Below are 281,756 nucleotides of genomic sequence, written 5' to 3' on the forward strand. Positions count from 1 at the left end.
GGGAAGCATGGCAGCATGTAGGCAGACATGGTGCTGGAGATGTAGCTGAGAATTCTATGTCCTGATAAGCAAGCAGCAGGAAGAGAAAGACACTGGGCCTGGCTTGAGCTTATGAAACCTCCGAGTCACCCCTAGTGACACACTTCCTCCAACAAGGCCACATCTCCTAACTTTTCTCAAGTAATGCCTCTCCCCTGATGACTAAACATTCAAATATATGAATATATTCTTATTCAAACCACCATAGTTGCCCAAACTGACCCCAAACTGTGGTTTCATGGGGACCTCCCAGCTCAGCCTCCTGAGTGGCTGGGGCTGTGGGCACATGCTGCCAGACCTGCACCTGAACAGATATCTAAAGCTGTAAGTCCCTTTAACAGCACCCCAGAAATACCAGATGCCGATTCCAAGTCTCACAGCATTTCCCTTTGATTTAGCCTGAAAAAATTTTGCAACTGTGGGGCCACTGGTAGTGAGACCAGGATTTATCCTTACTGCTTGTACTGGCTTTTTGGAACCCATTCTTTTTGGAGGGATACCTTGCTCAGCCTAGATAAAGTAGGGAGGGCCTTGGTCCTGCCTCAAAGCAATGTGCTAGACTTTGTTGACTCTCCGTCCATGGGAAGCCTTACCCTCTCTGAAGGGGTGGTATTTGGGGGAAGGTGAAAGGAGCAGGAGGAGGAGAGGGAGTGGGAACTGAGACTGTAAAATGTAAAATGAGAAAAGATAGTTTTTTTTAAGTAAATAAATTAATTAAAAAAAATTTTTGAGACAAGATCTCATGTAACCTAGACTGTCCTCAAATTCCCTGTATAGCCAAGGATGGTCTGGAACTCTTGATCTTCATGCCTTCAGCTCAAGAGACTGGGATTACAGGCATGCATCTCCATGTCTGGCTATAATGGCTGTTTTAAACTTTAATTCCAAGGGCTGGAGAGATAGTTCAGAGATTAAGGACCTGAATTCAATTCCCAACAATCATATTGTTTTTTTATTTTTCCCCTAAACATTAAAACGAAAAGATGGCATCTTTGGATAAGAGAGAAAAACACCCTCTGAGATAACAAGATGACCATTCTGTAGGAGCCCTGAGCAGGTGCCTCACTTTGTAGGGTATCTGGGAAAACATGCAAGAGGGAGACCTACACCAAATACTACCGAGTCAAAAAGCCAACCAAGACAGAGGTCAAGGCACACTTCTGGCCTGTGACAACCACACAGAACAGGCAGAAAGAGCAGGCAAAGGCCGGCTGTAGTGGCTCAGCACTCCACGCAGAGGCAGGCAGAACTCTGTAGATCAGAGACTTGAACATAGAAAGTTCCAGAGTGGCAAGGCTGATTGAAACTTTTTCTTTTTTTTTTTTTTTTAAATATTTATGTATTTATTATGTATACAATATTCTGTCTGTGTGTATGCCTGCAGGCCAGAAGAGGGTACCAGACCCCATTACAGATGGTTGTGAGCCACCATGTGGTTGCTGGGAATTGAACTCAGGACCTTTGGAAGAGCAGGCAATGCTCTTAACCTCTGAGCCATCTCTCCAGCCCTGATTGAAACTTTTTCAAAAGCAAAAAAGAAAAGCTAGACAGGCAAGGTCCCAGCTGCAAGAATGCTCAGGGTGGTTCTGCCAAACATGAGGGCCAGCAGCTGCCCATGGGTATGCTGAGGAGAATGTCCATGGCAGAGGAACACTTCAATCCATATGGCCTCCTGTGGCATCAGGCATCTGGTCCTCTCAGCAGCCTCTGGCCAAGTGGGTGGGGTGGAGTGAGGGCCTGTCTGAGCTGGTGACAGCAAGTCTCGCTCACATTGTGTCTGGGTCTCCTAGTATAGCGGCCCGCCCTGGCATGCCTGGGCACTGGGGAGCTGACAGGTACAGCAGCTTCTGAGAGAATGAAGGCACGGGATAGGAGACTTGGCCTTGCAAAGAATGGGCTGATGGGAAACAACAAACTCCGTTTACACACAGCTTCCCTCCCAGAGACTTTGAAAATTAAATACTCCCCAAGCTATGGAAACTCAGCCACAGGCTGAGTGCTAGAACTTTATTATTATAATGGGTCGGCCCAATTCCAGCCACCACAGGCAGAACAATGAGCCATTGAAGCCTTCTGAAGGTCTTGCCTCCCATCCACCCTCTCCCTCAGGCTGGGACCTGGTACTGAGGCCTCGGAGGGGAGGGCAGTAGGGCAGACATGCCTGAGTCCTGGCTTTGCCACCTCAGCTCAGAGACTCCTGGGAGAGCTGGGAATTGCTTTCTTCACTCATCAAGTAGGGCCCCCATAAAAACTACCAGGAGAAAACCCATACGCAGACAGCTTTTATACGAACACGCCATTGCACAGCTTGATGTTTGTGGGTCAGGCGCTAACTGTATCTGCTTGTAGGGAAGGTACATGAGGATGCTGGAGACACAGGTACTCTCCTTATGCCTGGCCAGTGTGTCTTTCCAACATGAGTGGAGCAAAAGAGACAGCAGGGTGCCCCTGCCCCGTGCCAGGGTGTGTATGAGCCCTGCACTCGGTGTAAACCCCTGGGGTCAGTGGCTACAACTGGGGCAGGGAGCTGTGCCCATCTGGCGATCAACCCCCAGTTGCTATGTAACAAGGTCACACTATATCTTGTTTATGGTCCCACTTTATTCCCAAGCATTTGGTGTTATTTGATCTTCAGTTTTAAGCCCCAAATATCCAATTTTATTGGGAGAGAAAAAATTTAATTTTATGGAACCACAAGGCCCAATCGCTGTCCCATGAAATCGTAGAGGGGATTGGACAGGGTCTGCCTTGCCCATCCCTGTTGCCTTTGCTCCTGGCTTTGAGTTTCCTCCCTGAGATGAGGCCTCACCCTGCCAGTCGCTGAGTCTGGTGTCTTCAGCGACTCCTTGGGCCTATCTGGATCGGATCCAACCTATGAGTGCCTAGCACCTTGCTCTAACGCCGGTGAAGACCAGCTCTGAACACAGAAGGCTTGTGAAGGGAGCCCTCTTACTGCCTACTGGGAAGGCCGCGTGTGCTCCTCAGATGGCACTGGGACGGCTCCTGGGACCCCAGCTTGGGTTTCAGGATTAGGGTAACCTGAGTATCATAAACCACAGCAGGGCTGAGATTAGGCGGGCTCAGATCTAAGTTGCTTTGCTAGGCCCCTGGGAGATGTGAAGGTCTCCTCATTGCCCTTGAGCCACAGGTGCTTGGCTGTGGACCAGAACATGCAGGGCTCCCCAAACCCTTTGGTGGCAGGACCAGAAACATGAGAGTTCTTGGAGAGCTTAAGGGGTAGGGGACAGCAAGGGGAGGTAGCAGAAGTCAGGTCCCAGCAGCAGGAATGCTCAGGGTGGTTCTGCAGGAAAGTGAGGGCCAGCAGCTGCCCATGGGTGAGCAGCCATGTCCCTGGCTGGCTCACCATCAAGGTCACAAGGTCACCATTAAATGTGCCTTCTGTTCCTCCTCTTCCCAGGACTGCTTCCCATCCAGACTGGACAGCACCGATATTGGATCTTTGGTGGACCTGGCTACACCAGGTGGGCAATAGCAGGGACGCATGTGACATGACACCGCATGGAGAGGTGCAGGGGACCACCCCACATGGAGAGGTGCAGGGGACTACCTTCAGCTCCTGGGTATACAGGTGAGTATGACTGCAATTTCCTTCCTGAGGACCTGTGTGTGGCACCAATGGAAACTCATGCCCGTTACTGAATTCAGTCACTGGCAAACTTAACCCTGCCACCATGGGTTCTGGAAGCAGGGGTCATGACCCCAGTCACATGTGCTGGGGTTAGGATGTGGGCTAAAATAAGACCCAAAGAGTAGCCACATAAGAATGTGATGGCTTGTGGCTCAAAACTTCCCTCTATCAGCCCACGTCTCAGTGCTATCTCCCAGTTCCCTAGAGGCCTCCTGGCACCCTGTGGTGAAGAACCATCTGTCCAGTTATTTCACAGCCTGAATATCTTGGGTCATGGTTGGGCAAGCCTCTCTGGGAGGGCTGCTGAGCAACCTATGGCATGGCTATGGCAGGATAGAGGTGTCTGCAAATTCTGGGGAGTGTCCCATCTCACTGGGAAGAAGCCAGACCAACAAGACCCTCACCTGGCTGAGGGACAAGCAGGGTTGGACCTACAACGCCTGCTGTTGCCTTCCACTATAAGAGCCACGTGTGTGTGGCTCCATCTCTCATATATATACACATATACACACATACATATATATATATTTATTTTTTATTAAAAATTTCCACCTCCTCCCATTTCCCTCCCCCTCCCCCCTCTCCTTCTCTAGTCCAAAGAGCAGTCAGGGTTCCCAGCCCTGTGGGAAGTCCAAGGTCCTCCCCCCTCCATCCAGGTCTAGGAAGGTGAGCATCCAAACAGACTAGGTTCCCACAATGCCAGTACATGCATCTTACACCTGTCAGAATGGCTAAGATCAAAAATACCAATGATAGCTTATGCTGGAGAGGTTGTGGAGTAAGGGGAACACTCATCCATTGCTGGTGGGAATGCAAACTTGTACAACTACTTTGGAAATCAGTGTGGCGGTTTCTCAGGAAATTCAGGATCAACCTACCCCAGGATCCAGCAATACCACTCTTGGGAATATACCCAAGAGATGCCCTATCATACTACAAAAGCATTTGTTCAACTATGTTCATAGCACCATTATTTGTAATAGCCAGAACCTGGAAACAACCTAGATGCCCCTCAATGGAAGAATGGATAGAGAAAGTGTGGAATGTATACGCATTAGAGTACTACTCAGTGGTAAAAAACAATGACATCTTGAATTTTGCATGCAAATGGATGGAAATAGAAAACACTATTCTGAGTGAGGTAACCCAGACCCAAAAAGAGGAATATGGTATGTACTCACTCATAAGTGGATTCTAGTCATAAATAAAGGACATTGAGCCTATAATTCGTGATCCTAGAGGAGCTAAATAAGAAGGCTCCATCTCTTTATTTGTGCCTCTGTCTAGCTCAGGAAGCACAGGAGGAGCAGCCCACAGCAGTGCAGCCTGAGCCTGGGCCAGAAAACAAGGCAGTCTGTCAGTGCTGGGTTGGGGGTTTCTGCATCACACCGGGGCCAGGGTCCCAGACACTGGTGGCAGCTCCTGGGTTCTATTTGGACACCACTGCTGAGGTGGCTACCTCTGAAATTTAGTCATATGCCAAGGTAGAAAAAAACAAAAATGTGGATCTCAGGCGCAAGGTTGAGGCCTCGGGACTGCTGTTTCTCACAGGCAAGTCTGCTTGCTGGCAAGGGTGCCCAGCCAGGACAGGAAGACAACCTCCATTGCCAGCAAAGCACAATAGGGACCGGCCCCTGCTGCCAGCTGAGCAGAGGTAAGGTCCCCATAGGGCTCTGTGATATGCAGAATGGCGGTGTATGCTGCAGTCTCAGACACTCTCCTACTCTAAGAACTGAGAGCTCCTTCTATATCCTCTGCTGTTTGCCTCAGAACCCTCTCAGAGCCTTGCTGGGCTACTGTGCCCTCAGTCTGGCCCTCAAAAGCACCTGTCACCCTTCTCTGTGCCTGCTGCACAGGGATCTCAGGACAGCATGAAGTGGGGACAGTGAGGGAGAGGGTAAGATGCTAGGAGAAGGGCACTCGTTCTACTTCCCAGGATAGGCAGGCAGGGAGGGAGCTCCTACCATCTCCTTTCCTTCCCATGTCCTTGCGCAATCCAAAGCCACAAGCAAAGGTGTGTAAAGTATTGCTGGGGGTAATTGCAGGTTACATGGAACAATCTGAGGAATTAAAAACATATTTTCATTGCATCATAAAAACATGCAAAGGCAGAGAAGAGGCGGCTCAGGGGAGCACCTGGCCCTGGGTTGGTGAGCACCTGGCCCTGGGGCATTCTAGCCCTATTGCATTTTCTGGTCCAGAGAGGGTACTGGCCCTGCAGTGATCCTGCAGCTAGACAGGACAGATTCCACTGCTGATGCAGCTCACCCATGAGTCCTGTTCCTTAGAACTGGCCCTGCCTTCAGCACAGGGCAGAGCAGCCCTGGGTGAGTAGTGAGTGGTAGTCAAGAGTCTGTGCACACTGCCCCATGGGGACTGCCTGCTTCTGGTCTGTGCACACCGCCCCATGGGGACTGCCTGCTTCTGGTCTGTGCACACCGTCACATGGGGACTGCCTGCTTCTGGTCTGTGCACACCGCCACATGGGGACTGCCTGCTTCTGGTCTGTGCACACTGCCCCATGGGGACTGCCTGCTTCTGGTCTGAGCACACTGCCCCATGGGGACTGCCTGCTTCTGGTCTGTGCACACCGTCACATGGGGACTGCCTGCTTCTGGTCTGTGCACACCGCCACATGGGGACTGCCTGCTTCTGGTCTGAGCACACTGCCCCATGGGGACTGCCTGCTTCTGGTCTGTGCACATTGCCCCATGGGGACTGCCTGCTTCTGGTCTGTGCACACCGCCCCATGGGGACTGCCTGCTTCTGGTCTGTACACACCGCCCCATGGGGACTGCCTGCTTCTGGTCTGTGCACACAGTCACATGGGGACTGCCTGCTTCTGGTCTGTGCACACCGCCACATGGGGACTGCCTGCTTCTGGTCTGTGCACACTGCCCCATGGGGACTGCCTGCTTCTGGTCTGAGCACACTGCCCCATGGGGACTGCCTGCTTCTGGTCTGTGCACACCGTCACATGGGGACTGCCTGCTTCTGGTCTGTGCACACCGCCACATGGGGACTGCCTGCTTCTGGTCTGAGCACACTGCCCCATGGGGACTGCCTGCTTCTGGTCTGTGCACACCGCCCCATGGGGACTGCCTGCTTCTGGTCTGTACACACCGCCCCATGGGGACTGCCTGCTTCTGGTCTGAGCACACTGCCCCATGGGGACTGCCTGCTTCTGGTCTGTGCACACCGCCACATGGGGACTGCCTGCTTCTGGTCTGAGCACACTGCCCCACGGGGACTGCCTGCTTCTGGTCTGTGCACATTGCCCCATGGGGACTGCCTGCTTTTGGTCTGGCTCCACAGCCGACTGAGTGCTCTGGAGTCAGGTCTCACCAGAGCACTAGGCGGCTTATGTGGTCTCCCGAACCTGCCCCTGGGTCCCATAGCTAGGCCAATGTGGATGATTACACTGGCCAGCACCAAAAGTAGCTTGGGTGGTAGTGCATCCCTGTGGAAATCTTTTATCTGCAACACTCACTACTTGTGAGTTGGCCAGACTCCTGCTCACATTCCAGGAGTGCAAAGGGAGTTAAGACCTGAAGACACATAGAACACAGATCTGTGGATGTCTGGATCCTCCTTGAGGCTGGCACAGACTGAGACAAAGATTTCAGAAGCAAGTAACCTGATGCAAATTCTACTCTGGGAAGAAGGTATAAAAGTAGGCCCTACCTTTGGGGCCAGCTAGTGCAGCTGCACACATTGGCCTAGCTATGAGATCCAGGGACAGGTTCAGGAGACCACAAAGGCAGCCCAGTTCTCTGGTGAGACATAGGCCCAGAACCCTCACTCAGTCCTGTGAAGCCAGAACAACATTAGGAGGACCCCAATGGGACAACGTGCACAGACCAGCAACTATCCTGAAGGGGCTTTGGGGACATGACTGTATGGATGTCATTGGCTGCTGGGTAGGCAGGAAGCTACAGGCCAGTGTGTGCAAAGGGCCAGTCACAGGTTGCCTCTATTCAATTGTCACCCAGCACCAAGGCCACTTTCAGATGCTTGCTTGCCCCCTTGGCAAGGACTGCCCCCAGAGCAGTGGTCCCATGGGATGTACCTGGCCAGGCCCCAGAGGCTTCCAAACCCACTGGCCTGAGGCAGCAGGTGTTAGCTGACCTCTCTGCCTCCAAGGCAGACAAAACCTCAAGCTAGAGGAGCACCCTGCCCCCCAACCACGCCCCAGGATCCTGGCAGGCTGGGGCGTGCCACCAGTGGTGCATTAAATAGGACATGGCTGATCTGGCTCTGCACTTGTCAGGAGGGCGGGGCCAGCCCAGGACTTGGCATCTTAATTGGGCGTCTGAGAGCACCCTGCACACTTCCACTTTGAGTCAGGCTCCGGGTAGGCCCATTAAGGTGCAAACACATTCCTTTGTTGGCTGACAAGCAGGGTCCCATCCAAGGCTCCCGGGGCCAGGCTAAGTGATGTTTTCTTAAGGAAGACATGAGATTAGCCTCTGCTAAAGCCTCAGCATAATGCAGGGTTCTGCCCCTCCCTGTCAGGGCTGTCTCTCCCTGCAGTGATTGACAGGCGCTCCCTGGCCCATCAAGCTTCAATGTGGAGGATTAGCCAAAACCAGTCCACAAGCTGATTCGAGGGCCACACTGGAAAGTAAGGAGGTGAGCAATGTTCAGTTCAGACAGGAAACCTCAAACGACCCCAGAGGACCCTTTCCTCCTGTTCCTGACCTTTGATGACCTCTGGAGCTATGTACACAGAGACCATAGGGGGACCTTAGCAGAAAGTCCAGGAGGGATCTCTAGAAAGATGTCTTGAGACCTGAGCCATAGCTGAAGGGAGGCAGAGGATAGTGGAGAGGTGCTATGTCCTTCCAGGGACCTGAAGGGTCAGGTCAGGGTTGTTCCTCCCAATGGCTGCTGGGAACTCTAGAACTAACACGCTGTGGCTCTGTATATTATGGTTCTGGTGGCAGCAGATCCTGAGTGGAAGCTACTACCACGTGACCTTGGGCAATTCTGGGGACACTACAAGCGGACATGCTTTAGAAAAACACCCTCTTTATTGGTGCTCCAGAAATGCCAGGGTCTCAAACCTGAGCAGCCCACATGGGGTTTCTGCACAGGCCATCATCACCTGACGCTGGAGTATGGGAAGGCTGGCCAGAGGGTGTAGGTGTGGCATCATCCCTGCAGGACACACAGCCATCTACGCAGACACACGGTGCTCTATCCACATCTTCTGGGACCTCTGAGGAGGCAGCAAAGCCTTCCAGTCCTGCCAATAACAGGTGGGGTCAGCAAGCCTCACATTGGCCTAGCCATGTCACCCCAAACCACAGGAGATCCTTGAGATTTGGTTTGGAAAACAACCCCTGAAGAGAGCTCTCCACCCCCAACCCTGCCCAGATTGGTATATCAGAGAAAATACTGCAGTTTCTACAAAAAAATATTTTGATCAAAACGTATACTGGACTCTTAATGAAAAAAAGAAAAGAAAAACAGAAGGTATAATCATCTGGTAAGAGCTTCCTTAGAGGGCTCTCTGTCAAACGCAGCCATGGCACTGAGAAGCTGTGGTGGAGCTGGTGTCAGAATGCCCAGACAAGGCCCCCAGCCAGACTTGCCACCCACTGGATGTCTGAGAGCTCCTGCTAGGTCTCTCAAACCAGACAGGGGACGTCTTGAGGGGGAAAGAACTCTTTCTATAGCCTCCCCCTAAGCTTCAGTGAGGAGAACAGGGGTGACAGCCAAGACAGACATCCCATGATGGGCTGTAGCATGCAGACTCAAGGACTGGGGCTTCTGGAGGGCGCTGTCAGACTGAGAGGTGACACGGCGGGGCAGGAGGCCAGCCCGGCTCTAAAGAGCTACAGCAGAGCCAGGGGTGGCGGTCAGTCAGCCGTGTACAAGGCAGTATCTCCACCTTCTGGGCAGGAAGGAAATGAGCTGGCACTTGTGCTCACCACAGGGACAAACGGCACACATGGAACAGCACTTAACACTGCCCAGGAGATGCCGTGAGAGTCTAGCCTGTGGGGAGCCCCTGCATGTGTTTACCTGGTATCATGCCTGTCATGGTGGCTCCCAAGACTCTAGCCACAAATGCTCTTCTCAAGCCTGCTCACCTGGACCCAGGTGTCCGAGGAGCCTTGTACTGGGCACATGGCATAGTGTGTGCCCTCAGCCTGGCAGGGATGGTGGCTTAACCTCAGCATCCGGTCACAGTGGGCTCCAGACCTGAGCGCTTGGTGATATGCAGCTTCACCACCTCCTCGGAGCAGGTGGGATGGATCCCCACTGTCTGCATCACCTGTGCATATGATGCCCCACATCTGCATACATGGAGAGCGGGATGGTAAGTGGTCAGTATGGGGAGGTCTGTCCACACCACTCTGACCTTGGGGAGACCATAGAAGGCCTGTAATTTCCTTACCAAGTCAGTACTAAGACTGTGCCTATGCTGGACTGCCCACTGCCTCCCAGCAAACACCCACTACCCACATTGCCACATTGCTACCCACCTCAGGCCCTCCTAGCCAACCTTCCCCTGGCTTGCTCTGTCCTCTCTCTGTCCTAACTGCCCTTTCCTCGAGGATGCTCTATCGCTGTCAAGGTGTGGCAGGAGTCGCCCACCCCAGCCACTTTTGACTGCAGCTTACACCCACCTACTCAGCTCTTCTGCTCAGACATTTCCATACGAATACATGGCATCCAAACACAAGGCAGGGAACTGTCTGTTCTGTGGTGGCATTTGCCTACCCAGAGTAAGTGCATGGAGGGAGGTGATCAGCCTGGCCTCCACCCAGGTGCCCCAGCCTAGCTGCCAAGGGTCAAACTCTAGGGCTTGAGAGGACTGGGAAAGAGCTGCTCAGTGTGGCTATATGCTGAGTCCTGGCTATGGCTGCATGGGTTTCTGTTTTGTTTTGTGTATCTCCACGTGTGTATGCATGTGGCATGTACATGTATTCATGATACTGGGGATAGAACTCTGGAGGATGCAGAAGTGAGAAGGCATAGAGAAAGGTGGGTAGGAGGAGGGTGTGTGGACATCTGGGTCCCCAGAGGGCTGGGAGCGCCTGAGTGTGGCCAAGAGTTGGGCGTGGTAGGTCTAGGGACAAGGGAGAGCAGAGAGGAAATTCCAGCAGAGGAATAGGACCAACATGTTGAAGGGTTGTGTGCGTGAGACAGGTGTGGGCCAGAGCCACGCCTATCATATGACAGCAAGCCATAGGCCCACCTGGCCTACAATTGTGTCAGGGCAATGGCTGGTGCTAAGGTTCACCCAAGCATGAACCGTAGGTCTCAGGCAAGCTTGTGTCCTTGGAATATGTAGCTGTGGTCTTTAGGAGATCTGCAGCAGAGTCATCACATGGAGCTCACTCCAGGTAGGACCCATGAGCATCCTGAGCATCCTGCTGGAGAGCATGTGGGCAGTGTCTACCATGGATGATGGTAAGCAGGGCATCCACATCAGCCTGGCCTGGGAGGGTCCTGGGATTAATGAGATAGGACTGTCCCACAGTACATTCCCATTCACTGGGCTTTTGGCTTTTTTTTTTTAGATTGATTTATTTATTTATTTATTTATTTATTTATTTATTTTATTTATATAGTGTTTTGCCTGCATGTACACCTGCATGCCAGAAGAGGGCACCAGATCTCACTATAGATGGCTGTGAGCCACCATGTGTTTGCTGGGAATTGAACTCAGAACCTCTAGAAGAGAAGTCAGTGCTCTTAACATCTGAGCCATCTTTTCAGCCCTCCTCCCCCATACGTACTGTTCTGAATGCAGATTCATTGTCCAACAATTCAGTTTTGGGAAGAATTTCTGAATGTCTTTTTGTTTGTTTTGTTTTTTCAAGACAGGGTTTCTCTGTAGCTTTGGAGCCTGTCCTGGAACTAGCTCTTGTAGACCAGGCTGGCCCTGAACTCACAAAGATCCGCCTGTCTCTGCCTCCCGAGTGCTGGGATTAAAGGTGTGCGCTACCACTGCCTGGCTTCTGAACGTCTTTTAAATGGTGGTCTTTTAAACATCTTTATAATATTGATTTCCTTAATATGCAAAGAGCTCTTGTTGCTCAATAATCATAGCACAAACCACAGAAATACAAAAGAACCAATTTGTCCCGACAGTAGTGGAACACACCTTTAATCCCAGCACTCAGGAGGCAGAGGGAGGCAGATCTCTGAGTTTGGGACCAATTGGTCTACAGGGCCAGTTATAGGACAGCCAGGGCTACACAGAAAATCCTGGGGGAGAGGGGAACAGACAAAACAACAATAACAACAACAGACAGTTCACAGTAAGTAGAAACAAAAGCAAACAGCAGAAGGCTGGGGGAGTAGGGCTCAGCCTCATTCATTTTGGCCATGCCCCAGGGCTGCAACCATCCCTGCTTAGGACCTTTGGCTAGAGAATGTCCCTCTCCTGCTGTGAGCACCATGCCTGGGGCAGTCTGAAAGATGCCCACTGCAGATGTGTACAAACCCCTCCCCCAGAAATATGAACACAGAAAACAACGAACAGAAACTGTGCTGGCAGAACAGATGGAAGTGGCTACAGCACAAAATGGCCAGGATGCTAAATGACTTACTTGATCCCCAGAGCAAATCCTTGAGTGACTTCTCCAGCGTTGGGGCCAAGGAAGTGCAGGCCCAGCACCAGCTGTGGGGACTCTCTCAAGCACACCATCTGAAAGCCATAGTGATTTTGACTGTCACTTAGCCACAGGGAACCCACCCAGCCATAGGAACTTGCTATGTCCTATCTCCACAACCCTCAGAGGTTTCCATTTGTGGTAGTTAGGACTGACTGCCAATTTTACGAACTCCATGAGGAAGTTTCTACATTGGGTTAATTGTGGTGAGTAGCCCCATTATAACTATGGGCAGCACCATTCTACGGGCTGGGGTCCAGACTGCATAATAAAAAGATTGTGAGCTGAGCACCAGTGTCCATCTTTCTGCTTCCTGACCCAGACACAAGCCATTCCTTATACTGTGAGACAAAATAAACCCTTCCTTAAGTTGCTTTTGCAGGTACTCTGTCACATGGGAAAAGGGCTAATATTTGCTCTCTGCCCTGCAGATATCAGAGCACTCCCCGTGGTCAGTGCTTTCCCTCCTAGTCCCAGTGCACCCTACTGCTGCCCTAAGCACACTCACCTTTATGTAGCACTGTGATGCATCTCGATCCGTCACAGTGAATTCCAGAGGCTTATAATATGCATGGTAAACCTGGGTGACAAGACACCAGCACCTGAATCAGTGGCCATACCCAAGACGGTCCTACAGTATTGGATCCAACAACAACAACAACAACAAGGTACTGGGAAGGCAGGATTCTCAGGGACTCAGACACTTGAGGTGTGGAAACACCACAGCTGGTTGCAGAGAGTATGTCCTCCTATGTTCAGGTAGCCTGCACCCATAGCCATGGAGTCTACAGACAGAGGCTCTCCTACCAGGATCTAAGACTCCCCATTGAACTACAGCAGGGGAGCAGACATCAGGCTGCTGAGCCATGATACAACACAGAGGCCAGAGTTTGAGCATGGTACTCGGGCATCCCCAAGAGGTAGATCCAGGCCTCCTCAAGACCAATGCAGACTGGACAGGGAGACCTCAGGCAAGTTGCTGCTGTAGGAGTGCCCATCCTACCCATGTGAGCAGGAATGGCTCTCAGATGACTGCCTGGCCTCCCTGAGACACCCTGGTGCTGACTTGGCCTAAACTTCAGCTAAAAGGAGGGGTTGGTGCAGGGTTGTGGAGGGGCAGGGCAGGCCCCAGCTTCACTGGAGCTGTGGAACAAGGGCTTTCAGCACCCATGAAGGACTTGACAGTGTGTTCAGAGCTGTAGCCATATAAAAAATGAGCAGGGCCCCACATGTGCTACACAGCCATTATTAATTAATAGGGCTTCAGAGAATATTGTTCTAAGCAAGACAGAACTGGAAAAAAAACAAACAAGAATGTTTGGCCATTCAACATCGTGAAACATAAAGCATTATAAATGCTATGAACACATGTCCCAGTGTACTTATGATGAATCTAACAAAAATAGCAAATAAAGTGCTGGGAGGGCAGGCCTGTCAGGCCTGTCTCCATGATGGAGAGGCCCGGGTACATGGAGCGGGCAGACGCCATAGCCTAGTGACCCGAGCCTCTCAGCCTGCAAGCTGCTGCTACAGGAAGACCTACACCAAAGTCCTCCAGCTTCCACTACCTGGCAGCTTTCAGAGCCTCCAGATACCTCGGTCTACTCTGAAAGCACCCCAGGGGCCACAGCCAGCTGCCACTGCAGACTCCCAAAAGTGTTCCGGTCCAATGGAAACCCCTTTGCTTAGGATGAAGGTTCCAGTCAGGGCCACTGGGCCTGTAGTTTCTAGACAAACCTGGGAAGAGGACAGAATTTAGGCTGGGAATGTGAGTGTCTTATCCACTGGAAACCTCATGAGAGTCCCAGAAAGGTGGAGGTGCAGGTAGGTAGGCGTGAGTCAGACTGGGCAAGAAGATAAGAAGGAGTAGATAGCAGGTAAGAGGACACCTTGGGGGAGCCACTCAGGTTAAGGGAGGCTCCTCCCACTAAGAGGTAGGGAGTACCCTGCAGAGCAGCACTGGACTGAGATGCTGAGGCTCTGGTGGGAATGCTAGGAACCTCAACAGTGCTTCTAGTATATATGGCGTAGTTAGGGGCGGGACTTGAGGCTAGGAACCTCAACAGTGTTTCTAGTATATATGGTGTAGTTAGGGGCGGGGCTGGAGGCCAGGAACCTCAACAATGCTTCTAGTACACACTGAAGCTGCCAGAGGCTTCTGACTCCCCTTGTTTCTGGAGCTGCCCAATACTCCTGTCCTGTGGAGGCCCTATACTGTGTTCTGCCAGGAGCAGCCCCAGGAAGTACCCCTGTTTCCCAGACCTCCAACTCATGGAGGAGCTCTGTGGCGAGCGGCCATCCAGGCCCTTTTGTTGGTAGTCTCCTACCTCTACATGCTCCTGGCCATGCAGAGCCATAGCCTCCTCCTCGGACAACCCCACGCAGCCATACTCCAGTGGTGTAAAGACAGTCGTGGGAACCTGGAAAGTAGGTCTGGAATCAGATAGGCCTCTTGGGCTCCCCAAATTGAAATTGGATCCCCTCAGTGACACTTGAGTAGTAATCTGAGGCCAGGGACCCAGCCACACACAGCACAGCAGGTGGCCACTCATTGTTCCTGTACTAGACCAGGAGCCAAACCACATACACCCCTTTCTCCAGAAGAGGGAATGAGCTGCCGGGCAGAGCCCCAATACCGTCACTGGCACAGGCTTTTCTCTGAACCCGTCACATGGATGTGCTGGTCCCATGACAGAGCTCAAGAGATCCTGCCCATAGCTCCCAATGACTAGGGATCTGGTTCATATGGCCCCCAAGGGCTGTGTCCTATGATCATATGTGCACATGCACTCACATTCACATGCTCACATGTACATACATACCCACACACACACATGTGTACATATGCATGCATGTATACATACATGTGTGCATACATACCCCACACACATGCAGGCACATGGTGCAAATGAACCCTTCAGCACCAAGCCTTTTCCAGGTTGGATTTGGGTCCTAAAGGAACTCACGTTGCTGTAATCCATTAAGGCTGAGGATTTCCCAAAGAGCCTCTGAGCCAGCAGCTTTCCTGCCTTGATAGCTGTGGGTGTCAGCTCAGGCCGCCCCTGAGGGAAGAACACAACAGCACTATGTTCCAGGCAGCCTGTACAGATGCTATACCACTACCTACTGCCTTCCTGTTAAGACTCCCAGCACTGTGCCCCAAGCTTTGAGGATGTAGACATGAGCGACAAGGATACAGACATGACCTGTGAGGGTGTGGACACTGTCACAAGCTGTGACGATCTGGACGTCTTCAGCATGCAAGGCTGAATTTCCCACACTGACAGTCCCAGGCCCCCAATGGGTTTACTTATTACTGCTGTCTTCCCTCCATTCCACTGCAGGGGCATGCCTGCGTTATCATCACTTTCTCTAGAAGAGGAAGTGAGCTGCCGCTACCCTCACTTGCACAGGCTTTTCTCTGAACCCGTCACACCAATGATCTCAGAGTGTTGGTCTCATGACAGAGCTCAAAAGAGACCTTGCCATGGTTTCCAATGACTCAGGGTCTAGTATATATGGCCCCAAGCATGTCACGTGCTCCTGACACACAGCTTGACATGCATGTCACGGTCAGTGTCATTCCACAGGAGACGCCTCTGTCTCAGGGCACACCTTGCCTCCGGTGTTCCTGTTTGCGGCAGCCCAGGCCCTCACTGCCAATCACCTCTGTAGCAGGAAATGCAGATGCTGTTTGGCATTCCAAAAATGAGTGAAGATCTACAGAGATAAACTCGGCTTCCAGCCTGTGCATTCCATCAGGCCTGAGGAGCCCAGGAAACAGCCCCACACAGCACAGCGTAGCACATTATACACCACCACTACTTCACCCTGGGGCTCTTGGTAGCCGTGGGCCTGACCTGACTGCAGTCGGATTACCTGCATTGCTTGCAATGATCTTTTAAACATGTCATGAATTTTTAAAAGAAAGAAGGCCTTTGTGTGCCACATGCTGGTGGCACACAGCACTGGACCTGAGGGTGCAGAGACACACACGGTGCTGTCACAGGATGCAGTGCTCCCAAGACAAAGTGGAAACCCATAGCCAGAGACTAGAAGCTCCAAACCAACCACAGGCAGAGTAAAGCAACCACACCACCCAGGTTTGTGGCTGGAGCCTCATTTAGATAGTAACATGAGGGGCTGGAGGGAGAGCTCAGTGGTTAAGAGCACCAGTTGCTCTTCCAGAGGACCTGGGTTTCAGCACCCACGTGACAGCTAACACTGTTTATAACTTTAGTTCCAGGAATACTGAATTGAATATGATGCCTGGATATGAAGGCTCTTCTGGTTTCCATGTGCACCAGGCACACATGTGGTGCACAGATATACATCCAAGCATATAAAACAAAGTGTGTGTCTATCTGTCTGTCTGTGTGCATGTGTATGCATGCGTGTGTGCGTGTGTGTCTGTGTGCATGTTTATGCACGTGTGTGTGCATGTGTGTGCGTGTATGGTGTGTGTGCATGTAGATGGCACAATGACCAAGAAGGAGAGGGCTGGACAGCAAGCCCATGGAGCTTTCCATGCAGTCCTCCTTGGAACTGCCATCTGCGAGGCTTTGTCCCTGGCAGAAGTGGGAGTCTGGCCCTCTGGGAGAGTGACATACCCGAATTTCAGTCACAGGGCCTGAGGGTACCTTCTACAGCGGCCACTTGGCTCGTCTGAGCATTTTCACAGTGGTAGGGGATCCCTCTGGTACACTAAAGACTCAGGAACTATGCAGACCCAGCAGGCTTGGGACCTACTAGACACAAACACTGGCTCCAGCTTCTCCCGGGTTCCTTTCTACATCTCCCAAAGTGAGTTCCAAAGGGAGCCAAGGTAGGGTATCCATCTTCACGCCCTGAAGGCATAGATCCAGGCGCCCTTGCCTAGTCTGCTTTGCTCCCAACCAGAACCTCCAGTTACCCAGCCCACTGTCTCTCTACAACAGCGGCACTGAGCATCCCGACAGCTGCAGTAGTTCACCAGCCTACATCTCCTACTGAGGTCCCTCCATAGGGCACGCTCCTGCAGTTCCCTAGCGCTCTTGAGGACCAGCGATGTGACAGTCACGCACGGGAGCAGTAACACACTGGGGAGGGTTGGACAGTGTCCTCCCAATCAAAAAAATCACACCTACTTATAATGTGAGTGTACTTGGAAATGGGTTTGTGTGTAACATACTGACCCAAGTCTGTAAGACAAAGGAGAGCATAGAGCATCTAAAGGAGACTATGGTGATGATGGGGCAGAGCTGAGACCCAAGGACCACCCAGACTCAGCAGACAGGAGACAGGAAGTAACTTCCTAGAAGGTACTGAGGAGTACAGCCCTGCCTGAACTCAAATTTAACTTCTGGCCTCCAAAAGTGATTGCTCTATGCTCCAGAATTTGTGGTGGCATAAACCACTGTCACAGCAGCTCCAGGACAGAAACATACTCATGGAAGATATGGCAGGTCTTAGCACAGAGACAAGAGGGCCCGGGGACTCTGTAAGCGTCTATCAGCATGTCTAGGCAGAGACCTCATGGGCACCTTCCTTGAGATGCATCAGAATGGTTCGGTACATGCTACTCTTGAGGCTCTAGGAATGCAGAGACCCAGGACTGATGAAGTAGGTCTTTTCTAGGGGCCTGTGAAGGAGAAGATTGGTAGCTAGAAGTGTCCCAAGGCTCTGGCCTTACCAGGGAAGTGCTGTGGGTCATGGTCTCCATGGAAGACAGGGACGTGTCCATAGCCACGAGTTCAGGCACCAGGGACAGGGTTCAGAACCTTGATACCTTCCCCACGTTGAGCCTCTCACCCAAGAAAGATCAGTGATAGCCTCGTCAGTGAGAGCCTGAAACAGCTTCAGGCACAGAGGGGGAACTGTGGCAAGGACAGAGCCTGAAGACCTGCACTGGGGCTAGTCCTTCTCCCGTGGCTCCAAGACCTTGCCAAGGTCATGCCCAGCAACAACTAACTCTGTGTAGAACCAGGATTTTATTTTTTTTATGTGTTTAAAATTGTGTGCAGGTGTTTTGCATGCATGTGTGTCTCCATGTGTGTGCCTGGCACCCAAGGAGGCCAGAAAAGAGTATCAGATCCCCTGGAACTGAAGTTACAGATAGTTGTGAGTTGCCATGTGAGTGATGGGTGGGGTTCAGGTCCCCTGGAAGAGCAGTCAGTGCTCTTAATTATGCAGCCATCTCTCCAGCTCCCAGTTTTAAATTGCCCCAGCCTGGTGCTCCCAGAGAGGGAAAGCATTAGAAGGGGCAGAGGCTGGTGCTCAACCCTTCCCAGGATGCACCCGACCAGTCTCTAGAGTTGGATGCTGTGATTGGTACTCTGGGCTTGGAGAGAGACGTTTCTTTCCTGTGGACAACAGAACCTCCATCATGTTCACCTCAAGATCCGTCTGAAATAGGGGAGCACAGATACAGGAGTTTCTGGTGGCGGTGGTCGGCCAGATGTAGAGCATACCTCGGCAACATCTCCAATGGCAAAGATGTGGGGGACAGAGGTGGCGTCCTGGGCATCCACAACAATTTTCTGATTCTCAGGGTTGATGTTCACACCAGCCTTCTCCAGATTCAGATTTCTGGTTTCCGGAACTCGCCCTTAAGGAAAAAACAGAGAAAGTTGAAAGATTTAGGTTAGCAATTTTGACGTGGGTTCCTTTTATTGAAAATATTTCAACCAGATGTAGTGGCACACACATGGAATTCCAGCTCTTGAAAGGCTGGGCAGGTGGATATCATGTTCAGGGCCAGCCACTCTATTTAAAAAATAAAATAAAATAAAATAAACAATAAAAAATAGGGTTGATTGGGCATGGAGGTGCAAGCCTTTGATTCCAGCACTGGGGGGGGGGGGTGCAGAGGCAGGTGAATCTCTGTGAGTTTGAGGCCAGCTTGGTCTACAGAGTGAGTTTTAGGACAGCCAGGACCACACAGAGAAAGCCTGTTTCCAGAACAAGATTGAGAATATAGCTCAGCAGCAGACCAAGTAGATACCAGGCCCAGGTTTGAGTTCCTGTACAATATATAGATCAGTGAATCAATAAAAGATCTGACAAACATCTTGGAGCTGGGTTCTATGGCTGGCCCAGGATCCCAGCTACTCTGAAAGGCTGAGGCAAGATGTCTTGAGTACAGAAGTATAAAGCTGTCTAGACAACCACACAAGACTGTCTCCAAAAGACAAAATAAACAACAAAATAACAATAACAAAACAAATGAACAAACAAAAACAGTTTCTCAGAATGGTCACTTAGAAACTCAAAAGCCTGACTGCAGAGGAGCAGGAACTAAGGGAATTCAAACACCCTCTGGCTCAAAGAGGGAATGTCTAAGAATGTCCTTTGGTAATTATGACAACTACTAACCCTGTAGTTACCCACAAAACCTCGCGCCATGCAGAGCACTTTAGTGTCTGTGTGTACCATCTGCTGAAACATGGGTAAGGATCAGACATCTTCTGACACAATTGTAGCTTGACAATTAGTTTGTGGGGGCCAGACTCTAGAATCTTCCACACCCCTGCCCCCAAACCAGTGTGGCTCTGGTTTCAGAATCAGGAGAAGCCAGGCCTCCTTTGAAGGGGAATGGTGCTACAGACATCTGTCTGTCTTTTCTTTGCTGTGTTGTCCCCACACCAGGCCTGGTTTGCCTGACTCCATGACACTAGAGCCACAGCTCCTTCCTGGGCCTCTTCTAAGGGACACCTAATGGCTTACTAAATAGAGTGAGGTGAAGTCAGACCTCAGAGCTGTGTTCCAGCCCATGCTTAGGGCCCCTGCCTAGGTATGGCCTCTTTACATGGAGGCTGCATGCAGGGCCACACAGGCCCAAGTGGCAGGGCCTACAGTGGTCACCAACATCCAATGGGCCCCAACTAACCTGGGTCACCTGTCCCTTTGGTTGTCCTTTGTCTAGATGCACAGACCCACCTTTCCACAGCACCTGCTCTTTCACTCCTTTGTTTGCTGGTCTTGTTTTGTCTGTTTCGCAGGGCTGGATGGAAGCCAGGGTCTCACACATGTCGGGCAAGCTTACCACCATGAGCTTCCCTAGCCTAGACTGCTCTGGACTCAGTGAGACAAGGCCACATAGTATTTCATGTACAAGGCAGAGGAGGGTTGCTGAGACAACTTGGGCTCTGGGGGTAACCCAAGAGACAGCCCCTCATGAATGAAGATGGAAAGGCTACCAATGTGGGTGAGGCACTGACGACTGAGGGGCTATCCTGGACACCAGTTCCCTCTCTGTCCTCCTCAGTGCCAGGTCCTGACCACCTTAACCTTCTTGCCCCCTTCAAGGGCTTCTTAAAGTACTCCTTGGCCCCCTTCTTCTCTGGAGAGCTGGCAGGACAGCTTCTTCCCAAGGTGCTGCCTGCTCACCAGTCTTCTGTTCAGAAAGACCAGTCTTTTTCTTGTGAATTTCAGTGTGCCCATCTATAAAAGGGGCCAGTGTGATCTCTGAGTTCGAGGCCAGCCTGGTCTACAAGAGCTAGATCCAGGACAGGCTCTAGAAACTACAGGAAAACCCTGTCTCGACAAACCAAAAAAAAGGGGGGGGGGCAGTGTGGGACCCAGACAAGATGAGGCACAGGTTTCACAGGAGACCAACCACCACACTTGTTATAGGCCCTTGATGTATGTGTTTGAATTTAAGCACAAGCAGCCCTGATGCTGATGGCAAGAGGAACTCCTGATGCCACCTGAGGGACCTTAAAGACAGGACAGATATAAAAGTCTCCAGTGCAGAGTTAGTGCCCCCCTTGTAAAGATTGGGTGCATTCACATACATGTGCAGGCATACATACGCGCCAAAGAAATCAATGAAAAGACTAAGAGCAGTGTCCTATAGAAAGGAGAGAGAGCAGATGCGGTGACACACGTGGGCCACCACAGTACTCAGGCAGATGAGATCACTGTAAGCTCCAAGCCAGTCAAGGCTGCAGAAAGGGTTCCAGGCCAGCCAGAGCTCACTGCAGATCCTGTCTCAGGTAAAACAAACAAAAGAACAAGAGGACGACAGTGCGACAGAGGTGAAAATACTTGTCTAAACACATCCTTTGACACTTCGCTTTTTTGAGTTTTTTTTTGATGCTTATACAAAGTTTATACATTCAAAAGAGACATTAACACAGGAAAAATTCTAAAAACCACAAACAAATTTAAACAAATGAACCTGTAAGAGAATGAAGACTATAAGAGAGCAGACGATAGGACCATGGCGGCCCTCTCAGCATCCTCAGGGGACACTTTCAGGACCCCTTCCCAAACCAAGAATCCACATCCTGATGCTGTGTTCATACAGAACACAGCAGACTTCACATACAGCCTGCCCCATCCTCTGTGCACTTGGCCTGTCTCTAGATGACTCCTGAGACCTAACTCAATGTCACTGGTAGGCTATGCTGCCACTAGGGGAACAAGAAAATACAGTGTGTATGTGCTCAGTGCAGTGCAACAACAAAATATTTTGGGTTGGGTATTTTTGCTACATTGGCAGACTGCCTGTATAACAAGTATGAAGTCCTGGGTTCAATTCTAGAACCATAAATCAAATGTTTACACATGCCTATAATCCCAGCTCAGGGATGAGGGTATGGAGGAAGGGGACCAGAAGTCAAGGACATCCTTGGCTATGCAGAATGTTTGGGGCCATTCTGGGCTACAGAAGACTGTCTCAAAAACAGCAACAGACAAACAGCAGTAGAACACTTACCCCCCACACACAAGGTTTCATTAACAGTCCTAATAAAAACATATCTACCCTCAGTGACTCCAGAGCTGTGGGAACCCACAGATGCACAGGCCAACGGTTCCGAAGAGACAGAGAAGCTCGTGTTTCCATGGTGTGGATTCTACCTTAACGTGGAAGTTACAAAGATATCTGTGTGTCATCCAAGAAGGACTGTGAATGCCCTGAAATATCAAACTCACTTGCTTGTTTTTGGTTTTTGGTTTTTGAAGACAGTGTTTCTATATGTATCTTTGGAGCCCGTCCTGAAACTAGTTCTGTAGACCAGACTGGCCTTGAACTAACAGAGATCCGCCTGTTTTTGCTTCCCGACTGCTGGGATTAAAGGCGTGTGCTACCAACACTTGGCTGAAATGTCAAATTTATACTGGAAAGTCATGGTTTCTTCTCTTTTCTAAAACATGAAGTTCTTGACCACAAAAAAGGACTTGAAGCTCAAAGAACCCTGAGTGGTCCTGGTTTTAGCCTGGGCTCTCTGACACTTCCTACCCAGGGGACCAGGCTCCACGGAGCTGCAAGAAAGCATCCAAGCATGACCAGAGTCCTGCAGGCTGTGCTGTGCAGGAAGGCAGCATATCGGGCTAGAGAGATGGCTCAGCGGTTAAGAGGATTGTCTGCTCTTCCAAAGGTCCTGAGTTCAATTCCCAGCAACTACATGGTGGCTCACAACTATCTGTAATGAGGTCTGATCCCCTCTTCTGGCCTGCAGGCATACACACAGACAGAATATTGTATACATAATAAATAAATAAATAAATAAATAAATAAATAGAAAGGCAGGATATCTCAAAGGGAAGACACCACTGATCAGGGTGACCTCAGGGAAGTGGCTCTGGCCTATCTGTGTAAATTGTGGGGTATCTCTTGGTCCATGTGGGCCACATATGAGCTAACTGGCTGGCACTTCTTCACATGGTTCTTTACTGGGTGGGTACTCTTCCACTTCCCCAGATGCCTGGGACTCCTGTGAAGTGCTTGCCCCTCTTTGCCTACCCTGGATGCCTCCTCCAGACAGGCTCTGAGAGTCACCTCCCACCAACAGACAATCTGCATGGACAGACAAGGACCTGTGTCTCACCAAGACAGCCAGCAGCTGTGTAAGGAGCATGCTGACTGGAGCCAACAGTGAGAGTAAGCAAATTCACATTCTGCCCAGATTCTCAAAATAGGCCTGTGACCCCCACCAGGCAGCCAGTAATGGTGCTGAACACACAGGCTGGTAGCCCCTGGACCACAGGCCTCAGCTTGCCCCCTTTGGCACATCCCCTGTAGCTGTCCAGCAAACTGCGCAGAGCTGAGAGAGAGGTGATGGGCTTTCAGACAGTGTGAGCTGCACCATGCTCACCCTCAGCTTTAGTTTTGGGTGCAGAGCCAAGAACAGGGATGGGACAGGAGTGTCTCTCTTGGTGTCAGTGTGTCTGTCCCCTCACATTCCATACAGTTCTGGGCCTTCGGGGAGGGTAGCATATGAGATTTATCATGGCTCAGCTGTCAGGGGAGGTCCCCTTTGCCTTGAATCCAGATGGCGGTGGTCCCTGAGTGGGTGGATGTCCCCCAGAGCCAGAATGCTTATGCTTCTCAGGAGCTCCAGACAATTCCCCAGTGACAGAGGTGATCTGGCATCAAAGGCATAGTTCCCACAGTTCTTGGTATCTGGGACAAGCTAGACTTTAGTGTGCAATGTCCAGGAAGTGGGTGGCGCCCACCTAAACATCTGGCAGATGAAGATTTAGTCTCCAGCTGTTATGGTGGATGGGGAAGTCAAAACACTGAGACTCAGCTAAGCCTGGCTGCTATAGTTGGTTTGAGCCTGGCTCCAGCCTCTTGGCACTATGCAGCCACAGGAACCGGGAGCGGGCAGGCAGGCACCATGGGGATCAGCCTAGACTCAGGCAGTGGGAGGCCACATCAGAGGAAGGAGCTGGGCCCTATGGGTAGGGCTGGAGCACATGAGAGGAGGCAAAGGTTCTGTAGGTTAGGGGCCCATGGCTCAATCCTTGGGGGTCTTCTCCGGCTGCTGAGTCCAGCTTGCTGTACTCACTGCCTCCTGGTAACTGTTGTGCTGGAACCGGAGTGGCCAAGGGAAAAACTGGCAGCCTGCTCTGTTCAGGACACACCATGTTCATGATCTCTCCCACATGTATGCCCATGTTCATGATCTCTCCCACATGTATGCCCATGTTCATGATCTCTCCCACATGTATGCCCATGTTCATGATCTCTCCCACATGTATGTGAGGCCAAGAGCATCTCTTTGTGTTCCTTGATGTAACTATGGTAACTACTGATCTTGCAGATGCAAGGAAGTCCTATACAAAGGTCCTTATGGAAATAAAGATACAATAAAAAGATGCTGAAGACAGAGATACATTGTTATAAATATGTCACTGAGTAGTTTGACATTGTTTGAAGATAGAGTATTCTTATACAAACCTAGATGCTCTAGCCTACCTTCCAGGTAGACCTGCATAGTCCACACGCGTAACCTTTTGTTGCTAGGCTACTACAGCATACAGCACTCACTACACTGAGTGCTACAGACAACTGCAGCACAGCAGGTCTGTGCTTCTAAACAGGCTTATTTCCATGTGTAAAGCTGCAGCATTGCAATAGTCTTGAAGCCACTGTGCCACAGGAGTTTTTTTTAGCACTGGGATAATCTCCCGGGAAGGCTGGTTCAGAATCACAACGCATACATTTGAAAGGAGTACCAGGAGAGAAGGCAGGGGAGGAACTAAGTACCCGTCATGGTCTATTGCAAAGCCAAGATTTCCTAGGACATGTTATATATATATATACATTTGGGAAGTACAGGAGCATGTGATCCAAGTCTGCAGTGTAAGGAACAAATGCCTGGCTGATTGGATAGAGGAGGAGCAAAGAGTGTGGCAAGTGGTTTGTTACTGCTCTGGAAGGGATGGGAGAGGAAGGCAGGAAGGACTAAGACAGACAGCCATGGCTACACAGAGGCCTAGAAAGCAGTTATCAGCATGATGTGGCCCCAAAGGCCAGAGAGGCTGTCTTTCCCCAGGCATCTTCTATGGCAGGATCATTCTCTGAAACTAAGACAAACCCTGCAGCCAGGGTACAGACCACAGGGAGAAGGGGGTGGGGTGGGAGGGATGACCTTAGACATAGCCTCACAACTCCCTCGAGCTCTGCTCTCTCCCTTGGGATCAGAGCTGGGTCCAATCTCCCTCCTGGCACCATCAGAGCTGTAGGACCTCCTGAGCTCAGGTCTCGAACCCAGGGAAAGTAGAAAACAGGTAAACAGGTGCAAGGTGGCAACCCAGGGGTCATCCTCCTAAACAGGTGGCTCTAGGCATTCCATAGTCAGTGACACATTCACAAAGTGAGAAGCAAGGTACGAGCCAATATGCCAAGCAATGTCCTCAGCAAACACAAAAGTCGTGTTCAGGCTATGCTGGAGGGCGGCCACATTTGTCCCTGTGCACTGTGCTCGGCGCCTCTCCAGAACCTGCTGCGCCCAGAGCCAGTTAGTTCAGTTTCTGCGGTGTCATCCCACAGCCTCAGCTGGAACGAGTGCAGCAGTGGCAACATTCTCCTGCACAGGGAGACATTCAGGGCTCCTGGGGCCCTACTGCCTAGACTCCAGCAGGAGGGAGGCCTGGAGCATTCTGTGCCACGTGTCTGCTTATCCTCAGAGAAAGGGAAGCTGGACTGCAGGACAGGGCTTCCTGGCTTGTGACAAGTAGTTTTGTTTTGTGTTGTTGTTGTTTTTAACACTTTGGCTTTGGTGCAGCACCTCTCCTGTTGTGTTAATTTGCACTTCTCTGACGATTAGTAAAACTGTTTCCTGCCTCCTGTTTACTAAAGCATTTCTTTCGCAAACTGCTGATCCCTGACTCTGCCTGTCGCCTCTCTTGCCTTACACGAGCTTCACATTGTGCTCTGTCATCTCTCCTACGATGAAGGCATGCAAACCATGTTCAGATGTGTTCTTCCTTTCCTCTGCATAGGCCCAGAGCATGTGTGCTGAGGACCTCTGGCTGTCACCTCCACACCATGCCTCAACACACGTGCCACCTCCCCAGCACGTCCCCAACACATACACACCCTCCTGGAGAGTTGACCCTTCCCCAAGAAGTAGCTAGAGAGGGCAGCAGGCCAACTGAATGGTAAGGCAGCCACCAATCATTACCACCTACTCTGCTGGATATGGGGCTATATAGGTGGAAGGCCACAAGCAGCACCCTGCGCCTCTATGATCCATGCTAGTTAAACGAGCATGCCCTCCAATTTCATGCCTGCCTACAGCACATGTTCCCACCAGGGAAGGGCAATCCGTGAAATGAGGTGAGATTTAAGTGCCAGCAGGAACAGGGAGGGTGGGTGAGAGGCTGTGATCCAAACTGCTATAGCCACAGCAGGTGGCACAGAGTTGGACAGAGAAGTGCACGCTGTGGCCTTGAGACAGTCTGAGGTCCACAAAGGCCTGTGTGGATATCCTAGGCAATGGTCCCATGAAGCCCCCAGTGCTACTCAAATATCCTGAGCCTGGCCTATTGCTTGCCTGTTCCATTTAGGCTGTTTTGTTTTTAAATTGCTCTTCACCTTTTTATCTGTGTTCATGGGTTCTTTTTGTAGGCAGGGTTTCATGTAAACCATGCTAGTCTCCAACTCACTGCGCCGCTGAGGATGATCTTGAATTGATCCTCCTGCCTGCCTTCCAGTGCTGGGATTACAGGTATGCAACTGTTTATGCCCAGTTTCTGTGAGGCTAACTCAATCGAGGGCCATATGACAGGCAAACACTCTACCGAGTTACATCCCTAGCCTTTTATCTTTTTTGGAGTGAGGAATTGGGGGAGGGGGGGTAGAGTCTTAGTCTGTAGCTCAGGCTGGCTCCAAACTCCCTATATAGCCCATGTTCCCCTTGGAATCATGGCAATCCCTCTGCCTCTGAGTGCAGGGTTTACAGGTGAGAGCCACCAGGCCAGCTCCCTTCATTGTTAAATCATTTACTTAGTTCTGGGAATTGAACCCAGGACCTCCAGCATGGTACATCTGTCTCCTGCTAACCCAAACCTCTTCCCTTTCCTCTCCTCAGCCTTCTCTTTTTTTATTATGGCCCTGACTCACAGCTTAGGCCCACCTACAGCTGAGGGCCCCAGGAACATTCTGTCACCTGCAAGACACACAGTAGGGAGACCCTAGGCTAGTGCGTCCACGCTCTGTTCCTTTTCAGAGTATGAAAAGAGCACCCAGTGCCAGGGACCAAGCCACCTCTCAAAACCTTCAGGCAGCCCAAAGCTGGCCTTCTCATTTGTTGAGCTCAGGACGCTCCTAGTGGTAAGTGTCCACCCGTGTGGAGCTTGATTATGTTTATTCTCCTACCCCTGTCCCTGCTGCATGGCACTCAGTACTGGGGAGGGCTAGCATGACTGTGCTGGTCATACGGGCATGTCATTTGCATACATACAAACAGGTAGTCCTGGGTAGGAATGGAGAGCCAGACTACATAGCGCATCCTGGGCCGAGGTTGGGTCCCAAGATTGGGTGTTCCCACACAGCTTCCTTGTGCCCTGCCTCCCTGGACGTGGGCCAGGTGCTCATGCTGGGTGGATGACCTCCACATGGGGCCAGATGGAAGCTGGGAAGTCTAGCCCCAATGCCTAATAGCCAGGACTGACTGGCTACTCTCACACCATTTCAGAGGCGCAGACCTAGATTTGACTCACACAGATGATGACAATGAAGACAAGATACTAGGTTGTCTAAGATGAAGCCTGAGCAGGAAGAAATGGCTTAGTGCTCAGGGTGAAAATCAGGCAAGTTCCTCCTCCAGGTCTCACCTGCCACCCTTCCTCTGTAGGCAGGTTCCTCAGACAGGCACTGTCGTCCCCAGCTCTTAATACAGACTGTGTAGGCGCAGCAAAGCCCTTGTTCCACATGCCCGGAAAAAGTCCTGTGACCCAGGAATGAATGTGCCACAGCCTTGCCGTCTTTCCTGGGCAGCAGAGAACTGCCTGGCTGTGTTCTGGAAGCCAAGGGCAAAGGTCAGTCTCCGCTCAGTTTCCCAAGGCTGTTCTCCAGAGGCTCCACATGCCTTCCTTAAAACCAAGTCTCAGCTCAGCTGAAGTACAGCCAGGCCTCAGAAAAGGCATCTGTGGGGGCTGGCCTGGGCCAGCTCCCGTGACAGCACCAATTCAGGCCACAACTGGTTAACTCCTGGCTAGGCAGAGCAGATCCTGCCTGCCTGGACTGCAGGCTGACTGTCTTCACTCAGCACCGTAATCGGCACATCTGCAGACAGGAAATCCTCCTCGCTGAGGTTCCCAGTCTATTATCTGAGACACCTGGTGTGGGCGGGTGATTCAGAGACAAACAATGAGGGGCCCCTGCACAGCAATTAACTGCTTTAACTGCTAATATGTTTAATCCACCACTGGAGATCAAGGCTGTGCGGAGGAAAAGGCTGACTGCCCCTCCTGGCTTCCAGAGGGCAGCCCCACTTTGCCACGGCTGCAGTCTCACAACCTCACTGCCTACAGAACACTGGCTCGCTCAGGTATAGAGTGCGGGCCTCTCCTGGCCACAGGTGTCATGGGGGCCCGGAAGTGCATCTATCCCTTTTCTTAAATGTCCCTCAAAGTCCAGCTTGTTGGGATGCAAAGCATGATCCACAGAGATGTTTGAGGTACCAGCTATGCAGCTGTGTGTTTTATTTTAACCTCCCAAAGTGCATCATCTTATAGCAAGCAGAAATAATGCTTCGTTAAAGGCTTATCAGTGCAAACTTCAGAAAACAGTCCCAGTTGTTCAAGTGGGAAGTGGCTGCTGAATGTTTACAAAACCTGGCTCAGATGGGGGTGGTGAAGTCAGCACATGCCCGAGCGCCAGCCCCACCACCCAGAAGGCGTGCCAGAAACCGCTGCCGCCACTGCCACAGCCCTGGGGAAGCAGGGTCAGAGGCCAAGGACTTCGAAAAGCTTCCACCCCCAGCATCAATCACTCCTGCAGTGTGTCTGGGGGATACTCTTTTTGAAAATAGAAAAAAGTAGAACAGACTCCCAGCAAGGGAGGGACAGAGGCTCTGCCTGATGAAGACCCTGGAACCAGGGGAAGCAGACTTTGCAAAGGCACAGCCCCTACAGCACCTGGCCACACGGCCGAGTGACAAGACAAGGGCTGGCATGGTGATGCACTGTGGTGGCCCAGGACTGCAAGTGTGAGGCTCGCTAGGCTACACTGTGAGTTCCACAGCCTGCCCTACGTAGGAAAGACGGGGTTCCATGTGCCCAAGGTGAGAAGAGAACTTGGTGGGGGGGGGAGGCGACAACAAGGAAAAGCTGTCTCCTCGCCAGTTACAAGTTTAAGATAAACCAGACACTTTGGAGTCTAAGATGTCACCTAATCTTTTTTTGTTTTGTTCTGTTTTTGTTGTTGTTTTGTTTTTGGACACGGGGTTTCTCTGTATAACAGCCCCAGCTGTCCTGGAATAGCTCTGAAGACTAGGCTGGCCTTAAACTCACAGAGATCCACCTGCCTCTGCTTCCTGTGTGCTGGGATTAAAGGCGTGCATCACCACCACCTGACCCATCACCTAATCTTTTGTACTGTTCACAACGAATTTATTTAAAAGTTAATTTTTACAGTGTGACCAAGAGCATATTCATTTCCAAGGGTGGTCTGGTTTCGAGCCCTAGCTCACTTCAGACAGACTCCAGAGACCCAGATAATCTGGGACAAAGCTCTAAGGTAAGTTTCTGTCAATCTAGGTTTCCCCTATGTCAATTTGTAAATTCATAAGGAAGTCAGGAAAACTAGAAGCCCAAACTAGAAAGTATTCACACTGAGGTGGGCAGGGCTGTTCATATGGGGATGTGGTGTGCATATGTCACCTCACCAATAAGGAGCCATAGTGCTCCATATGAACCCCATTCACCATGGCCAGTATGCTGGTCTCCCAGCATGCCTGTGACAGGAACAGCATCTTGGATCTCTGTGGAGGCTGAGCCTCCACAACCCTTACCACCTGACCCTAAGCCTGTAGGCATCCCCCTGGCATCTATCTAGTAAAGCCAGCAACAGCGAAGTATGTACAGCCTCACCTGCTGGGCTTCATCCCCATGAAAAGCTGGGCCTACCATCCATGGCATGCTGAAGAAGGAGAGCAAGGCTATGTAGTGACAGCCAAAGCACACCTGCTAGGATGGAACCCAGGCCTGGGACGTGCTAGGCAAGCCTCTGTTAATGAACCACATCCTTTGACCTGTATCAACACAGCTAGCTTGTGGACATTTGTGTTCACTGCAATAGTACTGACAATAACCAAAAGGTGAAAGCAGCCTGCATGTCCATCAACAGATGGATGGATAAACAAAATTGTTCAACCTTAAAGAGGAAGGAAATTATGACACATGCTAGCACATGGATAAACCTTGAGGACATTATGATAAGTGACTCAGGCCAGAAACAAAAAGATCAATGCTGTAAGAGTCCATTTATGAGTTCCTGAAGTCACCAAACTAAGCTAGAAAGTGGAGTGGTGGGTACCAGGGCAGGAGGAAGCTAACATGCAGTAAACAAGGGGCTTCGGAGTGGGATAGTGCTCTGCAAACAGATGGTGGTGATGGCTGCACAGTAGTGTGAATGCTCTTCCTGCCTCAGAGCTGGGTACCAAGTAATTAAAATAGAATACTTCATGTTATATGTATGACTGCCACTTTTAAAACTTAAAAATATGTCACTGTGTATTCCTGTGAAAACACATGTGTATGTCGGTATGCACTCATATGTGTGCATATGTGTGAAGGCCAGATGGTAACCTGAGGTGTCTTTCCTCAGGGGCTGTCCTTCTGTTTCACTGAGGCATGGCTGGAGTTCACGGAACAGGCTAGGCTGCCTATCCAGCAAGTCCCAGGGGTCCACCTGCTACTGCCTCCCTAGCTCTGGAATTACAATGTAGGCTCCCACCAACTCCAATTTAATGTGGGTGCTGAGGAGCAAACTCATGCAGCAAGCATTTACCGACTAACAGTCTCCGCAGCTCTCTATGTATCATTCTTGTGAGAAAAACAACTGGCGTAAATCCAGTGTGATGGTGCAAGCCTACAATCCCAGTACTTGGGTCATAGGGACAGGAAGCTGAGTTCCAGCTCATCCTTGGCTATAATGGAGCTTGAGGTTATCCTGGGCTATATGAGAAACTGCCTCAAAGTGAGCAAACAAAAAACCAGCTTGAAATTATAATGTTATGAAGAAAACATAGAATTCATTCAAGATAGATCTATCAAAATTTAAGCTCTCTAGGAAATTTCTAGGGTTTATTCTGAAGCCTTAGAAACAATCCATGAAGGGTTGTGGAAGGCCTCACACATTTATTCTGAAGGATTATGCCTGGTGACACCACCAACCTTCTTCTTTGGTTTGCTTTCCAGAATAGCACATGGCAATGGGAAAAGAAAAAGAAGCATAGTGTGTCTGGGACAGCCAGGTGTAGGTACTGTGCCCAAATGCTTTCACAGTGGCCTGCAAGGTGTACCAGGCAGTGGCCAACCTGCTTAGGAGTCAGCAGAGTGGGGCACCCAGGAAGGCAGGATAGGAAGGTGAAGACTCCTCTTCCAAGGGAATTCGGTTCTGCTGGTTCCCTTGAGCTAAAGAGTGTATGTGTGGCTCGCCACATCCTTACCTATGGCCCACAGGACAGTATCAAAGGTGCCTGTGTCCTCCTTGCCAGAGGCGTGGTCCTTCCAGGTGACCTGCAGTTGGCCAGTTGGGAGTTTTGTGATGATGGAGGGGATGCAGCCTTTCAGGAATCGGGTACCATGAGATTCCATGTGCTCTGTGACCAAAGATGACATTTGCTGCAAAGCACAAGAAGACACCATGAGGACCAGGTCACTATTGGCAGCAGGCATCGAGAGCACCCTAGTCTTCCGCCTTGCTCTCAAATGCCCGGCAGGGCCAAAACAGGGCTCTGCCCAGAGAAGATGGGGTGCTCACTGCCCCTACCCCTGGGTCCCATTGTTCTATGATTCTGAAGGCCAAGTTGGAAGGCCAAGCTACCTCCTGGCTCCCTCTTCCCAGACCTGAGGCTGGTCAGGGCATATTTAGTTTTAGCCTCCTCTCTCAGTCATGGGATCTCTGTCCCAGTTCAGGTAGCTGGCCTACCACTCCCCACCCAGTCTCCACAGGGAGTCACCAACGTCCCCTCACTGCCATCAGGAAGCTGGGGGAGCTGACAGAAGACTCTGAGTCCCAGGAAATGCAAGAACAGCAGTATAGGCCCGGACTGGGGGTGGCGAAGGTGTTGCAATCAGCTCCTTGCCCACAGGGCCCCATGTGTCACCAGGCCTCACCGTGGCCTGGCCAGTCCATATGCAGCTCTGCAGTTAACCCAGGCCAACAGCAGAGACTAGATACAGCTGCCTGGAGGGCATAAACAACCACCATTTAAACCTGTGCTATCTGCTTGAGTGAAGGGGTTCATGCTGGATCACAATGTATGAGGAGCCCTTTATATCAGGGATCAAATCTCAATTTGTCACAAACAAAGGAACTGACTCATTAGCTGCTTAACACTCTACATGCCACCAGATGCCTGGTGGACTCAGATGTGTAAGTCTCTAAGGGGAACTAAGGGGCCTGCTCAGTGCCCAGCGCACCTACTGCCACCTGGCCTGAGACTCCAGCCCTCTTCCCTGCAGGCCCCTTTCTAGCCTGTCTGCTGCCAACATGTCCCCTGGCAGCAGGAAACCCTTAGGCTCTCCAGATGTTGTTCCCTATAGAGGGGGCTTGGTATGCATACCCTCGGCTGTAGTGGCACAGCTTTAGGATGAAGTCACACACAGCTGCATGGGATGGAAGGTGTTTGTAGGGGACGGTGATGGAAGCAGGGGTCATGAGACCATGGACCCAGTGTATTACATACTCAGCTGTCTTTGCCAGGCTTCTCTAATCAGAGTTTAGCATGATCAAGGACTGGATAATCTTTGGTAGAATGGTGTGGGAAGTCCTTCTGTATATGTGTTGCTTTTATTAGTTAATGAATAAAGAAACTGCCTCAGTCTGTGATTGGGTAGAATAGAGCTAGGCTGGGAAAACTAAACTGAATGCTGGGAGAAAGAAGGCAGAGTCAAGAGACACCGTGTAGCTGCCAGAGGGGAAAGATGCAAGCTGCCAGCTGGATCTTTGTTGGTAGGCCATGAGCCTCATAGTAAAATATAAAATAATAGGAATTGGCTAATTTAATATGTAAGATCTTGCTAGGAATATTATATAGTGATGGCCAAGCAGTGGTTTAATTAATACAGTTTCTGAGTGGTTATTTAGGGAGGCTGAACAGCTGGGAACAAACAAGTGGCCTCCTACTACAGTACAGGATAGACTATTTGGCATCTCAATGACAAACTCAAACTTAGATTTTAATGGGTGACTTATTTTGGGGGATAGGATTTGAAATACTACCAGGCTGGCCTCCACTCTTGGACTCAGATGATTCTCCTACCTCAGCCTCTCAAGTGGCAGGAGTACAGGCTGGTACTAGGCTACCTGGTTTTTAAGAACTGTTTCTGAAGATTCAGGCCTCTCCGCTAGGCCACACCTGTAGTTGCTTGGGGAAGTGTAAGGTTGCCAAAAAAAAAAAAAAAAAAAAAAAAGAATGTGGCTTCATGGGAGAAGCTGAGGCCAGGTGAGAGCAGGGGCTCCTGGGCACTACCTGGTCAAAGCCACGAAGGGGGATGCTGCGCATCATGACCGTGGTATCCAGTCCAATGCCTGTGAGGAAGCCGGCACACTCTAGGGCTACGTCTTCAGCAGCAAGCTAAGGAACACTAACTGATTGTGAGTTAGGGAGCAGAGGGGCAACAGAGCCTGGACCCTGCTCACACTGTCCAGGCCCCTGTTCCTGCTCAGCACTGGAGAAGACTCTGCTGAAAGCTTCGGAGATCCCCAGAGCCCCGAGGCTCAAGTGCATAGAGCTGCCAGTCCCAGCTGCAAGCTCTCCCAACAGCACCCACAGGAATGAGTTTATGCCTCCACAGGACTTCCATCCGGCTCTGGTGTTTAGTCTCAACCTTCAGGAGAGATGGTAGAGATTCGGTGGCCAGCTGCTGGCTAAACCCAGGGGAGAAGAGCCTTGGAGCAGAGTTGCAGAGCACTGCCCGTGGCCTGTGCTCCTAGGCTTAGCCTTGGGGCTTTCATCTTCCCTCCTAGATCCTGACCTAACCCTGAGGCCCTTAGGGTTCCCCTCTTGACCCTTCCTGGTCTGACTTCTTCTCCTGCAGGGATGAGGTCAAATCAGGGCTTCTCTCAGGGGAGATGCTCATCACAGCCATTGCGACTGCCTTGCAGCCTTCTCCAGCTGCCCCAGCAAGCTTAGTGTGAGGTTCAGGAAGCGGTAGCCTTCAAAGGTCAACCTCAAACAGTTCCCCGGGCCCAGACCCCCAACCCTAACAGGTTCAGTTAAGTCCCCACACAAGAAAACAAAGTATCTCCTGGGAAGGGGAATAGTAAAGGGGCAGAGCATCACTCCTAAGGATGGCCATCTGCACTTCTGCAAAGGATACAACTGGCTCCGACCACCAACCTGCGGAGGAAAACAACAAAGAGTACAAAGTGAGTCCCAGCAAGGCTACACGCTGTTGTTGCAAGGCTGGGATGAAGACGGGCCCTGTAGCCTTCTTGCCAGTTACTCATAAGCAATGACAGTTGAGGCTGACTGTTCAAACAGGTGATGTCAAGGTATAGAACCCGCTTCCTAAAAGCTACAGCTATGAAATACAACACAGCAAACAGTGCTATTGAACCAGCAAATTGCCTGGTGGTGAAGGGTGCACGGTCAGTGACAAATGACACCTGGCCTGTGGAAAGCATAGGCAGCACCAGGCACTGGTGGACATGTTGAGAGATGTCCCTCAGAAGCACAAGGCTTTCCTTCTGCCCACAGATGAGTCTTGCCTCTTGAGCCAGGATGGAAACAGGAATGACCTGGTAGAACACTAAGAGGGCCGGAATGGGGAAAGGCGCTTATAGGAAGCAGCTCCCCATGAGTAGAGCCCAGATCTATCTGTCCAACCCCACTATATATGGGCCCAAGCCCCCCTCCCGGCACCCCTCCTCTCCCCCCCACCACACATCCTCCAGAGTCAGAACAAGACACTGTGACTCACTGAAAACAGTCATTTTAATCTTCTCTTGTGGCCAGGTCCAAACTCCACATACATGCACATGAAAAGTCCTTTGCACGCACATACACACTGTGAACATACTAGTATAGACAAGTGGTCACACACACCTGTCCATATCCTCTCACATGCACACCCATGCAAAACACACAGGCACATATGTGCACACTCATGCAAAAGGGCTGAGGAAACAAGGATTCCCAGCCAGGGCGGCTGCATGTGGGTGGGCTCGTCAGATCACCCCTTCAGTCTTTGAACAAGAGCAGGTGATGTAAGGATGGATAAGCCTGATGTCAGTACTAATCCTGGCAAGTACTAATGATATAATTCCATTTCAAAAAGCGGCGGATCCCTCAGAATACTTGTGCAGGTGCCCTGCGGGGACCATCTGGCATGCTGCTTCTGCACAGGAGCTGGGGACAGAACTACACTGGCTGGCTGAGTACAAGATGGCCCCAGCTGGTCATACAAGCCCACTCAGCATGTGATGAACATGGACAGGGGATCCTGAGATCCCAAGCAGGCCAGCAGAACAGAGGCACTTTCCAGGTCCCCCAACAAACTGGCCATGCCAAAGAAACATATACAGGATGCAAGTGTGCATCTGTCTGCCTGCAAACGCCCACACAGGTGCAACGTGTTTCCGGTAGAGATATTTTCCAAAATATAAAACCTAACACTTTTTGGATTTGATGTATATAGTGAGAGGTCCGAGCCATTTAAGATATGAAAGTCTGAGTTACTTAAGAAGCAAATGGAATTAAGCTGCTTCAATCACCCTGCCTCACCTGTAGGATGGATGGTGAAGGTCTGAGTGTCTAACAAGCAGTAACTTTGTTCTCAGCTCCTTGAAGAGCATGCTGGACCTAGCCCCCACCTTCCAACAAGCTGTGGAGACCCAGCCTAGAGGGGCAGCACCAGTATAGCCCTTCTGTTGGTGACTGGGCCTCTCTACTTATCTCAAGCTCCCTTCAGACTCTCCCCAGGCCAGCTGGAACCCCAACCCCCATTTCTAGGCCCTCCTACCACATTGCTGAGTACGAAGCAAACAGTCTCCAGAATCTGATTCTTCTGTTTCTGCAGTCCACGTGTGCCTCCCCGCCTCCCACAAGGCAGGCTGGGTGTGGGAGATGGATGGGCAGGCAGCCAGGGATCACCATCTGCTCCAGCAGAGCCCACAAGCACTGTGGACCTCCTGAGGTGGCCCCACCACAGAAGGTGGAGAGCCATTTCCCAGGTGCCCCCAGCCCTCAGGCCACCAACTCCAAATTGCCAACTCCAAAGCACACACAGGGAAGACAGATACCCACAGGCAGGCACATTCCTGGGGGTGGGGGAGTTCTGAATGCACACACACGAAATCTCTATAAAAGCTCACATCTTGCTTGAATGGACAGTGACCTTGGGCCACTTGTTTTATGAGTCCTGGTGACAGTAGCGTTGGTTTTCACTCCACCTCTTCCTCTACTGACCAATTAATGGGAACATTTATTCTTTCAAAGATGAACAAAAGAAGTCAGAGGACTGAAGTTTTTCTAGGAATGGCCATGCCTGCCTGTAATCCCAGCACTTTGGAAGTGGAGGTAAGAAGATCAACTTGAGCCACAAAGGGAGTTTGAAGGCAGCCCGGACCCTTGAAAACAGAAATTGGGGAGGAGAAGACTGGAACAAAAGCAGAGACAAAACGAAGCTTCCAGATCCTGAGTCAGTTCCCAGAGGTGGAAGCTGTAGATTGACTTCTACTGGCCACACTCACCCAGGACCAGCTACAAAGGTGCAGTGACCAGTGCAGCTGCAGCCAACAGCAAGGGATGGCAGTGCTGGTGCTGGCAGCCTGGAGGAAGGTTTGGAAGCTCAAGAGTTAACACTATTTAAAGACACTGGGGTCAGATCTTTGCTCAACCAGAAGTCACCCTGGTAGCCTTGAACCTAATCTGTGTGTGTGTGTGTGTGTGTGTGTGTGTGTGTGTGTGTGTGTGTATGCGCGCGTGCACGCACGCATGCACGCACACATGATCTCTGTGCCTTTTAATGTGCCAACATTCTCCATGGATGCACGACTACCATGAGATTAGTTTAATCACAGGGTGGTTTGCTTGTCAGAACTGAAAGGGAGGAGGAAGCAGAAACAAGGGCATTAATACAGACCTGTGAAGCTAGGCTTACAGGGTGCTCAGTCTGCCTCTCAGCCTGCAGGACCCTAATCCTCTCTCCAGGAGGCACACCCACACAAGTGACAGTCTCATAGGAGCACCTGGTTCCTTGGTAGTACCGCCAGTCCAGGAAGTGCCAGTCAACACTGTAGAGCCACAGACTCTCCAGGAAAGCAGCTCCAGAGAGGAGACACCACAAATCCTCCAAGCTAGTGGAGCTGGCTCCAGATTTGCCTGGACCTGCCAGTACCACCCAAACCTCTGGGGTCTATCCCTGGGCCAAGCCGAGTAGTGGGAGCTACCCAAGGTCCTGGCCCCATACCACACAGGCAAACAAGCAGAAAAGCTGAGAATCAAGCCCCAAGCTGACAGCCACTCTCCCTTCTGTCTCACCAGTGCACCACATGAAACAGAGTCAGAAGCTGTGCAGAAAATGAAAATATTATGCAGCCATGGCTCTAACTAAGTGGCTCTTCTAAGATAAAATGTACCTTTCTAACTCTTGTGCTTAGAACAGGAGAAAAATGGTCATAATACCTTGGGCAGCATCCCAATTTAGTGAGGGTCAGACCAAATTTGCTTCCATGACCAACTCGGATGGAGGCATTAATCAGCCAGTATAAAAATTCTCTAGTCTGAGCCGGGCGGTGGTGGCGCACGCCTTTAATCCCAGCACTCGGGAGGCAGAGGCAGGCGGATCTCTGTGAGTTCGAGACCAGCCTGGTCTACAAGAGCTAGTTCCAGGACAGGCTCCAAAGCTACAGAGAAAACCTGTCTCGAAAAACCAAAAAAAAAAAAAAAAAAAATTCTCTAGTCTGGTATGCTGCCCCACACTTGCAGTCACAGCACTCAGCAAAGGGAGGGGGGGTTGTCACGACACTGAGACTGGCTTCAGTTGCACAGCAGGCTCCAGACTAGCCTGCACTAGAGACCCTATCTCATAAAGCAAAACACTCTCAGCTCTACAGTGCCCAGAGACAGAAAACCTCAGATTGGCACGGGTACATGGGAGTAGATCGTCAAGGGCTGGCCTCAGTCACCACCATTTCCAGGGCTAGTGTGGCTGGTGTGTAGCTAGGGCGGTTTGAATGGGACTAACATCAGAGGGAGAGGTTGCCCCCAAGCTCTGTAAGCCTTTTGGGGACGAGACACAGTGCGAAGGGAGAGCAGGAACAAGCAGGTTGTAATTGTTACCTGGACACAGAAACTCAGCTCCTGGGGCTCAGGCCCAGTGTGGGAGAAGCTGTGGAGCCAGCTGCTCACCCACTGTGGCCTCCTCAGCATCCTGGGTGTGCCAGCTCAGGAGCCAAAACAGTGAGCCTAGCAACAGCACCCACTGATCAGCCTGCTGGGGGCAAGGGGATGTGGAAGAGAATGCCTGTGGGAAGACCCTGCTTCATGGTTTGGGTATCTAGAAATCCAGGAAAGAGAGGTCAGAAATGCTGGGCCAGGTCAGCTGGGGGGTCAGGCTTGAGAATCTGTGGGGCACAGAGGTTTTCTGGAGATATGAGGGTACAGGGAGGCAGTCTGAGCTGCAGGGTTAGAGGCAGGGCCAGCTCTTGCCACTCCCTTGTCCCTACACACCCGGTTCAAGCTACCTGTGATCTGTAAGTGAATCCCAGTGCCAAGTCCCACATCCCTAAAGTAGGGTTAAGGAGCAAGCTCACTTTTCTCACCTACATCCTTCACTGTCAGGGCCTTGCTGTATCAGTGGGACAGTTCTTCCACAGGGCGTCAGCCACCTTCCTCACTGGCAGTGGGTGCCTGCCCACAGTGGCCACTATCTCACTCCCTACTTTTCCCAAAGGAGCCCTGCACTCTGGTCTCCCTCCCTACTTCATCCCTTCTCCAGCCTATCCTAGATTTTGGCAAAGAGCAACATAAAAGGCAACCAGGCCCAGCATACACTGGTAGTTGGGTGGCCAAGAGTGGGCAGGTGCCAACTTGCTGTCTTACCCTGGGCCTCATACTGCCCAGCTTCAGCCCCTCTAAGACAGGACAAGGAGTCTAAGACAACATTTGCAAGCTCAGGGGTTCTTTCTATGAAGTTGCTAAGACCCTGGGTTCTAGCCAGGTGCTCCATCTACTACAGCTGACAGGTGTGACCTCGCCTGGCCAGCATCCAGCTGCTGGGTAAAGGGTGTCACTTAACCATGTCTTCTATGGACAGGGCTCAGACATAAGCGCCTCATCTCTGCCATCTGGCCAGCCCTGGGCTCTCTGAGACTCAGATGTCATCCAAGGAGGAAAGAGGTTCCTCCGTTGATGCCCAGGGGCAAAGGCAGTGGGGAGATAATCCTGGAAGCCCAGACAGCTATAGTTACCACACTGAGCTCAACCCACCTCATGGGTGACTAGCAGGCGTTCGTCACCACCCCCCCACACACACACTAGAAAATAAGCCCTGGCTGCGGCCTGTGCCCAGGTAGACAGAGGAAGAAAAGCTCTGAAATTCTGCTGATCCTACCAAGGTTCTGGGATCCTTCCTCAACAAATGCCAGCCAGCAGACAGTGCCCACTGCAGGCCCAGGCCCAGAGGTGCCATGTACCCTTGGCTGATGACCTGGCCTCCTGGATGAGCCACGTCAAAGTGTCACCCGGCTCCAGGAGGCACCCTGGGGCCATAGGGACAGCCCTGGGATCCATATTAATTTCAGCTCCATTTTAAAGGGGAGTTAAAATAAACACAGGGAATATTTATAAGGCAAATAAATCTAGCAGAAACAGCCCCTCCAAGTGTGAGCAGGGCCTCCCCCTCTGCCCCAGCCCAAGCTGATAAAATACAGAAATGCTACTGTAGACCCTCCAGGCTTATTTTGACTGCACGGAGGAATGTAACATGTAAACACTGCCTCCCCGCCACACTGTTACAACTTGCATTAACAGCCTGGACAAAGCCGCGTTTTCACAGAAGCATCGTACAGGGATATATCTCCAGCTTAATTTTTTTTAAAAAAAACCATTTCCTCACATAAATCATGTTCAGAACTAAACGGGTGACTGATGCACCACAAACACTTTTTTTCTTAAACAATAACATACCTAGATTCCATCTACACGAAGGAGCTTTAAAAAAAAAAAAAACCTAAATGTTTTTTTTTCTGGAGAAAATAAATACTGCCGTTTTGTTCCTGACCAAACTATCTGAGGGCCATATCTTTTCAGCTGAGTCAGCTTCCCCCAGCACACAGTCACAGGGGAGAGGTCCCACTTCTGGACTACAGGGGCTGGGCTTGGAGGGTGCTTTCTTGCTGGGCTGCACTACATATATAGCACTGGGTCGGCTTACCAGAAACGGGTCTGACCAGACTCAGAAAATTATGACCTCTAGAGAGAGTCCAGAAAGGAGCCTCAGGCTAGACTAGAGATGGAGAATAGGCCGGCGTCCAGGGCCACTGCAGCTCCCGTGCTGCTCATGTTGGGTCCGGTACAAAGAGCATTATGGGAAGATAGGAGAGGAAGAACCACCCAAAGAAGTCGGGGTGCAGGGAAACAGAGAGGGAGTGAAGCAGGCTTAGTGGCAATGCCAGCAGCAGCACTGCTTACAGACAGGCAGCCAGCACCGCAGCAGCCCAGCTCCACAGACAAGGGCAACCAAGCCCAGGACATAAAAACCCACCCAGTCAGAGGTGGTTAAAAACCAAAGCAAACCAAAGACCAAGCTGGGGTGGGGCAGGCCCTTCTTCTTAAAAGTCATTAAGAGCAAAGAGAGGTCTAGGTTACATCTAAAAGAGAAAGAAACCATTAGCACATCTATAAGTTACGAAGAATCTTTATGGTATACATCTCTGATATTTGAACCGGCTGGAAGATAAGGAAGAGATGAGGGTGGGGGACCCAATCAAATACAAGGCCAAGGTCCACAAGGCTGATCCCCACAAGGACACTCTGAATTTGAGAGGGGGCCGTGAACACATGAAAAGACATCCATAGAACCCGAATGTGTTCACTCCAGCAGACAGTCAAAGCTAGACCAGCAGACAAGGGGCTGGAGCTCAGCGGGGCAGTGCTCTGGGTGCAAAGCCCTGGGAAAGTCCAGATCCCCCACACCTAGAAATAATTATGGCATAAAAGAAAATTATAATTGTTCTGACATAGAAATTAAAACCTTGGGTGGGAATTGATCAGTGGTAGGGAATTGATCTTTGGCTAGGATGTGTAAGGGCCTGCATCTGAGCTCCAGCACCGCAAAAGAAAAAAAAAAAGAGCAGGGATTTGAGAGATGGGGTACTGGCACTGCACACCTGGCAAGCTGAGGCAGTAGACTCTCAAGTTTGAGGTTGCCCTGGGCTTTAGGATGAGTTCCAGACCAGCAGGACTACAAGGTGAGAGACTGTCTCAAAAACCTAAAGAAATGCATAAATGTTTGAAAAAAGCAGAAGACAAAAGGCAGGAGCTGGAGAGAGGGCTCAGTGGCTTAAAGTACTTGTTGCTCTTGACCCCAGCACTCATAGGGTGGCTATAACTATAACTCCAGTTCCAGGGGATCTGATGCCCTATTCTAACTTTCATGGGTACTAGGCATGCATAAGCTATACATATATACATGCAGATAAAACACTCATAGACATAAAATAAATATTTTTATAATGTATTATTATTTTGTGTGCATGCACATCTGTGTGAGGGTGTCAGAAGCCCTGGAACTGGAGTTATAGACAGGTGTGAGCTGCCATGTGGGTGCTGGCAACCAAACCTAGGTTCACTGGAAGACCAGCCAGTTCTTCAACTGATGAGCAATCTCCCCAGTTCCTAATTTTTAAAATAATAATAATAATAAAAGACAAAAGTCAAATCACAGTTTGGTAATCCAGCGGAAGTCATCATGAATCAGTATGAACTCATCCTCAGTCTGAGGGAGGGGCTTTAGACAGCAGCAACTGCAGTCATACGTGGGAACGGGAAGACAGCCAATCCATTCTGTGTCTCACAAAAAAAAAAAAAAAAAAAAAAAAAAAAGCAGACAATGGCCATATTATGGGGATGAGGGAGAAGCAGGCAGCAGAGCATTAGGGACAGGGTGCAGCTAGCCTGTCAGCAAAGGCTGCAAGCCCTTAGACCCAGCTTTTCTGCTTCTAGGAAAGACGTCCTTATAGGTCTTATACTGTCAGGATCACTGTTGGCCAAATGTGCAGGTGCAGCAACACTGGACCCTAGTGTACCACCAGTGGATCACCACCAGTGGATCACCACCAGTGGAACACCACCAGTGGATCACCACCAGTGGGAACACCACCAGTGGGAACATCACCAGTGGATCACCACCAGTGGATCATCACCAGTGGATCACCACCAGAGGGACATCACCAGTGGGACATCACTGGTGGAACACCACCGGTGGAACACCACCAGTGAATCATCACCAGTGGGACATCACCAGAGGAACATCACCAGTGGAACACCACAGTGGGAACATCACCAGTGGAACACCACCAGTGGAACACCACAAGTGGATCATCACCAGTGGATCACCACCAGAGGGACATCACCAGTGGGACATCACCAGTGGATCACCACAGTGGATCATCACCAGAGGAACACCACCAGTGGATCATCACCAGTGGATCACCACCAGTGGAACACCACCAGTGGGAACACCACCAGTGGATCATCACCAGTGGATCACCACCAGAGGAACATCACCAGAGGAACACCACCAGTGGATCACCACCAGTGGGAACACCACCAGTGGGAACATCACCAGTGGATCACCACCAGTGGATCACCACCAGTGGGAACACCACCAGTGGATCATCACCAGTGGATCACCACCAGTGATCACCACCAGGGGGAACATCACCAGTGGGAACATCACCAGTGGGACACCACCAGTGGATCACCACCAGTGGGAACACCACCAGTGGGATCACCACCAGTGGATCACCACCAGTGGATCATCACCAGAGGAACACCACCAGTGGATCACCACCAGTGGAACATCACCAGAGGAACATCACCAGAGAATCACCACCAGTGGAACACTACCAGTGGGAACACCACCAGTGGGAACATCACCAGTGGAACACCACCAGTGGATCACCACCAGTGGGAACACCACAAGTGGGAACATCATAGTGGATCACCACCAGTGGGAACACCACCAGTGGATCATCACCAGTGGGAATATCCCCAGTGGATCATTACCAGTGGATCACCACCAGTGGATCACCACCAGAGGAACACCACAAGTGGATCACCACCAGTGGGACATCATCAGTGGATCACCACCAGTGGATCATCACTAGTGGATCACCACCAGTGGATCACCACCAGTGGAACATCACCAGTGGACCACCACCAGTGGATCACCACCAGTGGGAACACCACCAGTGGGAACATCACCAGTGGGACACCACCAGTGGATCACCACCAGTGGATCACCACCAGAGGGACATCACCAGTGGGATACCACCAGTGGAACACCGCCAGTGGATCACCACCAGTGGATCATCACCAGAGGAACACCACCAGTGGATCACCACCAGTGGGACATCACCAGAGGAACACCACCAGAGGATCACCACCAGTGGATCATCACCAGTGGATCACCACCAGTGGGAACACCACCAGTGGGAACATCACCAGTGGAACACCACCAGTGGATCACCACCAGTGGGAACACCACCAGTGGGAACATCACCAGTGGATCACCACCAGTGGATCACCACCAGTGGGAACACCACCAGTGGGAACATCACCAGTGGGACACCACCAGTGGATCACCACCAGTGGGAACACCACCAGTGGGAACATCACCAGTGGAACACCACCAGTGGGAACACCACCAGTGGGAACATCACCAGTGGAACACCACCAGGGGGAACACCACCAGTGGGAACATCACCAGTGGAACACCACCAGGAGGAACACCACCAGTGGATCACCACCAGTGGGAACACCACCAGTGGGAACACCACCAGTGGAACACAGTATTGGGCTATTGAAGGTAGTCTGATCAGCACAATAAGCTAACAATTCCAATGCCAGGTATATACTCAAGAGAGTGGAAAGCAGGGTTCAGACATCTATGTACCACCTTCCCAGACATGCAATTCACACTGCCCATCCATGGAGGAACAAATAAACAAACCGTGAGATGCTGCTGCATTATGACATTATAGTCAGCTGTAAAAAGGAGGAGGGGTCAGAAAGATGGCTCCATGAGTAAAGGCACATGCTGCTGAGGCTGATGACTTGTGCATGGACACACACACACATAAATAAAGCAAAAAAAAAAAAAAAAGGCTGGGTTTTTGTTTGTTTGTTTAAGGAAGAAGCAGCCAGGCATGATGAAGCATGCCTGTAATTCCAGAACCCAGTTTGTAGAGACTGGAGGATCAGAAGTTCCAAGAGCATCTTGCCTACATTATGAGTACAAAGCCAGACTAAGAATATGAGCCTTGTCTCAAAAGAAAGAGGCTCGGCCAGTGAGATGGCTCAGCAGGTAAAGGTGCTAACAACCAAGCTTAATAACCTGACCTTGACCTGTGGAACCCACAGGATAGAAGAAGAAAATCAACACCTGTCAGTTGTCCTCCGACCTCCACACACACATTCTGGCATCTGTGCAGCCACACACCAAACAAACAGTGTGGGCCTGATGAAATGGCTCAGTGGGGAAAAGCACTTGCTGTGTCTAATCTGAAGAACCCATATAAAGGTGGAAGGAGACAACCAAGTCCCAAATCACCCTTTGACTGTCACGTGTGCACTGTGGCACGCGTGTGTACATGCACGCACACGCGTGTATGCACACACACACATACACACAAAGATATCTACATGTCATAACAAGTAAATTTTTATTCATTTAAAGGATCTTCACAGCCAGGCAATGGGGCGGGAGGCAGAGGTAGGTTGATCTCTGTGAATTCAAGACCTGCCCGGCCTACTAAGTGAACTGTAGGACAGCCAGGGCTACACAGAGAAACCCTGTCTCAGAACAACAACAGCAACAACAACAACAACAATGAGCTTGGACCTGGGGCTATAGCTTCAAAGGTAGAGTGCTTGCCTGGCATTGGTGAAGCCCTAGGTTCAATCCCAAACACCAGGGCTTTAGAGCCCTGAAATAAGTCCAGTGCATACATACATATCACATCCTCATACCTGTGCAGATGCTCCAACATGTGCACAATATACACATGCATATATGCACATACTTACATGCATACATATGTGTACACATGCACACACTCTCTCACACCTGCCAACCACTGGGGTACTTTTTTTCCACTAGTATTTACTAGAGAAGGCACAATGCAGTGAATAGTGATCAGCCAAGCCTCTGTCGCCCTCTTGTGGCCATTCTGGTCCCTGCAAGCAGGAAGCCTGCACCACACTGAGTCCAGTATTGGAGGATGAATCAGCTCTGGGCAGGCTGGTGCATTTGCACATGTGCCTTGCACACACTGCTGTTCTCACCTTCACACCTGGCCATAGCGTGGAACATGCTCAATGCACAAAGCAGACAGGAGAGATGATCAAGAGTTACCCAGTAGGATCTGCTGCACCATGGATTCAGGGGACGCTGCTGACAACCAGTGCCCTATGTAACAGCTGACTCAGTCTCTGTAATGCTCATCTCATCACCTTCAAGAAAGTGGTCTAGAAAGGGCCATCCTTCCTTCTTTTAGAGGATGATCCCATGTCTCCAGTAGAATCAGAAAGCGGATATGCCACATAACACACCCCAGGCCTTACGTTTTCCCAGGGGACTCCTTCAGCCAGAAGATATCATCACTTGTGATTCCATATTCCAGGGCTCCTTTGATCTGAGGAGGAAAAGAGAATTCATGTGACCAGTGGCATGTCCCTGGAGCTTCTGAAAAAGCAATCCTCATTCTACAGAAACAACTCAGTCCCACGAGGGGAGCTTCCCTGTCTTCTATCCATATCTTCAGGTTACATCTCTGTGGGGATGGGAGATGACCCCATGCACACTCCCCAAGCATGCCACCCCTATCCAGAAAGGCAGGAGTGGCAACTCCATCCTAGTCACATTGATGCAGATCCAAGACAGAGGCATGCAGAATGCAGTATGGCTTCCAATGCAGAGTGCAGTATATACTGAAGGATTCCACAGACAAGCAGACTGCAGTATATACTGAAGGATCCCACAGACATGCAGACTGCAGTATAGACTGAAGGATCCCATAGACATGCAGACTGCAGTATAGACTGAAGGATCCCATAGACATGCAGACTGCAGTATAGACTGAAGGATCCCATAGACATGCAGACTGCAGTATAGACTGAAGGATCCCATAGACATGCAGACTGCAGTGTAGACTGAAGGATCCCATAGACATGCAGACTGCAGTATAGACTGGAGGCTCCCAAGACATGCAGACTGCAGTATAGACTGAAGGATCCTATAGACATGCAGAGATTTCATGGTTCCTGGTTTTAAAGGAAACCTCTGCAGTCCTGAGCTGACACTAAGCTAATTAAGTAGACTCCAGTGACCACACATGACTAAAAAGAAATGCTTCACAAAACCAGCTCCATGAAGTGCTCCCAGCAATGAGAATATCCCAGTGGGTGTTACCACATAAGTTACTTGAAATACTCTGCTTTCACCAAAAGACCTGAGCTATGTGAGAGGACAGAAACTGACTTTCAGATACAGCTGCAGGGAGCAGATACAGTGTGGCCTCTGGAAAACAAGCTGGTGGTCTCCCAAAAGGGTAAGTCAAATGATCATGTGATCTAACTTCCACTATTTTTGGTTTAGTTTAGTTTTGGTTTTTTGAGACAGGGTTTCTCTGTGTACCAGAGCCCTGGCTGTTCCAGAACTCGCTTTGTAGACCAGGTTGGCTTCTAACCTGCCTCTGCCTCCAGAGTTTGGGGAATCAAATGCTTGCAACACCATGCCCAGCTCAGCTCTAACTTCCATTCTTAATAAAGACCCAAGGGAAGCAATAACAAACTCCATAAAAACTTTTATACCAGGTGGTGGTGGCGCATGCCTTTAATCCCACCACTCAGGAGACAGAGGCAGGCGGTTCTCTGTGAGTTTGAGGTCAGCCTAGTCTACAGAGTGAGTTCCAGGACAGGCTCCAAAGCTACAGAAAAACCCTGTTTCAAAAAGCCAAAACAAAACAAAACAAAAAACCCTTTTACATGGATGTTCATAGCACATCATGGTTTGTAACAGCTAAAAAAAGGAAGCAACTGAGATACTAACTAATGGACAGGTAGATGAACAAAAGGTGGTGTTTGCACAAAATGGAATATTATTCAGCTTTCAAAAAGAGGATCTATTACATCAGTGAGTAAACACTGAGCACACTATGCTGGTGAACACATATCATATCCTTGCTGAGGCACCTGAGTCTAGAAACCAGGGGAGCTGTGGCAAGGCAAAGGGTCTGGAGATGGAGGGGTGCAGGAGAGGGCAACTCTGAATGTACTAAAACCCATTGTGCCTCACAAAGAGAATTTTGGTAAGTGAATTCTATTTCAAACTTTCAGAGTGAGAGAAAGAGGAAGGTGAAGAATAAGATTGAAGTCCTGGAGGCCCTGGCATTTTGAAGTTAAAGAGAAAAGCAATTGACAATGGGGGCTTGGAAGAAGGAACACAGGGTCAGGTGTAATGTCAAATACTCGAGTCACAGGGACCAGGTATGACGTCACAACTACGCTGGAGGCTGACATGGAGGGTCACTGGAACCCAGGTGGTCAGATCCAGCCTGGACAACACAATTAGACACTAAGGGGAGGAAGAGGGAGGACACTGGGGTGAAGAGAGACAGGCCCCAGGAGGCTGAAGTGTGGAGTGACCCCGAGGCATTGCCATGATGGGGGGGGGGTGTCTTCATGGAACCTGAAGACCCATTTCAGCAGGGTAGATTCTGGGAGGCCTGGAAATAGGACAGGAAAATCGCAGCAGAATGAGGGTAGAGGGCCCAGGTAAGGGCCACAGCAAGCCACTCACTTGTGTGGGGTACCTCGGCCGCCCTCCTGTAGCGATGACTATGTGGTCAGCTGAAAGCAGCGTCTGAGGATAAACAGAGAACCGTGGGTCAAACAGTGCGTGTTCAGCTGCCAACAGGCACGAATGCCTGCGGGTGGCTAGGCAGTGGTCCCTGCGTCCCCACTGTGCAGTGGGGGTGCTCTGTCCATATCACTAAGTCTCACAGAACAGGGGTCTCACAATGTACCCTGAACAGGAGGGCCAGGCAGGAGGGGCAGTGAGGTGTCACAGTGCAGAAGGCCTTTGCAAACACTATGCCTCTTCAGAGCCCCACAAACACTGTAGGAAAGGAGCAATTCCCATCTTTGTCATCACCCAAGCTGCAGGACAGCCAGCCATGACATCTGAGCTACTTAACAAGAGGAATGTGTAGCTGAAGTCTGATCTAACTCATGCTAGGTAAGCTACATCCCCAGCTCTGTTTGAACTGTTTGAATGTGTGTGTGTGTGTGTGTGTGTGCATGTGTCTCTCTGTGTGTGTGTATCAGTGTGCATGCATGTGTCTGTGTGTGTTTCTATGTGTGTGCATGTTTCTGTGTATGCACATGTGTCTGTGTGTGTGCAGGTATCTGTGTGCATGCATGTGTCTCTGTGTGTATGTATCTGTGTGCGTGTGTCTGTGTGAGTGTGCATGTCTGTATGTATGTGCATGTGTGTGTACATGTGTCTGTGTGTGTGAAGAATGTGTCTGTGTGTTCAGGATGCATGTGTTGCATGCACATGTGTCTGTGTGTGCGTGTATATGTGTCTGTGTTGGGGAGACATGGTCCTCAGAGCTGGTCTGGGACTCAAGATCCTGCTTCTGCCTCCCTAGTGCTGGGATCTCAGGCTGTGACCTGTGTACCAGCCCTGAAGAAGCGTGACCTCACAGGCAGCTATTAACACCAGAACAGCGCCCAGACCTACAAAGCTGGGATCAGGGGCCATGAGAAGCAGGCCAATGGACACGTACCATCTTCCCACCTTTATCAACCCCGCAAACTGTGTGCTTGTCGACAAAGCTGGCTTTGACGTTAAAGTACTTGACTTTCCTGAAATATATAAAAGTAAGATTTTATTTCATTTTTTGAGACAAGGTCCCATGTGTTCTAGGCTAGCTTCAAATTCACTCTCCTGGTTCGGGTTTCTATTGCTATAGAAACACTTGACCAAATACAACTTGTGAAGGAAAGGTCTGCTCTGCTTATCCGTCACATCACTGTTCCTCACTGCAGGAAGTCAGGGCAGGAACTCAGACAGGGCGTGACCCTGGAGGCAGGGCTGATGCACTAGCTGTGGATGGTGCTGACTACTGGTTTGCTCAGCTTGCTCTCTTTTCTTGCTTTTGGTTTTCGAGACTGGGTTTCTCTATGTGGTTCTGAAACTCATCATGTAGACTGGGCTGGCCTCACAGACATGCCTGCCTCTGCCTCCTGAGTGCTCGGATGAAAGGTGCCACCACACCCTGCCCTTCAGTGTGCATTCTTATAGAACCTAAGGTCACTAACTCTCAGACGGCACCACTCACAAAGGTCTGGGCCCTCCTTCATCAATCAGTAATTAAGAAAACGTCCTACAGGCTTGCCTACAGTCTGATCTTACAGAGACATTTTCTCAATTGAGGTTCCCTCTTCTCAGATGACTCTAGCTCGTGTCAAGTTGACATAAAACCAGCCAGTACATGCACTATGTAGCCAAGGATGACTTTGAACTCCTGATATTCCTGCCTCCACCTCCACAGTGCCGGTAAACCCAGGATTACAGGCACCACCACACCTGTCTCTAAGATTCAGGCTCTTTAAACATTTCCTCCGCAGACTCAGCCTCTAGGTCTGGTCAGACAGGCAGTGCCATGTGGGCCCCTAGGAGGAAGACTCTGGAACTTGGCATCATGCACATGAAAAATAAGTAAACGCATGCAAGGATTTTTTTAAATAAAAGAACAAAGGAAACAAGAGCTCTGACCCAGGGCCAGCTGCCCGTGGCCCTAGTGGGACAAGTGTGAGTGGGAACCGCACTGGAAAGCAAGAATCTCTTGCCTGTCACTCTGGTTCCCTGAGACATGGCGACCACAGATGCCAAGACAGCAGCAGAGCCATGACTGACACCATCCCGAGAGCCCTAAACTGTGACTAGCAGGGGAGGGACTCGGGGAAGCTCCATGGGGAACTGAGGTGTCTACCATATGTGTATCACCTCTGCATCTAAAAGCACCAAGAGGCCAAGAGAGCAGGCACGGTGAGGCTGTGGCATGGTGGGGCGGGTATTTGGTGAGCAGAGTGGCCAGTCCTCCTGTCTAAAAGGCCCCATGGTAGCAATAAGTATCAGTGTCCAGGTGCCTCTCCCTTACCTCTTCACTCACCCCGACAATCAAGGAACAGCCTTACAACACAGACACATGATACCCCTGCAGCACTGGAGAGATGGCTCAGTGGTTAGGAACACTGGCTACTCTTCCAGAGGAGGGGGTTTGAGGCCCAGCACTCATATGGTAGCTCACAACCATCTGTAACTCCAGTTCCCAGGGTCCCAACACCCTTTTCTGACCTCTGTAAGCAACAAGCATACAAGCGATGCACAGATATACAGGCAGGTGTGCACATGCGTACACACACACACACACACACACACAGAGAACTGTAGATACCCCCTGCCCCTCATGATCTGCTGCCACCTGACTTAGGGCTCACCAGGCTCTATCCTCCAAACTATGGAGGACCGCAGTGGCTGTCTAAGGAATGCATGCTGTGCAGGGCCCATCAGTCCAGTCAGATCCACAGGCTCAGGCCTGAGGCCTCTGTTGCCTGTTTCACCCTCTTCCCCAGCTCCAGCCATCCAGCTAGCCTGTCTCTCCATTGCTGTCATTTCCTCAGTTCCAGGCCTCTCAGGCATCCCCCACTTCCCACAGCACTGACCCGTCTCCACCCCACTGAGGCCCAAGGACCCTCAGGTTATCACAGCCAGGGGCTGTGCTGCACAGTGAATACATTCACAGGTACAGAATGACTGGAAGGGCCAGGACGGTGGTCCTCCCAGGGCCACAACACTGGGCCACTGAGTCCTGGGGGTTTCAGTACCTGTCCTGAAGTTGGACCCGGTGACCCCAGTTCAAGGACTTCACATGGTTTTGCACTGCTTCTGCCATTTTCTTCCTGTCGACACAGGCAAAAACCCATGAGATCCACAGCAGCAGAGATGGCTGCAAAGTTCACTCAGGCAATGAAAGAAAACTCAGGAATACTGAGAAATAGAGGTGTAGTTATTTTACTTTCTGTTATTCTTGGAGGGGGGCAGGGTTTTGCTAAGTAGCTAAGGCTAGCTTCAAACTTAAGATCCTGGTGTATCAGCCTCCTGAGTCCTGGACTACAGGTGTACACCGTCACACCCGGTGTGCGGGTGTGTTTAAAGGGCTGGAGCCTGACACTCCCCATCTGGGGTTTCCCTGCCTCTGACCAGGGTTTGGGGCTATAGGATCTTGGGCTCTCTCCACCGGGGGCATTTAGCATGTTCTTCCTCCAATGACCACCGAAAATGTCTGAAGAGTGCCAACTATCTCAGCTGTCCTCTCCCCCCAAAGCCAGAACTAGAGCTGCTCCCTGGCAAAAGTGGTGGACAGAAAATCTCCCTTTCAAGGGGACCCCACAGCAAGGGTTCCTCACCAGTTGTGCTGGATGGGCTGGGCTACCTCCCAGCCATAGTGGTGAGCATCTTTGACCATGCCCCCCAGCAGGGCAGCCTGATGCATCAGCTTCTTAGGTATGCAACCCACATTGACACAGGTGCCACCGAGGCCCCATTTGGTACCTGGAATATCAGAAAAAGCATGTATGTGTATGTACACATGTGTAGCTGGAGGCTTTTTGTGTCCTGCCCAATCCCATAGCCACTTATAAAATAATCACTCAAGGGCTTGATATTAATTATAATTGTCTAGCTGATGGCTCAGGTTTATTAGCTCTTACATTTAAATTATCCCATTTCTATTAAACAATGTATTGCCACATGTGGTCTTTACACATACCAGGAAGGTGTTCAGTCACAGAATCACCCAGGCCCTGGTAGGAGTGGATTTGACTTCTCATGTAAGGGAATACAAGAGGCTTCTATTCCACAGGCTCAGAATGCCTTAAAGGGGTTGCTATATTGTGACTTGAACTTGACCCAGGGAAGTCTTCCCACATGGATTTGTTCCCTATATATATACTCAGTCATTTTAAAAGATTTTTTTGAACATTTTATTATTTATTATTTTTGTGAATATGGGTATTTTCTGTACATGTATGTGTGTAAACTACATGGGTACAGTGCTCATAGACACCATAAGAGGGTGTCAGATGCCCTGGGACTGGAGTTAGAGCTGGTTATTAGCCACCAGGTGGGTACTGGGAACCAAACCTCAGTGCTCTAGAAGAGCAGTCAGTGCTCTTGACCATTGGTCCATTACTCCAATAGCACTCATCAGTCATTTTTTAAATAACAATTTGATAGAAATGTTTGTATGTTGAGCAGCACACTCTAGGGAGATTATGGGCAGTGGAGACTGAAAGACTCGGTGTAAGCTAAATGTGAGCTGTGTCCCTACCCTGTACCCTTCACCTACCTTGGGGAGAGGGCTCCACATAGTCAGTCACTGCCACCTTCCTTCCCAGCTGAGCAGCTGAAATGACAGAGACATCTGCAGGTGAGCAGAGCAGGAAACTGGCATGGAGCTTCCTATGAGGCCCAGGAGGAGGCAGGGGTCCACGCCAACACCTGAACACAGAAGCCAAGGGTAAGCTGTTCCTTCCCCTTCTCCATGCAGGTGCCTCCCAGCTTTGTACCTGCCCTTCCTGGTACCCACCCAGCTTGCTGCCTGCAGGCAGGAGCCCTCCAGCTTCCTTGCAGACTGCAGCCTTCACACCACCCACTGAAGCAGTGCTAGGATGGGTGCTCCCTGCCACCTACTGTAGGCTTGGGTGTTCAATGTAAGCCCAGTCCCTGCCCATGTCAGCCTCGCTAGCCGCTGACAGAACGGCCATGACAGACAAGTAACGCATGTCAGCCAGAGAGGAGGTGGGGAACTGGAGCAGTATAAAGGGGAGGGAAGTCCTGAGACACACTATATCATGAATGAACATAGATGACATCACAGCCAGTGAAAGAATCAAAAGATTACAGATGACCCCATTGATATCAAGTGTTAAGAACCCACTAAAACAGGAAGTAGATAGTGATTACAAGGGTCGGGGAGGAGAAGGGATAAAGGCATGGGCAGGGCAATTGTGAGTGAGTACGCAGTACCCAGGGGGAGACAAAAAGTTTTAAACCTGTGGCTGCGGTTATGCAACCCTGTGAATACACAAACTCTGAATAACTCACTTTACAGCAGTGGACAATGAATATGTCTCAGTTATTCAGTGATAAAAAATGAGATTCGTGGGGATAAATAAGGCAAAAGATGTGACCTGCCATGCTGGTTGATTTTTGTCACCTTGACACAAGCTAATGTCATCTGGGTAGCAGAACCTCAACTGAGAAAATGCTTCCATCAGACTGGCCAGGCTGTGGGATATTTCTTGATTAATGATTGTGGAGGATCCGACCCACTGTGGTCAAGCCACTCATAGCCAGGTGGCCCAGGGTGTATGGAGCAGCAAACTGAGCAAGCCTCGGGGGCAGCACTACTCCATGGCCTCTGCTTCAGTCCTGCCTCCAGGTCCCTGTCTTGAGCTCCTGCCCTGAGCTTTCTTAACTACCGTCTGTAATATAGAAGTATAAGCCAAATTAAAAAAAAAAAAATCCCTTTCTCCCCTTTTTCCTTTTTTGTGTGTTTGGTTTTGTTTTTCAAGACAGGGTTTCTCTGTGTTTGCTTAAGGTTCCAATTCTTTACTACAGTGTTAGAATCCTGGTGCACCCTTCCCATGTGCTGTAACTCAGTCTTCTCGATGTTCATTTTCATGCCAAGGTTTTCACTGACTTCTACCACTCTACCAAGGCCTGCAGCTCATTCAAACTTTCAGCAAGTAGTGCTGTATCGTCGGTGAAACGCAGGTCTATCTGGAAGGAAACCTCATTTCAAAGGAGGGAACTATTTCAGAAGTCAAGAAGCAGATAGAGATAGCGAGGATTGCATTCCAGGCATTAATTAGGAAAGGTTTGGTCAGCAAGAGACATAACGACAACAACAAAATTACAAATTATAGGTATATGAGACATGTGTCTTGAGCTGCCTTCTTTACAACTCTGAAACCTGGATAATGAAAGGCTCCTCAGAACAGCGGCTGAATGTGTTTGAGATGGCGTGACTCAGGAGGATTCTAGGTGTCACACGAAGAGAAAGTCTGTGTGACAATGACATTAAGAAACATCTCCATCTACAGAAGGAAGTAAACTACAGGATACTGATGTGGGATTCCCCTCTGTATGCTATGAATATGTTCTATTACCATTGGTTAATAAAGAAGCTGTTTCGGCCAATGGCTTAGCAGGGTAAAGCTAGGCAGGAAATCCAAACAGAGATATATGGAAGAGTAGGTGGAGTCAAGGAGATGCCACATAGCTGCCGGAGGAGGCAGATGCCAAGTGGCAGTTCAAGAAGCAAGAGGTAACAAACCACAAGCTTCGTGGCAAAACATAAATTAGTAAAAATGGGTTAATTTAAGATGTAAGAGCTAGCTAGAAATACACCTGAGTCATTGCTCAAACAGTGTTGTAATTAATATAGTTTCTGTGGGATTATTTGGGTCTGGGCAGCCGGGAAATAAATAAGCAGTCTCTGTTTGGCCATGTTATGAGAATGAATGATGGTAGATACATAAAGATAGCACTGCTTGGAGGAGGACATGGGATAAAGCAAAGAGGAAGGCCCAAAAAAACGCTGGATGGATGGCATAAAGGAAAACTGTGGAACCCTGGGTATGACAATAACACAAGCATCTAGGACTGCCCAGGATAGGAACAACTGGAGAACCGCCATAAGAGGGCTGCCCATGCATGCTTAAGCATTGCCGGGCATAAATGATGGTGATGGTGATGATGATGATGGTGGTGGTGGTGGCGGTGGTGATGTTTCTCTGTGTAGGCTGGCTGTTCGGAAACTCACTCTGTAGACCAGGCTGGCTTTGAACTCAGAGACTTCCCTGCCTCGGCTTCTCGAGTGCTCGGATTAAAGCTCCCAAGTATCTTTTGATCAGAATATTTTATCATAGCAATAGAAACCAAACTGGAAACAGAAACAAGTATCAAGACTGCGAGCTGCTGCTGTGAAAACCTGACCATGCTGTGGGGGACTGTAGGAATGCTTGAAACTTCAGGCTGTCCTGTGGGAGCTCGGAAGACAGGAGTGGGAGGAGAAATACAGAAAGTAGAGGCCTGTCTCATAATGCTTCAGAAGGAAGTTTGAGAGTCCCTCAAAGACTATCAGGTTGTTTATGTGATATATCTGAATTAAGACTCCATGGCTTCGGATCAGCTGGCAATGAAGAATCAGATGCGACTAAGAAGAGACCAGCACTGCTGAACTGAAACCTTTGCTTTACTAGGACAGTTGATGCTGGTCCGCTGGAGCTGAGAAATCGGCTAAGAGACCAGCAAATATCTTCCAGAAGTGTTTCCTATGTATCAACATTCAGAAACTGTGGTCGAAAGGGGCCAAGGCTCCATCTCAGGCTGGCAGACAAACTTGGCAATGTATAAGAGTATGGGGGACTGAAGAGTCATGGAGAGAAGCTGAAGTGTGGCACCATGTGGCAGAGTCAGTCTCTTAAGGGAGGGATATTATAAGGCCACTGGTGAGGGCAAAGCCTCTGTTGTCGTGAATACCTTAGCAAACTGGAGATGCCATGACCACGGGATGACCGCCAAGGACAGCAGCAAGGGTGGAGTGGAGCTGACCTAAGACTACAAGAAGACCTATGGGTGCTGTAGAGGGCAGAGCTGGAGAGGTGGGGCTGCCCTCTAGAGTGAGCCCCAGACCTTGAACAAAGAACTAAAGAATTTGATTTACTCTGCTGGATGTTGGTTCTGCTTTGATCTAACTGTAACTGTGCCCAGGTTCTTTTCTCTTGGAATAATAAATATATTTATTTAGGAGCCCACAGTTGAGAGACTTTGAACTTTTAAAGAGATATTGGAGTTTTAAAGAGACCTTGGGCTTTTAAAGTATTGACATTTTTAAAGACTGCAGAGCTTTTAAAGCTGTGTTAATTTCTATATTGTGATACTAACGAGATCATGGAGATAACGGGAAAGTTTATGGTTTAATATCTTTGTGTGTCAGAATGACAAGGGGTCAATTATGCTGGTTAGTTTTGTCAGCTAGAGTCATCTGGGAAGAGGAAATCTCAACTGAGAAATGCCTCCATCAGACCGGCCTGTAGGCAAGTCTGTGAGGTATTTTTTCATTAGTAGTTGATGTAGAAGGATCCACCCCACGGTGAGCAGTACCGTCCTTAGCTAGATGGTACTGTGTATAAGAAATGTAGCCAAGCATACCAGGGGAGACAGTCAGCAGCATGCCTTAATGGCCTCTGCACTAGCTGCAGCCTCCAGGTTCCCGCCTAGAACCCTTGCCCAGTTCCCTCGGTGATGGACTGTGACGTACAAGCCAAATAAATCTTTCCTCCCCAAGAGGCTTTTGGTTATAGTTCCAACACAGCAGTAGGAAACAAACCAGAAGACTTACACAGTCAAAACTGTAAAGCAGGCAATGAGGTACACACCTGTAACCCCAACACTTCAGAGGCATAGGCAGAAGGATTCGGAATCTGAGGTCAGCCTGGGCTACATAATGGGACTCTGTCTCAAAAAATTACTTGCTTTTAATTTTACTTATTTATTTGGTTTTCTGAGACAAAGTCTCTCCATTATGTATCTCTGGCTACCCTGAAACTCACTATGTAGACTAGGCTGGTCTCTAATTCACAGAGATCAAACTGTCCCTACTTCCTAAATGCTGGGATTAAAGGAATACACCATCACACCCAGCAAAAATGCTATTTTAATTGATATTGTGTGTGTGTGTGTGTGTGTGTGTGTGTGTGTGTGTGTGTGTGTGTGTGTGTGTATGCAAGTGCAGCACATGCACGCAGATTCCCATGGAGACCAGAAGATTTTGGGTCCCTTGTAACTGGAATTACAGGAAGTTGTGAGCCTACTAATATAGCTGCTGGGAACCAAACCCAGGTCCTCTGCCTTAGCAAGTGCACTTGGGAAGTTGAGGAAAAAGGATCAGGAGTTCAAGACCAGATTCGCTATATAGTAAGTTCCAGTCCATCCAGGGCCATATTGGAAGCTGTCTCACACAAAACAAAGCAAGGGGAAAGGAAGCTGGGAATAGCAATGGGCTGAACTGTATCCTCCCTGCTAAAATTCTTATGTCAGTAACAACCCTCAGTACCAAGGAGTATGACTGTTTGGAGGAATTGCCATGGTTTGTGGGAGCTGGACATCGTAATAGCCTGAACTGTGTTGTTGGGGAATATTATTTTCAGGTGTATGACTTTTGTTTATGCTGCTTTTGCTTAACTCTGTTAAACTGTTAATGTGCCTGTCTAAAACACCTGATGGCCCTAATAAAGAGATGAGGGCCAATAGCGAGGCAGGAGCAAGGATAGGCAGGGCTGACAGGCAGAGAGGATAATAAACAGAAGGAGACCTGAGAACGAAGAGAAAGAGGAGAGGAGGACATGAGAGGTCAACCACCCAGCTACACAGCAAGCCACAAAGAAAGAAGTAAAGAAAGGTATACAGAAATAGAGAAAGATAAAAGCTCAGAGGTAAAAGGCAGTCTGGTTAATTTAGGTTAAGAAAAGCCGACAAAAAAGAAACCACACTAAGGCTGGGCATTCATAACTAAGAATAAGCCTCTGTGTGTGGTTTATTTGGGAGCTGGGTGGTGGGCCAGTCAGAAGTCAAAAGAGTAAAACACCACACAACATTGTCTCTACCCTCGCACACTCAGATCCATGTGAGAGTCTGAGCCTTCAGTACCAAGGACTATGACTATATTTGGAGATAAAGTTAAACTAGGTCACAGGGTGGTCCCTTGTCCAACTGATTAGTGTTCTGTAAGGAGAGATTAGGGTACAGATACAGGGGATCAACATGAAGATATGAGAAGACCCGATCTATCAGCCAAGGACAGAAGCCAGAAGGAGCCAGCCCTGCTGACGCTTTGGTCTTAGACTGCTGGCACCCGGAACTGTGAGTACAAGGCTGTAGTCATGCAGCCCACACAGACTGCGCAGAGGCATCAGGGACAGTTACCATCCTCGTCATGGTACAGGGCTCACAGATACACCCACCTGTCAGACTGCTCACTTGATTCTTATTGATTTAATTATTTACTTTGAAACAGGGTCTCACTGTTACCCAGGCTGATCTCAAGCTCCTAGACTCAAGTGATCCTCCTGCCTCAGCCTCTTGAATAGCTAGAGTCACAGCTATTCATGACCAGGCCCAGCCTTAAGTTATCCACTTTAAATATGTACTGGTTTATTGTCTGTCAATTGTATCTCATTAAAGTGAGACTCCACCTCAGAAACAAAAACAAAAATATGGAGCTGAAGAGATGTCAAGAGAGCAGACTGCTCCTGCAGAGGCTCTGAGTTCAGTTCCTGACACTCATGTCAGAAAGTGCAACACCACTGGTAACTCCAGCTCCAGGGCAGTCTGGTGCCCTCTTCTTGACTCTACAAGAACCTGCATTCATAAACACATATCCCTATATAGAGATATACACAATTAATTTAAAAATAACTTAAAATAATAAATTTCAAAATAATAATTTTAAAATAATAAAAAAAAATTAAGACAAAAATGAGGACAGGACCATTCCACTTTCAGGAGAGACCAGACTCAGGATCTGCGTGGATTCCGATTTAGAGGAGACATTGTTCCACAGCATTTGCTTCTGGATATATGGCCTATCTTCACAGTGCCATAATACAGCAGACAGGACACAAATTACAAAATACATACCTTCCTTGGCACAAGCCAGGCCACCGGATCCCCCACCAATCACCAAGAGATCGAAGCTCTGCTGCCCTGCCGAGGAGAAACGGAAGGTAGGAAGGTGCTGGAGCCAGCCCGACCTTACTCTCTGAAGGGCCAGCAGCTCTGTACAGTTTGATGTGGTACAAAGCTTATCAGGACGGGGAACCCTATCCTGGGGCAGTTGGGGTAACCACACTGCACAAATCAGAAACCAGCGTGTGGAAAGGCTGGCTGTCAGGGTATGCGACCATCTTTGCAGAGAATCTCCCTGACTCCCAAAAGGTGTCTCAGAAGCTAAGACTTCACCCAGCATCCTGAGCCAGGTAGAACAAAAACATTCTCAGTCTACAGGTCTTTCAGTGGTAAACGTGACTCTGCATTATAGCAACCAAGAATATCTATGTAGCCCCTCGCATACAGGAGTCAAGGGCCCATGCAGTCAAGACCTCCATATATGTGCCAGGAGCATGTGTGCAGCCACACCCATGAACACACTAAATAAATACATAAGTCAAATGTAAAAATAATAATTTTAAGAGGCCACACCTGTCTTTGTATCCATCCTAAGTAAGTAAACAAGGCTGCAGAGAACCCTGGGGTTCCCATACTCCTCAAGGTCACTGCCCTGCACCCCACTACAGGAACACACAACTGAAGGTACGAGGTGGCCCATGGTTTGCTGCCCCACAACTGAATCTACCCCAGGCTCACATTCTGAAAAAGCCTGAACGGTTACAAGTTATTTGATGGCTTTGATGTGATCCTAGAGAAAAAAGGAGATTAAGTTGCCACTCAGTCCTAGAGAGGACCAGCATGACAGGCAGGGCCAATTTGTCTCCTCTCTTGCTTTTGGGTGACAGAGGTGGGGGGATCCTATATCTTGACCCTGGAAAAGGCTCCTACCTTCCATTGCTGACACCTGTCCTTCCTGTTGCCAGAGCGGGGCTTCTATTGGGCCACCCTTCCATGAAGCACTATGCTGTGCCCTCTGCCTGTTTGCTATCAGGTGACTGGTAACGCTGGCTTATCATGGACCACTTGCTTTCCCACAGTGCACACCCAGGAGCCTCCCCTCTGATAAACTTGGAAGAAGCCCACAGTGGAAGTTCACGAGGGTCAATACTGGGAAGGGTATGAGAAGCCTGCTGGGGGCAGGGGATGCTGTTCTACAGAGGACAGCCAAGGGAGCAGATGTTACAGGACACCGCACTTAGGTGATGGCTTCCTGGAGGCAACCCTCACATGCTGGCCTTCACGCACTGTGGTTAGGCCACTCCCCCTGCCCAGGCCTCATCCCCAGGGCATGTGTTTGCTTCATCTATGCCTCCTAACCCACAGTGTTCTGGAACAGTGAGCAGAAAGCAGGGATCTAATGGACATGACAAGTCCAAATGACGAGCTCACTGCTTTGATAAAGCAACATGGCTCCCTTAGATGGGCTGGCCACCCAGGGGGGGTCACCTCCGGTGGGGCGTCCTGTACAGCTGTTCAGAGGATGCCAACAGTCTTGTCTGCGTGACATGCCACACTCCCACCCCTAGCTGGAAAACATGGGTGTATTCTTGCTCCTAAAGAACAGACTCAAGGCTGGAGGGGACTCAAAAGTGGTGTATGGAGTCATGTGGCGAATGGCCTCTTCCCCAGACCCTCTAGGATCCTCACCCCAGCAAAGCTCTGAAGTCCAGTATCCTCAGGGCAGTGGTGCCTCCTGCCCTCCTTTAAACAAATCCCAGAACACAGGGGGCTCCCAGGCTTGTGAACACAAGGAAGCTCATCTACAGATTTTAAAACATTTTCCTTAGATTTTAGTTATTTTTATTTTATGTGTATGAGTGTGTGTTTGCATGTATATCTGTGTACCAGAGGCCAGACAAAGGCGCTGGATCCCCTGGGAATGGACACGTGGGTGCTGGGAATTGAACTTGGGTCCTCTGGAAGAACAGTCGGTGCTGAGCCATCTCTTTTATTGTCACTATGCAGAGTGATGGTGCCCACGGCACAGACACACTGATTTTTTTTAACCCCCATAAAATCTTTGTAAATGTCCCCACCTAATATTCGCAGCAAAAAGCCAGAGCCTTGGGAGTTAGCAAAGCTACTGAAAGAGTAACCTTAGGTCCTTAAGGTCTGTCCCCTAGGGTCCAACCTCACATGGTAGTGACTGCTTTCCAGGACTCCCAGGCTAGCTGCTGCCTGCCCTCTCCCTGTAGGCCAAGGGCCAGCCATTGTCCCTTCCATGCCACTACCTCCCTGAAGATCCCTGGCCTGTCCTTGCTCATGTCTCTCTTCACTCACAGTGGGCAGAATTGAGTTCTGTCATTCGAATCAAGGGAGAGGACTAAGGATGGTCACCATGAGAATGCTTGGTGAAGACCACTCACGGGACTGCGGGACTGACCATACCGCCACAGATGGGAAACTCTGGAACCTGGTCTGTCGGGAGTAGCATGAGCCATGTTGAGGGTACCCACTTCCACTGCTGAAGTTGATTACTATCCTGATTCAGCACCAACTCTCCCTGGTGCAAGGCAAACAAGCTGTTTTTTCTTTCTATGGATATACGCAGACCTTAACAAGCACTAGGGCTTGGTCCCACGGGCTCTCTAGCATCTTTTCATTTATCCCCTGTTTGTGCAAGTAAAAAGTACTTGCTAGGTAGGACATGAGGGTGTAGGCCTGTAATCCCAATATTCAGAAGCTGCTGAGGCGGGAAGAAGAGTCCAGCTTGGGCTGTATGACCTACCGTGACTCAAAAGCGCAAAACAAAACAAAACCAACAAAATATAAAACAACAAATCAATAACTATAACTTGGGATGAAACCAGAAGGCCAAACTCTGTGGCAACTAACTAGGCAGTCTGAGGCCAGCTTGGGCTACATGCAGGTGGGTGTAGGGGCAAAATCAAAAATTACAGCAACAACAAAAGAGAACCTGCAACTACGGAGCTGTGGCGCAATGGGGTACCTGGTGACCGCCAGAGCCCTTGACATCCCACTCAGGACCTCAGGCAAGGCAGCGCCAGCATTTTAGTTATCTGAGAAAGGAGCACCCGGGCTAAAAGCAGGTCCCCTCCTGCCCAGTTCACTGGTCTTCTGATACCCGGTCCTCCGTGGGCACGCCCACGCGGACACATTGCAGCAGTGCCCCGCCACCGCGACCCCATGTGGACACTCGCACAGACACCCACTCCGCGTGCACCGCCCACGACCCCACTCTACCTCCCGCTGCATTCGCCGCGCCCCGTATCCCGCGTGTCCAGGCCCGTGTCCGCGACCGGAAGCGCCCGACCTGCCCGCGGAGGGCCACCACCATCGCCGCCATGGTCTGGGGACCTCAGGCGGCCGGGGCTGCCCTTGGCGCTGCCTGAGCCGTTCGCGCCTCGCGGCCAGACCCGTGCGCGGCCTTGGCGAGGTGAGTACTGCGGCCGGGGCGCGCCTGCACCTCGCGGAACTCAGACCTGGGGATCGGATTCTGCATCCGCCGAATTGAGACTGGCCGAAGGGCGCTGACCTTGGGCGAGAGTTCTGGGTTCTGGGTTCTGAGACCTGGGTCCTGGGTCTAACCTAGGGGAACGTGGGCCGGGGCCGGCAATGTGGGCTGTTGGGAAAGGTCTTATCCGGGCTGGGGGTCGCTGAAGCGAGGCGGGTCTCCACACTTCTCGCGGGGAGCTTGAAGATCAGTGTTGGCGTGGGAGATATGCCGGGTGGGCTTATCCCTGGAGTTGGGCTTCACTTGGACAGTATATGGCACATCCAGGGCCTGGCCCATCATGAGCCGGGCTCACTTAGTTCTTGGATCGGTATCAGAACCTTAGAGTGAGAGGTACCGGGCCCAGGGGGCTGGTCAGTGTAGTTGGAAGCTGTTGAGCAAACTCCACAGGTGTTCTTTGAGAGGCCTTAGGATGCCTCTGGGTCTCTCTTTGCAAGAGAATGGGCACCTCTTAAAGCTGAGGAGCACTGGGGCAGGCTTTGGGGCCACGTGAGACAAAGAGGAAGGCTTCCAGCCAGAGAATTTGGGGTCCTTGTTGGCCCTCCAAGCCTTAGGAGTACAGTGGGAGCTGTCACGAGTTAATTGTTGCCTCTTTTAGGAACTTGTGGTGGGGTAGGGCCTTGTTACAGAGACATTCATAGAGGAGCAGATTTTTGCCTAGGAACTGCTAACGGATGACTCCAGCTGAGTCATCCCCATTTGGGCAGAGGTGGTTCCCCAAAGGGAACAAGGGGATGCAGAATTCAACAAAGGGAGCAATTACAAAAATCAGGGAAGGGTGCTGTACGCAAGCCCCTCATGGTTTTGTTGCTGGGTTTGTGGGACTTAATTCCCATTCTCCCGCAGAAGCTGAGGCTAGGGGCTCTGGCTTTAGCTGTGGGAAATTAGGTCAACCGTCTTGAATTTTCTCACGCAGACACTTTGAGGTCTAAAGTTGCTCTGGGGCTGCAGTCTTGAGCTCTCAGAGATGGTTAACGTTTAAGTCTTTTAAAGGAGTTTGGCCAAATATGGCTACGCCTTGTTCAAGGGGAGAACCCTTTCCCAGGGAAGAGAGACGTCCTTCCTACTGAACAGAAGTCCATTTTCTAGTCGGGCGGTGCACGCCTTTAATCCCAGCACTCTGGAGGCAGAGGCATCAAGGCCAGCCTGGTCTACAGAGTAAGTTCCAGGACAATCAGGACTGTAGGACTGTTTCACAGAAAAACCCTGTCTCAAAAAACAAACAAAGTCCATTTTCCTTTCCAGGACCTTTTGCCTCACAAGGACTAATTGTACTAGGACAAAAACATTTGCTAACTGGCAGGAGCAAAGGTTTTGTGAGGGCTGTTCTTGAAAAGACAGATAAAGGTTGGTGTTTGCTACAAATTAGCTTTTGAGTCCAGTGGACATGTGTTGAACAAGTTTCTAGATGCCAGGTGCCAGGTATCTTTGAAAGGATAGTTGAGAAGCAGTCAGAAGGGTTTTTCCCAGGTGCCCTCTGAGTGTATGAGGTGAAGTTATTGACCACAGGCTTCAGGCATGACCATTTCCCAGAGCAGTGTATGGACCCAGTAGAGGACTTCCCACATGGCCCATGTACCGGTGGCTCCAGGCAGAGGCTTGTCCATAGAGTATTTGGTGTGTTGTCGGCTCTAAAGTTTCTAGAAGGGTGTCGTCAGGCTTCAAACTGGTAGGTCCTGGTGGGACAGGGCAGCTGCTTCAAGCATGGGTCCCACCAAGGACCCACACTGTCACACTTTTGCACCAAATGACAAGAAATTGGGAAGGAGAAAAATTGAGACCAGTTTGGAGAGTTGTAGCCAGATATTAAAGCCAGATGTCATATGTGGATGTATTTATTCCCAGTTTTAAGGATTAGGCAGAGTGTGGTGTCACACAACCTGTGATCCCAGCACTCAGGAGGCAGACACAGGAGGACCATCATGAATTTGATTCCTGTTTGTGCTACTTAGTGATTTCTAGGCCAGCTTGGCTTACAGAATGGGACCTTGTCGTTGAAAAAAGAGGGCACAATTTTCTTTTTGCTCATGAAGCTGTAAGTGGTCTTGTGAAGTACATTCTTATTCCTTTTTCCTTGTTTTTATTTTATTTTTAAAACAATCTTATTTTACACACCAATCCCAGTTCCCTCTCCTTCCCCCACTCCACCAACCTTCCCCCACCCCATTGCCTATCCACTCCTCAGAGAGGGCCAGGCCTCCCATGGGAAGTCAACAGAGTCTGTCACATTACTTGAATATGTTTTTAATTAATTAATTGAGAGGGTGTTCACACAGTGAAACTCGAAGTTGCACGCATTCTGGCTTGAAGTAAGTTTTTTTTTATTGCTAGCTTCTCTTTTTATTAAGCTGGCCTAAAACTTGCACCAGGACTCCTGCATTGTCTTCTCCTCTGTTGGATGGCATTTGTGAGCCACCACACCTGGCTGGGGGTGGGGCAAGCACATGCTTATGTGTGGTGAACATGTGGGGGTAGACAACAACCATGATGTCTTTTCCCACCTGCTTTGGTTGGGGCAATGTCTTTTCTCTTGTTTGCTCCTACTTATGCCATCCTAACTGGCCCACCAGCTTCTGAGGGTCTCTCTCCCTCATCTCACAGCACCGTGATTGTTATGGTTTAAGTAAAACACTGCAGGTCCCCTAATGGCTTCAGACCATGGCAGGCCTGAAGGTAGCCACTCCCCCAGGCAGGGAGCCCTGTGGCAGCCAGTCCCATGAGGAGCCTCAGTGGGTAAGAGTCGGACAGATAGGCACGCCATGCTGAGTGAGGTTGGATATTTATTTAATGGGTTATGGAAGGGAACAGGGAGAAGAGCAGAAAGAGAGGCAGAGAGTGAGAGAGAAATGGGAGGGGAGAGGCAGAAGTTGCCTCAGAGAGAGAGAAAGAGTCATGGAAAAGGGAAAAGAAGAGCAGGAAGGAAGAAAGATCTGCCTGCCTAGGAGGACAGGTAGGGGTGGCTGGGCGGGGCTTGTCTTTTAAAGGGACAAGACAGATATTAACAGTGATTACAGAATGTATTGCCATGTTTGGCGTTAAGTGGTTCTAGGGATTGAAACTGAATGGTCTTCCTGGCCTGGTTGTTTTTTAACACCATTCACGATGTCTTTAGGAAAACACTATTATTTCTGTAGGCAGTTTTGACTTTAAAAGTTATATTGAAGTTTCTTGACTTACAGCCAAGAGGAAAACACAAACTAGATCCCAGGATAAGAAGCTTCTTTTTCCTTTTCCTCTTAACTTTTCCTGACTTGAGAAGAGAAGAAAGAAGGGTAGGGAGTGTGGCTCAGATGGCAGAGTACTTGCCTGGCATGCATGAGGCCCTGGGTTCAGCCCCTAGCACTTCATAAAACTAGGCATGGTGGGATATGTCTGTAAATCCAGCCCCCCAAAAGTAAAGCAGGAGGACGGAAATTCAGTGTTACCCTCAGCTCCATATCAGGTTTGAAGCTAGTTTGGGCTGCATGTACTCCCCCCTCCCAAATCAACAAAGCATGTAAGAAAACAGAATGAAGCCCACTTCACAGGTAAATCATAAATCCCCAAAGACAGAGAACAAGATCAGAATCTGAAATCTAGTCATGTGGAATGTGCTTGAACTTACAGCATTTGAGAGGTAGAGGCAGAAGGCTCAGGAATTCACCACCAGTCTTGGCTATGTAGCACGGCCAAGCCCAACCTGGGACACCGAGACCCTGTCTTAATAGGAGAGGAAGGAAAGAAGATAGGGAAGAATCTGATAAACTGCAGAGGTGTGTTATGCTTCTTTGTTGAAACACAAAATCACCTCCCTTTCTGATCCAAGATAAAGCAACATTTAGACTTATTGCACAGTACTGAGATTGTTCCCAGGGCTTTGGTGTATGTTAACCCTCTGTACCACTGAGCTACACCACAGCCCAAGATTATTCTTGTTTAAAAAAGAATTCTAAACCAGCCAGTGGTGCATGCCTTTAATCCCAGGATTTGGGAGGCTGAGGCAGGCGGATCTCTGAGTTCAAGACCAGCCTGGTCTACAGAGCAAGTTCCTCTAGTACAGCTAGGGCTCTCAAAAAACAAAACAAAAAATGTAGGTTCTGGGGGGATGAACAAGGGATTAAGAGCAAATGCTGCTGTTTTAGAGGACCTGAGTTTTCTCACATCAGGTGACTCGTGACCCCCTGTAACTCCAGCTCCAGGAATCAAAACCCTCTTCTTTCTGGGTACACACACAAGCACATAAATAAAAAGGAACTGTAGCTGGGAATACTTTTTAATTCTAGTACTCAAGAAGCAGAGGCAGTCAAATCTCTGAGTTCAAGGCAGGCCCAGGAACCTCGGGATACTTTGATGACCTCAGTAAGAACAAGGTACACCCAAATTTATGGTCATCGCATCGAGGTCTGACGGCAGATTCTGGGATCCTTCTGAGCCTTCAGAGGCTTTTTAAAAGTTTAAAATTCCTTGTGGATCTCTGAGGCCAATTACTAATCTCATTGCCCTGTATGAATAAGCTGGGCAATTCTAGCAGAATCAGAATGATTTTCTTTTTTATAGATTTACTTGTAATTTTGGTTTTTCAAGACCGTTTCTCTGTGTAGCACTGCTATCCTGGAACTCCCTCTGTAGACCAAATTGGCCTTGAACTCAGAGATAAACCTCTCTCCAAAGAGCTTGGATCAAAGGTGTGCGCCACCGCGTCCCTTGGTTTGAAGCGTGCTTGTTTGTTTTAAGGCAGAACATGAAATTGTTCTGTTTTGAGAGTCTCTCTATAAAGTCCTCTGATGCTCCCTGATTCTGGGTAATCATTCTCCAATGGGATACTCTGTCAACAAAGGCTGCCAGAAGTTTCTACTTGTGTCCTGCTGTGGGAGAATATAGATCCTAATTGCAGCCATGCAAGTAGGTTAGCCATGAAAGGAAATACTTGGTAAGTTTTGATATTTGGAGGGATCAGACAGTGAGGAAAAGATAACTGTTTCAATTTAGTTTAACAAAGTAAAATATACTGAATTGCTGTGAGTCATGGATTAGCTAAAGAGAAACCAGCTGCTTTTTATAACCAGCAAATAAAAAATAGAGCCCTAGCAAGCAGCAGTGTGCAGACAGTCAAACTTAAGTCTTCTTTTCTTTTTACTCAGTCTGATGTTCCTAATTCTTTATTCATTTTTAATTTCTTATTTTGGGGGTTGTTTGGTCACTATGAAGATCAGACTGGCCTTGAACTCACAAAGATCAGCCTACTTCTCCCAAGTGCTGGGATTAACAGCACCACCACTGAGCTGCTCTCCAGCCCTTGTTCCTATGGTTTTATTATCATATATTGATTTTTGACCTGGACCAGCAGGTTCTTCAGTAACAGGGCCCTGAGACGGAAAGACCAGGGACTCAAAGATAAAGAAGATAGAACAGGTAGGCTCAGGACATTTTCGAAAGCTGTCTTATACCTAGCAAGTTTTTTTTTAAAAAAAGTCTAGCATCTTATATTTGTGTTTGCAAATATATCTATTTGCAGGGGGAAGAAATGGGGCAGAGTCAGTGGAAAGCAATCATACAATGGGACAGTCAGCAGGACCCTCATCAAGCAATGTTGCCCAAGGGAAACACAGAGTATCAGAGACCCAAGCACACAGCAGCTCAAACTAGGTTCTGTTTATCCTTACATCACTAAGAAAGCCTAGGACTGGCCTGGCTCCTAACAGATTATATGTGGTATATTGATGACATATAAATTTGTAAATGTCTGTGTGTTGCTGGGATTAGAACCCAGGACATTGTGCATGCTACACACATGCTCTAGACTGTCCTGAACTCATATTATTTAGACATTATTGATGTGGACTTACAAACAAACTAGGAAGTAAAGTTACAAGTTTATCTCATACCAGGATCTGTAGCAGATTAGCACAATACATAGATTCATCATCTCATAATCTCTAGAGGTATTTTTATTGTAATCTGCGTGTGTGCATGTGTGTGTACATGTATGTATATGCATGTGGCTACAGGCAGACTTAGGTGTTCCTCAAGAACCATCTATCTTGATGTTTGAGACTGGGTTTCCCACTGGCCTGGAGCTCTCCCACTAGGCTAGGCTGACTGCCAGTGAGTCAGAGATTCTGCTGTGTCTGCCTGCCCAGACAGGACTGCAGGCATACACCACCATGCCTGGCTTTTATATGGATTCTGGGAATTAAACTTGGCTCCTCATGTATGCACAGCAAGCATTTTACTGAGCCATTTGGGGTTTTGTTTTGTTTTTGTTTTTTTGAGGCAGGGTATAAAGCCCTGGCTGTCCTGGAACTTGCTATGGAGACCAGGGTGACCTTGATCTGCCTGCTTTTGCCTCCCAAGTTCTGGGATCAAAGGTGTGTGCCATTATACCCAGTCCTGATACAATGTTTAATTAGGAGAATATGTTTATTAATTTATTAACTAGACACAAACTTTATAATTTTGCCAAAATCCATCTACTGGTTCAGATGACATACTTCTTGGAAGACACTTGAAAACCCCCTTTCCTGCTCTTTGAGGGTCTTTAAAATATATTAAATACAGGGAGTTACGGAGAATAAATTTAAACGGTCTTCCTATATTTTGGCCCAAGCATAATTTAAAATTTCCATATTTATGATAAGATATAAACCCAGTGTAGGGCTCAGTGGCTAATGTGCTTGCTTCCAAGCCTAATGACTTGAATTTGAGCCGACTCCCAAACGTTGTCCTCTGAACATGTGAAATGCGTGTGTATGGCTCAGGTCCTCTGAACATGTGAATGATGTTCAGAGGTCCTGAGCCAGACACAAACCTTTTCACTGTCCCACACATCTAAAAACATGTAGTCCAAAGCTAGAGTTTTGGCTCTGCCCGGCAGAGAGAGCTATGCATTTGGACCCAGCATGGAGAGAGAAAGGGGAGGGGGAGGTGTCCTACACCTGTGACTCCAGCACTTGAGGAGGTGGAGACAGGAAGATCAGAAGTCGCGACCAGCTACTAGAAAGTTCAAGGACAGCCTAGGCTACAGGAGGGCCTGTCTCAAGAAGGGAAGAAAGCCAAGGAAGATGGCTTGGTGGATATTGTGCTTATCACACAATGTCAGGACCTGAGTGCAGAACCCATGTAAACATGGGCAATGACCAGACATGATGGTGCACGCCTTTAATCCCAGAACTCGGAAGGCAGAGGCAGGTGGATCTCTGAGTTTGAGGCCAGCCTTGTCTACACAGAGAGTTCCAAGACAGCCAGAACTGCATAGAGAAACCCTGTCTCAAATAAAAAAACAAAACAAAACAACAACAACAAAAACAGACCAAATGGTATGCGCTAGCATCTCCATTGATAGGGTGGGGATAGGCTGATCTCCAGAGCTCACTGGCCAGCTGGCTCGGCTGTTTGCAAGCTCCACATTCAGCAAGAGACCCTGCTTTTAAAAAAGGGATCGAGAGCAATATAGGAAACTCTGGCTTGCACACATACAGTATACATGCAGCACATGTATACTTGTTTGTTTTGCTGCTGGGGGCAGAGTTCAGGGTCCCAAACAGGCTATGTGTATGGGTTACATGTGAGCTGCATCTCAGTCCTCAAATTTGTTTTTCCTACTTCAACTTCAGGCGGCGGCTTTGGCGAATCCTTGAATCCTTAGAACACCTGCTAGGGTAAGCGGTCAAGTTTGAGAGACTGCCCAGAGCTGAACAGCTGGAGTAGTGAGGCCCTGGCTGGTAGCATGCTTAGTGGAGTATGGACTTGAAAGGGAAGAAAGGGAACCTATAAGAGGATGCCAGGGTGCCTGAGGGAGGTCTGAGCAGTAGAAGGAAAACACAAAGGGTGTGGACGGCTCTAGGCGCCATCCTAGTGTCCTCCCTACAAGTGAAGGAAATTAGAGTGGGGGAATGGTAGGGGAGGCATCATAGAGGAGACAGCTCTGGGGAAAGGCGTAGGAGCTTCGCTTTCCCCCAGACCATTGGTGCTTCAGGTGATCCTTGATAGGAAAAGGCTGGCTGGGTATTAGTTGCATGGTGGTGTTTTGTGTGTGTGTTGACATAGTGGTGATAGCACAGAATTGAGATTGGTGTGTCCTAGCCTGCTGAGAAGTCCCCATGGAGGAATTAGAAGGAAACAGTGACAACAGAAAGAACTTACAAGGAGGCAGGAAGACAAGCTTCCAGCCTCAAAACCAAAGGTTAAGTTTCCACTTGGAACCATGAGCTAGAAACCTTCATCCAGAGAGGAAGGAAGAGCAGGAGCCACCTGGCTTCAGTGACTGTCCTCATCATGGCAATGGCTGTTTGTCTTGGACCAAGGGATCTCTCAGGTCTATGGAGCAGGCCAACTGGAAGTGGGATGTAACTCCCCAAGATGGTAAGACTAGCCAGCCAGTCTGAGCCCTGGCCCCATAGGAGCAGCACAGCCTATGCAAGACATGGGGGCACACACCTGTTATCCCAGACCTTGAGAAGCATAGGCAAAAGGATGAGTTGAAGATAGCTCGTTGGAGGCCAGCCTGGTCTACATGAAGCCTGCATGGAGGAAAAAACAGGAAGGTAGAGCTCTCTGGCTTGAGCAGAGTTGGGAAATGGAAATATGCTGAAAGCAGGAAGAATTAGTTCATAGGAACCCATTTGGATTTGTACTTGAGCTTATGAGATTTCTGCTCCTAGGTGGGGTGTCGTTTAGTGGTAGAACTTACCCAGCACAGTGAACGGGGTGTGCGCAGGGGGAGATGGAAAGTCCAGCCAGGCCCTCACAGTTTAGTTGACAAGGTTGGGAGACACAAGTTTTATCTTCGGTGTTTGCTGTAGCACACAGAATATTTATGTGGCAGCTTTGGGTTTTCTCCAGCAGGCACTGAAGGGGCCTAAGGTCATCCTAAGGGTATCACTTGGAGCCATCTAGGAACTAGATTCAGGTTTCTTTCTAGTCTGTTTGAGCCAAGGTGGAGGTCTGGGCCAGAAAAACTCAAAGGAACCTACTAGAGTCCGGCCACTGTGCTAGCTGCAGGAGCCATTGTCTGCTCACTCCTAGAGGTATCTAAGCTAGGCTGGTTACTGTTCTGGGGCCTGCCTCATTAGGCTAGGCTACCCACGTCTTGGATGGGTGCTTTGTGCTTCCTGGGCATGTCTGGCCAGCAGGTGTCAGGTGTTATGTAACCTCCTGTCCTGGCTTGCCCTCAGTCACACAGGATCCATGGGACTTTGACCCCAGTTTACAGAGGAGAGATGCTCAGCAGTGAGAGATGTGCCAGGCCCCACAGACCTTTCCTAAGACCAGGCTTGGGATTCTTGCCTCCATGACCTACCCACGAGGCTCCCTCTTAGCCTCCCTGCTGCTCTATCTTGGAGGAAGCATATCTGATTGTGCTTTCCAGAGCTGGGGAGTGAGAGAAGAGTGCAGCCTGTGGAAAGCCTGTGTCCGGATGCAGAGGATGCAGCAGCAGCCTGGCCAGAGGCCTCTACACAGAGAAGGTTCAGGTAGTGTTCCAGCTCCATTGCTGCTGTTCCTCTTTAAGATGGTAGCTGGAGGCATGCAGATGCAGTTGGGGCAGGGAGGGGGGCTGGCCTAGAAGTTACCTTGGAGCCAGTGGCCTCCACCTGTTTTAAAAACAAAATCTCATATGGCCCCAGGGCTTTTGAGACAGGTGTCACTGCAGCCCTGGATGGCCTGGAATGCAGTGTGTAGATCAGGCCTCAAACTCACTCCTGACACCCCCAGCCTCCTGTGCGTTGGAACTACAGGTGCGCACCACCCAGCTCAGTCTTCCCCTGCCTTTCTTCCTCTCTCTCTTGGCCAGAGTAGTTCAGAAGCCCACTGGGACCTTACAGCCCTTTCCCTCACAGCTATCAGGTAAGTTCATGGTTCCGTGTAGTACCTGGTTCAGTGGAGCCAGGAGTCACAGAGGCTAAGGTAGACTGACTCCCCTCTACCCCCTGAGATGCTGTAAAAGTCGTCCTTTGTTGGGGGATTGCCTGAAGGTTGTCTTCCCTCCACCCCATCCAGTTTGTATGTGATGGCTTTCTCCTTCCTCTTCAGGCCATCGCTCCACTGTTCTCATAATGCTCCCACTTTGCCCCTGGCCCCATCTTGAGGCTCTCTTTCTTTATTTTAGTTTTTCAAGGCAGGGTTTCTCTGTGTAACCCTGCCTGTCCTGGAACTCACTTTGTAGACCAGGCTGGCCTCGAATTCACAGAGATCCGCCTGCCTCCGCCTCTCAAGTGCTAGGATTAAAGGTGTGCTCCACAACCGCCCACCTGGAGTCTTCTCTTAATAAAGCTCATACTGAAGAATAACTGGCTCAGCTTTCTTCTCCTTGAACTAACCCAGATCTGTGCGTGTGCATGTGTGCCCCAGGTTTCAACAGTGTAGCATCTAGATCAAACTTGTCACATCCAGGAACTTGGGTGTTTCAGACACACTGGGGACACATCCATACACACACACTGACTGATCTACACCCAGCTCAAGGTTCAGCATAAACAGCCTTTCTGCTGGCCTCATAGTAAAAGATTAACATCCCTTTCTGGTCCACCCCCTAGCATTTTTGTAAATAACTTTTGGATGAAAATATCAAACTTGGCCATTTGTTGGGCAGGAAGGGCATTCATGATATTGTGTAACTTTTCCCAGATCTTTCTCATCATTCCGCACTGTAACTCTGTATCCTTTGAACAGTTCTCTCCCCCACCCCCCAGTCTCAGTGGCTAATCTGCTTCCCGCCTGTGAGTAGACTCTGTGGTATTTGCTATTCTGTGTCTGGACGATTTTGCTTGCAGGGCCCATCCGTGCTGCAGCATGAGTTGGGGCCCCCCTTCACCCCAGTAGCACACACTGTACTGTGAAGTTCTTCAGCTTAGAGAACCTTGGGGTTGCTTCCACTAATGGGCTTCTATGAGTCATGCTGGGAACAAGAGTAGACAAGTGTCTGGGGCCCTGCTCTCAGCTCTGGCTACACAGCACTGTCACATGGTGATTCTTTGGATAACCTCTTGAGGAATCATCAAATTGTTTCCACCGGTGTTCATCTCAGCAGAGTGCAAGGGTTCCAATTCTTTCATATTTTACCAACTTTATTATCTTACTTTAAAATAGGAAGGAAAAACTCAGGCCTGTAATCCCAGCTATGTGGGAGTTTGAGGCAGGAAGATTATAAATTCGAGGCTTGCCAGGGCTACAGAGTACATCCAAGGTCAGCCCGGGCAATTTAATGACAACTTGTCTCAAAGTTTACTGCCAGTGTAGCTCAGTAAAGCCTTGTGCACAATCCCCAGTGTCCCACCCAAGAGAAAAGCCATTTCCTCAGTAACTATAACTGATGCTTAGATACTTCACAAAGAGACTTTGTGTTGTTGTCTACCACCCCTACTCCTTTTGAGACAGCAGTTTATGTTTCCCAGGCTGTCTTTTAACTCACATGGATGGATGATCTTGAACTTCTGGCCTGTCTTCACCTCCTGAATGCTGTGCTGCCATGCTAAGCTGGTATGGAGCTGGAACCCAGGGTTTCTGAATGTCAGGCAAGCACTCTGCCAACTGAACTGCACCCCACTGCCTCTCACTGTGCCCCCAATTGTTAAAACATGTTATGTTATGCATGTTATGTTAGACACCACAGAGCTACACCCCAGCCCTAAATCCTTTTTTTAGTTTTTTGAAGTTTTGATTTTTATTTACATTGATCTAATTGACTGAGGCAGAGTCTAATATAGCCCAGGCTGGCCTCAAACTCATAACTCCTGAATGCTGGGATTACAGATTTTCATAGTACCTGTTTTAATTACTATAGTTTTGTAGTTACATTTTATCTCCTCTTTGCATAGCCTTGGATGTCCTGGAGCTTGCTTTGTAGGCCAGGCTGGCCTCAGACTCTCAGAGATCTGCCTGCCTCTGCTTTCCGAGTGCTGGGATTAAAAGCATGCACCACCATCACCCACCTTGTAGTTAGTTTTAAATAAGTTAAGCCCTTCACCTTTGTATTTCTTTTTCAAGATTATTTTGGCTATTCCTGATCCCTAGAGAGTCAATAAATAGCATGGATTTCTCTACCGAAAATAAAATGCCCTTGGGATATCTGGTAAAGGTTATTAAATCAGTAAACTGCTAATCCGACCTGGGTAGTGCTGAGAATCAGCAGCATTCGTGTGGACAGTCTTACCAGCAGCAAGTCTTCCGTTCTGTCTCAGCTCCTTATATGTCCCCTCACTTTTACACTCGTGGTCAACAAAGATCAACTAAATATGCAGTCTGCTGAGGCCACTCGTGACTGGTCTCTGCCCAGAACTCCCAAGCAGTTCTTCCAGGAGTCTGCACAGTAAGGCCTCACAGTAGGTCCACACACTCCAGATGAAAGGAGCTGTGCAGGCAGCCCTGGGGCTACCCCAGTTCTGTTAAAGGCACAGTCTGTGCTGGCTGCAGTGTAGCCCACCCGCCTCTGTGTATTGTGCACTTCCACAATTGGCTTCCTCACTCGCAAATTGGTTGGTTTCTGCAAAACCCTAGAAAGTAATTGACTGCTTGAGTTTGACTGTTGCCTTTCAGTGGTCAGGTAAATACAAACCTGTCCCCTTTCCCAGGGCCAGGCTGGCATGGCTACAGTGACTCCCCACAACTGCACAGAGCAGAGAGGGCTGTTGAGGAGCAGCAGAGCCCTGCACTCTGGGGATCCCACAAGTAAAGAGACAAGACTTTGGGGGGCTGTATTACTGTGCTACCTCCCTAGCTGAATTTTAGATGGATGGATGGATGGGGAGGGTGGATGATTGAAAATACAGATATACAGATGATAGAACAAAATAGCTCATTGTCTTAGCACCCAAATGCTACTTCTAGTAATGATTAAAGGATAGCATAAACTAAGACACCCAAACACGTGTTAGTAAATCTAAGCCACAAGAAAGGAGTGAAATGAAGTCCGTGTCATGTGCATGCCCATGATCCCAGCATTCAGCCTTCAGGCTGACTCTGGTACCTGTTCCCACATTGCTGCACCCACTCTTGACCATTTCTAGTAAGCTGCACAGTGGTCACATGAGCCACTGCTCCCCTGGATAATTTCCTGCAGATTTACATGTGTGCTCTCTAACTAGCTGTCAGTGTGTGATGGTGGGAGCAAAGTAGCTTTCTCCTGCTTCCCCCAAGGTACAGGTACATATGACAACAGGGTCCCAGGCTTGGGAGACTTCGAAGTGATGTCCGTACTCTCTGAGTTTGGAAAGGTGCTAGAACAGCTGGACCTTGATCAGTTCTAGGTCTTTTTCTGTCAAAAATAGACCAAAGACCAAATTGAGTTCCTCAGCATCCCATGCAACTTCCATTTCTGCCCAGTTCACAAAAGGTGGAGGCCAGGCCCATCCTACAGTAGATTGTGAGGGCAAGAGCTTGGATGTGAGATCACCTGACTGATGGAAGCCTGTGGGTGGGTGTGAGGGTTCAGGCCCAGCGTGCATGCAGAGCCACAAGCATGAGCTTTGTGGCTTTGTGGAAATAAACTACGTGAGTGTGTGGGCTGCAAAGCCTCAGCTCTTCGCTCTCTCCTGAGACTGTCCTGAAGCAGGATTACACCCAGGACTTCGGCCTACCTCCTAATACTCTTCCACAAGCCTTCCCAGCCGAGATCTATGTAGTCACCAGTGCCTGCTCTGGAAGGAACTGTAAATGGCCAGAGTGTTGGGTGGAAGTTTCTCTGGTTCCTCTTTCTTGTGTGTTTCTGTTAGGGTCTCTGGTATGAATCACGAGCTTGTGCTGTGAACTTAGTGAACTCTGCTCAGTGTCAGCCGTGGGAATCCACTGAGTTTTGTCAATTAGATCCTGGGCTCCTCTCCCCAGCTCTTGCCAGAAGGTGAGTGTGTGTGGGTGCATTCACTCACACTCACCTGTGCGGGGGACAGAACTCAGGGCCTTACATGTCAGACAAACGCTGTACTGTGGAGCTCACCCGGCCCCTTGATATGCTCTTAGAGGATTTGGAGCTGTTCCCTACTTCAGTCGATTCCGGTATCTCAGTTCCTTGGTTGGTCTGGAGCCAAGCGAATCAGCCAATACAAAGCTGAATGGCAAGAGGAGAGCATACATATTGTATTAATTTTGCACAGCCCTGGAGATTTCTATAAGATGTGGCCCAGAGAAATGGCCAAAACACTGGACATGGTGGTACACACCCGCAGCCCTCAGGAGGATTATGAGTTCAAGACCAGCCTGGGATATATAACCTGGCTCAGGAAAATGGTAGTATGAATGCTTGCCTTGCACACACAAGGTTTCACCTACAACCAAAATGAAATAAAGAACAAGGGGCCACAGCTTTCCTGCTTCTGAGGCAAAGAAAGAAAATTTTGTAGGGAAAAATAGAATGTATAGATCTCGAGTAGGCTGGTCGAATAGGGATGTCACTTAGTAATCTATGGGGCTGTAAAGTAAGCTGGAAAATGAGATCATTTATTCGGTCCCCAGCCCCATTAACAGTCTCTGCTTGATGAGGGCTATTTTCTGTCTTGGTACTAGAAGATCCCCTCCTAAGAAATCTTCACATTCTGCTGCATGTAGGGACAGACAGGTCATGTGGCCTATCCTGCACCCACACTTCCTCTTTCAGCCTGAAACAGTCAGAAGGCCAGTTCAGTGTGAGATGACACCTCCTTCATCGAGAAAGCACCCAGGCTTGGGAACCATGCTCACTGGCCTCCACACAGGACTCCAGGAGGCACACGCAGGGTGCAAGTCTCCCCTGGCTCTGACCCAGTGAGTCATGTGGGCGTATGCTCTGAACATTGGCTCTCCTTTATCACAGGGACCAATGGTGTACTGAGTTAAGTACCGGATGGGTGAGGCAGGAAGGGCACAGGCCACATAAACCTGTCTACCCTGCTCCTGCCCTGCAGATGCTGTTGGTTGCCATCTCATTGGCGTTCCTGTTGGTGGCTCTGCTGTACCTGCGACACCTGGGCTGGGGCTTGATCGCTATCTTCTGGTTTGAGTACGTGCAGCAGCCAGTCCTTAACCTGCTCATGGGTGACACAAAGGAGCAGCGCATCCTGCACTACGTGCAGCAGCATGCCAAGCCTGGAGACCCCCAGAGTGCACTGGAGGCCATTGACACCTACAGCTCACAGAAGGAGTGGGGCATGCATGTGGGTAAAGACAAAGGTATGTGGTCCAGCCTGTGGGTGATGGCCTAGAAATTGGAACCCGGAACTGGGAGTGGTGGTCCTGCAGGGGAGCCTGTTAAAGGGAGAGGGCCATGCTCCTGCCTAACCCCCTTAGAGACCATAATACTTACACTTGAAGGAACCAGATAGGTGGGCAATCGGGGCCCCTGTGTGTGCAAAAGCTGGAGGACTCTCCAAGGGTATGTATAGTGGGGCCCTCTGGGCTCAGCAGCAGGTGAGGAGCATGAGAAGAGTGGGGGTGTTAATGACTTGGAGAGGGGTGAGCCCCTGAACTGGAGGGTGGGTTCCCCTTCTTCTGCCTGTATTCATATCTTCCTCGCCACCCTCTAGGCCAAATCATGGATGCAGTGGTTCAGGAGTACAAGCCCTCGCTGGTGTTGGAGCTAGGAGCTTACTGTGGCTACTCAGCCATGCGGATAGCCCGCCTGCTGCCACCTGGAGGCAGGCTTCTCACCATGGAGATGAACTCTGACCATGCCGCCATCACCCAGCAAATGCTCAATTTTGCAGGCCTGCAGGACAAAGTATGACCCTATAACTGGTGTGGCAGCTGTGGCTGGGAGGGCTGAGCAGGCAGTGGGAGAGGGTGAGGTGCTCGGTTCAATCACGAAGCACCTACCATATCAAAGGAAGGAACCCCAGCAGGTTAGGGACATGTTCCTACAGAGTCAGCAATTCCCAGGGCTGCCCCAGGAGAGACTACACCAGGCAGGCTCCTGCATATCCCTGTAGGCACAGCACTGACTGAGCACTGTTCCAGGTCACTGTCCTTCTTGGGGCCTCCCAGAACCTCATCCCGCAGCTGAAGACGAAGTATGATGTGGACACATTTGACATGGTCTTTCTTGACCACTGGAAAGAACGCTACCTGCCAGACACACATCTCCTGGAGGTGAGCTGAGCCGCCCCTGCTTGGCAGGATGACTTCTGTGCTGTGGGCTAACTAGTCCTTGGCCTCTCTGAAGAGGCCTGCTGAGGGTGGCCTCCCTAGGACATAGATGGGCCCAGGGACAGTCTTCCCAGACTGTCAGTGCACTGCAGTGGCCTTGTGGCAGATAGAGGTGGAAAGGAGTGCCAGGCCAGGCAGGGATTCCCTGCCCTGCAAGCAGGGTTCTGCTAGGGAGTGAGATGGGTACCAGAGACTAGAACACCTAGCCTGAGTACTCAAGGGAGCAGAATTGGCCACCACATGGGTCTGACTGAGAGTCAACTGGGGCTGGCCACAGAGATGGCAAGCATGTCCTAGATCTTCCTGAAGCTTCTGCCATACAACTCCACTCCCCTTCATCTAGCAGAGACCCCCAGTGATGACTTGGGGAGTCATCCCCACTCCCGAGTGACTACAGCTCAAGGCTCTGTGACTTTGAGTTTCTTCACAGCCTTCCACAGCCATGGGTTGTCCATGTGGTGTTGCCCATCCACAGCTGTCTCAAGAGTTGTACACCCTGTCATGTGCAGTGGGGTCTAGAATGTGAGGGGTCGGGCAGGACAGGGCCACTGAGGCTTGGGCATAGTTCAGATGTTGCAGGGACTGGAAAGGCACAGAGGAAAAGTCTGGCATGTAAAAGGACTTTTGTTGCCCTTGTGGAGGCATGGAAGGGGGAATAGGAAGCCATTTCAGAGGTCCTTAAAACTGTGTTCCAAGTGCCGAGCACTATGGTAGGAGACAGGGATATAGCAGGACCAGGAAATTGTACCAGAGAATCTGTTTCTAACAAGAGAGCAGGCAGTTGGGATAGAAAGAAGACCAGCAGGCCAGGCCAACCATGGGAAGAAGCTGGTTTGGACAGGGACCCACCCCTGGCAGACACTGCAAACATGAGGTTACAGACAACAGGCAGCTGAGCCGTCGGGCTCCATCTGACAGGAGAGCCAGGCCACAGTGCAGGGAGTGTATCCCTGCAGCTTTCTGCATGTGATAATACAGGGCCTGCTTTTAGAAAAGCAGCAAATACTGCTGTTCAGTAACTAAGAAACCAATGGTTCTCCGCACAGCTGCTCAAGGCGGGCAGTTAGCTCCAGAAGAGAGGCATGCACTGGGAGTGGCTGCGCTTTTCCATCTTCAATGTATGCTTGTAGAGAACTGAGCCCAGAGGACAAACCTTTAAGAATGGTGGTCATAAAGTAACACTACCTCACCACCAGGCTTAGTGGTGCACACATAAAATCTCCTCCTGAAGGCAGGAGGATTGTGTTTGCAGCCACCCTAGGTTACGTGGTGGAACCCTTGTCTCAAACATCTTATCTTTTGCGCTCCAGTCTCCTCAGCATAGAATTCCCTAGGTGGCCCGAGGTGTCTCTCAGGAGGCCCATGGTACTCGAATACAGACAGGACAGGTGCTGCCTTTGCCCCGACAGGGCATGCTTCCAGAAGTGCCTGTCTTCCTATCATTATGAAATCAGGAAGTTTTTGTCTTGACGTTGTTAGTCAACATGTGACTCTCGATGTTTCAGTCCCTGGCTAAGTCTGGAAACTCCCCACTCAGCTTGTTTCTTCCCTGTCCTGAACTGCAGGGCCCCTTTCTGGACTGGGTAGATGCCTTCCTCCAGAGCAGCTCTTCACCGAGGTCTTTCCAGCCAGTACTGACTTGACATTCCTTTTTCTGCTTTCTAAGCAAGAATGTGTTGATTCATAGTAAAATTCGCTCACACTGGAGTGCACAAGACCATCCCTGAATTTACTGACTGTCCTGTGGGTCCCTCAGCTCTCTCAGCCAGAGGCTGGAGATGTCCACCCCCACAAGCACTGGGACCAGCCGGAGCCCTGGATGACTTGCATTAGGATGGTGGAGAGACTTTTCTTTTGTGTGTGTGGTGCTGGGAGCAGAACCTTGGGTCACGCCTGCTGGGCAGTGCTCTTCCCACTGAGCTACACTTCAGCCCTGACTATTTACTGGATTTTACTTTCCATTTTTGGTTGCGTTGTCTGTATGTGTTTGAAGACAAATGTCTTATATCGCCCAGGCTCACCTGGAACTTTGAATCCTCTTGCATCAGCCTCCTGAATGCTGAGGTTACAGATGTGGGCCACAGACAGGACTGATTTAACTTTTGTTATCATGAGTATGTTAAAAACAAACCCGTTAGCTTCTGGGCAGCCTTCAAATAAGACATCCAGGTGTTCCATTTCCTGTTCCTCACCCCCACCCCCAGCACACACAAGGTACACCTCCTTGTCAGGTACTTCCAGGTATTTATACGCTGTCAGCGGACATGCTTGCCGGAGTGGGTAGACAAGCACCCTCCATGTGAGATTCCTCCAGCCACCTAGTGTCTTCCCTGGCCCAGGTGGAAAGTCCAGAACAGATCTTCAAGGTTAGGGTTGTTGGGAAGACCTCGTATTTTTGGCACAGAGTGTTTGGTCCTACCATCTCTCCTCTCAGCCAGCCTACAAACTGGTGTTGCCCAAATGCCCCTCTAGGGCTGGGGATGGATACAGGGCAGAATGGCTAGTAGCTGGCAGTGACTCGATGGGGCAGCAGCTGCCTCTGGATTGCAATGGGTTTGCCAAGCATTCATAACCCTGTCTCTCTGTCCCCTGCAGGAACATGGCCTGTTGCACAAGGGGACGGTGCTTCTAGCTGACAATGTCATTGTCCCAGGAGCCCCCGACTTCCTGGAATATGTGAGGGGGAGCAACAAATTCAAATGCACACACTACAGCTCATACCTGGAGTATATGAAAGTCGTAGACGGCCTGGAGAAGGCAATCTACCAGGGTCCAAGCAGCCCATGAAGCATTGACCACTCAGCCTGCCCTGAGATCCCCTTCCAGCTTCCTTCTGCTAGATGACACTCACTCATGCTGACCCCTCTATGCTTCTGGAGCCTGTCCTCATCTGCTATCGAGGATATTCAAAAGGTATGAGCTTACTGTCTAAAACCACTACAAGAAATCTGGAAAGCACCTGTGGAGAAAAGGCTGAATGGAGGCTCATAGTGCCTGCCCAGCATGTAAGAGGCCTCGAGTTTAATCCTAAACACCAGAAAATACGGGATAAAAAAACTCAAAGCAGGTGTCATCCTGCTGGTGTCACCTATGAGATTCTCATAGGGTTTCGAGGCCAGATGCATAGGCACTGCCATCACCAATTAGGCCAAGCAAGAAGTCAGGAAATTGGAAATATCCAGATGCTGTCTGGCTGTCACCAAATGGCAGCGATGCCTATGACTACACTGTCACCAGCAACCCATACCACAGTTCATCTTAAGAGTGAGTCATAAACTTTCCAGGTGTACTGGTGCATGTCTTTAATCCCAGCACCCAGGAGGCAAGGCAGGCAGATCTCTGAGTTCAAGGCCAGCCTGGTCTACACAGCAGTGAGTTCTAAGACAGCCAAAGCAAAAGAAAAAAGAAAAAGAAAAAACAAGTTATAACCTGTTTTTAGTTATGCTGTGATCTTTTATCTTAAAAGAAATTAAAGCTCTAAATATTTGGATACAAGAGATCCACTGACAGCTATTCTTCTCAACTACCATACTGTTCTCATACCTGATGCACATGGCACACAGCCTTTGCCCCATCTTTGACTAGCAGGCACTGGGGACAGGAAGCTGTGGGGCCATGCTGTCCCTGCTGCTCTCAACCCACGTGTGGCACTCAGTCTCTGCAGTCCTGCTTCCTAGCTTACAGAAGAGGAGGTGGGCTCGGACCACAGGGCATGTCTGCCAGGCACCCAGCTGCTGAGGAACCCAAGCTACAGTTGCCCTAGCCCCCACCTTCTCTTCCAAGAGGTTCCTCAAGATCTCAGAAGGGGCCTGTTTCCAGGATTAGACACAAAGATCAACCCCACCTCAGCTGGTCCCACCTGTGCCCAGGTCAGTCAGTCAGCAGGCCCCTCCTGGGCTGGGGGTGCCAAAGGGAGCCAAGGTGCTGGAGGCCAGGGGCAAGGCCTTCCCCCACCCTACCCCCACTGCAAGGGGACTTCAGGAAACTGTCATCACTAGGTGGCAGCAGTGGCTCAGTTAACCCAGTGGGATGTGCCCTCCTCTGTAGTCGGAGGTGCCGGCTGCTTTGGTGAGCTGAGTCAGAAGACAGGCAGTTCCTTTGCTGCTTTTTAATCTTTAAATTTTCTTACAAAAATTTCAATGTTTGCTGATACAGTCTTATTTTGGTTTCATTTTGAATGCTTTGTGTCAGTTTTCTTCATTAAGTCCCAAAGAGCAGGCACTGAAGAGCAGTTCCCCGCTGCTGCTGGCACTCAGGCCCCGAGGTTACTTGAGGTTCTAGGCAGATGCAGATGCAACAGCCAGAGTGGCCCCAGCCACAGGCAGCTCAGGAGGAGTACACAGCAGAGGGAAGATGTCCTAGGAATCCAAGGACAGGGGCTGGGGGCAAGCACAGCTTGTCCCCCAAGTTGTCTGCCTCCTAAACGTCCCTGCCTGGACTCTCCTGGAGCAGCCCTCACTGCGGTCAGCCTGCATGCATGGTAGTACTCCAGCCACCCTTAGCCACGTTCTTTTCCAAATCCCCCTCCCCCCAACTGTCCCATTGCCTGCTCCAAGACCTCCACTCCAGGCTCTATTTGCTCTTCTGTGGCACTGTGTGTGGGGACTCCCACCCCTCTCTTTTCCCACTACACAGCACCATGTCAGTAAACAGCTAACTCAGGCCTGGAGAGTTAGATCAGGAGAGTGGAGGAGAGGGGAGGGTAAGACAGAAGGGATATTCAGAAAGTCAGGCCCTGGCTTGGGACAGGAGGCTTGGCCAACCCGCCACACAGGGGTGGGACTCCCGGCTCCAGGATTGGCTCTGCTCAAGATGGCCCTTCCAACTATTGCGATGTGATCCCTAAGAACAAACAGCTGGGCCAGGGCCCTGCAAAAGAAGACAAAGACAGATGCTGTAGCTGGGAGCCCAGAGAGTCAACAAAGCCAGCAAAACGTAGCAGGGTGACTTGGGAGCCTCCACACAGGGCAGCTGCCTGCAGAGACCACACAGAAGCAGTGGCTGTGGATTGAAGGGTGGGCCATGCCAAGAGCCTTGACAATAGGGCCAGGCCTGTTTAACTGGTCTTCAAAGGGTCCTGTGATAGGAGTATTTGAGGAAATAGAGGGCATGTCTCCCCAGGACCCTGATCTCTGGGGGCAGGAAGGGCAGGAACAGGCCTGTGAGCTCTGGGAGAGTCTTCCTGGGTCCTACCAGGGCTCACACAGGAAGCTCAGACAAACAGCAAGCAGAAATAGACAAGAAGCCCCAATCCACAGATGGGAAAACCAACCAAATGAAGGAACATACCAGGCATGCAAGCTAGACCCAGGAGTCAACAGGCTGAGGCTTAGCATCCCCCACGGCGTCCACCAGCCTGACCGAAGGCCTGCTGGGCCCAGGCGGAGGGGCCTTCCTGCCAGGGTCGGGCTGCAGCGCATGGCAAGTAGGCAGACAGGAGTTAGAAGCAGGAAAAAAAGCAGGTTAACTGCAACTAAGGGCAGATTAGGCTGGTCGATGTGGACAAGGAAGGGGTACGATCTAAGGTGGGCCTGCCAGGCAGTACAGGGGAGTGACACTCTGGAACTAGTGTGGCTCGCACTCCGTATGGGTGGCACATGGATATACCAGAGGCTGGTACATGATGCCAGGATACTGGCACAAAGTAGGTGGCAGATGCTTTCCCTTTCAGGGGACCATGGTGGATACCCTGCCCCCACACACATAAGAGAAAGGTACAGATCCACTTGCTCAGACTCTGGTTCTATGCAGCCAGTGCCCTGTCCATTCCTTTGCGCAGGTGTCTGCACTGAACCCTCAGTACCACAGTCCACTGATGTGTGGGCTACTTTCTGGGTCTAGCAAGTGAGTGCCACTCCAGCCACGTTCCAGAGCCCTGATCAAACTTAGCACTACATGGCTGTTCTCTTGCCAAGCCCTAAACATAAAGCCTCCCTGGGTACTTGCTCACTGTCACTCACTTTCAACAGTTCCTTCTCTGAGGTCTCCCCTGTGGAGTCACTGCCTAGTGTCCTCCGTTCCCTCCGGTCAACTGTGGCATACCCATCTGTAGAGTGGAACAGAGCAGGGAATGACGGAGCCCTCCTGGGGAAGGCACCACAGGGACAGATGATCTTTCAGTCCAGATCAGAAAGTCCTGGGACAGGGGACTTTGGATCTCAGTGCCAGATCCAACCTGCCCTGAGGCCTCCACACCACCTCTCCACATAGAAAATGACATTTTACCATTTTATCTTCCCAGTCTTCTTCCCTGCACACATGCACTTACCTGGACCAAGTGTATCCATGAGGATCACATCTCGGGGGGCTGACTTCTCCCCATCTGCAAGGCATGAGCAGTGTCTATCTGTGAGCAGTGGGCAGGCACAGGGAGGGCAGTGCAGACAAGCTTGCCACAGGACAGTCCTCAGTGACTCTAACGCTTAGCACTCCTTTCCAGTCTCTGCCTGCTGCCACCACCCTGGCTTCCTGGGCAGCCACAGAAGACGAGTTCCCAGGAGGCTGACTGCATGAAAAGCCTCAAGCACTGAGCCGTCTTAACAGGACAGCCCTGTCTCCCCAACCCCACCAGCCTTGTGCATTCGCAGAGGGGAGCTACTCCCAAGCTTTAGGGCTAAGCTCCATGTCCCCGTCCCCAGCTTGTGCTCACCAGGGTTCTTGTCCACCAGTGGCAGTGTGCTGTCATCAAAGCCCCCAGGACTTGGTGTTCCTTTGTGTCCTCTGGCAGTGCTAGCAGACTAAGGAGGCACAAAATACAAATAAGAGGTAAGGCCCTTGACACTCCTGCTTGGAGCAGACCTGGCAAAGTGAGAGAGAAGGCGGGGCAGGTGCACCTGGAAGCGTGTCTTGTTCCAGCCATCCCTCTGTAGGGCTCCTCGCAGCTCCTTGTAGCTCCACACAGTCTGTAGCACGTGCGATGCAGCCTTGGCCTCCCGCACTGACTGGCTGCAGCAAGCAGCAGCCAGGGTTGGGGTCAGTGGTCTACCTCTTACAGTCTCCCTTCACCCCTCCCAAGCCCACCCTGCCCTCAGCAGGCCCTGCTTTCACCCACCTGGAGGCCACAAGTGCCACCAGTGCAGGCACACCACGGGCCTGCAGGAGGGAGCGAGCATTGTCCAGGCTATCGGACACAATCTCATGGATGGTGTTGAGCACAGCTACCACCGTATCCTCCTCCAGGTGGGCACTAGGGTGAATAGGTGCCTGTGCATTGCGAACATTCCGCACCAGCTCTGTCATGGCGTAGCTCCCTAAAGGTGGGGTCAGATGTTAGGACTCATCTCTGCCCTATCCCTGGGGGAAGGAGCAGTGTTCAGACAGAGACTATTACCCTGCCACAACCCTAGAGCTTTTAAAAGGTTGAGCCTCAAGAACTGGGAGAGGAAGACCTAAGCTCCCACAGTCCAACATAAGACCAGCCCAACCTCATGGGCCCATCCTCCAACAACCTGTCCCCAACACCTGTCCTGCTTCACAAGCTCTGGGTCAGACCCGTCAGCATCCTCACCGATGAGGTCTTTGTTACGCTGGTCGAGTGAAAGGTTGCGCAGTGCAATGGCGACAGCACGCACCACCTTGTCGGTCTCAGACTGTAGCAATTCCACCAGCACCGGCAGCCCACGTTCCTTGCGTACTGTGGCACGGATGTATGTGGCCCACTGTGAGGGTGGCACACGAGGTGAATACTCAGGGGAGTTACCTTGCACAATACCACACCAAGCACGCTGGCCAGGGCACAGTGCTCAGTGCCACCTGACCCTGAGGATGTGCTGTCCCCTCTCCTCCTACAGGCCCAGATGGAGGTAAGGGCTCAAGGCAGAACCAGTGGGGTGTCTGGAATCCCCCTGTCCAGGTCTTGCCCTCCCTGCCGACCTCACTCCTCACCGTCCAGTTGCCAGCACTTAGGTTTTGCAGGGCACCAGCTGCAGCTTCTAGGGTGTTGAAGTTCCGGCTCTCCGTAAGGAGTGAGAGGTAGAGACGTACCACCTCGGGCTGGTATAGCAGCTCAAAGCCTAGACACAAGGCAATGGCAGCCCGTCAAGGTGTAACTCCCCACTCCTGCAGCCCCTTCTTATTCATTGTTCCGAAGCTAGGGTGGGCTGCAGGGGCGGATACTGAACAGTCAAGTCAGATTTAGTATCAATTAGTGTCCCAGTCAGCCAGGAGGCAGAGCAGGTAGACGAGGCCATTCCTTCCTTAACCCTGCTTGCAAAGAAATAGTGGAGCCTGCACATCCAGGAGGTATGGTAGAGGGAGATGGGCACTGAGCTACTTCTTTAGCAATAGAACTCACCTTCCCTGGGTATGACCAGGCCAGCACCCCTAAACACAAGGCTCTCTGACAATAGGGGCCTCTTTCACCAGTAAGTAACAGACTGTATAGCTGGGACCCCTGCATCCCAGGCAACCATTCCAGGCTCCCCAGAAACTGAGTCCCAGCCTGGCAGCAAGGTGTCCAGCAGAAGGCCTCAAGGATACGAGCTAAGGTGCCTTCAAGCCTGCCTGTGTGAGACCAGAGCATCTCCCTAGCCCAGGATATAACTCCCACACCCCACATCTCACCTTTCCCCTTCCCCTTGTGCCCATTCTCCCTCCACTCCAGCCTGCTGGGTCTCCTGCTCCCCAAGTTCTCCAGACACATTATCCTCTCAGGGCATCTACACAGGCTGGCTACTGGGCCTGAGCTCTTCCATCTCTCAGTTTGGGGCATCTGGGTTCTTCTGATATCCTGGGCCCCACCAAGGTAATCTTTTCTCTCACTAACTGTCAGTTCCCAGTGCAAAGCACAATGTCAGTGCACACTGAAGTGCAGCAGACATAACAAACAGCAGGGGTGATCCACCCCGGACTGCAGAAGCCCATCCTCAGACCCTGGCCCCTGGGTCATACCCTCTACAAGTAACATGGCTGAGTCACCGTCAGTGTCCCTCCAGTCCACCTCACTTGCTGAGACTGAAAGTTTACCTGAAACACTGTGCACACTGACTGAACCCTCGGGCGGTGTCAAGCCCCAACCATTCTTTAGAAAACTGAATTCTGATGGATGAGGTTGTTTGCGTATCTGACCCTCCAGCCCAGTCTTCTAGGCCTGCTCAATGGCACAAAGCCTTGACCCCGCCTCCCTCCCCCCCCCCCCCCCCCCCCCCCCCCGGCCAGCACAGGCCCCAGGCTCCCTAGCTCTGCCGCTTTACCCATTCACCTTTGGCAGCCTCAGTACGTTTGGGCAGGTCCAGTGTGTCAAAGTTCCGGTCCATCTCTCCATCCTTCTTCCCTGGAAGAGAAGGGTGGTAGGCACTGAGGGATACGTCCATGGGGGACAAGTATATAGGGACTGGGTACTAAGAATACCCTGGCAGAGATGTTCTGTCCTCAGAGTAAGGAAGCAGGCTGGCCCAGGACATGGGTGGCAGTGGAGCCTAGCACCAGCCTAACCTAGACCTCGCCTCTCATCAGGGTCAGTGACACAGCACGCTAAGCTACAGTGCAGCAGGACTGGGCCAAAAAGTTCCATCCAAGAGGAAAACTGCCCCCAGCTGGGGGCCAGATATGGGCCAACCTTTACTGTACTGAAGGATAACCGTATCTGGGCTGAGTCCCTATAGAAGCCAATTTGAACTCTCAGCCCCTTCAGCTGAAGGAGCTCTAGCAGGCAGCAATCCACTACAGATGACCTGGTGCCCCTGCCCTGCTTCTGTGCCACCTATCACCCACTTCATCAGAGGGGCAGATGGTCCCCTGTGCTGGCCACTCCCTGGACCCTGCCCACTGTTTGCTTGGTCCCAGTGCTGCCTTAGTAGTTTGTTCTGACTTTGTAAGCAGCAGCCCCTGGGCCTCCCACCAGTCCAGAGCCAGCATTCCAGCCTCTGTCATGTCTATGCTGTTGTCATGGAGATGGCTGCCCTTCCAGGGGACTGGGGGTGGGGCAGGGCCTGGAGGCTGGAAGGCATCCCAGCTGCCCTATAGTTGTCATGGAGATCACTGTCTGAGCTTAGGGAACATGAATGTCACTCTGTTGCCCACTGCCCTTGCCAGACCTGGACAGCAGAACAAGCAGGGACTCACCTTGGAACCACTCCTCTGGGCGGCCGGAGGAAGCACAGGAAAGAGGAGATGAGCCTCAGCAGAGTACCCTCCCATGACTCATACTCCCACCCATGCCAGGCCAAGCAAGCAGGCTGTGCAACCTCATTCCAGGAATTCTGGGGGCTCAGTATCCATAAGGCACAGGGAAGACCTAGGGTCAGGGGCAGGTGAAGGAAATGTGCCTGTCCCATTGCCACTGCTGGAGGATGCAGGTACCTGACACCTGTACCTTGCAGGTGCTGAGGGTGCCTGGCCAAGTGGAGGAAAGGACTACAGGCAGTTCTGTGAACAGCCATGTCGTGTCCTTTGTGGCCCTCAGAATCCTTCCCAAGAGTAGAAAGACAAAGGTGGATACTACACCATGGCCCACAGAAAAGGATTAAAGTTGGGCCTTGGGTCTGCACCTTTCCCAACTTGCTGCATGCCCATGGGGGCTGATTGGATGTCTTCTAGCCTCCAGGAACACCTGCCGTGGGCATGGAAAGCCCTGAGCCCTGGGACCAGTGGGAAAGAGATGTATCCCAGGCTCACCCACCCACCTTTGGCCTTTTTGCCACCAAAGCAGCTGGCGTCATCCTTCCTCCGACGCTGAGAGGCTGTAGCACTGCCCTGGATGCCAGGCTCGGCCTCCTGGTACCTGTCAGCTCCTGGAACCTCCTTGTGCACGTGGTAGGACAGGTTCCGCATGATGCACACGCAGTTCTCTACTGACTGTGGGAAGAAGTGGCCTGGTTGGGACACTGGACAAGGCGCTGTCAGCCTAAGCTGGGAGAACTGCCCGAGGGACCATGTCCCCTGCTCTGGGTAATTACTATCTGCTCCCGTTGGTGCCATTCTAGGGAGCTCCCACGCCCTTGGGTCCTGTTCCTGTGGCCCTTGGGCTCTGAGAACCTGAAAGGAAGGCTGTTTCCATCTGTCCCACCCACCTTATTGTCTGTGTCCTTCCTGCCCACAGCGGACTGCAGGGCATGCAGGAGTGCGTCCACCAGCCCTTCGCACTCGCGGAGTCGCCGGCGGGCCTCTGCACCATCCGAGCTCACATTCCTGGGTGGAAGAGAGCAGGACCACCAATGACCCCTATTCTTGCCCCCCCGGAACTCCCCAGCCCATTAGGCCTCCGTGGCTTTCATCTGCACAATGGGTCCTCTGGATCACAGTGAAAGAGAACAGGGTGGCCTGATTGCCCCGGGCAGTGGGGCCTTGTATCTGTCGGGGATAAAGTTGATTCCCTGGCTCCCAGTTGGCCTGGAATAGGATCGAGATGAGCCAGAATCCATGATATTCAGGCAAATCTGCCCCATTGCCTCAATACCAGGACCCTCCAGGGTCACGGTGGTATCAAACTGACAGACAAGCAGGACTTCAGAGACTTAGGAAGTGGGTGTGAGGACAAGGCCACTGGAAAACCCAGGGACTCAGGATGTGGTTCAAAGCTCCTAAGATTGGACAAGCTGAGCTGTGAGCATGGCAGCTCCTGACACCCTGCAGATCTGACCTATGCCCCACCCCTGCCCACACCTCAGGCAGCCTGATGTGTTCTTGAAGACTGTTGTCCACTCGGCATCCCGGGGCTTCGAGTCTTCATTAGGCTCTCGCTCCCAGCCTGAGTGGGGCACGATGACCTCATGGGTCAGCGTCTGTAAGCCGTGGTCAATGATGACCATCTTCAGGGGCTCATAGGATGACAGGTTCCAGAGTGTGCCTGTAATGTGCCACTAGTCAATACTGTTGACCATGGCCCTCCTGCCTTGGCCTCCCCAGGGATGACACTTGTGATCTTTCCCTCTTTGTCCTCCAGCGGATACATGACGCTAGCATAGCTGCCATTGGGTTTTCGTTTTTTAGGTTGTGCCAGGGATGGCACCTAGGGCCTGTGCATGTCAGGCAAGCACTGCCACTGAGTGACACCCAGCTCAAGTAAGAGTTAGAAGCAGTAAAAGTTGTAAGAGGTTCAAGGGCCCCACAGAGCCTGGGCAAGTTGTACTGGCAGCACCTAATGGTAGCTTTCAGCTAACAGGGAAGGGACAAATTATAAGAGAGGCATAGGCAGTGACAGTTTATCCCATCCAGTTCCTGCCACATGAGCGGGTGGACTGGCAAATGCTCCTGACACCAAAGGGTTGTAATTTGGCCCTGTAACCCCACACACACACAGCTCTTCATGGCACAAGCTCTACTCTTGTACTTACACAGGTAAGGAAGCAGGGAGGTAGGGTCTGGTCCCAGCAACCCCGTGGCTGAGAGAGTTGGGGACCCGTCCCAGCACCTAGGTCTGCTATACTCCTGTTTCCCCACTTACGGGCTAAGCCATGCTCTTGTCGGCCATGGCCAAGGCCCACTCACCAGTGACCAGCTCACGGACCTCATTGTCACGGGCAGCCCGCAACAGGCGCACCAGGGCTGGCACACCCCCGCAGTCCCGGATGGCAGCCTTGTTGTCAGCATCACGACCATAGGAGAGGTTGCGCAGCGCCCCACAGGCCCGGCGCCGCACCTCAGCCCGAGGGTGATCTAATAATGCCACCAGCAGAGGCAGCCCACGCAGCTGCCGCACTCGCCGCTTGACGCCCTCGTTCTCAAAACAGAGGTGCTGCAGATAGGCTGCGGCGTTGGCTTTCACAGGGTCCATAGGGTGCCGCAGCATGGCCAGCACCTCTGGCAGCTCGGGGTCCCGCCAGCGTGGCTCCTTGCGGGCACTATCCACTGAAGGCGAGCGCCGCACCACTCGGTCCAAGCTGCCCAGGCTGCCCCTCTCAGGCTGGGCCAGAGGGGCCGTTGCTGCTGGGAATGGAGGCCGCTCGTCTATCAGCTCACCAGCATCGTCTGCTGTGTCCTCAAAGGCCCTGTGTGGGTGAGCAGGTCCTGTCAACACCTTCACAGTAGTCAGTAGCCCTACCCCCCTACCCTGTTTAGGGGTCCGGGAATTCTCTGCTAAGAGGAACTGACAGCATTTTGTATCTCAGCCCCAAACACAGTGTGGACACCAAAAGTTCTACCCCAGCCCAGTCAGTGCAAGGTCAGGGTTACAGACAAATGCAGCCATTAATGGGCTTACATCCCTCGGGAATGTCCACTCATTAACAGTGTTACTTAACCATGGCTTAATGTGGCTTGATGTGGCATCTGTCAGTGACAGGCCAGGAACCTCACCTCCTTTCTGTAACATCAGCTCACTATACCAGCATGTAAAGGGTAGAATATCCTCCCTGAGAATGGCCACTCCAGTCAGACCATCTGATGAGGCATGTCTTTGGCTCTATGAACTCTCAAACTCGCTTCTCAAGGAAGGGTCTGAGGCTAGGAAGGTCAAATAATTTGCCCAGAGTCACAAAGGAAACTCCAGACACAGGTTGTGGTCATGTTTCCATGTTACAGATATAAATAGGAAGGGCATAAAGAGCGGGATCAAGGGCCATGACAAGAAGGACCAAGCCTCTGGGTCTCAGCTAGGGTGCATGGTGGAGACTTCGGCATAGAAACATCGGAGGCCTTAAGCAGAGTCAGACCATAAGCATCTGAAGCCTGGGTCTTCATGGCCAGCTGGCTATTAGGACAGCGACACCAGCTTACTGTTTACCATCCCAGGCCTGTTCCTGAGAAGAGATGAAGCCAGTTCTAACTGAGATGTAGCCTGCTGACCTGTGGGATACTCTGTAGCTGGAAAGTGGAAGACAGAATCCCCAGAAGAGGCAGTCACAAGCAACAGGTGCTCACCTGGCACGAACGCCCCGCCCATACTCAGGTCTCCTCCGTGCTGCTGTGCCATAGTCAGGCTCCAGGTCAGGGCCACCTTCATCATCGGCAGCCAGGCTCCGCGTATCATCCTCAAGTCCATATGGCTCAGCTTGGAAGTGCTCGGGCAGGGAGCGGCCACTTGGTGGTCCAGGCTCAGAGCCCATGGGGAAGGCTTCACGGCGGCCAGGCAGTGTAAAGCAACCATCACCAGGCCCCGGGCCCAAGAGACCAGTACGCGGGGGCCGTACCCCAAGCCCTCGGGACAGGCTGCCATAGCCTGGGATATCACGGGGCTCGGGGCCATCAGAAAAGCCACCTCCACTGCTGAGGTAGGCTCGGGAGAGTGTGGCTGCTGGACCACCACCACGCAGAAGGAAATGACGGTCCAGGGGCCCATCAGTAAAAGAGCCAAGTGAGGGGCCACCGTCCAGCAAGGGGAGTCCATCTGGGCCCAAAGGTACCTGGCGTACTGTCCTTGTAGTCACAGTCTTGACCGTCTTGGTGACCTGATGGATAAGAAAGTAGCATATGGGCTTGGTGGACAGTGCCAGGGTTCTTCATCCAAACAGCAAGTGGTCCTTAAGGGGCCAGCTCACATGCCTGTTCCACAGAGGGATGGCTGTGGTTGTCCAAGCTTCCCTCTTCTTGCCTGGGCCCAGCCATACCTTAGTCTCAGTGCGCCGGGTTGTACCATCTTCTGATGTGACGATGGACACGTGGGAGGTGGGCGTGCCAGGGTCTTCCTCTACTGTCACTGTCTCCTCCAGCACCTCAGGTGCCTCTGGCATCGTGGCCAGCGATGCCTGGCTACCCGGGCTCTGCTCCTAGGAGAATGGTATCAGAAGTCAAAGCTCCATGCCCCACAGACTCTGCCTTGGATTTCTGCTGAGCATGCACCAGGGGTCATTAGTTCTTCAACCTTGGGAGGAAGTGCAAGGGGAGTCCATCTGAACCCAAAGACACCTGGCATACTGTCCTTGTGGTCACAATCTTGACTTTCTTGGTGACCTGATGGACAAGAAAGCAGTGTATGGACCCGGTGGCTCTAGAGCCTTTGTCAGGGCTCTAGTGCCCTGACAAAGCCAGGGTGGCTCAATTCTCGTAGGTGCAAGGTGGCCTCCCCTGAGCTGCATGGCTCTACCTCAGGCTTCTCTAGGCCTAAAGAGGAACGAAGAAGGTCCTGCAAGATATTCTGACATCACCGTCCTCCTCAGGCCAATTTTCCTCCCCATCCTACTCCATAAACTCTGATGGCCAAGGCTTAGAGTCACAGATTCAGCACAGCTCACACAACCATGTGCCAAGATCAGCCAAGAATATTCACAGTTCCGAGATACCCACCTTCTAGAGTACACCAGGTGCCCACAGTGCTACAATACCCTTGCTCCTTCAGCCCACATGCTCTTGGGACATGGAGACCAGGTATTGTATCATACATTAGACATATGGATTCCTGCCTGCAGCCACCTTGCCACCGCCCTGCACAGAGGAATGATGTGGGAATTCTGGGGAAGATAGTTAAGGACTGGGGCTCACTTGTATTAGTCAGATTAGCCAGTGTGGTAACCAACTCCAAAAAAGACTGGTCAGTTCCTGCTGGGCAGAGTGGCAAGTGGATCTGAGAGTCACGGTCTGCCTTGGGCCCAGGGCCTCACCCTGTCCACATCTTGGGGTTGGCATCTGGCCTGGACAGGGGTTGGAACTCAAGCTACTGTGGGCGGGTCAGAGGGGACACATTCCTTTATAGCCATGGCTAGGTCAGGAGAAGACTGTGCCTCGCCCACCCAAGGCCCAGGGAGGGTTAGTAGTTCAGACTGCATCTCCCCCACCTCCGGAGCCACAGTGCCCTTCCCTGGCCTGGGAGCTGTGCTAAGCAGGGGCCAGGCTGTGCCCCCATAACAGGTCTTCCTGCAGAGATCACGAGGACAGGAAACCTTCTCAGGCCAGCTCCTGGCCTGACACAGACAAGTGTAAGAGCACAAGTGTATCACTAGCATGACAGGACATCTCCTGGGCTCTGGCAACACAGGACACTGGAGGCACAGAGCACAGCTCTCCCTCCCTCAGGAGCAGGACCTTGGAGATTTAAGAGGAGAGGTTTGCACTTCAGAGGTATTAGCAGAGGGATCTTAGAAATCCATTTAACAAGAATCCTTTGAGCTTTGCCTCACCTCTTTGGGACGGTGCCTTACCAGTTACTTTCCTAGCCTAGGGATGAGATGGAATGTCTGCTGGGACCTGGCCAGGAAGAGGAGACCCTGTTCCCTGGGAAAGAGAAATAGATGAGGCCCAATGTGGGGACAACTGGAAAGATGCCAGGATGGGTGACCTGGGCACTTCTCCAAGGACACTGGGTAGTAGGGACGGCTCTGTGCTGAGGCCTGGGCTGTCCCATCTCTGTTTGGTGACTGAGTTTCAAGCCCTAGCTCTCACTACTGGATCCTGGGGAGCTAGTCAAGAGGGTTATTTCTTTCTTTCTTTCTTCCTTTCTTTCTTTCTTCTTGCTTTTTTTGGGTTTTGCTTTTTTTTTTTTTTTTTTTTTTTTTTTTTTGAGGGGGGAACCTAGGGGCTACATTCCTAGATATGAAGGGGGGGAGGAGCAAGGCTGAGGGGACAAGTTGCTTGGGACATTCTGCCAGGGGACAGGGCCCCTTTGTATATTTGCATGCATCTACATATATTAAACATTCAAAGAAAAACCCTACCCTACTCCTTATCTAGATGGTAAAGCAAGGAAGGAGAGACAGCACTGTGAATAACAGACCCTGGGGATATGACACACAGCAACTGGAGTGCTCTGGAGAACCAGGGATCCCAAGCTTCCAAGAGTCTCTGCTAGCAAATGACCTCAGGAAGCTAAAAGCAGTTAATGACCTCACCCAGGCAGGCAGGAGTGTTAAGTCAGCCATGTTCCTGAGAAAGTCAGGCCAGCTACACATGCCTGGGCACACATACAGGCAGGGATCTGGACTCACAACAAACATATGTCTCTTAATCCCTCAAACAGGAGCATAAACACATGCAAGAGCTTCCCAGTCAAGAACACAGGCACAAGTACACTGATATATGTGCATGCTCCCTGTTCTCAAAAGCACCCTCTCTTCCATCCACCTCTCTGCACCTTTATTGGTACTAGCTCTGACATGTGATTCCAACACACAGGGAAGGAACCACTGACACCCAGTTACCAATTGACTACTGGGTTTTCAGTGGTAGCACAGATGGAGAAACAGGCCTTTGGTAGTAAGATGCTCAAGGCCATCCCAGGACTCAGCTTCTGGGATCTCTTTGTGGTGGATCCGTGGAATGGTGTGCTAACAAGCAGCCAAATGGACATTGAGCAGTGAAGGCTGGTGGGGTGTCTCTTGTTTCATACCTACTGACCAGCCTGCATTTGTTCCCTGTAGCCTAACAGCTGACTCTGGGCTGTTCCTCTCAGTACCAGACACGGGCACCTTTCTGAATACTGCCACAGCCCTGCACAACACAGTGTGTGCCAATTATGTATTGCACTCCCTCCCTGGCTCCAGCCTCATCCCTTCTTTTGAAGACCCCATATCCATCCTCCAAACTTTGGAATTACTGGGCCTGGACAGGAGAGGGGTTGCTGCACAGGCCTGGAGTTTGCTAGATCTCTTCCTGCCCGTGGAGGACCTACCCAGCCACCATGCTCCCTAGAGGAGCCCCACAGCACAGCACTGAACACAAACCTATGGGAGTTCAGCTTCCTCATGCAGAGAAGGGAAGGGTATAGGAACCCATCCCACCTATATGCCCAATGCCAGAACCATGGAGAGAAAACCAAGATGTACTAGAATACAACAGCTCCTGGGCTTTAAGGATGAGCATCTACAGTCTACATTATGCAGAACAGACCATGGGCCTTTATGCACCACCCCCTCCCTGTGCAGTCCCTGCTGGCATACATCAACCACAGAGTGAGTGAAATGCGTGCCTGGAGCCTATACCTCCAGGGCCAGGTCCCCATCAGTGGATGGATGGATTGAGTTCTGAACTCCAGCATGGCCCTCCTAGGGAGAGTGTAGGACAAGTCAGGCTGGCATCTCCTACCAGACAGGCCCTTGGTCACCACAAAAACACCACCTCCTTTATGCCCACAGCCTCTGCACAACCCTTCCACAGTTCACAGGAGCAGTGAGTCTGGCAGGGTGTGGCCCTAGACAGCGGCTAAAAGGCCAAGGGACATGAGGTGGGCTGAACAAGCTGGGGAGAGGGCTAAGTGTCACCATTCCAGCTTTCCTTAAGCCCGGACCCCAGCCACACTAACCATAAAACCACGACTGCCTGGGCAGTCAGCGGTCAAAACCTATGGACCACATCAGGTGTGTGACAGAGTTCCCTTCTACCATCAAGAGTCTTTTAGGTCTTTTAGTCCCTGCTCCATGCAGCCTCAGTTTCCCTGCCTATTAATGAGCCCCACTCTCTCTGAACACAATACAGGTTCCACACCTGCACCTCACCAGTATTGGAAGGCATGTAGGCTAGTTGCCGGCAGACCCCTCCCGCCACCACACGTGGGCAGTACCAACCACTGCCCCTCCCTTTCCCTCCTCTCACGTGCAATGCCGCGGCAGAGAGGATTTCCATTAAACCTCCAGAAGCCGCCCCACTGTTCCCCAGAGTGTAAGGAAAGTACGAGGAAGAGGGGTGAAAGGAAGGCAAGAGAGACCCCAGGGAGCAAGAGGCCTAGGCCAGCTTCCTTGGGCTGGGGCGGGCCTCTGTGTTCGGGGAGGGGCCGCTGGGAAGGCCCTGTGTCCCGCCCCCTCGACCCCCGCCACCTGTCCCAAGGCCGGAAGGGTACACCCTTCGAGTCATGCTTGATCCAAGCGCAGGGTCTCCTGGCTTGCGCCCCCACGCGGGGCTCTAGCCCTTGTACAGCCGTGCATGGTCCTCGCACACGCCCCCTCCGCGCAGGGCAGCGGGCTCACTCCCGCCACCGCTCCTGGCCCCAGGGTCAGCAAAGCCGGCTCGAGAGCAGACAATAGCTGCTGAGGGCTTGCGGTTCGCCTAAACAAAAGCAGGTCTTCCCGGGTAGGCCGGGGCCTCGGGACACCGCTCCCGCCCCACCGCGGGGACCGAGTTCTTTCCAACCTGTCTGAGTTCGGCCGGCATTGGACCGAGGCTCGAGGCTGCAAGCCGACGGGGGCGGCAGCTGGACCGCGGTCCCCGGGCGCCTCGGACGCTCCAGCTCTTCTGACTCGCTCCCAACTCTCGTGAAGGCGGACCTGGCAGCGGCCACAACCAGCAGCCAATCGGGCGGGGCGCACCCAGGCGGGGCGGGCAAGGCTCCGCCCCCCATAGGCCGGGGCGGGACTCTGCAGCTAGGCCTGCCGGGTCTCCAGCTCCAGGTCTTGGCTCCCAGCATCACACCCTAGGTTTGGTGCCCCACCCCCATTCCCACACTAAGAGACTTTGGCAAAGTCTTTCTCCTGAAGTCTCAATCTACCCACAGTGAATGTGTGTGTATACGCCCGTTCTCCTCTACAGTTGTGTATACTGAGGTCCCACAGTGTAGATCAGGGGCAAGGTTACCATCCCGGCACAAGCTACTCATCCTGTGAGTTACTTTCCTTGAAACATAGTTTTGGTATGGCCAAGCCGCAAATTCTCAGGTCCTCACTCCACATGGGTCTCCATGCCAAGGTCACTGCAGAGCTTAATGGGGATTTAGTGCATGACCCCACAGGGTACCCAGTTTGTATCTTGAGCTCCCCATCAAAATACAGTATCTTCTCACCCTCTGAAGGCTATTACAATATAACACAGTGGGACAAAAGGCCAAGCCTGGAATTGCCCTGGGCTAGAAAGTCTCTGGACTGGGGCTCTTGTCAGAAGTCCTGGAAACAGAGCTGGCTTCATATCCTGTCCTCTATGCCCTGAGTCTATTGGGAGATGACAGATGATGGGCTGTAGGAATCAGAGCCACCAAGATGTACCCTACTCTACCCTAAGCCTTCCAGCAGCCACAACTGGGGAGTTTGACTTCTAGAGGAAAACAAGTACCAGGAGGGGCGGAGCAAAGACCGAGGCCATCCCTGTGCCTGCTATGCTACAGAGCATGCCAATGACACACAGAAGGACATCGGTTTTGAGAGAGTAGAGCTGGGGGCAGCACAGGGAAGCTGGGAGGGTACTGCAAGGGAAGGGGCCCAGGTTGGATTCCCTGCCTCCTATTCGCTCCTCCCCAGCCCAATCGGAAAACTGAAACTTGCCCTGAGGCCCCCACCTCGCCTCTAGGACATGCTGTACTGTAACATGCTCAAACATGCTCATGCATGCTAGGTGCTTGCTGGCCTCAGTTTCCTCACTCAGAACAGGAGGACTTCTGATCTCCTTCATTCTCCATCCATAGTCACCCAGACCAGTGAACAGAACACACTGAGGGAATGCAACCCAGATCTTATGTGGAAGCTGTTTCTGTCTTCTGTAGTTTATTTTCTAGCTGTTAATGCCCAAGCCACAAACCCATTTTGACTAAGCCCAAGGCAAGTACAGTAGCCCAGCTGCCAGGCCACAGTGGTGTGCTGCCCCACTCCACCCCAGCACCCAGGGTGAGGGTCAGCTCTGCTCCAGCTGATGAAAGTTAGGCAGCAAGGACCATGGAACAGCCCAAGGAGCAAGGCTGTGGTCTTTGGCCATAGCTTCCAGGTGGCAGGCCCCAGCTTTGCCACCACTCCAAGTTCTCAACCACCTATGCTGACCTGTGCCTCAGAGTAGGTACTGGGTCACCTCTCACTGAGATTAAGATACAAAGACTCAACATTAAGGCAATGGCCTTGGCCAGTCCGAGTCTCTTCATGTCCCTATTAGCCTGTCAGATCTGACTAGAGCCAAGAAAGCCAAGAGTGGGATGGTAAGGAGAGGATACAGCCTGAGGTTGGCAGCTCAGACTATGGGAACAGCTTCCTGCGGGGGCACTGACCCTGAGGGTGTCCTGGTCTACCCTCCCAGACTGCTTGTCACCGAGATGGAGAACAGAGTCTGTTCTGTCCTGGGAGGACTGAGTTTCTTGGTGCCTGAGGAACAGCCTCAGGGTCAGTGGCTGCCACTAACCTCACATGGCCCAGCTGAGCTGTTCTACTTCCTTTAGAAGGTTAGGGGTACAAAATTCACTATTTGGTTGAACAGGGTTTTATATGGTAGGGTCTCCTGTAAACTAGGCATGCATCCTGTCAGAGCTACACCCTCCAAGCCTCAGCATCTGGAAGACCTAGGCTCTGGAACTGGACTCAGCAAGCTCATCATGGGTGTGGTCCACTCTTCTAGGCCCTCTCCCCTCAGTCCTAATTCACTGTTCTGCCTTACAGAAACCACTTAATACCATGTAGTTGAAAAAAGGTTCTTCAGGGCTGGAGAGATGGCTTAGCGGTTAAGAGCATTGCCTGCTCTTCCAAAGGTCCTGAGTTCAATTCCCAGCAACCACATGGTGGCTCACAACCATCTGTAATGGGGTCTGGTGTCCTCTTCTGGCCTGCAGGCATACACACAGACAGAATATTGTATACATATTAAATAAATATTTTAAAAAAAAAGGTTCTTCAGCCATATGTAGTGGGGCATACCTTTAATCCCAGAAGTCCCATGGCAGAGCCAGACAAATCTCTTGTGAGTTTGAAGTCAGTCAGGGCTACATAGTAAGACCTTGTCTCAAAAAGAAAACACAGGGGTGGGGGATGGCTCCCAATGGGCTTGGGCTCTCTTGAAGATCTGGAGATCTGTGGTTCTGACTGCTCTACATTTTAGGTTGAGTAGTTGTGAATGGATGTAAGAACCATCAGATAAGGACAGACTCAAGGGCCAGTCCCAACATGTCCAGTCTAACACAAGCAGCTTGTCTATGAGTCTCATATACCCAGTGCCTCCTTCCCTCTCTGGCTAAACTGGGCCAGGGTACCTCTGGTCTCTAGCAAGTGCGTGCTAGGCATAGTTCCCTAGGATGAAGGTCCAGGAGGACCAGAGAAGGGCTGTGACAGCAGATGCAATGCATGGAAGGGCAGCTGCCAAGTTTAAGAGCACAGTAGTTGAACACGGGAAACTGAGGCTCCATAGTCATTAACTAAGGAGCTCAGAGGACAACAGCAGGCCAATTATCTGTTCTGGTGGTGGGAGTGGTCTCTTCTTCCTGCTGGTAGCCGGATGAGCCTCAGCCATAATGGAAACCTTGATAATCATAGCAGACTCCAAACCTCTGCACTTCCTCATTCTGGGACCTCCCAGCATCATGAGGGTATAGGGAAGAGCCAAGAAACTGTGACACCTGGCTATACACCCCCACTTTAGCATTCTCGGGTCCTGGCTATGAAACAGAACTCCCCACCTGGGGCCTGAACGCTGTGTAAGGGCAATGGCCGGCAGAGAAACTTATGTTTTTAGGTCACTGTGCTGTAGGCAGATGGTAGGACCCTGCGGGGTTACACAGAACTCTTAAAGAACTGCCTGAACAGATGCAATCCAGCTACCTAGGCCCTGGGGGCTTACTCAATGGAGGGCAGTGATTCTGAGGGCCAGATATGTCCTGCTCTTTTCTTCATTCCATGCCTGGCATAGAAACATGGGGCTTCTACCCCCTTGGGATCTACTTTCCTTCCCCACCCAGGCCCCAGCAGAACTACAAGTCACTGCATGTTAGCTGTGATCCACCAAGACCTCAATTGTTTCCCCACATGGCTGTCTTCACCCTCCCCCAGACTATTACCTGTAGAACCAGCTGTTGCCAGGCCATTGGCAGGGGCTGCCCACTGCCCACCATACCACCACTGCTCATGCCAGGCTGCTGGGCACGCTCCAGCTGCAGGGCAACGTGGCGCCGTTCTTGCTCTAGTGCCCGTGTCAGCCGCTCGAAACGGGCCTCCTGTTCCTTCACCGAGGCCAGAATGCTGGCAGCCGAGTGCACATTGCAGTCCTCCATAGCCAGGGTGCCAGCCGCCTGCAGGCAAAGCAGAACAAGCTCAGGGTGGGGTGGGGCATCGACCTGGTGAGGCCATTCAGGGCCCCCTGCACCCTACTCACAGATCACAGGACTCTCTCCCAGACCAGAGCATCCAGCTCTCTGGAGGGAAGCTGCATTGATTAAATTATAAATTAAAAGCCATTAATCTAGGCTGGCCGGAAGCAGGCAACTCCCTCCCTGGGAGGCTGGGCCTCTGACCCAGGCTCTTCAGTTTCCTGCCAAGCCCAGCTGAGCCATGGCCCACGGGTGTCTCTGAGCCTGGTAGGAAGGATGAGGAGAGCTGGTGTGCTAAGTACTATCTTCGAGGCTTCTGGCTGCCTCCGATTCTGCCAGCTAGTCCAATCCAATCTCATGGCACCCTCAGTCCTGTCTTACAGGGACCCACAGAGGGTGAGGGTCAACAGCAGCCACACAGTCAGTATGGCCAGGTGGGAGCAGCCAACAGGCCGGTTGTGAGAGGTTACTTACTCCACTCCAAACACAGGACACCAAGGAAGGGGGGGTGAGGAGCACTACCTTGTAGCCCCTAGAAATACTGACTGTGAGCCAGGAGTCCAGCCTCCACTCACAGCCACTCCACCCAGGACAGGGTTGTCTCTGCTTCTCATGGCTGAATAAAACCTGGTTGAGGTTCTGGCAGACCTACATTAAGTTCAGACTCCCCTTGCTTAAAACTGGCCTGTGTGTGAGAGACCTGATACAAGCATCTGAGGCCCAGCCCTCAGAGAGGCTCAGGCCTGCTCTCACACTAGCCCAGTGCTATTTCCTGGGGCTCCAGGGGGTTGGAGGGAGAGGGGGCTTGATGTTTGCGGTGATAAGCCAGCATTTTCCCTTGTCACTCTCTGGCTGACCAATGTGTTTGTTTTTCAACAAAAAGTAGGCCAAGTAATCAAAGCCCAGATTCTGGCTCTTGGCTGCTGGAGGGATACACAACCATACGCCACCCTCAGTGTGTAGCCTGAAGCCCAGTGCTGCTCCACACGGACCACTGAAGAAGGCTGCTGGACCACTCACCCTTGAACCAATAGTGTCTGAGCTTAGAGAAGGAAGGCCCCGGCATGGAAAAGCCGTGAATGTACTGGGTGACACCCACAGAAGGCCAGTCCTGCAGCAGCCCACTGGTGACACATGTACCTCAGCGGTAAAAAAGCAAGACAGCTGGGGAGGGGGGAATGAGGCCCAGTGAAGGCAAGCTGTGAGTGCTGGCCCCCACAGCTGTTCATTTCCTCTGCACCTGTCACACAAATAAAACTGTGACTGTGACCCTGCAGAAACACTGGTGTGGGCAGAGGAACTGTCCTCGGTCAACCATAGCCTGTAAAATTAGCCAAATTTCTTCTGGGAGAGGTGGTGACCACTAGGGAAAGAAACAGAAAGGGAGGTGCAGATTGAGCTCTCTGGACACCATGGCATACAGAAACAAAAGGCATAGTCATAGCAGGGGCACTCAGCCTGCCATCACACAAAAGGTGCTGACAGGGGCGTGATGAGCAAGCCTTGAAGAGGGTCCCATCCTGGAAGGGAAGCTTCCCCTAGGAAGGGTTGGGATGGGTAATGGAGCCTGATCACTTCAACTATATATCTTGCCTGAAGCATCAGCCCACCTAAGCTGAACTTTAGAACCCCAAGGCAGAGGGGGCTGTTGATCTTGTGGACCAGAGTTTGCTCCCTTCCATCTTGTGTAGACAGCAGTTCCTGCCTTACCTGTGATTTCATCCCTGTGCCCTCCAACCCCCATCTGACATAACCAAGCCTGGGCTGTAGCCCAGAGACAGCTTCTCAGACCCAAGGCACCTTAAACATGCCACAGCTCTAGGGCAAAAGGATTCGCTCTGAAGGGTGGCTCTAGACCCACTGGCTCTAGATGCGGCTGGCAGGGGTCCAGAACTCTGAGGCTAAAATGAGAAAGCGGCCAAACCCCAGGCTGGTCTTCCCACTGCCCAATACAGATAACGCAGAGCAAAATCGCTGTTTCCCAGGGTACACCTCCAAACACTAGCTAGACTGGGGAGGGGTAGAGTCTTAGCAATTCTCATAGAACAGAGAGATGGTGCTGAGTCCCTGCCATCTTCCCAGCCTCTCTATGTGTACCCTGTCTGCTGCTGGATGTGGTACTGACCCCATAGGCTGCAGATACCCACCCAGGCTGACCAAAGGCGACCACACATGCAACATGAGTGACCAAGGCCCAGAATCCCAAAAGACAAGGTTTCACTTTGTTTGTTTTTGGATTTTTGAGTTATAAATCTCACTTTATACCTCTAGTTATCCTGGAACTCAGTGTGTAGACCAGGCTGACCTCAAACTCCCAGGGATCTATCTGCTTCTGCCTTGAGGGCTGAGATTAAAGATGTGTACCACCATGCCCAACCCAGGACAGCTTTATTTTTGGATAGTAAGAGTCAAAATGCTATCTTTATATTAAAACAATAACTATAATGCTGGGTATAATTACACATACCTTTAATCCTAGCACTTGGGAGACAGAGGCAAGTAGATCTTTATGAGTTTGAAGCCAGCCTGGTCTATAGAGTGAGGTCTAGGACAACCAGAGATCCACAGTGAAACTCAGAAAACAAACCAACAAAAACAATAAATATATGTTGTCATGGAAAGCAAAATGCATGATTAAAAAATGACCACAGAGGCTTCAAAGATGCTCCTCCCAGGTAGAGCCTGGGGCATAGGGCTGTAGATCTTGGGTAGGGGTTGCCACTGAATATGCATCTGCTGGAACCCAGGGATCACCTGGGACAGTCAGGAAGTGTGATGCTATGGGCCTTGACCAGCCTTTCCTTCTAGCTTCTGGGAAGCTAGAAGACCCACACCACTGCTCTACACAACACCCCACAACAGGCCCCAGCATCCAGCTGCACAGTTCCTGTCAAATGTGCATAAAACATTGTGACCAAACACCAGGATGAGGCCAGAGGACCCAGGAACTTGGAGAAGGGAGTTGGAAAAGTCAGAACTGAGGTTAAACTTGGAAAACTCAACTGTGAAAGAACAGTGATTGCCAGGCATGATGGCACACAAGGACAATCTTGGTCTTGAGAGGCAGAGGCAAGAGCAGCATCACAAGATTGAGGTTAGCCTGGTCTACATAGTTCAAGGGCAGTTAGCACTGCACAGTAAAGCCCTGTCTCAAAACAAGTAAACAAACAAACAAAAAACATGGCTGGGAAGATGCTCATTGGGTGAAGAGCTTGTTGCACATAACTGAAGACCTAAATCCAGTTAAAAACTAGACACAGTGGCACAAATGTCTGCAATCCTAGTATGATCCTAACAGGAGAATATTGGGACTCTCCAAGGTTAGCTAGCCTAGTGCATGCAGTAGTAAACTACAAGAGAGTCCTGGTCATAAACAAGATGGACACTGAGATGACATCTGAAGTTTGTCCCTTGACCTCCACATGTGAACTGTGGCATGTGAGTGCCCACACTTACACACACACACACACACACACACACACACACACACACGAGTGGGGGGTAGGGAGGGAGAGAGGGAGGGAGGGAGAGAGGGAGGGAGGGAGGGAGGGTGAGAGAGACAATGTTTAAAAACAAAAGCAAAATCAAAAAAGAAGAGTGACAATCTAGTCACAGAGCCACAGACACAGAGGGCAGTTAGTGACCAGCATCAATCAGGTTTAGAGTCCCCATATCTGTGATCTCATAACCCACATAGGCAAGGAGAGCCATTATGCAGAAACCTTAGGCAGAAGCAAGTTGATCCAGGCAAGAAGGTATAGATGGAGACTAGAGAAGGAGTAAATCACAGACAGGAAGGCAGAGGATATGGGATGGACAGATGGGTGACAGAGAGATGGGCAGGTGAGTGGGTAGAGATGGACAGACAAACAGGTAATGAAGGGGTGGACAAGTGGAGATGGTGGAGTATGGACTGATGAGTTAATGTGTGGGTGGATGCTGTGTCTATAGATGAATGAGTTAACGAATGGCAAATGGAGGGATGATTATGAACGACAGACTGGAAGGTGTATGCATGTATGGGTGGATGAGTGAGTGGACAGACTACTGAGTTTTGGAGGGAGACTAGGAGGATGGCTGGAAGGGGTAGGGTAAGGAAAGAGTGGGAGAACAGTTATGTGCCAACAGAATGAAGATGATTGTATTAGCACAAAACAGGTCAACTGGAGGGTGGATAGTCTGATGGGCAGGCAAATGACTGAGTGGGTAAGGATGTGTGGGAGACAAGGCAGAGCGAAGGAATGGTTGGAGGCCAGAGAGCTGAGGGAAGGATGAATGAAGAGACAGCTGGGCAGGACATGGTCCCAGCCCTCTGGAGACAGGGGCAGTCAGGTCTGCTAGTTTGAGACTAACCTGGTCTAAGTAGAAAGTTCTAGACCAGCCAGAGCTACATAGTGAGATGCTGTCTCGGATAGAGAGGTAGGGAGAATGGAAAGAGAGGAGGGGAACTGATTGGCATAAGAACACAGGTCTCACAATGCAGAAAGGTGGCCGGGTCCTCTGCAGTGAGAGGAACCATCACTCTATGGGGAGAGCAACAGGCACTGTTGAAGGAGATGGGGTGGAGACTGACACTTTCCCCACCCCCACCCCCAACCCGCAAACCTAAAGCAGCATTTGCGATCTTCTTGCTGACCCAGACATTCCTCCTCTGAAGGAGCACAGCCAAATGCCTGGCCCTGAAAAGCAAATTACAGGGCTGAGGCCAACTAGGGTCGAGGAATTAAAGGAATTTCCTAAGGGTCAGTAGGGGGCGGGAGGGGGCCTGGCAACAAGCTTGAGACCTTACCAGCCACCTATCAGAGCCCAGGAAGACGCGGGGTATAGTCAAACATCCTTCCGACCCATACTCCATACTCTGCCCATCCCAAGCAGGAAAAAAACAGGCCACCAGGAAGTAACCTGGCAGGAGCTGAATGCAGACGTGCCAAAGCCTATCCTCTCTGCCTGTGAGGACCTCATGGGATCAGCCTTGGTCTCATGCCCTCGGCTCTGCCAGTTTCATTCTCATATATATATATATATATATATATATATATATATATATATATATATATATATATATGCGCCTTGGGAGGACTCCATCTTTATCTTGTCATCTTCATTGGGGTCAGGCACCCAGAATCTTGGAAATGGCTTCTAGCCAAGCTCAAAAGGACAGGCGCTGTGCCCAGGCTGGGACAAGTCAGAGGAGGCCTGGAGCATGAGGTTCACAAAGCATGTCTGCACCAAGGTCTGGACCACAGTCTCTGGCAGGAGGGACAGGGTCCGGGATGCTGGGCTAGGAAGTAGCTGTTCTCAGGCCCTTCATATTCATAAAGATGCAGCAGCAGGATTTTGTGAGAATGAAACATTCCATATATTAAAAACACTAACAGTGTGGTCATTTAGAAGCAAACAAACAAGTGACAGACACACTGAGCAACATACACAGCAAGCATTTTAGGTGGAATAACAGTAATGGCTTCCTGGCTACACAATGCCTCCAGCACAACAGAGGCTGGGTGGGGTGGTGGGCCCAGCAGCACTCCCCACTCCTCTGCACTTAAATCATCTCCAGTGGAAGCTGCATGTATGCAGGTTCCTATATTCCCGGCTACTCAAGAGACTGAGACAAGAGGATCATTTGAGCCTAGAACAATTGTTTTTAACCTTCCTAATGGTGCAACCTTTTAATATAATTCTTCATGTTGTGGTGACCCCAACCATAAAATTATTTCATTGCACCTGTAATTTTGCTACTGTTATGAATCGTAATGTAAGTATCTAATATGCAGGCTATCTGATATGGGACCCTGTGAAAAGATCATTCAAGCCCTCAAGAGTCATGACCCACATGTTGAGAAGCTGGGAACTGCTGGCTTAGGTGCTCGAGACCAGGCTGGGCAACACAGTGAGACCCCCAGCTCAAAAAAAAGAAGAAGAAAGGAAGGAAGGAAGGAAGGAAGGAAGGAAGGAAGGAAGGAAAGAAAGAAAGAGCTGGAGAGATGGCTCAGCAGTCAAAAGCAGGAGCACGGACTGCTCTTCCAGAGGACCCAAGTTCAAGTTCCAGCACCCATATGACATCACACCTTCCTGTAACTCCAAGATCTGATACCCTCACACAGTCATACAAGCAGGCAAAACCAATGTATATAAAAATAATAAATTATTTTTTTAAAAAAATGAGGTGGTAGTGGGCAGAGGAGGGCAGATATGCAGAACTTCAAAAGACAATTGTCCTGTTGGGATTAAGTATTTAACATTCACTGGTAAAGTAATATCCTTAATTCATAAGGTACTCTTTTATTTTTATTGGCTTATTTTATTTTTTTGGTGACAGGGTTTCTCTGTGTAGCTCTGGCTATCCTGAAACTAGCTCTGTAGCCAGGCTGGCCTGGAACTTGGAGTTCCACCAGCCTCTGCCTCCCGAGCGCTGGGATTACAGGTGTGCTCAGTTGCTCCTAAGGTGCTCTTATATAAATCGTTTTTTTTTTTTTTTAAAAAAAAAGCCAGCTGTAACTGGGTAAAACGGCATACACAGGTGACATGGCTGAAGACGTCAAGCAAGAGGTATGGGAATGACTATGTGCACCTGTAAGCAGAGAAAGACTAGAAGAACCCATATCCTGGGGTCATTATTGTAGCTGGGTCCTTCTAGTCCCGGGGTTGATCCAGGGCTCCAAGTATGCACAGTTGAGAAGCAGGGTTGTGGGTATAATCAAGTCGAAGAAGGGGAAGAGAAAGTCATCTTTTCAACCAGGCTTTGGAGACACCAAGTCTGCTGGGGAGGAAGAGGGGTGGGGAGGCAAGGGGAGAAGGATGAGGGACGCGTCTGCTGCCCAGAGAAGCAGTTGGATTTTCAGGCAGCCTGGAAAACCTAATCAGATACAGCCTATAAAATTAGATTTCCCACAAAGAGACAGACCATTCTGGAAGAGGGTCGGGTGGAGGTGGGGAAGGGAGACACACTCTTCAGGGACTTCTATCTCCTAGGGCGTGCTCGCCTCAACAGCACTGCTTTAGGAAATGGACCTCCAAAGTAAGGAAATCCTCAGGGGGTTCTTGCCTTACACACTTTGGACCAAGGGCTGTCCAGGGTCAAGGAAAAATGGTCGACCCTAGAACAGAGGGCCTCTGAGTAGAGAGATCCAGGGAGATTAGGATTATGTCAGGGCTGATTTGAGAGGCTGGGGCTCTGATCACAGACAGGGAGTTACTTCAGAGCCCGAGGTCCAGTGATGGAGCGATTCTGGGGGCTGTCAGTCAGTGAAAGATGTACTGTCAGGCAGGTGGGCATGTCAGCATTCTGGAAGCTGTGTCCTCTTCTGTAGGTGGCCTGAGCCACAGGGAGCTACTGCTAGATTCTTGGCTCAAGATTTCTCTGGGGAAAGACACCTGTTCTCTGGTTTCCTTCAAGCCTCCACGTTCCACGAGATTCATCTCTCCATAAGGACGTAGGGGATATGGAAGATAGATGTCCCCTACCCCATCTGTGTCTGACACAAACACCAGTTTACAACCTCTGCAAGCTCTGAAGTGTCTCTTAAGTAGCTGGTGTCAAATGTGAGGACCAAAGGTGCTCCCCCAGTATGTGTCCCCTCACAGATGTCCAATGCATCTCCCCATTTGGTTGGAGGTGTTGTTGGGTTACAATGGGTCCACCATGGCAGAAGTCCCTCCATGACATTTCCCTTTCCTCCTCAAACACGCTCAGCACACTCCATCCAATTACAAAGCCCACATAGGTTACCCACTGAGTAGGGTCAGGCTGTGGAGGGATCAGCCTACTGCTTTCACCCCTCTGAAAGTCAGTCAGACTGCAATTGTCAGTGGCTTCTCATCCCAGGGAGTCAGGAAGCAAGGCATTGAGGTCCCAGGCACAGAATCAAGCTTGCCCCCTGTATTTTGGGGTGGACATGAAGATCAAGGTACCCTGAAGAGGGGACTGAGGTTCTCAGCAGGTTTGGGAGACCCACTCTTATCCCTACCAGTACTTATGGTCCCTTAGGGGCCCTGTCAAGGACAGTGTCCTGCAAGATAAGGGCCTCAGCTGGGCAGGTGCAGCAGTCACTGACTGCTGGCTGCCAGCCCTGCAGACTGTGTTGTTGGCTTGCAATGTCCTTCCCCCGCCCCGCCCCCCTGCCTCCCTGCCTCAGATGGTGGGACCCCTTCTGCCAGGCCCCTCCATTACCATGGCAACACTCAGGCTTCTCTAGAGGGACAGAGCTTCTTTGTGGTGACACAAAGCCCCTTTGAGGTGCGCCCCCCTGCTGTAGTCAGAGAGCCTCTGAGGGACAAAGGTGGCCCCCAGTCCAGGCTCCCAGGATACAAAACCAAGGAGATGGGATAGGGAAGCCTAGTGGTTGGCACTGTGCTCTGACTACCCACAGAACAGGCCCTAGGTCAGGGGAAGTTGGTTAAGGATTGTTAGACAGACCCCAGCACAAGCAGGAGCTGTCCTTGATGCTTCAGAATCTTACTGTCTCCTGTATCCTTGTGACAATGAAGACACTGCTAGGTGGTGAGAAAGGGACTCTCATGAGATATGAAACACCTGAACTGGCCATGAGGACAGTGCTGGGCTGAAGACCCCATGGAAACTGGGATGTTGGAAGTCCTCTGCAGATAGGCAGATAGGGTCAGACAGCTTCTGGGCTGGAAGGAGAGGTTCAATACCAAGTCTGGGCTGGAAGGAGAGGTCTTGGCGATGACATCCAGGTCTTGCTCCAGCTCTCTGTCACTTTTATTTCTCTGACATCAGTTCCCCTTGCCAGAGGATCTCAACTTCCTGCTTGTCCTAGAAAAAACTGTAGCCTAGAGCAGCTTTGCTGTGGCTACAACAGGACAGGCACGGTCAGGAGGGTCTCACTGTGGATTACTCATTCCAAGGTTGGGGACAGTTTAAGTCCCACGCATGGTGACAGGCATCCTTTGTAGACTCTCCCTAGTGCAATAGCTATAAATGTGTTCCATTATCACAGTACAGGAGGCCAAGAAATGGCCAGGCCACCCTAGAGCAAGCCTCGGCCAGAGGTAGCCCAGACGTGGATCCCCCTCCCAGCTATCCTGGCTGAAGGGGACCTGCCCACCCTGACTGATGCTGACCAGGCACTTGGCAGTGCCCTAGCATGCTGGGCTCTCTGCCCAGAGGTTCTCACCAAGTGACCCCAGTCTGACCCCCAACAGCTTTGCTAACTAAGCCCTGTGTGGGGTAATGAGTCCTACTGGCAGTATGAGATAGCATGGGCTCTGGTGGAGTGGAGGGGATATCCATCCTTTTGTGTAGAAGTGTACCCAAGCTCTAGGGACACCAGCCAAGAGACCATTCTCAACTCGGCAGCATCTGTGAATCAGCAAGCAGCACATGTGGCTCTAACATAGGCCCCAGTTACCCTCCCCAGCCCGCTTCCCCATGGGCATTCAGGCTATCTGCTGACACTGTGGACATGAGGACACTATGCAGGGATGTGCAAATCCCTCAGTCAGCACACATAGGTTCACACAGAACATTCAGGGGCTCCTCCACCAGGGAGGCTGCTTAGCCGGTACCTAACCCATCCTCCCTGCTGAAGCCTGCTCAATTGGGAGTACCCACACTAACAGGCCAGGTACCACCAACTGCAAACAAGTGACAAGAGTCCTGCCTTGTAAACAAACAGTGGGAATGGGCGAGGGCTTTCCCCTCCCTCACCCAGTGCAGACTTGGCCCTTCAGTGCTCTGGCTTCCCCATTCACAGGCCTCTCAGAGATTCTGGAAACGGGACTTGCTTTTATTCAAATGCTGTCATCAAGAGTGGGAATGCTGATGATGTGGAGATCCTTTTACTGGAGGGGGTGGAGATGTTTTCTGAGACAGGAGCCTCCTATGTATCCCACTTCCATAAACATTCCCCTTCTAAAAGGATCCCTAAATTATCAGCATTCCCTGTTCTTAGTGACAGCATTTGAGACAGGATCCTTCTACGTATCCCAGGCTCAATAGGTAGCCAAGGTTGAGCCTGAACTTCTGTACCTCCTGTTTTACTACAGGGACGCAGCACCATGCCGTACTAGTAACTGAACCCAGGGCTCTGTGTATGCCAGGTACTCTGTCACTGAGTTACACTCCCAGCCAGGTATGGGGATCTCCTCAAATTCAACCACAGGCCTATGTCGCAACCACACTTCTGCTGTGAGAGGCCTGGGAAAGCTGCCTTCAGCGGAGTCACATGCGTGCACTTCCTAGCACAGAAGTGAGAAACTATGGCCATGACCCTCAAAAAGATTAAAGATGTTGTGTGATGGACTGGAAACAGGACACAATGAAAAGGAACCACCATAAATGCCTTTTACAAAACCACAGCAAAAGCAGTCGATTACAGAGAGGAGTAACAGCAACAGAAAATCATGCCTTGTGGGGTGGAAAGCAAACTCAAGCTGCAACAAGCACAAAATGACAGCATGAGCAAAGGGTCAGGCAAGCAAAATGGCAGGGAGCTCCCAGAGCAGAAGAGAAGAGTTTCAACCACACCACAGAGACCAGTCCAGAAACTGCTCAGGGGGGCTTGTTGGGAACCCGGGCTGGTCAGCTTTCTGTCCAAGAAGAGGCTGCCTTCAACTGTTTCTACTGTTAATAACAACGCCACACACCAAGGAGGTGAGGTTAGTGAGAAAAGCGGCTGACTCAGGCTTATGATTCTGGTCTAAGGTCAAGGGGCTGCATCCAAGGTGGCCTTGTGGGTGGGGCTGCAAGCGGTGCAGGACATCACATGCTAGAGACAAGGAACACAAGAGACCCAGGCAACTGGCCTGTATGGCAGATCCACTCTTAGATAGCCATCAACAATTAAACAAATAGGGTAACCTACTCATGAGGGCAGAGCCCTAATCACCTCCTCAAGCCTCTGTCTGGCCCCAGTTCTTATTATCTTATAAAGTGAAATTAAATTTCAGCCTGAGGTCTGGAGGAAACAAGTCATATTGAACCACAGCAGAAGCCCTAGCAACCATGGACATGTCTGTCAGCATTTTAGAGGTTTCATCACGGTCCCATTTCTTCCAATCTCCTCAGGGGCTGTGCCTATTGTGTGGCATAAGCACTCTGCCTGGATCCGACCCACTGGGCTTAGTCTGGATCACTTTTCCACCAGACTGTATCAAGCCCTAGAGGGGCCGCTGCTCATCAACAGATACTAACAGCCTGACAGTCACTTCTTAAATCTTAGATGCTTTTATGGTTAGGGAGAGCTGACGGCTTTTAAAAAGCACGGTACTGTTTGTTTAGAGTCAGGGACTTATCATGTTGCCCAAGTTGGTCTTGAACTCCTGGTCTTAGGTTACTGAGTAACTGGGACTACCGATGTGGACCATGTGCCTGGCTAACATCCTGAGATCTTCAGAAACATTAAACCAGCTCTGAAATCCTTCAGGAAGCAGCAGGTGAAGCTTTCTAATTTTCAGTCTCACGATTTCTCCATTCCATCACACTTCTCAGAGCAAGCACATGTTTCCATGTCACCAGAGTCCTAGCCTCTAAAGAAATGTTTAAGAATCAAAGCAAGGCCTGGAGATCCGAGGTTGACTCCCAGAACCCAGACAGGGCAGCTCACAACTACCTGTTTCCCCAGCTCCAGGAGCTCTGACACCCTGACACCTCTGGGCTCTGTGAGCGCCTGCACTTACATGTGCACATGCAATACATATAACTAAAGACAAAAAGAATCAAAAGAGGGAAATAAACATCAGGCCTCAAAGTTCAGGATAACCAGAAGGAACCCATACTTTACTGTACAGAACAAGTCTTGGGTGATTCTCCCAGGAGTCTGAGGCATTAAGATACCAGCAGCATCACCTGACTGCCACTATCACAGGAACAGGACCTGCGGGCCGAGGGCTGCAACAGACTAGGTTTGAATCAACCCAAGAATCATGGAACAGAAGATCTGACCAAGCCAAGCAGCTCAACAGCACACGGCATTCTTCTTTATTCGGAAAGAGCCAGGGAGGCAGCACACACCTTGAATTTCAGCGGGAGGCAGAGGAAGGTGGATCTCTGTGCATTAAGGCCAGCCTGGTCTACAAAGTGAGTTCCAGGATAACCAGGGCTACACAGAGAGACCTTGTCTCCAAAAGTAAAAGTAAAATAAAAAGACAGTAAGAAAGTCTGATGGACGGCTCACACCGTTGTCCGAGCATGTAAGAGGCTGAGGCAGGACCACTTTAAGTTCAGGCCTGTTTGAGTTACAAAGTGAGACTGTGATGTGAAACAAAAGATGGTTAGAAATTATGACCAACATATCAGATAATCTACACAAAATGAACAAATACCTAGAAACAGACCATCTGTCAAGACTGAATCATGAAAGAAAATCCTAAGCAAAGCAGTCCTCATTTACTGTGGGAAACAGACTCAAGCCTCACGGTAAGGCCCAAACCCAAGTGTGGGGTTCAAGGCAGCCTAGATGAAGCGATCCTTCTGCCTTAGTCTTCTGAGAAGCTGAGATTGTAGGTAGTAGCCATTTGCCTGCTTGGTACCTCAGCATCTTTTTACTGCTGTTTTTGGCTTTGTATTGATGACTTTTAATTACCATACCTCAAAGACTGAGTAGTTAAAAATGATAATAATTCAGTAAGTCATTCTGAGTTAATACAATGCCATCAACTTAGAGTAATATTAAAAATTTAAAACAGAGATCAGGAAAAATAAGCAAAACAAAATGCACTGGCTACCACTGTATATTTCTTTGGGGAGGTTGTTTTGCTTTGTTTTTTCTGTTTTGTTTTGTTTTGAGACAGGGTCTCATCATGTACCTCTGGCTGTCCTGGAACTCACTATGTAGACCAGGCTGGCCTCAAACTTACAGAGATCTGCCTGCTTCTGCTTCCTAAGTGTTGGGATTAAAGGCGTGTGCTACCATACCCAGCAACCACTGTACATTTCTAAGGCATCAATTTATCTTGAAAATTGACAATTGAGAGAACTAGAAAATAAGCATTTATCTTGCTTTTTCAGTAAAAACTATATTCAAGGAAACTATGCTCCTTTCATCTTTTATTTTTCATCCTGTCTTATTAAGCATATATAATCAGTGTCAAGGACATTTTCATATATATATCTTATGTGTTTTGGTCATATTTACCCTAGATACCCTCTCATCTTCTCCCAACTTCCTGATTTCCCTCCCTTTTCCCAGCTAGTCCCCTCCTACTTAACTTATAAATCCTGATAAAGGGATGACAGCCTCCTAAGACTCCCCTTCCATGAGAGGGTGGTGTGCAAATCGTGTATGGATAATTACAGTTGATCAGTTTCAAAAGCTAATGGCCTTGTCCTGCCTGGGAATGGGCATTCTCCAGCATTCCCCTTCCTTCCTGCAGCTATTACATTCTTCTTACCTCTTCCCCTATGGCGTTCCCTAAGCCTTGAAGGAGTGGGTAGAGGTCCCACTTATGGGTGAGCACTTGTGAGTGTCTGCAGTTATCACTGTCTACTGCAAAACTAAGCTTCTCTGATCGATGCTGACAGCAACACTAATCCAGAAGCATGAAAACAGTCCTTTAGAAGAGAATCTAATGGGCAAATTATGTCCACTTAGCAAATCAACAGCCATAGCTTACACACTAGGGCCTATGACCTCCCAGCCATGGGCTCTGACCAGGTTTACAGTAGCAGACATGAATTCCCTTGTCAATAGGCCTCAATTCCAATCAGAAAATGGTTGGCTACCTTCATAATAGATTGAGATTGCTACTACTGTACCAGGGGGCACATCATGTCTGGACAGTCAGTAGTATTGCATGCAGGGTCCACAGCTCTATTAGATTCTCTAAAAGAACAGACTGATAGATGAAAACACTATATGGGGCTTATTATAGTGGCCTACAAACTGTGGTTGAAGAAGCCCAACAATGGCTCTCTCTCCAAAGGCCAAAATTCAGTTACTCTTCAGTCCATAGATTAGATGTCTTAGATGTCTCAATCTACGGCTGAAGTCCTGGAGGATTCCCAGAGGACTGCTGGTCTTTAGTCTCTGTTGGAATCCTGAAGGAGTATGTTCTAATATTAGCAAAGTCATGCTTCAGCAACAGAATAGGTAAACCTGACAGTAAGAGAGAAGGCAAAGAGGCAAAAAGCAAAAGTTTCTTCCTTCTTTCATGTCCTTTTATGTGGGCTACCACCAGAATGTGTGACCCAGGGTGGGGGGTTTTGTCCTGCCTCAACGTGGTGATGTAACAGAATTCTTTTGACTCCCTATGGGAGGTCTTACCCTCTCTGAGGAACAGATGTGCATAGGATGAGGAGAACGTAGGGGGAGCAGAAAGAGGAGACAAAGGGGGGAACTGGGATTAGTATATAAAAGAATAAAATAAAATACAAAAAGATATATTTATTATGTATACAGTGTTCTGCCTGTATGTATTCCTGCAGGCCAGAAGAGGGCACCAGTTCTCATTACAGATGGTTGTGAGCCACCATGTGGTTACTAGGAATTGAACTCAGGACCTCTGGAAGAGCAGCCAATGCTCTCAAGCTCTGAACCATCTCTCCAGCCCCATGTTCACCTTTCTTGTAATAATAGAAGTCACACAAAGGCTATGACATGAGATGAATACCTTCTAGAATTCTGCCATTTAATATTCTGAACTAGCATCAACAACAGGTTGCAAGACTAGAGATAAGAAGGAAATACTGTAGGCCTGTAACCAAAAAGGAACCAACCAGTGATCAAAAGCCTAATAAAAGAAAAAACAAAAACAAAACTCCAGAGTCAGATGGCTTCATTGGTTAACTCTACCTAATGTTTAAACACTCAGAAACTAATACTAATCTCCCTTCAACCCCCCCCCCCCCCCCAAAAAAAAGGATAGCATACTGCCAAATCCATTATTCCATGAGGTGGCATCATCCTGATAGTAAATTCAGACAAAAACCACCAGAAGAGAATTATAGATCCATATAAGCGGTCACTACCAAGGCAAAACACTCTCCAATCAGCAATACATAAGAAAGATTTAAATCTCTGACCATGTGGCATTTGCTCCTGGAATTCAAGAATGGTTCAACATACAAGAATATGTTCAACCCTTTGTACCAATATAACGAAAGTCAATATACCACATTAATACATGAATCAATAATGTGATGATGTGGGAAGTCCTTCTATATATGTGTTGCTTTTATTGGTTAATGAATAAAGAAACTGCTTTGAGCCTATAGCAGGACAGGAGAGAGCTATGCAGGGCTGGAGGTGGGGGAACTAAACTGAATGCTGGGAGAAAGAAGGCAGAGTCAGTGAGAAGCCATGTAGCCGCTGAAGGGAACAGACATGCAGGAACCTTGTTGGTAAAACACAGTCATGTGATACATAGGTTAATAGAATGGGTTAAATTAAGATGTAAGAGTTAGCCAATAAGAAGCTAGAGCTAATGGGCCAAGCAGGGATTTAATTAATACAGTTCTGTGTATTTATTTCAGGGCTGAGCAGCCAGGAACAAACAAGCGGCCTCCTACAACAATGTGGTAATGTATTACCATATTAATACATACATTAATTACATACATTAATTAAGGGGACAAAACAATGTAAATTAATACAGAAAAACTGACAAGTTAGCATCCTTTTGTGATGAAACAAAACATTCAAACTAGGCAGTAAACTTTTTAACATGACAAAAGCTATATATGGAAGGCACATAGTAAACACCTTCAAGGGGAAAAAAAGAAAGCTTTTTTCCAAAGATCAGTGGCACATGCCTGTAATGCCAGTATGTGGAAAGCTGGGATGGGGGAGATTGCTAGAGGTCTGAGTCTAGCCTGGGCTACTCAGAGAGAGGCCAGTCAGTGCTACTTAGCAAAAACAAAACAAAAAGGATACCTGTTTTCATCATTCCATTCAACACAGTAGTAGAGTGTGGTAGTTTGAAAAAAAAAAAGGGCCGGGCGGTGGTGGCGCACGCCTTTAATCCCAGCACTTGGGAGGCAGAGGCAGGCGGATCTCTGTGAGTTCGAGACCAGCCTGGTCTACAAGAGCTAGCTCCAGGACAGGCTCTAAAGCTGCAGAGAAACCCTGTCTCGAAAAACCAAAAAAAAAAATAAAAAAATAAAAAATAAAAAAAAAGGCCCCCATAGGGATTGGCACTATTAGGAGGGATGGCTTTGCTGGAAGAAGTACATCACTGTGGGGATGGGCTTCACTGTTCAAGCTATGCCCAGTGATACAGCCATTTCCTGTTCTCTACAGATCAATTTGTGAAACCCTCAGCTCCTTCTCTAGCATCATGTTTGCCTGCATGCTGCCATGTGCTGCCATGTCCTGCCATGATAATGGACTAAACCTATGAACTGTAAGCCACCCCAATTAAGTGTTTTCCTTTATGAGAGTTGCTGTGATCTTGGAGTCTCTTCACAGCAAAAAAAAAACCCTAACTCAGACACAGAGGTCCTTGCCAAAGCAATTAGTCAAGAAATGGGCACACGCCTTTAATCCCAGCACTTGGGAAACAGAAGAAAGCAGATCTATGTGAGTTTGAAGCCAGCCTGGTCTACATAGTGAGTTTCAGGACAGCCGAACTACATAGTGGGAACAAAAGGCAGCCCCTAAAGCCTTAACTGCATGGAAACACATTAGCACTAAAAACAAAATCAGCGAAGCTGTAAGATACAACTTCAACAAAGAGAAATCAGTTGCAATTTTGCATACTAATAACAAAGAATCCAAAATGAAAAGATAAAAATCTATTCCATTTACAACCAGGTGGTAACACATTCTATAATCCCAGGGGAGTATGTGACAAGTATATTGTAAATTTGAAACTGGCCTGGGCTACATGGTGAGTTTAAGGCTAGCCTGAGTAACAAAGTGAAAACTCATTTCAAAAACACTGGAGGGGGGGCTGGAGAGATGGCTCAGAGGTTAAGACCATTGCCTACTCTTCCAAAGGTCCTGAGTTCAATTCCCAGCAACCACATGGTGGCTCACAACCATCTGTAATGAGGTCTGGTGCCCTCTTCTGGCCTGCAGGCATACACACAGACAGAGTATTGCATACATAATAAATAAATAAATATTAAAAAAAAAAAAAAACACTGGAGGGCTGGAAATGGTATTTAGCAGCAGAGTGCTTGTCTAGCATGTACAGAGCCCTGTATTCCTGTATTTGATCCCTAGCACAATGCATATAAAATCTGCCACTCACAATAGCAAGATAATATATAAAAACCAACAACGATACTAGGAAGGTACGTCAACAGAATGCATGCCTAGCACGCAAACAGTCCTGGGTCCAATCCCCAGCACCACACAAACAGGCATGCTTGTAGGACATGCTTGTAATTCCAACCTTCCAAGTGGAGGCAGGAAGATCAGGCATTCAGGGTCATTCTTAGCTACAGATCAAGTTCCAGAGCAGCCTGGGGAAGGAGATCCTGTCTCAAAACCATCACCATTAACAGAAGCGGCGGCAGAAATAAATATAAGATTTGTACACTGAAAACTAGAAAAGACATAAATAAAAAATGGCATATGTTTAGAGGTCAGAGGGCAACATGGGGGAGGTGATTCATTCCTTCCACCTCCCCCATGTGGCCTACAGGGGTAATCTCAGGTCATCAAGCTTGGTGGCGAGTCTTCACCCACTTAGCCACCTTGCCAGCCCTTAGACTTTACTAATATTTATGATAACACTATAGTTAAGTATTTAATGTATTTCAAACCAAAATCTCAATGACATGTGTCAAGAGATTCAGTAGAATCTCTTTCAGAGAAGACCACAGACCCACAACAGTCTTGAAAAAGAACAAAGCTGGAAGGCTCATACTTTTGACTTCAAAACATTTTTTTTACAAGTTTCGCATGGTGGTACACGCACGCATTTAACACAGCACTTGGGAGGCAGAGGCAGGCAGATCTCTGAGTTCAAGGCCAGCCTGGTTTACAGCGTGAGTTCCAGGACAGCTAGCGGGATGCAGAGAAATCCTGTCATGAAAAACAAACAAAAAACACGGAATCAAAACCATAAAAGCAGACACACACACTGTTCAATGGCACAAAATACAAAAAAGCAGATCTCGTTTATTCAGTCAAATGACTTTCAACAAGAGTGACAGGCCACTCAATGAGGACACACAATCTTCTCAACAAACAGCTGAAGAAACTTGACATCACATGGGAATGAAGCTGGATCCTTACCTTTCACCATATATGTCCAGTACCTCAAAACGAACCAGAAACCTAAATAAAAGAACACTTGAGACTAAATCCACAAGAAAATTTTTATGACACTGGATTTGGCATTTCTAAGATGCCAAAGTAACTGGCAATAAAATAATAAAATGATGAGTTCAGAATTAAAAACATGGGGCTGCAGTTAAAAACAGGAGTAGATTTGTTTTGCATAAGCAAGGCCCTGGCTTCAATCCCTAGCAACAAACCAATCAACCAAACAAAAAATTAAAGCCATCTAAACCAGGTGTGAAGATACATGCGTGTAACTGCAGCATTTGTGAGGCTGTGAGAGGTGAATTAATCGAAGTTCAAGGGCCAGCCTCAGTCACACTCCAGATGCAAGGCCAATCTAGGTCACAAGAACCCTATCTCAAAAATCAACAACAACAAAAAAGTCAGCCAAGAAACTGGATGCAAAAGAGGGCTGGGTAGTTAAGAAATAAGTCTGAACTTGATATGGTGACATACTTTTTTAGTCCTAATACTCAAGAGACTAAAGAAGTTGAATCCCTGGGAGTTCAGAGTCCCTGTCTGAGGAAAAACAAAAACTAAATAAGTAAATAAAATTTTTGGTGTTGGAGCGATCGCTCAGTGGTTAGGAGCATTTTCTGTTCTTCCAGAGGAACCAAGTTCAGTTCCCAGCACTCACATGGCAGCTCACATCCTTCTGTAACTCTAGTCTCAGGGACCTAAATCCCTCTTCTGATCCCTGCAGGCACCAGACACACATGGTGTACATGCAGGCAAAACACTCATACAAATTAAAATAAAATCAATCTTTAAAAAAAAAGTAAAGCAAAATCTTTTAAAAACAAAACAAAAATCCCAAGAAGCAAAGAGAAAATCTGTATGTCAAAAGACAGGGCCATATCATATATGGATAATATATAGAACATAAGAGTAACTAAAATTCATGAGTAGAAACTTCAAAACAAACCAATTTTTAAAAAATAGCAAAAGAGTTGGATATGTAAATATGTAAATACATCTGCAAAGAAGATATTCAAATAATCAACAAACACATAAGAAATACTGAGCATTTCCAGTCATCAGGGAGATACAAATGAAAAAGCACAATGTGCGATCAGTTTACACCCCAGGACAGCTGCTCCCAAAAGGGCACAGGACAATAAAAAATTATTTTAATTAAAAAAAAGTATTGTCAAGATATGGGTAAATTAGAACCCTGTGCACTGTTAGTGCTGCAGCCACTGTGGGTACAAAGTTTCTAAAAAAAAAAAAAAAAGGCTAAAAAACAATCAGTCTCTAGAATTTCTAAAACTTCTAGGGGTGTGTGGTAGTTTGAATGGCCCCCAAAGGCTCATATAAGAGGATGCCTGGTCCGCAGCTGGTAGTATTGCTTCATACAAAACAGTGTGGCCTTGCTGGGGAAAGTAACACTGGAGGTGGGCTTTGAGACTTCACCACACCACTTCCAGTCCACTCTCTGCTTCCTGGATGTGGATGGAGATGTGAGTCTCAGCTTCCTGCTCCTGCTGCTGTGCCACCCAGCCAGCACAGACTCTCCCTCGAAGCCCAAGCCCAAGTAAACTCTTCCTCCTGTAAGTTACAGGTCACGGTGTCTCATCACAGTGACAGGGGAGCAACCAGCTTACGCAGAATGAAGAGCAGCTTTTGAAGACATCTGGACACTCACTCACATTTACAGAAGCATTACTTGTAACTGCCAAGGGAAGGGAGCAATTTAAATATTCACTGGTGAAGGAATAAATGTACGTACTATGTAGTATTATTTGGCTTTATAAAGAAAAGAAGGCAGACATAGTGGCTCAGGCTTGCAATCTCAGCTTCCAGGAGGGTTGGGCATATGTGTTAAAGATCTAGAACCTATCTTATAGGCATGTGGTCCACAGATCTAGAACCTGCCTACGGTACTGTTGATTTAGAACCTGCCTGCAGGTAGGGGGGTGTGTGTGTGTGTGTGTGTCACTGATCTAGAACCTGTTTCCAGGCAAGTGTGCCACTGATCTAGAACCTGTCTATGAAATAAAACAAGAGAAAAGAAACTCTCATACATAGGATTGTGTTCCTGTTGCTGAAAAGAGTCTTTCTCTGTAGCCCAGGCTGGCCTGGGGCTTGAAGCAACCTCTTGCCTCAGTCTCCTGAATGCTGAGATTGCAAGGAAGAACCACCAAGCCTGCCTACACATGGATTATTTTTTAAATTTTATTTTTAACATTTGTATTGTTTGTGGATATTTGAATACAGGTGTTTACAAAGCTCAGGAAAGGCATCAGAACCCCTGGCACTGGAGTTGAATGTAGCTGTAAGACGTGGGTGCTGGGAACTGGACCAGTACACACATAGTCTCAACCTCTGAGCCGTCTCTCCAGCCCTACAGATGAATCCTGAACTAACAGGGCCAAAAGACAAATCCTACACAATTCCACTTCTATGAGTTGCTACAATAGTGAAGAGAATAGACAGATGAGGGCGTGGGGCTGCGAGAGAGGAAGGAGGACATCACTGCTCAGAGCTCCAGTTTTGCAAAAAGAAGTTTGGAGATGACTGCAGAACGATGTAAACATATTTAACACTGGTGAAATGTATACTTGAAGGTTAAGTGCATTTTAGCACAATTTAAAAAGAATCTTTTGCCAGGCAGTGGTGGTGCACACCTTTAATCCCAGCACTGGGGAGGCAAAGGCAGACGGATCTCTTTAAGTTCGAGGCCAGCCTGGTCTACAAGGGCTAGTTCCAAGAAAGGCTCCAAAGCTACAGAGAAACCCTGTCTCGAAAAACAAACAAACAAACAAACAAAGACTCTCCTCATGTAACCTTAGAAATCACAAAACTGGGCTTGGGAGATGACTCAGTGGGTAAGTGCTTGCCATGCGAGCATGAGGACCTGAACTGGAATCCTCAAAACCAAGGTGAACTCCACACTAGGTACTGTGGAAACTGAGTCCTTGCACTTTCATATTCAAATATGTGTGCACGTGTGCACAAACATACAATTACACACAAACACACAATTACAAATACTCTCTTAAATAAGTATATAAAAAATAAAAATTTAAAAATATAGTGTTGGCTATTTCAAAACAGCAGGGAGGCCTGGAGAGATGCCTCAGAGGTTAAGAGCGCCGCTTGCTCTTCCAGAGGACCCAGGTTCAGTTCCTAGCACCACAAGGAGGTTCACCACTGTCTGAAACTCCAGTCTTGGGGGACTTAACGCCCTCTTCTGGCCTTCTTGGGCACTGAATGCACACGGCAAACTACCCATACATACAAAGTAAAAAATAAAGAAATCTGTCAGGCAGTGGTGGTGCACACTTTTAATTCCAGCACTCAGGAAGTATAGGTAGGTGTTACCTCTGCGTTTGAGGTCAGCCTGGTCTATAGAGTGATTTCTAAGAAAGCCAGAGCTACACAAAGAAACCTTGTCTCAATCAACAGATCGATAGAAAGGTAGATAGAGAGACGGAGAGAGAGATTAGCAGAAAGAAACAGTGTGTGGGGGGGGGGAACCTCCTACATCATACATTAATAACAGACCTGGTAGTGCATGCCTTTAAGCCCAATATTCAGAGGGTAAGCTTGAGGCCAGCCTGATCTATATAACAAATTCCAGGCCAGCCAGGGTTATGTAGAAAGATCCTGTCCAAAACACCACCAACAAAAAGCACACACCTATAGCTGGCTATCTTTCACATTCCAGAACTAAGACATCTCTATCAAGTGTGGCTCAGAGAGGACAGAACTGAAGAAAGACCAAACATTCCACCTACGTGGCTACGTGAAGCTCCCTCTGTGCTGCCACCACCTCTGCTTGGGTCAGGAAGACTTCGAACCCTAAACATTCCCTTTCCTTGTCCACCTCATCTAGAAAGAACAGTTAAACTGGGGGAGACGGGAACGCACTGGGTTCTAAAGCAGAGCCGAGCTGCAGCCCATAGCCAGAGCTCAGGGATGTCTTCCAAATGAGGAAGTGAGGTCACACAGCTGGAGAACAGTGCCCAGGCAGCAGGCAGCACACCAGCACAGCTCCCTAGCCTGGGTGTGCCCAAGGACTGGGGGTAGGGCAGACTGCCTTGGGACTGCAGTAGGACCAGAGACCTGTACATTTAATGTATTTAGGAGGGCCAGGGCTGTCTCACAGGCTGCAGAGCTGAAAAGGGTGTAAATCAGGGAAGCTGATGTAATGGACTGGTGGGTGGAGGGGAGATTTATTATGAACATCATGGGAATCTTATGGTGGAGTAGGGGATGAGAGGCAAGTATTTGCTAAAGAGGTGGTGAGCCAGGCCCAGTGCAGCGGCTTCCCAGCCTGACAGCAGCCCACAGAAACTGCAAGTAATAATGGAAACATTTCCGAGAACATGGATGGTTCTTGGGAAATAACAGCACAGGAGAGGGGGCACTGAGAGACCAGAACTGGACTTCCGAGGTCAAGTTATGTGAGCCATCCCAGACTCCTCATGGCAGAGGTTTCAGTTTCCCCGTCTGTATATTCAGAACCTCTCTCCACATGGCAGCCTACCACCTGGTCATCTAGAATGGCACCTCCCTCTGGGGCACACAGCAAAGGCCCAGGGAAGACTCGGCTGAGCCACCTCCATTATCTGGCATAGCTTAGCAAGGAAGCCCAGGAGCATGTTGAAGAACTTCAGTGAAGAAAGAATTTTTAAAAGTTGAACTTGGCCTATTAGACAAGAAACTCAGTAGGCCACTCACAAACATGCAGAGGTACCACAGAACATCCCAATTCTGCCCACATCCTTCACCCCCTGTGACCTGACACAGCAGCCTCCTCCAGAGCAGTCTTGGCTAGAGAAACGTAGGACTTGGACTGCTGGGAGATACCCTGTTGGGGCAGGTTGGCTGAGATGTAACTCCTAGATTCCCCAGCTGTCAGGCTGGAACAGGGACACCCAGGCCGGCTCACCTAGCTATATAGAGGAGGCTTCACGGGCAGATATCCAGAGACAGTGCCAGTGGGCAGGACTGTGGCTGGAATGAACACACAAAGGGTGAGGGCCAGGAAATACACTGAGGCAGATGACATCGAGACCGGGCCTAGATACACAGAGGGTAAGAGAGGTACCCTATCTGCTATCCCAAGGCAGCTGGTGAGGCTACTCAGCAGAGACTCCTGCCCAAGCACAGCCAGAGCCTCTATCTATAGCCTAGACACTGCCGCCTTGACAGACGAAGCGGCGGCACCTGCCATGCCCCCGTAAGTCACTCTGAGCAGGGGGATGGTGATGTCTCCTGGTTTATGTCTGCTGCTGTGATAAATGCCCTGAGCAACACCATGTAGGTCTGGCGTGGTGGCACACACCTTTAATCCCAGCATCTGGGAGGCAGAGGCAGGTGGATGTGTGAGTTTGAGGCCCCGCCCTGGTCTACATACAGGCCAACCAACACAGTGAGACCAGTCATGTAGGCAAGATTTTTATGAGGCAGTCAGACCAACTGAGCACACTCGCCCCTAGGGCTGAGACTCAAACTGGAACTATGTGAGTGCCCAGCCTAGAAGCTCCTCCAACCTGGGATTACCAGGATTCCAGAGCCCATCACCCCTGAGGATGAGGACAGTGATCATCCACAGCAGAACAAAGCCGTCTGGGCAAGGGACTCCACCTGAAGATCCACACAAGCTGACTCCAGGATGCCTTACACCTAACTGCAGGGTTGTTCAGACCCAAAAGCTCTGGCACTGTCACCAGTTAACACCATTGTATGTCGCTTTAGGGCCAGGCAGCTGTAAGGAGAACCAAGGAGGAATAGGCCTCAACACAACAGGGATCAGGTCTTGTGTCCAGTCAACAGTCTCCAGAGTGCCACAAGTCTCACAGCTTGCTCAAGTGGCACTGGCTCCAGGATTCCCACAGACATCCCGGGGAAGGGAGCATACAGAGGATCACTCAGTATATATAAAAATATACAAGCAAGCCAGTGCATACCTTTAATCCTAGCATGCAGGAGGCAGAGACAGATGGATCTCTGAACTTGAGGTCAGTCTGGTCTACATAGCAAGTTCTAGGCCAGCTAAGGCTACATAGTGAGACCCTGTTTCAAAAAACAAAAACAATACATGTGTATGCACACACATGTACACCTCTGTGCATCTATCTGTGAACAGAGGCCGGAGGACAGTGAGTGCCCGGGCACTCTATTGCTCTCTACCTTATCTTTTGAGATAGGTCTCTCACCACCTGGAGCTAGGCTGATGATTAGCAACACCCAGGGATGCTCTTGTCTCTGTCTGTCCTCCACAGTACTGGGGTTACAGGGTCAAACATGTGACTATGCCTGTCTTTTTATAACCACACCAAGAATTTGAACTCAGGTCTTCACACTTGAGTAGCAAGCACTCTTACCTGTTGAGCCATCTTCCCAGCCCCCAATACGCGGTCTTTCAGTGAGAGCAATGAGCACTGGCTAGGGACTGAATGCATCACTAGTGACAGCAAATCTGAGAACCTGAAGACACAGCAGCATCTCTCCACACACAACACACCTATTTAGGGTGAAAGTCTCCCACTACTACAAAAGAAGCAGCTGAGTTTCATAAACTGGGGACAGTAACAGGGGTCAGCACCTTTCGTGTCCAGGAAGGAGCCTCACCCCGGGAAATGGCCTTCCTGATCATGTCTCCTCAGACAGATGAGTGTGACATTTCCCTTTCCCTGACAGGAGACACTAGGAAAGAAACAGTTCAGATGCAACGGGAAAAACAAAGTTAAACCTTCACTTTGCATTTATGTCAAAATAAATTCGAGGCGGATTAAATGTTGAGTGTAAAAGCCTAAAGCAGCAGCATCTAGTAGGAGAAAGAGACGCTATCTAGCTAGTTATCTGCTGGAGAGGACAACAGAAAACATTCAATGCTTTGCTATAAATATGAAAAATTTTGAACATCAAAAGCTGCCACAAACAAAAATGTAAAAGTTGAGAAAAAATGTGTAGGAGGCAGAGATGAAATCATTAATATTTAAAGACTCAAACTAAAGACTGGAAAAGCCATCAACCCCTGAGGAGAACCTGGTGTGGGACCGACCAGGCTGGTGCAGATTTCTGAGAAGGGGCAGAAGCTTGTGTAATTGTGTAAAAGATACGTTATTACCCAGGCCTTGCAGTAAGGGTGTCACTCTCTCACAGTGCCTTTAGGCTCTCCCTTCTGGGGGAACCCCACTACTTCCATCTCACAACCCCATGTTTGTAATTGTTCTTATTCATCTCTTCAGCCAGCTAGAACTCCTCTAGTGCAATGCCCATGCCTGGCATGGTGCTCAGTAAGTAGGCACAAAGTGGCTGAAGGTGAGCATGGGAAACACATAGCCCCATTTTACCTTTGCTACAAGGGCCCCTCCCCATGTCCCTCCTGGCTATATGCAGAGACGCACTTTAAGGCATAACAAGACAGGGAGCCATAAGCCAGGGCCAGGGTATTGCGCCAATCTATGAAATGGGTCCAAACCAAAGCAGAGATGGCATGAATGATGCCAACCATCCTGCCAAACCCAGAGCAGGCATGAATAATCAATCAAAACCGCATAACACAGACAGAGAAAGGAGAGCATGAAGCAGAGAGAAGGGCAAAGAAAGACAGGGAGGAGGCAGAAGCAGAGAAGGAAGAGAGTCCCAGAGCAAAAAGTGGCTGTGGGTGTCAAGCAGTCCCAGAGCCGTCACCTGAGCGCCAGCTATCCGGCCTCCCAAATGTGCGGCAGCCCAGACAGCCTAGCCTGTACAGGATCCTGGACTTGAGCCCCCAGAATCAAGGCAGGTAAAACAGTAAGAGGGGTGCAGTGTAGTCCTTCTTTCCATTTGTCCCCAGATACTGTCACCTCTTCTGCAGGAAGTGCCATGGTTCAAGGCCTGGACACAGCCTGAGCCTCTTTATCTCAAAAGCTGCTGTGTAACTCAGTGGACTGTACGCTGACATGTTCAGCCAGACAGTGGTCCTCCCACGCATCAACAGACATGCCCAGTCTAGCCAACAGCTTCCCACGCCTGAGGTCTTTGGTCACCCCTTGTGCCTGATATTCCTTCATAGAGGACCCTCAGGCCCCCAAAGGCCTGGTTCCTGGGTCTGTGTTTACCACCTTCTTCTCAGCACACCACTACAGAGGGCCAGGGTTTCCGCTCTGGACACTGGTGTTGGCTGAGCAGAATTCTGTGAAGGAAAAGGACAGCTTGTCGGGAACTGGACAGCTGTCCAGGATGAACAAGAGTGGACAGGGAGCACTCCTTGTATCACCTACTCTGCCCCAAAGCAACCCTGTAGGGTGTCAAACGCCATCAAAGCATCTCTTCTATTCATACAGTACCAGAGGACACAGAACAACCATCCCACCCAACCTGCCACATTTCCTGGGCATCACACATCTGTGCCACTGCTACACCGCAGATCTACACCATGGGGCTATGCTCAGAGCGGAGTGCCATTTGTTCTGATACCAGCCTTGTTACCCCACAGTGGAACAAGCATGGTGGGGCTGTGAGAGAACACAGGCACATAAAACGGCAAGATTCATTCACCTTGCAGATGAAGTCCACAGTGCCAGGCCTTGGAGCTTATCAGCAGTGACCAGCTGGTGGCTCCATTGTCCCCTGGGTAGTCAGAAGCACCCCTGAGCTGAGCTGTAGGCCAAGCAGGATGTGTGACACCAGATACCACCATGGCTGGTATCCAACCCCAGATGGACAGAGATCAGACCCAGCTAATGTCCTTACTGACAATGCCCAGCAACCTGGTAGGTCAGTCCCACTGTGGGCTCATCCTCAAGACAGACATCAATCTGGTGGCTGCTATGTACACTTGAGCCACAGGGAAATCCTAGTTGGCATGGCAGGCCCCCATATCTTATCCTGTCCAGACTTCAGACTGTGTCTACCCAGGATGAAGCTAAGCAGACAAGAATACGTACTGCCTGTACCTAGATGATTCCCCAACTAACCACACCCACCAACTCCACCAGGACATTCTGCTATCCTGAATGACACAGGCCACTTACCTATTTCAGGGGATCTCAGCATGTCTTAACACCCATCCTGTGGACTCTGTCCCTGTAGAGAGACCAGAGGATACTATGTGAAGCCACCCTGGAGACAGTTCCTTCTGGATGCAGGCACACTGGCCTAGACTCTTCCCCAAGCAGGACACTGGCATCCCTGATTCTAAGGGAGCCCCGTGGAGCTCCTGACTCAACCACACACTGTATGTGCTTTCCTGTCTCAACACACAACTGGAACTGCAGCTCACATTAGGTCCACTTCCCTCCCCATGAGGCTGAGGTCACAGAGTGGACAGATAGCACCCTCTTTCTCCTCCCAGAAGGCCGCATCTGGTATTGTCGGATAAACAGCTCAAGGAGAACTCTCTATCTCTCTGTCTTGTTTTGTTTGGTTTGGTTTGGTTTGGTTTTTCAAGACAGGATTTTGGAGCCTGTCCTGGAACTAGCTCTTGTAGACCAGGCTGGCCTTGAACTCACAGAGATCTGCCTGCCTCTGCCTCCCGAGTGCTGGGATTAAAGGTGTGTGCCACCACCCCCTGGCTCAAGGAGAACTCTCTCACTAGGGTCTTGCTATTCCATGTAGAGTCGTGCCCCCCTCCAACCCCTTCAGCCATCCCTACCCTGTGGGATGGCATCTGCCTCTCCCAAGGTTCCTTAAAACCAGCCCCAACCCTTCTCCCTTAGGTAACTTCCCAGTTCCTGGGACACTGGTGGTAGCAGGCAAGCTTAACACCTGGCCCTGGAGCATGGAGCACTCACAGCGTATAGGCTGGAGTGTGGCGTGAGGCGGCGGCAGTGGTGCGTTCTCAGCACGCAACCCTACTGTGGACTGGAGGAACCACCACTTCTTGTCTCAGCAGACAGCCTAGGGACACATTCCCTCCTAGTGTATCTAAGCTTAGGGACACTGCCGGAGTGTTTATGTCACAAAAACGCAAACCTATATGGCACAGACAGTGAGGGAGGATTGAGCAAGAGGGGTACTTCGATGTAAGTAATAGGAGTTCTTCCCTCTCTGGTCTGTTTCCAGATTGTCCTATGCCTCTGCCCAATCTTCCTCAATGGACTCCATTCACTTGGTCCCAGACGTCTCTCTGTCTCATAACAGCCTATCTTCCCCCAGCCTATCTAGGGAAGAATTCCATCAATCTAGAGTTGGGTAGCAGGGAGAACCAGAAGCCTGGCTTGCTACCCTAGCAGTCCCTGAGGCCCTCTCGTGGCCATACTCAGGCCAGGCTGCGGCACTAGAGGCATCTAGGCCATTCAGCAGAGAGGCTTCAAGAAGGAAGTGGAGAGCTGGTTAAACATTAGAGTGGGATCATGATGGGTGGGTGAGGGTCAGTACACAACACCAGAGGCAAGAGGGAGCCGGCACATGCCGAGGCAGGAGGACCTTCTGATACTGGAGGAACTGCTGGGTAGAGTTGTCCACGCTGGAAAATGACCCCCTGTTCTACGCATGACATTTCTGGGACAACTTTGCTTTTAACTTAAATGTTAACCTGGATTTTGTCTTACAGAGAACCACATGACTTTGCTATCAGCTCTGATCTTTTAAAGTCTCACCCCAGCACTTGTCACACCACAACAGCCTTGGCCACACGAATGGCAAGCCAACATCTAACTCCACTGACTGACCTGGGTAGGTATAATTCCCTATCTTACAAATGTGAAAACCAGGTCCAGGTCAGGTAGGACCTGAACTCACGTCTTCATATTCCCAGGGCTTCACATACCCCTTCCCAGAGCGGGATGGCATGGCTACAAGAAAGTGACTCCTGCCATACGGGACTCCAGGAGAGAAGTTAGGCAAAGGGTGGAGACGCAGAGGGGCTACAGGAGGCAGGGTGACAGTGGTCAACAGAGGAACGGGTCTCTTTCTAGGGGTACTCTCATTACAGGGGTATGGTACAGGACGTTAGGTCAGGGTGGAAGGACTACAGCTAGTCAGCTTGCTGGGAGCCCTGTATCAGGAGGCAGACGGGAAGTGGCAGAGATTGGACAGGGCAGTGAAACAAAGGCAAATCTAATGATGGGACTCATGATGGGATACCCATCTTGAAAGCCTTTGAACATCTGCTGAGCTAGTCTACAGGCTCCTGGGTAACCCATCTGGCTAAGGAGCACTGAGCACTTCGTCATGCGCCATTTCTTCAATGAGGATGGTCTGAGCCTAGCCCTGTTATAACCTACCTTCTAGGCACAAACACTGGGCTTCGCCACCAAACCATCTAAATCTCTAGACACACTGCTGATGCCTGCCTGTACTCCACAGACCTGCTGAGACTTGGGGGAAGGGCTGCAGCTGTGTTACAGTGCCAATGACCCAAACACAGGGCTTCAGCTTGGGGCACAAGCCTGGCTCAAACTGAAAAGCCAGACCAGCAAGCTATGGACCAGCAAAGGCTGACTATGTGGAGAGTCCCCACAGGTACAAGCTGAGTCCACCAAAGGGCAGGCCAGACTGAGCATAAGGAGCAGGTGACTGAGGGCACATGTACTCATCATGGATCAGGATGGCCTATCTAAGAGCTTGATTGTGGTATCGCCTCAGCAGGATGCAGCCTTGCATGGGTCTCTTAGGGCTCTGCGAGCAAAGGTGGGAATGAAAATGCAAGAGAACATGTCCTTCCTGCAGTCAATGTGGGCGCAGATACAGGGATCCCTTCAGCCACCTTCAGGGACAGTTCGTGCTGCTCCAAGACTGGCACCTACCACAGCAAAGCCACTCCTCCAGACCCATCATAAGAATGCACCAACCGCAGTCAGGGACGCTGATGCCCAGCTCAGGTCTAGACTCTGCTGCAAAACCATGTCCATCTGCCAGTGTCCTTGTGGACCTACGTTTCACCGTCCCACCATGTGGCCCTTGAGTGGCCCTCAGAGCGCAAGAAGCATTCCAGGATGCCAAGGAGCCTTGTCCCAGGATCTCTGGCTCCACCACGGCTCCCCAGCTCTGACTATCAACCCAGAAGAAGCAGAGCTCTGGCTTTCCAGCAAGGCATCTGGGGAAGAGCTCCGGGCTAGTCTGGGAGTTAAAGGAAGTCAGTCTGAATCCTGGGCTGCACAAACAAGGACACAGCACAGCCCTACTCTTACAGAGGCTGAGAAATGCAAAGGCTGCTTTAGGGCAAGGGAGAGGCCACCTGGAGGAGGGTTGTGTGAGAGAGAATGAATGTAGGGAGCCAGAGAGCACAGATTGAGGGTAGGAGGGATATAGCAGCTGGGACATAGCCAGACTAAGGGCTGGGCCCAATTCATGCAAGAGAGCCTTGGTCACCAGCATCTGTACAGAAGTCATGAGGATGGCACAGCTAGGAGAACCAGCTGGGCACTGGCTTGGCTGTGCTCAGAAGTACCTGTCATCAGAGCCAAATACTTTGTGACCACTATGCGATGAGCACTAATGGACCCCAAATGAAGGATAGGTGTAGACAGAAGAAGAAACAGGTCCTACCTCAGATGACACAAAGTTGCAGCTTCTGGCCTTTCCAGATAGCTAGCATCTATCTGGACCACCTGCTTCTGAAGCAGACATAGCCTCAGAACACAGGGATGAACTAGAGCAGTCCCAGTATCTATCACCATCCAGGCTCACAGATCCTGAGACCCTCCCCACAGCAGGCGGCACTTGCTCTGGATGGACCAGATATAGCCTGGATCCTGGACCAGAGGAGAGGTACAGGGGCTGGGGATCATTGTGGAGGTGAATGCTCTTGGTGCATAACTGGCCGTACTGAGCGAGAGTTGTTCCCAATGACAACTTGCCCATAGTTCTACCCCTGGCTTTATAAAAGTCTAGCCTAACATCAGGATAACCAAAGGGAGTTCCAGTGAGGACCCAGCAGATAGTGTAAGCAGCAACCAGAGGCCTCAATTCAGACCAATGACTCTCTGCAATGAATACTTGCAAGTAAAGATATATGGGTTAAAAAAAAGAGAGAGAGAGAGCGCCTAAAAGTTAACACAAATGGGAGCATTTCTTTCTTTTCCATCATATCTAAATGTCTAAATCTACAAGAAGAAGAAGCAAGAGTCCCCTAGTACCCTAGATACTTTGCTATCTGACATCAAAACAAATAGTTACATGTTGCATGTATGCAACATCTGATTACTTAAAAATTAAAAGGGGAAAGCCAGAGTACCCTGGCCTCCTACCCAGAGCAACTCCAGGCTTACTGACTGTCTGGAGTTGGCGTCCCACTGAGGAATGTGGGGTATCTAGGGAAAAGATCCAAGCGGAGACACCAGACAAGGGATTCCCAGCAGAGTCTTTTCTCTCATTTGTGAGGCCTTAGGAGCAGCGCGGTGCGGTGACATCCCATCGGCATCACCGAGACGCTGTGCTCACCAACGGCCGTGCCGCCCGTGGAAGTTCTCCGACCTCGCCTTCCCGAGTCCCCGTAGTAAAGTTTCCGTAGCTGCCGAGTGCCAGCTTCCAGGTGCGGCGGTGGCTCGCGGAGGGCAAGGCTGCGGGAGCTGGGTCGTGTTCAGCCCGGTAGCATGAAGCTGACGCCTTGGTCAAGTCGGACAGGGCTCTGAGGTCACGCACAAAGGGACCCGCCCCCCAGCAACCCCAGCTCTCTGGAGCCCCGGCGTGGGCGAAGCGCTGATGGGCAGAAGAACTGGCTTCCGAACCCCACCCAGACCTTGAGTCCGAGCCCAGGACCCTGTCCTTACCCGAGTCCACGTCGCAAGCTAGACTCTATACCCAGCCTGCTCCACCAGCACACACCCCAGCCCCGGCCCAGAATCAAGTGTCCAGCCCCAGGCCCCAGGCCCCAGGCCCACAGCAGGACCCCGCCCACCCGGCCGAGCTCACCTGGCGCGCGGCGTGGGCGTCTCCGCAGCGCGGCCTCCGCCCCCAAGACAGGCGCTCCCGGTCCCTCAGCGCACGAAGAGCGGCCTCTCCAGCGCTCGGCACCGAACGTGGCTCCCGGGGCCACAACTCGTGCCGGTGCTGGGGAGAACCCTCCCCCCTCCCCTCCTCCCGAGCAGCCGGCGGTCTAGCCCTCCCACCCCTCCCACGACCCGTGTGCAGAGCGGACCCAGCCGGCGACGAGGCCCCGGCCCCGCCCCATCCAACCGCGAATTTTCCCATTGGTAGAGAGACGCGCCCCGCAACCCGCACCGATTGGATGGATGTGCAGAGATTGCAGCTTGCCGTTGGGCTCCTGGTATTGTCAGTCTTAGCGGATGATCGGCCCCCTAGCGGAGCAGGCCGAGGAGGCCCTGACACCTGCCCCAATGCTGCGGTTGCAACGGTGACAGAAGGCTCGGAGCTGCCCCCTCTCGGCCGCCTTCTGAGGACTTTCCCGGATAGTAGGCCCTGAGCTGCAGCTCCCAGGGCCGGTGGTCACTACTGGACTACAGCAGCGTTGTCTCTATCACCACCCCCAGTTCGCAGGTATCCTCTAGCGCCTGCTGTTTGCCGGACACCAGGTGGAGTGTCGATCCTTTTTATTGGCATAGAATGGTATTTCTCCTACAAGGAGGGTTGGCTTGCTGTCCCTATTCTACAGATGGAAAACTGAGGTCTGGGGAGGTTCTTGCTTGTTTTAGGAGACCAGGGCGTGAACCCAGTGGTCCATGGGGTATGGGGCTCTCTCATTGCCCCCAGCGAGGACAGACAAGGTTAGCAAGGCTGGCAAGGGGTGGGGATGGCTGCAGTGTTTCGAGGGCAAAAATAGACTGGTAAAACTAGGGTTTGTTTCTTCTGTCAAGCCTATATTTACCGTGCTCTTGGGTACTCCCCACACTGCATGAGGCTGCTCTTTCCTGGGGCATTAATAGAGTTCTCAGCCTGGGAAAGGGGAATTATTGTTTATCTCTCCCCACCCCACCCTGGTGCCGGCATTTCCTCTGCCCTGCTTTGAGTCTGGAGAAACATTAAGGAGCTTCATCCACTACCTGAAAAGATTAGCACACATTTCCCTGCCAGGTAGAGAACACGAACCACATCTGCAGTGACACAAGGCAGTGGAGGGGAACCACCAGGGATGTTGTAAACAGGAGAGGGAACTGCAGAGATGAATCTGGCCTGTGCTTGTTTATAAGCCTTTCAGGCCCTGGATGCACCTGGAAATAAGTGACTCCTGGGCTATCTGTGCTTCCAAGGCCCCTACAGATAGTGCTAACAGAAGCCAGTGTGTGTGTGTGTGTGGGGGGGTCCCAGACAGTCATATTTCACCCACATATGCTGAGTCCAGCATGCTCACCCAATAATGGTTGAACAAGAACCATTGTTGCTTGGCAAGAACAAAGAAAGAAAAATGCCTGGAGCAAGATCTCACTTCTGGGTCCACCTGTTCACTAGCAATAAAAACTGATACCAGGAGCTCTTCAAAGTCAAGGCAGTTGCTTCTACTCTGTTGGCTATTGGCACTTGAAATGAAAACCATTTGTCATCCTGACATTGAGATATTTTTGAGCTCTGAGAAGACAGAGTGAGCCCCCTCAAGAAAACAGAGTCCTCCCAGAAGGCAGCTCTTGCTATGTAGAACAACTCTCTGGCTAAGTTGCTGTGTGGTGGGGTAGTCCCTTTCCTCCATGGGAAGTGGATTTAGTAAGTCCAACTGTCCTCCGGCATTCTCCAAAGGCATGGTCTCTAGGCATCCTGGAGCTCTTCTGAAAGTCGTCCCATAGTTCTGTATCGCTATTTCTATGTACCTGGTGATGATACAATAGAGGCTGACATGCCTCTTCTCTGCTGGAAGAAGGCAAAAGGGAAACATTCCTCCCTAATTGACTCAAGCTAGGAATGCCTCCTTCTGCTTTAGAGTCTGGTTACCCGCTGCATAACAAAGACCATAGAAGGTAGAGACAGCTCAGGTAGGTCTCAGGGGTGCTGTCCTGCAGTCTGCCTACCAAGGAGGGGTCAAACATGGAGCAGAAGACCACAGGTGCCAATAGTTCAGTGTTCCCACTCCCATCTAGCCAGGTGCTGGCCAGCTTTGTAGGGAGAGTGCTGGGGGAAGTCACCGAGAAGGCGTGCTTCGGGAAGAACTTCCTAACTGGTCCTCACTTATGGCCTGAAAAGGTGGCTACAAAAGGTGGTGAGGGATGTGCAATTGGAGGTGGAATGGCCATGCACCAGATTTAAATGGGAGAGAATGTCAGAGTGTTTAACTAACAAAAAGGAGCAAGGGTTCAAATCAGGTCACAGGGCCACCTGCTGCCTGTGACGGGATTTGAACCACTGTCCAATGTGTTCTTGCATCTCTATTAGTGGTGGGAAAGCTTGCCCAACCCATGTCCCACTCTGAGGTGCATGGCTTGGTGCTTTGGATACAAGCTATTGTGTATTTGTTGGCCCGTAACCCAGCCATACTCATTTATCTCCAAGCCTGTGTCCTGCTTGCCCATCACTACTACCTTAGTGCCAAAGACCAAGTAAGTGGTCTGGTTGCTCAGTGGGAGATTGCTGGCGGAGCACAGCACGACTGTGCTAAACTGGAGGGAGAATGGAAGTGCCTAGCTAGGTCTGCCACCTGCTGGCCAAGAGTCATGCTGCGTGGAGTCCTGTTAAGTTTTTTGCTAAAGGTTTCCATTGGCTCCCTGGAGGAATACTGGTGAGGTAGTGAGATGGGCAGAGCAGCCCCCGTGGCTGGGTCTGGCTACAGCCTTACCTTTGCCTCTCTGGATTCCAGTTTTCTGCAAAACATCAGCATTGCAGTTTGGGGCTGTGGCACCTAGATCTTCCATACAGCTATTGTTACTCGCCATTTTTAATTTTTAAAATTACGTTTTATTTAGTGTGTATGCACCACAATGTAAATGTGGTAATCAGAGAACAACTTAAAGGACTCAGTTCTCTCCTTCCAGTATATGGGTCCCAGGAATGGAACTCAGGGAGCCAGGTGTGACTGCAAGCATCTATACCAACATGGCCATTTTGCCAGCCCTTTATTGTACTTCAACTGAATAGCTTAACTGCTCTGAGAAATTGTGTTTACAGCTATAAAGTGGAGTGAATGAGAACTGGGTATCAAGACACTGGGTACATTATCATTGTCCTTATTGTAGATGTCATCCTTATTGTATTTAGTATTCATCTTAGGGAGGGACTTGGATGTCCCATCTTAGTGATGCTCAGGCCCCTGACACAACCTGATGCTAACGGGTACAGGTAGCCCCAGTGAATGCCTCGGTCCTGTTCCGAAGGCCCCAGTCATTGCCCAAGCATAGTTCCAGCGTGGTCAACTCCTTATCCTTAGGGTCTGGACCTGCAGGACAGTCTCCATGTCCGCTCAAAGACTGTGGAAGGCAAGGTGAAGCAAAAACCCAAGTTCTTTGGTGATTTCTAATGCAGAGACTGCAATAGATAAGGGGTCAGAGGCCAGAGAGACAGACTGTCTGAATTGGAGGCGGCAAAAGGAAGGGAGAGCTATCCAGGACAGATCTAGAGGTTTAAGACCAAACAGTCTAAGGATGACGGTTCTGGCGCCTGAACCCGTCGCGGTTCAGGGGCTATCTCAATCTCTCAGAGATACTTCGCAGGATGGGGTTGCAGTGGCAGCATGAAGGGACCAGACACCAGCACAGCTCCAGCTTTGGCGTAGCTCCAATCTTGGCGCAGCTCTGGGGGCGGAGCGCCGAGTATCTGAGCGACGGCACGCACAGCCAACAAGGGTGCAGCTATGGGTGTGCCGTTCCGCCCTTCGCTGCTGCGCCCAATAGAGAGCGTCCTGGCCTCGGTCTGGGCGGGCCCTGGGCTGGAGATTGTGGTGCGCGGGTGCGGCACCCGGAAGTCGGCGGCTGCGGAGGCGGTGAGTGTGCGGCGGGAGGCTGGGGCTGACGGGCTGCGCTCCTGGCGGGTCTAACCCACTGTCGGGCGCCGGGCTCCTGTAACGCGGTCTGGACCAGGTTGGTCGAGGGCGAGGCGGCCCGCACCTTCTCGTCTTAACTCAGTTTCCCCTTTCCAATGCATAAAATGGAAACTAAACGGCCTGACTCGGGACTCTAGTCCGACAGACCAAACCTTCTCTGGCAATTGAAAGCAGCCCACACGGTACTGAAAGATGTTTTTGATTATCCCTGTCAGGACTGGGTGCGGGGAGGGGGTCTCGGCAGACACGTGCAGACTCGCTGTGTAAGAGGCTAGATTGACGGGACAGGGAGCTGCATGGTTGTTGCAGGGTGCAGGGCTGCAGCCTCCAGCGTCTCAGGGACCGCTTTGGTGGAGCCTAGACATGTCGCCCCCTCTCACCCTGAAACCTGCTATGAGGCCTCGAGAGGCTCACGATACGTCAGAGTAGGCAGCAAGTGCTGGGTCATTCCTGTGTCGGGTGTGGGCTTTACTGGGTTGGCTTGGTAAACTCCAGCCTGGAGCTGGAGGGCATTGCGTGTAGTCTACATCCAGGCCAGGCCTGGCCCTACTCTAGGCTCTTTGGCAGCCCTGGTTTGCTAGTTTTCCTCTTGGACAGTGGGCAAGGAGGACCCCATGTTGAGACCCCAGCCGTCTACCCTCAGCGTCTTTCCTGTGCTTTTGCCTGATAGGGTAGATCACCTCTTTAGGGTGAACCTTAAGTCCTTCCACAGGTCCCTGTCCTTACCCGCCCCCTACCCAGTGAAGTGTGTTTTTTTCAGCCCTGTCTGCCGGCTGGACCTGCTGACTTCTCTTTTGCCCTAACTGGGCTCAGAGCCATCTTCTGAGGTAGATGTGACAGCAGCTATAAGGGACAGCTGGATGTCACTGTGAAAGGCATCCTGTAGACAACTTTTTAAGGCAATATTCATTGTTCCAACACTGTCCTTATTGAAGAAAACTCTAGCTAAGGGAATCGAGTGTTTCCAGGGCTGCTCCAGCCCAGGGTGCTTGGCTTCCAGGCTTGTGCTCTCTCCCGTCTGCCCCCCCCCCCACATCATGTGATCTGCTGGAGAGGGTGACTTTGCTCATCTTCCAGATTCCCAGTGTTCCTACAGGGATGCAGGATGCTCTGGTGCTGTCATCTACAGGTCCCTACCGTGGTCCCCAATCCCACATTTTCCTTTAACTTGTGTCTTTATGTCAGTGTTTGGGGGACACAGCTCCCAGCTGTCACCCCTCAACAGCCTGAGGATTTTCTCTAGTTTTAAGGACCTAAACTCATGTTTCACCAGGCTTTCATGCTGAAAAAATTCCAGAATAGCCAGTTTATGAAGTGGAGTTGGAGATTGTGTTAAAGATATTTCAATAGAGGCTTAAGCATGAAGATTAGTAGCAAAAGAGGTCAAAAAAAAAAAAAAAGGAAAACATACCCCAGAGGTTGGGCTTTTTAAAAGCAACTCATTCAGCAGGACAGGGATGGCGACAACTCCTTTAATCCCAGCACTTGGAAAGCAGAGGCAGGCAGATCTCTGTGAATTCAAGGCCAGCCTGGTCTACAAAGGGAGTTCCAGGACAGACAGGGCTGTTACACAGAGAAACCTTGTCTTGAAAAACTACCCCCTCCCCCCCCAAGAAAAACCAACTCATTGAGTGAGGTTTAAAGTTCTGCCTTGTCACTGGGGTGGTTTCTGATGGCGTCTGACAAGGTTATAAGGTGAAAGTTCAGCCAGCACCGGTAGGATATCTTAAGGTAAACAGTTTTATTTGAAGTTCTCTCGCAGTAGCTGGGTAAAGAGATAAGACTATGCCCAAGGTCATATACAGTTTTTCAGGCCTTAAGCCTGGGTCATTGTTATTTTAACATAGAATAGCTATAAATGAGGCTGGCTGTGGTAGCTCACACTTGGGATGTAAAGGCAGGCAGGACTCTGTGAGCTTAGTCAAAGCTAGACAATGAGACCCTGTGTCCACAAAAACAATCTGTATATGAGAAGAATGTTAACTACCAGTAGCCCTTAGCAGTTGCTGGTTACTGTGCTGGAGTGTTGGCTCTTCAGCTGGCAAACAGCCTCACTCACGTTCCAGGATGAGGAACTGCTCTTGCTTCTCACGTCCTCATCATTCCCATGTGTTCCCATCCTGCCTCACCTGGACTACAGTTCCGCAGTCTGATCACTTGTGATGTGTGGTAAGCACAGCCCTTGCCCGAATGTAGGTGACCACCTATAGAAAGTGTAAGGCAGGAAGGCTTGGAGGAGCCCCAGAAGCAGAGCCGGGCTTGTTGTTGGCACTCTATGTAGGGGAGGAGAGCCAGAGCTCATCTTTTGGTGATGTATCAGTCAGCTTACAACAGTAGTGACTGTGAGGCTAGCGTTTTGTTGGTTCAGACCACGGGTCTTGATAAAGGACTTGCCCTCTGTCCGCAAGGTCACCTCAAGCCAAGTTGATCTTTGAGACAGCTAGTCATTGTTCTTTGAGGCAGTGTCTTGCCACATAGTCTTGACTAGCCTAGAACTTGCTGTGTAGCCCAGGCTGGTCATAACCTCATGGCCGTTTTATTTCTCTGCAGGGTGCTGAGAAACTTTTATTTTCGTGTGTGTGTGTGTGTGTGTGTGTGTGTGTGTGTGTGCGTGCGTGTGATGCATGTGTGTGCGATGTCCAGGCTCGTGCTCCACAGCACACTATGAAGGACTAGTCAGAGGACAGCCTTTAGGAGTTGGTTCTCCTTGTACTGTGTATTCTAGAGCTTGAACTCAGGTCTGCAGCTTGTGCAACTTGTGCTTTTACCTGCTGAGCCAACTCGCTGACTCTCTTGCTGTGTTATCTACACTGGCATTGGATTTGTTATCCTCCTGTCTCTGCCTCCCAAGAGCTAGGATCACAAGTGTGCGCATCATACCCTTTGAGGATGAGCATCGACCTCCCAGCAAAGCTCCCTTGGTACACTGCTGACATTTGTGTTGTACTGACAAGCACGCTGTTGAAGTGCTTGCTTTTATTCTCTCTTTGGGGCAGTTGTGAGCCTGAGATGGCTCAGTTAAGAGCACTTGTTCCTGCAGAGGTTCTGGGTTCTCTTCCTAGCACCCAGATGGCTTATTACAACTGCAGTTCTGGAAAGCCTGACACCCTCTTGGACCTCTGCAGGCACCCGGCATGTACGTGGTACACAGACATACATGTAAGGAAAACACTCACATACATGAAATGAATAAATCTTTTTTTTCTTAAAAAATGCCATAAACTGGGCATTAGTGGTTCATGCCTTTAATCCCAACACTCAGGAGGTAGAGGCAGGTGGCTCTCTTCTAGCTCAAGGCCAGCCTGGTCTACAAAACGAGTTCCAGAATAGCCAGGGCTGTTACACAGAAAAACTCTGTTGGCCGGGGTGAAGTGGGAGGGGAACGACACACACCAACAACAATAACAAACAAACAAACAAAAAACAAGGCAAGAATGCCATATTTTGTCTGGGTGTGGTGACATACACCTTTAATCCTAGTACCTGGGAAATAGAAGTGGGCAGATCTCTAAGAGTTTGAGGCCAACCTGGTCTAAGTAGAATTTTAGACCCTCCAGGACTCCTGTTTCAAAAACAAAACCTAAACTAAACTGAATATTTATTTTTCAATACACAGTAGGGTGAGAGAAGCCACGTGAAGGCCAGGCCTGTCCCTATTGTCGGGGGTGGGGATGGGGAGTAGGCTGGCCTTCCTACCAGGGGAGACTGAAATACAAGGCTGCCCTGTATCCACAGCTTTCTGTCATACCCATAGTGTGCTTGGTTTGTGCTATTCCTTTGAACTGTGAAGAGACCAAGACACCCTGGTGTGAGGCTAAATTAATGTCTTCAGAACACTGGGGAGACCCAAGGAGAAGTTATCACAGGAGAGAATTTGTCATGGTGAGCTGCAGTCTAATAGCTGAGCACATTGGCTTAAGGAGCTATGGCTGCCAAGATGGGAGGAGAGGAGGGTGCTGTTGCAGATTGGTTGCTGGGAGAATTTCTAGACGTCAGGATTTCTTAGCCAAGGTCTCAGAAACGGTGACACAGTGTTCCATGTGTGTTTACCTCCTGTGCTGGCAGCTCCCTGGAGCCCAGATCACAGCCTGTCACATCAGGAGTTTCTGTCTGTCTCGTCCTGCCATAAAGGACAGCTTCACCCCCAGGGACTACCACAACCAGCAGCAATTTGGTGGTCTGGAAGCCCAAGGGACCTGTCCACTGACCAGCCTCCCCAGACTGACAGACTAGGCAACCCTAAAAGTGCATTTTCACTCCTTGTAGTTAAATGTATCAGCTGACGGCAGGAGTCACAGGGCCTCTATCCAAAGCCTTGATCCCTACAACCCTGGTAGACTGTCTCAGATTTAGACTTCCAGCTGGAAGTCAGAAAAAAAAATGCCTACTGTTCCTTTGTGTTCCTGCATCTCCACATTTCTACCCACATGCCCTGCTTGCCCGTTCCTCTAGGCCCCAAGCGTGTGCTGCACACTGCTCAGGTGAGCGGGGCTGTTGTCAGGCTGTCCAGCTGTGCTCTGCCCTGTGCCCCTGTGTCCTGGACCATGACACATCTGTTCTTTTTGTCCCATCTCCACCTGCACCAGCATGGGATGAGCAGGCTGTACAAAACTTTCTTCCTTGTCTTGAAACATGCTAACTGTAGGTGCACAGGTTTTCAGCACCTCCCTTGGTGGATTTTATCATTCATCTAGCCATTCACAGTTAGCCGCAGAAGCCACTGCTGGCACCCAGGCCTCTGCTTCCTGTCCTCTGGCTGTCCCTGAGACCAGATGGTCCTGTCTGCCTTCTGACCCCATGAACAGATCTTGCTTACTTCCAGTCACTGTATAAGAGACAGAGTGGCACTTGCTCTCCTGGCTGCTACCTCCCTCCTGCTGCTGCTGCTGGGCCGTCACCCCCGCTGCCTCAGGAGCTTGTTGTGTTTTTGCCATTGTGTGCTGCTCCAGGATAGGCACAGCACCATTGGAAGGATACAAACTGGCTTTAAGCTGTGAGGGCGTCAGGCGTAATGCGTTAGAGCACTTGTAAGCAAGTGAGGGCATGACTGAGGCTGTGGGCTCCATCCCCAGCACCGTATGCACATACAATATTGAAGACAGCGGACCTCCTCACTGTGTTACTTCACAGACTTTGGTTCTGGCATACTGTCTGGCATGGCATGGCTAACAAGGACACTGCGATTACTGGACTTCAAATCACAGCTTGTGTCCCAACAAGTCGAGTTCTATCACTGTCCTCAATGAATCAGTTAAAAACCCAAACTAAGGGACTGGAGAGATGGCTCACCTGTTGAAAGCACTTGCTGCTCTTGCAGAGAACCCAGGCTCAGTTCCCAGCAATAACATGAGAGCTCACAACTGTCCCTAGGCACACACAAGATACAGACACACATGCAGACAAAAGAATTATACACATAAAATAAATAAGTCTTAAAAATTAAATACCCAATTTATAGTGGCAAGCAGAAAAAGATTTATTCAGTGTAGCCACATTGGGAAGAAGGACCTGCCTAGACAGACCTTGTGGGTAAGGGTTTCAGGTAGTCATCCTTTAACCATGCTGTCAGGGGAAGCTGTAATATGGAGAGGCCATCTTTGTTTCTATACTCTTTTTTTAAAAAAAATATTTATTATGAATACAGTGTTCTGTCTGCGTGTATGCCTGCAGGCCAGAAAAGAGTGCCAGATCTCATTACAGATGGTTGTGAGCCACCATGTGGGTGCTGGGAATTGAACTCAGGACCTCTGGAAGAGCAGCCAGTACTCTTAACTGCTAAGCCATCTCTCCAGCCCCCTGTTTCTATACTCTTTAGAGAAGAATCTCTGCACTTAGATTAATGAAGGTGCCACATAGGAATAGTTTAGGAACCTAACCCTGGTATTCGCCCTGCCTTGAGGCTGCTACATGCCAATGGTTTAGCAGTTTAGAGAGATGGTAGATAGCCTATAAAGGTTGACTGATCCCCTACAGGGACAGCCTTTCAGATCTAACATCCATTGTTAGGGTCCCTAACCTGAGGGTGCACATAAGGAGAAGGTAAGAAATGTCACTAAGCAGTCCAGCAAGGTCTCATCTGCAGTCTGTCCTGCCAAGGTAGTCTCTCCTGTGAGTCTCTGGAGACCATTCCTTCTGTTTGTCCCTAGGTTTCTGCCCTTTCTCCTAGCTGGAGATTCCTGGGAGAATTATAGTTCTTAGGGTGCCTGGTTTTAACCATTTGTATAGTTAGAATGTATAGTTTATTTAGTGTATCCTCATTCCTTCTAGACATGCCAGTTACAGTGCAACACTCAAAGTTCCAGCTAGGCTTCTTTTGAGATAAGGTCTCCCGTACTCCAGGCTGGCCTTGAACTTGCTGAGTGGCTGAAGATGACCTTGAACTTCTGATCTTCCTACCTCTGTCTTAAGTGGTAGAATTCTTGCCTGTGCTTGAAGACCAGTATGTAAAGACTGTTACTCCAGTCTCCCATTGCCACAGCAGAACAGCCAAAGCTGACTCTATAAAGAAAACAGATTTGTTTTAAGCTCATAGTTTTGGATGTTGAAAGTCTAAATGGCATGGCACAGACTCTGGCAAGCCCTCACTGCACTTGCTGCATCACCTGGCAGATGGCAGTGACAGGAGCATGTGTGAGAAGGCTCTTGTAATAACTTGCTTTTTCAAAAGCCCCATAATCACCCCCCTTAGTCCCTTCCAAGGCCAGTATGCTCTTTGACCTAAGGGCTTCTCTCTAGGCCTAAATTATTTTTCCCTTAATCTATTTTTATGTGAATAAGTGTTTTACCTACATGTATGTATGTATGTGTACCACATGCATGTAGTGCTCTCAGGCTAGAAGAGGGCATTGGATCCTCTGGAACTAGTTACATACAGTCTTAAGGTGCCATGTGGGTGCTGAGACTTGAACCTAGGTCCTCTGGAAGAGTAGTTAATGCTCTTAGCCACTGAGCCATCTCTACAGCCCCTGAGACCCAAACTCTTAAGAGATCTTATCACCTCTCAGCACCACCATCCCATGGGAGTGGAGGACTGAGTTGGGGTGTATCCAAACCATAGCATCTATGAATAGCCAGGAAAGAAACCAACTCTCCAGACATTAGAGTGCAAACTGGGGTGAAGGTTAACTGCTGCACCCTTGAAGCCTGGTGTTGCTGCCAGGTGTCAGGAGACAGTGTGATGAAGGGGGGCAGGCTGGGTGGCTCAGTCAGATGCCCAGGGGTTTGGCTCTGCATTTAAGAAGCCCGGTTGTGCACCCCACCTTGCACCATCCAAACAGACAGACAAGGCCAATCAAAGAGCCAGAAAAAGAAATCTTATTTTGGGATAGGAAGGAGTTATTCAAACGACAGGAGATACAAATCTTGTACAGAAAATATGGGAACTTTTAGCCAGGTATGGCATGTACCTGTGATCCCAGTACTCAAGAGGTAAAGGCAGGAGGAAAAAGAGCTCAAAGTCAACCTTGGCTAGATAGTGAGTTCAAGGCTATTGTAACTTAAAATTCAGGTTCATGGGAAGGAGCTGTCATGAGATCAGCCCTCAGAAGAGCTTTGTTAGTGGGAGAGCAGGCCCTCAGGTCCAAAGAAAAGCTTCATTTGGATGGGCAGTTGCTATGTGCATCATAACAGGGGGCCTGAAGGAGAGAGACACCCCTGTCTTAGGGTTTTTCTATTGCTGTGAGGAGACACCATGAACATGGCAACTCTTATAAGGAAGGCATTTAGTTGGGGTGGTGGCTTACACTTTTAGAGGTTCACTCCATTATCATCATGGCAGCATGCAGGAATACATGGGGCTGGAAAAAAGACGCTGAGAGTCCTGCATCTTGCAGGCAACAAGAAATGGTCTGTAAGCCGGGCCACCTTTAATTCCAGCACTCAGGAGTCAGGGGCAGGCAGATCTCTGTGAGTTCGAGGCCAGCCTGGTCTACAAGAGCTAGTTCCAGGACAATTAGGGCTACAGAGAAATCCTGTCTCAAAAAATCAAAAAGAAAATGAAAGAGTCTGTTGCCAGGCGATGGTGGCACACACCTTTATCCCAGCACTCAGGGAGGCAGAGGCAGATGGATCTTTGTGAGTTCGTGGCCAACCCGGTCTACAGAGTGAGTTCCAGACAGCCACAGATACACAGAGAAACCCTGTCTTGAAGCCCTCTCCCCCCCAAAAAGAAGTAGTCTGTCTCACTGGGTGTGCCTTGAACATATATGAGAGCTCAAAGCCTACCTCTACAGTGACCCTCCCTTTGGGACCATTTTCTTTCAAACCAACACAATGCCCCAATTCTAGAATAAAGATATAGCATGACCTTAGAAAGCCATGATGGGGCCTTAAAGGGGAAGAGAATCTTCCCTTCAGACTGTGGAGAGCAAAGAAGTTTTGTGACTCAGGTTTTTCAGGGAGGGTAGGCAAGTCCATACCAGGGACTGAACCCCCTGGCAGCTCTAGGTAGGGTTTAGGGTTGGAGGTGGGACTTGCTTTTCTACAGCGTACACCTGACAGTTCTTTGTCCTGAGGGACCTGACTGCCTTGGCTACCTGAGACCCTGTCTCAAAAAACCAGAAAGAACCAAAAAAGGAATTTTGCTGTGATAGAAGACAGCTTCACAAAGCTGAAGGAAGGGCATGGTAGGTCATGAGGCAGGCATGTAGATACATACCCATACTTCACCAAAAAAGTAAGGTGCCTCAGCTGGAAAATGGAGTCCCAGGAAGGGTAGAGAGACCTCAGAGGCAGTCTCAGTGGGCAGTGATTACTGGGACAGTTCTTGAAAGCATTAGTAGCAAATGTGCCAGGAATGCCTGAAAACTGTCCTTCCTGATCAGCTCTTTGTACCAGTAGCTCAGCCAAGTGTGGCGGCGCACTTGGCAGGCGGATCTCTGAACATGAGGCTAGGCTGGTCTACATAGTAATGCAGAGAACCTGAATAAAAAAAAAAAGAAAAGCAAAAACAATTGCTCAAATGAAGGACACTTTCTTCTGGTGTTCGGAATTAGCTAGTTGTTAGGATTGGGGCATCTGAGCCATGATTCTGGAAGACTTCCACCAGCGGACTTAGGAGACTGCAAGTCCAGAGCGTCACGGGGAGCATTCTTTCCCTTCAGATCTCGCCCTGGGGTGCCCAGTAACACCAGTGTGTATGAGATACACTGAAAGTTTTCCTTCCTGGCAGTGACTGGGCTGCGTTGGTGGTGGCAACTGGCAGCCCTTGAAGTTCAGTATGTGACTGAGGTTCAGTCCTACTGCCCCTCCCCCTCATCTTCCTGGCATGGTCAGCAGGGGCATTGGCAGGTCCTGAGTGCTGTTATTCCTGGACCTCACTCCACAGAGGCCACATGTGTCCTTCTGAGCATTCATTCTAGTTGGGGTTGGCCAAGTACCTATTTGCCAGAGCTAGCCATGACCCTGGTGATATAGCTGGAGGTGGGGAGGCTCTATAGCTAAGGACAGCTCAGAAAGAGCTGGGATACTCTTAGCGTTGGAAGTTTTGACCGTCACAGGACACGGAGACTTCCCTTTGTTATCTTGTCTGTATATGGACCTTGGCTGCTTTTTTTTTTTTTTTTTTAAGACTTCTATTCTTTATGTATGCAGTGTTCTGTCTGCTTATATGCCACTCGCCAGAAGAGGGCACCAGGTCTCACCAGAGATGGTTGTGAGCCACCATGTGGCCTCTGGGAATTGAACTCAGGACCCCAGGAAGAGCAGTCAGTGCTCTCAACCTCTGAGCCATCTCTCCAGCCCACCTTGGCTGTCTTAAGACATGGCCAGAACTGTATAGTGTAGATGTTTATCCATTCATTGTGTATTGACCGGCCCTCCTCCCCCTTATGCTCTAGAAAGTGAGCAGGCAGTTCTCTACACCAACTCTGGTCTGGAGGAATTCCCGTGTAGGCAGGGGAACGGGTGTGTGCTTTGCACATACTGGAGAATCTTTGACCCCTTTTCCTTCCAGTATCTGCTTAAGGCATTCTCCTTTTCTGTAACCACTCCAAGAATGAAACTAATAAGTTAGGACTTACTGTACGGGACTGACTATACTTTGTAATACTTAATTTTTTATTTGTTTTGCTTTTGTTATTTGAGAAAGGGTTTCTTTGTGTAGCTTTGGCAGTCCTGGAACTCACTCTGTAGATCAGGCTGGCCTCGAAATCACAGAGATCCTCCTGCCTCTGCCTCCCGAGTGCTGGGACACCACAACACCTGGCTGTAATACTCAATTTTTAAAGATTTATTTTGCGTATAGTGTTCTGCCTGCATGTACGCTGCACACCAGAAGAGGGCATCAGATCTCACTACATATGTCTGAGCCACCATGTGGTTGCTGGGGATTGAACTCAGAACCTCTGGAAGAGCAGCCAATGCTCTTAACCGCTGAGCCATCTCTCCAGCCCCTGTAATACTCAGTTTTTATAGTTCAAATCTAACCTGTGTACTGTAGGTTCATGTTTTCCTCCTTCCCCAGCAGGCATCACAGTTTTGGGAGACTTTGGAACCTTTAAGGGGTGAGGCCTAGTTGGTGAAAGTGGGCATGGTGAATCACACTTTTAAACTCAGGTAGCAAAGACTGAGCTCCTGAGATTTCAGACAGACAGAGACTGTATTGGGAGGTGAGCCAGCACCCACCCGTGTTACCTTCTGGCAAATAATCTGTCTATATCCAGTTAGTGTCCTGAGATTTTGGATGAAGCACAACTCAAAACTAATGGACTAATCAGTTTGTTAGAGGAAATTTAACCAGGTTTGTAGTGAAAATTAGGAGCAAAAAGATCGACAGATATGAAAAACATAAAGTTTAGCCAGGAAGGGAGTGTAACATGGAGGGCTGGCTTGTTGGGGTTTCTGTCCCGCCCAGTACTCACAGCCGGCAAGCCCGAAAGAAAATCACACAGAGATCTCCATAAGATTATAAACTAATTGACCCATTAGCTCAAGCTTTGTATTAGCTCTTATAACGTATATTACCCCATTATCCTTAACTATATTAGCCACATGGCTCGGTACCTTTCTCAGCCGGGTAGGTTACATATTGCTTCTTGGTGGTCTGGGCAGGAATGGGAGGAATGGGCTTCCTCCTTAACATTCTCCTGTTCTCATTGCTCTGCCTCTACTTCCTGTCTGGTTGACCCACCTATACTTCCTACCTGGGCAATCAGCGTTTATTTAAAACATGATTGACAGAATACAGACAATTCCTGCACCAAGGGAGTATGGATATATTTAAAAGCTAGAGTGGCCAGAGCTGTTAGTGGCATCTTGGGATCCAGAGACAGGTGGCTCTCTGAGTTGGAGGCCAGCCTGAGCTACATAGTGAGTTCCAGCACAGTCAGGGATACACAGAGAGACCCTGTCTCAAAAAACAAGCAACAAAATCAAGCCATATACTTAGTACTGACAGGAAAGGTGTCCCTGAGGGCATTTCAGGAGGTGACAGGGCCTCACCCATCAAAGGCTCCAGGATAGAACACTGAAAACTCATTTGAAAAGAGTGAGATGTCAGTCTTAAGGTTTGGAGTAGATCAGGATCTGTCTCCCTGCTGGAGTAACTGGTAGATGTGTTAGGGTTGGAGAAATCGGCTTCCAGATTGACGTTTCAGACATGGCTGAGGAATCTGTTGTGTGGGTATCAAACCCTGTGCTTGACAATATAAAGTAAAACCCTAGACCTAGCATTTATTATGCATACAGTATTCTCAGTATTCTGTCTGCATGTATGCCTGCAGGCCAGAAGAGGGCACCAGATCTCACTACAGATGGTTCTGAGCCACCATGCAGTTGTTGGGAATTGAACTCAGGACCTTTGAAGGAGCAGGCAGTGCTCTTAACCACTGAGCCATCTCTCCAGCCCTATTTGGGCTTTTAAAGTGTAGCACTGTATGCAGTGTTTGGCATTTGGGGATTATGAATCTTCTCAGATTTGAGTGCTTGTCAGGGTTACTGTTGCTGTGATGAAATGCCATGACCTAAAGCAGGGGAAGGGAAGAGTTTGTTTGGCTTACATGGCCACATCACAGCTGATCATTGAAAGAAGTCAGAACAGGAACTCAAACAGGGCAAAACCCTGAAAACAGAAGGAAATGCAGAGGCCATGGAGGAGTGCTGCCCGTGGCTTGTTCAGCCTACTTTCTTATAGAACCTAGGACCACTAGCCCAGAGATGGCACCATCCACAATGAGACATATTTAAGAAATGCCCTACAGGTTTGCCTACAGCCCAATCTTATGGAGACATTTTCTCAATTGGGGTTCCCTCCTCTCAGGTGACTCTAGCTTGTGTCAAATTGACATAAAATTGTCCAGCACAATGGGCATACTCTTCAATTCTGAGAGCTTATTGGCCTCCTTTTGTTTTGTTTTTGTTATTTCCCTATTGTCAGAGAGAGTATTTTCAATTAAAATTTGTTATGCCAGTGCCAAATAAGTTTGTTTTGGAACACACACACAAACTCACATGCACAAAAAAAAAAAAGTGTGCTGCCAGGGTGCCCTGCTGGAAAGAGACTGCTTAGGGAAGGAGGGATTTTCAGAGGTTCTTACTGTTATTTTATGTATATGCATGTTTTCCTTGCATGTATGAATGTGCAATATGTTCACTGCCTGGTGCTTTTTAAAATATTTATTTATTATGGATACAATATTCTGTTTTGCATATATGCCTGCAGGCTAGAAGAGGACACCAGACCTCGATACAGATGGTTGTGAGCCACCATGTGGTTGCTGGGAATCAAACTCGGGTTCTTTAGAAGAGCACACAATGCTCTTAACCGCTGAGCCATCTCTCTCCAGCCCCCTGCCTGGTGCTTATAGAGGGTAAAAGAGTGTCAGATCCCTAGTGGTACAGACATTTGTAAGCCATTATGTGGGTCCTGGGAACTGAACCCAGATCCTCTTCAAGAGCCTGAAGCACTGAACCATCTTCCCAACCCTTGTTTGCTTTTCAATGAAAGCATTTGGGAGCTACTACAGCCAAGGCCCAAGGGGACCTCCTGGCTGTTTCTCAGGCTAGTAGCAGAACTTGTCATTGTCCATATGGTGATGGTTTTACAGGCTTACAGGATGCAAGAGTTGCAGAGACTTGGAGGCTTGCTCCTAGACCAAAGGTTCTCAACCTTCCTAATGCTGAGACCCTTTAATAAGTGGTGACCCTCAACTATAAAATTATTTTCATTGCTATTTCATAACTGTAATTTTGCTACTGTTATGAATCGTAATGTAAATATCTGGTATGGAGGATATTTGGTATGCATCCCTGAGAAAGGGTCATTCAGCCCAAAAGGGTCACAACCCACAGGTTGAGAACCACTGTACTAGGTTTTGTTTTGTTTTTAATTGTTGTTATTTTAAGGAAAGTCTTAGGCTAGGCAGTGTGTAGCAGCGCTAGATTTCCCTCAGGAGATTCCCTGAGTGCTTGATGTGTACAGCTGTAAGAATGAGAACAGGTTGTGATAGGAACCCTTGAATATCGGGGTGCCAGGAGTATGAAATGGCACTGAGTGCAGAGCCTAGAGCCGGCTCATGTGTGTTCCAGACAAACACACGTGGGTTGGGGCTGGCCAAGCCCCATGGAGCCCACGTCACACTACATGTCCTGGATATCAGACTTGGAGCTACAGTTCCAGAGTGGGTTTCTGTCTTGTTTTGATCTAATCTTCCCTTAATATGTAGGGTGGCTGTGTTTAGTCTGGGTTTGACCAATTAGACAGCCCATGATCGGGCACAGGCTCCAACAACAATTTTCTGGCCCCGTGGGAACTTCGGGGGTAATGTCTTGGTGGAGCAGAGAGGCAGTGGACTGGGCTGTGGAAGTGGCCTGCGTGGAGTGGAGCCAGTTGATGGAGCCGTCCAGCCTTTCGTTAGGAGTATAGTGAATCTGGTAGCTCTCAGGTGGGGAAGAGAGCAAGAGGGTTAGTGTTTCATCAGGAACTGGAGGCCGTTGCATGGCCTTAGACCAAGGTATTCCCCTCTCTGAGCCACTGTGTGGTGACTTCTTGTAGGGCCACAGTTTAGATGTTGGTGAAGAAACCCCAAGCCCATCTCTTCACTCAAGGTGATTTGATAGGAGGATGCAGAGTTCAAAAGTCTCTTGTATTCATGTTCCTAGTTTATTACAGGGGATGGGTACAGATTAAAATCCACAGTAGAAAAGGGACAGAGAACAGAATCCAGGTGACGCCAGGCAGAGGCTCCTATTTTCCAGTTTTCAGTGGAACTGTGTGCCCCTGCTCGGTTCTTTCAGCAGCCTGCTAACCTGGGCATCCAGGGTTCTACTGGAACTTCATTTGTGGGTTAGGGAGATTGCTAGCCTAGCTGGCTGACCTTACTTTGTATCTAGCTGATAACTACATGGCCAAAGGCCACCATCACAAGTCATAGTGACATAGGCTTCACGTCAGTGAAGACACTTTTCCCAAAAGACATTCCAGAGAGACTAGTTGGAGTAAACAGGGTGTGGGTGGCCCAGACCTGCTCACTGCACACATCTTGGCTGCCAGGGAGCATTGAGCAGAGCTGTGTACTTATATTGATGGAGATCACTCCAGGAAGTGGAGTGCTAAATATTGCTAGGCAGGGCCAAGGACACAGTGTGAGCCCTCTGTCCAGGGCCAAGTGGGTGTGAGATAGGGGTGCTTTGGGCTATCTGTGCACTTGTAACTTCGAGAACCTTTGGCTCAGATCCCAAGCCCTGTCTCGGCGCTTGTTCGACACTTTCGGAGAGATCCATCCTCAGGACTCTTGTGCTCAGCAGGGCTTCATGCTCTCCTCACCCACTTCCACAAATGTCCAGAGAGGGGTCTTTTAGATTTTGTTTTCCATTTTATTGTATGTGTGTGGGTGTTTATCCTCCATGTATGTCTGTGTACCACATATGTACAGTGGTCATGGAGCCCAGAAAAGGCATTGGAGTTCCAGGTGGTTGTGATTCACCATGTGCCTGCAGGGAGATGAATCCAGGTCCTCTGTAGAGCAGCCAGTGCTCTTAACTGCTGAGCTATTTCTCCAGATCTTCCAGGAGTTTTCTTTTTTCATGGTGACTGACTAAACTGGCTTCAGGCAATGCAGACTCCTGTATAACCCCGGTCACTCTGGCTTTTCTAGGCAAAGAAATTCCACTGAACTCATTAGCGAATGTGCCCAAGAGTAGCACCAGGCAAGGCAGAGGCATCACCAGGAAAACCAGGCTCCTCTCTCCCACAGACGTGGTCCTCATGCACAGTCTTATGACCTTTAAGGTCCCTTGTGCATGTAGTCTGCTGTGGTCCCATGGGCTCTGTTGGTCCCAGAGGTCCTGGAAAATATCTGCCCTGCTCAGGGGTGTTGACCTGTGAGGTAGTTTTGACTGTCTGCATACCCACTTTCCCTGTACACAGTGTGGTGAGCAGGAGGCTAGGGGATGGACCCAGGGCTTACTCTCAGCCCTGCAGGTCAACAGGAGCAAGAAGGGGGCTAAAATATGCAGCATGTCTGAGAGGACCCCATCAGGAAGCACCAGAACTCCATGGGCGCTGAGTTGGAGACACGTGAGACTCACAGGAGATTGCCAGCAGCGTCCTGGGGGTCATACCTGAGCTCAGGGGACAGAAGGATCTGCTGTGGGAAAGGTATAAGAGGTAGATTGCCGGCCAGAGAGGGCGGAGGGGCTGTTGAGCAGCGGGCCTGACTTGAGTGGGGGGTGAGGGATTGGAGAGAAAGGCAGTTCCTGATGGTCCCCTCCCAGGGGCTGGCTTTCCTCTGGTCCTTCTCTCCCAATGACTGCGTCTTCATCCAGGCCGCAGCCCTGGGCTCTGCCAGCACCTTCAACTCCAGGCTGCCTGGAGACACATCGGTGGCCTTCCTGTGGACCACTCCAGCACAGAGGGCTGGTCTGCAGCTGAACTGGAGAAACACCCTTGCCCTGGCTGTGTCTTCTACCAGTAGCCCTGCCCAGTATCTGAGTACACAGCCTAGGGAGGACCAAGAGTCTACCGTCTAGATTGCTGGCCTGTTCTCGGACACCAGAAGCTGGCTTTTACGTGTGCTGTTAGTCCAGGAGCCCCCATCTACAGCAGCTGACAGGAGCAACGTGGAGAACTGCTGGACTGTCTCATTCGCTGTGTCCAGTCTGCTTGTGAATTTGCCACTTCTCTATGACCCCCCCTCCCCCCGCAGCCGACAGATCTCCTGGGCTTTGTAGTTCCTATAGCCATCATTTCTCAAAGGACTTTATAAAAGTTTTTGTACGTTGTGAACCCTGTTTTTTCTCTGTTACCTTTTCTATCCTGCTTCTGTTTTCCTGGCTGCTTTGGTTTTCCTAGAGTCAGAGCATGTCTAATTTGTGATATGTCTGTCGATGTTTCTTGATAGCCAAAGTCACTGAATTTCAGGGTCCCTGGCCCCACAGTGTAAATCTGTCTCTGTTTCATGGACTGCTAGGTAGGCACAATTTCTCAGAGACCAGCCCCTTTTAATATAAAGAACTCCGTTATGTGTATGAATGTTTTGCCTGCATGTACATGTGTGTACCATGTGTGTGCCTGGTACCTACAGATGACAGAATAGGTGCTCTAAGACTGGAGTTACAGATGGTTGTGAGCCTCCACATGGTTCTGGGGATTGAACCTGAATCCTCTGGAAGAGCAGCCAGTTTTCTTTCCTTCCTTCCTTTTCTCTCTCCCTCTCTCTCTTTTTTAAAATTTGTTTATTTTTATTTTATGTGCTTTGGTGTTTTGCCATGGGTGTCGGGTCCCCTGGAACTGAAATTCAGATACTTTTCAGCTTCTATGTGGGTGCTGGGAATTGAACCCCAGGTCCTCTGGAGGAGCAGTCAGTGAGTGCTCTTAACCACTGAAACGTGTCCAGCCCCACAGCCAGTTTTCTTAATCACTAAGCCCCAGTTTGCCAGATACTCTGGGGACAGACACGTTGTGGCATTGTCCATGCAAAGCTTCCATGAGCCTGCCTGCTTCCATGGGGCTCTCAGGCAGGCCACAGCCATGGCAGGTTGTGGCCTGAGCCCCCTCTACTACTGTGGCGTGGCAGGCACTGCTTTGGCGGCAGGCCTGATGTGGCAGAGATAACCTGTTCTGTGAGTACAAAGGCAGTCTTTTCATTTCACAGACCCAGAATTAGAATTGGCAGTGTCTGTCCCAGGGATGTCCCTAGTGTCCCCAGTCCTGGGGCCTCCTCCAAGGCTGTAGTGGCTGTTAGGATTCCTGAGAAAGTGACAGCCATCTGTAGGTCTCCAGGCCATGCTTTCTAATGTGCTCATGGAGGCTTTGGAGGCCCTCATCTAGGACAGTGCCCTGTATGGAGACTGGGGACATGGGCGCCTTAACCTGTAGGGACTGGGCTAGGCCTTGTGCTGGTCTCCTATATAGAGAGCCATCAAGGGCCACAGACCCATCTTATATGTGCCATCTCCTAGGGGGGCACACAAACTCAAGTGGTCATATCATGATTAGCACCTTAGTGCCAAGGCCACTGCATCTACTCTCCCCAGAGCTGAGAGTGAGCTCCGCTTGACCTGACCCCCCAGCTACCCTGACCTCCGAGGCATCTTCTGTCTGTGCCTTTGTGACGCATTGGCCTCCTCTGGACATGCATGTGCTCATGAAGACAGTGTCACACTGCATACAAATGCCATGCACAGGTACACATGAACATAGATGCATGCACATATCTGCAGAGTGACACACAGTCCCGCACTGAGTCCTCAGTGGACTCGCGTCTGTGCACATTGCCCCCCTGCTCCCTGCTTGGCCCCCTCAATACTGAAACAGTTTCTCGGCTGTCCCAGGTTTCAGCTGCAGGCATTAGCTATGTCCTGGAACACTAAATCATGGTACCTGTATACAGTTCAGGGCTCTTTGAGGCTCCTTTCCAGAGCTGATACATCTAGACTAGATCTAATCTCAGAACTAGAAATGCCTTCTGGGCCGGGAGGCTCTGAGGCATGGGTTCCGTGTGACAAGGGATTGTGCTCACTTAGCACCATGTATGTGTGTGTGCACATGCCCAGCACAGGTTTCTGCCTACTAATGTGGGTATGCAAAACCATTAGGTCCTTTGGAATAGTGGGTGTGTGTGCTGGACAAAGGCTTGAGGGGACATGTGTCACAAATCATTCCAGGTGAGTGGGCCCCGATGTCTGTCCTTGGGGTGCTGTGGGCTGACATGAAGGTATCTCCCACAGTGGCTCATGGGGAGTACTTGTGCCATTTTGGGGGAGAGGATTTGCTACCCCTTCACCTTAGCTTGACGTGTGGTTCCTAATCCTGCTGCTGCCCTTTCTAGCACCCACTCACCACCCCATGTGGTGTGTCCAGGGTCAGGGAGTGTCATGGTGGTGGAGTTACAAGGTGATACTGATGTGCTCAGATGAAGGGCAGTATCTGTGATGTCACCAAGCACCTGGTTCTCACTTGTCCACCCCTACTCACTGGTGTGTTCTGGGCCACTGAGACATCTAAAGGCCCTCTGACACTGCTGTTGACAGCTCACTATTCTCCTTTTCCCACAGACCTGTGACCGTGTGAGCAAAGCCACCCTTACAACCCATGTGCATCATCTTCTTTAAGTTTGATCCTCGTCCTGTTTCCAAAAATGCATACAGGTAATGAATGCCCTTGTTCTGCCTCTGCCATGCTGCCCTAGGCCTGGGCTACGTGGCTTCTCCTCACCACTAGAGTGCTATGTGTACAAGAGACAAGGGCAGGCTGCTGGGTGTGTGGGTTAGGCTCAGAACAGCCAAGTCCTGATGTCTGGAGGCAACCTGCCCAGGCCCGGTCCTGCTGTCCTGGACAGTGGTTGCTTAGCATGGGGTACTGGGAGGAATCCCACTCTAGAGCAGGGACTCAGAGCTAATGTGCAGGTGTGGCAAGACAGGGGGATGAGGTGCAGTTCTATGGGTTGTGGCTAGGGTCATAGCCGCATAATTGATGACAGTGACTGAGACTCTTCTGTGCTGGTTTGGATGAGTGGTCTGGGTGGTGGCAGATTGAGGAAAGCATCCATGGGATTTGGACTCTGTCTGAGGAGTGAGGAAACTGGAGATGCTGGAGCACCAGCCAAGGACTTGGGGAACAGTGGGAAGGCAAGGGTGAACAGTAGCCCCTTCTTTCTCCAGGACATGTCAGTGTTTATCCGTAGCGAATCAGGCGGAGATTTAACCCATAATGAGAAATGGACTTCAGAACTCCTCTCTTATGCATTTGCCTGGAGCATTTTCAGACTTTGAAGATGTGTTATAGAAATGATCTGAGTTGTTTCATTGAGGTTCTCGTGCTGGGTCACTGTGCAGAATAGCTGAGACACACCATGCTGTTACAGTGACTGAATTCCCTCATTTCAGGCTGGGGAGTGGGAAGGCAGTAGTGTAACGTTTCTCTTTCTGCAGAGGACAGGCAGCGGAGTTGGGTCAGTCTAAAGGAAGTGATTCCGGTGGCCCCTGGCAGAAGATCAGAGGGAGTCAGGGACCATTCTGCAGGTGGAGTGTTGCAAGGAGAGTGATAAAGAGATGCTTACATTGAGGGGCTGGCTGGTGAGAATGAACAGACTAATGAATATACCAATAACAAGCATGAGAACCAGCCCCTAGTCCAGTGCCTGGAGCAGAGCCCTGTATGTCACTCCCATAATGAGACCCCCAGTGGAGGTGCTGGAGAGATGGCTTGCTGCTCTTCTAGAGGACAGGACCCACTTGGCAGTTCACGACTGTCTGTAATGTGAGTTCCAGGGACTCCGGACTCCAGTGCCCTCTTCTGGCCTCCACAGACACCAGGCACTCCAGTGATGTACAGATATATATGTAGGCAAAACACCATATATATATATATATATATATATATATATATATATATATATATATATATACAATTTAAAAATTAAAAAGCTGGCTGGGCGGTGGTGGTGCACGCCTTTAATCCCAGCACTCGGGAGGCAGAGGCAGGCGGATCTCTGAGTTCGAGGCCAGCCTGGTCTACAAGAGCTAATTCCAGGACAGTTTCTAGAAACTACAGGGAAACCCTGTCTCAAAAAAACCAAAAAAAATTAAAAAGCTGAGTGGCGGTGGCACACATCTTTAATCCTAGCACTCAGGAGGCAGAGGCAGACAGATCTCTTTGAGTTAGAGGCCAGCATGGTCTACAGTGTGAGTTCCAGGACAGCCAAGGCTACTCAGAAACCCTGTCTCAAAAAATGAAGAAAACCAAAAATGTAGGCAGTAAAGTATGGATCTGAGCCTTCTGGTACTAAGCTGAGAAGTGGTTTGACTTGCTCCTCTGCTCTCCTTAGCCCTTATATTCATGTAAGCTCCCCCTGCACCAGCAAAAACAAAGTTGTGTTTCCATTTGGGGTGCCCCAGCCCACCAGACAGCTTCTTAGTCTTAAGTGACATGTAAATTCCAGGGTTGGCAGAGCCCACCTGATAGTTTGTTTCTTGAAGACCACCTGCAGGTAAAATTAAAATTAAAAGAAATTGGCAAGAGTATATTGTGTCCAAGTAGGTAGTAAAGACCTGTGAGAGGCTGGAGAGATGGCTCAGTGGTTAAGAGCACTGACTGCTCTTCCAGAGGACCCAGGTTCAATTCCCAGTACCTATATGGCAGCTTACAACTGTCTGTAACTCCAGTTCCAGGGGATCTGACAACTTCACACCAATGCACATAAAATAAAGTTAAATAAATCATAATAAATTATATAAAAAAAAGACCCGTGAGAGCCAAGTGTGCAGCACTTGTTACACAGCATCCCAGTTACACAGTGGGCTCGGGAAGGACAAGACAGACTGCAAGAAGAGGAGGAGCACTACCACCTCCCTCATTCCTGGGTCGTCACGTATTCACTGGCTTCCTTTCTGCAATGCTCAGGTGTTAACAGATCCATACTGGGCCATGGCCTGCCATCTCTGTCCAGCTTTGGGTGGCTGAAGTTTAGCTGTTCCTCTCCCACCAGGGAATACTCAGAGCCTGTGCATGTGGCAAGCTCTGCCACCTCATCCCTGCTGGGAGAGGCTCTGACCTCTGGAGGCAATCTCTAAGATTTACCGATCACCTGGGCCGCACTACAGATCACTTTCACATCCAGTTAGTCTGAGATCCTGAGGACCAACCGTGATTCAATCAAAAATATAATTAGGAAACAGGTTTAAGGGCTGGAGAGATGGCTCAGCCGTTAAAGGCTAGGCTCACAACCAAATATAGGAAATGGGCTTAAATTGCCTGAGCCTTAAATATCAATTGGGATCCAGATGTGGCTCACACCTTGTAATCACAGCACTTGGGAATGCAAAGAGGAGGTTCAAGACCAACCTGGGCAACATGAAATTCTGAAAGAAATAAAATATTGATCACAGTGCTAGGCTTGGCCCTCAGGACAATGTCTGTCACAGATGGCTTTTGAAGTGGGCCAAGTCTCCGTAGGTTTGACTGTGAATGGCTCCCATAGGCTCATAGGTTTGAATACTTGGTCCCCAGTTGGTGGAACTGTTTGGGAAGGATTAAGAAGTATGGTCTTTTTGGAGGAGGTGTATCACTGGGGGATGAGGTTTGAGGTTTCAGAAGATTTGGGCTACTCTCAGTAACTCTCCAGCTTGTGGATTAAGATATGAGCTCTCAGGGCTGGAGAGATGGTTCAGTGGTTAAGAGCACTGGCTGTTCTTCCAAAGGACCTGGGTTCAATTCCCAGCACCCACATGGCAGCTCACAACTGTCTGTAACTCCAAGATCTGACACCCTCACAAAGACATACAAAGACATCCATGCACTGGTTAAATACTAGTGCAAATAAAATAAAATTTAAAAAAAAAAAAGATGTGAGCTCCCGTTGTTTTTGCCACCATACCTTTGCTTGACCATCACGGACTCTAACCCTCTGAAACTGTAAGCCCCAAATTAAATACTTTCTTTTATAAGCTGCCTTGGTCATAGTGTTTTAACACAACAATAAAAACATAACTGGACAGCTACTCGCAACTGCAGGATGTTCCTGTGTTTAAATTCTAACTGCAGCCAGGTATAGTAGTGCAGTCCTCTAATCCCAGCACTCCAGAGAGAGGTGGATCTCTGTGGTTTCCAGGACAGCAGTTTATCACAGCTATAGACTGAGAATCTGTCCCGAAAAAAAAACAAAAAGTAAAAAATAAAAATCCAAACTGCCAGTACATCAGAATACAACTCTGTTTAGAGATGGACCTTAAAGAAGTGATCAAGGGAAAACAAAGCCACACAGGTGGGTCTTGATTCAGTATGCGAGTGCCTGAGAGATTAGAATACACACAGAAGAATGCTGGATATGAGCACAAAGGTAGACAACAGGCCCTTGGTGGGAACCGTCTCTGTCAATGCTGTGATCTTGGACTCCCAACCTGCAGAGCTACAAGGCAATGAATGTTGTTGCTGAAGCTGCCAGCCTATGGTGATCCAGTATGGTGGAGGGGGAAGCAAGGGCTCCAAGGAGATCAGTCAGCATAATGGCTTTCCCAGGGGACTTCTTCTTGCACTTGGATGGATGCTCATGTCTCTACAAGGAGGAAGCTTAGCTGCCAGCTTACAGCACACTGGGCTGTTTTTCTGATGGAGGTGAAGAGGTTCTAAAACAGATCTCACTAAGTCAGCCCTGGGCAAGTGAATGAATATGAACCATATTTTCCCAGCTTTATGGATGAAGTTCACTTCTGGTAGCTACTTCCATTCTAGCTCCAGGGACGTCCAGTGACAGTGGCAGACAGCAGGTGTCACCTCAGTTGCAACCACGTAGCTTCTGACCTGTTCCCTGAGAGGACAAGTGAGCGGTACTTTAGATCTCTGCCATGATCCCAAAGAGTCTAAAATCTCCCAGGTCAGAATTATAAAATATGATACTGGAAAGGATGCTTGAAACTAACTCTTGGGGTGTGATGTGTAGATAGCTCAGAGGGAGAGAGTTGTCTTCTGTTCTCAACACTGCAAAAATAAAATACAATAAAGCAATTATTCGAGTTAAGGGTTGAACTCAGGATCTAGCATAATGCCTCCTAACGAATAGGTGGAAAGTAAAGCAAATAAATGTCTTTTACTCTGATTGGCAATTATGTGCACCTCAAACTCTATAATTGATCATATGAAATACTCTTACAGGCAACCTAACAGCTTTGACAAGATTGATGAATAACCACAGTAAGTCAGTGTAGCCTGTCCAGTCACCCAAAGAGCCATGATCTGGAGAAACTTGCATTTTTTTATAAATGCAAATATAGTAAAAGCATACCCCTCTATTTACTGGGGAAATGTCAGTGTTTCACTCCCATGCACAAAGCTAAAATGATGCATTCTAATTAAAAATGTTTTTCTTAAGCATGTGGTATGCATGCATATGTGTGGGTGCATGAGTATGTTAAGGTATGCATGTGCACATATATGTGTGCATTTGTGCACATGCATGTGGAGGCCTGGCATTCATGTCACAGTTCTTCTGTCACTCTACCTTATGCATTGAGACAGGGTCTCTAGGTTGACTCCAGAGCTTGCCAATGTGGGTAACCTGCTACTCAGCTTGCTCTGTGGCTGAAGTTAAAGACAGGCCACCATGGACACCCAACATTCACATGGGTGCTAGGAACTTGAACTCAGAGCACTTCATGGGTACTGCGGTCCCTCCCAAGTGTTAGCTGAGGGAGTTGCTTCTCTTCCCATCTAGGACTTTACGTGGGTGCTCATCTCTCTAGCACATTCCTGATTCTAAAGTCCCCACAAGCCATCAGCAGTTGAACCTGTGATAAAAACAGCCCAGAAGTTAGTGTTCTTCAGTAATTAGGCAAACATATTTCTTGCTTAAAATAGGCAGGTGAGGAATTAGAGAGATGACTCATCAACTAAGAGCACTGGCTGCTCTTCCAGAGGACTCAGGCTTGATTCCCAGCACCCACATGGTAGCTCACAGCCACCTGTAACTCCAGTTCCTTTTCTGGCCCCCATGGGCTGCATGTGGGTGATGCATAGACATACATGCAGGCAAAACACTCATACACGAAAATAATAAAAAGTTCAAGGAAAAGTATTTTTTTCTTTTGGTCTTTGAGATAGGATTTTTCTTTGTAGACCATGCTGGCCTTGAATTCAGAGAGTGGCCTGCCTCTACTTTCTGAGTGCTGGGATTAAAGGTGTGTGCTACCACCACCGGGCTATATAATTTTTAAAGTCTTTTGTTAATTTATTTCTTTCTATTTTATGGGAATTTGTCTTTTGCCTGCATGTATGTCTGTGTGAGGAGCCCCTGGAACTGGAATTACAGACAGTTTAGAACCATGTGAATGCTGAGAATTGAAGGGCCTCTGGAAGAGCAGCTAGTGCCCTTAACTACTGATCCCCAAAAAATATATTTTTAAAAAAGAAGTAATTGAGCCAGGTGCAGTGGTGGCGCACGCCTTTAATCCCAGGCAGAGGCAGGCGGGTCTCTGTGAGTTCAAGGCCAAGTCTGGTCTACAAGAGCTGGTTCTAGGACAGGCTCCAAAAGCCACAGAGAAACCCTGTTCTGAAAAAACAAACAAGAGAAAAATAAGTAGTTGAACATCTTGGGATAGAAAGTTCTACTTAGTCAGCTTTTCTTTGCTTTCCCTTTTTATGTATTTATTTCACATTTCCTTTTCTGGAGTTATGTAAGAATTAGCTCCTGGGGCCAGCAGTCGCTGCCTGATTCTGGGTGCAGAGCTCCCTGAGAACAGACTACCAGCAGGGGCTTGTAGGTGGGAGTTTCTGTCCCATCCTCTAGCTCCCGAATAACTGACAGGAAGACTTAATATTACTTATTAATGTTTGGCCAATAGCTCAGGCTTATTATTAACTAGTTCTTACATTTTAAGTTAACCCATATTCCTTATTTGTGCTCTACCACATGTTCTTGGCACATTCATCTCCCGCTCTCTCTGTATCTGGCTGGCAACTCCAGACTCCACCCCTCTTCCAGTATTCTAGTCTGGCTCTACTGCCTAACCTCATTGTGTTCAGTTATTAAACCACTCACAATGACATATATTCACACAGTGTAAAGGAATGTTCCACAGCAGAGGCTTCCTGGCTCCACTGTTCCCAACTCATTTTCAGGAGTAGGACCAGCTGGAAGCTGACCCTACCTTGGGGAAGAATGATGCCTATGTCATCACTGCAGCTTGGGCCTCGAGGTCTATGTTTTATTCCTCCTAGCCACTGCAGGCTGGGCTCTATGAAAAATGTGGCCTTGGGAATGCTGGCATTACTGCCACGATGTGGGACAACTCTACTCCAAAAGGAGCAGAACAGAGATGAGACATGGGCTCATTGGAACTTGCCTGTTGAAGGTGCAAAGAATTGTTCTGTGGGTATCTGTGACTGTGTCTTAGCTAGGATTCTGTTGCTGTGATGAGACACCATGGCAATGTTTATAAAGGAAAGTATTTAACCAGGGCTGGCTCACAGCTCAGAGGTTTAGTCCATTCTCATGGTGGGAAGTGTGGTGGCGTGCAGGCAGACATAGTGTACTGTTGGAGAATGATCTGAGAATTCTACATCCCAATCTGTAGGCAGCAGTAAGAGAGAATGAGCCACTGGGCTTGACTTGAGAAACTGAAACGTCAAAGTATATAGTGATATACTTTCTCCAGCAAGGCCACACCTCCTAGTAGTGCCACTCCTGTGAGCCTATGGGGGCCATTTTCATTCAAACCATCACAGTCCATCTCAAGAACAGTGACTGCCTCTCCCTACCCTAGGTGACTCTGTGCCATAAGTGAGAACTGGGGCCAAGGGAGTAGGGCAGTCTAGAAGTGCTGAGGCTTCCATAGGAGACACAGAGGGCCCAAGGGCCATTTCCTTGCTCCTTCCATAAACAAGATGGAGCTACTGATGTCCCGTGTGTCCTCAAGCTTTGGATGGAAGCTAACATTTCTAGGTCTTCTTGAGTGTTTGCAATAGGCAGGGCAGACACAAGGAAGAAGGAAAGTGCCCTGCCCTCTAACTTGTCCCATGTGTGTGCTTGGTAATCCCATGAAGAATCCTTACTGGCCTGACTCATTTGGGGTATGACATGAAAGGAGACTGTCCCACAAGCCCTGGAAGATCTGTCTCCTCAAGCTGAGCCGTGAGAACCTGTCAATGGCCATCAGGCAGAGGCTGATAAACAGCTACATGCTGCCTCGCTGCCTCCCACAGCAGCCTAAGAGACGTCCACTCAGGTGATGCAGTAAAGTGTGGATATGTTTTAATTTATTATTATTATTTATTATTATTATTATTATTATTAATGGAGGTCTCAATATATAGCCCTGGCTGGCCTGAAACTCATAGGGATCCACCTGCCTCTGCCTTTGTCTCTGCCTGTCTAGTGCTGGGACTAAAGTTGTGTATCATCATGCCTGGCTTGACTTCACCACAGAAAAAAAATCTCAGGGTAAGTCAACATGAAGCAGAGTTGGAGTTTATTGAGAAGAGATTTTTGGCAGAGAGGTTAGTAGAGACCCTTAAGCATCAAGACATGCTCGAGGCAGGTGTGGGCTTCCCCAGACATGCTTCAGTGTCCGCAGTAGTATTCTGTTGCCTTCTGAAAGCACATCTCGCAGGTGTAGGATACTGTGCCTTGTAAAGGTCTGTCTCAAAGGTGTATGTATGGGGCTGGAGGGATGACTCAGTGGTTAAGAGCACCCACTGCTCTTCCAGAGGACCCAGGTTCAATTCCCAGTACCCACATGGCAGCTCACAACTGTCTGTAACTCTTGTTCCAGAGGATCTGACACCCTCACACAGAGTGGGCAAAACACCAATGTACATAATATACAAATAAGTAAATTATAAAAAAAAGTTTTTAAAAAAGCTATAGGTATGATCTTATTTATTTATTTATTTTTTCATCTTTCAAGACAGGGTTTCTATGTGTAACAGCCTTAGCTGTCCTGGAACTAGCTCTTGTAGACCAGGCTGGCCTTGAACTCACAGAGATCCGCCTGCCCAAGTGCTGGGATCAAAGGTGTGCACCACCACCACCACCACCGGGTGCCACCACCACCCAGCAATTGTTTATATTTTTATGGATATGGGCACGTCAGTACAGGTGCCCCCAACAGATACGTGGGATCCCCTAGAGCTGGAGTTACAAGTGATTGTGAGCTTCCTGATGCGGGTTCTGGGCTCAAACTCCAGTCCACTGGAAGAGCAGTCCATACTCTTCGCCACAGAGCCATCTCATGTACCTGCCCTATGCAGCAGTCTTAACAGTCAGTAGTAACTGGACTAGAATTCTCAGCCCTGAGTTGGTGAGCTACGTAAGCCCTTTCCATTCCCATGTCTCCGCAGTTCCCTCTCTATCCTGCCTCCTACTTAAACCTCTTCCTAGCGCCTGTCTCCTGAGCAGGGGCTCTGGGTGTAGCTCTCCAGGAGCTGCCTGGAGCACCTGTGGGTGTATGGCAAGAAATGGGGGGATTCTTACTTATGTTTCTGCTGCTGTAAATTTAACTGTGAAACCAGAGAGACTGGAGGTGCAGCTGCATGAGGGAGCATATGCAGTTCAGTCCCCAGCACTTGGCTTCCCTTGAACTTTCTTCTCCCAGGCTCATCTTGGCAGCCAACAGAGATGAATTCTACAACAGACCCTCCAAGTTGGCAGACTTCTGGGGGAACAACAATGAGATCCTCAGTGGTAAGTGTTTCTTCACACCTGGTGAGCAGCTGTCTACAGTGGCACCCAACAAATAAGGCTAGTAGTGGCCCTGATTCCACATGCAGCGCTGAATGCATAAGTAGGCATGAATGACTTTGGGGATTCAGCCAGCCCCAGAATCAGGCATATCTTAGATCTGGTCACCAGTATGCCCCTTGTATTTTCACATACTATGGTGTCCTAGAAGAAATAGTCAGCCTGTGAGAACAGACCACATTGCTTGGTCTTTGGAGCATCGTCGTGAGTGTATATCTACATATATTTTCATATCTGTATCACCCTTCACCCCACAGCCTGTATTGGGTATATTTTGAATTCGTAATAGACATCAGTAAGCTTTTCCTAGTACAGGCCAATTGTCAAGAGATAGTTTGATCTTTGCTTTAAGGCCTGTTAGAAAGGTAAGGAGCCATCCCCCATTTTAGTAAAGTATTTTTGACTGCTGAACCCAGAAACCCAGGAGTTAATGGGCTTTCCAGTCTGACTTCTGGAGCAGACAGCACACCCTACCCTCGGTGATCACTGTCCGCTATGGTCCTTCTGTGTGGTTCTTTTGCCCATGCCATGCAGTTAGTTAATCTCTGGAAATAGCTCTGGGCTCTCTGCTCTTTGTCCCATGAACTCTGGCTGCCTTAGTCTCCTGGATCCTCAACTCTGGCCTCATATCACAGTGTCTGCTAGGTCCTGGGGACTCTCTCATCATGAGGCTCATGGGCTTGCCTCATTTGTTTCTAGTCTCTCAGACCCTTTATCTATTTTAAGTGACATTTATTTACTTGTTTGTTTATCTCTGTGTATGTGTGCATGTGTACACTCTCAATCTGCCATGTAGATTATGGGGGTCAAACATCAGGCTTGACCTCAAGCGCTTTTACCCACTTACTCATCTTGATTGGTTAACAGTTTCCCCATCAAAAGGCGAGTGCCACTACTGCCTGGATAGAATACTTTATTTTTAACAAATGTGATTTTGGGGGCTGTAGAAATGGCTCAGTGGTTAAGAGCTTTGCCTGCTCTTCTAAAGGTCCTGAGTTCAATTCTCAGGAACTACATGTGCTCACAACCATCTGTAATGAGGTTTGGTGCCCTCTTCTGGCTTGCAGGGATACATGCAGGCAGAACACTGAATACATAATAAATAAATAAATCTTTTTTAAAAACCCTTAAGAATAATAAATAATAAAATAAAATTAAAAAAAAAACAAATGTAGTTTTTTAATATTTATTTATTATGTATACAATATTCTGTATATGTGTGTATGCCTGTAGGCTAGAAGGGGGCAACAGACCCCATTACAGATGGTTGTGAGCCACCATGTGGTTGCTGGGAATTGAACTCAGGACCTTTGGAAGAGCAGGCAATGCTCTTAACCTCTGAGCCATCTCTCCAGCCCCACAAATGTAGTTTTTATGGTTTGTTTTTCTTTGTCTTGTTCAGGAAGCCTGCTGCTCCCCCTAGCCATAACGTTTTTCTGCTAAAGCCTCTAAGTTGACAGTCTGACTATTGTCTCAGATTAGCTTTTATTGTGTGTATGTGTGAGTCTATGTACATGTGTGTGTACATGTGTGCATGGGGCCAGAGGACAACTTCCGCTAACTTCAGACTTTTAAACAAAGTCTTGTTAGTCTGAAACTCACTCATTAGTCCAGACTGGCCCATCACAAGATCCTACGATCAGTCTTTCTCTGCTTGCACCACCTCATCCTGAATTTTACTGGGTTCTGGAAATCAGACAGATCCTCATACTTGCAAGGCAAGTATGTTAGTAACTATCTGTCCAGCTCTGAAATCAGTTTTTGTGCCTGGTATGAGGTAAGAGTTGATATTTATCCTCCTAGTCATTGCAGTATTGTTTATTGAAATCAGCTGAGCATACATGTTGGGTCTGCTCTGGACTTGGTGCACACTGGGTGTGGCACACTGATCTGTGTGTCTTGGCACCAGTACCAGTCGCTGTTACTGTTCTTTTGAACTGACACAGTAGTCACACCTGATCTTTTAAGCCCAGCAGTTCAGGGCTCTAAGTGTTTTCAATGGTATAGTTAAATTTTCATTTTCTGAGCTGGGCATGGTGATGTAGCCAGTCCTGTAATCCCAAAACGTTTGAGTCTGAAACAGAAGTGTCATCGTGAGGTACCCGTCAAGCCCTTCTTGACTATAGTTTGAGACTCTGACTTACAGAAACGAAGTAGGGTTAGGGAGGGAGCTCGGTTGGTGCTTGCCTAGCACGCAGTGCCGAAACCAGGCACAGGCAGAACACGCCTGAGAATCAGATGTTCAAGGCTAGCCTCAACTACATAGTGAATTCAAGGCCAGCCTGAGCTACATTAGACCTTGACTCAAAATGTAGCAGTAAGTAAGTGAACAAGTAAATGTTCATTCTCTAGTTCTCAGCCCACTCTCTTGCTGGGCCTAGTGGCTTGCCGTGGGTCGGTTTGAGCTTCTATGTAGGTGGTTCTGCTCTCTACCATAGAGTTTGTTGTCTTTCCTATGTTTGCATTTTATGTTTATTTTTCTGTTATAATTGATTTTTATTCAAACAAAGACATTTTAGGGTGAGGGAGATGCCTCATCAGGTAAGAGTACTCGCTGCACAAGCATGAGGGTCCGAGTTTATCCTAGCACCCACCAGCATGGTCTTGTCTGCCTATAACCCAGAGCCGTAGAAGACAGAGACAGGGCCACTGTGGAGTGATGGCCCCTCCTAGCTCCAGACTTAGTGAGCTGCTGTTGTGGGGGTTAAGGTGGAGAGTGCTAGTGTCTTCCTCTAGCCCCTACCTGGGCACAGGTACATGTACCAGCACCACAGGTGTGCAAATAACACACTCACATTAGACATACATACTCATATGCACACTTTCTCATAGGACATCTTAATAACTCTTTACTATGATGTTGAGTGTAGTGACCTAATAGTCTGGTGGGATACTTCCTGTTGTCTAGGGTCTCTCTCTCACATACTCATACCTGGGCCATACCTCCCATCTCCTCTCCTATGGCTTATAGGGCCTGTGCAACCTAGTGTGGGACCTAGTAGCGGCAGCACTGACCCTGTGAGGAGCTGTATGTCCTGGCAGAGCTATGGAACATGTCTCATAAGGACTGGGCAGAGGGTCCCAGTGGGACTCATCACGGCAACTTGGCTGATGGTAATGCTGTCATCTGCTCTAGGACTCGACATGGAGGAAGGCAAGGCAGGAGGAACATGGCTGGGCATCAGCACACGTGGGAAGCTGGGGGCCCTCACCAACTATCTGCAGCCCCAGCAAGAGCCACACACCCGTGGTAGAGGTATGAGAGCTGTGGGGTTGGGTGGGACCTAAGTAGAGCAAAGCTGAGACACCTTGGGGTGGAGCTTAGGTAAGACTGGCAGAGCAATGGAGGCGGGCAAGTCTCACTTGGTACTTTGAGGAAGGAAGATACCTAGCCAGAGCTTCTGCTGGTGTGCCCCAGCCACTCATGTGACCTTCACACAACAGTGACAGGAAGAAGAGCTGGAGGCATTGCCAATGTGATGATGCCAGGGAGTGCCCTTCAGGCTTGACTCCCTGGACTGTGTCATTGCCCCCCTGCAAGTTGAGTTTCATTTTTCTTTTATTACTTTAGATACTTATTTATTTATGTATAATATATGTGTGTGTGTGTGTGTGTGTGTGTGTGTGTGTGTATGAGTGCTCTTGTCTGCATGTATGCCTGCATGCCAGAGGAGAACATTGGATCCCATTATATATTGTTATAAGATGCCATGTGGGTGCTGGGAACTGAACTCAGGATCTCTGGAAGAGCAGTCAATACCTTTAACTGCTGAGCCATCTCTCCAGCTTTGACTTTCATCTTTCTTGATGCTGAATTTCCACATAGAGGCATAGTAGGTGAACTTTATTTTCTTTCATTCATCTGTTTATTCTACCATGTGGATACTGAACTCAGGGCATCAAGCAAGCTAGGCAAGGGTTTTACTGTTGAGATCTGTCTCCTACCTGCAGAATGTGTGTGTGTGTGTGTGTGTGTGTGTGTGTGTGTGTGTGTGTGTATTTGTTTTGTTTTTCAAGACAGGGATTCTCTGTGTGACCTGGCTGTCCTGGAACTCGCTCTGTAGACCAAGCCAGCCTCAAACTCAGAGATCGGTTTGTCTCTGCCTCCAAAGTGCTGGGATTAAAGGCATGTGCCGCCACCACCCAGACCTAGAAAATATTTTTAAAGCCATTCTCCATAATAGCCCAGTTAGCAAGGTATGGCTGGCTCAGATGTTGGAGCCCCAGTGCAGTTAACCCTCATATGTCCTCCCGAGTCCCTGCTTCAGTCTTCCCCACAGCAGGACTGCATGCCTGCTGCCTTGGCCATTGATGTGTGTACCCTGCCTACAGGTGAACTTGTGACTCACTTTCTGACCAGTGACATGGACAGCCTTTCCTACCTGAAGAAGGTCTCTACAGAGGGCCACCTGTACAACGGCTTTAACCTCATAGCAGCTGACCTGAGGTGGGTCTGCCTTGGTAACTCGGTCTTCAGCTCCCTGCCCCAGTCAGCTCGGTGGTCTTTCCCGGGACTTCACTTGAGGGGTGCTTGGCAAACACCTGAGGGCCTAGCCTGTCTCAGATCCACTGACTGAGTATAGGGCCCAGAGCTCAGAGCTTCTTGAGACAGTGTATGGTTGCCGGCTCCCTGCAGTGACAGAACTGCTGCTGGGAGTTGACAGTGCCTCCTGGGGCAGCTCCAGCCCCATCACTTCCTGTGGGGATGCTTCATAGCAGCTGGCTCAGTCTGTCTTGGCTTGAGCTCCCAGGTGTTCTCATGTTGGAGATGTGGCTATAGGAGCACAAATTTGATATGCTTGGCCTTTCAGTGGGTTAAATATCCTTATCTCCCTTTTATCCCTGATGTCAGTGAGTGCTATTAGCTGTGGTTTCCTCCTGAGGGAAGCTGCTGTCATCCTACACCCAGATATCTGTCCTGAGCTGCTCCTACCACAGGGGCAGGTCCACAGGTCCATAGGTGAGCATCCCTTGTGTATGTGTGTCCTGTGTCACTCCAGAACTACATGGCTAGATTGACTGGTTGTGGAAGCTGAGTGAGGTGCAATGGTCAGGAAGAAGCCCTGGAGTGGGCGCTAGGAGGGCATGCTGCCATCCTCCTTTCTCACTCTGGGGGCTCCTGGAGGCCATAAACCTGATCTCTCTCTTCTCCAAACATGGAGCTGGGTGTGCACTTTCAGTAGTAGTTCATGCGTGTCTGATCTAGCCCCGAGAGACCAGAGCCATGGCGCTGATGCAAACAGGAATGACTGCTCAGTAGCTATGTCAAATAGGTGAAAACAAGGCTGATGTTCTCTGGGCAGATATATGGTGTCTTTTGTTGTTCTCTGGGCAGATACACAGTGGCTTCCGATGTTCTCTGGGCAGATACACAGTGGCTTCCCATGTTCTCTGGGCAGATACACAGTGGCTTCCCATGTTCTCTGGGCAGATACACAGTGGCTTCCCATGTTCTCTGGGCAGATACACAGTGGCTTCCCATGTTCTCTGGGCAGATAAACAGTGGCTTCCCATGTTCTCTGGGCAGATACAACACAGTGGCTTCCGATGTTCTCTGGGCAGATACACAGTGGCTTCCCATGTTCTCTGGGCAGATACACAGTGGCTTCCCATGTTCTCTGGGCAGATACACAGTGGCTTCCCATGTTCTCTGGGCAGATACACAGTGGCTTCCCATGTTCTCTGGGCAGATACAACACAGTGGCTTCCGATGTTCTCTGGGCAGATACACAGTGGCTTCCCATGTTCTCTGGGCAGATAAACAGTGGCTTCCCATGTTCTCTGGGCAGATACAACACAGTGGCTTCCGATGTTCTCTGGGCAGATACACAGTGGCTTCCCATGTTCTCTGGGCAGATACACAGTGGCTTCCCATGTTCTCTGGGCAGATACACAGTGGCTTCCCATGTTCTCTGGGCAGATACAACACAGTGGTTTCCGATGTTCTCTGGGCAGATACACAATGGCTTCCCATGTTCTCTGGGCAGATACACAGTGGCTTCTGTTGTTCTCTGGGCAGATACACAGTGGCTTCCAGTGTTCTTTGGGCAGATACACAGTGGCTTCCAATGTTCTTTGGGCAGATACACGGTGGCTTCCGATGTTCTCTGGGCAGATACACAGTGGCTTCTGTAGTTCTCTGGGCAGATACACAGTGGCTTCTGATGTTCTCTGGGCAGATACACGGTGCTTCCCATGTTCTCTGGGCAGATAAACGGTAGCTTCAGCTGTTCTCTGGGCAGATACACAGTGGCTTCTGCAGTTGGGCTTCTGGAGATCTGAGCAGTCTTCCTTGCTATAGACCCTGAAAGGTCAGAATTCAACTAAAGAGCAATCCCACTGAGGGTAGCAGTTGGGGACTGATAAACCAAGGTCTAAGCTGGGCATGGTGCTATATACCTTTACTCCCAGCACTTGAGAGACAGAGAACAGGCAGGCCTTGGTGGGTTCAAGGCCAGTTGATTTATGTAAAGAGTTGCAGACCAGCTATGACTATATAGTGAGACCTTGTCTCAAAAACAGCAACCAAGACCTGGGGCTAGAGAGATGGCTTAGTGGGTAAAAGTGCATACAGTCTTTGTAAAAGACAGGAGTTCAGTTCCCAGCATCTATGTCAAATGACTCTTAAAGAGATTGAGAGAAAGAAAACAAGCCTTCAATGGAGAGATATTTGTCCTGGTCACAGCTATCCCTGGACAGTTCCCCCCAATACACACACTTTATCTAGTCCCTGGCGAGGGTGACAGGGACCCTGGCATAGGTACCCAATTCCTTGGGTCCTTACACACAAAAAAAAAAAATTGAAGAAAAAAATTTCCCACGAACAAAATCTTCAAAATTTGTTAGCAAAACATCTTCAGAAAGTTGCAAGGGCTGGAGTGAGGAAGAATGTGAAGGGGTGTGAACCCAGACTGCGGACTGCTGGACAGGGGGAGCAAGAGGAATCATCGTGATAACCAAAAACACCCCCACTTGTCACTGTCCATTGGAAGGTATTTCACTCACTTCTGAGTTCCAGTGAAAGGCTTCCTGTGGCGTGGAGGAATTGGGGCTTTTTCAGCAGCTACAGCCGTGTAGCTGTGAAATGTTACAGTAGGAGAAGATAGCTTTTGTCACTTTGTTCGGAAGCCTACTCTGGGGCTGCCTGTCAGAAGCACCTAGAGATGGGCCATACAGTGGCCGCCGTGACCCACCAGAAGGGCTGGGGGTGGCATGCAGCTATCATAACATCCGTGTTAGAAAACTGTGAGGTATTTGCACATCTGCTTCCTCCTTTTTTTTTTTTTTTTTTTTTTTTTTTTTTTTCTGGTTTTTCGAGACAGGGTTTCTCTGCAGCCTTAGAGCCTGTCCTGGAGCTAGCTCTTGTAGACCAGGCTGGTCTCGAACTCACAGAGATCCGCCTGCCTCTGTCTCCCAAGTGCTGCTGCTTCCTCCACTTTGGTCCCAGTAGAGAGCCAGGAGTGTACCTATGAGAATGGACAGGGGCTGGTGTCTCCGTGGCCCAGCTTTCCAGGCCCTGAGCTGGGCTGAAGTGGGCCATTGTCCTTGTGTTGGTCACTAGCCTGAGCTAGAGGCAAGGCAGGTGAGATCACTGGGAAATGCTGGGAACAGGGCTGCTTGTGGCTCCCATGTGACTGTCTGGCTTTTGGCTTCCATTCACAGCACAACAAAAGGAGATGTCGTTTGCTACTATGGAAACCGGGGGCAGCCTGAGCCTGTTGTCTTGGCACCAGGTGAGCTGGCTTTGGTGTCCAGACAGGGTGGGAGCTGCTCCTAAGTTGGGAATACCATGTTCTTTTCAGAGACCAGGCTATTGTTGCTTTGTTCTCCTGGAACTTGACTTTTTGACTTTTTACTTTTTGACACGTTTTTTAAATGTGTCTCATGTGGTCTGTAGAGGACTGTGGCCTGCACCTGCCCACATCTGCATGCAGTCTCCCATGGGCTTTTACTACACTGGGAGATGCTGACTTGCTCTGGACCCCTGTCCTAGCCCCCAAAACTCAGCTAGCATCTCATAGGGGTCACCACCTAGTGTCTTCCCCCATACACACACATACCACATACTTCAGCTCCTTTCATATGCATACCTCCTACACCCAGTGCCATACTTGTCCCATGTTCCCTGCCCTAGCTCCTGGATACTCTCCTCTTACCACACCTGTACCCAGTCTGTACTACAGTCTCTGCAGCTGGGCTTGCTGTCCCTCTTTTCCCTGGGTGTTGTCTTTTCTTGGAAGCCTTTTCCACCAGCTGCCTGCCTCCACCCAGAGCTGACATTTTCTCTCTCCCTTCCTCCTTCTCCCCCCACACACTCATTCACACACATATACTCACATGGCCCTATAAGCCACTTTGGAAAAAGAGATGTCTGTATTTTGTCCCAGGTCTAGTGCCAAGACTGAGCAGGACCCACAGAAAATAGCACAAATGGGGTCCAGCACAGCACAGGGTGAACTAACCTCCTGGGGCCAACTCCTTCATTCACAGCCTGTGAGCAATCCCTTGCTGGTAACATTTTGGGTCTGTGGGCCTTGGACACTGCCTCTGGTCCCTACACTGCCATTGACCCATACCAATAGGTATCCCTACCCTAGGCAGAGAGTCAGTGTCCTCAGCAGCACTCACACCCTCCTGTGTGTGACACTTTTCGTTCCTAATACAGTTTCTGCATCCCTAAGTCACGGAGTCTTTCTTAGGCAGTTGGCGCAGATTACTAAATGAGGTTGCAGGACACATGTCACTCCTTCCCATTGAGGACCAGTGGTAGGCCCAAAATGTTGTGTTCCAGGTGTAGCTCAAGGGAAGTGGGGAGTTGCCCCCAGGAGTGCTGAGTAGCCCTACCCTGCCTGTGTTATTAGCTCCAGGGATAATGCTGAGACCTGTAGTCCTGGCCTGCTTCACAACAAAACTCATACATACACTGGTTCATGCCAGTGCTGGCTTCAGCTTTTCAAGACTTTCTGGAACTGTTTGAGCCCCAGATTGGCCAAAGGGCTGTAGAGCTCCCCCCATTTTATGGGGTATGTCCAGGCCAGGATGCCATGGGATGATGAGATCCTAGAATAGGCAGCTCACACCTAGAGTGTGGCGTCTGCTCAGTCCCACTAGGTCTCCTGTGCACTTCTCACCCAGAGCTCTCTGCCGGCTGTGGCTACTTGAGCTTCCCTTGGTGGTGTCCATCCTGCCTTCCTGCGCAAGCCCAGGGCAGGGGCAGCTGCGCTCCCAGCTGATGCCTGCCCTGAAGTCCTGAGTTAGGCAGTCACAGGGGTTCAACTCCTGCCAGGTCAGAGCCCTTTCATTTCAGCTTCTTGGGGTCTGCAGACCCGCTGAAGAGGATTCGTACCTCAGAAGTCGGCCTCAGTGGCCCAGAGGCCTCTGGGAGAGTGGCTGGAGGCAAGGACACGAGGCCTACTGTTCTCAGGGCTGAAAACTCCGACTGCAGCTTATTTTCTGCCGGATCTTTACAGTAGACACTCGTTCCGTCTACGTCATGACTTATCCCTGAGTGTGCCCCTACTTGATCTGTGTCCCCTTTATTCTAGTGATGAGAACTGAAGCCAGGCCCTCACACCTACTAAATACACTCTTGGGAAACCCTCAGCCCTCCACTTTTAAGCAGAATTGCTCTGAGTTCAAATCCAGCAGTGACTATATAGTAAGTGCCTAGGCTACAGAATGGGGCCTTGTCCCAAAAAGCCAAACCTTTATTGAGATGAGTCTCATATGCTTGCATGTAAACTCTGTCACACAGCCAGCTGTGGTGACACACACCTATAATCCCAGCACTAGAGAGGTAAAGGCAAAAAGATAGTAATAACAAGGCTGATATGCAAAATAAGTTCAAAGCCAGCCAAAACTCCATGACAAGCCTCTTACCTAAGAGGTGTTTGGGCGGGGGGAGGGGGTGTTTCATATAAGCTGAGAGTGGTATACATCTGAAACCCAATGCTCAGGAGAGTGAGGCAGAAGGATCATAGTTTGAGGTCAGTCTGGACTTCATTTACAATCAAATGTGAAGCCAGGCAGTGGTGGCGCACGCCTTTAATCCCAACACTTGGAAGGCAGGCGGATCTCTGAGTTTTAGGTATCTTGTTCTATATAGTGAGTTTCAGGCCAGCAAGGGTTACATAGTGAGATACTATCTCAATAAGCCAAATAAATTAATAAAATAAAAATAAATGATGCACTGGGCATGGTATGCACACCTTTAGTCCCAGCACTCAGAACGCCAAGGAAGGCGGATCTCTGTAAATTCAAAGCCAGCCTGATTTACATAGAATGCTCCAGGTAATTCCAAAATTTTTCACCATCTACCAAAAAACCCCAGACCCACCCGAGCTGCTCCTTCTTCTCTCCTATCTCTTGGGGTGTATGCCTTCCGGACATTTCATTCAGACAGAACCAGCCATGTAGCAGAGGAAGCTGACTTCTACTTGGCTTACTTGATGTTTTCAATTGCCTTTACCTGGAGCCATCTCACCGGCCCAGCACACCTCTCTCCACCTAGAGCCTTTGGAGGAACTTCCACGTGGTTCGCCAAAGCAGCTGCACATTTTACTTCTCTGCTTTCCTGTTTTCCCAAACTCTCACCAAGGCTTAGCTGCTCTCTGAATCTAGTGGGAGAGAGTTCTAGGGATGGAACCCAGGCCCATAAGCATGCTGAGCACATACTGTACCACTGAGTTATATTCCCAGCCTTCTGTCCCCCACCCCCATCCCATCCCCAACATGAGGTGCTTGTGACTCAGGCCCAAGGCCTCTGACATACTAGGCAAAGTTCTCTACCTTTAACATCATTACCTGTCACCTCTTTTCTTTTTTTAGGTGGGAGTGAGGGGGAAGCAGGGCGGGGGCCCATGAATTTCAGGCTAGCTAGACTCCAACTCAGTATATGTCTAAGGATGACCTTGAACTCCTGATCTTCCCACTGCTACCTTCTGAATTCTGGAATTACAGGTGTAGTCTGTCCATCTAAAAGTTTTGTTCTTTCTATATAATCTACAAATCTCACTCATCAGATACCTAACTCACAGAAGTCCTTTCCCATTTTGTGTTTTATCTAACTTCTTTGGCACTTTTTTTTGAAATAAGTAACTTTAAATTTACATGAAGTCTCATTTATCTTGTTGCTTATGCTTTTATTGTCTTACCTAATAAATCATTGCTTAATCGAAGGTCATGAAGCTTTTTCCTTTTAAAATTTATATATTCTCTCTCTCTCTCTCTCTCTCTCTCTCTCTCTCTCTTTCTCTTTCTGTCTGTCTGTCTATGTGTGTGTGTGTGTACTTTGGGAGTCTCGCTCTAACTTAGGCTGACCTGAACCTTGCTGTGTAGTCTGGCCTCAAACCTGCCACAATCCTGCCTCAGCCTCCTGAGTTCTAGGATTATAGATACATGCCACCACACTTGATCCTAAAGCTGCTCCCCCCCCCTTTTTTTTGGTTTGGTTTGGTTTTTGGAGTCTGGGTCTCATACAAACAAACTTGCCTCAAACATTTATTTGTTGTGCGTGTGTGTGTACCTGCCTGCGTGCCCATTCCTCAGCTTACATCGGAGGTCAAAGGACAACTTGGCAGGTGTAGCTCTCTCCACCATGGATCCCAGAGCTTGAACTCTGATCATCAGACTTGGTGGCAGGTGCCTTTACCCACTGAGCCATCGTGTTGTCCTTTGTTTGTGCATAGGGTGTGAGGTCAGGGCCAACTCCAGTCTTTGTGACTGCCCAGTTACCCAGCACCATTATAGAGGTCTCGCAAGCTACTTCAGAAAGAAAAGCCCGTGACACCGGTGCTGACAGCTTGGCCTGGGAGGCTCCAGCAGAGCCAGAGTAAGTTTCCAGGGCCTCAGCTGGTCCTACATCAGATTCAGCTTCCACTAGTGGCTTGTTCAAGATGCTTGACTTTAAGCCATCTGGGCCTCCACATGGCGAGGCTGACCTTCTTCCTACAGGAACCTATGGGCTAAGCAATGCCCTACTGGAGACGCCCTGGAGGAAGCTGTGCTTTGGCAAACAACTCTTCATGGCAGTGGTGGAGCAGAGTGAGGCACTCCCTAAGGACACCCTTGTCACCCGTCTCCTAGATGTGCTCAGCAATGAGGAGGCGTAAGTGAGCAAGTCCCCCTGGGGCAGCCACACAGGCCTAGGGCAGGGAGAAAGGCAGGATTTGCTACCTGAAGGCCTGTGGAGATGAGCAGAGTAGCTTCCCAGCTGTAGCACAGCACGCCTGACCTGTTATCCTCTGCCTCCTCAAGATTCAGATCACTCCTCTCGGGATGCAGTGGGGCCCTGGATAATGAGATGGTGCTCCAGGGGCCTGTGTTCTGGGGGACTGGGTATTCTCTGAGGTCTGGTCGCCCTCTACACAAGGAGGGCTAGTGTGATAGTCTAGAAGGTTCTAGTTACTCAGCAAACCTTAGGGAGAAGAGTCAGAGAAGCCAGAAGCTAGTCAGAGCAGGCCTAGGACTTGACATTGATTGCTGTGCCCTGCCTCCAGTGACCTTGGAGGTAAGCATGAGGCATTGACACTCCTGTCCCTGGCAGGACCAGACCACCCTCCACCCTCTTCCATGCTCATGGACCTCTTCATGGGGCACTTGGTCCTCAGCCAAGAGTCCTGGCATTTGTTCCTACACAGTCCCATACTTATTCCCATTTTCATCTAAGCTTGGCCACTTTGTGCACACAAGGCCTGGTGTTCTTCCATCTTACTCACCTTGCAGTCTTCAAAGGAACCCTTTGCCACGCTTTCATCCTCCACAGGGTGAGGACTGCCCTGGCCTTGCTCACGCTCCTGTGGACCTTGAACCATAACATCATTCTCCATCCTCAGCATCAGCTGCCCTCTTGTGGAGATGCTCTGGGCTTTGCTCAGCCATGAGTCCACGTGGTCCTCAATCACTTGGCTAGGTCAATTATGGCTCTGGCTGTTCTTATTGATAACTATAGTCGTGGTACAAGATGTGCTGGTTGGTGAGTCTCAGGGCTTAAAGAGGCACTATTGACTGATGCCCACAGGGTACCGCTAAGAGACAATAGAGAGTATATGTGCCATCAAGATGCCTAGACTTAGTGATGGAGTCATAAGTGATCCTGGTGGAATGGCAGCAAAGCAGAAGGACCCAAGTTATAAACAAGCCTATAGTTCCTCTCCCTACAGCCTTTTAAGGCCAAGGCATCCTTAGGAACCTCCGGCTGCCAACATGGCAAATAGCCCCCTCAGATACACAGGCAACAGATAGGCACATAGGGGACTAACAGCTTCTCTGGACCTCTATCCTTCCAGACAGCTGCCAGACCCAGCCATTGAGGACCAGGGCCAGGAGTATGTACAGCCCTTTCTGAGCAAGTATGCAGCCGTGTGTGTGCGCTGTGCCACCTATGGCACCAGGTGATCAGGGTTGGAACTGCTGGGCATATTCCCTTCCCATTGGGTGTCCCCCACAACACAACTGGCCATGGCTAGGCACCTCCCCTAATCCAGTGCATTCCAGAGTCTGTCTGCTCTAGACTCCACTGCAGGTTGAACAGATCCTACAGGTTATGTGCCCATGGGGTCGGGTGGGTCAGAGCTCTGGCTTCCTGAAGCTGTCATTGTATCCTAGGTGGGGCTCCTGCCTGCCTCACTTGTTCAAAGAAGCCAAAGATGGCTTTGGAATGTTGGCATTGCCCTGGCATTGATTCTTCAAAGCCTGTGCTTTACATGCTGGAGTGGCAGTATGGGCTGGTCTTTATATGTACCCACCCTACTTGAAGGACAGGGGCTCACACATGAAAGTTCCCCAGAGGGTGCACTGAAAGAACGAAGAAAGTGAGCCAGGTGACAGCGTGGGCTAGTGCTGGAAGAAGGACATGAGGGATTTTTCTAGGTAAACAGGTCATGTGCCCCAAGTAGTTGAGAGCTTAACCTCTTAGAGAGCCAGACATGGCCAGGTGTCTGGAAGCCTGGTGTCCTGCCAGTGGGATAATGAGTTGTCAGTTCTCCAACTCTGTGAGGGATGTAGTGAATTGGTTCTTGCTATGGAAAAGGGTCAGACTAAGATGGGGTGTTTTAGAGCAGAGGTAACAGGACTGACCCATCATGAGACTGGCCAGGAAACCCAGATGCCCCTCCTGATGAACCCCTCTTGTCCTCAGAGTTGAGACCAGGTGGTAATGATGCATGCCTTTAATCCCAGCACTCTAGAGGCAGAGGGTGTGGATCTCTGTTAAATTCAAGGCCAGCCTGGTCTACAGAGTGAGTTCCAGGACTGGCTCCATAGCTACTGAGAAACCCTGTCTCAAAAAAAAAAAAAAAAAAAAAAAAGAGGAGTAGCCAGCTCAGTCCTTGGTGTGATGAGCCTACCCTACCCTTTGTGCCTCAGGTCTGGTTCCAGCTGTGGCTCTGAACGGTGGAATTGGGGCTAACGGATGTTTTCTTTCAGAACCAACACCATCATCCTTGTGGATGCAGATGGCCATGTGACCTTCACAGAACGAAGCATGCTGGACAAAGATGCCTCTCGCTGGGAGACCAACACCTATGAGTTCACACTACAGAGTTAGCCCCACTGCAAGGATGCTGTGCCTCAAGGGTCAGCATAGATAGAAACCTTCCATGGCCACACTGCATGTCTGTGACTCTGCCAGCATCCCTAGGACCAGGACCCTCTGATCTGTGTGTTACCAATACTTGGCCTCATACCCAGCTCAGGGTTTGTCTGTGCCAGTGGGGAATGGCAGAGTTGAACACTAGGTTTGAGTCGGACCTGGGTGTGTCATACACATGTGCCGCACCTCATGCTCAGTCCCACCACCACCACCACCATGTACACATACATGTGTGTGCCTGGCTGACTAGCAGGGCAGTGCCTCTCACTTCACACACATTTGGCCAGTGATCGCTTCCCTGAACAAATAACAGAAGCAGGCTTTTTCTAGCAACTGGCCTTCCCTTTCCTGAGTGCAGAGCGTGACGATGCCTCAGTTCCTCATGGCTAGACAGGCTCCTTCAGGAGAGCTGGTCGTGTTAGAAACCGAACATGGCACAAGAAAAACCCACATGGATTGGAGATCCTGTAGTTCTGTGTGTTAGGGGATCCTGTGTGCATTGGTCAGTCCCATTGTGTGGGCCCTGGGATCCCTTAGACCCCTGCTTGCCCAGCAGGCATTGTGGGTTCTGAGCAGGACCATCTCAGCAAGTGGCTAAGCCAGCCCCTGCCATCTCCCGTTTCCCTCTTCACAAGCTGGACTTCATGTGAACATGAGCTGTTGATAATAAAATGTTGAGCTTGTGATGGGTAAGGGTGTTTCAGTTTTTCCTTCGTGTGAAGGCAACAGTCAGAATGTCATGGTGGGTCAGATGCCCCTCAGTGCTCTTCTGTTTACATAACCTCAGGAGCACTGGTGGACGCCTATCGGTCAGGCAAGGCCAGGGTGTGAGAGAACCTATTGGTGAACCTATGTGGGCTGCCACCACCAGGGTTCCCTCAGGAGTCCCTAAGATCCTTTTGGTTCATAAGCATTATGACTAGGTGTTCATCCCTTTGGGAGACATGTGACTCCCACAAACCTGGGTATGACATCGGCACTTTACCCATCTGACATGGGTGGGGGGCGGGAAAGGGAGTCCATAGAAGAAGAGCTAGTGAGCCTGTGGGTCCTGGGGCCAGAGAATGGTGGGAATGGGTGAGTTAGAGGTCCAGGGGATGTTCTTAGCCCCAGACCTTGGGAACCTCCACCCTGCCAGCAAGAAGCCCATAGCTCAGGCTCCCTTGTACATCTGCAGCCACCTTTGTCTTGGCATTTCAGAGTCATGAGCCACGTGTGGATCTGAACTGGGTGTCGCAGACTGAATGTATTTGCTGCTGGTTCCTCTAGTGAAGACTTCACCTTTCCTGTCTCTAGCACCCTCCTCTGGGGTCCAAGGGAAATACTGCTTTATTGAAACCAAGGTTGAACAGGTGACAAAACATCACCCAGGCCTGAGAAAAGACAGGTACTGAGTATCACACTGGTTGAGCCCCCACAGGTTGCTGTAGATCCTGTCACCCTTGTTCTATACCCGTTTCCACTCATGGAGAACAACCCCTCAGGTGTCTACCTCTGTCCTGCCGTGGAGCCCTCTGCCCCAAGTCTGCCTGAACCTCCTCAGTGGTCTCCTGTGGAAGGGACAGCCCAAGAGTGTTACTTTTCTGATTGTAGCCTAAGTTAGGCTCTGCCTTGAAGGAGATGCTCATCCCAGTGCCCAGAGCTTGCACAGCTTTGCAACAGCCTCCATCCAGACACCAGCTGCCAGCACTCTAAACAAGTGTCTGGCTCAGCAGCGTGTCCCCAGCACTGCAGAGACTGAGGCCAGCCTGGGATACCTAGTGAGACACTGTCACATAAAAGTGAAACCAAACATGCTTCTGAATGAGGTACTCATTACCACTGGGTTTGCTGTGGCAGCATGAAAAAAGGAATACAGCTTTACCTGTGAGGAACCCAGCTTGAAAGGGCTGTATGGTCCCTTAGTTACCTACACAGCTGAGGAAGTGGGACATGAGGCCAGGACAGAGTGCTGCCTCTTGGGACAAGGTGCTGCCTCCAGGAGCGCTGCAAGCCCGCCACCCTTCCATGCGGGTCCTACCTTCAGCTCAGGTCCCTTCCTCAGAGCTCATGCACTAGGATCTTTATATCCACTGTCCCCTGCCTGAAGAGCTCTTTCCTCAGATATCCAAACCACACATTCTTCCTCTCTCTCCACTTCTCCCGTTTCCCCCCACCTCTCTTGAGACAGAGCCCCTCACTGGCCTGGAACTTGCCAAGTAAGCTAGGCTTACTGGCCAGTGAACTCCAGGAATTCACCCCTCTGCCTGTGGAATTACAAACACATGCCACTCCACCCAGTCCTTTTTCACAAGGGTTCTGAAAACTAAACTCGGGTTTTCATGTCTGCAAGGTAAGTGAAGCCCCCTTTTACTATGTCTTGGGCAGAGACCTGTTTAAAGGTAAAATCTCAGACCAGTGAGATAGCTTGCAAGGGAAAAAATCCTCGCTGACAACTATAGTTCAATCCCTGGAACTCAGGACAAAGAATCCACTCCTGAGTTGTTCTCTGTCACATTCTTATGGCACACATGCCTTGCACTCAAACACAACACATGCACACACACACACACACACACACACAAAGACAGAAACAGTAGACTCCGTGAGTTCGAGGCCAGCCTAGTCTCCATAGCAAGTTACGGGACAGCCAGGGCTTTAAGGAGAAACTTGTCTTGAAGGAAAAAAGAGCATTTGAACCTTTTAAACATGCTCAGAAGAAGGTCTGAGTGAGCAACAGCCATAACAAAAACATGATTAATGAAAGGCCATTAGTAGCTTTACTAAAACCAAGACTGCCCTTTTATCATCTAGGATATCCTAGACAACTTTTAAAATACATAAGTTTAAATGCATCAAAGAAATACAAAAAGTGAGAGTTGATAGAAATCTTGTCAAGTCATTTTTTGTTTTGTGTCTTTGAAACAGGGTCTCACTATGTAGACCAGGTTGACCTTGAACTCACAGAGATCTGTCTGCTTAACTTCCCCAGTACTGTTATTAAAGGTGTGTGCCACTATGCCTGACTTGTCAGGAGTTTCAAGCTCAGTTTCTTAGGGTGCTTGTTTACCAGTGAGGTCAAAGGTGAGAGCATGACTCAGTCTTAACCACGGCCATATGGATGTGCTGTCAGAAGCAGCTGACACAAGTCTGAGGTAAGAGATGCTTGGCCAGATGGTGCATATGTTTAATGCCAGCACTAGGGAATCAGAGAGAGGTGGATCTCTGTGAGTTCAAGGCCAGCCTGGTCTACAAAGCAACTGCCAGGACAGGCTCCAAATCTACACAGAGAAACCCTGACTGGGACTCCCCCACCCCGAAAAAAACAAAACAAAAATAAAAACTGGATACTTTATTTAGCCAGGTGGTGGTGATGCACCTCTTTAATCCCAGCACTCGGGAGGCAGAGGTAGGCAGATCTCTGTGAGTTCAAGGCCATCCTGGATAGTTCCAGGATAGCTAGGACTGTTACACAGAGAAAAAAAAAACAAGAGATGCATGACTTTAATCTCAAGTGTTGTAGCATAGTTAGAAATAGGTAGTTAGAAACGTATGGTAAGGTCCTTTTCCTCCAGAGTGAAATGAGTCTTTTTTTTCCTTTTTTAATTACTTAAAAAAAATACCAATCCAAATTCCCACTCCCTCCCCTCTTCCCAGTACCCCCTCCTCTCCCTCCACAGACCCTCCCCCCACCCCTGAAATGAGTCTTTTTCTTTTCTTTTTGGGTTTTTGAGACAGGGTTTCCCTGTGTAACAGTCCTAGCTGTCCTGGAACTAGCTCTTGTAGACCAGGCTGGCCTTGAATTTACCAGTGATTCACCTGCCTCTGCCTCCCGAGTGCTGGGATTAAAAGTGTGCACCACCACTGCCGGCATGAGTCTTTTTCTAGCTGATAAAATACATTGCTTTTAGTTTTGGTCCATTTTGTTCTGTTTCTTGAGCACTCACTATGTGAAGACCCTGTAAGCAACTTTGCATTTTTAGTTTTCATGTTCAAAAGTCTCTTGTGTGGCTGGGAGAGATGGCTCCTCAGTTAAGAACACTTGTCACTTTTGCAGAGGACCTGGGTTTAGTTCCCAGCACCCAATGCACATAAAATAAATAAGTCTTGCTGGGTGGTGGTAATGCATGCCTTTAATCCCAGCACTCAGGAGGCAGAGGCAGGCAGATCTCTGTGAGTTCAGGGCCAGCCTGGTCTACCAGAGCTAGTTCCAGGACAGGCTCCAAAGCTACAGAGAAACCTGGTCTCGAAAAACCAAAGTTAAAAAAATTAAGAGGTAGTCCAGGTGTGGTAACTTTAATCCCAGCACTCAGAAGGCAGAGGCAGGCAGATCTCTGTTAGTTTGAGACCAGTCTGGTTCTAGGGCCACCAAAGTAATATAGAGAAACCCTGTCTCAAAACACAAAATAATTAATCAAGAGGTAAGTTGTGATTTTAGAACTAACAGGAGTGTCTGGTTCAGGACAGTTTTCTATGTATGAGTGTAGCCTGAATGCCTGTGCACCACATGGTGCTTGATGCCCAGGGAGTCCAGAAGAGGGAATTGGAGCCTTTGGAATTGAAGTTACAGACACTTGTGAGCTGCTATGTGGGTGCTGGGAATCAAACTAGAGTCCTCTGCAAGAGCAACCAGTTCTCTTAACTGCTGAGCCATCTGTCCAGCCTTCCTGCCTTCAGTTTGGACAATTAGTACCATTTGTTTGTCAGTATAGAGGGGGGATAGGTATAATGAAAACTTAGTACAACAGACCAAATTTTATAAGTAGATTTAATATTCACTAAGATAAGTTTTATAGTGACTATATAATTTAGTAGAAATGCCTCCAAATAGGAATATTCTTTTTAATAGAATTTCCCCCGTACTAAGTTGGTGGCTATCTAGTATGTGAAGTCTTCAGTCCAGTGAGAAAACAAAGTTGCATTTGAATGAAATCTAACCAACTAGTTGCTTTTTAAAAAGATTTATTTTCTTTTCTTATGTATGTGTGTGACTGTGTGAGTTACTTGCTGGATCCGTGGACTTAGAGTTACAGGTGTTTGTGGGCTGTCAGACATGTGTAGCTGGAGGTGGAAAGCAGTTCCGCCCTCTTAAACACAGAGGTCTCTGCGGTCCTTACCCCATTCCACACCACTTTAATACCCTCTTAAACACAGAGGTCTCTGCAGTCCTTTCCCCATTCCACACCACTTTAATCCCCGCTGGCTTCACCTTTCGTCTTCTATTGTGGAAAAATCCTTTACTTTAAAAGGAGACAATCTTTTCTTACCTAGGAAAGTCTTTTTCATGAGACAGCGCAACATATAAATACAAATGTATCAATTTATTATAGTAGAATTCAAATTATATTTATGACAATGTAACAACATCAGATAACCTATGTCCATGATGCTAAACTACAAGGTCTGTTGCCTATCAGAGACACAGTTGACATCTGCTTTGTTTTTTTTTTTTTTTTTTTTTTTTAAGACAGGTGTGGTGGTGCATTCCTTTAATCCCAGCACTTGGGAGACAGAGGCAGATGAATCTCTGTGAGTTTGAGGCCAGCATGGTCTACAGAGTGAGTTCCAGCATAGCCAGGACTGTTATATAGAGAAACCCTTGGCCTGGAGGGATGGCTCAGCCGTTAAAGGCTAGGCTCACAACCAAAAATATAAGAGAAACCCTGCTTCAAAAAAAAAATAAAAAGACGGGGTCTCATTATTTAGCCTGGGTTTCCTGAAACACCCACCTACTTTCGCCTTCCAAGTGCTGGAATTAAAGGTATGCACCACCATGCCTGGTTGCTGCTGGGTTTTTTTTTAAAGTCTCTTTTTGGGGGCTTAGGGGATTCCAGAGATGGCTCAGTTATTGTGGGTCTGTGGTCTTTCTGAGATTCACCAGTCTAATCATTATTAAATTTTAACAAAGAAGAGGCTTTTACTCAGTTACTGGCACCAGGTATTCTACATCCAGGACTCAGAATTCCTAAATGCAGCCCAACTACCTCAGTCAAGGGTTTTTAAAGACAATGAATACAAAGTTAACAATTTGTTCTCCTACAAGCAGAAAGTCCTCTTGTGCAAAACAAGCTTGGTGACCAAAGTAGAATTAGTAGTGTCATTAGGGTTTCTATTGCTGTGAAGAGACACCATGACCATGGCAACTCATATAAAGGAAAATGTTGAATTGAGGGGGCTTGCTTAGAGTTTCAGATTTATTATCATCATGGTGAGCAGCATGGCAGCATGCAAGCAGACAAGGTGCTGCAGGAGTAACTGAGAGTCCTATATCTTGCAGGCAATAGGAAGTTGACTGACTGTCCTACTGAGGGAAGCTTGAGCAAAAGAGACCTCAAAGCCCACCCCCACAGTGACACACCTACTCCAACAAGGCCACTCCTCCTAATAGTGCTCCCTTTGGGGGCAATTTTCTTTTAAACACCACATTCCACCTCCTGGCCCCCAAAGGCTTGCAGCCATATCATACCAAAAAAAAAAAAAAGCATTCATTCAGGTCAACCTCAAAAGTCCCCATAGTCTATAACAGTCTCAAACTTGTTTCAGAGTCTCTTCTGAGACTCATGGCTTTCTCTTAACTGTAATTCCCCTGTAAAATAATCAAAATCAAAATGCAGATCAGATACTTCCAACATCTAATGGCACAGGACATGCATTACCAATCCAAAATGCAGGGAAGGAAGCATAATGAGGAAATACTGAACCAAAGCAAAACCCAAACCAAGCTGGGCAAACTCCAAACTCTGCATCTTTCAAACCACCACAAGCAGTTTAAAAAAAAATTAACTCTTAACAACCCTTAACATTTGGAAGTCTAATTTTGCTTTTTAGTTCTCTGTCCTGGAGTCCGTGTTGTAGACCAGGCGGGCCTCACAGAGATCCACCTATTTCTGTCTCTGGAGTGCTGAGGTTAAAGGCATGTGCCACTTCCAACTGCTTTTTGGTTCTCTTAAGCAGAGAGATTTTAAACTTTTAAACATAAAGTTAGCCATCACATTCCCCCCTTGAGTTACATCTTAAGTCAAATCCTTGACTCTGTGATGGGTACCTGTTCATATTGGGACTTAATTAACATCATCTCCTAAGTGGGAATTTATATATTTTGTTAAGGCTTTAATGATGCAGGGATCAACCATAATCAGCAGGAACAAGGGAAGCTAAGGGCCCTATGGTGGCTGACAGTTGTGTTACTAGGCTTGAAGAATGCAAGAAAGAAAGGGGAGGCATTTATTTCCTCCTTGTAGAGCTTTTCCCTCTCTGTGAGGTATTTTTGGCCAAATTATTCATGGTAATTCCTGAGTGGTTTTCATAGAAACAGCAAGTTTCCCCAAAGACCATACAGTAACCTCCTTGTTCTGCACAAAGCAGACCAAGTGCCCTAAAATATTGTAAGACCACCTCACCTAATGAGCGAACCCAGTCTTCTAATCTTGCAATAGACCCTTCTAATGCAAATAAACCCTGGGTTATTTGACAGCCTAAGTTCTTTGTAGCTGTCATACGGCCATTGCCATGCCTGTTGCCTTGAGAGGTCTCCAGCTGTTCCCAACCCTAAGCTTGCTATGAGGGGTATGAGGAGAGGAACTGCACATTTCTCTCTGCCTCTGGGAGCTGGAAAGATTTGCACATACAAGTGCTCTCTCCCTGCCAGACTGTTGTATCCAAACATCCCTGGAAATAGGAATAGGAAGATACAAAGTCTTGTGGCTTGATGCATATGCCAGATAACTAAGCAGGGATGTAATCCACCATCACATACAAACCGAACAGTTTCAACTGCTAGGAAAATGAAGGGATGTTCACCTGACAAAATGTGACCAGGAGCTGTGAGATATTTATGGCAAGTTTTGCATTTGCTCTTATAGGAGGATCTAGACATATATCCCACGAAAGAGCACTGTGTGTGGGGGGACATAGCCAGACAAAATAACATCATTAGTCTGCAGCCTGCACTAGTCTTATCTTTAGTGGATCTTCTCAAGCCTTGGTGATGGGCCATTTCTCTGCAGCTGGGTTATTATCAGCGATGATACTTGACCTGGCGTGATGGTGCCGACACCATCTACTTTGACAGAAGTGGGGGTGATCAGGATATCAAGGTGTGGTCCCAGTTTCCTTTAGACCTAACATTCCAGCCTTGAGGAGACAGGGTAACATGCTCTGTTCTGTCACTGCTTCTTGGCAGAAATTAAGACATTGTTGTCAGGAGACCAGGGGCTGGGGTCCAGGCAGTGGGTGGCATTCATCAGAAGCATCTGGATCGCTGACCCAGCTGAAGAGACAGGGAACAATCACATTGGCTGGACTGGTCCACATCAGTTTTCAGCATGTCCAGGGCTCACAGCCATTTGGAGCAGTTTGTAGTCAACAGCTATTTCCTGTATGGTGTCTGTCAGCTGAGTGGAAGTCTGTTAAGACAGATATAAATTAGAGACAGAAGTTAAAGTTTAGACACCTAAAGGAAAATTTTACATTTAGAACTTCCCCCTCAGGAATAAGCAATAGGTGGGGAAGCTTAAGCTGTTGACTGACAGGTGCACTTATCTGGAATCCATTGAGCTGTGACAGATGAATCTAAGTTGTGATTCCCTGAAGCTTACAAGAATTTAAAGTTTACAAAAAGAGATAAAAGTTTTAGATATATTAGCATTACCGCTGTTTGGAATCTGTACAGAAATCCACATTGTAGAAAAGGCATGTAGACTCATGCCTTTGAGTCATAGTAGAAGCTTTGGGACCCCCAAAATTATTTTGAGTTAAAAGTATTAACACATTTTCCTCTGTCCAGAGGACTGCATATATAAATATAGATTGGACAGAGATGTTTTTACCACAACAAGAAGCAACTTTTATTTGAGACCAGCCTACTCTAAAAAGCAAGTTCCAGGACAGCCAGGACTATGCAGAGAGACCCTGTCCCAAAAGACAAACAAGCACCTTTTTTTCTATACTTAAAAAACAACCAACGGAAATTTTGAACTTTGAGCTTGTGATGATGGAAATGGGCAGTGCTTTACCAGAGCTGGATGAGCAGCTCATGAGAACGCCACTGGTTATTATGTTAAACTGAACCATTAAAGTCTTAACACTGTTAAACCCAGATCCGCAAAGTTCCCCGAAAACCAACAGGGAGACCGGGTCCCATATGTAAAAGCAAAGAGCCTTTATTTTAAACATGTTTGCAAACTTGGTCTCTTCATGCGTTCAAGCATATTGGAATAACTGGAGAGCCCTGAGCTCAGAGTTGGGTCCGCATTGTTGTCTAAATTCTCTGGGATTGTGGTTTGTAGGCTGGATTTCTTTGCTTTACGTTTAAAACCACCTATGAGTGAGTACAGGTGATAATTGTCTTTCTGTGTCACGGTTACCTCACTCAAAATAATGTTTTCTAGCTCCATCCATTTTCCTGCAAAATTCAAGCTGTCGTTATTTTTTCTGCTGTGTAGTACCCCATTGTGTAAATGTACCACATTTTTTCTTATCCATTCTTCAATCCAGGGGCATTTGGATTGTTTCCAGGTTCTGGCTGTGACAAACAAAGCTGCTATGAACATAGTTTAGCACATGTCCTTGTGGCACGATTGAGCATCCTTTGGATATATACCTAAAAGTGGTATTACTGGGTCTTTTTCTAAGAAATTGCCACACTGACATCCAAAGGGGTTTTATCAGCTTGCATTTCCAACATCAATGCAGAAGTGTTCCCTTTTTCCCACAACCTCTCCAGCATAAGTTGTCATCAGTGTTTTTTTTTTGTTTTGTTTTGTTTTGTTTTGTTTTGTTTTTTGATTTTTCGAGACAGGGTTTCTCTGTGGTTTTGGAGCCTGTCCTGGAACTAGCTCTTGTAGACCAGGCTGGTCTCGAACTGTCATCAGTGTTTTTGATCTTGGCCATTCTTACAGGTGTAAGATGGAATCTCAGAGTTGTTTTGATTTGCATTTTTCTGATGACTAAGGATGTTGGACATTTCCTTAAGTGTCTTTCAGCCATTTTAGATTCCTCTGTTGAGAGTTCTCTGCTTAGGTCTGTACTCCATTTTTTATTGGATTATTTGTTTATTTTGATGACCAATTTCTTGAGTTCTTTGTATATTTTGGAGATCAGACCTCTGTGTGATGTGGGGTTAGTGAAAATCTTTTCCCATTCTGTAGGCTGTTGTTTTGTCTTGTTGACCATGTCCTTTGCTTTACAGAAGCTTTTCAGTTTCAGGAGGTTCCATTTATTAATTGTTTCTCTCAGTGTCTGTGTTGCTGGGGTTATATTTAGGAAGTGGTTCCCTGTGCCAATGCGTTCAAGTGTACTTCCCACTTTCTCTCCTATAAGGTTCAGTGTGGCTGGCTTTATGTTGAGGTCTTTGATCCATTTGGATTTGAGTTTTGTGCATAGTGATAGATATGGGTCTATTTTCATTCTTCTACATGTTGATATCCAGTTATGCCAGCACCATTTGTTAAATTTGCTTTCTTTTTTCCATTTGATATTTTTTGCTTCTTTGTCAAAGATCAGGTGTTTGAAGTTGTGTGAACTGATAGCCAGATCATCTATTCAGTTCCATTGGTCCTCCTGTCTGTTCTTATGCCAATACTGGGCTGTTTTCAGTACTGTAGCTCTGTAGCAGAGTTTGAAGTCAGGGATTGTGATGCCTCCAGAAGTTGTTTGATAGCATTTGATTGTTTTGGCTATCCTGGGTTTTTTGCTTTTCTAAATGAAGTTGAGTACCGTTCTTTCGAGGTCTTTGAAGAACTTTGCTGGGATTTTGATGGGCATTGCGTTGAATCTGTAGATTGCTTTCGGTAAGATTGCCATTTTTACTATTTTAATTCTGCCTACCCAAGAGCATGGGAGGTCTTTCCAATTTCTGGTGTCTTCTTCAATTTCTTTCTCCAAAGATTTAAAGTTCTTGTCATACAAGTCTTCCACTTGTTTAGTTAGAGTTACTCCTAGATATTTTATGCTATTTGTGGCTATTGTGAAGGATGTCGATACTCTTATTTCTTCCCCAGCCCTTTTATTATCTGTGTACAGGAGGGTTACTAATTTTTTTGAGTTAATCTTGTATCCTGCTACATTGCTGAAAGTGTTTATGAGTTGCAGAAGTTCCTTGGTAGAATTTTGGGGATCACTTATGTAAACTATCATATCATCAGAACACAGTGAGAGTTTGACTTTTTTCCAATTTGTATCCCCTCGATCTCCCTTTGGTGTCTTATTGCTCTAGCTAGGACTTCAAGAACTATATTGAATAGTTATGGAGAGAGTGGACAACTTTGTCTTGTTCCTGATTTCAGTGGAATTGCTGGGAATTTCTCTCCATTTAGTTTGATGTTGGCTGTTGGCTTGCTGTATATTGCCTTAATTATGTTTAGGTTATGTTCCTTGTATCCCTGCTCTCTCCAAGACTGTAACATGAGGGCCTGGCTTGTTGGGGTTTCTGTCCCGCCCAGTACCCCACAGCGGGCAAGCCCCCAAAGAAAATCACACAGAGATCTCCATAAGTTACAAAACTGATTGGCCCATTAGTTCAGGCTACTTATTAGCTCTTGTAGCTTATATTAACCCATTATTCTGATCTATGTTAGCCATGTGGCTCAGTATCTTTCACAGTGGGGCAGATTACATGTTGCTTCTTCGAAGTCTGGACAGGAGTCCGGGAACAGCTTTCTTCTTCCCAGAATACTACTGTTCTCATTGCCCTGCCTCTACTTCCTGTCTGGTCGACCTGCCTATACTTCCTGCCTGGCCAATCAGCGTTTATTCAAAACATGATTGACAGAATACAGACAATTCTCCTGCACCACAAGACCTTTATCATGAAGGGATGTTGTATTTTGTCAAATGTTTTTTTCAGCATCTAATAAGATAATCATGTGGTTTTTATTTTTCAGCTTGTTTATATGGTGGATTACGTTGACAGATTTTCATATGTTGAACCATCCCTGCATCTGTGGGATGAAGCCAACTTGGTCATGGTAGATGATGGTTCTGATGTGTTCTTTGATTCGATTTGCTAGTATTTTATTTAGTATTTTTGCATCAATGTTCATGAGTGAGATTGGTCTGTAATTCTCTTTCTTAGTATTGTCTTTCTGTGGTTTGGGTACCAGGGTAATTGTAGCCTCATAAAAAGAGTTTGGCAATGTTCCCTCTGTTTCTATTGTATGGAATAATTTGAGAAGTATTGGTATTAGTTCTTCTTTGAAAGTCTTGTAGAATTCTGAGCTGAACCCAACTGGTCCTGGGCTTTTTTTGGTTGGGAAACTTTTGATGACTGTTTCTATTTCTTCAGCAGTGATAGGTCTGTTTAATTTATTTAACTGATCTTGATTTAGTTTGGATAAAGGTTTGTCTATTTTGTGGATTTTCTTAAAGAACCAACTCTTTGTCTCATTGATTCTTTGTATTGTTTTCTTTGTTTCTATTTTGTTGATTTCAGCTCTCAATTTGATTATTTCCTACCATCTAGTTCTCTTAGGTGAGTTTGCTTCTTTTTGTCCTAAAGTTTTCAAATGTTCTGTTAATTTACTAGTGTGGGATTTTTCTAGCTTCTTTATGTAGGCATTCAGTGCTATGAACTTGTCTCTTAACACTGCTTTCATTGTGTCCCATAAATTTGGGTATGTTGTGTGGTCGTTTTCATTGAATTTTAGGAAGTCTTTAATTACCCCCTTTATTTCTTCCTTGACCCACTGATTCAGGTAAGCATTGTTTAATTTCCATGTGTTTGTGAGTTTTCTGGAATTAGTATTGCTGTTGACTTCTAGTTTTAAAGCATGGTGATCTGATAAGGTATATTGGGTTATTCCATTTTTTTGTATTTGCTGAGTGATGGAGGAGTATCTATGTGTTACTTTTATTACTAATAAAAAAAACTGCCTTGGCCCTTTAAAAAAACAAAAAATTAGGTAGGCGGAGTAGACAAAACAAAATTGTGGGAACAAGAAAGCAGAGTTGGGGAGACGCTTCAGGCATTCGCCATAGGGAGTCTCCATGCTGCTCCTCTCCGAGATGGACACAGGTTAAGATCTCTCCTGGTAAGGCACCCCTCATGGTGCTATATAAATTACTAAATATGGGTTAAAACAAGATATGAAAATTAGCCAATAAGAGGCTAAAACTATGGGCCAGGCAGTGTTTAAAAGAATACAGTTTCCGTGTAATTATTTCGGGTGTAAAGCTAGCCGTTGGCCGGGTGGCGGGACGCAGCCCCGCCGCTTCATTCTACAGATTGGCGCCCAACGTGTGGCCTAAATCCACTTAAAAACCTAAAAAAGCTTTAAATAAAAGAGAGAGAGAGTTTAACACAGCTTTTTGCTGTTTGCCTGGACGTGCTGTAGAGAGATTTCCTGTTTCGGCAATAGCGACAGAAAAAACGCTGAGTCATTTTAAAACGCGGCTTCCTGGTGCTGTGCCGCCAGTGCAAACTCTGGCTTTAAAACATTTCAATGGCTTTTATGGACTGGATGTTTGTGTGCCTGCTTGGGATCGGAAAGAAAGTGCTGCTCTGAGACCATGCCAATGGCTCACTGCTCCCTGCCTACACCTGGGCAGATGGCAAAATCAGGCTTAGGCGAGCAAAAAAAACATGACAGATTTCTGCCGCCATACAGAGAGAGATGTTTTCAGACTACAGTGCTCTGTGTGTCAGATTTGGTTGTAACTTGGATAAAAAGAGTTTCTGTGCTGCACGCTCAGTCTCAAAATTAAAGTGCTGACTGCGGCTCCTACCTGGCAGCCCCAGAGCTACTAAAAAATGGTATATCCTCCATTTTAAAATTGGAGAGAGGTGGAGCCAACATCCAAAACAGCTTGCCACTCTACAGCCCAAAAATACAACTGATTCAGTCACAAACAGCTCCACCATGTTGGACTGGGCGTGGCAAGCTCACAGTACCTGTTTTTGACCTAAAAATGTCACAGCTTAGATTCATAAGTACATAGCGATTTAAAAACATAAAACAAAAGTGCTTCTGGGTAATAAAAAAATTACAGATTCACAATAGGACAAATTCAGACATATAAATTACGTAGGCTTAAAAAAAAATATAAAAAATAAAGTTAATGCCTTAAAAAAGGATAGTCTTTAAAGAGACAGAGTACAGATAGTTATAGATTAAAAAAAGTAAAACGATAAAATAAAAATAAGCCACGTAAAAATAAAAAATTCACAGAGAGTCTGGATTATGTATTTTATTGTGTTTTCTTTAAAATTTTTGACTGTAAAGGAGCTAAATACAGAGAGACATTTCACTATATGGGCTGCCAATCTAGACCAAAATGGACATCTTAATGGTATGACTTCAAGATTTAGATCTAAAAACATGATGCTTTAAAAAAGAAGGTCTTCTTTTGTTTTCACAGAGGATGACACCCTGTAGATTGCTTCTATCCCAATATGGTATGATAGACCACGCCCTCCTAAAAGGTTGCTGTAAACACCCTCAAAAAATTACTTCACTCAACTGCCAACTAAAAAAAACCTAACACAAAGGTTACACCATAAAAGACCTAAATAACAGCGCCCCCATTCAACAAAAAACAGTTTTAAAAAAAAACTGCGCCCATTTTCCCAAATATTGTTTATAAATGTTCTTTTACATTTAAAGGGGGATATGATATAGAGATAAATAATTTGCATTGGTATGGATTTTAAGGTCAATTTGCTATATGTATATGTATTTCTGATCTTGATTAAGGTATTGTGATTGTGTAGTTCATTTAAAAATGTAATGTATAATTAAAAAATATAGGTTGTTAATAAAAAATCATTGATAATAGTTAAGCTTGTAGTCATGTTATTAGATTTTCTAGATATGTAGAGATATATTTCAGTTAGATAGACATTCTTCATATCTTTCAAAGACTGCAAAATATGGCATTTAATGTTTTAATAACTTAGGGTTTTTCATGACAATGAGACACGTCTGCTCCTGGCAGCACCAATCTACTTCAAGAGAAAGATGGACATCAAAGAGGCTACTTATGGAGTTTGTTAGCCATTTGGGCAAGAAACTGCTCTTGCCTGGACTGTTGCATAAACTGGACACAAGGAACCCACAAAAAGAGGACTGCTAAACTTGCCTAAAGGTGAGATGGCCTTTTGGGGTTTCTGATTCATTAAAGAGTCTGCGAGACGTTCTGCAGGACACAGCAAAAAGTGACTAAACTGTCTTTAAAATTTCCTGCTTCATAAAAATGTCTGCTGGATACTTATGGGCCTGTAGGCTGAAGATGGATGCCCCAACGGTACAGAGAAACTTTGGGTGACTGTCCAGGCAGCGAGTTGTCTCTGTCATTTCTAGAGTTTAAAAGTTACATATGACTTGTTTACTTAGGTAATATTATATCCTTCTGGAGTCTTTGATGGAGTTAAAAAATAGTTATAGCTTTCCTTAGTTATGATAAAAGATAAAATAGACCTAAATATTGTAACTATAATTCTTGCTTGATAACTGTTTTGTTACATGTAATTTTACTATGTTAAAGCCTTTCTTTTCTGTTTAAACAGAAAAAGGGGAAATGATGGAGGAGTGTCTATGTGTTACTTTCATTACTAATAAAAAAAACTGCCTTGGACCTTTAAAAAAACAAAAAATTAGGTAGGCGGAGTAGACAAAACAAAATTGTGGGAACAAGAAAGCAGAGTTGGGGAGACGCTTCAGGCATTCGCCATAGGGAGTCTCCATGCTGCTCCTCTCCGAGATGGACACAGGTTAAGATCTCTCCTGGTAAGGCACCCCTCGTGGTGCTATATAAATTACTAAATATGGGTTAAAACAAGATATGAAAATTAGCCAATAAGAGGCTAAAACTATGGGCCAGGCAGTGTTTAAAAGAATACAGTTTCCGTGTAATTATTTCGGGTGTAAAGCTAGCCGTTGGCCGGGTGGCGGGACGCAGACCCGCCGCTTCATTCTACAGCTGAGGTTTGTTTTGTTACTGAGAATGTGGTCAGTTTTTGAGAAGGTTCCATGAGGTGTTGAGAAGGTATATTTTTTTCTGTTTGGATGGAATATTCTATAGATGTCTGTTAAGTCCATTTGAGTCATAACATCTGTTAGTTCTCTTATTTCTCTGTTCATTTTTTGTCTGATTGACCTGTTCAGTGGTGAGAGGGGAGTATTGAAGTCTCCCACTATTAGTGTGTGGGGTTTAATATATGATTTAAGCTTTAGAAGTATTTCTTTGACATATGAGGGTACCCTTGTATTTGGGGCATAGATGTTCAGTATTGAAATTTCCTCTTGATGGATTTTTCCTGTGACTAATATGAAATGTTCTTCTTTGTCTCTTTTGACTGATTTTAGCTTAAAGTCTATTTTGTTAGATATTAGGATAGCTACACCCACTTGTTTCTTAGGTCCACTTGATTGGTATATTTTTTCCCAACCTTACTCTGAGACAATGTCTGTCTTTGAGGTTGAAATGCATTTCTTGTATACAGAAGAGGGATGGATTCTGTTTTCGTATCCAATTTGTTAGCCTGTGCCTTTTTATAGGTGAGTTGAGTCCATTTACATTAAGGGATATTAATGACCAGTGGTTGCTATCTCCTGTTAATTTAGTTTTCATCGTTGGTGATGTTAATTTGTGCATTTTTTCTTCTTTGGGATTTGCTGTAATGAGATCATCAATAGTGTGTGTTTTTGTTGGTTTAGCCATCTCCCTTGGATTGGAGTTTTTCTTCTAGTATTTTTTGAAGGGCTGGGTTTGTGGCTAGGTATTGGTGAAATCTAGATTTGTCATGAAATATCTTGTTTTGTCCTTCTATGGTGATCGACAGTTTTGCTGGGTATAGTAGTCTGGTTTGGCATCTGTGGTCTCTTAATGTCTGCATAATGCTTGACTATGATCTTCTGGCTTTCATTGTCTCCACTGAGAAGTCAGGTGCAATTCTGATAGGTCTGCCTTTATATGTTACTTGGCCTTTTTCCTTTGAAGCTCTTAATATTCTTTCTGTACTCTGTATGTTTAGTGTTTTGATTATTATGTGGCAAGAGGACTTTTTTTTTGATCCAGTCTATTTGGTGTTCTGTAAGCTTCTTGTATCTTCATAGGCATATCTTTCTTTACGTAGGGAAAGTTTTCTTCTATGATTTTGTTAAATAAATTTTCTGTACCTTTGAGTTGAACTTCTTCTTCTTCTATACCTATTATTCTAAGGTTTGGCCTTTTTATGGTGTCCCACATTTTATGGATATTTTGGGTTAGGCTTTTGTTAGATTTAATGTTTTCTTTAACTGATGAGTCTATTTCCTCTATTGTATCTTCAGTGCTTGAGATTCTCTCTTCCATTTCTTGTATTCTGTTGTTCATGCTTGCATTTTTGGTTCCTGATCTTTTTCTCATGATTTCTGTTTCTATAATCCCTTCGGCTTGTGTTTTCAAGTCCTGAATAGTTTCTTTTATATGTTTTAATTTCATTTTCTTGGTTTTCTTTAAATGATTTGCTGATATCTTCCAATTTTTTGTTTGTTTTTTCCTCCATTTCTTTAAGGTAATTTCTCATTTCATCTTTAAAAATTTCAAACATTCTCTTGAGGTTATTTTTTAGATCATTTTCTTCTGGTTCATCCACATTTGGTTGCTCAGGTCTTGCTTTTTTGTAGGGTCTTTAGGTTTTACTGGTATTGTGTTGCTCTTTGTGGTGTTGCGTGTGTTCTTACCTTTTCTACTCATCTTTTCCTCTAATAGGTGTAGTTGGGGCTGTCTGAGATTCTGTTGAATAATCTTCTAGATGCCAGTAAATCCAAAGTTCAGATGGTTGTTCCTCGTGGTTCAGTCAGTGTCACAGTTCTAGTTACCCCATTGGTTATTCCTGTTCCTGGAGGTAGCTCAAGTGTTCCTGTGCTTTGGTCTCCTCCCTTGGAGTTTGCTGTCTCAGGCCTACTTTAGCCTAAGCTTCTGGCTTTGATCTGTTTCTATAAATCTTGGTCTGGATCTGCTCCTACAGAGGCCCTAGCTTGGAGTTGGACCTGTTGTGGTGGAGATCACTGACTCTGGATCTGGTCACTGGCTCAGTCCTGATCCGCCCATGTCCTAGGACTGGGTTTGCTCCTGGCTTCTTCTCCTAGTAGAGCTTGTTCTCTCTGTGTCTTAGGTAATTGGTTCAGTCCCAGTCTGGTTCCGGTGGAGATCGCAGACTCCAGGTCAGGAGGTTGGCTCCATTCTGGTCTGCCAGTGTCTCCAGTTTTTAACTTTGGGGAAAAAAAAAAAAAAAAAAACCTCTCCCTTTTAACTAATTCCTTCCTTTAAGAATTCCCAATTTGCTGGTCAGTGGTGGTGCACACCTTTAATCCCAGAACTTAGAATGCAGAGGCAGGCAGGATCTCTGTGGGTTTGATGCCAGCCTGGTCTACAAGTGCTAGTTCCAGGACAGGTCCCAAAGCTACAGAGAAACCCTATCTTGAAAACTAAAATAAATAGAAAGAATTCCCAATTTTCTCACCAAATCTGCCACCAATGATTATCAAGATGTGAAGCTTATTATCACTGCATAGAATAGTAAAAGCCTGACCAGATTTCAAGGCAGCTACCTAGTTTGGCAGCAGCCTAAGAAGGGGGTCCAAGGAAAGCCCACCAGGAAAAAAAAGAGGAAAATTTAGCAGGCAGGGCAGTGACTCCAGCTGCGTGTAGCCTCAGCCTATGCCAGTGGCTATAAAGCCACAGGTAAATAGCTTCTTTGTGAATCCATTGGGTACCAGAAGCAGCACAAATTCTAATTGATATTAATATTAAAACTCAGAGTCAGATATCAGGGTTAATGCTGAAGATTAGAGAAGCAGAGCACAAGCCACTAGAGAGACCTTTTACCTCTACCGACACTCAGACCTAAGGGCCGATCCTGTTCTCAGACTGCATCTGTCTCCACCAAACCTTAGGCTGCATTGATCTTCTGCCTCCTCCCGCCTTATATTCCCTCTCTCAGCCCAGCCATATCCTTCCTATCTCTACCTCTCTGGTGCTGAGATTAAAGGTGTGGAATCCCAAGTGCTTGGATTAAAGGTGTGAGCCATCACAACCTGGCCTCTAATGGTTTAGCCCTGCACACTGATCATCAGGAAAGGTTTATTTGTTAAAACACAAAGGAAATATCACAGCAGTAGTGGGTACATCTTTAATCCCAGGACTTGGGAGACAGAGGCAGGCTGACCTCTGTGAGTTCAAGGGAAGCTTGGTGTACAAAGTTCCTAAACAGCCAAGGCTACACAAACAAATCCGGTCTCAAAAACAAGACAACAACAACAACAACAATAAAAAGGTCTGCCATTTCAGCCATGAACTCTTTGCCCTTTCCTCTCTTGACTTTCTCCTTGTCCCCTCTCTCCTGGCTCCTCCTCTCTTGGCCCCCCCCCCTCTGGACCCTTTCTCTCCTGACCACCTCTTTCCTGGCCCCTTCTCCCCCCCCCCCCGCCTCTTCTCTCCTTGCACCCTCTCTTCTTCTGGCCACTCTCTCTGGGCCCCCTCTCTCTTGGTTCCCTCTCTCTCATCTCAGTCTACTGGCCATCCTTAGTCTATTACTTCCTCTCTCTGCTCTGTACTCTCCCTCATATCTATAATAAAAACCTTCTCATCAAGCATACCCAGCTAGGAGCAGTCATATTTTCATTTCATTCAGTGGTCTACTCTTATTTGTATCATCCCTGCTAAGGCAGTAAATTTCCTTCTAACCCAGGAATTGGGTACACTTTGTCATTTCCTATGAGGTGATTATTCATCAGGGGTGTCCCTTGGTTCTTTCTCTACCCTGGTGGGATGAAGAAAGAAGTGCCTGATATCGTTGAAATCTTTATGATCAGACACTCATAGAATCATAGAACTCCCAAGCTAAAGGCAACACAGTTGCACTAAGGAACCATCAAAAAAAAAAAAACAAACTCAGAATACTGTATTGGTAGAGCTCAGGAGAAAAAGATTGAACACTAGCAAATTAATAAATATACTGAAAACAAAAATAAAACAACAGCTCTGAAACAACAAAAAGACAGGATCCAAGCAACCGGCTTAAAATAAACAAAGAAATGGACCACTGACTAAGCCAAAAGAAGTCTGAGTCCTATTAAGAGCTCACTAATATCCAATTAAGGAAGCAACACAGGACTGTCAGGTCCAGAGGCCCATGCTGATACCTAACACCTCTGGCGAAATATGGGTCATTCTTGGAGGTCCCACATTTAAGCACTAAAATAGCGCGCACACACACACACACACACATACAAACAACACCCCCCCCCCAAAAAAAACCCACAGTTTTTACCTGAAAGGGAATAAAAGATAATTTATTAGCTGGCTGGCTGTGGTGGCACACACCTTTAGTCCCAGCACTCAGGAGGCAGAGGCAGACAGATCTCTGAGTTTTGAAGCCAGACTGGTCTACAGAGTGAGTTCCAGGACAGTCAGAGTTGTTAAACAGAGAAACCCTGCCTCAAAAAACCAAACCAAACAAACAAAAAAACCCCACCAACACTAAATAAGTAAACAAATGGTGCTGTGGCTCTTCAACAACAATTAACACAGTCAAAATTATCCCTGATACACATGACCAGGAACTAACCTAGCCTAGATAATCCCTCACAGGCGTGCCCGAGGTTTGTTTCTTAGGTGATTCTAGAGCAATGGTTCTCAGCCTTCCTAATACTGAGGCCCTTTAATACAGTTCCTCATGCTGTGGTGACCCCCACCATAAAGTTATTTTCACTGCTACTTCATAACCATACTTTTGCTGCTATTATGAACAATAAAGATCTGATCTACAGAATATCTGAGACTCCTGTGAAAGAGTTGTTCAACCCCTAAAACAGTCACGACTTACAGGTTAACATTGTCCTGGAGCTTGTAAGGTTCATAGGACCATCATAGATGGGTTCTTTGCTAAGACTGAAACTTACAAGAAAGAATGCAAGTAAGCCTGGACAAGAGACAAGTTCAACCAAGTGGAGTCTCTTTGGGTCAAACAACCCATTCTCAGGAGTTACATATCAGACAGCTAATCATTGATGCTGAATATTATTTTAATTAGGCATACATTTGTTTATGATGAAGAATATTACTTTAACTATGTAAAAGTGTGTTTATGGGGGCTGGAGAGATGGTTCAAGAGGTTAAGAGCACTGCCTGCTCTTCCAAAGGTCCTGAGTTCAATTCCCAGCAACTGCATGGTGGCTCACAATCATCTGTAATGAGATCTGGTGCCCTCTTCTGGCCTGCAGGCAAACATGCAGGAAGAGTACTGAGAATACTGTATGCATAATAAATAAACCTTTTTTTAAAAAGTGTGTTTATGTTTCACCTTGCCTGCCTAAGGCACCTGATTGGTCAAATAAAGAGCTGAATGGTCAATAGCTAGGCAGGAGAAAGGATAGGCAGGGCTGATGGAGAGAGAATAACAGGAACAGAAATCTAAGCTCAAGAAGAAAGAGGAAGGAGAAAAGATGGAGAATAAGGGACACACTTTAGGCAAGAAGCCAGGCAGATGCCAACCAGCCAGACACAGTGACAGCAAGAAAGTAAGAAAAGTAAAAATCCCTGAGGCAAAATGTACATAAGGAGAAACCAGTTAATTTAAATTAAAAGAGCTAGCCAGAAAGGAACTAAGCTAAGGCCGCGTATCCAAAATTAATTAGAAGATTCCATGTCATGATTTTGGCCGCGTATCCAAAATTAATTAGAAGATTCCATGTCATGATTTTGGAGTTAGTTAGTGGACCACAAGAAAAACCCTGGTACAATCTGAATTTTATCAACTGTCCCACTATGTTCCTTTTCTGAGTGAGGATCCCATTTCTGGTCTGGTGATCTTACAGAATCGTCATGATTTTGAGTTTATCTGATCTTTCTTCATTCAGGCTTTGATTTCTGGGCCAGAAATATCTACAAGTGAACAAGTGAACTTTTCAGGAGACCCTCAATATATACAATGATTAGTGCTTTTCTCTCTTGCTTCTGTTGTGGTATAATAATGTTTGTTTTGATATGGGGTCTCACGATGGTCTTGGCACTCACTATGTAGACCAGGCTGGTCTTAAACTTGGTGGGATATTTCTGCTTTTGTGAGATTTTCTGCTTCTTTCTTGGCCATTCAACTGTGTTTCAGGGATATTCACTCCTCAATTGTAGGCAAGTATGATTCTGTGAGAGGTATTCCAATACACCTTGTTTTGTTGTTTGTTTTGAGACAGGGTTTCTCTGTGCAGCCCAGGCTGGCCTGGAACTCGCTCTGTAGACCAGGCTGGCCTCGAACTCACAAAGATCTACCTGACTTTATCTTCCAAGTGCTGGGATTAAAGGCATGTACTACCATCACCCAGCTTCAAATCAACTTTTTTTTAATAATAGTTTTTACATTTGTTATATTGTTGGGGAGGAGCAAGCATGTTGTGGCACCCATTTGGAGGTCAAAGGACAACTTGTGAGTCTGTTTACGTCTTCCACTGTAAGGGTTTGGGAGTTCAAACTCAGGTTGTCAGGCCTGTCAGGAAGTGCCTTTACCTATTGAGCCATTTTGCTGGCCTCAGTGCACCTAATGAGAGGGTAAATTTGGACTTGCAGGTTGGGGGCAGTAAATGAAAAAAGAAATAAAAGGGAAAGGAAAGGACATGACTGCTCCTGGGTATGGTGGAGGGGAAGGTTATTGTAGATAAAAGGGAGAGCATAGCTAGAGGTGGGGACATCTGGGGGGATTCCAGAGTGGACATGACCAGACTGAGTGGGGCCATGTGGGGAAAGGAGAGGAAGAGAGAGGGGAGAGCAGGAACCAGGTGTAGCAGCCAGGAGTCCAAAGGTATGAAAGGTAGGTAACCAAAACGTTTGGATCACATAGGGAAGAGCCTCTGGGGGAAGGGCAGCCCAGCCCCTGGCCTGGAGAGTTCAGGGTAGAGGGTGGGGTATGTCAGACATATCCTTTAGCAGGTAGGGACTGAGGGATGCTGGAAAAACCTGGCAGCCAGGTCCTTTGATATGTTATATAGGCACCTCAGTCATTTGTCCAGAGTTTGAGACTTAACAGGGGAGGTCTCCGCGACCTCCATTGCCAGCCAAGTGACAAAGGTAGTTCAGTTCAATACAACTAAGTAGATGGTATTGGTTCACACTTCAGGAGTCTGATGAAAACTTTTGTGGTGATTGTAGGGTAAAAAGGGCCAAGGAAAAACACCCTGTTTTTGACTTGACCCCAAGACCAAGGACAAGGACTTGAAATCCCACCAATCTCTGAGCACAAAACTCCACCAATCCCTAAGCTTGCCCCAGAATCAGGTCACAAAAACTCACCAATCCCAAGCCACCTTGGAAAGCCCCTCCCCCAGAAACACTATGTAAGCTCTGTATTCTGTCCAGTTTGTTGTTGCTTCTCATTTTTTTCTGAAAAACATAGTAATTTAATAGATGAAATAAATACTTTAGTACATGCAGGGCAAAAGCTTGAGATTGGGGATTAAAAAATCATCTATAACATAAATTAAAACATAAGGTGCACACTCATAGTAACATTCCCCCCATTTGCAAATCACATGGCAAAGCCATACTCTTATCACACCATGTATACTCTTACTCAATAAAAATGACATACAAAAAGGTAGATACATCCATGTCTAAGGAGTGAAAACTGAGGTAACCTTTCTTTTAATTAAAAAGAAATGTACCCATGACTTCTTTCCTGCCAAATTAGTAATTGAGTTGAGGGACTGGAGTGTGTAGGGATAAACTTGTAGTCAGCAGGCTCACTACCCATCTTCTGTATCTGAGTCCCTACAGTGGACTGGTAAATACCTGGGCCCTCTGCGTATATATGGTGTGCATGGCACTGCATTCTGGAAAATTCCTCCTGAGCGTTTAATATGGGAGAGGAGGCTCACCTAGGATTTCTTTGGTATATATGGAACAGGGGAGAGGGAAGAATAAGTTTGTTTTTTCGCCTGGGGTGGAAAACGGGTATGGGGAGTGCGGGGGTGCCAATTCACAGAATTGAAATCCACTAGTGGTAAAACCCTAGGTGAAGACCTTTCCGTTAAGCTGGAGATAACATGGTATAGCCTTCAGACACGGTGCAGGTCAAGTTCCTCAGCTACCCAGGCCCACGCCGCTCATGGAGCCTCCCAGGAAGGCAATCTGCACTGCTGTGCCTTCAATGCTAAAGGCTGTTGTGACCCCGGAATTGAGGCTCGGTGACAAAGCTGCAGAGGCAGCCAGCCACCTTCCTGGATTTTTCCTTCTCAATCAATTGCGAGGTTTATTGTGCTGTGTGACAATCTGGCTGGAGCAGGGACCTGCTGTAACAGCTTTCACCAGAGTGGAGCACAACTGTAATACTTTTGCTGGGGAAACTTTCCCCTAGTGGGGCAAACACTTCTCTGGACCTACACAGAGCTATAACACTTCTCTGGAGCAGAGCTGTAACAACTTTGCTGGGGAAACCCTCTCTTTGCTGGAGCAGTCATTACACTTGCATTAGGACTTCCCTGGAGCGGAGCTCAAGCTAGGCTCACAGTGACTTTGTGGTATTCCTTGGCTCCTGATGCCAAGATCCCTGTCCATCCGAGCTCCAACACTTACAGTGATAACTCAATCCTGCGTGTGCAATACAGCATACATAAATCTCTCTGAGGAACAAAGTAAGCATAATAAAGATTGGAAGTGACTGCAGCTAAACTCTTTGTAAAGTACATGTGACACCTTCCATAAAGGTAGGTTCTGTAGATTGAGCAAGAAAAACAAGCTTATAAGGGTCTGGGAGGGTCTGGTGTGGTCTCTAGTGCAAAGGTCACCAGGCTAGAATGCACATCTGCTCCCAGCTCTGAGCAGATAACAGACACATCCCCTTCCTTGAAGGAATAACACTACCGGTATGCTAACATCCCCGGTACTCATCATCTGTGAGCACAAGAACCTCCGTGCCTCCTACAGCTGGTGGCCTTTCTTAAAGTGGAGTCTTCCAGGCTTTTCCACTGTAAAGTGCTTTACCATTTGCAATTGCTAAGAATTTGGGGGAGAAGCTTTAGAACTGTCTTAAAATACACACACAGTCTCCCAAACAGGAGGCATATAGCTCAGTGCTTTTACCATAGCTCGGTGTGGGTGAGACACTGGGTTCCGTCTCTAGAACCAAAAGCAACTTGTCACTTTTTAGCCTTGTTTTTAGCACCCATATGATTTTCATGTCCAGCAGCAATTATTCAAATGTTTGTCTCACAGAAGACAGTCTTGCATCACTTTTCCTATATTTATTGATGGGAATGAGAACCTAAAGGTGACCTGTCCTTTTCTCCTTATTTATTTTTTTCGAGGTTCTGGATATTATTACTGCAATTTAGCCCCAACTTAGTCCCTGATCAATAGCAGTGGAGTAATGACTTGACAGGAGGCATTTGAAGTGCTCAGGAAAGGACTTGGTTAACTCCATTTTGTTTCTGAGTCCATCTACTTCATTTCCGTCCTAAAGAGTTTCCCTAAATCTTACATACAGCTCCCTCGGGTGTCAGAACAGACTTGAAGAACATCTTAAGGTTAAGGCTCAAAAATCACCCTCTCTTGGTCCTTGGCACTAATACGGCTCTGCAAGACCAAACTACGGTTCACGCCGAACCAAAAGGGTCCGGACCACACTGGTTTCTGTCTCTCTTCCCTTTTTGACACCGAGGATGTTAGGACGCACAACGAACAGATTTTTTTAGTTATGAGACCTTTGTTCTTCCCGGTGTGGTGACGCTGCAAGTAAAAATCCTTTCCTACCCTCAGCACCGCGCATCTTGTACGATGACTTTCTGGGACGGGTGGTCCAGTTTAGTCCTGGGGACGGTGCTGAGCAGGAGCTCCGTTGTCATTAGCAAACGCAAAAGTGCCTTAAGCTCAACAGAGGCCGGCTCACAGAAACGCTCCCACCGTTCCTCGCACTCCCGCGCTCCCCGGCTCCCGGCAGCCCCCGCGCACCTCTCTCCCGGCGCTCCCCGCGGCCGCAACCCTCCGCGCACCCAGCCCCGCCCGGGCCACAGTCGTTAGCTCCTCAAGGCTGGCGCCTGGTCCCGCCCACGCGTCCGCCACCGCGCCTCGCAATTGGGCCGCGCGCGCCTCGCGCCGCCGATTGGCGGCCTCCTCAGCCCGCTCCCGGCTCCCCCAATGCGCGGCGGCCGTGCGCCGGGATTGGTCGCGCGCCGATAAGGCCCGCCCTCCGCTCGCCCGCGCGGCAGCTGGTCTCAAGAGCCGAGAGCTTGCGAGGGCCTTGGCGGGTTGCGGCGGCGCCGGGGCGGTGAGGGTCGGCCGTCTGTGGTCGGGCTGCGGGCGGCTCGGGCAGGTCGCGGGCGCCACAGGTAGGTGCGGGGCGCGAGGGGCGCCCCGCGAGTAGCGGGCGCTGCGGCCTGGAGAGGCTGCGCCCTTCCCTTCCTCCTCCCCTCCCGGGCGAGGCCGCAGGCCGGGGCTCGGGGCGGGGCGGGGCGCAGCGCGCGAGGCGGGCTGGGCCATGCGGAGTCGCGGCCTTTGTGCAGCGGCGGCCGGGCCCGGAGCCCAGGCGTCGTGGACGTAGGGTGCTGTCGGCTTGGTAACGAAGCCCCTCGGCTGGTGGGCCTGAAGCCATCGCCTCGCCTTGCGTTCTGGCGGGAGACGTGTGGGCAGGGACACCTCTCGTCCTGAACTCTTGCCTGATTTGGCTGCTTGGAAAAGCCGACAAACCGCCCAAGTCTCTTCCAAATTGCCAGTGGATGAAGTGGTCGTGTAGTTTTTCAGGATGTGGTTTTACAGTAACAATGAGCGTGGTAGAATAAATGGGAAGTGGCAACCTGTTGACAGCGATACCTGTCAAGTAATATCATGCAGTGGACTTGGGTTGCTACATGATAGAAATTTGGTTTGCCATCTTGCATGCTTGCATGTACTCCGTTGCCGGATGCAGAGATATACTATCTAGGGTTGTTGACTTTTGGCAGCCAATCACTAGGAAGGGCCCACTGTCTCCTGGCTTAAACAGGACTCCCAGTCTTGAAAGTGGCTCAGTCCCCAATGTAAGCCACCACTAGCCAAAGGGAGTAAGTAAATGGCTGGTCTAATAAGTGTGGCCTGTAAGTTCAAATAAGAGGATTTGCAGGGTGACAAAGGAATTGATGAGGTCATACTGCCTTTGGATTGGTCAGGAGGCTGCAGCTGTAGCATTGGTCACCACCGCTATATCCATGCCAGTCCAGCAAGAAGGAGTTGTCCAGATGTGTTGGGTAAGCTGCTTGCTCCCAGTCCAGCTGACAAAGCAAGAGCTGCATCCACAGGTTCAATCAGCTGAAGAACAGTGAGGCTGGAGGGCAGGAAGGGCTACCCTTTGAACTCTGCATGGCCAGGGAAGCAGGCACTTCACAGAGGTTGTTGCAGTTTTACCTTGTAGGAAGGATGATTTTGACTGGTTTGTCCAGCTTTGGCCTTTGTTGTCATCATTTCCCTCCCATGTGATCTCTTCTAGTTTTCACTTCAACTTTCCTTGACATCTTCCAAATCTCCATCTCCAGCGCGGAATTCCTTTCTGATCGCTAACCTCCTGCCGCTAGTTGTTCTTTTCACTTTGTCGTGGATTGCTTTGACACCAAGTAGTTTGATCCAAGCCAAACTCCAGTCACAGGCATACCAGAACAATCCTTCTGGGCTGTCTAAAGTCATCTTGGTGCCTCTCTTAGCATTTCTTAGCAAGCCTTGCCACCTGTTTCCAACAGCAGATTTGTTTATCAAAAACTGCAACTTAAAGTCCTGGTTCACGCTACCTGGTGAGCCTTTTAATTCTTCCCCCTTTTCTAATTTGATTCCCATTATCACCCTCCTGGTACTTTTTCTGGACACAGAGGGAACCCCCCCTCCTCGCCCCAGACAGGGTTTCTCTCTGTAGTCCTGACTGTCCTGCAACTCCAGACCAGGCTGTCCTTGAACTCACAGAGATCTGCCTGCCTCTGCCTCCCCAAGTGCTGGGATTAAAGGCCCGGTGAGGAATTCTTTAAATTGCAAGATGTACGACTGAGTTAGTACAGACTCAGGCCTGCTTGTTTGGGTGGCAAAGCAGCTCTACCACTTCCTAGCTCTGTGACCTTGAGCACTTGTTTAACCTTTTGTCACAGTGCTGGGTGTGTTGCATGAAGTCCTTAGAACAGGGCCTGTGTGAAGGTTGGCTGCCATTTCTACCCATGGATCAGTGATACCACTGTTTTGTGATACCCTTCTGTGCAGTATCCTGTTTCTCAAGATAAAAAAGATAAAAATTGAAGACGTGCTGGCCTGGCTTGCTTTCACTTCCCCTCACATACTATCCTAGCTTGGTCATACCATGTCTTTGTCCCTGGGTCTTTGCTTTTCCCCTAGGTGTCTTCTACAGTGGCCTCCTTTCACCCTTGGTACCACCTGGCTCTGTTTCATCTTTAAGTGGATACTGGCTGTAGAGCCTGTGTAGTCTTTTAGAAACTACTTCCTGCTCCCCAGCTTTCCCCCCTTGCTTTGTTTTAGCTAGAATGTTTGTCAGCAGGTGACATCATAGATACTTTTCTTGTTATTATCTATCTCCCCTACTGATATGTAAGCTTTGTGAGACAAATGTTTTGTCTGCCTTGTGCTTAACACATATAAATGATGTTTGCCTTATGGAAGGCATTCAGCAAATAGTTGATTAATGAATTGAGTAAGCTTACAGAGGGAGAAGTCAGAAACTTATCTAGGATTGTCCACTGCTGAGCCCAAGAGCTAGACAATTTTCCTGCTTCTGCAAGATGTGTACTTACCCTTTCCAGGGCCTCAGGGTCCCACCTGTGCTGTGTATCTCTTTAAAACTCCCATCCCCCTTAACACTTACTAATGTCTTCATTTATTGCTTTTATTTTGTAGTTTTACACTGACTCCTTTAGCTTTTAACATGTAGCATACTTGCCTGTACCGCTCTTTGTCTCCAACCCCTGCCTACTTGAGTCTTCTTCCCATTAGTATATTCTATCTGAGAAAGCACAGATTTGATTTCTTGTGGTCTCTGCACACCTACCAGGCTCTGTCCTGGTCTTATTCAAGGTCAAGTGTGCTGACCTGTCTGTCCTCTGCAGCGGTCCTTGGTTGCCAGGAAACTGGCTTTGCCCCTTTGGTTTCCCTTCTGGCTCCTTAGTGTTTCCTAAGCTCCTTTGATGGGAACACCTTTAGAGAGGTAGTTTGTTCAGTTCCCATTGAATTAAAAACTGTTAGGCTATCAGAGGTTGTAAGAAATAAAGTGATAGTAGTTTGACCTACCAGCTATGTCCAGGCCATGGGGTCCTTGTCTCTTCTAGTGTTAGCACCTCTCGAGTAGACTGTAAGTGAATATCTAAATGGATTAATTTAACCTAAATAAGCCTCTGGTTATAACTTTTACCTTCAGTAAGACATTACCACACCACTTAATCCCTTCACTGTAAGCTGCTTATGTTGTCTTCTGACTCTTGTCTTCTCTAGGATTTTAAGAATATGAGTTACGTAGATGCAACCAAGCTATCACCCATGGGCATGGTCGTGTGTGTATAGCTGTACCTGCACCAGTGTGCATGGCATGTGCATGTTTCTGTGCATGATGTAGGAGTGTGCATGTGTGTGTGCGCGCACACGTGCTTGTGCGCTCTTGAGTGTTTGTGTGTGTGTATGTGTGTGTGTGCATGTGTTTATGCCCATAACCTTTCTGTGGACCTCTGGGTTTTGTGGCTAGCCTCTGACCTGCCTTTTCTGTTGTGTCGTCCCTCTTTTTACACATTCTCTGTAGCAGAGCTTCCTAGGATTATGTCCTTCCCTCTGCTATTTCCCTCTTGTGGTTTTGGTGCTTTACTCCCAGTTTGTGTGGTTGTCTCCACCAGACCTCTTCAGGGCTCCAGAGTTGTGTGGCCTGAGTACTTGTGAGACAGGACTGCCTTCAGCATCCTCTTTTCTTCTCTCTAGGCTTCTTCCTAGGTACCAGTGTGTGTCTGCAGAGGCTTAAGCCTTTTTCTTCACCTCCTTTTTTCTCCTTTCCACCCTATAGGGTCTGCAAGCATAGACAATTCCTGTGATACTTTCTTATTGTTTCCAGAGCTGCTTCTACATCTTTGTTTTGGAGAACTGTCCCAACACCTGGTGCAGACACCTATACCTGGTATAGCTGTGAGTCTTCTCTATAAGGAGAGTTGCTTCCCTCTTGGTAGCTTACTATCCTCAGCTTGCAGCTAGACTCCCGGTGGCACCCAGGACCCTTTCTGCATTGACTCTAGCTTTCTCCTATGTTATCCTGCCTATTCCCAATATTAGTAGGCTCCCTTCCCAACAGACTCCCTTCCTCTACTGGGAATGGATCTATGCTGCCACTCCTGGTGACCTCAGCACGCTGCATCACTATCCTGTCCACGTGCCACGTTGTGGGCCCAGGAGAGGGGGTCCCTGGGTAGCAGAGTGCCTGGCTATATCTCTGAGGTCCCTAGTGCCACAGAGTTGAGCTGAGGGTCTCGCTCACCCTCTGACTGACCCAGCCCTTTAAGGTGAGTGGATTAATAGCGTGATGGAGGCCATGCACTCTGTGTGTGTTCCTGAAATGGTGACCTCCTGCTGCATGCTTGCTTATCCACTAGACTGAGTTATAGGAGTGCTGTAGGAAAGTTTAGCTTTTTACTTTAGTCTTCATCCTTTTTGAGATATGAGACTATATTTTTGTGCCTCTGAAATAGGGATTAAAGTGAATAATTGGTAAAAATACTTAATTTAGGGCTTAAAATTTAGGTTCTAAAGAAAACTAGTAAGGTTTTTTTTTTCTGATGTCTAAAAGGCTTTCTTAAAGGCAATTATCTTGGCCCTTTACTTCATCATAGATAACATTTGACTTTTAACTTGGTACCAGAGAAGTGGAAGGGTTCTGTCATTTTGTGACGATATTTTTAAATTTCTTTGCAGGTGGAAGAAGAAAGGTGCCACTTTGGCATGAAGATAGACTCACTTAGACGTCAATCTTTTAAGCTGAGTGCATTGTGATTTCCAATAATTGAGGCAGTGGTTCTAAAAGCTGTCTACATTAATGAAAAGAGCAATGTGGCCAGCTTGACTAAGCCGCCAGTGTGTGCAGCGCGGGCAGGACGCCACCGGGTCTCGACGGACTTGTGCATGTTAGCAGTATAGATTTATGTAAGGTGGTTTAAAACTCTGGTGTTTTAAAATAGTCTTAACTGCTCATAATATGGAGACATATGAGAGTCCCTCTCCTCTCCCGCGTGAGCCCGCAGGAGAAGCGATGATGGAGAACCGAGCTTGCCCCTTCCAAGTGCTGCCCCATGAACAGTCTCCACCACCTCCCCTGCAAACGTCCAGTGATGCAGAGGTAATGGACGTTGGCTCTGGTGGTGATGGACAGTCCGAACCTCCTGCCGAGGACCCTTTCAACTTCTACGGAGCTTCTCTTCTCTCCAAAGGATCCTTCTCTAAGGGCCGCCTCCTCATAGACCCGAACTGTAGTGGCCACAGCCCGCGCACTGCCCGGCACGCACCCGCAGTCCGGAAGTTCTCCCCTGACCTTAAGTTGCTTAAGGATGTAAAGATTAGTGTGAGCTTTACTGAGAGCTGTAGGAGTAAGGACAGGAAGGTGCTGTACACAGGAGTAGAACGCAGCACTCGGGCTGAATGTAGCCTGCTCCTTAGTCCTGTCAGTGGGGACGTGCATGCTTGTCCCTTTGGCGGGAGTGTTGGTAATGGGGTAGGCCTAGGGGGTGAGAGTGCAGATAAGAAGGATGAGGAAAATGAGCTGGATCAGGAAAAGAGAGTGGAGTACGCAGTGCTCGATGAGTTAGAAGATTTTACTGACAATTTGGAGCTAGATGAAGAAGGAACAGGCGGGTTCACGGCTAAAGCAATCGTTCAAAGAGACAGAGTGGATGAAGAGGCCTTGAATTTCTCCTATGAGGTATGTTGGTGACCCGTTCTCTGGAGGGCTCTGAGCAAAACCCAAAGAGGTTTGGAAGTGGCTTTGTCTTTTGAAAGCAGGGAACTCAGAACAAAACTCCGTGTGAGGTCAAATAGCATTAATGTGGAAAAGAAAAGGATGTAAGGAGTTAATATATCTAAAGTTTCTTAGTGTAAATTTTGCCTAACATTGGGCCATGTCTTTTTCCAACCTGAGCCAGCAGGTGCTGCTGAAAAGCCTCTTTGGCTGGGTGTGCTCTTGGACCAGGCGTCTTGGTTTCACTTTGTCATTTCATCCTGTTTGTTTTTCAGATGATCAAATGCCATCAGGGCATACCCAGTCCCCGTTGAGGGTCTCTGAGTATTACCTCACTCATGCGAACAAAACTTGTCCTTGGTACAAAAGCATGGAGGCCTGTAGTATCTGAAAACCTTGTTTTGCAGGATGACTTTGACAATGATGTGGATGCTTTGCTAGAAGAAGGTCTTTGTGCTCCCAAAAAGAGGCGGATGGAGGAAAAATATGGTGGAGACAGTGATCATCCATCTGATGGAGAGACAAGTGTGCAGCCAATGATGACCAAGATTAAAACAGTGCTCAAAAGTGAGTGAGCTAGTCACAAATCCTGATGCTTCAAGGCCCCAGAAAGGTTTTCTTCCCAAGAATATTTTGGGAGCTCTCCTGTGCCAGGCATCAGTCTGGGTAGAGACACAGATTTAAGTATAGAATAGTCATGGGAGGTGAAAAGAAAACAAATTGGACACAAATATTCACTCAGACCCACAACCCAGACTCAGATCTTGATAAATTTCATGGAAGCCACAGAGAGGATCCTTGAATGGGGTGCATTAATGCTTGCTAGGATGAAAGACCAGTAGTCTACAAATATAGAGACCAAGGTCAGAGGTAGGTTTTTGGTGGGTTGGGAGGTTATAGTTGCCATCCAAGTTTTGGTTCTGTTGCTGGAGAGTCAGGAAAGCAGCAGAATCAGGCGTTGCATTGGTTCTGGGCTGCAGCATGGGCCCATTTGGGAGATGTACAGAGTGACACTTATCCCTGCATCTGGTGACAATGGGAGAACAGTGGTTGAATGCCCACGGTTGTGTATCAGGCTCTGTCTGTTGCTAGTACAGGGAGCGTGTAGGACAAGTTACATGAGCTTCTGTTTGGGCTTGGCTTGGTGGCACTTATTCTGGTAAGGATGTCAGGATCAGTTGGGGGCATTAAAAGGCTCATGGGACTCAGGCACAATAATTGAAACCCCTGGAGAGGTTTCACTTGAGCTGCTGAGGAGATGAGAGGGTCTGCAAGGTTAGGTACCAAATATTGCTGTACGTGTTGGTAGTAGCTGAACAGTGGATGATAGGCAGTTTCAGACCAGCTTTGGCTGTAGCTCTGGGAAGGATGGGTCAGGTGATCCTCACCTTGGTGTTTGTTGCTAGAAGGTTGGCCTTGTGTTCTTCCCATGGTTTCAGGAGTCTCACTTTAAACTTCCCACAAGGCAGCAGTAACCCTGGCTTGTTTATCTGCCTGGGAAAGGTTGATTCGGGAGCATAATATGAAGCGCTTGAGACAGCTTGGTGGGCTGTGGCAGCCTGCTGTCCATGTTCTGTTTGCTTCTTCTCCCGAATTAGCCCAAGGTTTGTGTGCAGTAGCTCCTTTGAAGAAGTACCCATGGGTACACTTCTGACCTGCAAGTTTCCCTCCGGGTCCATACTCTGATGGTAACTGGTGTTGAGCCTTGGGGTCAGAGCGTTGCCCAGTGGTGCTCCTGCCCTTCTCAAGAGTCAGTGGAACCTTTTTAAAAGCACATGTTATTCAGGCTTCATTTATATGTATTTTCTTTAGTTTCTAGATATTAAATTGCTCCCGATACCTTAAAAACACTTGTTTTAGTTAAGTCCTTATTATATTTGTATTATTTTGTATTAGTTTTGTTTTTGAAGAGAGCTAAGTTGAAAACAAGTCTAGTACTTTTCTTAAAACTGTCAGTAAAGCAAAGAAAAGGTTCTTCTCTCTCTCTCAACAGTCTCTATTGTAACCATAACTGTCTTGGAACTAAGTAGGCTGGTTTCAAGGCTGGTCTCTAACATTCAGAGATCCACCTGCCTTTGCCTCCCAAGTACTGGGTTTAGAGGCATATATAACCATGCCCAGTTGTTTTTTTTTTTTTATGTTAGCGACTTATTTAATCTTGTGTATTTGCCTGCCTGTAACTATGTGGCATCATGGAAGCAAGAATGGGGCATCAAATCCCTTGGAACTGAGTTGCAGATGGTGTAAGCCACCATGTGAGTGCTGGGCACCAAACTTGGATCCTTTGCAAAAGCAGCAAGCTTGTATTTTTTTAAGATAGTGCTGTGGAATCAAACCCAGGGCTTGGCATATGGTAGTACAGCAGTGTTATTTAATAACATGTGCCTGGTCACCAGGAAGAGTGACTGACTGACACATTTACAGATTATTATTAAAGATTACTCCATTCCTCAGGTACCTGTTTACCATGGCTCAGCAAGTAGGAGAAATCTAGTATCCAGTGTTCTTGAGGTATGGAGGCAAAAGCTAGGCTGGGGACTAGTTAGAGCTTCTTGTACATTGGTTATCCATGTAGAACTTCTTACCTTGTTCCACATACTATCCTAGGGGTGAAATTGGGGCCCATCAAGCAGATAGAAACTTGACAAGACCCATACAAAAACATGTTTAAGAGGCATTGTGTAACAGTCTTGTGTTTATAAAGGGATTGTAGGATGTTTTTTTTGTGTTGTGCAGGTCGTGGCCGTCCACCTACAGAGCCATTGCCTGATGGATGGATCATGACTTTTCATAACTCTGGAGTTCCTGTATACCTGCACAGAGAGTCTCGAGTGGTCACCTGGTCCAGACCCTACTTCTTGGGAACTGGAAGCATACGGGTAGGGAAATCCCCTGTCATGTATTTAGGCTTGTCAGTTCTCAGTGCTTAACTGCATGTGTTGTAGTATAGTTAAACAGACTCAAAGTTGATAAGCCCTGTTTCAATTTCACTATCGACAGAAACATGATCCTCCTCTAAGCAGTATCCCCTGTCTGCATTACAAGAAAATGAAGGATAATGAGGAACGGGAGCAAAACTGTGATGTCACACCCAGTGGGGAGGTGTCACCTGCCAAGCCCCAGGGTCGATCTGCAGAGTTGGATTTCCCTTTGGAAGAGCCTGACTCCATGGGTGGAGACTTGGGGTCCCTGGATGAGAAGGACCCACTGGGGGCTGAGGCAGCCCCTGGAGCCTTGGGACAAGTAAAAGCTAAAGTTGAGGTTTGCAAAGATGAATCAGTTGGTAAGTGTTCTGAAGAACTTCACTCTTACTGTGTGTTGTGCATTCTAGTCCCTGGTTGTATCTGAGAAGGGACCTTTGCATGTAGAGCTTACATGTCAGACAGACCCTCACCTTTGCTTTCAAGAACAGGCCTGAGCTCTGCAGGGCCTGACTGCCAAAAGCTTCAATAGAGACAATTATGGCAATGCCAACTAGTCTTTCAATATGACCTCCTGAAGAAGTCTTGCTCTTTTAGTACAGTGTGCTCCTGTGACATTGTTTAAGTTTATCTGATGGGTATAGAATGAGCCCACAGTCATAAATTCAGCACCAAAGAACTGCCATTCTTCTATGGCTAGTTCCCTCACTTTTTTGTTTGTTTTGTTTTTAATGAAGGGTTCTGCTTTTTGCCTTTCAAGAACTGGGTGGTGCTCTAGAGTTTTACATTTGTCTTTGGTTATATGCTTGTATTTCTTACTCTGTCTTGTGTCTATAGCTTAGTTCTGTCTCTTAGATCCCTAGTGGTGTCAGAGCTCTTTCAATCCACCCACTAAGAGTCACTTCCAAAGAGGACTTGGCAGCTTTCAGGGCTAGCTATGTGTGTATGCTGCACAGCTGGATGTGACGTACTGGGAGAGTGGTAACATGGTTGGGGAAGAGGTGCATCTCTGTTGAAGCCCTGAGGAGGTAGATAGCCACCTGGATAGTTTGTTACTGAGTTGATGGACCCCTGCTATTGGCAGTCAAGTACTTGCTGGTTTTTTGTGTGTGTACATGTAGTGTCTCCCAGACCAATACTCATTTTGGCTTAAGGAGAAAAAAGCCTGAAGACCTAGAGCGAGCTAGCTAGCTTGCTTGCTTGCTTGCTTGCTTTCTTTCTTTCTTTCTTTCTTTCTTTCTTTCTTTCTTTCTTTCTTTCTTTCTTTTTCTTTCTTGTGTTTGTTTGCTTGCTTTGTTTTTATTTGACACCCCCTCATCCCAGTTTCTTTCTCTTTTTGGAGACGGGGTTTCTTTGTGTAGCCCTGGCTGTTGTGGTCCTAGATTCACAGAGATTTGCCTGCCTCTGCCTCCCAAGTGCTGATATTAAAGGCGTGTGCCACCACCACCCAGCCCCAGTATCATTTTCGTGTTGTTTTTCTTAAGTCTAGATAAAGTAATGGTATGCCCAGGATTCTGTCCATAGGGATTTCCCAGAATGATTTGAAGTAGGTGCGAAAGGACCTAAGTTTTCTTTTTTCTTTTCTTGCTTTTGAAAGGAATAGGGAAAGGGAAATGGGTATCCTGTGTCCTGAATTTGTTTATTTGGGGGTTGTCATTATAAACAGGACTGAGGAAAACATGATTCTTGTGTTGGAAATCTGATAATGTAGTTCACTGATGTGTATCTTGGACAGATCTAGAGGAATTTCGTACCTACCTGGAGAAGCGTTTTGACTTTGAGCAAGTAACTGTGAAAAAATTTAGGACTTGGGCTGAGCGCCGCCAGTTCAACCGTGAGATGAAGCGGAAGCAGGCAGAGTCAGAGAGGCCCATTCTGCCAGCCAACCAGAAGCTCATCACTTTATCTGTGCAAGATGCACCTACAAAGAAAGGTGAGCTGTGCTTGGACTATCAGCATCAGCAGATGGGACATGTTATTGCCATTTTAACATGATTTATCTTTATTATGAGTTGCACTTATCCCAAAGCTGTCTGCTTTCTGTAATGCAGAGCCTGCGATGTTCATAGTGGTAAGCCCCTAAGGAGTTCTTTTTGTCACAGAGTTTGTCATCAATCCCAATGGGAAATCCGAGGTCTGCATCCTGCACGAATACATGCAGCGTGTCCTAAAGGTCCGCCCTGTTTATAATTTCTTTGAATGTGGTAAGTTCAAACCCATTTTAGTCCTAAAGAGTCGTATATATCATTTTGCGTGTGACTGTAGGTGGGAGTGAGCACATTGGCCCTGCTGGGTTGGATAGGTGTGCAAGGCAAGGACAAAGAGAAGTGTGATGCAGATAGGTATCTTATTTTCACAGCAGTGACTGTTGTCTGAGAGAGGGGATGGCTCAGCTTTTCCTTTTGAGTTTGTCCTATTTTTCCCCTTCCTCTATTTTTCTTGTTCTGCCTTAGTTCCTGACTTGTCAAGAACAGTCTGTAATAAAGGCCTTTCTGTTATGCATTGAATTCTTTACTGTTTTCTGTTCTGTGTCCATCACTCCCACCCTCCAATAATGAAAGAGCTGTGATCTTACCACACTTCCTGACAGCTCTGTTATCTATGGTTTCCTCTGTGTGGTTTGTGAATGTCAGTGTGATTGCCCTTTGGTTCTGAGACCTGGGATCACTTGTATTTGGGGTGGGGGGTTTTGTTTCTCAGATGTCCTTTATCCTGTGCTTTGACATTCTTGTCAGTTCTGTTTGTCTTTCAGAGACCTCATCCCTACCTTGTCCGTGTACTAGGCAGCTCTGTTTCCCTTTGGCTTATTTCCCATAGTCCCCCATACTCTCCAGTCTTCCCATCTATGCCCTTTGCTGCCTGTCTCCACATCTCCCAGCCTTGTCTACACATCTCAAACAAACACAGATATGCTTTATTCAGGGGTGTCTTGTTAGGGCTGACAGGCTATGTGCACATGTTTTTTATGTCTTGACAAGTGTGTTTTAAAACCATTAATTTTAATTTTAAGAGAATCCAAGTGAGCCTTTTGGTGCCTCGGTGACCATTGATGGTGTGACTTACGGATCTGGAACTGCAAGCAGCAAAAAACTTGCGAAGAATAAAGCTGGTAATGTGGTTTGCTTGGTATATCAGTTACTTTTCCTGTTGCTGTGATGAGACACCCTTACTAAAGCAACTTAAGAAAGGAAGGGTGTGTTTTGGTTCCTGAAGGGGTACAGTTTATCACTGTGGGAAAGGCATTGTGCAGGAATTTGAGGGTACTGCCGACATGGCATCTGAGGTCAGGAGCTGATAGTGATGAGTGCCAGTGCTTAGCTTCCTTCCCCCTTTTGGTACAACTCAGAACCTCAGCTTGCTGATCAGAGTGAGGTAAACCTAGCAGGCAGCATGTCTCTGGGATACTGAATGTGATATTAATACTAATTACCAACTTCTGGACATGCCTGTGATCATTATCTAAATTAAGTTAGCCTCTAGGGCATACTTGTGGATGAATATCTAGACAAGGTTAAACGAGATGGGAAAGCCCACCTTAATGGTAAGTGGTACCATGCCTCACTCTGATTAGCAAGGAGCTGAGTAATGAGTAGGTTTTTAGGGATATGGGTAAGATATTTATTCATGTAATTTATTTTTTAATGTGCTTTTAAAAAAGATTCATTTTTGGCACGTGTTGTGTGTGTGCGTGTGTCTGTGTGTTTGCCTGCCTGCATGTGAACTTCTTGTGTGCTGGCGCCCTCAGAGGCCAGAAGAGGGCATTGGATCCTCTGGAACTGGAATTAAAGGAGTTGTGAATCACCCACCTAATATCATTGCTGAGAACCAAACCCAGAATAGCAAGTAACCTTAACCCTTACTGAGCTATTTCTGCTGCCTTCTACTTTGATTTTAAAATATAATAGTGGTACATGACTGTAATTCTAGTACTTGAGAAGCTGCAACAGGATCTTTGTGAGTTTCAGGTTAGTCTTGGCTGTAGAGCAAGACTGTCTAAAAACTAAGGGCTAGAGATGTAACTCAGCTTTAGAGTGGGTCTAATCCCTTGTACCACCAAAGATAAAATATAACAATTAATGCTCATTGTAAATGATTTAAACTAAGAAAGTAAAAAAGAGTTAGGGTGGCTCAGTTAGAGTATGAACTGTTCTTTTAGTGAAACTAAGTTTGGTTCCTGTCTACTTTTCCGCTGCTGACAAAGCACCTGACCAAGGCAAGTTTAGAATAAAGCACTTAATTGGAGGTTGTGGTCGGGAGCATAGAGGTAGGCAGCCATGGTCCTAGATCAGTAGCTTGGAATTTATATCTGGTTTGCAAGTATGAGGCAGAGAGAACAAACTAGGAATAGTGTAGGTTTTTTTTTTTTCTTTTTTTTCTTTTTTTCTTTTTTTTTTGGTTTTTCGAGACAGGGTTTCTCTGCAGCTTTTTTAGAGCCTGTCCTGGAACTAGCTCTTGTAGACCAGGCTGGCCTCACAGAGATCCGCCTGCCTCTGCCTCCCGAGTGCTGGGATTAAAGGCGTGCGCCACCACCGCCCGGCAGTAGTGTAGGTTTTTGAAGCCTCAAACCCTACCCACTGCCCCATGATACACACATCCTTTAACAAGGCTATGCCTCCTAATCCTTTCCAAATAGGTCTACCATCTAGGGACTAAGCACACATACACACGCATGTAATTAAGAGTCTAGCTAATAATACCTTTCATCCTAGCATTCAGGATGCAGAGGCAGGCAGATCTCTTTAGGTTTGAGATTTGTGGCTATCCTGGTGTACAGAGTGAGTTCCAGAATAGCCAAACCAATATTTTTGTTTGTCTTTTTGTTTTGGTATGATTTTCAAGACAGGGTTTCTCTGTGTAGTCCTGGCTGTCCTGGAACTTTCTGTGTAGACTAGCCTGGCCTTGAACTCACAGAGATCCGACTACCTCTATATTCCAAGCATTGAGATTAAAGGTGTGAGCCACCCTGCATTCCCCCCCCCCCCCCCCCCGGCTCAGATTCTTTTTTAATTTTAAGATTTATTTATTATGCATACAATGTTCTACCGGCATATATGCCTACATACCAGAAGAGGGCACCAGATCTCATGGTTCACAACCATGTGGTTGTTGGGAATTAAACTCAGGACCTCTGGAAAAGCAGCCAGTGCTCTCAACCTTTGAGCCATCTCTCCAGCCCCCAGATTGTTGTTGTTGGTGGTGGTTTTTCAAGACAGGGTTTCTCCGTGTAATAGCTTTAGCTGTCCTGGAACTAGCTCTGTAGACCATGCTGGCCTCGAACTCAAAAGGATCAGCCTGTCTCTGCCTCCCGAGTGCTGGGATTAAAGGCATGCGCCACCACCTTCCGACTCAGCCCCCAGATTTTATTTTTTAAAGTGAGACTTTACAATAGTAGAAAACCTCTTTTTGCCAAATGACAGGAGGGTCAATGTTTTTTGTTCATGTTCCAGCCATATGCAGATTTGGCTATGCTTAGGGCCATGTGGGGTATGTGAAAGTTTGTTTTGTTTTGTTTTTTGTTTTTGTGGTTTTTTTGAGACCTGGTTTTTCTGTGTGATAGTCCTGGCTGTCCTGGAACTCTGTAGACCAGAATGGTCTTGAACTCACTGAGATTCACCTGCCTCTGTCTCCTAAATGCTGGGATTAAAGGCATGTACCACCACTGCCTGACCTGTTTTATTATTTTTTATTTTTGGTTTTTCGAGACTGGGTTTCTCTTGTGTGCTAGGATTAAAACATGCACCCCACACTTGGCATGCAAGTTTGTTTTTAGACAACACAGTATGGACATGGTACGAGGAAAAAGAGGCAGATTGTCATGTTATCACCATCTCAAGAATTTTTGACATTTTATATAATTTCCTGAGTCCTTCAGATTTCAAATTGGGGATTAGACAGTTGTTCCACACCTTGTTCATCTCAAGAAAATTGGTGTTTTCCTTTAAAAGACCTACTGTACCATTTCTTTGCTTCTGCCTCATTCAGGAATAGACAGCATTTTTGAACCAAGCCATTTTGCCCAACGTTGGAACTTTTGGGCTTTTCTGAGTAGTGGATACATTGCAGGTTAGTGTTAGGTATACTTCTGGCCCTGGCACATACAGGGTCATTCTTGAACTTTATCCTATGGACATATTGTCTTCCCCAACTGGTATCTATAAAGACAGGAGGCATACCAATTTTCTCAGTCTTACTGTGTCTTGGGGGCAGTGGGAGGATTTTCTACTTCTAAGAATCAGAGAGTGTTCCTCTGTGGTACTTTCTTTTGTGACCAATACTGAGGACAATAAGTCTTTCTGTATCACGTATTACCTGTCCTCTGTTCAGCTACCTTTAGCTTGCATATTCTGCCTCTATCTCCAGGAATGCCTGATTCTATTTTGTTAACTTATTATTCAGAGATAGAGACTGAGCCAGGTCTTAACATGCTAGGCAAAATGGTCTATTACTGAGCTAGGCCCTAGCTCTTGCTATCCCATTTAGAAAAATTCAGCCTAGAAATACTTTTCAAATTTCAAATTGTTGAGACTTTGAGCAGATAACTTTTGAGATAGGGCCTAGCAAAGGAGTGGAAACATCCTCAGACTTGTCCTAAGTTATTTTTTATAAGGTCACCTGTCTGTTCCTCTGCCTATTCCAGCTGCTCTCTCTAGAAATCTGCACTGCTTGCTCTTTATTATGTACTTATTTTTCTGGATGTCTTACCAGTAGTGCTGTGTTGGACCAGACTGAGCCATTATTGTAGCACATTGTGGCCTGTTCATGTGGGTGCTACCCTCTTTTTTTTTTTTTTTTTTTGGTTTTTCGAGACAGGGTTTCTCTGCAGCTTTTTTAGAGCCTGTCCTGGAACTAGCTCTTGTAGACCAGGCTGGCCTCAAACTCACAGATCCGCCTGCCTCTGCCTCCCGAGTGCTGGGATTAAAGGCGTGCGCCACCACCGCCCGGCTGGGTGCTACCCTCTTATTTTGCCTTATACATGCTTCTTCCAGAGTTCCTCAGATATGCCCATCTACCTGTTCATAGTAGCTGCTATTCATGTGTTGTGGTCTGGATGTCTGTAGCTGTCTGCTGTCAGCCCTCCCTGGGTCCAGGTTTTGCCGAGCCATTTTTTTTTTTTAATATAAATGCTACAGTTTGATTAAAGCATAGATGTGAGTTCTTCCCTTGGTAAAATTGGTATCCAAAACTTCTACCATCTCACTGTTCCTTCTTTAGGATGTGCTGTTCTTTGGCCCCTCCCAAGTCTACCTTTTAAAGTGCTGTTGCTGCTTCTCATTACGAGTTTGGGAGCCAACATGTAGCTCACTGCTGGCTGGGGCAGCATGCCTGATTTTCCTTTGGGCTCAAGCCCTCACCTCAGACTTTTTCTTTTTGTAGCCCGAGCCACACTGGAAATTCTCATCCCAGACTTTGTTAAACAGACCTCTGAGGAGAAGCCCAAAGACAGTGAGGAACTGGAGGTGAGTGTGGTGATTTTGTTCTGTTGGGAGTGCAACTGCCATACAGTCACTGACCCCATTGCCTCCACCGGACTGTGCACCATATCAAGGGTGTAGTCTGTAAGAGGATCTTGCTTGTCTTTGTGAAGGCAGAGGGAAAAGTCTTTTAAGAATTTTATCCTTAGCTGAGTGTGTATTATACACATAGACCTTTGATGGAAGCAAACCTAGCAAAGTATATAAGATTGAGATTGTTGTTTATGTTAGAACTGTCTGAAACCCTGTGCTGTGTAAACCTTTTAGGGTAAATAAGGTTCTATGGCTAGTCACAACAAAGGAGTTTCATCTTGGTTTTAAATTGATTTCTTTACTTATCTGTTTTTTCTTGAGGTCACTGGTCACTTTTAAAACCAGACATTCAGGAATTGTGTTGCCTTGACTTGTCAGAGTTTTTGTGTTTCTACATTATGTCTTGCATATATGTCATAATAGGTATCTTTTTGGGCTTTTAAATTTTTATTTAAATGAGAGGCAGAGGCAGGTAAACCCTATAAGCTTGAGGCCAGCCTGTTGTACAAAATTAGTTCCAGGCTAGACAGTGACTGCATAGTGAGGCCCTGTTTCAAAAAACAACAAAACAAAACAAAATGAAATGGATTTTAAAATTTTATGGGTGTCATTAGTGACTCTTGTTAGGCTTCTTGGAGTTCACATTCCTATTTGCACTAAGAAAGAAAGTAGACAACAGTAATTAAAAATGATTGCATTTTGTATTATGCTTATTTTTATTATTTATTTTGTGTGGTTGTGTATGTGTGGGTACATGCAAGCTCTAGTGCAAGTGTGGAGGTAGAAGAAATACTCTAGGAAGTGCGTTCTTTCTATCATATTCATTCTAGGACTGAACCTCAGACCCTCAAGTTTGTGTGGCAAATGCTTTTCCATTGAGCAGTCTTGTAGCCCTTAACTATATTTAACTATGTAGAATGTAAGAAAAAGAGAAAAGATGTGTGGGATTAAGGTATAAGAAAAGGTCATGCTGGGCAGTGGTGGCTCACAACTTTAATCCCAGCACTCGGGAGGCAGAGGCAGGTGAGTTTGAGGACAGCCTGGTCTTTAGAGTGAGTGCCAGGACAGGCTCCAAAGCTAGAAGTCGTCATGGCTTGGTTGTAGTAGTGCATGCCTGTAGTCCTCACACTTGGGAAGTAGAGGCTGGAGGATCAGGAAAAGGACAACCTCAGGTATGTAGGTATTCAAAGTCAACTTGAGCTGCATGAGACTCTGTTACCCCACCCCACCCCACCCCAAAATAAATAGAAAAAGAAGTGATCACAAGGAGCACATAGAAAAGTAAGAAAGACAATATAGTCAGAAGGAAAGAAAAAGGAAGGTAGCTAACAAAACAGGACAAGAGAGGATGGATCATTTTTCTCCAGGCTTCTTTTTTGTAAGTGAATGAAGTCTAAAGCAAATCAGAGAAGAAGGCCTTTTCTCAGGCTGCATTGTTGGGTTGAAGTCCTGTATGAAGGTCTGTTAGACTGGAAGTGCAAGAGGCTCTCTCAGACTGCTTCTGTTAGCCTAGCTAAAGGACATTTTCTCCCTCTGCACCAAAGGCTTTTTGCCTGGTGGGTTTGTGGCAGACAGTTCTTTTGTGTATTTGTGTGCACGTGCTGGGAGGCAGTGTGTGCATGCATGCAGAGAATAACCTCAGATGTTGCGCCTCAGGTACCACCTGTGTTTTGCTGGCTTGGAATACTCAGTAGATTAGGCTGCCTGCTAGGCTCTAGGGATATGTCTGTCTTTTCCTGCCTAGTTCACCACCAAGCTTGGAATTTTTTTAACGTTGGTTCCCGGGGTTGAACCCAGGTCTTCAATACTTACGTAGAAAGCACTTTGCCAACTACTGTCTTCCCAGCCCCTAAACTGGGAAATTCTGCCCAGGAGCAGTTGATTTTTCTCCACCCTCAGAGTGTACAATGTAATCAGGCCAAACAGTTTACATTGACTGCCTAATGGGTTCTTCTTATCTGTTGTGACCTCAGTTCTGTCCTGCACCCCACTTGTGTTCACACACAGCTAGCTCTCTCGATTAACCTCCTAGTAGGTAGTATGTCAGCCTTTTAGCCTTTCTGGTTTCTGATCAGAAACTGTTTTTCGTTAGGTAGAATTATCATAAAGTTAAGCCTCTCTGGGCCAGGCAGTAAAACCTGTTTCAACAAAACAAAACACCAAAGACTGGGTATAGCTTAATATACTTATTGGTAATTTTAATTTACCCTAGAGGTTTCTGAAACTTCGTCTTACTTATTTTTGTTCTCCATGCATGTTCTCCATGATCTTGATAACCTATCTTTATTTTTACTGGTATTTCTTCTGCTTGTTTGAATATACTAGGAAACAGCTCTAGTGAACAATTCATAATCCACACTCTCCCCTTCCTATTGTGTTAGGAGTGGGATGATCTAGTGCCTTAGACATCCCATCCCTGACAAGAACTCTATCTCTGAGCCATATGTCCAGCCCCCGAAACTCCTGTATGTTTTTCTGTTTGTTTATTTTGAGACTTAATGTGTAAACCTGGTTGACCTGGAACTCTTCATGTATAGGTCAGGCTGACCTCAGACTTCCAGAGATCTACCTTCCTCTGCCTTTCAGTGCTGGGATTAAAGGCCTATGCCATCAGCAGTTAAGAACCCATACTGGTTTTGCAAAGGGCCCGAGTTTGGTTCCTAGCACTCATGTTGAGTGGGTCTTAAACACTGGTAATTCCAGTGCCAGGGGATTCAGTACTTTTGACCTTATTGGGTACATTGACTCTCGAGCACACACATACACACACACATATAGACATAATTTAAAATGGTAAAAGTAAATAATCAAATTTTATTAAAAATAAAAATAGAGCTGGAGTGATGTTTGAACACTTGCTGCCCTAGCAGAGAACCTGAATTCAGTTCTGTTGTTGGGTCCCCTCGCCCCTTCTTCCCCCAGTTTCAGATGTGATGCTCTTCTAGCCTTCATGGTTATTGTACATATGTGGTACACAAACACACACACACACACACACATATTTATATATATAGTCAAAACATCCATACATGTAAATAAAAAGTATTTGAAAAAGTATTTAAAACCAACTCAGAAGGGAACTCAAGGAACTTAATTAACATTAGAGAGAAAAGAATGGGGCAGACAAGCAAGAGATCTCATCAGCTTCCAGTAGGAGGGAAATGGATAAAGAACAGAGAGAATGAGAACAAGTGAAGACAAGGCATACCAGGACAAAGGGATTAGGTGCCATGGCCTTTGTTCTGTGTAGAGTTTTGTGTTTGTGTGTGTGCGCGAGTGCACACATGCACACATTCTCCTGTTTATAGACCAGGAGGTGATGTCTAGCATCTCCTCAACTGCTTCTTTACCCTTTTTGGAGAAAAGGTCTCACTATGTAGCTGTTTTGGTTGTTCACTATGTATCAATTCAGTATGTATCAAAGATAGGATAGTGAGTTACTAAGTGTATCTGTTACTGTCAGTTTACTTTGTAGTTCTTTTATTGTTTTTTTTTTGTGTGTGTGTGTGCATCTTTGTGTGTACAGGAGTATGTGAGCTTATGCTCATGTTGTGTGTGGATGCACATAGGGAAGCCAGGGAACAATTTCATGGAGGTGGTTCTCTTCTAACTTTACTTTGGTTCCAGGGATCAAACTCAGATCACTAGGTTTATATGATAAGCTATTTTACTACTGAGCCATCTTGCTGGTCCTTCCTTTTGGCCAGTTTAAAATCCCGTTACTGGAGTTGGAGTTGTTATGAACAGTAGACGGAAGCTTCTGTCCCACCAGGTCCTGCAGCCATTCAGTCTCAAAGAAACACACAGAGGCTTATAAACTGTTTGACCTGTTGTTCAGGCTTATTGCTAACTAGCTCTTACAACTTAAATTAACCCATAATTCTTATCTTTGCTTAGTCTTGTGGCTTGGTATCTTTTCTTGGTGAGGCATTTTCATCTGCTTTCCTCTGTCTAGCTCGTGACTGACTTCCCTTCGGGAATTCTCTTAGACCAGTTGACCCACCTATATACTTCCTGCCTGGCTACTGGCCAATCATCATTTTATTAAACTAATATGAGTGACAAATCTTTACAGTGTTCAAGAGCATTATCCCCTTTTTTTTCCTTTCAAAAGAAGAACTCTGTTTTATCTCTTTTGTTTAGCTTTTATTCCTGATATTATCCATAGCAAACTGTAACCAACATGCTAAACAAAGACAAACATCAATAATCCATTTTTTGGGAATGTGGTTGTAGTTTTCTAGGCCACTTCTACTGATTGGGGGCACTGATAACCTTATGGGGACACAAAGAAAATTTAGGATTATGGTCAAATCCTGACTGGTGTATTCTGTGAGGCTGGATCGATTGATCATCCAGTCAGCCGTCTTGAGGCTGTTCTGAATATAGAACTCAGAGGAAACTGCAACAGAGGTGCTCTGAAGTATTGGGTCATCTGGGCCATCTTTTCCCATTGGAGTTTTTTCAGGGGGGGTCTTTCTTGATCACACTTTATTTTTCTTAATCCATAATGAATCCACAACATTTTATTTTCTGTGGAAACAAAAGCAAAACCTCTTCTCCAAAGTAACATATCTTTTGTAGTCAAGGCATCTTTAAAATATAAAGGTTGGATTAATCCAATAACGTTTATAATCAAATGTCTTTTAGCAGCTGTTGCTCTTCAGCAGTCAAAGAATTCAAAGACAGCACAATTACATACACTATCCAGATTCTCTGTGTATTTTCCATCATGTGCCTTTAAAAAAAAACAAACTGTGGCTGGAGAGATGGCTCAGTGGTTAAGAGCATTGCCTGCTCTTCCAGAGGTCCTGAGTTCAATTCCCAGCAACCACATGGTGGCTCACAACCATCTGTAATGAGGTCTGGCACCCTCTTCTGGCCTTTAGGCATACACACAGACAAAATACTGTATACATAATAAATAAATATTTAAAAAACTATTTTTACTTTTTTTGAGACAGGGTTTCTCGTATCTCTGACTGTCCTGGAGCTCACTCTGTAGACCAGACTGGCCTTGAACTCACAGAGATCTGCCAGTCTCTGCCTCCCAAGTGCTAGAATTACAGGCATGTGCCACCACACCCAACCATTTTTTTAAAGGACTTTATTTTTCTTTTCCCTCCCAAGCCTACGTATATTTTTAAATGAATTTATCTTTATATCTTTATTTTTTTCTGGCCACGTGAGTCTTTAATCTGCTAAATGATATAGCTAGGGTTAAAGCTGTGGCTTTGGCAGCCGGCTCCACCCCATTCCTTAGTTTTTTAAGAGTAGCTTCCTGGTGGAGGTACTGGTGGGAGCCATGTTTACTGCCATAACACTATAGTTTCAAGGTTCATGCCACCACCAAGAAGCCTGATGCCCAGCTGCTTATAACCACCATTTAAGTTTTTGTTGGCAGAGCCTCTTAAAACAATTGCAAGGCTCTTGCTGCTAACGTTGAGTCAGGAAGATTCTCTTAAAGGAGCCCCATCTCTGCTTGCCACCAGCAGACAGTCTACTGGAAAAAAGACAGTTACCAAGAAGCTATGCTTGACTCTGTTCTTGTCTTTCTAGAGTGCCCACGCCCCTTTATTTTTATTTTTTAAAGCTTTCCCAGGGTTTATGTGGAAATTCTTGTCAAATGTTTGGGCCCACAGCCATTTAGTCCCAAAGAAACACACAGGGTTTATGTTAATTACAAACTGTTTAGCGTATTATTCAGTTTTATTACTAACTAACTCTTACAACTTAAATCAACATTTAATTCTTCTCTTTGTTTAGCCATGTGGCTTGGTACCTTTTGTCAGTGAAACACCTGTGCTGGCTAATTTATAATAACAATAGAGGGTCAGATCTTAGAAATGAAAAATGATTTATAGGCAGCTTGGAGATTTTTTTCATCAGCATCATAATCCTTAAAATTGATCTCATTTCAAATAAAAAAAACAACACCATATTGTTTACAATCTTTTATTTAAGTTGCTTTAACTTGTATTTTTGTTGTTGTTGTTTTGTTTTGCTTTTTGTTTTGTTTTTCAAGACAGAGTTTCTCTCTATAACAGCTCTGGCTGTCCTGTACCTCACTCTGTAGACCAGGGTGGCCTCGAACTCACAGAGATTCGCCTGCCTCTGCCTCCTGAGTGCTGGGATTAAAGGCATGCATTATCACTACTTTGCATTTTTTTAAGATGGATTTTATTTGTATGCATGTTTGCCATGTGAGTGCAGGTACCCAGGGAGGCCAGAAAGAGCATCAGATCCCCTGGAGCTGGACTCACGCAGTTCTCAGCTGCCCAACATGAATGCTGGGAAATAAATTCGGGTCCTCTGGAAGAGCTGTAAGCACTCTTAATTGCTGAATCATCGCTGCAGCCCCTTATTTATTTATTCATTCATTCATTCATTTATTATGTGGGTTTGTGTGTGCAACTGCACATGTGTAGAGTTCTAAGGACTACCATATGGATCCCAAGGAATGAACTCAGGCTTAGACTTGGCAGTAATTACTGTTACCCACTGAGGTGTTTTAAACCATTCCCTTTATTATTAACCATTGATCGTTGCCATATTTGCCTCAGAGGAAGCTGATATGGTACCTAGGAAGGAGATGGTTGCAGAATGACTTTTCATTCCCTTTTTTTTCTATTTAGTAATCCATGTTACAGTTATCTCACTGACTGATTGATTAGGTTTATTTTATGATGCCAGGGATTGAACACATGGCTTTGCATATGCTAGGGATGTACTTTGCTGTTGCCCTCTTAATTTGCTAAGCTCTCTCCTCTCATTCCCTATTTTCATTATATTATGCATATGTGTTTGAGTGCATACTGTGTGTGTGTGTGTGTGTGTGTGTGTGTGTGTGTGTGTGTACACGTGCGTGTGTGCGCGCACGCCTGTGGCTACAGAGGCCAGAGGAGGGTGTTAGATCTCCTTGGCGCTTTAGTTACAGGCAGTAATGAGCTGCCCAACATGGTTTCTGGGAGCTGAATTTGGATCCCCTACATAAGAACAGTCAGTGCTCTTAATTGCTAAGCTGTTTCTCCAGCCTCTAGGCATGGTTTCTTTAATTTTGTACTGTGTGTTTTTGTATGTCTGTATGTGTAGATCATAGGTTATCCTTGAATGTCATTCCTCAGGTACTAATCATTTTGTTATTTGAGATAGGCTCTCTTGCCTGGTCTAGATTTTACCAATTAGACTAGGATAGCCAGCCAGTAAACCCTAGAGACTTGCTTGTCTTCTTCTCCCTGGTGCTTAGATTGCAGGCATATGCCAAAGTGCCTGGTTTTTTTTTGTTTTTGTTTTTGTTTTTGTTTTAATAAGAATTGTGAGGTTCAAATTTAGGTCTTCATGCTTGTATGACTAGTATTTTACCCACAAGCTATCTCCAACAGACGAAGTTTGTGTTTGTACTTTGAGTAATTTGAAGTGTTTGGTAAGTCCACCTCCTTCAGGAATAGTTGTTTTCTGCTTTCCCCCATATAGGACTATCAATCCTTAATTTGTATGTCTCACTTTTTGTTGAGAAGTAGACAATTAAAACTTTTGGCAATTATGGAAATGGACCACACATACTACACCATATACATAGAGCACCACAACCAAGGTTAATCATTGCTGTTACTATTTGTTTACTTATGTTATTATAACAGAAATCAAAGGCTGGCAGATTAAACCACAAAAATTTAGTTGCCTTAGTTCTGTAGATCAGAAGTACAAAATAGTGTCAAGCCTGTTAGTTTCTTATAGACACTGAGCAGAGGCCTTCTGGGTTCTAGAATGGCTATCTTCATGTTTATGTTTTTCCTTGAAAGTATGTTTCTCTCTGAAATTCTTCTGTTTATAAGGAATTAGTCCTGGGGATAGTACTGTGTCCTAATGTAGGGCCCATTCTAGCCATGTAGTTATGTTCTGAGGTAATAAGGGTTAGGACTTCAACCTGTAAATTTTGGAGCAGAAGACACAGTTTATAGTTTAACTTATAGTAATATCTTTCCCAGATAGTAGTTGCAAAGAATTATCTGTATTCTTGAGTATTATCTATCTGTATTTTTTTGTAACATGTCTACTAAGTTCATTTAGATTAGCTGATCACTGAACAGAGATTTTTCTGTACTAGTAGTACCTCTCTTAGCCTTTGCCTTTGTTAGTAATTGCAAGTTTTTATCATACAAATTCTGCTCACATTTTATGATTCTTAGATTGTCCTACGTAGTGGGTAAACGTTTAGTTTTAGATCATTGCTGGCATGTAAATACAACTTACTGTTTGTGTATTGACTATATCCTGCCACTTTGGTGAATTCATTTATTCTCGTATTTTATTGTAGTTTTTTGGGTCATCCTTTGTGGATGCTTCATAAAAAAATTGCTTCCCCCCCCCCCCCCCCCCCGCCCAGGCTTAATAGTGGTTTTGTTTGGAGAGGTTTAGGAGATACCTTTACCTCCTTGCTAGAGGTAGTACATAACTGGGTATGAGCTTTGAGAGTTCATATTCTTGTCTGCTTTTTCTGCTTCGTGCTTGTGTTTGAAATATGATCTCTTACGTTTTCCTGTTCCTGACACCATGTTTGTCACTTGGTAATATGTCTCCCTGTCATGATGAACTCTTACTTCTTTGGAATTGTAAGCCCCAATAAATTCTTTATTTTGTAGGTTACTTTAGTTGGTCTGGAACTTACTCTGTAGACTAGGCTGGTCTCAAACTCACAGAGATCCATCTGCCTCTCCCAAGTGCTGGGATTAAAGGCATGCACCACCACTGCATGGCTATGTTGATTCTTTTAAAGCCTGCATTCCTGAAATAGAGTCCTACTTTGCATGATATGGATTCCTTTCTGTGTCCTGCTGGTTTTTAATTATCAAATGTGTGTGGGGGGTGGGGGAGAGGTATTTATTTTATATTGTGTTTGAGCTCATGTGCCACAACTCAGGTGTGGAAGTCTGAGGACAACTTTGTTCTTTCCTTCTATCTTTATGTGGGTTCTAAAGATTGAATTCAGATTGTCAAGCTTGCATAGCAAGTGCTTTACATTAAGCCATCTTGCCTATCTTTTGTTTGTTTGAGTCAGGGACTCACTATATTATACCAGCTGGCCTTGAACCTGCTGTGCAGACCAGGCTGACATCAAATTCACTATGAGACCAGGGTTGGCCCCAAACTCAGAGGTCTACCAGCCTCTGAGTGCTAGGATTAAAGGGTGTTCCACCAAGCTCATTGTGTTATTTGTTTGTGACAGGGTCTTGGTACATAGCCCAATCTGGCATGGAACTAAGGATTTTCCTGCTTTATCTTAATAAGTGTTGGGCATATAGACATACACCACCATGAATACTAGCTGATGTTCTCCAAATTTTCCATCTGTGTTTTTGACAATTGCTATTGTGTAGGTTTCATCTCATTTGGTTTCTTACTTTCTATTGATGTTTTAATATGGTACTGGTAGCATCATAAACTAAGCTGTGAAGTATCATCCTTGAGTTTCTGTAGATAGAGCTGCTATTATTTCTTCCTTAAATGTGTAGTGGTCATCATTATGTATACAGTATTTTGTCTGTGTGTATGCCTGAAGGCCAGAAGAGGGCACCAGACCCCATTACAGATGGTTGTGAGCCACCATGTGGTTGCTGGGAATTGAACTCAGGACCTTTGGAAGAGCAGGCAATGCTCTTAACCGCTGAGCCATCTCTCCAGCCCCAACAGTTGGAATTCTTATCAGTCTTGGCTGGGCTCTTCATCTACAAATTTCCTCCACACTGTTGTTGCCTGAGCAGTGCAGACACAGGAGAGCTGTTCGTGTGTCATTCTAGAGAGGACTTGAGCTTTTCATGTCATCCAAGGTCTGGGCTCAGGCTACCTAGCAGGCTAGTGAGAGACTTTCTGCTTCCAGCAAGAGATTCTCTGGTTGGTGGAGTCTATTGTTTAATGTTTGTTTTAAGCTCTTTGTTCCTATTTGCTTGTCAACTGAAAAGTTAAGCTTTGTTCTAAGTCTCCTGGGGATTCTGGTCTGGGTTGTATTATGTTTCTGAAACGGAAGGGCTAATCTCTGGTACCTCAGAATGTGGCCTTACTTTGGAGACTACAATGCTACCGGTATAATTTAATTGATTTGTGGTTGAAAAATTGTGACTGGTTTTCCAGAGGTGAGAAAAAAGAGAGAACTAGTAAAGATTGTCTTGGCGCTGCCATAAGCCATAGGACCTGAAAAGGATTTTCCCAAGTAGTCTCTACAGAGGGAGTACAGCTTTGCTGGTTACCCTGAATTTTACTTCTCACCTTTAGAATTGTGAGAGAACCCACTATTATTGCTTAAAGTCACCCAGTTTGTGGTACAGATATGTGTTACTTTGATGATTTACTTATGTAAACTCTATAAAGGGTTTCTACATGAACTAGGGTGACTCTAATGTTGCTGGGTGATAAAATCCTATGGGACTACTCTTGTGTGTGTGATTCATCATCAGCAGGTAGATTTATCCGTGCTTGACTGTATTGTTTCTGCAGTCTGTCCCAGAGGTGCACAGTGATGGTCTGTGCTATGGAGTGAGCTGAGCTATCTGGCATCTCCTGTTCATTGAGTATAGGGTCAGTCTGAGATCAAGTCAGGGGAGGTTCTGTTAGCTACTGATTTCTGAGCCTTTATCCTTTGTCCCATGCATTTTATGGCTGCATCTCCTACCCCTAGCCTACCTGAGTCTTGCTGTGTAAAATTTCTCTCCTCATATGTTTTAGTTACTTTTCTATTGCTCTGACAAAACACTATGACCGAGGCAACTTATAGAAGGGTTTATTGGGGTTTACAGCTTCAGAGGGTTTGTTTATGACCATCTTGGTGAGAGGCATGGTGGCAGGCAGGCAGGCAGGCAGGCAGGCAGGCAGGCATAGTGCTCAAGCAGTAGTTGAGAGCTCACATCTCATCCACAAGGAGGCGGGATTGGGTGGTAAATCTAGCTAGGAATGGTATGGGGTTTTGAAACCTTAAAGCCCACCCATAGTGACACACCTTCTCCAACAAGATCACACCTTGTCCTAATCAGGTATGACATGATCTAGTGAGGTGACAGGAAAAGATGTTCTGCACGTGAGGGAAGCACACTGTGTGGCATGACTCTTAAGAAGTCTGGGGTTGCCCGGGATTCACAAGCATGTGCTTTTGTTTTAGTATTTTAACCACATCAGTATTGAGGATTCACGAGTCTACGAACTGACCAGCAAGGCCGGGCTGTTGTCTCCGTATCAGATCCTCCATGAGTGCCTTAAAAGGTAGGGTAGACAGCGCCTTCCTCAAGAATCAAGTCATGGGAGCTCCTCTGGGCATCTCAAATTTTTACTTGGATTTTGTCCCAAGGCATTATCTGTTGGCCTGGATATACAGGAGCCCTTTGGCTCTGATTGATAGGCCAGTCCTGGGTAACTGAAATGAGTGTGGGGAATCTTCCTTTGTCATCTAGGGAGGTGTTCGGTTTTCTCTGGAGAGTTGTTAATGGACTTTGTCATTTGGTAGCCCTCCTCAGAAGTCACCACGTACAAGTACCATCCACTGATCTTTCCTTGTCATCTTTGTTTTCTCCTGAAAGAAACCATGGAATGGGTGACACATCCATCAAGTTTGAAGTGGTTCCTGGGAAAAACCAGAAGAGCGAATATGTCATGGCATGCGGCAAACACACAGTGCGCGGGTGGTGTAAGGACCTGTCTCCTCCCCTGCTTCCCTCATAGCCTGGCATGTTTTCAGAGTACTGCTGGGGTATGGCCAGCAGTTTCTGACATGAGGGGGTGTGGCCTACCTAATCTACTACTTTGGCAGTCATCCCAAGTAAGCCCCAACTTTATGTGGGCCACCTTCATCTGAAGCTAGAGTTGTGGTGACCCTGCCTGCATTCTTCCTTCTGTTCCACTGTTGCTTCTCTTACCTCTAACCAGCCAGTCTCTGGTAGGATGAGGGATTGGCTTTCTGAGGAGCAGGCTGAGGTGCCTTCTGATGGCTATCTATCCATCTGTACGCCTGTGTTCTGGTTTCTAGGCACCACCTTACTCTGCTTTCACATCTGACATAGCTACTTAGTAAAGGCCAACATAAAGCCAGTAGTTCCAGCTTAGGAGGAGGCTGGGCAGGAGAATCAATCATGAGGATATGAGTTCAGAATTAGCTTGAACAACATAGTAAAACCTTGTTCTTTTAAAAAAAAAAAAAAAAAAAAAAAAGGCCAGGCATGGTGGCACATGCCTTTATTCCTAGCACTCGAGAGGCAGAAGCAGGCAGATCTTAGTGAGTTCAAGGCCAGCCTGGTCTACAAAGCAAGTTCCAGGACCGGCCAGAGCTGTTACACAGAGAAGCCCTATCTTGGGGGATGGGGGTGTTTACCATAAAGTAAAACACTAATCACTATAAGGAAAACTTAGTCTTATATATATATGAGGGGATGATCCCTAGAGGACCCTGGGAAATTACAGACCCACATTTAGACCTGGATGTTCCCAGTTACCTATGCTGTACACTACAAACTCTAGTACCCACAGGGGTAGGCTGCTGAGAATGTTGAGAGAGTGAGCAGTCCAACTATCTTTCAGCCTAAAGAGCTCTCCTTGCTCAGGGCATCCTTCATATGGAGGCTCCACCAAGCCACCTACCCTCAGGAGTCATAGACATTATAGGAATCCTTGCTGCTGGTGGTCTGTGTGTTGCAGGAAAGTGGGGTAGAGTGGGACACTGGAGAGAAGGAACCTTCATTGTCTTGGCTAATAGCTTTTCCACTTGTCCTCGTCTGGATCTCCTGAAAGCTGCTCGGCAGAGTGGTACCTGGGTCCAGGTCTCAGGACTGTGAGTCATAGTGTCTAGCACAGTGGCAAAGCACTGTCTACCCTCCTGTGGAGTTCCCTGCATGGCTCCTTAGATACCAAGGAAAGGTTCTTCTGTTTGGATATTTGTGACTCCTCTCCACCTTTGCTTTTTTTCCTTTCACAGGTAAGAATAAGCGAGTTGGGAAACAATTAGCCTCTCAGAAAATCCTTCAGCTGCTGCACCCACATGTCAAGAATTGGGGGTCCTTACTGCGCATGTATGGCCGTGAGAGCAGCAAAATGGTGAAGCAGGTAACCAGACTGTCGGGACATCAGCAGCTGCTCTGCTTCCTGTTTCTTGCTTTGGAGCTCATTTCTAAGTTTGCTGTCAAGGTCAGGCCTAGCACTGCTTTTATCTCTCCTTTGTAGTGCCAGTTATTGTACAGGCTGAGGGTAAGGACACCCAAGCTACATCTTACTCTTGAACCTGCCAAGCATTTAAGTACAAGCCATGCTTAGAGCACCAGGCCTGCCACACACCATTAGTAGGTGCAGGTAATGAACACTACCTGGTGCTGAGTTGTGTGAAGGCTTGGGATCTGTCCTTTAGCAGTTCCCGAGACAGTATATTCTTGTTTAGTTGAAAATCTCAGTGGCTTACAGAATATAAATATCGCCTATTTTGTTTCTGTGGCTTTTATCTAGTTCTCAGAATTTAAACCAGTCTTGAAACCTAATGGGTGCAGGGAAGGACTGGGAAGTGGGTGTTGGCAATTTCTTTTTGGGGTTTTGTTGTTGTTGTTGTAGGTTTTGTTTTTGTTGGTTGGGGGGTTTTTTGTTTTTGTTTTGAGACAAGGTTTCTCTGTAGCTTTGGAGCCTGTCCTGGAACTAGCTCTCGTAGACTAGGCTGGCCTCAAACTGAGATACGCCTTCTTCTGCCTCCCAAGTGCTGGAATTAAAGGCGTGCGCCACCACCACATGGCTGGCTATTTCCTTTTTGAGGTGCTAGGGATGGAACCCAGAGCCTTGTACATGTTAGACAAATGCTCCAGTTCTGAGCTAGATCACCAGCATTTTGTAACATTTTCCCTTAATAATATGTAGAAACTACCTGAATCATCAGGATCCCATCATTTAGACGAGTATAGGTGGTGACCCTGAAGACTGTGCTATGAACCCTTGAGCCAGTTGTCTGGAGCTGTGCAGCATCCCTCAGGTTCTCTAAAACAGGCCTGCTCCTGTCCTTGCTCTGGACTGGCAAGGGTGGGGTCCAGGAGCCACATGGAGAATATAAACAATATAAGGCTCCTTCTCTTTTTACTGATTCCTTTCCCTCCCTGCTGTTGGCTAATACTGCGGCTTTGTGCAAGCTAAGCAAGGACTGCTTTCACTGAGCTACATCCCTAGCCTCAATAGAAGCATTTCCTATGAGTTGAGATGTAGGTGCAGTGTTTGCCGTACATAGTCCTGGGCTGAAACAGAGAGAACATTACTGCAACCATAGGCAGGGGCTTTCTTCACCTGGAGGGTGAATGGCCCCTGTCTGGCACAGGACCTCTGGCATGCCAAGACACTGAGCATCCTTGGCTATGGACTCTAAGGCAAGAAGGGACCAAAGCTGGGCAGGCTGTTTGGCTGTGTTATGTCTCAGTTGGCTTCAGCCACTCTCTGAGGGTTTTTAGCATAGTGAGTGCTTGACTTGTGTACTCAGCCAGTAAACAGAGGTGTGATCATGGAGAAAGGGACAGAGTTTCTGGGAGAGGTCTGGGAGCTCAGGGCTGTGCTTATAGCCTGTATCTGTCAGCAGCCAAGGCCTCATCACAGGTGGGCCAATGGTGTACACTTCCCCACCAGGCCCTTACACTCCTGTTTTGGGTGGTCATGAGCACACTGCTGCTTGGCAGTTCTGAGAACAAGCTTTGGGTCCCTAGGAGACCTCTGACAAGAGTGTGATAGAGCTACAGCAATATGCCAAGAAGAACAGGCCCAACCTTCACATCCTGAGCAAGCTGCAAGAGGAAATGAAGAGGCTGGCTGCAGAGCGGGTGATTATCTCCTTTTCTTTCCTCTCCTCCCCTCCCCCCGGCCACCTGCCACCTACCTCCTAAACTCACCATCTACCCCCGAAGTCCCCTGTACTGTTTCTGCCCATACCATAGTTACCAGGATTGCTGGGTCAGCTCCTTCCTTCTACATTAGGAGCCCATTTCTGATTCCTGACTCTGGAAATGCTTACTCGTCCTTCCAGATGAGGTTGATCTTTCTTTTAAGTTCTAGCATGCATGGATGGTGCTTTCCTTAAAAACATCGAGTTAGAGAGTAGACAGTCCAGTCTTTTAGTGCCTAAGGGTCCAATTGGAGTCAGGTATTTGAGGGCAAGGATTGTGCGCTGGCCTTGTACTTGATAACTCAAAGATCATAAAACAGTTAAGCCTAGGTAGAACCTGGTGGTCTTGTAAAGCTTCGTAAAACTGCCATAGGTGTTCTGTCCCAAGTCTGATAGTTTCCTGGCCTTGGAAAGTATTTTATAGTTATTTACACCCCTAGGCCTTCTGAGTTAAGAACCATTCCAGCTCTGGTGACATTGACCCAGGTATGAACACAAACTTTTTTGTACCCATTGTGTATTTCCAGTTGCCTTTCTACTGCTCTCGGGTAGGGGTAGGCCTTGTCTGCTAGAGTAAGCAGTACTTGCTAGCTTGACTCTTTTGGGGAGATTACTTGTGGGGATCAAGACAACAGGCTAAAGATACACAGTCTGTATTTGTAGGGAAAATTCACTGGGCTTCCAGGCAAGCAAGGCTAGGATGACATTTATCTTGGAGGGGTGGATCCCAGCTTGTTGCAAATTCTTCCATTCTGGGTGTCTCTAGATTGCCAGGGAAACTGCAGCACATGGGAGTCTACCCTGGCATTCTGAGGAAACCCTCCTGGCCTGGTCCAACCCAGCCCGCTCCCTGTACCTTCCCTTCTAGCCAGGTATCACAAGCATTTGTGCTCTCGGAATTCAGGGGCTTCCACCCTTTCACTCTTGTGAATCTCTTTGCTGGGTATGCCTCTAGTATCACTGACCTCTATTCTTCTAGGAGGAGACTCGGAAGAAGCCCAAGATGTCAATTGTAGCATCTGCCCAGCCTGGTGGTGAGCCCTTGTGCACAGTGGATGTATGAGGTAGGCGGCATGGGCCAACAGTGCTTCCCAGGAGACCATCAACAACACATCACTGCAGCACCAGGCCTCCAACCTAAGTTCCCTTCCTGTGGCAATGTCTGGGCTTTGCTCTGACATGAGGGGACAGCTGTGACCCTACAGCACACGTACAAAGAAGCAGTTATTCTGGAAGCTGCTCTCAATTTGACTTGATATATTTAAGGATCAGCTATACGTAACTGCACAAGTGGAAGCTGATAGCCAGCTGTAGATCCTGCTTGTACGTATCTGCTGCATACTGTTTTTATGAAGGTTTCCATGAATTTTAGCACACTATATGCACTGACAAGAACTTGGTTGATAGATGAGATGACCAGTTTTTATAGCTTTGGCTGGCCTATGATGCCAGGTAGTCCTTCTGCTCATAGTTCCTTCTGGTGGAGCCACTGAGACCTGGTCAGAAGGTACAGGTATCCTGTACTGTAGTATTAACTGCTTTGTGTGTTTCCCATTTTCCTCTGAAAAAATTATAACAGAAAGGGTGATTTCAGGCTATTTTGGCTTAAAATAAAACAAAATTTTAGCACCAGAACACAGAGATTGCACAGTGAAGATACTGAACTGTCAAGAATCTGAGTGTTAATCTGGTTGGCTCTTGGGTTGCAGTCTACTTTTTTTTGATGATGTCTTAATGCCCTAAAAGCTGTCTTCTGGATACCCAAGCTCTCCCACCTTCGATAAACTCTAGCAACAGTTTTTTACACAATCAAGTCCATCTGTTGATCAATTTTTAAAGCCTTTGTAAAGAAACTTTTACAGTGAGAATAGAAGACTGGTTTAGAGTCATGCATTTCAACAGATGGACTTGTATAAAGGAAACAGCTGTCAGTGTAGCCCATCACTGACCAAGAACTAGCACTGCACATAAGTAGTTTTGACTTCTCTGTATTTAGGGGTGGCTGCTCTGTGCAGCCAGGCCTGATGTCAGTTTTAGTCTTTGTCTACCCATGCTCTCTGGATAGCCATGGAGATGGGTATTGAGTAGAGGTATATTGAGAGCCCTGTACCTGAAGATATATGGATGGTGTGTGTTGTCACAAAAATGGGATAACAGCTATCCCAATACTATATTTCTCCCCCCATTACCTGTGTGCAGCAGTTAACTTCTGTGTTAATCTAGGCAAAAAGAATTCTCCAAATCAAGTTGCTAGAGTTGAACACCTGATTTCTTCTTTCTTTCCTCTCATTCATAGTTGTAATCAGCCTTTTGACTGACCATTGCCCTTAAAACAGATTTGCTATTTGAGCACATGGGCATGGTGATCTCTCTATAGTCCCATTTGCCCAGGCAATGTCAACAACAGGTGCTGCCATAACACTCCTGGTCTCCAGTGCCCTCCCTGTCTCTTACAGGCAGGTGAATTTTTAAAGTACAGCAGCCATGCTACAATGCTGGGAGCCTGTGCAGATGCTGGCCATGGCTGTAGGGTGCACCCAGATGGTCTGAACACATAAAACTGTCCACACGGGAATGGCTGGTTTCTTTCTTCTGATGAGAGAGTATTGGATGTTTGTGGATCTTCAACTGGCCAGGAAGTGCCATGGTTTGCACAAGTTAACCACATGTGAATTCTGCATAGATGGGTGTTCAGCAGTCACTACCTGCAGGGGCCATTCTCAGTGCTCACTCACCTGGAATATTTGATTGGTGTTCGGCCCAAAAACCCGCTCTGTCGGTCACTAAATTGAAGAGAGCCCTGGCATTCCATTAAGTACACAGTGAAGCTTGTGGCAAGTATGAATGAGTCAAGGCTCTGGCTCTCACAAAACCATCAGTAAATCAGCAGTGTTTATTCTAGAGTCTGGCTGCCCCATTACAGGATACAGTGTTCATAGTAACAGCTAGGTAGGCCTCATGTCCACCAGTGTTTGTTACCATCCTCTGCTTAGTAGGGAGCCCAGCTTTTGTCCACTTCTGCAGTTCCCAGAACCTAGGATGAGAGGGAAGTCTCCGTTTCCTGTGAGGTGGTATCAGGAGTATTTCTTGGGGTTTCAGAGTCTTGATACCCCAAGGCTCCTATGCTATTACGGTGTTGGTCCATCCTCTCAAACAGTATAAGCATCTCACAGTGTGGAGTTTGTGGGAACAGGTCCACGGCCACAGCTTTGACTGGGTGGAATGGAATGCCTTTTACTCGGTTAGATGGGGCCCTGCAGAGGCTGTGGTGGGAAGGAGGTACCAATATTAGCCCCAGAGGTTTCTGTAGGTGGCATACAGGTGTATCCTCATCCCTCATCCCCATAAACACTTACTCCACAAAGTTGCCCATGGCTGCCCGGGGATTGCAGGAAACATACAGGAGTCGCTTGATATTCTCAGCTCTACGAATGGCCAGAATCACCTTGGAATCTAACAAAGCATAGGGTGCTAGTGTCTCCTAATGGTGGACAACATAGCTTTTTTTTTCTTTTCCCCAATTGGAAGCCACTCACGTAGTCCAGCCCGTGGTGGGTCTAGGACAGCTACAAGTCGCTGGGAAGACAGTCTGCTCACCAAGCCTGGCACAAGATCTTCAGCCCTGCCGCAGTGGAACTCAACGTTGCTCAACTCTAGAGATAGTGTCACAGTTGTCAATGAAACCAGAAGTCTACAGATCCCCCTCAGTGCCCCACTTTGTAGAAGACCCCCAAAACCCCAAGACAGATTGTAGATACAGTTGAAGTGTCCAGCAGAAAGAAAGTTTTGCTGTGGCAGACCACCTGCTTGCTATATGATACAAAGGTTCTCACCATTGGTGAGAGCGTTCACACGGGCATCCTCCACAGCCTCCTGGCACAGCTCAATCCCGATGACTCTCTTTACCTTCTGAAATAGATAAGACCCACTGCCCTGGTTGCTCAGGAAAGGAAGAGACAGCACAGCTGGACTATCTCTGGGGTTTGATAGCAGCCTTCATACTCATGATCAATAGTAGGGAGATGTTCTAGGGCTGGAAGACTTACCGGGGCCAAGGCCAGGCCTATGGTGCCAGTGCCACAGCACACATCCAGCACGGTACTGCACCCATCCAGCTGAGCCCATTCCTGGATGACTGTGTAGAGCACTTCAGCTGCAGGTGTGTTTACCTGGAGGTTAGTTAGCCATAGTGTACTCCAGTGTAGGCTAGCACCCCACACTACTTGGGTCACATCAGTGATCTCATACACTCTCCAGGCTTTAAAAAACTAAATCCTTAAAACAGACATCCTTATCAATGGGGAGCCTTTTTCCTGATTCTCCCAGACCAACTGAGAATGACTGCATATGACTTTGGAATCTTTCCCACCCACCCGCCCCCGCCCCCCCCCATCTCCATAGTAGGGTTTTCCACAACAGTGAGAGTGGCTCTGCAGCTAAGGAGATTGCTACCATGGTATCCTGTTCTGGGTTTGGCAGGAGATGATAAGTCCACATGTATCATTGGGTCAACGACAAAGAAATCAAGTGACAAATTATCCCTTTCTTATCTTAGAGTCCCCATTACCTGGATGTTCTTTAGAAATCTTTTCCTGTTTTCCCCTTCATACCACACCTGCTATCACAGCCAGCTTCCCTGTATCTTTGTGGTCATAAAGGAGATGCTACCTGGAAGAACGCTTGAGGCGAAATGCGGAAGGTCAGCCCCAGCAGGTCTTCCTGGATGCACTGGTCACCAGCCATATGCTCCAGGGGCAGGCCTTCCTGGCTGGGAGTCTTCCTACATGAGAAGCAGATCTGTCAGTGTTACTGGATAACTGGACACCCTTCCTGTCCCAACCTGGGCTCCTCACCTCTGTCCTTCCTCCACAAAGTAGAGGCAGGTCACCCCACTGGCCTTGCCTGGCCCTTCCATGAAGTAGTACACAAGTGAGGCCTTCAACCCTGCCATTTCCTCTGAGCTCAGTTTCTACAGTGGAGGATACAAAAAGCCCATCAGACTAAGAAAAACCCAACAAGACCTCCCCCAACAAGACCTCTGAGACCTGGGGGTGGAAGTAGACAATGGCCATGGCCTGGCCTCTGCGGCTGGTACGAACAGTCAGCTGCTTCCAGTGGCCTGCATATGTCTCAGGGTCGTATGCCGAGTATGGGGTGGACCTGAGGAAGCCACAAGTGTCCCTGAGTATCTGGTGTGTGCCTGTCCCAGCACTCTACCCAGGGAAAGGACCACACCCTCTGCTCCCTGGATTAGGGACTTCTCAGGAGCCCAACCCCAGGCCAGGTTCCCACCGAATGAATTCCTGGAAGGCCTTCACCACCTGCTTAGTGGCCTCTGGAATGTGCACAGTGTCAAAGGGGGCTGCCACAGCACATGTTCCGCCCTTGTACTTGCCAAGCCGGCAGCCAACGGTGTTGTCTTTTCCATCTACCCCAACTCCAACCAGAAACTCACACTTATTACGATATTCAGTCTGCAGGAGAGAAGGTGGCAAAGGCAGCCGTATCTCAACCTTGATTGCCCAGCACCAGAAGAAACACCACAGTGAATAAGACACCCTGATGGGACGGGCAGGCAAAACAAGGTTTAACTTTACAGCTGGCTTATTGAACTCGAGGAAAAAATGAAAGTGGCAAAGAGGATAAGGAAAGTTCTTAGAGAACAGGATGATGGGCTGGCCCAGCCTTAAAGTATATGCATAATGTGTGAAGCCCTGGGTTTTACCCCAGCACTGCATGACAAAACCAAGAGAGGCCAACCTCCCCGCTCCCCACACAGAATGGGATTTCATTAGTCAGCCTGACCTGCTGGGGTGATGGCTTGACTCCCTCCAGTGGGCAACAGGCCTTATTGTGCTGTTGTCTTTGTGTGAGCAGCCAGGGTAGCAGGGCGCGGTTAGTACTCCCAATTTCTCTGTAGGATGAAGTATATCATGGTTGGACTTAAGAGTGTTCCCCATCTACACTGGGGAACTACTCAGATCCCTGAGACCTCTCTATTGCATTGGTACCATAGGGGCATTACTAACCAGCTCCCTCACCACTTAGACCAGAGGTTCTAAACCTTCCTAATGCAGCAACCGTTTAATACAGTTTCTTACGTTGTGGTGACCCCTAGCCATAAATTTATTTCGGTGCTACTTCATAACTAAGTTTGCTGTTATGAATCGTAAATGTTTTCCAATGGTCTTAGACGACCAACCCCTCCCCCCCTTAAATACCCAGTGTGTGTTCTGAATAGAGTACAGGGCCGGTGGAGCAGGGCAAGAGCAAAAGCTCACTCTGGTTAGGATGTCAGTGCCACACTCACTTGGCCAGTTTCTGTAGCACCCGTTCACATTCCAGCCGCTTCTGCTCCAACTGCTCAGAGTAGGGCACTCTCCAAAGAGGGGTCACCACATCGGCAATCTGCGTTGCTGAAGGCTCACTATCACCTTCCTGCCGCCTCTTCCTAGCCATAGGGTCAGCCTTGGGTCGAGCCAGGCGCACGCTGAGTGGGCGTCCTTTCCAGAGAGCACCGTGCAGCACTCGTAAGGCCTTGTCTCGTTCAGCAGCGCTGCGAAATGTTACAAAGGCACATGGTGGTTGTCCGAAGAGTTTGATTTTGTGGGACTGTAGGCCAAAACGGCCCAAAAAGCGCCGGACGTCGCTAAAGCTGGCATGGCGAGGCACATTTTGCAGCTCCAATTTAAAGATCTCTGAGGTGAACAGGTCATCCCTTATGTAGCTGTAGAGCCCAGGCTGAGTTCCAGACTCTGCAGCTGGTGCAGGCTCCTCTTTCTCTTCTTTACTTTCTGGGACTGCAGGGCTGTGTTCTGTAGTGGCATCTGGGCCGCAATCCTCCATGTGCTCTTGAACCTGTGTGGGGACAGACGGGCCAGGCTAAAGCTGTACCTACGATGACTACAGCCTCGGGCTAGCTCCCTAAAACCACTGCCAGATCTCCATATGCTCACACTACACCCAGCTCTGCCCAGACCCGCTCCTCTCTACTCTTGAGACCCAGTTCTCCCCCATCTTATCTCTGATCCAACAGTAATGACTGCTACCCAATCCCACCCATCCACATCTGCTGCACGTCTCTCCCTTCGCTTTACTTCCGTGTCCAGCTTCTCACTCATCGCCCGGCTCGTCTGTCGCCCGGACCAGGGTGCTCACGAGGGCCACCACTTTAGTCTCTTACACACGAAGTGCTCAGAAATTAGGTGCGATCCGTGAGGAAATGCCGCGGCTTCGCAGTAGAGGGACTCAAAACTCGGGTGCTCGGAGCCGGCACTGAGGACTGGGGATTGCACCACTCGCTCCCCAGTAGCCAGTGAGACCCACACTTGCCTCGCCTGCCTCTCCCGTCGGCCAGTGCACACTAGGCGAGCCTGGTTTCTCTAAGGGCTCAGCTTCCGATGACGTCACCGCCACGCGCCGAGTCCTGACTGATCCTTCCACCAGCCGCTCACACTGACGTCGGGGCACTCAGGGTTTGCAGACGGAAGTGCGCGCGTGGGTTGCCGGGATAGCGCGCTCCCCAGGCTAAGGCGAGGCCGGGCATGCGCCGCGAGCGTTTTGGCGGGAAGCGCGGGGCGGGCCGGACAATGAATGTCCGCCGTCAGAGCCAATAAAGCTGCAGTGGTTTTGAATCACGGCGCGTTTCCCGCCGCTGGGGTCAGGGGTCAGGGTTCGGGTCGGGGGGCGGAGGGAAGAGCGGACGGGCGGGAGACGCCGGCGCCAGACGCGGAGGAAAAGAAGCTGCGACCAGCCGCCCGGAGGCCGCCGAGCCAGCGACGCCTGAGCCAGTCGAGCCGCCGTCGCCGCGCCCCCATGGCGGCCACCAAGGTACGGCGAGGCCCGGGTGGGGCCGGGCAGGCCGGGAGGCAAGGGCCGCTATGGGCGGCCACGTGGGCGGCCCGCGCCTCGGCCGCCAACCCTCGCTGGCCTGCGGGTTCGGGGCCTGTCGAGGCGCCCGGGTCTGGAGGGCTCGAGGACTTTGGGTCCCGGGAGTGGGAGTTGCTGGCGAAGGCTCGGGTCTTGAGAGCTGCGGGGCGGCGCATGACCTTGTGGTGTGCGGAAGAGCAGCCATCTCCCGTGCTCCCGGCTTTACCTGGGGACCTGGCAGTTGCGGATTTCCTTCGTCTTGGGGCCCTTGTGATGTTTCCACTAGCATCGGGAAACCCTTCTTCTAGTTGCCCACAGATCCCTTCATTCATTCGGTCATTACGCCTGGAACCGCCGCCGCCTTTGGTGGCGGAAGCTCGCGTTCCAGCGCGGGGTACAGATATAAGACGAGCGGACTCAGGGCGGGGGCGGCTTTGTTGGTGGCTCGCGTGTCGGCCGCAGCGGAGCCGCAGTGCTGTGAAACCGAAGGGCTTCTATTTCTTTATCCTGTGGAGTTAGGTAGTGTGAGTCTGGGTTTTTTTTCCCCCTGTATTATCAAAGCACGTGATCTTGTCAGATTTAAACCTGCATGCCCTTGTAATCCTTCAAGTTGGGTCAGAATCTTCAAGCTTATTTGTCAGACTTTTCTTAGCTTCTTTCAGCTTAAATTTCCAAGCTTGTGAAAAATCGCTGGGTGAACTGTGAGTTCATGTAAATGCTAATAAACCCATAGCAATTTATCTTCGTAGTAAACTAACAAGTGCTTGGAGAATCCTCAGTAAAAACCATTAAGGTTGCTCTTCCTTTTGAGTTTTTCATGTTATTTACGTGTCGGGTATAATTTTATTTTACAGAGGAGGGATTTTCTCCCAAGCTACTCTGGTGTGTGTGTGGAACTGATTGATGCCTGAATGTGCTGCGCGGGCTGGGTGTGTTAAAAATCCATTGTCTTGCTGCATGCTATCTTGTGATTTTTGTGATGCTAGTGTAAATGCAAACTGGTGATGTGAAAGACTGGAGACTTAATTTCCAATGTAGGGGAGGCCTGTCTTCGTTTTTCAGGGCTGTTTTTGATTGGTGATGCCCACTGTGGGCCAGGTTCAGCAGCATTACCTCTCCTCCCCTCTCTGCACAGGACAGTCATGAGGACCATGATACCTCCACAGAGAATGCAGATGAATCCAACCATGACCCTCAGTTTGAGCCAATAGTTTCTCTTCCTGAGCAAGAAATTAAAACACTGGAGGAAGATGAAGAGGAACTTTTCAAAATGTAAGTCTTCTGAGGTGTCCCTGTGGAAGTATCTTTAGATGGGCTGATTGAGACAGCGAGAGAGAAACGGCTCAATAATAAGCAGGTCTCCATGGGACATTCCATAAAAAACTTGTAAAACTCCACAACCACAGTGGAACCATGCTCTTCTCTGCTTTCTGGAGGAGCCAGCCAGCCATGACTGTGCTGGGGATTATTTCTCTTGTGCTCGGGTATAAGCCTCTCTGTGACTTTTTTTTTTTTTTTTTTTTAAATTTTTCGAGACAGGGTTTCTCTGTGGCTTTGGAGCCTGTCCTGGAACTAGCTCTTGTAGTCCAGGCTGGTCTCGAACTCACAGAGATCCGCCTGCCTCTGCCTCTCGAGTGCTGGGATTAAAGGCGTGCGCCACCACCGCCCGGCCCTCTCTGTGACTTTTGTCTGGAACTTTGCAGAAGAATTCTAGGTTGGCAGGGCACATTATGATCTCTGTGAATTTTACGGCTTGGCCCCAGTCTGATAAAGGCTGTTTCAAGAAAGGGCCTGGAGTTGTATGGTGACTAGTCTTACATTGAAAATTCAACAATTCTGCCAAACCTTTTCCTGCTGCCCTGCTTCCTTGGGGCCAGTCATGTGAAGGGTGACCCCAACATAGTTTTGTCACCTGGGTGTCTCCCCAGCTGATCTTGCACCTTCCCTCCAAGAATCAGCAATTTCAGCAGGCTGCTGTAGCACGCGCCTTTAATTCCAGCACTTGGGAGATAGAAAGCAGGTAGATTTCTGTGGGTTTTAGGCCTGCCTGGTCTACAGAGTAAGTTCCAGGACAGCCAGGGCTACATTGTGAGAACCTTTCGTGGGGGTGGGAGCTTCCTTCCTTTCTTGAGCAGGAATCTTAACTTCTTTCCTTTTCTTTCTTTCTGCCTTGTTTTCTGTTGTCTTAACTGGGTATCCTTAAAGAACAGGTTGGTTTAGCTCTTGTTTGGTTTTTTTCTAATTTTGTATGTGTATGGGTGTTTTGCCTACATGGATGTCTCTACACAATGTGCAGCCTGGTGCCCAAGGAGGCCAGAAGAAAGCAGCGGATCCCTGGGGACTAGAGTTACAGACAGTTTTGAGTTGCCATGTGGTCCTCTGGAAGAACAGCCAGTGCTCTTAACTGCTGAGCCATCTCTCCAGCCTCCAGCTCATGGTTTTGCAGGTTAGGAAGTCTGAGATCTGAGAGCATAGTGCTAGCATTTTGGTATGGGCCTCAGTCGCATCTTAATGTGGCCATGTATCATGGAACTTGCTACTTCAGTCTTTTACATACCCTCTAGTGCCATTGTTCGGCCCCTTTCCTCAGTCCTCGTGATTCCATCTAATCATCAAGCATAAAGGATGCTTTAAATATTATTAATGTGAATTTGGAAATTGAGTTAATGCCCAAACTGAAAGGACACATTCAAACCACAGCAGACAAATTGAGCTACAACCTGTGCATTCCTGGTACTGTGTCTTAAAACAGAATGCCAGTGGAAGTGGCTTAGCTATCAAAATTGCTTTTTTGAAATTACCATGTGTTTCTCTCTTAGAACCTTCAATGAGGAACTGTAGCAATAGTTGAGTAAACTTTGGATTTGCTGTTGTCTTGTTTACTGGCCTGGTGATGGAACACATGCTAGGCATGTACTGTACTGAGATGCATCTCTTGCCTCCTCCAGTTTTATGCACCTGGTCTTGAACTTACCATTTACCTGCTTTAGCTTCCTTAATATCTAGGATTACAGGCCTGTACTCTCAGGCCAAGACAGCAACTGAGCATAAGATATCTTGTATCTGGTTTCACATCACAGCAGAGACTGGCTTGTTGTTTCCTCTGCTCAGAATTGCTGGACACTGGGGTTCAGGTACATTGTAGCAAAGGTTGTGTTACTGTCTCTGGCATTCCCCCCTTCCCCCTTTAAGTATACCTAAAATGTCAGATTAAGGTACATCTGCTCTGAAGTGGAGGGGGGCTCCTCAAAGAGAGCCCATAATATACCTTTGTACCCAGAAGGTGGTGGGCCAGAGCTCTGTGCTATAGCCCTGGGCAAGGGTGGCATCCCTTTGAGTTAGGTAGTATTTGATTTCGTCCATGCAGTGCTGACAGGACTGCTTTCCTGGGCAGCGTCCTTGGTGTAGCTCTGGAGACCAGCCTCTTGTGCCCTGCACCAGGGCTTTCTCTTAAGAAGTGGGTGAGACTGAGTTTGGAGGAGAGCAGAGACTTTGGCAGAGGAGAGACAGGTGAGGGTTGCAGAGGAAGGATGTTGGCCCGGTTTGAGGGACAGAAGAACTGGACTCATTGCTGGTGCTAGGTGCCTGAACCCTGGTGGCTACAACAGGTTCCTCCTGACAGGAAGCTGGTGCTGGGCCTGTGGAGGATGATATCCCTAAGGCTTTGTGTAGTTAAAGGGTGCTCATGTAGTGTGACTGGACCATCCAGCTCGCTGGCGCTTCTTTACCCACCCTGGTCCATGTGTACCCTTAGATACCTCTCCTGAGGAGAATGCTTCTGCTATGAATAGCTTTCTGGCTGAGAAGTAAAAGCAATGTGGAATTTTTGGGGCTGTTGTGCTCTCCTGGGCGGTATTTTGACTAGTAATTCTTGGCACCCAAAGACCTTAGAAAAATTTGGTGAGGACCCAGTGTCCAGCAGTACCCTTATGTTTAGCGCCCAGAGAACACATTTTCTTTTGGGGCAGTTGGTCCAGGTGTGAGTACCCTCCCTGTCTTAAGTGTTTCTTTTCTGGCTTTTCTTATAGGCGGGCAAAGCTATTCCGGTTTGCTTCAGAGAATGACCTGCCAGAATGGAAGGAGCGAGGCACTGGTGATGTCAAGCTCCTGAAGCATAAGGAGAAAGGGACCATCCGTCTTCTCATGAGGAGGGACAAGACTCTGAAGATATGCGCCAACCACTATAGTAGGTTGTCTTTCAGGTCTACACCCTGGGACTCTAGGAGCTGGTTACCAGGGGAGAGAGGGATATATTTGTGATGCTTAAAGTATCTTTCAAACAAGCCTCTGAACTATGACAGTGAAGCTTACAGAATGCAGGCTGTGGGCAAGATAGGTCTAGGGCAGATGTAGAACTCCAGGATAGAGCTGGATGGTGATGCAGTGGGCACGTGTTTATGTGTTGTCTGGGCAAGTTGTGGGGGTCTGGTGCCAAAGCTGTGTTTTCACCTTCTGATAATGCTCTATTCCCAGCTGTCGCCTGGGCTGATACAGGAAGAGAACAGTGCTGGGAAGAAGGCTCTTGGCCAGATGTGGCCCTGTGGATCTAGAACGAGGTCTCAACAAGCCATCCCTTCCCTGTTTCTCTCGGAGGTTCTTTAGATACATTTTGGGGTGCTCTTGATCCTGATCTAGTGCAAAAATCTATATTTTCTAAACTTAAAAATATTATCATGCCAAGTGAGTCTGCATATGGAAGACAAAGAACAGCTTTGTGGAATCTACTCTTCCCTTAATGTATTTACATGTGTTCTGGAGTCAAGCTCGGGTCTCTGGGCTTGTGTGTGTGTGTGTAGCTAGTGCTTTTATCTAAGTGCACTGTTTTCTTTCATTTGTGTGTGCCTGTGCCATGGCTGTGACAGTTGAAGGACAACTTGTAGGAACTGGTTCTCTCCTTTCACCTTGTGGGTTCTGGGGTGGAACTAGTCAGACTTTTGAGGGGTGCTTTCACTGGCACAGCTTTACAGACCCCGAATCTATATTTTCTAGCTGATCAGGATCTTTTGTCTTGAGTACATTGGCTGACTATAGGTAAGAGTGCAGTTAGGGCTTAATAGGTGGTTTTGCTGAGAGGCAGAGACATGAGAAAGACCTAGATACTCCCTCCCTCTTTCCCTCACAGTTGCCTCAGTCTCCCCTCAGTCCCAGTTTGGGGCACTCCCTTTGGCAGGGGCTGCTCTCAAAGCCTAGCTAGGTTCCAGAGTTGCCTCAGTCTCCCCTCAGTCCCAGTTTGGGGCACTCCCTTTGGCAGGGGCTGCTCTCAAAGCCTAGCTAGGTTCCAGAGTGGTCTCTATGAGCCTCTCCACCTGAGTGGAGCTCCTTGTCTTGCCTACCTCACAGGCCCTTGGTTGTTGTGAGTCAAGGTTGGGCATATTACTGTTCTATTGCTGTGAAGAGATACCATGACCGAACAACTCTTCTAAAAGAAGACATTTAATTGGAACTTGCTTGTATTTTCAGAGGGTTAGCAAGAAACAGACAGGCATGTCGCTGGAGCAGTAGCTGTGAGTTTTACATCCTGATCTGGTGCGGGGGGAGGCAGAGACAGAGACACACTGAGCGACTGTGGAGTCTCATCAGCTTTTGAAACTTGAGAGCCCACCCCCAGTGACCTTCTTCTAACAGGGCCACACCTCCTAATCCTTCCAAACAGTTCTTCAACTGGAAACCAAGCACGCAAGCATGAGTTTCTCGGTCATTCTCATTCAGACCACTACAGGCATCAAGTGGGCTGTGGGTGCTGAGACCACCATGGGCTGTCGTGGCTCAGCTCCCTGAGCTCCAGTTTTGGCGGTTGTGTAGGAGTGGTCAGATTGGTTATGGGCCTCTGGAATCCTCGAAATGCTGCCAGGGTACAGGGATGGGTGGCTGGCAGCTATCTGTTGGTGCTATAACCTTCCCCCTTGGTTCTCCTTGGTTCTGTAGGACCTGAGGGATCCAGAATAAACATGCTTGTTATGAGCCGTGGCTTGTCTTCATGACATACTAACATTGTCCTGAGATTCCAGTGTTTGCTACTTGTGTTCTTACCCCTCAGACCTTCCTGGACTATAGAGGGTTGAGTAGTGGCATCGTGTGCTATTCCTGCTTTCACGCTCCTTCACCTCTGTGTTCCCATCTTTAAATCAGCCAGGTTCATGCTGGTGTGGGCATGTGTTTGTAGCCATATGTTGGGCAAAGCCCTTAGGAAAGTTTGAGCCTGAGTGGCTATCCCTAAAACATCAGCAGACAGAGCCTGTGCTTCAGGGTCCTGAGCCTGTTCCTACATAAGGATTATCCTGGTTTTAAGCAGCTGTGGTTTGCATAGTGCTTAGAGTTGTGTAGGCCTGTGGTAAAATTCCTTCCCAGGGGCAGACATAAGCAATGTCTGCACTTCTGCCAAGGTCCCAACGACAAATGAAGGTGTGATGCCACCAGAGTTTCCCTCTGGAGAACCAATGAATTTATTGGCCTTTTCCTAAGGTCAGAGGTGAGGTGTTACTTACAGGGGTGTGAGTACTCCTTTCCAGGCTATACCTGGAAAGCCTTGACTTAGCAGGGATGATGGCTTCTCTAGGTGGAGTCACTCTCCCCGAGTCTTTCCCAACCTAATACTCTAGCTCCTCCTGGAGGAGGGCACGAGCAATTAGGACAGAGTTGCACACAACCAGTGGTTACAAGGGTGAGGGTCTGACCCCCTCCACCCTTAGGGAAATAAACAGTCAAATCCAGCCTAGATGATCTGGAAGTGGGCACAACCACCAGTATGGTGGTTGCTTGGCTAGGAGGGTAATCAGGTACAACAACTTGGATCTCAGATCCCAAAATTCCATGTTGGTTGAAGTAGGTCCCTCCCTCACTTAGTGAGCAGGTTGCTCTGAGTGAGGGCTGAGTGGTTTGGCCGAGGGTCCCGCTGTTCTCACAGGCTTCTCTCTTCTAGTCACACCGATGATGGAGCTGAAGCCCAATGCTGGCAGCGACCGTGCCTGGGTCTGGAATACTCACGCCGACTTTGCTGATGAGTGCCCCAAGCCTGAACTGCTCGCCATCCGCTTCCTAAATGCTGAGAGTAAGGAGAACCTGCCCAACTGTGGGTCATTGCTGTGTGAAATCCTAGGGGTCTGTATAAACAGTTGTTGCATCCAGTTGACTCCCATCAGGTGTGTGGAACAGAGACACACCCTAGAGTTTCCTCCTGTTGCTGTTTCTGCTGGGTTTCTGGTTCCTCAAGACTGGGACATTGGTGGCCCCTGTGGATGCTTAGGCACATGTTCTAGCCAAGATTGCAGAGATCTGCAAGCCCTGGCTGATCTTTCTTCCATGAGGGAATTTTTCTAGTCTCCCATGTGCTGTGCCCTGGGATCATGGAGAGTCAGCAGGTACCATGGCCAATGCCCTAGTGGCTGGTGTTCCCATGAAAAGTGAGCCTTCCATTGGTCTGGGAGTATAGTGTATATCTGGTAGCCCTTCCAACAGGAGTAGAGCCTATAGCAGGAAGGGCCTTGGACCTTGGTTGTCTGATTGTTGATAGATAACCTCAGGAGAGACTCAGTAACCAGTCACTGTAGGTGTTAGGTGGTCAGAAGCTGCCACTGGGGCTGGATTTGGTGGTGCTCACCCTTAATCCCAGCACCTGGGAGGCAGAGACAGTCAGGGCTATGTAGCAAGTGCCCGTCTTAAAAAAGAATGAAAGAAATTGCCATTGGGGACTATGAGTTGCCTCTTGAGAACTTCAGGATGTCACCAATCTACTCTGAGAACTTTTTCGGTTCCTTCTCTTTCTACAGATGCACAGAAGTTCAAGACAAAGTTTGAAGAGTGCAGGAAAGAGATTGAAGAGAGAGAAAAGAAAGGTGACATGGTGCCCTGGGGTGATGAGGGTGGGTGCTGGAACTTCTTTGCAGATTCACTCTGCACCTGGCTGCAGCTCCAGTCTGGTGCTTTTTCTGTCTGCCAAAGAAACATTCCAGGGTGCTGTGGCTGCCTCTGCCTGTTGGGGGTCATACAGCTACCTGGGGACATGGTGATTCCTTGGAGGCTTTGACCGCAGGTTGGCCTCATAGCGTTCGTGCTCAGTTCAGGTACAGAGCTGAGTTACAGCTCTCGGGAACCCACCAGGGGCAAAAGGGCTTTTCAGATATTCCTTTCTTTCTCTAAGAATTCTGTGTCCTGTTCCTCTGGGGCAAATGGGACCTGTGTTAGTAAGTGGCCATATATCACTGAACAGCTTAGTGTGGTACACCATCAGCTTGTTGGGGCCTCTTGTGCCCATCTGGGGAGAGTGGTGGTGATGCTTAGGGTTGACCTGCACTGGGTGAGTGCTGAGAGTATAGTACAGTCTCAACCAGATTCTCTGTTTGGTGTCTTACTGTGTTTGCCTGTTTTTGCAGGACCAGGCAAAAATGATAACGCTGAAAAGGTGGCTGAGAAGCTGGAAGCCCTTTCTGTGAGGGAGGCCAGAGATGAGGCTGAAGAGAAATCTGAGGAGAAGCAATGAATCTGTCTGTCCTTTTCCTTCCTTTTTCTTTTTAAAAAATTTTCCCTGCCCTTTAAGGTTTGTTTTTATTCTGCTTTGTTTTTACAAGGGACTTTATAAAGAACTGAATTCCAACCTTCAGGGGTTTTTTTTGTTTTCTTTTTTTTTTTTTTTTTTTTTTAATTCTTTTCTCCTTAAGTTTTGACACCATTGAACATGACTTCAGAAATCCATTCCCCAGTCATGAAAATGTACTGTGCTAACTTTCTTTTCCATAGTGGAAACACTTATTTATAGTCATCAAAAATAGTGAATAAAAAATACCTTTGAAAACCTGGACGAACTGGCAAGGCTATGTGGGGGAAGGGGAGGTAGCTGTGCCTGGAGCCCTCCTTGGCCACCTGTGTACCTGAGTGTGCATCGCAGGTCTGTGAAGCTGGTTTCTTAGGAGAATCAAGTGGTATGTCTGCTATTGCTCTTTAGGGAACAGTGAACACTATGGCGTGGTTTGTCCAAGCTGTTCCTAGAAGTGTGTGATGGCAGCTGAAGAGCCCAGTGGGGCTGAGGCTGGCATTAGGGCCAAAGTGTGCTGTTGTCTTGCAGCCTGAACTATTTATTACTTTGTGCCCTTATGTAGGGTGTGTGTGTGTGTGTGTGTGTTGGAGGGACATGAAGGAAGACCACTAGAGTACCTTGGTGAAGGGAGGTAGTAGGTAGACAAACAGATGTGGCTATTAGGAAAAACTTGGGTTGGCTATGGTTAATAAGGCAGCACTGAGCTCAGTGCAGAGAAAGGCCACCCTGGAAATGGATATTCATTCTAGTGTTGTGTCACCGTGTAGCTGTGACTAGCCCTTTAACCCTCCTGTTGGAAACCATTAGATGCTTCAACACCTTCAAGTAACACTCGTAAGGGTTTGAACCTTCTGGACTTGAAGTCTAAACTCAGCACTGTTAGTTAGGATTATGAGACTAGACTAAAACTTGTCATGTGTGGGGCTGGGAAAATGGCTCTTGTAGAGGATCCGAATTCAGTTCTAAATGCCCACACCAGGCTGCTTACAATTAAGCTCCAGGGAGTCAGACACTCTGCCTCTCCCAGGTAGTGCATGCAAGTGAATGCACACATACATCACACACACACACACACACACATATATATATATGTGTGTGTGTGTGTGTGTGAGAGCCCTGATATGATGTATTATGGGCTGGCCTCAGGAGCTGCACCAGCCCTACCTATGACAGGACAGGAGCCATGGGGGGCCTGCTCCCATAAGAAGAGGAGCTGGTCTCTTGCTGATTACCCCTAACATACACCAGAAGCACTTGAAGAGGATGGGTCTCCACCTGTCAATTTCTGTATTGTCATTGACCCTGTTATGTCTGACCTTGTCAGACATGGTATGTTTACAAATACAGCTTTTTTTTTAAAAAAAAAAAACTTCTAAGGTAGCATTCAAAGTTTTCCATATAGGCATATTGTACTTTATGTCCATACTACCCCACCTGCTGCAAAAGAACCTTTTCATCCCCCCAGCTGATAAAAGCCAGCCGAAGACTACTGGCTGTCTCTTGGCTTTCTCCATCCCAGAAAGAGATCTGCACACATGGTGGGGCCTGATGAACTGGAATTTGTGACACTGACCACATGTGGTCTTCAATGTACTTCATAAAAGGGCTGGGTGATCTTCCTCAAGGGAAGCCCTGGACTGGGACATTCATTTTGACATAGTGGAAAGTAACCTTTATCTTGAGTTGAAACAAGCAAATGAGCCTTTAGGGTGGGAGAATGCTTACCAACTAGAAAATTTCTTCCCATTCCTAGAGTTTGGCATTTTTCCCATGTATCTCTGGCAGTGGATGAGGATGACTGGTGGCCTCCATACATAGCATAAGTCTAGTCAAATCCAAAAGAGTTCCATGCTGCAGATACAGAAAAGCCCCTCCAAAGTAGTTAGGGGACACTGCTGTCCTGTGCTTAAACTGTATTCTGGTGTACTTAAGGAAGTGGCTTGTTCACACTTGTAGGTGTAGCTGAAAGGAACATGCATTGGTCCAAGTCTTCCCTATTGACAATGGACTGGAGGATATCAACGAATAGCTGAAGCTACCCAGCCTGGCTGGCATTTGTGTCCTGAGGCAATGGGAGGCAGAGGCAGTGGGGTGAGGTCTTATCAGGAGTTAGAATTAGAGACACACAGGTAGCTGGGTAGTAGTGGCACATTCCTTTAAGCCCAGCACTTGAGAGGCGGAGGCAGGTGCATCTCTGAGTTCGAGGCCAGCCTGATCTACAAAGAGTTCCAGGACAGCTAGGACTGTTACACAGAGAAATCCTGTCTCCAAAAACAAAACAAAAAACCACAAGTTTATCCTCTTTTATCCATAGGGGACATTCCAAGACCCCCAGTAGACACTACAAACTTAGGGGATGCCAAGCCCTGTTTATAAGTTAGGCATAGTGGGAGATGAAGTCAGACAAACTGCAAAGAGGTTAAATAAATATAGTCTAAATAGCTTACTGTAGGTCTTAGCAACCTCAATACAGATTCTTTGTTTTTTGAGACAGGGTTTCTCTGTAACCATCCTAGCTCTCCTAGAACTGGCTCTGTAGACCAGGCTGGCCTTAAACTCACAGAGATCCACCTGCCTCTCCTCTCCCCCCCACCACCCCCCATGCTGGGATTAAAGGCATGCTCAGCACAGGTTCTTACCTAACTATGTAGAACACTTTGGCCTTTTGCTTTACCAGGTCTCTGGCAATCACTACTGTAGAAACACAAGAAGGCTACAATAGAAACTAGGTAAGCCTAGGGAAATCACATTCAAGACAGAGAAGTGCAGTTATTAAGTTGGTTGGTTTGCTTGAGATTCATTCAGCCCAGGTTGGCCTGAAGGTGTGTGTAGCAGAGGATAACCTTGAATCCTGTGTCTACCTCCTAATGATGGAACTAGGTACATATGCTCAGTTTATATGGTGTTGAGTTTTGTTAGGCAGGCATTCTACCAACTGAGCTACATCCTGACCCTTTTGTTGATGTGGGAGTCCCCTCTGTGTGCTGTGATTACCTTTAATGAATAAAGAAACTGCTTTGGACCTATAGCAAGGTAGAACTTAGGTAGGCAGGGAAAGCTAGGCTGAATGCTGGAAAAAAGGGTGTAGTCAGGAAGAAGCCATGGACCTTCCGCCTGAGTCAGACATGCCGAAACTGCCAGTAAGCCACTGCCACGTGGCGATACACAAATTAATAGAAATGGGTTAAATTCATATGTAAGAGTTAGCCAATAAGAAGCTAGAGCTAATGGGCCAAGCAGTGATTTAAATAATACAGTTTCTGTGTGATTATTTCAGGTCTAAGCTAGCTGTGCAGCTGGGAAGAACAAGTAGTCTCCAACAGATTGGCACACCAACATGGTAGACTAAATCCATGTAAAACCTGAGAGAGTTTGAAAAGGAATTCTAGACACAAAAATACAGAGTTTAACACAGCTTTCTTGCTGTTTGCTGGCTGCATGTAGCAGCTCTTTTAAGAGAGGTTTTCCTGACTCGGCAATAGCAGAAAAGCCGTACGTACCCTTTTGAAATGCCAGCTTTCTGGGATGTGTTGCCAGCATGACCTCTAGCGCTTTCTGGAGACGGAGCATTTGGATGGGGCATGGCTTGCTTCATGGCAACATGGGCCAGCTGTGTGCCTAAAAGTGGGGCAGTATGTGTGGCTCTCAGATGTTTGAGCGGCTATGCCATGCTGGACTGGGAACAAACAGGAAGTACCGTATATACCATAGTAATAATGCGGTTTAAGTTTTAGACTGGGCAGGCAAGCAAGAAGTGCAGTATATACCATAGTATTGGCGCAGCTTATGTTTTGAGAAGTGCTTAGCATTTTAAAAAGCGCTCCTGGACAGTAAAGAAGTACAGATATGCAATAAAGACAAATTCAGATGAGTCATAGTGTTGGATAAAGGTAGGTAGGCTTGAAAGAGAAAAGAAAAAGTATAGAGAGTCATAAAATAAAGTTAATGCTTCAAAAAAAGGGTAAAGTTTTTAAAGAGACAGAGTACAGATAGTCATAGATTAAAAGGAGTAACAAATAAGCCACATAAAAATGGAAAATTCAGAGAGTCTGGATTATGTATATTGTGTTATCTTTGAATTTTTTGACTGTGAATGTGCTAAGTACATAGAGACATTTCATTGTATGGGCTGTTAAGCTAAACCAGCATGTATATTATAAAGGTATCATGACTTCCAAATTTGGGTCTAAGGATATGTTGCTTTGGAAAAGAGGTTCTTCTCTTGTTTCCACAGAGGATGAGAACCTGTGGATTGCTTCTAGACTGGTGTGGTTTGATGGAACAAGACCCTCCCAAAAGTTGCTGTAAACAACCCCCCAAAATTACTATGGCCAACAATCATCAGGAAGCAGTATGGAGAAAACTACACCCATATTCCCAAATATTGTCTATAAATGTTTGTTTACATTTAAAGGGGGATATGATATAGATATGAATAATTTGCATTGGTATGGATCTTGGTTTATTGATACAAATTTAAGGTCAATTTTGTTATATGTATATGTATTTCTGATCTTGATTAAGGTATTGTGTTTGGGTAGCTCATTTAAAAATGTAATGTATAATTAAGAAATATGTTAATAGATGCTCATCTATAATAGTCAAGCTTGTAGTCATGTTAGTTAGATTTTCTAAATGTATAGAGATATATTTCAGTTAGATAGGTATTTTTCAAATCTTTCAGAGACCTTCAGAATATGGCATTTAAAATATTTTAATAACTTAGGACTTTTCATGATAATGAGACACATCTGCTCCTGGCAGCACAAGCTACTTCAAGAGGAAGATGGACATCGAAGAGGCTCCTTATGGAGTTTGCTAGCTATTTGGGCAAGAAACTGCTCCTGCCTGGACTGTTGAACTGGATATGAAGGACCCACAAAGAAGCCGGGCGGTGGTGGCGCACGCCTTTAATCCCAGCACTCGGGAGGCAGAGACAGGCGGATCTCTGTGAGTTCGAGGCCAGCCTGGTCTACAAGAGCTAGTTCCAGGACAGGCTCTAAAAAAGCTGCAGAGAAACCCTGTCTTGAAAAACAAAAAAAAAAAAAAAAAAAAAAAGAAGGACCCACAAAGAAATGACTGCTGAACTTGCCTAAAGGTGAGATGATCATTTGGGGTTTCTGTTTCATGAAAGAGTCTGCCAGACATTCTGCAGGACACAGAAGAAAAATGTGACAGACAAACTGCCAGTATAGGTGGAACTGTCTTTGAAATTTCCTGCTTTATGAAAAAGTCTGCTGGATATTATGGGCCTATGGACTGAATATGGATGCCCCAATGGTACAGAAGAACTTTTGGTGACTGTCCAGGCAGCAAGATGTCTCTGTCAATTCTAAAATTTTGGAAGCTGCTTGCAATGCACTTCCTATTTACTTAGGTAATGTTATATCCTTCTGGAGTCTTTGATGGAGTTGAAGAATTTATAGTTATAGTTTTCCTTAGTTATGATAAAAGATAAAGTAGATATAAATATTGTAACTGTAATTTTTGTTTGACACCTGTTTTGTTATATGTAATTTTACTATGTTAAAGTTAAAACCTTCCTTTTTATTTAAAAGAAAAGGGGAGGTGATGTGGGAATCCCCTCTGTGTGCTATGATTACCATTAATGAATAAAGAAACTGCTTTGGACCTTTAGCAAGGCAGAACTTAGGTAGGCAGGGAAAGTTGGCTGAATGCTGGGAGAAAGAAGGGCGGAGTCAGCAAGAAGCCATGGACCCTCTGCCACAGTCAGACATGCTGAAACTTTGCCGGTAAGCCACCGCCACTTGGCAATACACATATTAATAGAAATGGGTTAAATTCATATGTAAGTGTTAGCCAATAAGATGCTAGAACTAATGGGCCAAGCAGTGATTTAAATAATACAGTTTCTGTGTGATCATTTCAGGCCTAAGCTAGCCGGGTGGCTGAGAACCAACAAGCAGCCCTTCTCCAATATTTTGTTTGTTGTTATATAACTTGGCTAGCCTGGAACTTACTATGTAGACTAGGCTGGCCTCAAACTTGAGATTCATCTACCTCTGCCTTCCCAGTCCTGGGATTAAAGGCGTGAACCATCACACCCAGCTTGTTTGGTTTTTGAGATGGGTTTCACCATGTAGAGCCAAAGCTGGCCAGACGTGAACTCTGAAGCAATCTTCCTGCCTCGGTCTTCCAAGGGCTGCCATTACAAGAGTCACCACACTCAGCTAACAGTACACAAATTTGAGTTACTTCTGGAATTTTCTATTCAATAATTTTTGACTCTGGATAGCTGAAAGCATAGGAAGGCAGAGCCCCATTTGTGCTGCCTTTACCTCCATCTCAGGTCCTGCGATGGGCTGACTGCCACCTTCCACTTCTGTTTCATTTCCTTTCCCCCTGCACCAGCTGTGGGCTTTATGGCTACTCTGGTAAAGGAGATCTGCCTGGGCCTCACAGTGCCCATGTTCCCTGCCAGCCCTATTCAGGAAGAAAGGTGCCATCATCACACTGGGTTCTGGCCTCAGCAGCTGGGTCTGCCACACAGAACACCTCTGTCTGGGATGTACATTACCCAAAGGATCTCAATAGGCAAGCAGTCTCTTCATGACCAGTATTTGCTGTTTTTCTACATGGCTATGGCAGCGGTACCCTACATACAACATCTGAGTAGAACCCCAACCCAGAGGAACTCTGCAGGGGTCAGGGCTGAGTGGGGGAGTCTCCTGAGAGAGGACCATGGAGGTCCTGAGCTTTCTGTGTTATGGGTTGCAGAAGGACAAGAGCAAAGTCCAGGCTATAGGTGGGGTGAGTTTAACTGACTTGTGTGCCTAGTGCAGATGGCCAGAAGAATATTACCTGAGTGCAGAAAAGAGGGAGGATGTGCACTCTGCTTGCTACTGTGCCCTGAGGCTCCTTAACTGTATTTTATCAATGCTGGAGGAATTCTTGATGACCTCTTTGTCTTCTGGCATCAAATAACCAACAGAAGTTTGAGAGAAACACATTACTGTTTATGCTGATGAAATGTTTCTACATTAAGGGATCCTGCTCTGAGCTGTGGGCCTCCAGGCCAATGAGCCCCAGGGCTATGACAGGCAGGGGTAGGCTTTGGGACTCTGGGTTCTGGCTGTAGAGAAGCAAATAGCAGTGGCTAAGGGAGGGGTGGGAGACAGAGGAGTGCTCTCATACTGGAGAATCGCCAGCCAGCATCCTGCTCTGGCCCTGAATAGGATTCAGAGTAGACGATGCTCCCTTGTGTTGGAGTGACCAGAGCAGGCAGTGGAGTTTGACCAGTTCCTACACAAAACACACTAAGGCTAATCTGCCAGGGGAAGCTAATGCAGTTATCTAGCCTGCCTGCCACAACTGTAGCATCCTTGGAAGGTCGGTCCACCTTAAGCAGCAGCGCCCTGGTGCTGGCAGGTGGGATTTCCCGCGGGTGGGGAGCATGCGCACCCTCTGTTAGGAAGACCTGGGCAGCGCAGGGCGCTTCCTTTAGGGCACCAGCCTTCTAAAGGCATTTCTCCGTCTCCTATTTACACATGCCCTCAGTCAAGCCTGCGGCCTAAGTTAGGTAGGACTCAGAGGAATTCGGTGGCCCAACTGTAGGGTCTGGAGGGCTGCGAGTTGGGTAAGGTTTTTGATAACCACGATGCCCCTACCTTGTCACAGCAATCTTCCCCAACTCCCTAGTGACTGCCAAGGGACCTTCAGCCTGTCCCGGGACTGTGCTTGGGGAGCACATAGGCCCAAGAGGGGTCTCGCGCTGGGGCCTGCGGCTACAAGCAAAAAAGCCGGACTTCCCACGGTCCTGCAAGTACATTAGGAAGCGGCGCGTGCGTGGAGCTGCGGGCTGGTCCGCAAGAGGAGTCGGCGGCCGGCGCTCCGCCCTTGGCCCGCCCCCGCCGCGGCCCCGCCGCCGAGTCCACCTTAAGGGGCGCGCTGACATCAGCGCGCCGCCGCCGCCCGTGGGGTGGGATTTCCTCCGCTGCCGCTGCCGCGGATCCTGCGCCGCGTCCAGCCCGCGCGCCCGACCCCGGCCCGACCCGGCCGGTCCCGCCCGCCCGGCCCCGGGGAGGGATGCGGCGGCGCGGCGCCCAGGATGCCCCGCAGCCCCGGGACGCGCCTCAAACCCGCCAAGTACATCCCGGTGGCCACGGCCGCTGCGCTGTTGGTTGGCTCCAGCACCCTCTTCTTCGTATTCACGTGAGTCTGCGCCGGGTCCAGAGCCTGGTGGTAGCGGGAGGGGGGGGCGAGTGGGTGCACGTGCCCCACGGGACGGCGGCGGGCTGGACGGATCAGCAGGGGGCGGCGAGGCCAAGGGGCTGCGTCCCGGGAGCTCGGACAGGTGAATGCCTGGCCCCTCTGTGCGTTCTAGCAGGCCCTGGGTGTGGCTGCAGCCTTTCCTTTCCCGCGGTGCTTTGGAGGGGGACGCGTGTCACCCAGTGTCAGTAGCCCTCCTCGCAGGCAGAATGGGAGCTGTGAGCCCCCTTGTCGCTGCCAGCATGCAAAGCCAAGTTATTCCTGCGATTCCCGCGTAGGTGTGGCCTGCTCCACAGTCGCGGCTGGCCACTCCCGGCCTGGCAAGGGCCTTTTGCCCTCTTTGAGTACAATACTGTTAGAGGTTCCAGGTCAGGCTGCACCCAGGCTCCGATACCTACATTTCTAGGCATGAGGAACTAAAAGACCTCGGAGGCCAGGTCACCAGTTGTGGGGAGGGAGCACTCTTGCTAGCCTGGCACCCGGTGGCTCCAGCCTCAATTTCTTGACACAGGCTGGTTCACAGGTCAAGGGGTCTTAGTGGTATTCTTGAAGATCCCTGACCACTCGTTTCTTTCTGCAATTCCAAAGCCTTGACATAGCCCAGGTGACCAGGGGAATGGCCATTTGTTTCCAGGTTGGACAGCCTGGATGTGAGCCTGGAGTGGACCCGAGCCACCCTTTCCACTTGAGCAGCATTTGTGGGAGTCTGAATTCTGTGCCTGCTGGGGGAGGAGAGTCCTTACCTGGAGGCTGGGGTTGGGTGGGTGCCACCGGCTGCAAAGAGCAAGTTTAAAAAAGGCCTGTGTGGACGGGCTTATTTCTGGCTCCAGAGAGTCTGTGTGTTCTTGTCACTCAGATGTCGGGGACTGTGGGGCACGAAGGGGTGGTGGTAGGTGGGCTTGGGGAACTAGGACTAGAGAAAACACATCTTGGAAAATTCAGTCTTCCAGAGGTCAGAGTGGGGTTCTGTCTCAGTGGGTTGTCTCAGGTACAGGTCAGTGTCTTGTAACAGAACTTTAGAATTAAGTCATGAAATATGAGAATAAAAGTTTTAAGGGAAGTTAAAATCCTCTGCCCCCTGCTCTCTTCTCCTGTGGCTTCTGAGGGGCCATCTTTGGTGGCTTCTGGGAACCTGACCCATCCCCAAGCTTTATTCTTTCTCTGCTCCCATTCTGCTGGGCGGTGCTTCTGCTGCTGTTCTTGAAGCTGGAGTTCTGGGCCCATACCTGTTGGTGCTCTTGAAGTGTGGGATTCTTTTTAGGGGACAGCACCTCAACTGTGGTAGCCTACCCTGACTTAGGCTGGCCTTGTAGTTGGGAAAATGTGGTATGACTTGGACCCCACGCAGTCTGTGTACATCCTCATCTGCCCCTTGTGTGAGTCCTTGAGGTGTGGGCATGGCTGGCTCGTATCTTACCCGCCCCACTTTGGCTCTGCTGGGGGGACTCAAGGTGGCTCTCTTCTCAGAAAGGACTCTGCTAGGCAGCTGTGCTGATGTTGGGTATATCAGGGTCCAGGCCGGTCTGGTAGCCATACTGGGTTAGGTATCTTTTTCAGAACAGGATTGGTATCCTCTCAGGGCCTTCCTCCTGCCCTGTTTCTGCCCAAGCCCACCGACACCCCAGACACCAAGAAAAGGGAGTAGTTTCCCAGCCTACCCTTGGGGCCTGTACAGGGTCCTGGGACTTTTCCTGGAGGTGAGTGTCCCCCATGTCTCCTCTTTGCACAACTGAGTGTGAACTGCTCCTTTCAGGGCACAGTTTACTTACATGCCAAGGAGAAGTGGGTCAGCTAAGAAGGGGAGCCTGAGGACTGAAGGATCAGGGAAACCCTCCCAAACCAGCTCACCCAGAGGGTAGTCCCAGCCACCGTGCAGGCTCTTTCTAGAAGCCGCTAGCAGCAGGCAGGGTGTGAGACGTGGCTTGGCTCTCTGGAGGTAGGGTGCGAGAGTAAGGTGAATTCTGAGCCCCTTTCCCGGAAGGCCTGCTGGGGTGTGTCTCTCTCTGTGTGGTATAGTGCCAAGCTGGGTTTGGTGCTGGGGTGGGTCCAAAGGCTTCCTCCATGCCAGGTTGCCCCCAGATCCACTTTACAAAAGGACATGGATAATGCATGCCTGAGGGTGGAGATGGCTACCAGGCGGCCAGTCCTAGAGCTGTTAGGCCATTTGGGGACCTGGGGAGGTAGAGCTGGTTCTCAGGTGGACCTGAGCCCTCTACATAGTTAGAAGCCTGGTCTGGGACAGCAGGCATTCCAGATCTGGGCCTCTGGCAGCCTTGGGAGATCTAGGTAATGAGTGGAGCATCATGGGAGGGAGGCCTAGGTGTGAAAACTCTGAACTCTTCTGCCAGGCTGTCCCGCTTGTGACGGGAGCTGCTGCTTTTCTGAGCCGGTTGCTCTGTGTGTCCAAATGTCTAGGGATTGGACAGGTGGGGGCAGCTGCCTCCTTCTCCAAGTCCTGGATTGTCCAGGGTGAGTGGCTGCTGCTGTGGTTCCTGGATGCCCCACAGGCTAACGATGCTCGCAGATAGTGTAAGGAAGAACTTGATTAAAAGAAAATGTCTTGAGTAAAAATTTTCCATTCCACATTTAGCTTTGGCAGATATTCTGTCCCTGAAGTCACCCCCTTACTGGGCGGTGTCTCTGCTGGCCTAGGCGGGGCTCTGGACTCCACCTGGGTGGGGCACTTAGTGATGGTTTGTGTTCTTGCCTGAATTACTGTTGCTCAGAGGCCATCTCAGACTAGAGTTCTTGGAGCCCCAGGGCTAGGAACATACACCCACAGCGACACACAGACAGACAGACAGACAGACAGACAGAAACACACACACAGATACACACAGAGACGTACTCTCACACAGATACCCTACACATACACACACACACATACACACACAGAGACCCTACATACAGAGACAGACAGACAGACAGACAGACAGACAGACACACACACACACACACACACACACACACACACACGTCCCTAGCAAGGCTTGAACCAGCCAGGAAAGGGTGTCTAGGTAGAGCTGTCCTACTCGCTGGAAGCCAGATGCCCCACCTGCAGACAGGGCCTCTCAGTCTCCCTGACTTTTTCTGACCTGTAAGTTCAGCACTCAAAGTAGTGCCTGCAGGGGTATGGAGGCTGTCTCCAGCTGGGACCACTTGGAGCCAGCCAGAGTGGGCTGGCGTGGTGTGTCGTTAGGCCCAGGCTGGAGTAGGGGAATTCCACAGGCAAGCACTGCAACTTTCTTGAGTAGAAGGCTAAGCAAATAGGTACCTAGTGTTCTGCCTGCCACGTCCCTTGGGAAGGCTGGCATGTCCTCTTCTGTGTCTTTGTGTGTCCTCACACAACCCGTCAGCCTTCAGTCATTCTTGTGTGTGCTCATGATTACCCTGTCCCTGCGGGAGTGGGAAAGCCTAGAGAGCCCTGGGGCTGTGGGCAGCTGACCTAAGACAAGCCTGAGGGAAGAGGAGGGGAGTAGCACGTGAGTATATTCATGTGTGCCCATGTGGTAGTCTCTGGGCATGAGCAAGTGTGCGGGTATGTCTACATGATGTGTGTGCCCACAGTAAGCGTCTGCATGCAAGTCTTCCTGCATGTAGCTGTGTCTGCAGCTGTGTGCTGTGCTTACATGTGGAATGGCTGTCTGTGCTTTCATGTATTTGCGAGCTGCAAATTCGTGCTTCTGTGTGCACACATGATCTCTGTGGATGTGCCTTGGAGCATGCTGTGTTCACATGTGCTCATGTCCATGTTCCTGCATGTGCTAGTATGTGTTGTGCTCCTGCCTACAGCCCCTGTCCCTGCTTGGTGCACAGGCTTTCTGAGTCTGGACCCTATCTAGACCCTGGTGGGGAGGCCACTAGTCCTTTTTTCCTTAAGAGGGCCTACTTAGACCAGAAGGCCTCCAGCAGCACCTAGAGAGGACAGACGCTTGGTCCTGGACCTAGGTCAAGCTTTAGGGTCTTAGAAATGATGCAAGGACGGCGACTTAGTGACTTTCCAGCTCAAAGTGCAGCAGGCCTTCTGACACCTTCCAACACCCACTGGCCCTGCTGTATGTTTGTGCAGGTGGTGCTCATGCTGCCCAGAGGCTACCCGGCACCTCCCCGCCAATCCTACTCCACCAATGCAGATTGCCAAGCATGGCTCAAGGGTACCCCTTTACTCCTCAGGCATCTTACTCGGTCCATATGGCCTGCTAAAGAGCTTGAGGCTCAAGGGGCAACACAGAATACAGTCTACCAGGCTGGTGGGGAACACTCTTCAGCCCTGGGAGCTAGGCCTTTCTACTTCATAGGGAGTATGAGACTAGCCCAGGTGAAAGCCAGGAGTCAGCCTGGCCCCAATGCCTGTGGTCTTCAGTTTCTTGTTTACAAAGAGGGAGGCTTCATAGCTAGAAGCACCGAGGGCTTTGTGCAGGGCAAGTTCTTCTAAGGACTGAACCTGTGCCTGGCTTCCCCATGTACACCCCTGCCTGCTTCTTCGACACCTGTGTCTGCCTCCCCATTACAGCTGCCCTGGGACCCCTCACCACTTCTGCAGGTGGCACTAGGGTTTAATGGTGTGAACTTTTACATTGTACCCATGTGGAACCAGCCCCTCCCATAGTACACCACAGGGAGCTGATGTGTTCTACCCAAGTCAAGCTGGAAAGGACCCCAGCCAACAGGCTTGGCTGCTTCTCTTGGGCATGTCTTCCCTACCTACTGAACTCTTTGTTGCTGGGTTGGGCATATTTTAGGGTGCCACCGTTGCTTTGCTGAACAGCATGGATTGGATGTCACAGACATATTTTCAGTGCCGTTCCTCTGTCAGGGACGTGGAATATAGAATATATCGTGTGAGGGGTGAACACTCCAGGCTGACAGGTTGGGTGTCATCTCCTGCTGGACCCTCACGGCTGTGGCCTGTGCTGTCATGCTGTATGTCCGTGCTGGCCCAGGGAAGAGGATGGGGTGTCATGGCTGGTGGCCCCATAGAGGGTGCTGCCGTGGGAAGCAGGAGCTTTAAATAGCCTCTTGCTTCCCACTAAAAATAGTTTTGCTGCCATGGAGGTGGTTGCTGGGGCGGCGGGCCTGGCTTCTGGCCAAGGCAGGCGTGGGCGCACAGCGTGGACTGTGCACTCTGGTGCCGGGTAACTGCAGGGCCTGCAGACGGCCACCATCACTCTGTCTTGTGGTTAGGGCAACCACGAGGGAATCCCCACTGGCCTGGCTCCACAGAGGACCAAGCACGGGCAAGAAAATAAAGCCCTATGTGTACCCCACCACCTGTCTTAGCAGCCAGTGACACTGAAGAAAACTCCTGGGAGCCTGAGGCCAGAGGAGCTTCTTGAACCTGGCGGGGGGACTTCAGTAGCCACTACAGGGTCAGGACTAGGGGCTCGAGACCTGGCATGTCACTGTGGAGGGGATTCTGTAAGGCCCCATCAGGGCCGAGGCAGGTGTGCCTGAGGGAGATGTGCAAAGCCCCTGCAGAGAAGCTACAGAGAGAAACCTTCTAAAGGAAGGCTTCCTGGAAAAAGAGGCAGCCTTGGTCCAAGTACTGTGGGATGGTGAGAGATGGGAAGTACCGGTAGGGGCGTGTGCTTTTCCAGTGTTTATAGGTCTCCTGTGCTGTCCAAAAGAAGGGACTGGCAGGACTAGGGCTGTGCCCCATCAGAAAAAGGAGAATATCGCACAGGCACTGGCTGAAGCAGGGTTGTGGCTCTCCATACCTCCCCACTGAAGAGCCCATATAGACACAACTCTGCCATGGCCTGACCCAAGCTGCTGGGTAGCTCTGAGTTCCCAGTTCCTCCGTCTGGGTCTCTTTATGGCAGCCTGGGCAAGTTGCAGCTGGGTTGGCTTAGCTTTGTGGCCATCCCAGTGCTGTGGCCCTAGACTGATGGGCCTCTCCAAAGTATGTCCTCAGCTGTGAATTATGTCCTAGACATGGCCCTGGGGATTGCCAGGGTCAGAGCTAGCCCGAGGATATGGTGGAGACAACCAAGGAGTACCAGTGGGCCTAAGATCTGCTTGTGTGACTGCCAGTGGCGTGCTGGCAGCCTGGTGGGCCCAGATGCATACATGGGGCTGTGTCTTATAACCCTGGCCTTGCCTCCCTCCTTCCCAAGACCCAGCGCTGCCCGTTGTCCATTGCAGATGCCCATGGTTGACAAGAGCTGTGTCTCCAGCTATCCCTGTCTACAATGGCATCCTCTTCCTCTTTGTCTTGGCCAACTTCAGCATGGCCACCTTCATGGACCCTGGAGTCTTCCCTCGAGGTAGGACCCTGTATAGGGCAGCTCGTCTGCTTCTTTGCACTAGAGTGTAAGTGGCTGATTTGGGATTCCCACTAGGTGGGCTGGGCAGAGATTAGAGAGGTCCTCTCCTGCTAGGAAACTCACCTTCCTGTACTCTTGCCACCCTACTGGGCTCCTGATGTTCAGCGGACGAGGATGAGGACAAGGAGGATGACTTCCGGGCTCCACTGTACAAGAATGTGGACGTGCGGGGTATCCAGGTCCGCATGAAGTGGTGTGCAACATGCCACTTCTACCGCCCACCCCGCTGCTCACACTGCAGTGTCTGTGACAACTGTGTGGAGGTGACCACCCCTGCCCCACCCCCCACCAGGCCCTGTGCCCAGTTCCTACCCTCCATGCGTTCTGACACACTGCCCCTGCCAGGACTTTGACCACCACTGCCCCTGGGTCAACAACTGCATTGGACGACGCAACTACCGCTACTTCTTCCTGTTCCTGCTGTCACTCAGTGCACACATGGTGGGTGTGGTGGCCTTCGGCCTGGTCTACGTGCTCAACCACTCAGAGGGGCTGGGAGCTGCCCACACCACCATCACGTATCCTTGATCCTCACATGGTCCAGCCCAAGGCAGTGTGTCCTGGGGGTCAGTGGGTACCTGACTCTTCCGACAGGAGAGTCACTGTGTTTAGGCGAGAGGGGACCACGGAACTGTGTCACTGCAGTGGGGGTGGGGTCCCCATGTTCTTGCCTCAGCTGTTGGCCTTAACGGGCCAGCATGGCTGTCATGTGTGTGGCTGGCCTTTTCTTCATCCCTGTCATCGGCCTCACTGGCTTCCACGTGGTACTGGTCACGCGGGGGCGCACCACCAATGAGCAGGTGCAAACCCTGTGGGCTGGGCCTCAGGAACCCTCACGTGAGGTTACTTAGGCAGTTGTGGGGGGAGGGACTTGGCGTGGGGCCACAACTACCCATCCTTTGCACACTTGCCACCCGTGGACATTGTGGCCACCAACAACTCAAGGCCTGGAAATGCTTTACCCTCCTGCAAGGGCAGGCAAAGATAACCCGGGTATAGGGCACCCCTGGGCCCACCGTGCCTACACTGCCTCCCATGAAGACCCCTACCTTTGCCTGGCTCCCTGCTTGTCCTGGGTGGCCAGGCTGGCTGAGGGGTCCCATGTCCACAGGTGACTGGGAAGTTCCGCGGGGGTGTGAATCCCTTCACCCGAGGCTGCTATGGGAACGTGGAGCACGTGTTATGCAGTCCCCTGGCGCCCCGGTGAGGCCCGGCTGGGTAGGGGGACAAGGAGGCCTGTTCTGGGTGTGGGGTGGGCAGCCTCGGACCCTCAGCCTGGTTCCTTTCTGCTCCGGCCAGGTGGGGTTGGCCCTGCCCTTGTTTGTTCTGGCCTGTTTGTCTCGCCACTGACCTCTCTGCCCTGGCACAGGTATGTGGTGGAGTCCCCCAGGATGCCGCTCTCCGTGAGTCTAAAGCCACCCTTCCTGAGGCCTGAGCTCCTGGAGCGAGCTGTGCCCCTAAAGGTCAAACTTAGCGACAATGGGCTGAAAGCTGGCCGCAGCAAGGTGGGGGTCTGGACGGAACAAAGCGGATGAGATTGGGGTTGTGGGGTGTATGGGTGGGGACGGGAAGAGGTAGAGGAACTAGGCAGGTGTCTAGAGCCACAGGACGATACTATTTAAAAAAAAAAAGTGAACTTCAAGCCAGGTGTGGTGGTGTACACCTTTAATCCCAGCACTTGGGAGGCAGAGGCAGGCAGATCTCTGTGAGTTCGAGGGCAGCCAGGTCTACACAAAGACACCATCTTGAAAAAAACAAAACACACTTCACCCACCACTGCTTCCTCTTTGCTAGTCCAAGGGCAGTCTAGACCAGCTGGATGAGAAGCCTCTGGACCTTGGACCTCCACTGCCCCCCAAGATAGAAGCTGGCACCTTTGGAAGAGATCTGAAGACCCCAAGACCTGGCAGTGCTGGTGAGGTGGAGGGCAGCTGAGGAAAGGGACATGGACTGGCCTTGTGTGACTCACCCATGACTCTGCTCCCTCTTCCCAGAGAGTGCCCTATCAGTACAGAGGACTAGCCCCCCAACACCTGCCATGTATAAGTTCCGGCCAGCTTTCCCCACTGGTCCCAAGACACCCTTTTGTGGACCTAGTGAGCAGGTAAGTCCAGGCTCTGCCGCGCTCTGGGAGGGACCTGCCCCTGGGAAAGAGCCTTGTTTGGTGGTGGTGTCCTGTCTTCTTTGCCATACTTGTCACACAGTTGTCGTGGGCATGCTGGCGAGACTCCAGCCTGTGGGCATGCTGAGCTGGGGTCCCTTAGAGGGGAGCAGATGAGATCATCCTGGGCTGGCCTTGCCCATAGACCAGGTGGGCAGCTTCGCCCCCTAGCAGTTAGGATGTCTGGAATTCCACCATCAGTCATTCTGTAAGACCCACGGGAAGCCCGCAGAAGAATTTAAGGTTTGTTTGAGAAAGCACATTTATTTTCCTGAGTTAAGTACTTCTTTGTCTACCACTGTGGAACAGCCTGTGGAATGACCAGAACCCTGAGTGTTCCCAAGGCTGCCATCCCTTCTAGAGGTTTCCTGAGAGACTAGTTCATACATCTAGACCAGTTCTGCCCTGGGGACCTCCTTCCCTATCTGGTCCATTGGGTGAGAATGTGGGCTTCTGTGGGAAAGGGGCCATTCTGGGGGCAATGTGGTAGCCCTATTGCCTAGCAGGAGGATTGTAGGTTGGGACGATGGACTTCGGACACCCTTCCTGGGTCACCACCTTCCTGTGATTGATATGTACCCCACAAAAGAATCCATATGACTGCCTGAGTACACCAGGACAGTTGTACTCTTACAGACTTTGGAATTTGAGGGGCCTGTGGCTCAGCCGTAGTCACAGAGACTAAAGCAGCTGTGGCCACTCTAGGTTGGAGAGACCCAAGACCGCAAACCTTGTGTCTGGAGAAAGCAGCTCTGTCTGGTCTTCCACACAGAGCCCCACCCTTGCCTTAGGAAGGGTCCATGTAGCCGATCTTACTCATTGTGGGCAGAGGCAAGCCCCACACCACCTCTCCTTGGGAGACAAACTCTAGGAACGTGGTACTGAGTCTTCTGTTCCAACTTCCATCCATAGTAGGCACTGGAGGGGTGGATGTGGGGCAAGGATGGGAACCTTTTGATCTGTAGATTGTATTAGTTGCCCTTGCTTCCATGGCTGCTGTATTGAACCACACCCTCAGAGTTCTTGGTGCTGTAGGTTCAGGTAAGGGGTGAGGGGTGGGCAATGGTGAGAGTCCCCTGTCCTCCTACAGGTCCCAGGTCCTGACTCCCTTACTCTGGCAGATGACAGCACCCACAGTCTAGACTTTGTGTCCGAGCCCAGCCTGGATCTTCCAGACCACGGGCCTGGTGGTCTGCACCCTACCTATCCCCCTTCCCCACCCCTCAATAACACGGATGCCTTCTCAGGTGCCTTACGCTCCCTGAGTCTCAAGGCTGCCAGCCGGCGGGGTGGGGACCACATGACCCTACAGCCACTGCGTTCTGAAGGTGGGCCCCCCACACCCCACCGTGGTCTCTTTGCTCCTCATGCACTGCCCAACCGAAATGGCAGCCTATCTTATGACAGCCTACTTAACCCTGGCTCACCCAGTGGCCATGCATGCCCCACACACTCCTCCGTTGGCATGGCCAGCTACCATTCACCCTACCTGCACCCTGGGTCATCAGATCCACCACGGCCCCCACCTCGCAGCTTCAGCCCTGTGCTGGGTCCCCGACCTAGGGAACCCTCTCCTGTGCGCTATGACAACCTGTCTCGGACCATCATGGCCTCTATCCAGGAGCGCAAGGACAGGGAAGAGCGCGAACGGCTGCTGCGCTCCCAGACTGACTCACTCTTTGGCGATTCTGGTGTCTATGACACACCCAGCTCCTACAGCCTGCAACAGGCCAGTGTGTTAACGGAAGGTCCCCGTGGCTCTGCGCTGCGCTATGGCTCCAGGGATGACCTTGTGGCTGGGCCTGGCTTTGGTGGTGCCCGCAATCCTGCCCTGCAGACGTCATTATCCTCGCTGTCGAGCTCCATGAGTAGGGCACCGCGGACATCTTCTTCCTCCCTACAGGCTGACCAGGCCAACAACAATGCCCCAGGACCCCGGCCTGGCAGTGGTTCGCACAGGTCACCTGTCCGTCAGGGCCTGCCTTCCCCACCAGGCACTCCCCGATCGCCCTCTTACACGGGCTCCAAGGCTGTCGCCTTCATCCACACGGACCTCCCAGACCGGCCACCCTCACTGGCTATGCAAAGGTGGGTACCCAGAAGTGTAGATGGGTTTCTCCATGTAGGGCCCCTTATGACATGGTTCTCCCAGCTCATCCTGGAGACCTATGGTTGTCTGCAGGGACAGTGCACAGTGGGTGGGCCTTACCTGCCTTCAAGGCCCCTTAGTTACCGTTGTGGAAGGTCTGGTTCTGGGTACATTATGCATGTGGGAACACACACATTTGCATGCTGAGCTAGCACAGACTTGGCCCAGGGCCCTCACTGGAGCCAGCCATACATGGCTCTGTGGACTCCTACTCCCCAGGTACATTGTCCCTCCCTGGTCTTGCCGTTTGCTCATCATGCTAAGACTAAGGGATATTGCCGAACCACAGCTGATATGTACTTGAGCATGCAGCCCCAGAGAGCAGGGGTCCTCCATGCTTAAAAATGGGGAAGGACAGGTAGAACCCAGGCGCCTGAGCATTGATTTGTTTTGGTCTCTAGTGAGACCTGAGAGGAGACCCTGTTTAGGCTCTGTGGCTACAAAGGACCCATGGGGCATGCCCACCTATGCAGGAGCCAGTTTGGTTTTCTCAGGAATGGTGAGATGGGTGACCAGCTCCAGAGTGCCCTCAGGGGAACAATAGTCAGCTCTGGCCAGATGCTGCCTCTCATCTTCCTGAGAGACAGTGGAGAAAGAGCTGGGAGTCCGCTACCAGGCTTCCCAACTTCAAGCCCAGTGTGCAGGGTAGGGCCCAGAGACTCAGGCTAGCTGCTCTTTGGCTGATTGAACTGGGAAAGAGGAAGATACCTGTGAGGATGCCAGCAGTCCTGGCAATGTCTGTCTGTCCTGTGATAGCACAGTCCTCTAAGGCAAGGACTGCCCAGGGTCCAATCTGCATGTGTCCTATTGCCCACTGTCCTGTGCTCACTGTGTGTGCATGTTTTGATGCAGGGATCACCCTCAGCTGAAGACCCCCCCAAGTAAGCTTAACGGGCAGTCCCCGGGCATGGTCCGTCTGGGGCCTGCTGCCAGCCCTATGGGGCCCAACGCCAGCCCTGCCCGGCACACGCTGGTTAAGAAGGTGTCCGGCGTGGGTGGGACTACGTACGAGATCTCGGTGTAAGAACTGAGCACCACTCATCTGCTGGGATTCCACGGGGACCAGGACCCCCACAGTAGCTCCCACCCCCGTCAACTTCTCTGCCCCAGGGCAAGGAGGCTACCCAAGCCTGGTGTGGAAACATCAACAGGAAAGAAAGCCCCGCCTCCACAAGCTTGTGCTCCGGCCTCTACCTGTCCATCCACCTACCTACTCACAGGGCAGATGGATCCAAGGTTGTGGGCTGTCATGGGGACCTGGACTGCCTCCTCAATCAGCCAGTCTCAGCCCTGCCCCCTATTGCCCTCATTCCCCAAGGCCAGTCCTCGACAGTCCCATGGGCACTTCCTTTCTGGATGGGTTGCTGTAGCCCTGTGCTCCCAGCTGCTCCTAATCCATGGCCTTCCACTGACCTAGCTGGTAGCTTGTTGCTTGGCAAGGCCTATGCTTTGCAGGGAGTGTAACCCTGGCCTGCTCTGGGTTGTGATGACGGATGGACAGATGGACAGATAACCCAGCTGTAGCAGGGGTCCCAGCTCCCTGTCCCTGTCTTGCCTGGCTGGTGGGTTGATGTCCCTGTGTCTGTATGCCGTGCTATGTCTGATGTGTTAGCGCTCGGCTGCCACTGTTCTTTCATCAAAGCCTTAACTTCTGCTTTATGCTCTTGTGGGAGGTGATGGGGGATTGTAGGCCAGAGCGGGGAGGGGCCGGGCGCTACCCCCGGGACTGGTGGGGCCTGGAGCCTACTCGCTCCCTCTCAGGCCTACCCTGCCAAACTGGAGCGTCCTCACCCCAAAGCATACAGAGTTCCCAGCACTGGCTTGGCCAGTGCCGCTGGAAAGCATATCAGGGGTCCATTCTCCCCCTGGCGCCAGGGACCTGAGTAAGCACATGGCAGCGTCCGCTTGCATTGTCTGTTTTATGTTTTTATATTTACATCTATATATCTATAATTTTATTAAAAAAAGGAAAAATCATTTTGATCCTTTCCTTGGGCAAGGCTATGGCTGTGGGTGTAGGGGAGGGTGTCAGGAAAGGGGTTGGCCAGCTGGCACAGGATGGCACATTTCTGATGATGTGCAAAGTCAGGCCTAGTTGGTAAATGGGCCTTTGGCTGATGAGTGCAAAGGTCTCTAACCCCCAATCTGTGTCATACTGGACAGCAGGGTGTGCAGACACAGGCTAGGATCACAGCTGCCTCTTAGGACTCTGAGGCAGGTGCAGTGGAGGGTGCACATGGGGCTAGCACCTAGCTGAGAGCCCTACAAAAATTACTGTACTTTCTAGAAATCACTCTTCCGTGCTAGATGCCAAGGGACGATTGGGGAGGGCCAGAAAGCCACACTTTCCTGCACTAGGCTTCAGAATGGGGCTGGAGAGGGCTGGGCTAGGTCCCCAGTATTTTGGGAAGGGATTTTCAGGGACGCCCAGGGGAGGTGTCCAAAGCCTAGGGCCCTAAAGCTGTACCCCCAGCTGACCTCCACCTTTTTGCTTCTCTCTCACGGACATCGGCCCACAGGGGGCGAATTGGCACCTGTAGTCGTGGATGGGGGTGGCATGGTCCGCCTAGGGGGACTCCTGGCCTGCACCTGTGCCACCTTGGCCATCCCGAGGATCACCCGCCGCTGCGGGCCCCCTGGAGCGTGGCCGCCGGGGCGCCCCCTCGTGGGACCATTTGTCGGCTACATTCCGCTGCATCCAGCCTTTTCCCCAGCCTCTCAGGTCCCTAGCGGGGCACCAGTAGGTGGCTCAAGGGCCATGGACAACCTGCTGGGAATGCAGAAGACCAGGCTGCTGTAGAGCTTAGGGTGGGGCTGGATGTGGCCAGGGATCCCTGTCTGTTCCCTGTCAACCAGCCACATCTCGGCTCATCAGTCTGCCAGGGCCCATGACCCCGTGTCCAGGTGACCTCAGGAAATACCCCCACCTGCTGCAGGGGTCCAGTGCCCCACTGGGGGTGGTCCCAGAGCTACTGGGAACCAGCATGACCTTCACCCCAGCCTCCCTATCCCTTCCAAGCACTTTAAGCCACTTCCTCTGGGGAGCCCAGGCCTCTGTGGATTGGGCTGGGGTGGGGGTCTCAGGTCATTGCAGGTTACTGCACCCCTCCACTCCACCCCGAGCACATGAACAGATGCCTTAAAGTCCTGGAGCTGCCAGCCAGCCTGATGGACCACAGACCTGGTCCATCCACCTCTGCCTCTTGCCTGCTCTGACCCCACCTGGGCCTCCTGTATTCAGGGTGATGCTCTGGAAACGCCCTATCCTGCAGGCCTGGATACCCCTAGAAGGGCAGAACAGAACCCCTGCCAATTACCCCTTTCACACAGAGTCCTGTCCTGGGGTCCACTCTGGGCAGCAGCTCTGTTTGGGGACTCAGAATCTACTAAGCTCTCTTCTGTTCTACAGGATTTCCCTCCCTCAACTACCCTAATAAATTTTTTTTGTGTGTTTGTTTACCTCCATGGCACTATCCAGCAATGTGAATCCCCTTACTTTAGCCTTGGAAAGTGCCAGGAGGCTGAACTCACAGGGACCCTGGGATGAGTTGCCGATAGCCCTGGCAGGGTGGACAAGATGGGGTGGATGGGTGAGCAGATTCAGGGCTCTGACTGCTGAGGTCCTCCGGAGGACCTGGTCCAGGAGGTGAGCCCCACAGATTCCTTGCCTAGCTGTAGGCTTTGGGGAGGACCATCCTGCCACACCCTCAAGCTGCAGGGGCCCTTTGTGGGGGAATACTTTGTGAGGGCAGATAGGACCCAATACTGAGATTTGAGGAAGGGGCCCCAATGCCAAACCCCAACAGCCAGACAAGCAGAGTGCCTCAGAAAGTTTCCAAACCTTTCCCCCTCAAAACTCCAGTTTCCATGGAAACAAGCTTACATGCAAAGTGTGTCATGACTGTATGTCCAGCTGCAGGCCCAGCCCTCAGGACAAGCCCCTCCTCCACCCTTCTTTGCAGCTCCTGGTAGGGACTGTGTGCAGCAGTGCTGTAGACAGGAACCAGTAAAGCCACTGGGCCCCTGGGGCAGCGCCAGCCACCTGGCCTCCTCCTTGCTGGGGCATCTGGGCCTCTGGCCTAGAAAGGCAGGAAGTCGTCCACCTCGAGGCGTATGAAGGGGCCCAGTAGGGCCCTGAGCTTCCAGACAGCGGCTCGGCTCAGCAGGGGTGGCACCAACCCCTCGAAGGGTGCGGGGTCCACCACGTACACGTAGGCCGCTGTGCAGGCCAGCAGGGCACCCAGCAGCAGCCTCAAGGCCAGCAGCCTGCAGGCGGTGGCAATTAAGGGGTAGGGAATGCCCATGGGGATGATCCTGGGGGACTGGGCTCTGCCCAGAAAGTGACCTACCAGAGCTGGCCCTTTAGGCCCTCGGAACATCCCAGCTGTGGCCTGCCTTTCTGTCGGGGAGGGGGCTGTGTCAGAGCCTGTCCTCAGTACTTTAGGGGCCTTGGGGAAGGGCAGGTCCCTAGCCCTGAGGTGCCCACAATACATGTGAATTCCATCGTGGGTCAACCAGCTGTGCCCCTCTCCCCCTCCCTTTCCAAGAATAGTCTCTTGGAACCACTGGGCTCTAGCCCTGAGAGCTGGCCCCTGAGGTCCATTTCTCTGAATCTCCCTAGCAGTACTCTGGTGGGACTCTGGAATCAGAAGGGACCGGGTGGGGACTTACCTCCGTGCATGCCATCTGCTGCTGCTGCTTCCTAGCCTGAGTGCGGCAATGGGCCCTCTCCCTGGGGAAATCACGCTGTGAGGACCATGCAACCCTCACCCCCAGCTGGCACCACCTCTTCTGTGGGACTGGAGATCAGAGAAGGGTCCACCCCATCCCGACCTGGTTCAGCCCGGGTCCCTGCATCACCCCAGAATCTCCAGCTGAATGTCTTCCATCTGATCTAGCACACCCCGGATGTCCTTCTTGAGGTTCTAGGAGACATAGGAAGTGAAGCTGGCCCTCCATCCCTCCATTGTGCCATACCCACTGCCTCTCATGGCCGGCATCCCTACCATGGCCCTTTGATGACCTACCAGGAGTCCGGTGGCCTGGTTGTTCAGAGCCATGTGTACCTCAGCCACACCGTCCCACACCTGGGGGCAGGGAATGGGGAGCCTGCATCACTGCATCACACTCAAGGACACAGCAGGGGCTCCCTCCCACCGCCAGCCAAGCAGGCACCTCAGTGATGGCCATCTTCTTTCTCTCAAAGGACAGCCGGATCTGTTGCAGCTCACTCTGGGTGGGGAGGAGCAGTGTGGGCCCAGGAACCTGCTCCCTGCTCCCCAGGCCAAGCCCCTCTCCCCAGGGCCCACCTGGGACTGCCGCACAAAGGACTCTTCCCCCTGACAGAGCTCTTGCTGCTGCAACAGCTGCACAGGTTCCCTGTCTTCCAGGGGCCGGGTGCTGGCTGGCTCGGGGGACCGTGGGAAAGCCCCCGGGGCATGCCCAAGGCTGTGGAAAGTTCGAGGTGCTGCTGCATGGGTCCGGGGCTGTGCTCTCCCGCTTACCCAGGCCAGGGCTGTGCAGCTTGAGTGCTCGGCACACAGAGGCAGGAACTGCTGCCCTGGCCCCAGGAGGGCCCCCAGCTGCTCCCGAAGGTCCTGGTTCTGCCTTTTCTGGGGTCAAGGGACATAAAGAGAGGATCACCTGTCCTGGTTGCTTCTCAGGCAGGAAGCCGAAGCAGGTGAGCTTGGGCAGGAGCTCTGAGGAGTGCCCATCAGCCCATGAGATGCACTCACCAGGCTGTGGTTCTCCTGCTCCAGCTGTAGAAAGGATTGCTCAGCAGACTCCAGCATCCCACCCTCGAGCTGAGTGGGAGCTGTCCTAGGTGAGGCTGTGGCCCCTCCTCCAGGAGGCAGGGTTGGACATGGGAAGGGCCTGAGTCCTGAGGTGGGGGATCCTGTCTGCCTAGGTGGCCCCTTTTCATGCTCTGGATGCAGGGGCCAGCCCCACTCTACCTCAGCCTCCACTTCTCGTCTGGACGCTGCTGCCTCTCGAGCTCTCTGCCGTGGCATCTCTCCTTCTTCACTTGACAGAAATATCCCAGGTGCCTCTCCTCCCACTCTGGGTCCCCCACCCCCTGTCCCCGGAGCAGGGAAAGGCCTGGAAGACTCTAGTGACTGAGTGGACTGAAGCGGGGGCAGACAGGACCACCTCACAAATCCCTGACAGGGCTGATCTAGGCATCCTCCATGACTGTTTGAAACTGGGGCTGGGGGACACTGGGGATGAGAGTGTCCACAGGGCCCCAGGGGTTTTGGCCCCTCCATTCCTCCCTGTGACCCCTTCCTAACCCCAGGTCCAGGCTCTTGCCTGGCTGACCTGCCACTCTCTTTGAGGGCACTTCAGATGTCACCCTGGCTCACAAATCTACCCAGAATGACAGTCACAAAGGCCTGGGTACAGCCAGGGAGGTCACAATGGGCTGGCGCTAGGGCTGGGGCAGAGGTGAGACTAGTGGGCGGGCTAGTGGGCCACTCCTGCCCCAGCCCCGTTCTCACTGTCCCTGAAGCCCCTGCGACTATGTCTCTCCTCTGTGTGTGGAGGTATGTTCATGGTGCCCATCTATTCTTGGAAGGCTGTGCCCTGGAAGAAATCAAGTGTAACAAAAATGGCAGTTGTCCACACCCCAAGTTCAAGCCCCTCGCTGTGTGTTCCTGTCAGGATCTAGCTGACCAAAGGTGGGTGGGGTACACCATCAAGGCTCCACCCCTTTCGTTATGCCCTCAGGTCCAGTCAGGTTGCCAATGACCTGCTCCTGAACCCGGGTTAGCCCGGCCTTACCATAGCCATGCTCATGTCTAAGAGTGGGAACAGCCAACATGATACCACAAGCGTCTAGAGACGTCTTACTCTGCCCAAGGTTGAGCTGGAAAGCCAGTCTGAGGATGGGATGCTCTCTGCTTCTACTCTATGAGCTTGCACACAGCTCTGAGCTTTGAGGGCCCGCTCCAACACCAGAGGCCCTGACATCCCGTGCTGACAGATGTCTTGCTGCTCCTAGTTCTGGGTGCTTGCTTGGTGGCTAAGTTGCATGTTTTGTTTATTGGCAGTGCTGGGGATACAATCTAGGGTCTTGTACACACAAGGTAAACATTCCATTCCTGAGCTTCTCCCCAGCCTAGCTGTTTTTTTTTTTTTTGTTTCATTTTTTTTTTCTGAAACAAGGTTTCTCTGTAGCTTTGGAGCCTGTCTTAGAACTTGCACTGTAGACCAGGCTGGCCTCGAACTCACAGAGATCCACTTACCTCTACCTCCCGAGTCCTCCCGAGTGCTGGAATTAATGGTGTGCAATATCATCGCCTGACCTTATTTTTTCATTTTAATAGTTAATGTATCTTTATATGTATTGTGTGTATTTCTGTGTGTGTGCCGTATGCACATGTGTGCAGATGCACTTAGGGGCCAGAAGAGAGCAATGGGTGTTGAAGGAAATGGCGGGGCTGCGTCCTGCCACCCGGCCGCCGGCTAGCTTTACACCCGAAATAATTACACGGAAACTGTATTCTTTTAAACACTGCCTGGCCCATTATCTGTAGCCTCTTATTGGTTAATTCTCACATCTTTCTTTAACCCATATTTAGTAATCCGTGTAGCACCACGAGGTGTGGCTTACCAGGAGAGATCTTAACCTGCGTCCATCTCAGAGAGGAGAATCATGGCGACTGCATATGGCGACTGCCTGAAGCGTCTCATCTCCCCACTCCTGCTACCCAGCATTCTGTTCTGTCTACTCCGCCTACCTAATTTTCTGTTCTCTTAAAGGGCCAAGGCAGTTTTCTTTATTAATTAACCAATGAAAGTAACATAGACAGATAACTCTCCTCCATCAAATGGAGTCCATGAAACTGGAGCCACAGGTGTTTGTGAGCCACCTGCTGTGGGTACTCTGAAGTCTGGTCTTCTGCAGGAGCAGGAACTGCTTTTAACTACCGAGCCATCTCTGCTACCCCATGGATGTATAAGATCTCATCGATTTAAGTCTCTTCTGATTTTTCCACTTCTTAGGATCTCCCAGCAGATGTTGGGTTTCTCCTGTGTGTCTTTGGTATTTGTATGGCAATTCCTTCAAGTCTTAGTTCTCTCTTTCTTTAAAACAAATATCTATTTTTTTTCACATGCACATGAGTGGTTTATTTGTATTTTGGGTGTGTTTGTGTTTTGCCTGCTTGCATGTTCACCACGTGCATGCTTTGTGTCCATGGAGGAGGGAACAGAAGTGTTGTTTCAGAGTCTCTCCCTGGGATTTGGAGCACACTGACTAGACCAGTCAATTCCGGCCACATCTGCCCATCTCAGCTCCACTGCACTGGGATTACGGTGTGGGCCACCACACCTGGCCTTTCCGGGTCTCTTCTGGATCAGACTCAGGTCCTCAGGCTATGTCTCTCTCTCTCACTTTACACACAGTCTTGTGTCATTTAATGATGGGGTATTTAATGATAATTTGGCATTCTGAAGTACACATGTGTAAGTCTAGGTGGTGCCATTTCCTATGCACCGGGCCATGTGGAACCTGAGTGTGAGTGGCTCCTTGAGTTGGACTGAGGAAAGTGCAGAACGGGACACTCAGCCTAGATACCAGAGACTGTCCCAGTGGGACTCAGCTGTGTCTTGCTGCAAATCCTAAAACAAACACAAGAAGCACACTAAAACAGCAAAACATCTCATGGTAAATGCGTAAGGGAGCACCATAGCCATTTATTGTGATTTTGAAGTGTTGGGCACCGCACCTTGTATGTACTGCACTTTATGCAGCTGGCAGAATCGTGGGTGCGTTCTTGCCGTTCCCACTACAAGCTCGAGGGGTATGTTATGCCACAATGCCGACAGCATAATTAGTTGATGTGAAGTTTTCAATACTACCAAAACTTTTTAGCCATGATGGGGATAAAACCCAGGACTGCACATGATAGGCAGGCAACTTCTGTTGAGTTGCGCTCTCAGTCCTTAATATTATTCATTCTTATGGGACCACATGTGGCCTGCAGTTGACCAAAGTGTTACGAAGCATATAGTGGTCTATTAAAAAAATTTGAATTTCAGTGGTCATATTTTTTAATTCCTGAGGTGTTACTGCTCATCCCTGGAGGCCTCTTCTTTTTTCAGAGTATCCTGTTCTCTTTTCAGGGTACAGTGGTTTAGGGGAGTTCCTGTTCTCTTTTTAGGGTACAGTGGTTTGGGGGAGATCCTGTTCTCTTTTCAGGGTACAGTGGTTTGGGGGAGATCTTTTGCTGCCTACACTTTCCCCTTTCCCCCTTATGGTTCTTTGGTTCTATTTTCCTTTATGTTTGGTCTTGAGACTTCTCACTAGACACTATTCTATTATTCTTTTTTGTTTGTTTTTTAGTTTTCAAGACAGGGTTTCTCTGTGTAACAGCCCTAGCTGTCCTGGAGCTCG

General features: G+C 48.8%; 9 protein-coding genes, 2 non-coding genes and 1 pseudogene across 26 annotated transcripts; 7 read left to right on the forward strand and 5 right to left on the reverse strand.

Moving 5' to 3' along the window:
- Window positions 1-8,699: 8,699 nt before the first annotated feature.
- Window positions 8,700-62,818, reverse strand: Txnrd2 (thioredoxin reductase 2). Its single transcript, XM_038344556.1, has 18 exons — window positions 62,512-62,818; window positions 59,278-59,343; window positions 52,919-52,975; window positions 51,978-52,122; window positions 51,396-51,470; window positions 49,292-49,370; window positions 48,301-48,363; window positions 46,065-46,135; window positions 34,591-34,610; window positions 33,741-33,832; window positions 31,713-31,887; window positions 18,771-18,907; window positions 15,288-15,383; window positions 14,649-14,741; window positions 12,830-12,901; window positions 12,259-12,356; window positions 9,787-9,993; window positions 8,700-8,936 (listed from the first exon to the last, which is right to left on the reverse strand). The coding sequence occupies exons 1-17, from the start codon at window positions 62,612-62,614 to the stop codon at window positions 9,870-9,872; spliced, it is 1,566 nt and encodes a 521-aa protein (XP_038200484.1). The 5' UTR covers window positions 62,615-62,818; the 3' UTR covers window positions 8,700-8,936; window positions 9,787-9,869.
- Window positions 62,526-82,365, forward strand: Comt (catechol-O-methyltransferase). Of its 7 annotated transcripts, none has more exons than XM_038344560.2 (6): window positions 62,526-62,704; window positions 77,346-77,491; window positions 77,632-77,896; window positions 78,250-78,443; window positions 78,680-78,811; window positions 81,464-82,365. In XM_038344560.2, exons 3-6 carry the CDS (start codon window positions 77,632-77,634, stop codon window positions 81,653-81,655), a joined length of 783 nt encoding a protein of 260 aa, XP_038200488.1. In that variant the 5' UTR covers window positions 62,526-62,704; window positions 77,346-77,491; the 3' UTR covers window positions 81,656-82,365. The 7 variants fall into 7 exon arrangements, with proteins under 7 accessions (XP_038200488.1, XP_038200486.1, XP_038200490.1 ...); XM_038344559.2 differs by lacking the exon at window positions 62,526-62,704 and adding an exon at window positions 71,910-72,231; XM_038344558.2 differs by lacking the exon at window positions 77,346-77,491 and having other exon boundaries at window positions 62,527-62,704.
- Window positions 82,366-82,961: 596 nt separating this feature from the next.
- Window positions 82,962-133,780, reverse strand: Arvcf (ARVCF delta catenin family member). 5 transcript variants are annotated; one of them, XM_038344551.1, is made up of 19 exons: window positions 133,643-133,780; window positions 128,821-128,872; window positions 101,403-101,633; window positions 93,352-93,510; window positions 92,666-93,192; window positions 91,295-91,794; window positions 90,470-90,653; window positions 89,878-89,995; window positions 89,491-89,662; window positions 88,068-88,139; window positions 86,753-86,880; window positions 86,376-86,526; window positions 85,920-86,118; window positions 85,702-85,813; window positions 85,518-85,605; window positions 85,137-85,190; window positions 84,829-84,914; window positions 84,158-84,277; window positions 82,962-83,737 (listed from the first exon to the last, which is right to left on the reverse strand). In XM_038344551.1, exons 3-18 carry the CDS (start codon window positions 101,613-101,615, stop codon window positions 84,170-84,172), a joined length of 2,871 nt encoding a protein of 956 aa, XP_038200479.1. In that variant the 5' UTR covers window positions 101,616-101,633; window positions 128,821-128,872; window positions 133,643-133,780; the 3' UTR covers window positions 82,962-83,737; window positions 84,158-84,169. The 5 variants fall into 5 exon arrangements, with proteins under 5 accessions (XP_038200479.1, XP_038200481.1, XP_038200482.1 ...); XM_038344552.1 differs by having other exon boundaries at window positions 83,139-83,226; XM_038344553.1 differs by lacking the exon at window positions 84,158-84,277 and having other exon boundaries at window positions 82,962-83,226.
- On the reverse strand, window positions 126,330-126,477 carry LOC119825860 (annotated as a pseudogene).
- Window positions 133,781-137,566: 3,786 nt separating the features above from the next.
- Window positions 137,567-180,599, forward strand: Tango2 (transport and golgi organization 2 homolog). Of its 2 annotated transcripts, none has more exons than XM_038346114.1 (9): window positions 137,567-137,588; window positions 156,141-156,233; window positions 165,171-165,259; window positions 168,453-168,572; window positions 169,649-169,763; window positions 172,979-173,049; window positions 177,269-177,422; window positions 178,603-178,707; window positions 179,741-180,599. In XM_038346114.1, the coding sequence occupies exons 2-9, from the start codon at window positions 156,178-156,180 to the stop codon at window positions 179,859-179,861; spliced, it is 831 nt and encodes a 276-aa protein (XP_038202042.1). In that variant the 5' UTR covers window positions 137,567-137,588; window positions 156,141-156,177; the 3' UTR covers window positions 179,862-180,599. The 2 variants fall into 2 exon arrangements, with proteins under 2 accessions (XP_038202042.1, XP_038202041.1); XM_038346113.1 differs by having other exon boundaries at window positions 137,579-137,685.
- Window positions 180,600-180,799: 200 nt separating this feature from the next.
- On the forward strand, window positions 180,800-180,901 carry LOC119825837. The gene has a single exon (XR_005287302.1). It is a non-coding gene; the product is annotated as a small nucleolar RNA U13 (small nucleolar RNA).
- A 25,141-nt stretch (window positions 180,902-206,042) lies between these two features.
- On the forward strand, window positions 206,043-238,808 carry Dgcr8 (DGCR8 microprocessor complex subunit). The gene is made up of 14 exons (XM_038344871.1): window positions 206,043-206,179; window positions 210,759-211,758; window positions 212,202-212,361; window positions 214,531-214,673; window positions 214,795-215,077; window positions 216,451-216,648; window positions 216,818-216,919; window positions 217,726-217,824; window positions 222,090-222,172; window positions 233,370-233,470; window positions 233,785-233,891; window positions 235,173-235,300; window positions 236,920-237,033; window positions 238,075-238,808. Exons 2-14 carry the CDS (start codon window positions 211,039-211,041, stop codon window positions 238,156-238,158), a joined length of 2,322 nt encoding a protein of 773 aa, XP_038200799.1. The 5' UTR covers window positions 206,043-206,179; window positions 210,759-211,038; the 3' UTR covers window positions 238,159-238,808.
- Window positions 238,809-239,970: 1,162 nt separating this feature from the next.
- On the reverse strand, window positions 239,971-244,543 carry Trmt2a (tRNA methyltransferase 2 homolog A). Of its 3 annotated transcripts, XM_038344875.2 has the most exons (13): window positions 244,193-244,543; window positions 243,406-243,953; window positions 242,901-243,009; window positions 242,388-242,569; window positions 242,141-242,255; window positions 241,949-242,064; window positions 241,764-241,875; window positions 241,142-241,264; window positions 240,929-241,004; window positions 240,632-240,748; window positions 240,452-240,548; window positions 240,267-240,358; window positions 239,971-240,129 (listed from the first exon to the last, which is right to left on the reverse strand). In XM_038344875.2, the coding sequence occupies exons 1-13, from the start codon at window positions 244,214-244,216 to the stop codon at window positions 240,071-240,073; spliced, it is 1,770 nt and encodes a 589-aa protein (XP_038200803.1). In that variant the 5' UTR covers window positions 244,217-244,543; the 3' UTR covers window positions 239,971-240,070. The 3 variants fall into 3 exon arrangements, with proteins under 3 accessions (XP_038200803.1, XP_038200802.1, XP_038200800.1); XM_038344874.2 differs by having other exon boundaries at window positions 239,971-240,358; window positions 244,279-244,542; XM_038344872.2 differs by having other exon boundaries at window positions 239,971-240,358; window positions 244,193-244,541.
- A 224-nt stretch (window positions 244,544-244,767) lies between these two features.
- Ranbp1 (RAN binding protein 1) lies at window positions 244,768-253,758 on the forward strand. The gene is made up of 6 exons (XM_038344876.2): window positions 244,768-244,925; window positions 246,100-246,236; window positions 248,993-249,150; window positions 251,884-252,012; window positions 252,731-252,796; window positions 253,334-253,758. The coding sequence occupies exons 1-6, from the start codon at window positions 244,911-244,913 to the stop codon at window positions 253,438-253,440; spliced, it is 612 nt and encodes a 203-aa protein (XP_038200804.1). The 5' UTR covers window positions 244,768-244,910; the 3' UTR covers window positions 253,441-253,758.
- On the forward strand, window positions 252,844-252,969 carry LOC119825833. Its single transcript, XR_005287299.1, has one exon. It is a non-coding gene; the product is annotated as a small nucleolar RNA SNORA77 (small nucleolar RNA).
- A 7,785-nt stretch (window positions 253,759-261,543) lies between the features above and the next one.
- Zdhhc8 (zinc finger DHHC-type palmitoyltransferase 8) lies at window positions 261,544-275,776 on the forward strand. Of its 3 annotated transcripts, none has more exons than XM_038346638.1 (11): window positions 261,544-261,666; window positions 267,868-267,989; window positions 268,155-268,312; window positions 268,395-268,567; window positions 268,747-268,849; window positions 269,161-269,252; window positions 269,419-269,554; window positions 269,844-269,964; window positions 270,044-270,153; window positions 271,301-272,298; window positions 274,879-275,776. In XM_038346638.1, exons 1-11 carry the CDS (start codon window positions 261,563-261,565, stop codon window positions 275,087-275,089), a joined length of 2,328 nt encoding a protein of 775 aa, XP_038202566.1. In that variant the 5' UTR covers window positions 261,544-261,562; the 3' UTR covers window positions 275,090-275,776. The 3 variants fall into 3 exon arrangements, with proteins under 3 accessions (XP_038202566.1, XP_038202564.1, XP_038202565.1); XM_038346636.1 differs by lacking the exon at window positions 274,879-275,776 and adding an exon at window positions 273,212-274,336; XM_038346637.1 differs by lacking the exons at window positions 268,747-268,849; window positions 274,879-275,776 and adding an exon at window positions 273,212-274,336 and having other exon boundaries at window positions 268,395-268,490.
- A 662-nt stretch (window positions 275,777-276,438) lies between these two features.
- Window positions 276,439-278,625, reverse strand: Ccdc188 (coiled-coil domain containing 188). Its single transcript, XM_038344616.1, has 9 exons — window positions 278,095-278,625; window positions 277,866-277,971; window positions 277,669-277,778; window positions 277,535-277,591; window positions 277,387-277,446; window positions 277,220-277,284; window positions 277,031-277,091; window positions 276,709-276,758; window positions 276,439-276,625 (listed from the first exon to the last, which is right to left on the reverse strand). Exons 1-9 carry the CDS (start codon window positions 278,623-278,625, stop codon window positions 276,439-276,441), a joined length of 1,227 nt encoding a protein of 408 aa, XP_038200544.1.
- Between the last annotated feature and the right edge of the window lie 3,131 nt (window positions 278,626-281,756).

Source organism: Arvicola amphibius, chromosome 10, assembly GCF_903992535.2.
Source record: "Arvicola amphibius chromosome 10, mArvAmp1.2, whole genome shotgun sequence".
In the NCBI taxonomy this organism is placed as follows: domain Eukaryota; kingdom Metazoa; phylum Chordata; class Mammalia; order Rodentia; family Cricetidae; genus Arvicola; species Arvicola amphibius.

Coding starts and splice junctions, on each gene's coding strand:
- Arvcf (XM_038344551.1), bottom strand. CDS start 101,615: ATGGAGGACTGCAATGTGCACTCGGCTGCCAGCATTCTGGCCTCGGTG. Junction 88,140..89,490: donor TGGTGGCAAAAAGGCCAAAG/GTGGGTGGGTGA, acceptor CTTCTCTTCCAG/GGAAGAAGGATGGAGAGATG. Junction 84,278..84,828: donor CAGAGAAGGAACTGTTGAAA/GTGAGTGACAGT, acceptor CATGCGCTGCAG/CCCGACCCTGGCAGGAAGGC.
- Comt (XM_038344560.2), top strand. CDS start 77,632: ATGCTGTTGGTTGCCATCTCATTGGCGTTCCTGTTGGTGGCTCTGCTG. Junction 77,897..78,249: donor GCATGTGGGTAAAGACAAAG/GTATGTGGTCCA, acceptor GCCACCCTCTAG/GCCAAATCATGGATGCAGTG. Junction 78,444..78,679: donor TTGCAGGCCTGCAGGACAAA/GTATGACCCTAT, acceptor GCACTGTTCCAG/GTCACTGTCCTTCTTGGGGC.
- Zdhhc8 (XM_038346638.1), top strand. CDS start 261,563: ATGCCCCGCAGCCCCGGGACGCGCCTCAAACCCGCCAAGTACATCCCG. Junction 261,667..267,867: donor ACCCTCTTCTTCGTATTCAC/GTGAGTCTGCGC, acceptor TGTCCATTGCAG/ATGCCCATGGTTGACAAGAG. Junction 268,313..268,394: donor TCTGTGACAACTGTGTGGAG/GTGACCACCCCT, acceptor TGCCCCTGCCAG/GACTTTGACCACCACTGCCC.
- Ranbp1 (XM_038344876.2), top strand. Junction 246,237..248,992: donor GAAGAGGAACTTTTCAAAAT/GTAAGTCTTCTG, acceptor CTTTTCTTATAG/GCGGGCAAAGCTATTCCGGT. Junction 252,013..252,730: donor CCGCTTCCTAAATGCTGAGA/GTAAGGAGAACC, acceptor CTCTTTCTACAG/ATGCACAGAAGTTCAAGACA.
- Tango2 (XM_038346114.1), top strand. CDS start 156,178: ATGTGCATCATCTTCTTTAAGTTTGATCCTCGTCCTGTTTCCAAAAAT. Junction 169,764..172,978: donor CTCATAGCAGCTGACCTGAG/GTGGGTCTGCCT, acceptor TTCCATTCACAG/CACAACAAAAGGAGATGTCG. Junction 173,050..177,268: donor GCCTGTTGTCTTGGCACCAG/GTGAGCTGGCTT, acceptor TTCTTCCTACAG/GAACCTATGGGCTAAGCAAT.
- Txnrd2 (XM_038344556.1), bottom strand. CDS start 62,614: ATGGCGGCGATGGTGGTGGCCCTCCGCGGGCAGGTCGGGCGCTTCCGG. Junction 34,611..46,064: donor AAGGAGTCCCCTGGGAAAAC/GTAAGGCCTGGG, acceptor TTTCCTCCGCAG/GTTGGTGGTCGGAGCCAGTT. Junction 9,994..12,258: donor GGATTTGCTCTGGGGATCAA/GTAAGTCATTTA, acceptor CCATGTATGCAG/ATGTGGGGCATCATATGCAC.
- Trmt2a (XM_038344872.2), bottom strand. CDS start 244,216: ATGAGTGAGAAGCTGGACACGGAA. Junction 242,570..242,900: donor TCAAGCCATCACCCCAGCAG/GTCAGGCTGACT, acceptor TCTCTCCTGCAG/ACTGAATATCGTAATAAGTG. Junction 242,256..242,387: donor GCCTTCCAGGAATTCATTCG/GTGGGAACCTGG, acceptor TGGCTTCCTCAG/GTCCACCCCATACTCGGCAT.
- Dgcr8 (XM_038344871.1), top strand. CDS start 211,039: ATGGAGACATATGAGAGTCCCTCTCCTCTCCCGCGTGAGCCCGCAGGA. Junction 217,825..222,089: donor ACTTGCGAAGAATAAAGCTG/GTAATGTGGTTT, acceptor TTCTTTTTGTAG/CCCGAGCCACACTGGAAATT. Junction 233,471..233,784: donor CTCCATGAGTGCCTTAAAAG/GTAGGGTAGACA, acceptor TTCTCCTGAAAG/AAACCATGGAATGGGTGACA.
- Ccdc188 (XM_038344616.1), bottom strand. CDS start 278,625: ATGGAGGGGCCAAAACCCCTGGGGCCCTGTGGACACTCTCATCCCCAG. Junction 277,779..277,865: donor AAGCTGCACAGCCCTGGCCT/GGGTAAGCGGGA, acceptor GGGCTTTCCCAC/GGTCCCCCGAGCCAGCCAGC. Junction 277,092..277,219: donor ATTCAGCTGGAGATTCTGGG/GTGATGCAGGGA, acceptor TGATTTCCCCAG/GGAGAGGGCCCATTGCCGCA.